This window comes from Platalea leucorodia, assembly GCF_965183815.1.
Source record: "Platalea leucorodia genome assembly, chromosome: 8".
NCBI lineage: Eukaryota > Metazoa > Chordata > Aves > Pelecaniformes > Threskiornithidae > Platalea > Platalea leucorodia.
In genome coordinates, this window is record NC_138830.1 from 161370 (window position 1) to 431520 (window position 270151).

A 270151-nucleotide genomic window follows, 5' to 3' on the forward strand; every position below is an offset into this window, starting at 1 on the left:
AATATTTTAAAAGTGCTTGCATGATTTTGTTCTCAAATGCCTTGCTGAGTTTGGGTAGCTATGGCAAAATACAAAGCCTGTAACTGTAAGCAGAAGTTATAATTTGTCTTTTCAACTCAGGAGGCAAAAAGTCAACACAAGTGTGCTAGGCTCATAATCCGAGAAACATTGCTGATCTGGAAGCTGTAAAGTTTTAAATAGCTGTTGCTCAAAATAGAACCTCACAACCCATCACCTAAGCGATCTTACATGACTGATATGTGCAGACAGAATAGGTGGCAGCACCTCATTTCTCCTTAGCTGTTAGTAGTTCCTCACCAATTACCTCAACTGTACAAATATAATACAGCAGCATTGCTGTTGAAACCCAGATTTCTACGGGTACAACATTACACGACAAAGTCACATTACAACAGCATTCTCAAAGTAAACTGAATCTGGAGACATGAACTAAAGGAAGGAATTATACAAGTCTTTCCCAGTTCTGTCGTACCAGCTTCATTTTGGCTCCCTATGCTCAAACAAATAAAGTACTTCTGCTTTTGCAAGTTCTGATTCAATGAATATTTTCAGGTAGAAATAGACTCATATTAGTCAAAAGCAGAACTGCAAAGTAAATTGTCATAAGATAAAATTTTCAAATACCAAAGACTACCTGTGCACACTGCGCATCAGAGCATACTACAAATGAAAGGTTTCTTGCATAAAACTCTGAAAAGACCTAACTGTTCCTTTGAGCTCTTGGTGAGCAGACAGCCGTATCACAAATGTCATTTTCAGAACATCCACCAACCGCTGCTGGCGTTAACAGTCCATGAAAACAGAAATAGCTTTTGGAGCACAAGAATGACCCTTCTAGGTGAAACATGGAGCAAAAAGAAGCCTCAGCACGTCCCAAGGAAGGAATTGTCCAGACTTGCAAGAAAGCACAGCCATTTCTTGGCTACCTACTTTATCTCTCCCTTCAGTCCCTCCACCTCCCCATCACCTGGTTTGGAGGAAATAACCATCATTCATAATGAACATTTATTAAATTTTTATCCAAAAGCAAATGCAAGTGTAAACAAAAGCAATTGAAAATGCTCTGCTCATCCTCTTCATATTCTTAGGTCACAGATGCCAACGCCACAGTAAAGTTAGTGAAATTGTCATATGTAGCTTTCTAAAGCCAAAGAGACTTACTCGGAAACTTTAACCCAAGACGTCTGGGGATCACTATCTAAGTAGCAGACCTGGCACTTAAAACTTAAACTTCCCTCATTAGCAAACAATGTATTTGTTTTAATGTTTAGCAGTTCCATAGAAGCACTGATACATCACTAGAACTGTTTAGGAATGACTGGCAATCCAGACTTTTCTATGAAAGAAAAGTTTCCCCTCTCCTCTTAAACATGGATGTCAAAAGTACTAGCTGAACAGTAGCGTAGACACAACAAAAGCCTTTCCAGATTTGAAACTACTAACAGTAAATTTACCAATTAAGCTTTTCCAGAAAAATTCCAAACTGCGCAACAGAGCTGACAATTTAACAACGTTTAGAGGGCTGGAAACATCACAGATTTTACACGTATATCACAACACGCTAAAAGAAAGCCACTTAGCTTGTTTGTAAAGTAGGACTGTAAAAATGATCATTGCTGAGTTAGGAAAGAGAAGTTTTCGTTACCACTGGCCAAACTTTCTGCCTAAGCATACTGATTGGGTAGATGCTATCATTACACTTACATCAGCACCTTCCAAGGACTTTTTCAGCACAGCAACAACTTCATCCTGGAAGGCGACTTCATCCACGTTTTTGGGGCGACTAAATAAAAAGACATTAAATGCAATTTATTAGCTAACAAAGTTTCAGAAGAAAACTGAAATTGAGAAAAACAACATTTCCTTTTCTGATTACATCGGGTACCAGAGAATTACAGTGAATTTTGTAGTTGGGGTCAAAATCATAACATGAAATCTGTCTAATGCCTCTGGTCTGTATTACTGCAGTGATCTAACTTCTGAGGAAGCTGTTTGTCTATTTCTATTGTAAACACCAGCCTGAGCTGTTTTTAGAAGCAGAACTGTGTTGCAGACTGCAGTATTTCACCACTTCGTGAGCTCAGACACCAAGCAATTCGCGCACTTCTGCACCAAGCCCCCGCGATGAGACGGCACGGCCTGGCAGGGGCAGCGGAGGCGCTTTCTGCTCGGCCCCACCAGCGCGGGGCTCTCACGGCAGCTCACAGCGCTGGCTCCCCGCTCCAGCTGGAAAAGCCAACGCTGTGCTCCCAGGCGGAGGCACCGCAGCTGTAACCCCCTTTGCTGCGCCCCCGCTCCCTCTTCCACACACCCCCTCCAGAGCCGCCCCCCCCAGCCGCCGCCCCCCCGGCCAGCGCCCCCGCTGCCCAGCAGGGCCCTTACTATTTCTCCACCCAGGGGACGGGTTTCAGCCTCCTGCCCTCCCCGCTGCTCCCCGCTGCGCCGGCCGCGCCCCTCTCCTTGGCAGCGGGGGGCTTGGTGCTGATGGAAGACGGGCCTTTGAGGAAGGCCTGCATGGCTCCGGCCTCACCTCAGGGCCTGCCCGCCTCAGCGCGGCCGCCGGGCCGAACGCAGCACAGGCCCCGGCGCGGGCCCCGCCACCCCTTCCCGCCACCGGCCGGGGGCGGGGCCGCTTCCGCCCGCCGAGGGCCAACCACAGAGCTCGGCCCCGCCGCGGAGGCGGGCGCTGCCGTAGCGCCGCGCGGCCCAGCGCTGCGCATGCGCCGGTGCCTGAGCGCGGGGGGGCGGGGGCGTCGCCTCAGGGCGCCATGGCCGCGCCTCCCCTCAGCGCGGCGCCCCGCGGCGGCCGCTCCTCGCCGTCCCTCCCGAGCGCCCCTTCCCCCGCAAGCGGAAAAAAGAACCGCGCTGTGCGAAGGCAGCGGCGAAAGCAAGCGGCGGAGGGGCCTCTGCTGCCCGGAGTGAAACCCAGGCAGGCCGCAGTCTCCCCCGGCCCTGTCCTGCCCCAGCTGCCCCTGGCGGTGTGCGATCGTAAGGTCAGCACTGCTCAAAGGTGGAGACTCCCTTTTCACAAGGAGTCCCATGGTGAGGACAAGGGGTAACGGGTACAAGTTACTCCCAGGGAGATTCCGATGGGACACGAGAGGAAAATTTTTCACAATGAGAACAGTCAGTCATTGGAATGATCTCCCCAGGGAAGTGGTTGACTCTGCTACACTGAACACGCTTAGGACTCAGCTGGACAAGGTGCTGGGCCATCTCGTCTGTACTGGGCAAATTCTTGCCTAGAAAGGTTGGACCAGGTGATCCCTGAGGTCCCTTCCAACCTGGGATTCTGTGGTTCTGTGAAACCTCCGGCCCTTGCTGTCGCCCTGCGAGCAACAACCCCAGGTGCACAGGCGCGGGGGTTACCTGTGCAAAAGCTGCCAGTGAAGCGAAGGTGAATCTTTTTGGTTTTCCCATTATTTCTAATAATCTCCATTACAGCAAAGCCAGGAAGAAAATGAGGGGTGTGATTGATGTGACAGTTCCCTTTAAAGGACAAAAAAGCATCCTAGTAGATTTGGCAGTCGTGATGCATGCCCACATTTTCATGTGCCGGGTAGCTACACCTTATCCTCCCAGTTTTGTGGATAAAAAAATAAAGCAATTCTGCGGCCAGCAGTTGTATATGGTGTGGTTGCAGATGTTCAGCTCTGCTGGGCAGGCGGCACAGCCGGCCTGGGCAGCCCTGCTGGCGATCGCCCAGAACAGAACCTGTGCAAGGGAGCAGAGTGGGTTGGAAATGGTCTCTATGGCAACAGATGAACCGTCTTTGGAAAAGGAGATGCAGGGAAGAATTTAGGCTGAAAATACATCACTCTATCAGTGAGACAAGCCTGTAATCCTTGTCTGGGCAATTTTAAATAAGCTGTTTCCTCTCATCTGGCATTCTGCTATTGAAGCATGAAATCCTGATCGCAGCCTTAGCAGCAAAAAATGCCCACACATATAATTACTGAAGTTATCTTGTTCTAGATGAAAATGCAATGCTATTTTTTTTTCCCCACTGTGATTCTATTTGGTACTTCCAAGTCACGGTAACTTGGAAATGGTGAGGAAGCATAAGTGGCTAGAACTGATTAGCTTTCTTTCTGAAACTATATAAAGCCTTGTTGTATTTTTGAAGCTTCCTTCTATTTGGTGGTGCCTATTTGATCCACTCTCCTTAATGGGGCCACTTCAAATATACCTGGCATTTGAGCATTTTATCAGCTATGTATGAGCCTCAGGTTCAGTTCAGCAATGGAACTTCCTATCTGCTACATTGACTTAACTTCATAACACACCTTTTTCTTTTATTACCTTAATAAAAGTTAAAAATTCCAGAAAGTAATAATCAAACCCAAGCTCCTCTCTATTGCTCCCTGTTTTTCTCTCCTTTCCCCTCGGATATACAAGGACTGAAAATTATGCTTGCTCTATTCTGTTGAATTGCATTCACTCACCATCTTAAGGTCCAACAGATCAAACTCAGACAGTTATGATGGCCTCTCATTTGCGTGACCCCAGTGTTTTCCATGGCAAAGACTGTGTTTTTCACTAGCCTTATCAGTGCTCCTGAAATGTGGCCTGTAGAAACTGCTAGTCCAATGCATAAAAAGGCCAGTTTAGCTTTAAAATGCTAATCATTTGATGCATGCTGGATTTGTTCTTGTGTAAGACTATTTATATATTTTAATTCATAAAGCTGTACAACCCATGATGTGTTGGTATTTAAAAACCGTACTACCCAAGTGGCAGGTGCCTCATTACTGATGCTGACTGAAGGCAACCTTCTCCATTCTCATCGTGGCCAGGTCCTCCAGCCACACTTGAACCCTAGCATTTTCCAAGCACCTCAGGTCTAGTTTCACAACTGGTACAAGCAGATCCAACAGCTCAGTGAAATGATCCATTACACTGCACTACTGCTATAGCAAACAGAAGGTAGAGGTGGGAGCATGTGGTGGGATGGGTAGGGAGGTGAAGACTGCATCTTTTGGTGGCAGGGCAGTTTTTTGGCAGCTTGAGCTGATCTAAATGGGAAGCCTGGTCCCCTTCCTTCCCAGTCTTCTTATGCCAGCATTTGCAGGGTTCAAGAGCTCATCTGGCGGAAGACCAATGTGTCAGGGGTTGGGGACAGCAGCAGGGCAGAAGAATTGATTAGGGGGAGGACATCTGTGTTTATAAGTTACTCTGCCTTCTCATGGAGAGCTGCCCATGCATCCATCGGTCTAGACCTTCAGCCAGTTGGCATTAATGCTTCCTGGGAGATGAGCTTGGGTTTTTTTATGATGCTGAAAGTGGACAAGTGGCTTCCTTTAAATAAACTACATAGAGTTTAGGAAGTAAGCTGACCCTAAAAATTACAGGATCACTGTCCAACAGCTTTGTCCAAAATTCAGGCTTTGTTTTAAAAGAGGAAAGATGCTAGAAAGTGTTGAAAGAAATGAATGCAATAGGAGTAGGTATATATTGATTTTCTTAAAAGTTTAACAGCAAACATTAATCTAATAACTTTCAGCATTGGAAGACTTCTGTCAGAATTATGTCAGCAACACTGAGCAGACTGAAACTGGCTGTTTTCACTGTCCGAGCTGCATGAACAAGAGAAGATCCAAAGCAAGATGGCAAGAAAGTTGAAAGGTAAGCATTGGCTTTTTTTTATGAAGAGATAGTAACTAGAACAGCATTCGGCTCAGCTCAGGAAAGAGTGACTGAGGGATATGATCTCTGTACAGAAAGTTATGGCTAAGATGGATACTGCGAATAGGGAATTATTCATTCCTTCTTCAGATGCTGGAACCAGAGGCCTGAAATTGAACTATATCAGGCTTCAGATTTAAAACCAAAAGAGGTTGTGTTTTTTTTTTTTTTCACAGAATGCATATGTAAATTGCAAATCTTGTTGCTCTGAAACTTTATGCCATAAATAGATTCAAAACATAACAAGACAGATTCATGAAGAAATGGAGTATTAAATATGATCAGGCAAATGCAAACTTAAGCTCAGAAGATCCACGAACTACAGACCACTGCCATCTGAGAGAGGAGTACTGGAGAGGGACTCTCTCTTTCAGTGGCCTGTTTCATACACTCTTCCTAAGGGTATATTAATGGTCCTACCCACAGACGGGGTACTGCCCCCGTCTGTGTCAGGACAGCTGTTCCGGAGCACAGACAGTGAATGGTTGATGTAAAGGACGGTGACAAAAAGGTTTATGCTGGGGAAGAAAGAAAGGGAGAGGAGCAGAGAGCTTTGCTAAAACTAGTGTCTCCGGCAGCCTCTTTTCCTTCAGAATGGGTGTTACAAGCAGCTGTGCTCCTTTTCAAGTAAAGTAGCTGAAACAGCATCTGAGGCAAAGCAGGTCAGGCTTTGCAAAGCTTAGCCAAGAGGCTAAGTGTGAAGGCAGAGACTTAGGCATTGCTGGGGGAGTTGTGTGCAGGAGAAAAAGTGTGCGTGCACGTTTTGGCAGAGAAGCCCAGGTTTGTCACAGGAGCTGACTGAGAGGACAGTGGAAAGCCAAGAACAGCCAGAGAAGCACTAGCCCTGTGACCCTCTTAAAAGCTAAGCAAGCCCACTGTTGACTGAAGCGTTCCAAAAAGAACAAAAGTAAGAAAACTTGAAATATGGAGTGGTATTTTCCCTTACTACGTGATTGATGTTACAGAAAGGAAATAGCACTCTGTGTGCCTTCTTTGTAGGTATGCTTCAAAGAAGTATCTGACTCATTTACCAGTTTTCCTACTAATGGAAATGTACTGCAGATCTGAAGTACTGCCATAACCAGTCAGAAGTGGTGACAGTGTAATTACCTTTCCTGATTGTGCCAACAGTGTTCCAGTTCTTCCCAGCCAGTAACAGAGCCCCAGCCTTTGATATGGGGATCAGACAGTCTGTAGACAAAAGTTAAGGGAGGAAGAGGTATGATACCAAAGTAGCTTGTTTGCAAAAGAAGAAACTGGGAAAGGGATTCTAAACTTTTCTGTTTTTCCATCAGCCTGCCTTTTTTCTGATATGAAAGTGTCTTTAGATGCACTCTGTACACCAGATTGTGATCTTGTTCTGGAAGGAGATTTGCCTGAAAAACTAAGGGATGGGTGAGCCTATAAAGGTTATGTAGGACTGGGAAAATGGAGATAATCAATACAGTGGAGAAGATAGGCTAGTTTCATGGATGGATTGAACTTTGATCTTTAGCAGCCCTTCAATCTCAGTTGGCTGAATGGTTTTTAGTGACACAAGAAAGAGATATATAGCTACATAAGATGAAAAAGAAGGAAAGATTAGATTAATCTCTCTGTATTTTTTGCTGTGAGAGTTTCCCCTTCCAACTGGCCAGGCCATAGAATCTTGTAAACATTTTTTATTTGTGGTGTGCAATTTACTGTTTATTAAAATTGCTTACAATGCTTTGGCCTCAGCTATTTGATTCAGGATCTAATAAATGGCTGGTGATTTGTCAGGCTGTCGCTCTATGGAGAAATGAAATTCTTTTGCCTGTTGGCCATCATTTTAATAGTGGAATCGTGGTGTTCATACAGCCCCTGGCCCTGCTTTCTGGTGAGACCCTGGCTCATGCCTGAAACGTAAATCGTGATCCTCTGTACCTCTAACACATGTATACCAGCAAGGGCTTTTATCCTTCAGAGGGGAAGTCTGTATTTGTATCAGTGAAAGCGCTGGCTCAGTTTCACAAATATACGCAGCACTGGAAATTGTTGCCATCACAGTGATGGACTAAGTTGCTTCGGCGTCTTTGAGCCATTCCTCAAGTGACAGGCACAGGGCTTTCATTTCTCTCTGTCTCCAAGAGATCCCTATAGTCCAGGCTCCTGTTTCTCCCCATCTCAACTTGGGTCTTGAACTGTGGATCACCAGTGCTTTGCAGTATTTCTGACTTGGTCGAGTCCCTGTGGCTCTTCCATTTGGGAATTTGTAACAGCAATACACACTGTGAACAGCAGCCTTTTTTAATGCAGGCACCACTGAATCTTGGCAGTTTAGAGAAATCATCCTGTGACTGGTAAAACTAATGGAGTTTGCTATCCCATGGCTGCGTCCTGCGGCCTAAACCTTCTCACCAAAATGACCCCAGTTTCCCCCTTCTGTTCAACACATCGTAGGACAGCACCCTCAACTCCAGCTGAATCCTATGTAACCCACCCCACAATATAAGCTGGGCAGGGAGCAGCCACAAAATAATTATTCAGTCCCTACTGCATCCTTTCCCCTTTCAGGCTTTTTACACCTTGTTAATTTTCGGTGAACCTGTCAGAATTTCTGTCTCCTGCATTGGACTGCAATTGACCAACAGGTTCCAAAGTTATTGAAGGTATAGTGGAAAACTGGAAAGCAGACTAACATAGCAAGAACAAATAATAAGAGAAAAAGGATCTTAAAATAGCAAAGGTACATGTGTCTGCAGTTACTGATGCTGAATAACAATGCTGGTGTAGGAGCATATGGTCTTAAAATAACTGAGAATAAATTCAGCTAGAAATGAGACAAAGGCTCTTAGCTATCCTTGATGTTCTTGAGCAGCCTTGTTGTAGGAGTAGTGAGAGCAAACCATCTACACCACTTTTCAGTGGAGTTTAATTCATTTATGAATGGGATTATACAGTGTCTGCTTGCAGAAAAAAAGAAAAAAGAAAAAATCTGCTAAGTGTCTGGAAACACGATGACTTCTCTAGCCCCGTGTTCCTGCCTGCAATCTGTGACCCTCTGAGAGCAAAATAAAGCATCCCAGATCTTTCAGACCCCTCCAAAGATTATGCCTGGTTGAGGGAATCCTTTTAATGTTAGTCGAGGTCTTTACAGTTTGAACTTTACTGCCCAGATGGGCAGTAAAAAGAGGATCTCAGAAAAAAATGGCTTTTGCTTTAATCCCAAAATGCTGGCAGGTGGGTGGCTCTCAAGTCATCCTCCTCACTTGTTTTCAGGCAGACTTGCTGTTAAACTAACTCAATATACGTATGCAAGAAACCGCTCAGCACACTTGGTCAATCACCCAAAAATGAGGACAACAGCACAGAGACTCAGGCTGGCTTGTAGGTCAGCCACCTGATTATAGGATTTTCCCATCACAGAGGTAGATAAAACCTTTTGCAACACCAGGACTGACGCACTAATTGTGCTGTAAGATCCGATGAGCCCACAGGAGTATTTTACAGCTCCAGCTTTGTGTTGACATGATGTCATGTTCTTTGGCATGTCTGGAAAGGTGGACCCAAGCAAAATCCTATGGATGAGTAGGGAAATCTGGAATTAAAGCTGCATCCATTCTGTGGGAATAGAGTAGATCTTGCAGGCAGCTGCACCCTTCTCTATTTTATTTCTTAATTTTTAGACGTGTAATAAATTTTCCCTGTTTCCAGAAGTATCTTGCGTGGAGCTTCAGGTAGGCTTCAAAGGAGGAGGTGCAAAGAGGGAATGGAGACATACAAGTCTCTGGCATGCCCTGCCTTTTCTCGCTTTCTTGCCTGCCTCACTTTTCCTCTTCCCAGATCCCAGCGGGGGTCTGTAGCCAGGAGGGCTGATGAAGCTTTCCCATAGCTGAGCGGCCAGTTGCCCTGAGGCAGCCATGCATCCGTGCAAAGCTCAGCTGTGTCCCTGGCACGCAGGGCAGCTGCTCCCCACAGACCTGCTCTGGCCCACTGATGCCCAGCAGTGCCTGCCTGCCCACGGGCACAGCTGAGCCCTGTGGCCATGATCGCAGGTGAGACCTGCCTAGCACCCAGGACTAAATAATTCACCCTTCTTGTATGCATGCAGCTGGAGAGGGTCCTGCGGGCTCAGTCACACCAGGATCTCGGGGATCCTGCCCGTGCAGGAGGGCAACAAAGCCTCTGGCCACAACAGCCCTAAAAAGCCCGCTGACCCCCTCCCCCTCCATGTATGCGGCAGCCCCCTTTGTCAGGCAAGGGCTTTTAGAGGGGGTGGGAGGAGGGTCTCTGGGGACATTGTGGGGCTCCACCTGGGGACAGGCTGCAAGGCATCTGGGCCCCAGGGGCCAAGGGGGAGCACTGGAGGCTGCTGGCGCGTTGCTCTCGACTCCCAGGCACGCTGGTGAAGAGAGCCTCGCAGAGCAGCTGCTGCTGTTACAGCTCTCCTGCCAGCTCCACTCCTGCCGATGCCATTCCTACCTCCAGGATTTTTCCCTGACTCACAGCATCACCATCCAAAAGTCTCCCTGGAGGAAGGTATCTGCCTGCTGGTTTGTCTCTTTATCCTTTGCCTCATCCGCGGGAGAAAGGAGAGAAAAAGCCATAAGCAATCAACTCTCCTGCTGCTTTTTCCTTTTTTTATCTCCCCCCTCCTGCTCCCTTCCTGTTGTCAAGGGGGGTAAAATCTCCTTTTGGAAGGAGCTTTCCTAGGTCCGTGCACGGACAGCAGCAAATTGGAAGAGGTGAGCAGCCGGCAGAAGATGTGAGAGCTGGAAGGGCCGTGCCGTGGGAGTGGTCCTCGCTTTGTGTGCAAGCGAGGCAGTGAGTGTGCAGCCTCCCACTCTGGGTGCATCTTTTTTTGGATGCTGTGCAGTTCCCTGTGTGAAATGCTTTTTTGGTTAAAAGAAGAAGAGATGTCACATCAGGAGCTCACCCAGCGACTGACTACAGTTATCACCCATGTGGGTAAGACATCTTTATTTTTCTTCTCACTACATTTGTGTAGATTTGGGGGCACTATTCCCCCAGGAGGTGCTGATGCTCTGTACAGGCGGGAAGCCTTTGTGTGACAATATCACACCTGTGCGTGACATAGGAGCCATCAGCAGATTGCAAACCCATGGCTTTGGGCAATTAGACAGCCATTTATTGATGGTGTGGTTTGTTTTTCAAGCATGCAGTTCTCTGAAAAGCAGAAACAATAAGAGCAGAGAGTGTCCTAGCTGTGAACTGATCTGTGTAAAATACCCAAGCACAGTCCTTGCAGGGAGGTGGTAGAGAAAAGGGCATGGTGGAAGGATGCTAGAGCAACAGCAGTGCTCGTGTGCTTTGCATTTGCTTGTGATACCGGAATAGCAGCCCATTCTCAGAGAGTCTTTTTTGTTGCCATTGCTGTTTCAAGGGTTCTGGAAGGTGCTAGTATGGGATCCCAAAAGCTCTTCTCCATGTCAGGCTTGATTTTACTGTTTGCTGACCTTCAGATGCTAGTGAATACAGGTAAGGCCCTATACTATGCACTGCCATCCTTGTAAGTTGAAGCTGGCTACCCACTTGCTGGCACTGGTGACCAAACTACAAGGAACCAAATAACCTGAAACTAGCAAGACAGTACGAGATGCTGGTGATTAAAATATCAACTGAGAAAAGCTTTTGGGACCCTTTTTTGTTACATACAATTGAGTTAAAACAGATTGTGGCTGTGGTGCATCATGTAGAGAGAGTATTTTCAGTTGAATTGCATGGGAGCAAATTTTATAGCTGTCATTCTTTATAAAGGATTGTGTGTTGTGAATGCCAAAGATAATGTACAGGATCTTGAAATGCATTTGCCATTGACTTTGCTCAATCTGTATATGAAACAGTGTGACCAAAATGTGTTTTTTGGAGAATATACAATTAAGATTTTAGACCAAAATTCTTCTTGGGTTTGATATTAGCTGTAGCACCTGAACTAAGTTTAAGAAAGCAAATGCAATCAGTAGCTTGCCTAAAGAAATAGCACAAAAGCGGACTTAAACTGAATAAAATACTTAGGGCCAGGTCCCATCTCTCCAAGCTCTCCTCCAGGGTCACTCTTGGTGCCCCTGGTAGCCTCAGCAGGGGCTTGGTGTGGGAGAGAGGGTATAATTGCCAGGAGAGCGTGCAGCCTCTGCCTCTTTGACCCAGTGATGCCAACACGAGTTGCTGTGCAATTGTACAAATTCAGATTGACACAGTGTCACATGAATTCACATTTTTATTATGAGGATTTGGGATTCAATATGAGGCACATTTAATTTTTTTAGGAGGAGTATTTCAGTGGAGCCAAAGGGATTTGTGCATCTCCTGGTTTTCCTGTTAGACTCAATACAGGTCCCTTTCATCCATATGAGGACGCTCCTTGATGGCAGGAGGGATTTGTTAGAGGTAACATAGCATTATGTTAGCATTTAGCAATGTAGGAAATCATTCTGGACACTAGAAAGATGTTAATGAACCTTTCTACTCTTCCCTGACAAATGGCAAGGTTTCTGGGTCATGTGGCTGAGGCTAGAGGGTCTCGTGGGTTTCCTGGAGGTCAACCAGCAGGTCAGTCCTAGGGAGAGGAATGATGCTCACAGATCTTGGGTTTTTTCCATTTCACAATGAGGCAAGAGCCTAGTTCCTCAGCTTTCAACAGGGAAGGATAATCCCACCATTTTCCCAGCCATTCAAGACCTAGAAATCAGACCCTACTTGTGGAGTCTGCCTGCCTTTTTGTAGACAGTGCTCATTTTTTTATCAAATCATGTAACTAGAATAAACAGCTGTACAAAACCGGAAGCAAGTAATGTTAAAGAAATTGTTGTTGGTTGAAGGAAGAACATTTCTTCCAAACCCACTGATGATGCACCATGTTTATGAGTCACACCTTGTCCCATGAGTTGCCTTAGCTGAATCAGCAGTAGCTTATTGAAACAGTAATTCCTGGGCAGCTGCAGGGGTCTCTTGAAAGCTCAGTGGGAATCTTTGCAGCTCAAACAAGTGATAGGGCTCTCATCCTTAGCAAACTGAGGGGATCCCTTGCTGTGAACATACTTCATAGTGTTTACTGTTTTTACAGCATCTATCGCCCTCGTGTTACCTCTTGGACTGATGGCATTCAACCTGTCTACAATGTAGCCAACTCTTGGTTGGGAGCACAGCTCTCCGCTCACCCAGTAGCAGGAGGGAAGAAACTTATTCACGAAATTTGCAAAAAGCCAAACAAGAACTTTATGGGAGCATTAAAAAGAAAGACCTTTATATTTGCAATAAAACCTTTATGGGATCATTTTGGTCTGTGTGAAGTAGATGACACAGCAGTTTATTTTCAATGTGTCAATAGGAGTGTCACAAACATATTTAATTGCCTGGAGCTCAACTTATCTGTCCTGGGCAGAAGCTTTGATCCCTCATTAGCTGACTCATGTTGTGTTAGACTCTTGATGTGCTTGTAAAAAAAGCCTCTTATCCTGCTACAGACTTCATACATGTAGCTACCTGCTTCACCCAGGTTAAAACCAGAGCATTGAAGTTATCTACCTACTCCACAGCAGCTATTTTAACTTGGTACTTTTCTAGTGCCATGCACCCTGCCCTGTAGCACATCTTTACACAGCGTAGAACGACAGAGGACCAAATGAGACCTCTTAAATAGCCCTGTGCTCCCTCAGCCCCTCCGGGATTGTTCCTGATTGCCCTGGTGTGGGTGAGGTAATGGGGCCACCACAGGTGTCTAGGACAGGAGTAGTTTGTGAATGCTAGCAGGCTTTCTGCTTGCTATCCAAGATTTAGCACAAAATGTTATCCAATCTTGTCACCAAAGCTGCGTCAAGATTCTTTTTTTAATTTAACCTACTTTCATTAAACTTGATTGTTGGGAGGTGTGGGGAAACACTCATGTCTTTTGAAAAAAGCGTGTCCTTTGGGTAGGTGGGCAAGTGGCAGCTCTTCTGTGATGGGGAGGGAAGAAGCTTTGCTGGGTGACATGCCTGGCGCTGACAGCGGGATTGTTCGCATGTGGGAATGGTACGGCTCTTCCAGCTTGTGAAGCCCACCAGAATATGCTTTTGTGCACTCGCTACCCACCCACACTTGGCAGTTGGTTCCCAGAAGTCTGATGCCAGCTTTGCTATGTGTGGGCAATATGCTGGGCACAGTTACGCACACAAGCACCTCCACCCAGTGCTGCATTTTCTGCAGGTTTTTATTCTTAAAATGATTTTATAATAAGATGGAGTGCCAGAACTGATGTCAGCTGTCTCAAAAGGAAACAGCAGAGCTTGGCTCCTCTCTGTTACCAGTAAAGTATTCCACAGCACATTAGAGGCAGGATTTTCTTAGTGACTCCCCTTAACTTCCAATTAAGTTGTAACTGCTCCTCACATCTTCAAATGACAGCCGGGTCCAGATGAGCTGTCTGTCAGCGTCCATGGTAGGGGAGGCACTGATGTAAAGCTGCAGAAAGCAGTACATTGCACAAATGATATATACAAGAAAAAAAACATACCTTCATGTCAGCTTTCATCTGGTTTTACAGACTCTTATTTGCCCAGTCTCCCATTTTATGAATAGAAAAAAGAATTTAAGCAACTTGATGGAGATCAAAAGGAAAGTCAGTGGCAGAACTTGGTTTAGGATGGACATCTCAGGACTTATATGATCACTTAAAATTCCTGTCTGTTAACTATGGCGGGTCAATTCCTACCACTCTTGGCTTAACCACCAGCTCTGAGGAGCGGTGTAAAACATCGGTGTATGTGAAGAGAGGCTGTGCTACAATTTGGGGCAGGAAGCGAAGTCTGATAGTGCATCCACCTGACTGCGTGAGAGGAATTTGGGTCAGCAGAATGGAATAACCCGAGCTGGCACTTGTCCGACGCCAATGGCTTAGCATCACAAGTCACAGAATCTGTTTTATGCCGCAAAGCCACAAATAATCTAATGTGTCACAGCTGGATAGACGATTGCAATGTTTCTGATCTGGGTCTGTGTACAGCAAGGACACTCAAAAGAGGTTTTTTAAGAAATTCGCTTTCAAGGTACCATATCAAATAGGCCTTCTGCTAGTTATATGCAAAGGCTTAAATTAGGGCAATGGAAATTCACCTGCCTGCAACAGAAAATTCATCCCTTTGTTTTAGAGCATTCATGCATTTCAGGAACTCTTTTCGAACCACTGATTCTACAGCTCTGTCCTAATTTCAGTTTTCTGGTGAGCAGCTAGGGGCGACTGGTCTTTTCCACTGACACAGCACACCAGGTTTCCTTACCCAAAAGTAAGATACAAGCATGGGATATGCATCTATCGCTGAAACAGGACAATAGAAAACTGCAGAAATGTGTTTGCTAAATTTGCTTGGGATCTCATGCTAACGAAAAGTGGTAGTTTGGAGTTCCTTTCTCCATTAACCTACTTCTATTAAAAAATTTACCTTCTGTGATCATGTTATCTGCATCTTTCTCTCTGTACCCCAATAAAGCTTTTGGCCAATTTTTACCAAATTTGGTGAACTGACAAAGGTCAAAAAATATTAAGTTCATGCAAAATATGAAAATAGTGACTGAAGAGAAGAGAAAGATGCAATTAGTGAAGAAAAGGCTAATAAGCTTATTCTGTTAGACCTCAGAGAATCCACATGGGAAAGCGGAATGGGGGAAAGGAGCAGTAATAACAATTTATATTTTTTAGTTTTGGAGCTTAAACAAGCTACTTGTTTACATTTTTGTTCCTAGATTGTGGTTATTAATTTTACCCCATTCTATATGGCTTATTCTGTGCAGCTGTTTCACTGGGAGCTGTTTAATAATTTAAAAGTGTTTTGCTAATGCTGCAAAGTTTGTGCCTATAAAAAGTGGAAATCAAGCTTTCACAGAAATCCATGAAAAATGTGCAGATGTGTCTAGTGCACGCTCCAAAATGTAGAATATTACAAGTAGCACATCGTACTTGTTTGAAGCCCACATTCTAACCTGGTTTGTTGTGGCATGATCAGAAATAAAGACCATAAGAAATTGTTATGAGTTGGGGATCCAAAACATTAGTTTGTCTTTGTCTCAAGGCAAAATATTTATGTGATAGTTTGGCCTTGTGTTTAAGGAGACAGAGGTGACTAAAGAGCTTCCCAGAACCAGCAGAAACAGTAGCATGCACTAAGGCTGCTTCTGTTTCAGGAAAGAACAGCTCAGAGGTGTTTCTCTTCTACATTCCATCTTCTACTTTAGCTGAATACTTTTTCATATGGGATATGACTCTGACTCTGCCATCCTTAACAGAATTCAAGAGAAAGTTAGGAAAATCGTGCAATATCCAGGTGTGTTACCATTAATCATTTCTTTTACAGCAGCATGCAGTCAGCAGAGCAATGCAGTGCCCCACAGAACTGAAAGGCTGCTTACAGCCCTACCTATTTTCTCATTTGTTGATATACTCCCCAAAGCTGGCAGTTAAACCCTGAGCTATCATTCTCAAGCCACTAAGAGACCAAGACGTGGGGGAGAAAAGGGAATAGGAGTAGTTACCATCCACCATCTGCTTGCTGCAGGGTTTTCACACTTTCGACTTACGCATTTTGTGCTGGCAACTGTTGGAGACAGGGTACTGGGCTGGATGGCGCTGAGGTGCGATCCATTCTGTCAGTCTGCAGGCCAGGTCACTGTCTGTTTCGAAAGCCTCCAAATTGCTGCTGTTAAATCCAATGCTAGAGCAGTCTCCCTCTGCCCTTTATTTCCAGCCTACCTCAGTAGTGGCTTGTAGGTGTTTTTTTCTTGGAGTGAATGCATGGAGGAGTGTTTGACACACAAGTAAATCATTAAAGGAAAGTCAGGTGGCAGGCTCCCAGTTTTGCTGTTAGTACTGGTGGTGCCCATGGTCCCTTCCACAGCTGTGCATGCTGGGCACCGGGTCCCGTGCATCCTTAGGAAGCTTTGCTGGGCTCTGTAGTCTGTCTGTTGGTGCCTGGAAAGTAGTTGGGACTCAGACAAATTATTCTAAGCAGCATATTTCAGTTGCAAGCAAGTCTATGTGTCTGCTGCTGGAGGCAGCTCTTCTCATGGCTTTCCTGAACCCACCTCTGTCTCAGAACTGTATTTCAGACAGTTTTAATACAGCAGAAAGGAGGAACTACCAATTTGCAGAGCAGGCATTTGCAAACAGTATGTGGTGGTTTTCTCGGGGGGGGGGGGGGGGGGGTTGGGGGGGGGGCAGGGAGGGAGGTTGGTTATTAAATAATAATTAAAAAAAAAAAAGAAGAATTAGATAGTTTAGACCACAAGCAGGAGGAAAATGACTTCTTGCAGCATCATTCAATGAGCTAGTCAGACTGTGGCAATTCCCCCTCTCCTCTTCAACACTCCAGAGCAAGCCCAGGGCTACCTGGAAGGAGGCGGCAGGAGGGACTCTCCAGGGGAAAGCAAGCGTAGGAGTTTTCCTCCTGTGGGAGGTCTCTGGGTCAGGCACAATGAAAGCTGCTGGTGCTGACAGAAGTCATCGCTTGCTAGCAGGGCAGGCAGTTGCAACCATTCTGCACTGCTAGGTCCCAAGATTAAAAAGCAAATAGGGCCAAAAGGAGGTAGAGAGGAGCCCCTGTCTGTTCCCGTCTCTGTGGCAGAGGGAAGCTCAGATGGCCTCAGTGGAAATTAAACTGAGCTGACATCTATCACAATTCCTGGCAGCTTGTTAAATACAATGGCCTTTTTCCACCTCTTGCCTCATCTTTTATTTAATTCCTTTTCTCGCCTTCCATATGGTGCCTGAATCCAAGAGATCCTCTGAGAGGACATCTCCCTAGGGGAAAGAGGTTCAGCACTTGGGAAGGTACTTGCAGCACCAGACCATCTCAGTGAGTAGAGAATAAGCTAAGCAGTTTCATTGCTGTTACTCCTTTCTCCCTTCTTCTGCACCATGTTTGAGGCCTCTATTAGTCCCTGAAGAATGACTCAGCATTCAATCTAGGATGAATCTTTCTGGATGAGACTTGGATGACTCCTAAAATAATTTTGACAGCATGCTGTCTGGTACCTGATACTAGCCCCTTTTGTGTATTTTCTCCTGTTTTTCAGTGCTGGGCTTGTGTTCAAGTGTTTGGGAGAAGATAAACCGCAAATGCTTTGTGTTAATGCTGATGTGTTGTAGCCCACTGACTGAGCCCCTTGTACCTCACTTTAGAGTTCAGCGCAATAACATCTGTATTTCCCCAGGTGGTCAGCGACTGGGAGAAATCTGAGTTCTCTACAAAGCTGCCTGCTCCTGTTTGCATAAGAAAATGCTGGAGAATGATGTGAAAGGGATAACATGGCACATGGTGCGTTATTAGTCAGTCAGCTTCGGTGACTCACACTAACCAGTGCAGCAGACATGGCCAGAATTGAAACTGAGGAATGAGGGAGACAGGGTGAAGAAACAGCCAACTCTTACATGCATAGATGGAAAAACATCACTTGTAAATACCTTAAGTGATCTGTAAATCATGGCACGGAGGGAGGTACTGCTCTGAGAGCAGAAACGCTGTAAAGAAAAGCTTGTGAGCTTAGTGGAAGAAAGGACAGCAGGCTCCACTTTGGCATAGGGACAGATGTGTAGGGGACAATCAGGTTGAGATCACGGTATCTTCAAGCTCCACTGTCATATAAGCACAACATAGATAACATCTGTGAGTCCAAAGACATAACTGCCTCTGAGGAACGACTGAGCTGGAAGAGCGCCGTGTCCAGCATGTGAGCTCAGACTGGTCTAAGTTTGAAGCAACAACATTTACTTAAGGGTGAAATACATTACATTTGTACCCACCTACTTCTTGTCATTTGCAGTGCAGCATTACAGAAGGCTGATGCCTTTTCAGCAGAGGCCTGCAAGTAATTCAGCATTAATGAATAGTCCTTTCTCCTGTTTTCTATTAAAATATTATTTGCTGTGTAGTAGGGAATGAAGCACTGAACTGAGACAGACAATCCCCAGCTGCAGTGAACCCTAGGATTTCGTTTACAAAGCTGCTGTGTTCTGTCTCCATCTTTTCCAGCCATTGGAGGGACCTGACAGTACAGAACCATATCCCAGACAATATGGCCAAAGGAAAGACAGGCTACCAGAAGCAAAAATCCATGCTGTCATGAAATGGTTGTCTATTTTGTTTACCAGAACAACACGCACACAATAGCTCAAAAACAGTTTTGCACCTGCTGTGCACTGTATTTGGAGTGTTCTTGAAAATTCATTGTTCCGATATCACTGCTGTCATGAAATTTGAGTCCTGAGTCCTTTAGGCAGTCAAGAGCTAAACAAGCACAGCCAAAGCACCGATTCGCCATGCCTTCATAGAGATGCACTGCCACTCATTTCAGTATCATTACCCTGCCTGCCTCAAAGATTGATCGCACCCATGGTTTGGCTCCGGTATAAGGTATTACCATCTAGTGCCCTCCTGATTTGAGCACACAGGGGCTTGTTTGGCACCTCAAGGCTGCCAGCCCAGCCCTCCCTCGCATTGGCAGAGCTTCCCTGATTCCAGAGCTACACAAATTTAACAGAGATGGAGTTCTCCAAGGACTCCATTGCAGTAAGTGCAGGACTATTACAGTGAATGCAAAGCTGACTCTCTGGAAGCTTAAACAGAGATACAAAGATCCTTTTTGGGATGTTAGTCCAGCTTTTGATTTTAAAAGTCACTGATTCCTGACCTGGATTACTCAAGCATGGGAGTAAAGGTTAAATTGCTGCAGAAGCCAAAATCCTTTGAAACATTGCAAAGAGGTGATGGGAAGTGATCTCTCATCAATATTACAGCAAAGCGGCTCTGATCCAGAAAGGTGCAAAGAGCTCCTTATTTCTCTGTGAATAAATGGGAAACTGCTGGCACTCGGCACTCGGCAGGACCAGATATTTTTGTCTGAGGGTACTCAGCTGTAGCTGACCCAGCTGTAGCCCCTGCTGCAAGCAGGTTGAAGAGGCAGCGCAGTGCAGGCACTGCCTTGGGAGCGGAGACTTATGACCTGCTGTCAGAATTGCCCTGAGTTCATCTGGGGATCTTGGGTCAGCTCCTGTAAAAGCTCGAGGAAAGCCAAGCTGAGAGGATCGTGCGTCAGATGCCCCACATCCCTGAGTGCAGGCTGTAATCGCTGTGCTTTCGGTTACCTCCATCTGTGTCTCAAAGATCTTGGATGAAAACCAGCAGCTCTTATCCTGAGACTGTTCATGCAGCCACCTGTATCACCTAATATGTGAGCACCCCAATGGTACTACAGCAGGGCTGTCATAGTATCAATCCATATATTAACACCGTATGTTACAGTCCCTGTATTAGCACCGTATGTTACAGACTTCGCATGAGAAAGGCTGGATCTGCCACTTGCGCAGTGCAGGCTGTTGCCTAGGGCAACGAGATATGAGGGGCTGCAAACCATTTAGCTATTGCTTTCTCTGCATGACTGTGAGCTGTGTGATTTCCAGTTTCCCTTGGGCAATGAGTTCTCTACAGCTGGCCCTGGATACAAGAGCAGTTATCTGCAGTTCCAAGACATAAATACAAGCCAAACAATGCTAATGTACAGCATTTTGGTCTGCCTGGCAACAGCTGCTGACAGGATCTGACTCTTCTCGTTCAATACATACCTTGAGGTCCAGAGATTTTATAGGAGTTACTCCCAGTTTACACTGGAGAACCACTTCAGGATACCTGGAAAGGTGAAGAAAATCTAAAACCAGAGATGGTATCTTTCAGTATTTCAGGAGAGTGGTTGTTGCCTTTAAATTCCAAGGCCTTTAAAGTGGCATCCATATTTTAATTATACATACGTAGAGGATTAGCCCACAGTTACTGGCGTCTCCAATATTATGATTGCAGTATCTATGGTTTAGTTAGGGCTTTCTGAGGATGTGCAAGTGCTGACGGACAGGTACTGGGGGAAAGAACTACAGCAAACACATGCAGCTCTAGTAACTGATAAATGGAAATGAGATCATTTAGCAAACACATGCAGCTCTAGTAAGTGATAACTAGAAATGAGATCATTTGGATGTGTGAAGTTTGGATATGTTGTCTGTGGATTGTTTGCGTTACAACCGTAACACTTCAAATGCATTCTTTCTGGTATGGAGTTCATATTCTAACAGAGTTGCTGTGGCTAGAATTACTGTCAGGAGAGCTTGCCTTCTGTTATCAATCAGTAATCCTTTGCCTAACAGAGGATGACTATAAATATTTCCCCCTTCTGAGTCTGAAGTTCACTGTTAACCATTACACTTTGGTTCAGAGGTCTCTGAAGCCAAGGCTTAATTTCTGAAGTGATCAATATTGGTGTTTGCAGCATAAAAGCCAGAGCTGATGACATACATAGGAGCCATACTATTGATCTTGCAATATTCAGAGGAAAGGTTATTTCAAACAGAAACAGCTATGGCCTTAGTATAACCCTGAGCTGTAATCAGGTGCGTAACTGATCAGAAAGCTCCCAGCAATTACATACCAGTGGTTGGTGCAGGGAGGTTGCTGGGATAATCTGGTTAACCCAGTTTGTGAAAACAAAATTAGTAATTTTTTAAGAGAGAGACTCAAAGCTACTCTCACCATTTCATCTGTCTCAGATATTTGCACTGTTATCAATGCCTAGTATCTTTTCCCCTTCCACATTGTGGAAGCCAGGAGAGGCTTCACGGCAGACTTTGAAGTCACAGTTCAGTTTGAGGTAAAGTTTTTTGTAGCTCATTAAAATCCTCCTTTCTGGTTTTGTTTTCAGCTAGGGGAGAATGCAGTTTCAGCAACGTGCAATTGTCATTTTGGGTCATGTTGAATTACACTCTGGCTATACAGCAGAACTTTGTGCATGGTTGTATCTTGAACGGGAAAAGAAAGCTAGCAGCCAAATGCACTGTGAGGAGCAGTATTGCTTGAACAGAAGCAGAGAGGAGTTTGTCAGTGATATTCTGTGCCCGTTCTACCCCGGCATCTGCAATAGCAGCTCTGTACAGGCCACACTCTGCCTGTCCCACTCTTCCGTCAGAGCTGGGGTGCCACCACCATGCGAGGTTCCCCCAGTCCAGCCACGGGAAGGCGGCAAGAGGGAACGCAAGCAGTCATCCCCTGCGTCCTCCTCTGTCCGGCAGGATTCCGGAGCAGGGCTGCTGCCCGGGGAGCAGGAGTCTGCGGGGCTCAGGAAGGCGGCTGTGCTGGAGCAGCCTTGTCCACCCCGGGGGAGAGGGCACGGCAGTGCCATGTTGCACTACGGTTGCTACTGTCAAAGTCCCTCAAGGATAGGGTCAAACCATTTCATCTTACTTTCTCAGATCAGCTGAAAGGTACAGTGTTACTGAGTTGGGCAGAGGACCCTCACTCCCTCGAGCCCCTTCTTTAAGAGATTTTACGGCACTGCCAGGTTTGGTACTCAGGAGCTGCTTTCTGTTGATACAAAGCCCCGTCCAGCGAGATTCATAGAATGCTTTGGATGGAAGGGACCTTTAAAGCCCATCTAGTCCAACCCCCCTGCAATGGGAAGGGACATCTTCCACTCGATCAGGCTGCTCAGAGCCCCGTCCAGCCTGGCCTTGAACGTTTCCAAGGATGGGGCATCTACCGTCATTCAGATGGTCCCATCGCTGCCTCTTGTGCTGAGGAGCCACTAGAGGGCACAGGAGGGCGTAACCATTTCTCTGCACAAGCCCTAGAGCAGCAGGGCCACTCCCTGTTCATGCTACAAAAGCATCAAAGTGCAAAGTACTCGGACAGCACGAATTCAGAGAAAGGCGTGGTCTCCAGAGATAAATAGCCTGCGGGATGGGTGCTGAATCTTTGAAAATTTGGGTACACGACTTCTCTATTTAAGCTTTTCATCCAAACTAGGATATGCTATAGAAGGACATCACTTGACTACATGTGTGTAATTCTTGATCTCTCTAGGAACCATAGTCTAAGTTTTACATAAAAGCCATTTTCCTATTTGGGAGCACATCACTTCCTTTTAATCTCTAGAAAAGATAAGAAAGGGACTAATCTTACGGCAGCTTCTCTTTCAGCAAATGTGAGAATCTGTTGTGATTTTGGTAACTTAATTGAACATTACAAGAGTTATTAAAAGTCTTAAACATCTGCCAGGAAATACAAAGACTAGCAATATACCTTACAGGAAAATAAGGCAGGCATTAATACGATCATCATCACCTCCCAGAGAGCAGTCCCCCAATACCTGAGCAGAGATGGCGACAGATTCAAGTGACATACCAGGGCTAAGTTAATCTAGCAAGTCTAAACTGCAGGTCAAGAGCAGCAGAGAAAGCAGCTGAAAACAGCATTATCCACAGCATAAGGGAAAGAGGGACTGGGAGCCCTCTTAACGGAGCAGCAGGAGCACTGGGTGCAGGGTGTGTTGGTGGGGGCCTCAGGTAAGAACGCTCTGGCAGTTAAGGCTGATTAGTGCGCTCAGCACCCTGACTACACGCTGCTGCCAAATGCAAAGTATCTTCTCAGTACAGCCCACGTGCTCTAAAATACATGCCATGTCCAGTACCAGTGCTGATATTTGGGATCAGTCACTGAGCCTCATTTTAAAGCTCTTTGTTAGTGTTTTGGTTTTATTTCAACCAATTAGTTCATTCTGAGCAGTTTCAGTTCAGCAGCCTTCACTATCAGACCTGCTGCCTCTGAAAGTGTATTTACTAGTAATTAGCCTGGCACAAAAAACAACTGCAGAACGTTAATGAGCAAGGTGCTATTTTAAAATACAGTGTTGAAAAGATGGGGATACCTACAAATGGTATGAAATAAAGTTGAGAAACATTCTGTGTGCCATGTTCAAGGCTGCAGCCAAGAAAGAGACATTTCTGGGTATGTCCCCATTTATCATCCAGCTTTACTGCAGTAATTGCAATTGATCTTAGACCTTGGGATTCAGTTCCCAGCTGAAGACTTTTTTCCTTATGCTTCATTATTTGTATTGAGATTTTAAAGTTCATTGGTGGGTTCTTATAATGCTTCTGATACAATTAAATATATTGCTTTATTTTTTGTACAGTTGATTGCTATTCTTGAAGCAAGTATATTTAAAACAAGGGACAGAGAGGAAAATACTGTGTAGAATTATGTGAATTTATGCTACAAAGGAGCAGCAAAGAAAGAGTTAAAGAGGGGGTGAAACTATTATTTCCCCACCTGAAAGCAGGTAGCAATTAGGAGCAGGTGTTATCACTAATAGTGGCCTGGAAAATGGCTACAGGGCCTGTTTCAAAGGAGCTGTGAAAGAGATACTAGCTGGAAGAAATGAAGCAAGAAGGTAGCTTGCTAGGCGGAGAAGCAAATACAGAAGAGAGGCTGGAAGGCTGCATGGTGCATGGGAGGTGAGGCTGGAAAGCTGCAGGGGTGACCCAGAGGCTGTGTGGGAGGCTGATCTGAGGACTGAAGCTTGTATGCTGCATGGAGACCTAAAGAGCGTGTGCTGTGTGGGAAGCCGCAAGGGCGTATGGGAGGACTGAAGGCTGTTCGGAAGCTGGAAGGAGGAGTAGGTTGCTTGAAGGCTACATGGAAGACCTGGGGGCCAGGTGGGTGGCTGGAAATTCATGTGTTGCATGGACAGGCCAGGAGCCTGATCTGAGTCTGATGTTATCAGCTCACGTGGCTCAGAGACTTGAGAAAGAAAGAAGTGTAATTACTTGTAAGAGATCCCATGGATATTGCAGAGCCCAGGGACGCAAGCCACAATTATGGTTTATTTACCAGCACATTAAAAAATTAGATTCTCTTTCTGTCAGGGTGACTGTAGATAGTAATTTTGTCGAGTCAGTTGTTAACCTAGAGCTCTTGGAGCCTTCAGGGCTACAGGAGGTGGAAGAAAAAGTAGAGACTGTGTTTCAGATGCTATAGCATCTTAAGAGGAAGCAGCATTTGAAAAGGAAGAGAAGAGGCTGTTTACTCTGAATATGTTCTCCTGGGTGCTACAGCTGGCTTTTGGTGCTGTCTAGAAGCACTGGCTAGGTGAGCAGGGTGGTGCTTGAAGTCTGCCTATGGTGCTGCTCTCTGCTGGGATGTGGGGTCAGATGGCAGAAACGGCCCCACGGTCGGAGAGATCCCTGCCAACTGTCTGCACTGTTGCAGCAGCAGATGCACTGGGAGCTGGAATCCCTCTTAAATCAATGCAAACTCCAGCAGATGTGTCACCTACTCAAATCTACTTCTTTTAGTGGTGCATATGTACTGATAACGCATGGTTCAACCTTCTTTGCTGCCCATATGCAGCATGCCTCTGCCAGTATGTTTGGAGCCATGCTTTAAGTATAGCTGCCTGAAAAGGGTGCTCTGCTACTGACGCAATGCTGGCAGATATTTCTAGTTTGCAGGTCCAGGAGAGATCAGTGCTGATCTACATCAGCATTGCTATAGATCTGTGAAACAAGGACTGGACACCTCTGACTCCAGGTGGTACCAATGCAAGTATGGGTCTTTGGTACCTCAGAGAATCAGAAGTCTAGTGCAGGCAGACCTGTATTTGGGAGCAATTAGGAGGATGGCATGCCACTTGATCCATATGCCCCTGTCTGCTTTGAGGTCATGTCAATGGTCTCATATGTTAAGTCTGACATGGTTTCATTCTTGACAACAGAATAGTCGTAATTGTGAACCTACTGCTTTCAGCTGCTTTCGAACTATTTTGCTGCTGCTTCTTTAATCAGAACATCTTTTGCATTTAAAGATTCCCCTCAGTATAAACCAATTTGAGGGGCTCTCAAGCCAGTGGGACATGTATTGATATCTGCTTTTAGCACATTCGCCCTGAAATTTTGGCTTTTGTGGGGCAAAACTTTAGGTGAAATTATTCTTGCTCCACACCGCCCCCACCAGCCTTCTTCAAATGGTTCTTGGGTGCATATTCAAATAAAACAAACAAAAATATCCTTAAACTGTATCTTTTTATTGGCAATTAAATGGGAAATTGTCCGTTTCATGGGAGTAACAATCTCTCTGTGGTGCCAAAGTGCTCAGCTGAGAGTCACTGGAGAATTACAAAGCATTACTTAATGCTATATTCCATGAAGTGGACTTACGCCTATTGGAACGAAGGTCCATAAACAGATGTGGGACTTAGATACATTTTATTGAGTTAATCTGTGCTGGTCAGCAGAAAGCAGTTGCAGTGGGGTTTCCTGGCAGACTAAAGAGCAATTTCTTATCTCATCAGAGCACTACACCACTCGGCTTTAGCCAACTGAAGTCCACAGCGTTGCTGAAGTCAGAGCGCTGTCCTTATTTTATGTTGGCTGAAGCTCTAGCCTTGTGCATACGGTGTTTAGCACATCCCGACATATGAATGCCGCATGTCCCGGCAGCGGGACACTTGAGTTGACGGGGAAGGTCTTTGTGCATTAGTGTAATGTTGCAGAGAAACCCTTGTGCTGCCTCTTGTAGGACGAGTTATCTCGGATGCAGCCCTGTACTGTTTCTGCACCTGAAGCTGACTTACAGGCATCTTTTTTTCCTGTGTGGACCTACTTGCCCGTTAGTATATATGGTCCCTGGATAATTTTAGGCTTGCTACAAAAGGAAATGAGGCTTTTATGTTCGTGCTTTGTCTGTCTATCCCAGCTGGCCCTTTTCCATGTAATTTTAGCAGCTCTTGCCTGGTTTTGACAAAGTATTGCAACTTTCGGTTTCCTGTAAATCTTGTGAAAATAGGTTGTGAGAGAGCTGATCATTAATTTACCTACTACTAGACATTACAGAATCAAGACAGAGTAGGGTGATGAAAACCAGTAATTGTGCTGGTGGAGGAGGAGTAGAGAAGAGGGCTGGGAGCGTGCTTGTGTGTGGTGAGGCAATGTCTTGGCCTTGCTCTGCTCTGGTGCTTGATGCAGTGCTCTGGGTGGGGAGAGGTAAACGATGGGGGAGGACCCAGGGGATGTGCTAGCTGAGGGAGCCCAATCAGTCAACGCCTTGGTGTTCAGAAAAGTCTAGATGGGAGCTCCTTTTTCCTTGTGGGCTGCTCAGAGTAACTGAGTGAACCTCAGTGCACAGACATGCCAACAGGAAAAAAAACAATAGTCCCTAAAGCCCAATATCCCACCCTACGTAGTAACTGATGTTGAGTGTTTGAGAGATGGCAATAAAACATTGGAAGTGCCTTTACTGTACTTTGTAATGTGAGAAGCTGTTTCTTCCCGTTCAGCTAACATTTGGCGTGTGTCCAAAAGCCCTGAGTATCAACAGCCCTTGTGATTCTTAAAGATCCTATTTTTATCCCTGTGTATTTCTGGTTCTCCTTTATCTGTTTTAAGTTATGAATTGCAACAACAACAAAAAAAAAAACGCTGCTTCCATCCAGGAATGTGCACAGCTGCTCCTCGGGGAAAGAAGCTGTCCTGGTGGTTTTGGCTGTGTGGATCCAGCAGCTGACCTGCACTGCCAGTGCTCCGGTGGGGGGTGGCAGGGAGAGAAAGAGGGCCAGTGCAGTGCTCTGGATGCGAGCGAGAATCAGGGTTACCGTCACGCTGGAGGTGACGCAGTGTGTCAGTGGCCGAGTACAGGGAGGAGAAAAACGTGTTCTCTTCTTAATGTCCAGAGACTTTCTTCTCAGTGCCTGCTGTATGGGTGATCAGGTGATCATGGTGTTTAGGAGTGTGGGAGAACAGTGGCCTGACATGCCCAGTTTATGGATCACAACCTTCTGTGGGTTACCCAGTATCTCTCTCATCTGTTCCTTTATATTTACTTGTCTTTCGTTTTATTCCTGACTCTTTAAGCCAAGAGCTATGGTTTTGGTATGTGTTGCACAGAACGGCTCTTAGCCTTGCTTGGGTCCTTCGGCATTTTTGTGGTCAAGACTGGAATAACTTTGCATCCAAGCCTAAGCCCTAGATCTAGCTGCCCCATGCCCCTGTGCCGGTTACAGATCGGTGACTTCAGGAATCTGTTTGTTGATCTTGCTAAGCAGATGCCTAGCAGGACAGAAATGCCTTCTGTTCTTCCTGATGTGCACTTAGCTGCAAAGGTCAAGAGAGCTAGATAAAATACACCCTGCAGGTGCAGCAGCAAGTCCTGCCCACTGCTTGGCCTATGAAGATGCCACTCATCTCCTGATCTCCTGGGCAGCTTCTCTAATCCAGCAGTGATGGCACTGGCTTTTTTTTTTTTTTTTTTAATAATGATGGTAATGGTCCTTGATTAGCCCTGGATGTCTATACAGCTTTGAGATGGCAACAAAAGTTCTTTGGCTAGGTTGTCTTCTGATCTTCGCTATACTCACTCCTGCTTTTGGCAGCTCGCATGGGAGTAAACGTGCACCAAGAGTGGCAGAATTCTTGTTTCCCACTGCTGAAGGTGACCAAAAATGTTTTGCTCATCAGTTAGGAAATCACTTTAAGCAGATCAGTGTAATGAGATTTTGAAGCCATATGGCACTGGAATTAGTGCCTTCTAGTGCAGTAACTGCATGCTGTAATTGCAACAGTGCTGTATGCTAAAAGTAATGTCAAGAGCAGAGATTTTTTTTTTTTTTTTCCTCTGCTCATTCCTTCAACTCCTTGGGGCTTAAAACAATGCCTGGGATGTAGCCCTTTATTAAAAAAGGAGGGGGAGGGAATCCTGGTCTGCTTTATATTAGTTGGAAGAAAATAAATGGAAGTTAATAGAAAAGACCAATTTCAGTTTCCTAGCTGAACAGTGGAATGGATGTTACCTGTAACAGCGCTAAGTACGCTCTGAAAATAAACCTTCACATCAAGCTGCTGAAATGCCTTGTGGCTTATCAGAGTCATGATCTGGATGGTGGGGAAGGCAGAAAGAAGGTCACAGAGGTATTTGCAAAAGGAATGGTGTGTTTCAGCATAGCTATGAAAGAACGGTTCCAACTTCAGATAAAACATTCACATAAAATATAGGAAAATGTGAAGCTGGGGTTTCAGGAATGAAATATGGCTTTTTTTTTTCCTTAGCTTCTATGTATGTCAGTCTTATAGCAGCATTGGATTTACATTACTTATTTCTCAGCCTTGTAGAATACTATACATAGGTGAGGGGAGCTGCTGGTCTTCGTGAATAAATATCTCTTGCTGATCTCGCTGTTGGTTTTTTTTAAATCATTGGTGGATAGCAGGGGCAATTTTTGAGTCTCATCTACTAAACTTTCTTGATGGTTCTTGCAAGGCTCTGTTGGAAAAGCGATGTCTGTTCCCCTCAATTGTTTTAATGACTGTGTGGGGTAAGTTGCAAACGGGGAGTGTTTTACAGTATTTTCTAGCTGCCTCGTTTACACCTGCAGCAGAAGCAGACTTCTCTCCCTCCTTCCTCTGGCACATAAATGCTGTTCCCAAACTCAGTTCTGGACTCTTCACAAGAAGTTACATCTGTTGTGCCCAGCATCATTGAGATTCAGTGTGTTTATTTCATGCTTAACAGTGATACCAACCATTGGAGCACTGCTTTTTGGGACAGAAGCATATTATTTCATGAGAAGAGCTGTGGGGCTTGAACTGATTTAACTGAGTTGGCTTTAAATTTGTGGCAATCCTCTGGCCATACAGTAATGACAGCAAGCACCTTCCAGCAAGCTCCAATTCCAAGGTGAACGGATATTTCTAATGGAACTAGGAACTAGTGCAGTTCCTCAGGCTGTTTTGGTTAATGGCATCTGAGGATATCTGAGTGTGGTTTTGTTTGTTTTTTTTTTTTTCATTTCTGATGACACTTTTTTACATTTATTTACTTGCTTATTCATTGACAGACCAACCAAGATGATGTTGCTAGGCAATGCTGGCAATTCATGAGCAGAAAATATGTGCTTCTTTAGCTTTTCCAAACATTTTGCTATGGTTGTCTGGAGCAGCAGTAAAGTAATTCCCTTCCGTTCTGTGTTATCTATGGAGAAGATGCAAGGAAGCATGCTTGCCATTTTCTGTACCCGCTCCCTCCACTGTACTCTTCTGCATGCAGAGAACAGTAACTTGCTTTCGGTCAGACTGATGCCTTTTAGCTAATGGAGGAAAATCCACGCTGAGTGCATGTTTGGTAACACGTTGCATAAAAGCGATCCTGCAGGCCAGCCCTTGCAGCAGCTCCTGTGCAGATACATCCAGTGCAGTACAGAAGAGGTAATTTGTGTGGCAGGAAACGGGGCAGGTCTCGTAGTGCTCCCCTGTCAGAGGCTTCCGATACCTGTCAGGAGAAGCTAGCCCAGCTGCTTGTGAAGTGTGAATGAAATGAAACGTACAGGAGAATAAACAGATCCCTCTGTCCACCCATCCTAGTCCTTGCAGCACAGCACTCAGTCCCTGAGGTAAACCTTATGTGCCCTGTTGTATGTGTAGCAGCTACAGTCAGCTTATTTTTTTTGTCTGGAGCTCGGTGATGGCAGTGGTACACCAAGGCATCAGAGATGTGTATTTAGCATTGTCATGGATCAGTGTTTCCTAGGGAAAGACTGAGACTTAAATGATTTTAGATAGTTTTCCTGGTGTGTGCTGTGGCTACCTGTGCTTCAGAAGCTCACGCCTAGGGCAGATTTCTTCTTGCATCCCGCTTCCAGCATCAAGTCTCCCCCTTGGAACAGAGTGTCTGACAGATCCTCCAGTTGCTAAGCCACGTGGATACCAGTGGGAACAGCGTATGCAAGGGAGGATGGCAGACAGAAGCGTACTGTCCCAAATGCTGGATTCTCCCCCATTGTATATCTATATATGTGCAAGGTTGAAGTGCAGTTATTCTGTGTATGTCAGACATACACATGACCATATCGTCAGAAAAGCTTATTTTCCAAGGCACATCGTGTTTGCCTGTGTATGGAAGGACACATTGAGGACCCTGTGATGAAAGAAAAGAAGATGGAAGAAGGACTTTAAGATGAAACTGCTGGGTTATGTTTCTAGTTTTCTTATCTCGTGATGACAGTTTTCTACAAATTAATGCTGCCTTCTGTCCCACTGCTCTCCCTATCTGCAAAATATTGCAGTCCCCTGGGGATTTGTCTCTGGAAGCTCTAATAAATATTTTACAAATGCTAATGAATCAGGTCACCCAATGGCTCAGTACGTCCTTGTCCTCACTTTGCAGGCAGGGTTTTGGCAAAGGCAAAGAGCAGGAGGGTGACCAGCTTCATGCCATGCAGCAGATTTGGGGGCAAAGGGAGCACAAATCTTTTATGAGTGGAGATCTCCTTTATAGCTTCCTTTCATCAAAAGGAGAGGTCCTGAGACTCACTACTTCCCAGGTCCGGTAGCTGTTTTACTGCATGGTCAGTTTGCCTGTGCTGGGTTAGGGAGCTGAAGCAGCTCACTGCATAGCTGGGGAGCAGTGGAGCTGGCGGGGGAGAAGCTGTGGAAGTTTGTGGAATGGGGAGGAAATAGGGCTCAGTTGACTTCGGTATGCTTCAGCTTACGGGCGTTCATGCCTGTCTATCTAGTTATTCACCATTTTAGTAATAGCATCATGTCAAGCTTTTTTCTCCTGGGCATCTTTGTCCCCTCTAGTTCATTCTCTGATTTGTGTTAATTAGGCTTCTCCTTTCCCACTGCATGTTTAGGGATCAGCTGTGAGCTGAGAGGGCCATGAGCTGAACAGCACTGGATGCAGCTGTGTAAAGTGCAACAGGTGGTAGTGCTTGAGGCAGAGGAAGGTGAAGACTCTTCTGGCCGATGGATAAGGTCCTTGCAGGAAGCTTGTTCTGTGCTCAGGCCCCTGCAGTTGAGCTCTGGGTTGCAGCTCAGCCCTGATTCATTAGGTTCTCATTGTATTCTTTGCACTGTCACCAGTGCTGGCCTTGTGCCTGTTCATGCATCTCCCGTGCAGTCCCTTCCGACCCCAGGGAAGGCTCCTTTTTATTTCCCTGCATCAGGATTGAATGCTCTCTGCAGTCAGCTCCCCACTCCCCAAGTACTAGTTTCTTCACAAGGCTCTCTGATCAGTGGTTTGTATTACAGTAATTGTTAAAAGGGAAAAAAGTCAACTTAAATATCCAGCACCTTCAAAGAGAGATTTCTAAATGTGTGTTTCAGAGGTCTCATTTTGGTGTCAGACTGATGGATCCAACTTCTTTTTTAAAAAAATTTGGGCTGGGGGTTGCACAGCTAGCAGAGCATGTCTGCCAGCAGTATTTCCCTTTTGTCCTCCATTTGCTACTCTGTTCATTTAGATTATCAGATCTTATGAGCAGGGACCGTGCGCAGCAGCAGAGGGCTTTTCTGTACAGTTGCAGTCTCCCAGTATCAGCGCCAGACATATGAGTAATTGGTTGAGCAGCTCTGCAGAGCAGTCTCCTTGCACTGTCCAAGCTGAAATGCAGAATTAAAAAAAAAATCTGTTCTTGGGGATGAAGAATCATAAAACCATAAGCCCGAAAGGGACCAAAAATCATGAAGAAAAACCTTTTCTCAAAGAAAAATTCTTTGTGAACATATCTGGCATCCTCTTTAAGAGATGTTCTGTGATCTTGCACCGTGCTTCTGGGATCTTCTCTCTTCGTTGTGGCTTATAAGATAGCTTTAAATTAATGATAAGGAAGCTATTCAGGGCATGGGCTGTGCTGAGGTTCACAGCTTTCATTCTGAATGAGAGAATAAAGTAAATTGATATTGAAAGCAAGGAGGGAGAAACAAACACAGTCAGTAAGCCTATAAAAGTCTTAGCCAATTGCAATGGCGAGCATCCTGCTGGTGAGGGTGACCTTGAATGAACTAAGTGGGATAAAGTCATCAGCCTGGACTGACGGCTGAAGAATCAGGCTGGATTCCAGCAAACTGAGAGAGCAGATTCCTGACAAGAGTCTTCTGAGCTGTGGCAATGGCTTCTCGGTGTCGGAAATGTGGACAACAGGTGCCCAGGAATCCACCTTTCACTGCTGTCCGGATAACAGAAGGAGAAATGAAATCTTATCATGATTTTATAGGAGGATGCGTTAGACTGGAGCGCATGGCGAAGAAAGGTATGTGCAGCATCTTTAAAAGAAAAAACATCTTCTCTTAATGGTAGCTGCATTGCATTTCTAGGAGACTTGCAAAAAGAGATTATTGTTCTAATGCTTTCTCTGAGGATTCAGTGGTAAATAAAGACAACCGGCTGGATTTGGATAGTAACTCAGGTATGAGTGCATCATTTGACTTGGCTGTATATTTCTGGGATATTTGCAGTGATTTTTACCTAGAGGATGTTAAAATGAATGCTAGACCCATTCTGAATAAATGTTTATTTCATTCGGGTGTTAGACACTGGGGTTTCTGTATGTGTCTGGAGCAAGTATTTGCTGCACAAGTAAAATACCTTTTTGAAATGAATGTAAGGAGATGGGGCAGTGGGTATCATGACCCAGCTGACCCTGTCGCCCTGTGCTCCTAAATTACTGTGTAGAAGGTCAGTATCTTTCTCACTGTAAAGATTCTGGTTTTACTGTACTCAAGCAGAAACTTGGACTATAGAGCTTTTGTGCTCTGTGTGAGTCAGCCTGGCTGCAGGGCAGCGTTCCCCTCTGAGTGGGTCGCTAGCATAAGATGCTGGTGTCACGGCAAGTCGTGCTAATTGCATGTTAACTCTGAAGTGGAGTGATGGTCGTTGAAATCTAGGCTATTGATTGTTTAGTCATATATCAAGACTGCTGAATCATAGAACGCTTTTTCTCTGTGTGTCGATTGAGAGAGAGATTAACCAAGGATCCCTTTGGTGCCATTTGCTCTGTCAACTTGAATAGATACTTAGCAAACCTCAAATCCAGAAATTTATAACATGTTCACTAGTACGTGACAAAAAGATCCCCAAAAGTGTGCAGTATGATTGTACTTTAAAGTTTAATTGTTTATTATGATTTAATTAGCTTTTCAGCAAAGAGAGTTGCATTCAGTCTGGTAAATCGAGAATATTCTGCAGAAAAAGAGGTGGACCAGAAGCAGGTCATCTGCTGGCAGCTACTGCTTACACATTGGGGTTTACAGATGCTTTCTTTAATAGGGCTGTAATGCACAATGCCAGGGTTTGAAAACTGCAAAGCCAGTCCATTGTACCGCTGCTTCTGTTGGCCATCTATGCACGCCGATCTCTGGGCTCAGTGCCTACCTATGCGTTGCTGTATTTGGCTGACCTTTCGGTGACACTGATGTTTCCAGTTGCACTCTTTGTAATGAGGCATTCCGAGTTCAGCGTAGCATGGCAGAAATGTCTGGTATCTGAGTAAAAGACAGAACAGAATTGATTAAAGTTCCGTCCCAAACCCTTGATCGGGTGCTTCCAGGTTGCTTACGGCTCTGGGGGCCCGCGGGCCCGCTGGAGACAGAGCTCAGGCATCTGCTGTGCTTTTTCTTCCTGTAGGTAGAGAGGGGAGGACACTGGTAAGAGCTTTGCCATGGTTACTGTTCCCAGGGAAACACCTTCCCTGCCTCTCACGTTGAGAGATGACCTGGCATAGTATTATGGGCAGAAATCCCTTGGAAAATCATTTTCTGCTAGAGAACAGATAGTGTGTCAAATAATCTGAGCCTATTGCCATTTTGTGAGGCAGAAGCATCTTTGCTGCGTTTGTTTTAAATTAAACCAAAGAGGCCACAGGAGGGGCAGAATTTGGGTTATTGCTAGGGACGGGGTGCCTTCAGGCGCGTGCCTTAGAGCTGCGCGAGCTGTGAGGATACACCAGTGCTGAGTCTGCACGCGGCGACCGTGTTAAAGGGGGCTAAGGAGCTGGTAAGGTGGCACAGCAATCCATACCATCACCGCTGCCTGGGTTCTCTTCTCCTGCTCTGAACTGACTGATCCTGTGCTCATCTCTTGTCTTGTCTTGGCCTTAGTTTTCTCACCTGTAAAGTAGAAGCAGTGGGAGTTACCTGCCTCCATGGTGCATGCTGATGATGTAGCTATGACTGTCTTGTGAAGATGAGACCAGTTTCCCTTTGCAGTAGGTGCTGCATAAATACAAGGGAAGGAAGATGATCTGCCCCAGAGGACTTGGGCTCTGCCTGCCCTGTCTTGCTAGTCCTTGGCTACTAGCAAAGACTTGTTGACAAAATCTAGGGGTGGATGTGTGCCACCTTCTCAGGCTGGCTCTGTCTGAACATAGTGGCAATGCAGGATCATGGATCTCTGTGGCATGTGCTTCCTCGGTACTTTAGGCACTCCAAGGTACGGAGCATTTTTCACATACAGACCACATCTGTCGAGCCCTGTGAATATTCTGTGGCAATTTTCTCTCTTGTACTAAATATTGTAACTAGAAGAGATGGAAGGCATGCAGGTAACTAGCTACAGCAGAAGTAGAGGCCATGTGGTTGCAGTCAGGCCTGCAACGGCCTGCAGGTAACCTACCTTTGATCAGCAGTACCGCACAGCAAGCGGCGCTGTGCCAAGCTGATCCAGTTCCTGGATCGTGCAGATTCAAGGCTTCCTTTGAATCAATGTGATTTGTTTTGATGAGTGGTTAAAAGTGTGGTTGTAGTCTCCTGTTCATGTAGAGAGATGAAAATAGTGAATGCTTACCAGAAGAAAGTGCTGCTGTGAGGGGGCAGTTGAAGGGCAGTTTCCCTATGGCCATGCGATGGCTGCTCAGAGCTCCACAGCCCTGGCTCCCTGCAGCAGGCAGAGGAAGGACCTTGCTGTATGAGCTGGGTGCTGAAGTCCTCTCTGGGGTCTGATGTACAAATGGTGTTATTTTGAGTACCAGTAGGTGACCTTGAGACTCTCTGGGAGTTGCAGCTCCAAGGTGCTGTAGCTGACAACCAAGAGGAAGGAGCCCCCAGAAAGCCAGGCGAGAAATGTGGCATGGACTCCGGTCCAGAGCTGACCCTCCTTGCAGCGCTCTCAGTTCCTCACAAAAGAGATACCGAAGCTGAAAGCAAAGCATAGCCTCTTGTCATGAAATACGTCATTCTTGGAGAGTGGCTCATGTGCCTTTTCAGCACCGACGTGACTATTCATGTCACGCAGCTGCTGGTTCGCATCTTCTATGCTTGAGGACACCTTCTGCCAAAATGGCTCCCTCTGTCCCCAGATGCTCTTAATTAGCCTGCCTTGTTGCAATGCTCGAGTCCTCCAGTGGGACCGCACAGCTGCTGGGGCTCAACATGGATGGGTGAGCATTGGCTGGTTAGACTGCTTCTGCATGCTGTGGAGCCTGAGGCTGCATGCAGATTCTATATTTTTAAGTGAATGAATGTGGAGTTTTTATCTGTGCTCAAGGCTGGCGGCTGTGTAAAACAGGGTGACGAATCTGCAGACACTAAGGAGTATGCAGTTCATTACTGAGGCTATTCAGGATTTTGCCGTTGCTGCAAAACCAGGCAAGATCCTCCTTGCCAGCAGGATGGGGACCTCTCTCTTGTGTTAACTCTGATTTTGTCCTCCTTTAGGACAGAGGGATGCCGCAGTTCTGTCTGTCCAGCGATCATGAGCACTTTTTCTCAGTCCTACTGCTGCGTCTCTCTTACCGCTGGAAATGAAAAGCAGTTCTTCAGATCTATCTGTTCAGGGAGGAAAAGGGACTGAAGTATTGGAAATGGCTTTAGAGCAGTTAAGGATTTAAAGATAGAAAATTACTTCTGTGGCGCTATGTCCAGAAGGAAATCCCATCTGAATGAGATCAGGCTGAAACTTCTTGGACTTTTTGGAGCTTCTCCACCTTCAGTAGTGAAATAAATGAGAAATGCTTTCCTTTCCCACATGGCTGACCTTTCTACTAAGGTGCTGGTTACTGGGGAAAGTGACTCTTTCATGTGAAGACTGAAATCTGCAGTGTAGGTGGAAGGTGTTTCTAAGCCCCTTGAGACTCAGTCACAGTGCCTCCTTGTGCGTGGCTCAGAATTTTCCTTGGTTTATTTGCATTCAGTATCTATTCTCCTCTTCAGTGTAAAACGCTACCTAGGGAACCTGGGATAAATTGTTTCAGCTGGCTCTCACTGCAAAGAAAATAGCTAAAATAAAATATTCTGCTTGCCACAGAGGTTTTTCTAAGAAAGGATCCTTATCTTAGATGCTTGTGTCTCTCTTCACCTGTTCCCATTGATGTGCAGCCTCCTCTGCTGCTATTGAACAACACTGAACCCTGTTTGCCTAATCAGAAAAGGCCAGAGAATGGTGATGAAAATAGGGAAGGCGTAGCTTGATTTCCATTTAAAAAGAGTTTTGAGAGATAAGTAGTACTGAGAAGATCAAGAGAACAAATTCTCAGAGGGCAAGTTATAGCAGAGGCCTTCTGGGTATTTATGTTTTTCTCTTCCTCCCACGATGCCACAACAAGAAACAACTCAGTGAAATGGAAAAGCATTAAACATGGATAGACAGATTGCTGTAATTGGTAATGTTTTGTTAACTTGTGGGACTTATTACCACAAGATAATAGCTCAGTTGCTTTTTTTTGTATTGCCTAAATTGTAGGGTAAACTGTCTGGGGAGAAGATTTCAGGGGAAAATGGTGCTGAATGTACTGGGAGGTTGGAGAGCATCTGTGCGGAGCTCTCACCCTGGTTATGCCCACGGAGCTTATTCTCCAATTTCAGCCAGTTCTGCTGCTTCAAGCCGTCCTTAAAGGCCTATTTCTGCTACTGTGTTATCTTGTGCATAAGTTCTGCTGCTGCTTTATTATCTGACCCTTGCTGTGGATTAGCCTCCCCAGCGAGGTTTCTAAGTCACGGACTCTCCTCCTTCACCACCTGGACGTTATCTAGTAGAATTACTGGTGCTCAGGCATAAAAGAATGATAAATAAAGCTTGGCTGTAGCAGCCCAGCTTCCTATATATGCATAGTCAAACTATGCCAGGTGTCTTGTTGCACAAATTTCTGATCCTATTAGTTCATTCCATTTCTCAAGGGCAAAAAAAAAAAAAATCCTCCAGGATTTTACAATAGCAAGAATTATTGACCAAACATTTATTTTTTCACCTTTTTCTAAGCCAGGATGTCTCAACAACTTTGTTCTGCACAGAGACAGCACTTCACTCATATTCGGAACCTGTTCCTGTGAGTCATTAAATTGGGGATTGCTGAGTTCAGCCTATTTGTCTAAACTCTTGAGTCACTGCTTTGATGCAGCGTGCTGTTGTGGGGGGCCTCTAAGGAGCAAGGGTCTGCATGGCTGAAGATCTGATTATGAAATTGGGATGCTGTTAATTAGTAAGGTCATCCTCTGCTAGCATTGGGAAGAGGTAAAGGAATGGGATGCTTTTCCATTTTCCCTTGACTTTACCACTAGACTAAAGAAGAAAGATCTGCCAGAGGAAGGATGAAATTGGGGGTAGTTATCAAATTTTTAAATCAAAATCGCAATAAGAATCAATGGGCTGGAAATTACAGTGAGAGCTTTGAAACACAAGCCCGTTTCTTTGTGTTAGGCCAGCTCCAGGGGAAGCAGTGGATTTGCAGTTGCCTGGAGTCTTTAACATAAGATTAAAGAGCTTTCTAAAATGCTGGTTTAATCCAATTTCTGTGAACTTCTTGTGTGTTCAACAAGTCAAACACAATGAACCTAATGGTCCCCCCTGGTCCTGCAGTGAAAGAATCTGGGAAGGTGATCTCTGAGTTAGAGGCACCTGGGTATGAGCCATTTCTTGTCATGCTTTTGGAGAGCCATACCCACAGGTGAACATGTGGGGTCAGATGCTTGGGTGGTGCAAGTTATTTCAGTGAAATGGGGGTGTATTTTAGCAACTTAGGATTAGGTCCTTGAATTTTTTTTTTAAAGTAAACTTTGATATGTATTGCAGATACTTACCAGTAACAAAAACTGAAACATCAGTATTACTCTGTTCCATATGGTGTATGCTGGTGGGAAAATACTTGGGTAGTAAAAAATATTATTCCACTGAGAGAGACACAACTAAGCCTTTTGAGCTTGGCAAAGACATTTTACAGATGCACGCTGAAATTACCTTTACTAATTATGCAAATGAAAAAATGTCTGACACTTGTAAATCGAGTTTATGAAACTGGAAGTGCTGTCTGATGAGCTTTCCTTTGAGCATGCAGTGGACTGAGAGGAATTTCTTGGTGCCCCTTCTATGGCGAGTTCATTCCTCGGCTCAGGAGTCAGCATAGGTTAGCCATTTACATTCATTTGCAGAGTAGCATTTAGTCTTCTGACTCCACAGCTGGATCTGATACTTGTGCAACATCTCTACGCACAGGGTTAAAATGACTTTTAGAGCGTAATCACCTGGCATGTTTATCAGCCGCTTATATGGATGGATGTGATGCTTGTCCATAAGGCTGTGGAGCTTCTCCCAGCTCTGCTCCTAGGCAGGAGGGGTCCCTGCAGGAAGGCTGGGAGGGCTGCCCCGGAGAGGATGGACCTTGGCTGGGGGCTCTGCTGCCTGCCGGGGGGCTCTGCTGCCTGCCGGGGGGCTCCCGCCGGCGGTGAGCGGGGCTCGGGGCGCAGCCGGGCTGTTGTCCCTTCACCGGCCGCAAGCAGAGCTGGAGCTGAATCTCCCACCCACATCCTCCGCTGCAGACAGCAAAGTGCGTCTGGCATGGGAGATGGATTTTGATTGTAAATTGGTTGCATGTGGACATTTTTATCAGTATAGGCAGCAGAGAGTAACATTACGCACGCACTACAGCTGGTAAATTCATTTGGTCAGCATGCAGTTTGGGAGAGGTTGGGGAAAGAGCGCAATGTAAAAACATGCTGTGCATCTTGCCGCGCTCCTAGTCTGCCTTTATCCACCTCGCGCCTGTCTGTAACACTGCGGGGTCTTGAGCGCTCACACGGATCTTGTACCTGGGACGGTGATGCTCTGCTTCGATTTGGCACTTATCTGTAGCTACATATAGAATCCTGTTAGTTTTCTCATGCTATACTATAAACGTTGTGATAGTTTGTGTTGGTTGGCTGATGGGGGAAGGATGGAAACACTGCAGGTGTTATCCTTAAGGCAGATTCACTCCAGTAGCCTGTCTGTACAGACAACTTTGATCTGCTCATTTTACAAGTGGGCAAAACTGAGGTTGGCTGGTGACCTGGATTCCTCTCCCTGTGCCTCAGTTTCCCTATCTGTAAAATGAATGACACTTGTCTCTCTTTAGCCTGACTGATGGCAGGACACGTAGAAGAAATAAGATGTTGCTACTGCATCGTGCATCCTAGGCAACAGCTGCTGTGCTGTGCCCCAGGTAAAGAGTGACTTTTGCCTAAAGTTACTGAGCTGCTGAGGTTTGTGGTAGGAAAGGGACAATTTTATCAATAAAGCTAATGCTAAAGTCAGACCCGGTATTGCTTCAGACGCTATAGATGCCATGTTAGCATTGTCACACCAGTGTGAAAGCACGTGTGTACTTGCTTCATCCGCCCCGTGAACTTGTGTCTGGAAGAATTTGTTGCACTAGATATGTAGAACTGATTATACCCTGTCCAAGAGCTGGTGCCATGTTTCCAACAAAATTCCTAGGTCTGGCGCAGTCTTCTCCTTTGTCTTTAAATGACAGTACTGCGCTTTGGTGTGCGCCTGTGCCCTCGGGACAGTACTCCGAGGCAGCTATTCACAGCAGTGGTTTCCCTTGGCCCTGAATACTCTACTATTTAAAGTTATTTTAACGAGAGCCCTTTCCACGCCTTAGTCTGAGCAAGTGAATCTGTTTTGTCCCTTGTCGGGATGTACCTTTATTTGCGCTAAGCTGTGAAAGCCTCCGAAGCTCTAAGGCTGCCCGGAGAGAAGCAGCCAGCTGCACCCTGGGGAGGGTTAAAGCCTGGGCACGGCGCTGTCAGAGGTCTCCGCTGCGGTTTGCGCTGAAGCAGTTACTAAGCAATTTGTGCAGTCTCCTTCAGGATGAGCGTCAGCTCTTTGCTGCGCTGTTGGTTAGATCCCGGACCGCTTCCACGGAAGGCTGCCTCTCTCCATCCCTCCCCTCTGCCTCCTGTGGACTCAATCCCACAGCGGGACTGCAGAGAAGCCAGCCTGCGGCCCGAGGGAGGGCACCCGCTGTGAGTGTGTGTGGGTCCGAAGGGGAGGCATCGCTCTTTGCACTGTGTTTCTGTCGCTTTTTCTAACGGGCACCTGAACCGAGATGCTGGTGACAGCTTGGAGAAGGCTGCTGGCGGGGTGGCTGGGTCTCCTGGGGCAGAGAAGCTGGCTGTGAGCAGTATTTGTCCTGTTACTGAGATCCGTATTCAGAGTGCTGCTGGCAGCAGTGGTGCTGGCTGTGGCTCACTGTTTGTCTCCAATGGCAGTAACCAGGGAAATATTTTTGAGCTAACTGGCCTCTGTTCAGGAGTGAGCAAGAAAACTGTCCTTCAGCTCCTGAGCCGAGTGGTCCCCCAAAAATTACGTGAATAAGCTCTGAAATTATTTCGCTGGATGCAATAGTTCAGAGCAGAGCCAGTGGCTGGAATTTTTCTAAGATACTGTTTCAGCAGTGAAACCGTCTGCTGGCAAGCCCTGGGGAGGAAGGAATGAAGTCTGCGTATCTCTTGATTAGCTTAGTGTCATTCATTGTAGTGAATGTATTTTAGCTTTGCAGTTTGCCACATGAGGTTTTTATTATTCGTGATGGATTTTAACATGACAGTGTGGAAATGTGAAACCTTCTTTTGTTGTGTAATGTTCTCTGAGCAGGAATTTGTGTTCTAGCAATCCAGCATTGTTGTGAAGCATGGATTTTGGGAACAAGATGAATTAACTTTTCTCTGGCAAAAATTAGAAACCATGAAGAAGTGTTTACTACTGAGGGACTAGATAAGGGGCTGTGCCGTGCTGCTGTAAATCTGGATTAATTTCTTGAAGCTGTTGCTGAGATTAGACCTTGGCCTTTAATGCCTTTTATTAGGGAAGTTTCTGTTTTGGGGAGAGCAGGATATAACGTGCCCCCTATAATATCTCAGCATGTGTTCTATGAAATCAAGCAATATCTGTCTCAAAAAAAAAAAAAATTTTGCTGAGCAAATGATGTGGAATGGTGTGTTTCTTTAGCTCTTTGCTGGTTATGGATAGTTCATATTGTATAGTGAGGATTTGTTAATCATTACTGTATCTCTTATGATTTTACAGAAATATTAAACAAGTGTCTTCATAACAGGATGGGATATGAAGTCACCTAAACCCGAGCAGTGAGAGTATATGCTTTAAGAATTTTATATTAGTTTGTATAATTTAGCTTTTATTGGGAATAATTAATCAAAGATTCTTAGATGTGTGCATAAACGTATGGTGCATTGTGACACTAGTTCTAAAAATCCTTGAAGTATGACTATAGATATCTATTTGTACACACCAATTAATTTTTGTAGAATGTACCAACAGTGAATCAAAATACTGGCTTATTTTCACTTTCTTTCCACTTTACTTATGTAGGAGAAAGATTCTGATTTTTTTTTTTTGATTCACCAAGCAATTTTAAGACCTTTTCTTTAAAGACAAACAAAAACATCCCAGCCAAACAAGAACATCAGAAGGCTGTTTTTCAAGAAGTGGTTAAAAGGAAAAAGTGGCAAAATCTGTTTCTTTGCCCAAGGAGGTCTATACCAAAATCTTTTGAAGTTGGCTTAGAAAGCTGAAATAAACTCTCGAGGGTGCGTGTTAGCAGTGGCAGCACCGCATATAATAGTAGCAGGGCCCCATCCTGCCTGCGTTGGTAACAGCCTGCTCGCCAGTTTGACACAGAAATGAGTAATTGCTTTTTAAACTATAGATAGGGCTAATTGAGAACTGTCAGCTTCACTACTTCCGAGTTTTGGGGTTCCCTGGGCTCAGATTTTCATTCTGTATCTGAACTTCCTGGCTGTTCTCTACTATTTTAGATTAATAAATATCTAAATGTTTAACAAAAGAGGACTCCAAGCATATGTACATTTCCTCTGGTTGCAGTGCAGCTGCACATGGACTTAACTTTGCCTTATGCACGTGCCTGAGGGGTCTGCTGGATTAGCAACCACCTAAAAGTCTGGATCAAAAGCCTGGAGGAGGTTCAGGTTTGGCTCCAAAATAACTGTGGTTCACTTGCATTTCCAATGTAAAGAAGGAGCATGCTGGACACTTTGTGACTTGGAAGTCAGTGCAAGCCAGTCCTTGAAAAGTCCTTGCAGTTTGCTAATGGCTGGTGTGATCTTGAGGGTAAGCTAGAAATTTCCCTGTTACGTAGTGGCAATGGTGACCTGCAAATAACTGGGAATTCTAATTCTCCCAGGGCCCCTGCCTCCCTGATGCCTGCCTGCCTGTAGTACTTACCTTCTTACTTGGACAGCTTTCAAATGTCTCCTTTAGAGGTTGCCACTAATGTCTGCTTTAAGCCCCTCTTGAATCTTTCTTTCAGTAAAATTCAAGCACAGGTGTGTGTTAATGGGTTTGCATCTTTAGGGTGGTAAGATTTTCCAGTTACTGCAGCGGCCCAACATACCTACTCAAGAAACTGGAAGTGAGAGGATTTCCAGTTGGGAGGACATGATTTCAGTTCTTTGATATAAACAGCTCTTCTTTCACCTCCTTCCAAGTCAGCCACAGTAGACTCCTAATGTGTGCTATGCCTGCCTGTAAAAACAACTTGTTTAACTAAGGCTGTAACCACTCCTGGAGCATGGGAAAACACAACCACTGAACAGGTCTTTTCAATTTGTGACCTCTCCACTCGTGTAATTTTATGTTAACAGTGAACATCAAATTTAGTCAACGAGATGAACTGAAAAATGCAGTGATCCAAAGTAATTTGAGCAATCTTTGTTGAAAGACTTCAAATCAGAAGAAATGTTTAATGTGCCTGCAGAGCAAAGCTCAGGTAAAGCTGTACGTCCTTCATTAGGCTGTGCAGAATGCTTTGGAAATACTGATTGCAACTTAGCATAACGAAAGGAGAAAACTTCAGAGCAGATCTACTGTGCAATAGAAGATCACATCAGGCACTGGTTCAGCTTCTGCCCAGGTAGACACTGAGGGTCACAGGTTTTTGAGGCCTTCAGAGAAAGGTGTGCATTGCTAACCTTTCCCTCTTTGATGGACATTGTTCAGGAAGGCTTGCGAGGCAATTCTATCCACACCATGGCCTAAATCTGTCCCCTTCTCAAGGGATCAGAGCATTTCAGCAGTGCCTCATTCAAGACAGTTGGAGTCTTGCTCCTGACCTTGCTTGTCCAGATTTCTGCTACATTAGTGTACACAAAGTTGGGTTTGCTGTTACAGTTTAAAAAAACAAACAAACAAAGCACCACTTTAAGGGATACCTCCAAACATGAACCAGAGTTACTTAAATATTTTAGAACAATCTTCTGTCTTTGGAAGGTAGCTAGAAAACTTTGGTATGAAACTTGGTTTTAATGAGGATAGAAATTGCATTTTAAAAACCCACACTTTGTCAGTTTTACAGTTGTGCTTGGTTAGCAAATGATCTGAGAGAAAAGATGGCACCAGTCACCTACCTGTGCTGCATTTTGGCTTTTGCTCTAAGCTGATCTAAGTGTGATTCTGTGCTGGAAAAGGTAGTCCTGGCCTTGCTGTTTCCCACCTCACGCCTTATTAGCACTTGTACCCTTCCAGCTCCTTTGCAGAGAAATAACCTAGATAAGAAGCAACCCACTAAGGAAAAGATTCCTTCACTTTATTTACAATAACTTTTTTCCTGGCTTAGTGTACTGGGTTTGCGTAGCAAGGCTTTGGTAGCAGGGGAGCTACAGGGCCAAGGCCGAGCCCATCAGCGATGGTGGTAGCGCCTCTGGGAGAACAGATTTAAGAAGGTGTGGGGGAAACCAACTGCACCCGGAGAGAGGAGTGAGGATAGGTGAGAGGAGCAGCCCTGCAGACACCGAGGTGGGTGCAGGAGGGGAGGAGGTGCTCCAGGCACCGGAGCAGAGATTCCTCTGCAGCCCCTGGGGAAGCCCATGGTGAGGCAGGCTGTGCCCCGCAGCCCGTGGAGGTCCACGGTGGAGCAGAGACCCACCCGCAGCCCGTGGAGGTCCACGGTGGAGCAGAGACCCACCCGCAGCCCGTGGAGGTCCACGGTGGAGCAGAGACCCACCCGCAGCCCGTGGAGGTCCACGGTGGAGCAGAGACCCACCCGCAGCCCGTGGAGGTCCACGGTGGAGCAGAGACCCACCCGCAGCCCGTGGAGGTCCACGGTGGAGCAGAGACCCACCCGCAGCCCGTGGAGGTCCACGGTGGAGCAGAGACCCACCCGCAGCCCGTGGAGGTCCACGGTGGAGCAGAGACCCACCCGCAGCCCGTGGAGGTCCACGGTGGAGCAGAGACCCACCCGCAGCCCGTGGAGGTCCACGGTGGAGCAGAGACCCACCCGCAGCCCGTGGAGGACCCCAGGCCGGAGCAGGGGCAGAGTGTGAGGAGCCCTCCTCCCCTGGGGAGGAAGGAGCGGCAGAGACAGCGTGGGACGAACCGACCCCAGCCCCCGTTCCCCGTCCCCCTGTGCCACCGGGGGGAGGAGGTGGAGAAATGGGGAGTGAAGTTGAGCCCGGGAAGAAGGGAGGGGAGGGGGAAGGTGTCTGAAGATTTGGGGTTTGTTTTCTCATTACCTTCCTCTGGTTTGATCGGTAATCAATGCAGCTGATGTCCCCCAGTCGGGTCTGTCTGGCCCATGATGGCAGCTGGTCTCTCCCTGCCCCTGTCTGGACCCGGGAGCCGCTGGTTCCATTTTCCCTCCCTGCCCGGGTGAGGGGGGCAGTGACAGCGGCTCTGGTGGCACCGGCCCCCAGCCAGGGTCAGCCACCACACTTAGTTTTCAGTTGACTCAATGTGGATTAACAAAAAAAAAGGTGGTGGGAATGTGCAGAAGTATAAGAGAAAGGATGGGATTTCCTTTCTGCTTATAGCTAGATTTTTAGTTCCACTTTAAAGCAAACAATCTGTAGCACAGCCAGCTTGTATCATCACTGATCTTGCTGTTTCTCTGTCTGGGCTGAAAGAATAAACAAACCTTTTCAAAAAGTACACAAAAGGGCACAAATGGTGGGAAAGAGAAATAGAATTAAAAAAGAGAAACCCAAACCAACAGCTTCTTTCTCTGATGTAATAACTTTGAAGTTCTTTTTGGCCTTTAGGAGGGGAAATGTTTTGCCTAAGGGTTTGCATTGGGAATTCTGGTGGGACAGAATGTTTTCAACTCCTTTAGCCTGCTTAAACCTTATCAGTGAAGACGTGCAAATTTGTCTCCTTCATGTATTTAATTTGTGACATCTAACTTAGCTCTGCTAGACTCTTAGCTAACTGTTGTTGTTCACGGCAAGCAGACGCAGGACTTGGGAGAACATTTGAACTGTAGCTACTTTACAGCTTTCGAACTCTGGATTTGTGTGTTGCCTTTTGGTACTTCTCAAGAAGAACAACACCTAACATTAGGTGTCTTTTCGTGCTCTTAAAATGAAATCTCTGGCCTTGTGCTTAACCCTATCTGACTCTTTTTCATCACATCAGCAGTCTGATTTTTCCCCAAATCCACAATTTTGGTTTGAATGCTGTGAGGGTCATTTTTGACTGAGGTTGTGCAGAGTAGAAGTAGGCCGATGTAGTCTACGACTTTAGCAAAGGTTTTCTTTCACTCCGGGCTGTCTTCCTTCCTTGTGAATTACATATTAGGCTGTCATTAAGAAGAGATGAACCTTGCTCTGGAAATTTGTAACCCATTATTCCAAGATTAGTGACTTCAGATGAGGGACAGAAGCAACCCCCTCCTCCAGTCAACAGAAGGCCCGGCAGTTGTAGCGTTCAGTCACCGAAAAACAAAGAAACCCCAGTGTCCTGTTGCGGCCGGTTGCCTTTGGGTGTCTTTGATGGAGCAACAGGCGCTGCTGTGTCAGTCTGCTCGGCGCAGTCCAGTCTTTCACTCCAGCAGGTCATCTTTCCAACGCAGTTGGAAACCATTAGTTGCCCTTAGCATAAACAAGTTTCTCTCTGCTCAGAGAAGATGATATTCATTGTTGGTTTTAATCAGCTGCTGTTGGCGTAGCTCTGAAGGCGGCAGTCTGCGTGGGCTGTGCTCCAGCCCTGCTGCAGGAATACATACAGCTGTGGTGAGAAATGAAACGGGCAAGTGTGTGTGTGTGGGGGGGGAAGCCCAAGCATGTTTCATTTTTGAGTGAGGAATTATGAAGCGTAACTGAATGGCTTTCCCCTTAAAGATTAGATAGCGCAGTTGCAGCTAGCCTCCCTAGAGATGTGGGGAGGAGGAGAAGCTGTGTCAGACAGATGGCTGTAGTAATTGCTTTTCTTTTCCTCCCCCTTGGTAGAAAACCTCGGGAAGCAAAACTGTAAGGCCTAATTCTTCTGCAGTGAAACTGGTCTCTGCTAGGAATTGAATTTATAGCAGTTTAAGAGGAGAACCAAGAGCAGATGAACTGACTTGTTTCATTTTTTTTTTCCTCTAGTATTGCATCCTTATTTACATCTTAATTGTCCTGGCAAATTCAATTAGCTCAAATAATGCAGAACTGCATGGTATGTGTAAAAAAACAAACAAAAAACAAACAAACAAAAAAAAACCAAAAACAAACAAACAAAAACAAACAAACAAAACAACCAAAAAACCAAAAACCAACCAACCAAAAAACCCCACCAAAGAAAACCCAGCCACTTTGGTGACCCATGTAGGGGATCAGCATTATTTCACATAATACTGTTTGATCAATTAACCTTTTTCCTTTTTTTAAATTTGAGAAGCTATGTGTAACTGCCTTTTCAATTAAAAAGAAATTAAGACCAAAAGAATAATCACACAGAAGCTAGGAAATGCCTGAGTCAAGGTTGCCAAGATAACCATGTTCCAGCCACTTGGCTGGTGTATGTTTTGATAGGATCTTTAGTTGATGGCTCTACAGACTTTCTATCAGAGGGCAGGACTGCTCTGAAGTGACCAGGGGTTGTCCAATCTCTTCTGCAGATACTAGCAAGGTGCAATGAAGCAAGGCAGTTGTTGTCAAGCTCCTGGGGCTTGTTAGCTTCCTAAAACCTTCCCATTGACTTTTGGGTCCCCGTGTAGTGAATTAAAACATGCCTATCATCAGTAAGTTTTTCTGAAGTAGTCTATGAACCTGCAGCTGTTAGCTCAACGTCGGCTCGTGTCAGCCTGAAGCCGGGTTTTCTCAGCGGTGGTGTCTGCCCCACAGGAACACGGTACGCGGCGTCTGCCCACGAGGCCGAGCACCACCTCCTGCAGGCTCCTGGCTTGCAGCGCCCAGGCCAAGGCTACAGAGCCTCCTGGGATAAAGTTAGTGGAAGGCATCAATGGGTTAATGCTGACTAATGCGAGGCAAAAATGTCATGGCTTTAAAACAAACCCAGACCTGTGTCTTTGTTTGCTTTTAAGAATTTTTTCAGGCTTTTTTAGTCAAAGATTAAACACTTCCTTCAGCAGCCCCAGGTAATGTTTCCAAGGACTGGGACTTCTATTGCAAGCTCTGTGCTGTGATGGTGTTATGAATTCATCAATATTGGAGAGCAACTACCTTTAAGCACTGTCCTAGAGAAAAATGCAAGAGGGCAAATGTGACCTTATGTGCTGTTGGCTACGGCTACTGACATTTTGTAGCCACGTGATCCGATTTGCCATTTGGGCTCATGAGGCACCTTCCCTTGTTTCCTCTGATTTTCTCAGTCTCCTGCTAGTTTCTTCAACTACAGTTTCTTTTCCCGGCGTGTCAGTGTGTGAGCTATACTGACTGACTTGAATGTGTGATTCCTAGTCACCAAGCGTATTTTATACCACCTTTCTCATCATGTGGACGTCTCCTGCTGAGTGTGGGTTTTACAGCAAGTCCCACGTGGCTCGTCTTGCCCAGGCAGGGGATTTGATGAGAGCTAACTGGCACTCTGCAGTTCTTTTTTCTGTTATTTCATCTTACCCTTACACCACAAGATTCTTTTGGTAGAAAAAGGACATTTAGAAACCAGAAACCTCATATTTTTAGAGCAAGCTAATAAAGCAGCTGTATGAAGGGGGGAGGAAATTTCTGTTTTGCTCAAGACTGGTTGATATTAATGATGCCTTCATATTGGCAACCATCAAAAGCAAACTAGTGTACTGGCAGGTTTGTTACCCTGGAGGGAGGAGCAAGCCTCTGAGAGGCTAGAGGTGGTGGCACGTTTTCTAGAGCATTTTTCCCTTTCTGTCGAGCCTCCTTGTGTTTGTCTCATCCATTGTAGAAACCTTTGCTCCATTTTTGCAACTGTTTGATGTAAGCTTGGTCCTGGTCACCCAGACCTGAGTGCGCCAGTCTACCTGTGGGACTGCACAGTTGTCACAATATCTTTGCAGCTTCTGGATGCTGAAATCAGCTGTATTTTCTTCAATGGATGCTCCAATGTTTCTCGGTTCTGAAAGTCCAAGCTCTGTTTTAATTATTATTTTGATTTTTTTTTTTTTCCCCCACTTCTGGGGTGGCAGTTTTCTTGCTTTTTTTTGATTCATCTATAATCCCCTCTAAACACCCATTTTTCTCTCTTCTGCCTCCACCTTGCTGCCAACCCGTGGTTTGAAAAGGGCATATCTATTACTATTCTGGTGATTCAGAAGCACTTCAAGTAGACTGTCTGAAGGATGCTAGAATCTTTGAGCAACACTCTGGGGACACTTGTCAGTACCTGTTGAGAATTGTATTCATAGATTACAGGACTTTTTTTTTTTTTTTTTTTTTTTTGCTGGTCCCTTGGGTGCAGTATTTATCTGACTCTAAATAGGGCTATGAACATGCTGTTCTTACGCAGCTAGCAGAGAAATCAGGCTTATGGTGTTCTCTGCTTTCTAATAACCTTGTATATTCAAAATGATTTTGTTTTGCCTTTCCTTTTGACTCTACAGTTTCCCCCACAGATCCCATTCTGGACATGCAGGGGGGAAGCTGCAGAGTAAAAAAGGAAAAACGTAGCAGGTTACCGTTATTGTTTGCTTTGGGAACGTCGATCTGCCTCTTTCGGTTCCCTCAGAACCTGGAGCGCCACGTGGCTGTTGGCTGGGATCTCTGTGCTGCCGCCAAACAGATAATGAATCGGCATAAAACTCTCTCTGGCTGGGCTGGGGAGGAGGTAAACGCGGCACCTTGGGGTGGCAGCTATAAACTGCTTCGTGGGTCCTCTGACCTGCCCGCTTTGCCTGTGGCAGATGCGCAAGGCAGGTGACGCTGTGCCAGTTCACGTCCTTCCTGTGCACAAAGATGTTGTCAGAAGGGGATAGAACGGAATCTGGGAATCCTGATGTCTAAGTAGTAAGGACTTATGGATGTTTGATACAGAGACAAGAAAAAGCTGTGGGAGAAGAATTGCTCTGTACAATTGTACAGAATTGCTCTGTACAACTACCTGAAAGGAGGCTGTAGCAAGGTGGGGGTCGGTCTCTTCTCCCCAGTAACAAGCGATGGGATGAGAGGGAACGGCCTCAAGCTGTGCCAGGGCAGGTTTGGGTTGGATATTAGGAAAAACTTCTTCACTGAGGGGGTGGTCAAGCATTGGAACAGGCTGCCCAGAGAAGGGGTTGAGTCTCCATCCCTGGAGGTATTTAAAAGACAGGTAGACGTGGTGCTGGAGGACATGGTATAGTGGTGGACTTGGCAGTGATAGGTTAACGGTTGGACTCGATGATCTTAAGGGTCTTTTTCCAACCTTAACGATTCTATGATTCTAAGGGGTGAGATTAATGCTGCAGCATGGTACTCGGCTGCCTTCAATAACGTTGGCTAGGGTCAGTAGTATTCCCGCGGGGAGATCGGGAGGCTGTTCAGTCCTTCAGTGACCGTGTGCTGCATCGAAAGCAAAGCCCACAAATAGGATTGCTAGTTATATTTGTAAAGGCATAGAATGGAAATTGGTTCTGTGTCCCTAGCTGTTCAGTGGGCTTTCCTTTGAGACACTGAACATCACTTGCTGAATATGATGTACTGAGTTTAGCTTTACTATTCATGTCAATGGATTCCCACAGACCGTGACACTGAGTTATCTCAGCTCTAGCATGGCTACAGACGGAGAGACTCAAACAATGTTACTGTTTTAGCCTTTCTGTTGCTCTGTCTAGAAATTTGCAGGCTTTTGTCCTACTTTAAAATCAGTTGCAAGTGAGCGCCCTGCTGATGAAAAGGTCCTAATGGCTGTTCCCGTCCTGGAGAAGGACTCTCTTTCAGCACCTGCAGAACAAATACAGCATAGAGAAGAGCATACGCTTCTTGAGTGGAAGAGACCAGCCCTGTTCTGGCTTTGTGCAGTCTTTGGTCCCTTTGGTCTGTTTGCTATAGAAGTCTTGTGAAATCTAGTCATGAGGGTCATGTTGAGAGGAAGGACATGAGTCTGTTTTCCCCAAGCAGATTTCAGAACGACGTCAGCGGTACGCGGGCAGATCATCCACCAGCGGCACCCTGTGTCGCACGGGGCACTTCTACAGGTAGATGTGTGTTGCTTTCAGCAGTTCTGCCGTAGCAGCGGAGGCTGGAGGGAAGAGCATGTGGTCCAGACAACCCCTGCGCTGCGGCTGCTGAGCAGCAGGGTAATGCATCAGGGCACAAGGTTAAGTTGCCCTGATGTCAAGGCAGAGATGAGGTAGATCCCACTCTTGATTCCTGCTCTGTGAAGTCTGGAGACAAAAGCAAACACTGAGCTGGTGTCAGAGTGTATTTGCACCTGGCGGAATGACCAGGATCCCTTATCTTACAAGCTGTGCCAATCAGCCAAGAGCAACAGGGCTTTGTAAGGTTTCTTGCCATCCCAAGCAAAGGCAAATTCTCTTGGTTTGGACAGGGTCATCTCTGGAGGTTAAGTCATGGGTCCGTGTGTAAGATGCTGTTGCGAAGCTGTGTTGGCATGTAGTTTTCATTGTTGCAGTTCTGGTGCATTGGGGTGGGGAGAGGATGTGGTGGTTTTCCTACGAAGGCTGTGTCTACCTTCTGATGTGTTGTGATCTCCCCTGCATGTTCAGATTTTGACTGAGAGAATGAGCCACAGATCTAAGTTGTCCCACTATGCTTTTTGAAACAAACTGTTCTCTTCCCTACCTGCAGCCCCCACCAGTTCAGGAGATCTTGAGTCTCACCATTCTCTTATATCTATGTGCTGTACCTGGCACAGACTCAGATCTTGGACAACTCTTGGGCTCTGCTCAGGTGATGAGAAAGGTAGCATAAAACACATTTGGTGACTAGGAATCACACATTCAAATCAGTGAGCATAGCTCACACACTGACACACAGGGCTCTTGGGCTATAACTGTGTGGCTCAGTGCTCTGCAAACACTGGGCTTGGTGATCTCTGCTCAGAGTGAAAATAAACTAGTCTGCGTCAAAAGCTAAGCCTTAGCTCTGCTCGCTCTCTGCAACAGTGTAAATACATGACCATAGCAGTAGACTGAAATGACAGTAAGTTCTGTGAACATGACTGAAACCAAGCTCTCTTTAGCTGTGGTTTGTTAGTCTGCTCTTTGCCACCTGCAATGTCAGGAATCGGAGAAGCTGATAGTGGGCCGCACAAGCACAATGGGAATGAGGGTACCACATAAAAAACGTCAGGCATTCTAGTTTGACTTTTCCCCTTTTTCGTTCAAAGGGAGGATCTGCAGCGTCAGCCCCCCTGAGATGTTCTTTCAATTGCTTGGAATTATTGCCTTGTCTTTGTGCATCAGCCAAAATCTGTGCAACTTCTTCCCATATTGTGTGTCACTGTCTGTTTAGGAGAGGGCAGTGACACAAACACTCTGGTTCATTTTGTCTCAAGGCATTGGTGAAGTGTTTGAAAATGAACAGAAAAGTTTCCAAGTGACATTGGGTCATTTAAAACCCCAAATCCCTAGTTCTGGAAAGGATCAGAGCAAATGGCTGACAAGAAGACAGAGATGGTATTTTGGGCAGCAGACTAGGATGCAGGAGAAAGAAGCTAGTTTCTACCCTCTCTGACCTCCCTCTGTTTCTGGACAGTTTGTTTAAAGCCAGCTGCACCAAAGTATTTCAGTGCCTGCATTGTATTGACATCAGTGAAGATCTTGGTGCTTAAATAGGGCAGCTACCTGCCTGTAGTCTGCTCCATGGTCTGTCTGCACCCCGCGTCCTTCCCTCCGCTCTTGTCTGGGCAGTTGGAGGTAAGCCGTACAAAGCCAGGACTGGTGGCTGTTCTGTAGCGGTGCAGTGGCTAAAGGCCTAATTCCAGTAGGTGCTATTGTAACATAAACCTCGATCCCGCCAGTTGAGCTGGCAGGTATTCCCCAGTAAATGTTGCTGGTCTAGACTGGGGTGAAGAGTGGAGAGAACGATTGGGTGCACCTGTAACAGAAAGAATCATAGCTCAATGTGAGACTACAGTTGCTGGTCACTCAATAGATCACACACAAAAATTGTGGTGGTTTTTCCCCAGCTGCTTGCCAAGTTATTTTTTTAACTTTTCAGTGTTTACTTCAAAAGAACAGGCTTTGTTTTCATGAGAAGAAAGCTTCACAGCCCCTTATTTCCTCCTTTTACTATGTGTTTGCTTGTAGCGGAAAAAGCATCAGCAAAGGAAACAGTGCTGAATTAGCTGGTTACACACAATCCTCAAGCAGAGACCAGGGAGTTCAGGGTGGAACATGGCACTCTATCTGAAATAGAAGTTACTGTTTCAAAGACTGATAAGGCTGCTTTATGTGGGAGGCCAAATGCAGTGGCTTAATATGGAACATGAAGTAGTAAGGAGCAGGCTGTCGGCTTGAGCAAACCTGTAACACGCTCTGGCAAACCTACTGGAGCTGGCTTATGAAAAGCTCTCTCTGAAATCACAAGGCAATAAATAAAGTAAGTAGGCTGAAGATGAGACTCTGTAAGTATCATAAACTTCTCCGTGATAGCCGTATAACAGCTGAACCAATAGTCAAGCCAGGCTCTTTTCCTTTGGGTGTCATCTTTGTTTTGCTGGGTTCTTAAAGGATGGAAAAATTGTCATTAAGGTTTTATTAACTCACTGAAGATTTCTGTTTTTACTTGCACAGATGAAATCATGCAGCAGGAGATACGGCCGCTGGTTGCAGTGGATATAATAGAGCAGCTTCACAGGCAATTTGCCATCTTGTCAGGTAAGAAGTTCCTGGTAATCACACTCCGGGATTCTGCTGGAAATGTATTGGAATCTGTCATGCTAACTGTCACCTTTCAGCTCTGTACAGCAGTTGCAATAGTATTTTTATATTGCTAATGAAAAGTGCTGTTACAATCAGACATTCACAGTGTATGGAACTGATAAATGCCAACTTGCTGTGCTTGTTTTTCTTAAGGGAAGTTAATTTTCAGTGCTCTCCACAGTGGGGTGGGGGGCGGGAGGCACAGATTTAGAGGGTAAGAAATGAAACAAATCTTTCTGTACATATCTTTGCACAAATGTTCAAGCGCCTTGTTTGTGGGAAAAGATTTTGGTCTATCAGGGAGCTATTCATGACCTTCCCCCTCTTCCTCATTTGCCTTTGTTTTAGAAGTGATTCATTTCTAAAGTGTAAGGTTCTAATCTTTTAAAGATTTTATTATTACATATGTCTTTGTTTGCCTGAAGTTTGCAGTCACACAAAGTGACACAGTTCCTGCCCCGAATAAATAGCTGATATTGAAATATTTGCCAAATTATTTAATACGCTTATTTCCAATGCTGTAGAAGAGAAATCCTTATCTGGGTCCTAAAATGGCCTCTGCTGTTGACTGCATGGCCTCTGGCAACTCCTTTTGTCTCTGTTTCCACCTGTTCTGCAAATAAGGGAATGAAGAATTTACTTTTCTTCTTCCATATAGACACAGAGTGAATTATGAACTTGCAGAAAATACAGAGACGGTCATAAGGTACTCTGGGACAGCCTGTCCCTCTCTGCTTGGTGGAGAGGAACACTGCGTACACAGTGCAGAGAGTACAGAGACCCAGCTGTGCAGACTATCAACTCAGCAGGCCCAATCCTTGCTGCATCTTCACATTTTGAAGTACACTCCAAGCTGCCAAATGAAATCCAAATCTTAAGTTACTCAGAATTCTTTATGGGGCTCTGAGTATTAAAACTTAATTTTGGAGGTTTCTAGGTAGCATCTTGTGGCAGTTTCATAAACTCAATAACTAACTGTGTTGCATTCGGCAGAGGGTATTGCCTGAGCAGAGGTGGAGCCAGCTGCCTTCTCGTCTGCAGTAAAGCATCTCAGGGTCACATCTTCCTAGAATTCCTGATAAACACAAACCTCCATGCAGAACAGTGTCAGCAACTGTATAAAATTGCTCAAACCTTCTGCATCCCACTGCTGTGCTGGGTGCAGGGTAACTAGGAAATGCTAGCGTAGCATCTGTCCTAAGACAATTTTTGTGGGGTAATGTTGCAGTATTCTCCCTTGGCTGTCCAGGCATTCGCCTGCATACCACGTGCTTGCTATAGCTCTGCCATGCCAAACTGGAGAGGATAGGGAGTAACTTGGTGTTATTAAGTGCTCCACACCTGACTGCCAGAGATGTCAATGCACAGATGCCACAATAAGGTCTCAGAAGCATTAGGTGCTCAGGGAAAGCTGGGCACTCTTTTCCCTTAAGGTGGTAGCTGCTTAACAGAAAAAATAATGACTGATGGGTGGGAGTTGATAGTCTCTTAATCTGGGGGCTGTTGTCAAGTTTGAAACCAATCCTCACTTAAAAAACTCCTTCAGGAATGCTACTCAGATCCCTTTTATTAGAATATTTTAAAGTCAGCTTAGCACTAAATACAAGGAAGGGAATGGGGAATGGAATCACTGTTCAACTCCTTCTGTGTCTTGATGTTAACTACAGTCAGATCACAACTGGGATGCTTGTCTGCCGTTTGTAAGCAAGAAAACACTCACCAGTTGGTCTCTCTAGAATGCTCTGCTTGCTTTTTCCCCTCACCAGGCATGCAGAGCTGCTAAAACCAATATTGTTTTCAAGGCCTTCGATTTAACTGATACACGAATGCCTGAAAACACTCATATCAGTGTAAAGAACATCATGCATGTTGAGAATTCGGTGCCTCATATGCAATGCCTATCCAGTAAAATGTGGAGGACTGCTTTTCTTAAACCCCATTGCCTTGCAACATTTGAGACCATTAATAAAAGCTATATATGGCATGTAATGAGCAACTTGTAGAAAGTGGTTTACGAAACAGGAAGAAAAACCTGTTTCCAGTTCCAGCTAGAACATTAAACATGGCCCAGAAATGTCACGGGTAAATATAAAAAAGCATTTTCATGTTCCTTTATGGACTCATCATTTCAGCAGTGCCTGTATTCTCACCTGCTATTTTAGCAAATTCAGCTCTTCATATTTGATCTAATTCTTTTATTCTTGGAAGCGATGAAAAAAGGTTTAAGTAGTCTTATTTAAACATCAAGGTACTTAAAGACTTTGGAAATAACTCTTCATAGAAGACAGGGCTGAGGGGCTTGCTTGTTTGGAATCGGCAAATAACTGGTTCATCAACATACAAGTACTAACAACAAATGCCAAAAGTGAGTGAAAAGGTGTCTTTCATGCCCCCATCTACAAAAATAACAAATCCCATTTGAAGAATTTTCAGGCTTGTCTAAAATCTCCTCGGTACAGTCCAGAAATAATATCCTAATAAGAAACAGGGCAGTATAGTTCATAGTTTCTAAGTTGATTTCAGTCTGAAGTTTACAGCTAAATTTGGAAACCTGGGTGCCTCCACTCCGAAATCCCCATGGCAGCCTGTGAAGATGATCATGAACATAAAATCATCTACTCAGAGATCCCTTTAGCCCAATATCTTATTCTGTTGGTGACCAGTGGTGGGTCATAAGTAAAACATAACAACAGGAATCTTCCTTACTGTCCCTTTATTGCCTCCTGCAAACTGAGGTTTAGGTACAAGCCAGAAATGACTGTACTTTTCAAAAATGCATTTCTCTAAATAAGTGTAACTTTCTTTTTCCTCGAGCAAAAGATTGGCTTTTTCGTCCAATGAAAACAGATCTGGGCACTCTCCTGCCTCATTTCCCTTTATTAAAATGATTCACACATAAATGACTTCATTTGATTTTGATATCCCCCTCCCCCCCCCCCCCCCCCGATGGCTCTGCAGCTTTTCTTTAAAGCATGCTGCTTTTCATTAGGCTCAAGCAACCACAAATATTTTGGTGCTTCGGTGCTTGCCTACATGGAGACTGAAAATCTCCTGATACTTAGCCCATCTCCTGGTTTTCCCTGCTGATAGATTGCAGCTCAGTAGCCACTGTCTGAAAAACCCCCCTCTGCTCTTTGGCCCCATCACCGTGGGCAGTAAAAGACACTCCCAATGTACTTGAGGAGTGTTTTGGGCATACAATATATTTTTCTGAACAACTTCATAAAAATAGTATAGGCTGATTTATACCAGTTGGGGTTCTTTCTTTCAGTCTGTAGGCTGCTGCCTCTGGAGGGCAGCTAGCCACCTCCTCCATGCACGCACGTGCAGAGCTCCGAGGATGTTAGCAGTGGGTATGGTTTGTGCTACTCCATGGCCTCCAGCTTTGTTGGGCTCTCCTGTTCAGTCCTGTGAACCCCTAATCCATTTGTCCAGTGATAATGAAAGTAACTGGTTGACTGTTGCAGAGTTTGTTCTAAATTAATATTTATTTGGTTAATACCAGCTTGTTATTAACAGCTGGCAGCTGAGGCAGATGTAGTGAAACAATAATATTCCCTTGCAGTAAAGCAGAAAAGAAAGAGTAGAGCGATTGAAGTCAAAGGCTCTTTGTTTTCTCTGGACATGACTCATTAGAAACACTTTCCTCTACTATTGCTGTGTACAAACCTCTTGGAGGATCTGATGGTCTTGCAGTCTCCAAGCAGATGGCAGGAATGATGTAACAGGCCTAATGAGCGTGGTGTTTGATTGTGTCAGGGTCTAGTTATAAGGAACGTATTAGATACCAACAGCCTCCTGTTTGTCCTGGCTGTCTAGCTGCCAGACTAACCAAAGACTCTACTGTCCATGCCAAGAACAGGGAAACTCTCCGAAGCCTTCCCTGGTCTGCTGTGGTCATGGAAAAGGCTGCAGTGTAATGTGACAATGTCCTTAATCACGTAGTTCTCCTTTGGTCATCCCTTTTTCCATGCACTGACCTAGCCCTGCTTAGCTTGCGAGATCTGATGGGAGTATTGGTTCTTGTGGTTAAATTCTAGTTTTGAAACCACTACTGCCTCTTTCCTTTCCCTGAAAACTGAACTTCCAATTATGGGACTACAACTGTGACAACACAGGAATGCACAGCTAAGTGTGTGTGTTTCCTGTAGCTGTTAAGGGAACTAGATCACAAAGTTGGGTAGTACTGAAAACCTGGCTATTCTAACACACACCAGTTTTTACTGAAGAATGGAGAATCACTGGTAAAATACTGTTCCTGTCCTGCTGACAGACTAGTAACCCGCTGTACCAATTTGCTCTTGGAACTACTACTACCCCCTCCCTTTTTATCTGCAGCTTCACAACCTGTTCTTATCTGTAATTACTCTGTCAAAGAGCCAAATCTGCCATTTGCAGCACTAATGTATCCTGTTACTAAATCACAAATTTATTAGACAAGCTGTCATGGAGTGTATTAGCAGAGATTCATTTTCTTTGTGTTCTGCTCTTGTTAAGTCAATGGACTTCAGTGGATGGGAGTCTACATCTGAAGATGGTAACTGACTCCAAAGGCAGTTGATTTCATTTCCAAAGCCTGGAGGGTATTTGGCCATCTGCTTCCTGTTTAAACTCAGCCTTTTGGAAAACCTGCCCTGACCTTGCCAAAAGGACAGTTTGGAGCTTGTGTAAAAATCTAGACCCAGGAAGCATGATTTAACTTTAATGAGAAATTCAGCATTCACAACCCTTAATCAACATGGAAAACCAAAACAACAGAGCATGGAAAAAGCAAAACCTGAGCAAGGCAGTGAAACTTCAGCCAAGATATCACTGAACTCTTCAGCTGTCTGACCCAGGAGAGGAATTGTACCCAGGCCTGCTATGACTAAGGGAGCTCTCTGCATGTTGGCAGACCCAAGCAGTTAGCCTGCATGTGTCAGCAAAATTCGAAAGAAAACTTTCCAGTGCTAGCTGATGAGTTGGTGTCTGTGGCAGGCTGGGGAGGTGCGTACTGTAAACTTGCAGACAAACTTGTGGAACTTCTGCCCATAGACTGTTTGTTGCCTTTTCCCGCCCCCCCCCCCGTCCCCCCTCCCCCGGGGATTCAGCGTATTTGGCAAGCTCTAGTTAGATGTTACTGTATGAATCCTGCTGGTGGTGTTACAAGAAGAGCTGCTGGCTGTGGAATAGGACTTTAGTGTAGCCCCTGATTGTCTAAACCATGGATATTTTTGGTCCCTGGACAGGAGGCAGCAGGTGGGCTAGAACTGGGGAGTAGGAGATTTCCTAGTATCCCCATCGTGTCCGGGAACTTGGCCTGCAGTTGTGATTGCGTGCTGCTTTTACATCAGTCATACCAACATGCAGCTTGAGCTGTGAGAGCTCTCAGAATTCAGCAGTCACACCTCATTTGTCAATCACACCCTTTACACTGCAAAGCAAAATTAAATTTTCTCTGCTGCCATATCCAGTTCTCCCCCATGCGTATTCCTCCCCCAAATACTTCAGCTGTTTTGTTTCTATAGCTTAATTCTGGCCCCATCTTCACTGTAACAGGTAGCCAGGCTGCACTGGCAGCTGGAAAGTCTGTCTAATAGGAGCAACCATGAATGCTGCTTTGTGTCCTGGGACTTGGGGAATGGGCAGACATAAGAGTGAGCGATGGTCCCATTCCCATGCCTTGTACTGCCCTGATGCAGCTTGTGCGCTGTCTCACCTACTTTTCTTTCCCTTCCACATTCACTCGGTACTTCTGTCCTGTCACCCAGGTTCTTCCTGTCCCTTTGTCCTCAGGCTACAAGAGAAGAGGAAAAGATGAGCACGAAGCTGGGGTGGAAAATAAGGCTAGTGGCTGGGAAGAGGAGGAAAGGGATGCTGTCATCATTCTGAGTGGCAAACCAGGCAGAAGGTCAAGCTGACTGTCATCTTTTCCTCTTAAGTCTTGCCTTTTTCCAGGCAGTCCAGCCTTCTGCTCCTCCAGCTCCTGATGTCTGCCTCGTTTGTGCTCCAAGTTGTTGAGTTTGACGCACCTCTGTGTGTGACCCTGAATGCATGGGAAATGATTTAACTGCTTGCTGATAATTTACCTCTGATGGTGCATCAAGATCATTAATCAGAACGCCCTTCCCCAGGCAGCGGTGGGTCCCTACCTTTCACACAGTGAGCTTGGGTTGGATGCGCGGCAGGTTGCTGTCTGCAGGGGCAGAGAGCAGAAAGGAGATGGACCCCTTGAAGGAAACTGATGGAGCTGAATCAGGGTGGGAGGATGTGTTGTGTTTGTGGGTGCTATCTGGGAGGGGAGCTCAGGGCTGCATCAGGAGATGGTAGACAAAATCTGGATGTGTTTCCTCTGCAGGCAGAACTCTGGGGCTTGCTGTGACAGAGCAGGCTGGGGTCTGACTGAGGAGCAGTGACCCATGGCAGACTGCCAGTGGGATGGCCTGGCTGCCCTAAGGCAGGGTCAGGAGTGAGCCTCATGTTAGTTCAGCCAGAGGGATAGCCCTGAGCCTCCCCTCCTGCCACCTCTTGTGGCTGCTGCTTGCGACGGCTGCTGCCACCAGCTGCTCTTTCCCTGGCCTGGCACCAGCGTTTGGAGCTGCTGGGTGTCGGAGGTGGCTGGGTTGCTTGAAGAGTGCTGCAGACTGGCATCTAATGGCGCCTGGGGAAGCTGCAAGTCAGCGAGGCAGAGGCCTGTGCACTGCATGAAGACAGCTGCCAGGCATGGCCATGCTCCTGATAGCTATTTTTCAGTGTATCTTTGTTTCTCCTGACTGCACTAAACTCAAGTTGTTGCTTGCTTCTCCCATGGGGCTGTTGAGCTCAGCTCGTGCCTCACGTTGCTCTGGCTTTTCGTCAAGCTCCTTTGCTCCTGGCAGTCCTTGGGCCTCCTTATCTTGCTGCACAGACTCCGCTGAACGGAGCAGATGTGCTGCGGGTAGCTGTGCTGTAACCCTCTCAGCTTGTGCTGTGCTCGTGGTGCTCACTCTGTTCAGCAGTTCTCTCCTGTCTCCTTCCTGCCCTCACTTTCTACTTAAAGTGTCTTTCTTTATTTTTTTTTTTTTTTTTTCTTCTCCTGAGGACTATTTTCTTTTGGTCTTCCGTGGAGCTGCTGGAGCTAGTTCTGTCCCTGTCTGCCTTACTTATGATGGATTGTAAAATTTTCTGTTCAGCAATTAGACTCTTTTCACAAGTGATGCCCAGGAGCGTGGGGGTTATGTGCAGTCCCAGCAAGTGCAAGGGTCATATACAGAGAGAGTCCTTGGGGCCAAATTCCATGCATTTAGTCCTTATGGCTGTGGAACTGACTGAAGTCTGTCCCTGTTGGTTTTTGGTTTGTGCTCTCTACCTTTCCAAGACATTGAGGAGCCGGTTAAAGTGTTTCAAGGACCAGAAGAAATCTGGTGGCAACTCCCTAGAAAGCAAGGTTGATGGCCCAGAAAAAAAGGGCTGCGGCTTGTCAATTCACATTCTGCAGAAATTTGCATACTGCAGCAAATCTTGGTTTAGCGTCAGGAAAAAAAATGGCATTAACATGTAGAGGTATGGAACTGCTCTCTCATCCAGAGGAGAGAGTTTGCAGACACCCTTGGTATATAAGGAGCTTCCCTTATATCCCTTAACATCCACTCTTGCTACCTTGCTAGATATGTGGATAAATGGGTATGGATCGTTTTCCCTTGTAACTCAACTACTGCTCGAGGTTCAGATATGGGCAGAAACAACCCATTCCGAACATATTTGTGTTATTGCTTCTCACCCAACACTTCAGACACTCCTGCTCTCTCCTTGTCATAGTACTTAACAATTTCTGATCACAGAACTCCCTCAGACTTCACCCTAATTTCATGGTATGGCAGGAACGGAGGATTGCCTTGTGTGTTTCCCTGTCTGAAACACAGCTGTGTTCAGTAACCTCCTGAGCGTCCCGCCGCTTTGGTTGCAGCGGGAAGTGCTGCCTGCGCCTTGGAGGATGAGACAGGGCCCAGGAGCTGTTAAGGCTGCGTGGCCTCGTCAGAGGCAAGGGGCTCCTGGCTCTCAGTTGAACGCTCAGTCTGAGGCTGCTCCTAAGTGTCCTTACAGATCTGTTGCCAGTGGTGAAGGGAAGAAGTCAGCGTTCAGTCTGCGTACATTCATTCCGTGGCTGGCTTTTTATGGGAGAAGATCCTGTGACAAAAATACACACCCACATACATACAGTGCATCATCAGCCTGCCTCATCTAGCTTGGGGAAAAGGGGCCAGAGGAAGAAGAGCACGTGTATGAATGTGGATGCAAGAGGAAGAGAAGATAAAAGGGACACAAAGAGACCCTGGTCAGCAGGAGCATTACAAGTGCCACGTGAAACTTGTAGTTTAAACAAATCTTGAGTATAAGTGCAGGTAAACTATCAGGTGTTGAAGGAGGGGATCCAGGGAAATCTTTATCTTATCCTCCAGGGGCAAATATTGCTGCTTTAAACCAAAATATTCCAGGTTACTACATCTCCCCCGTTTAGAGTATCTTCACATATCGAAATACGTGAATGGGAAAGCGCGGTGCCTGGAAGCACGTGAATGCACAAGATACCATCTATGAAATACCTTGGCACGCACTGAACGCCGCAAGGAGAGAGCGAGCAGACAAGCTTCCCGCTTCCCTCTCCTGGCCGTTGCTGTTTGTGTCCAGGAGATGTCACCAAGCGCCTGTAACAAGCCACCCTGACCGGGGCCCTGCGGCTGGAGCTCCTGGTCTCCAGAGCGCAGTGAGCAGCCAGGGGAAAGTCTGAGCAAACTGGCATGACAGCGTATTCTGTGGCACTGCTGACTGCAGAGAGCTAGCTAGCGTGCCCCGAGATCGAGCTGCCGTGCATCAGCGTGTGCCCTTATCCCAAGGCCGATGCGGAGGTCAATGTGTAGGCCGTGGCTCTGCGCAGAATTTGAAATGGAATTCAGTGCAGTGTGAATGATAGTATTCCTTCTTTGCGTTTTGGCTGAATGCTTTTTGAATCTCTGTAGGCCTGTTTTCCCCCTAGCAGGGTGAGTTTAGTGGATGATCTAACACCACTGAGTCATTTTCAGAAATAATTAAAGCAGTATTCCACCTTCAGAATGAAAAATAGGGGCTAAAGGTAGTGTCCTGACAAAGCCACCACATCACCAGGTGTCAAGAAGGAAGAGGGTAGTGTGGTGGCTGACCCTGGCTGGGGGCCGGTGCCACCAGAGCCGCTGTCACTGCCCCCCTCACCCGGGCAGGGAGAGAAAATGGAACCAGCGGCTCCCGGGTCCAGACAGGGGCAGGGAGAGACCAGCTGCCATCATGGGCCAGACAGACCCGACTGGGGGACATCAGCTGCATTGATTACCGATCAAACCAGAGGAAGGTAATGAGAAAACAAACCCCAAATCTTCAAACACCTTCCCCCTCCCCTCCCTTCTTCCCGGGCTCAACTTCACTCCCCATTTCTCCACCTCCTCCCCCCGGTGGCACAGGGGGACGGGGAACGGGGGCTGGGGTCAGTTCGTCCCACTCTGTCTCTTGTCACTTAATCAGAATTATGCAGAAGGTTCATGAAAAAAACTGAGAATAAACAACAAAGGCTAGAATCTCAGCTGGAGTAAACTGAGGTAATGAAAGTATAGTGAATTATAACATCAAATGGGAAGCTGATCGCATGTGTACTGGATCTGGGTGCTTTTCAATGAGGGATATGCCAGTGTTTCCCATTTGAGTACCAACCAGTCTGTCCAAACGCATAAAATCACGACCTAATCTTTACAACCTCTCTTTTGCAGGAGGAAGAGGGAAGGATGGGGCACCCATTATAACCTTTCCCGAATTTGCAGGATTCAGTGACATACCTGATGAAGATTTTCTGAACGTGGTCACATATCTAACTAGCATTCCCAGGTGAGGCTAAGCACAACTGTCTGTTGACTTCCTAGAGAGCTTTGCTTCCTCAGTGGCTCACTGCTTTCAGTGCCGCTGCCAGGATGTACCAGTGGCTCTGCATCCGTCCAGTCCGTATGAAAGGTTCCCATGTCCAGGAGGTCCTAGGAACCACTTACATCATTTGCATGGGAAAGAAACCTTCACAGAGGACAGGTTTTCTGTTCAGGGCTTGAACTGGGTGGGAGGGGGTGTAGATCTGAAGAACAGCAGTAAAGATAGCAGACCAAAAGGGAGCTAAGAAGAGCTGCTTGTGAAACCTCTCAGGGGCGCTGACTGTAAGAAGGGAAGGGTTGCATCTGGAAGGAGCCAAACTTATATAGGTCCTGTTACTGCTTATTCTCTGAGTGCATCTTTCTGTGCAGGCTTTCTCTTTTCTGAAAAAGCAAGCTAGGTGCCCTGTTGACAGGATTCTGGCAAATACTGTGTGGTTTCTGATGCTTCGTTTATTGTGAGATTGCTCCACAGCTAGGGTGTTTTCCTTGCTGTTTGCCTGCGGCTGTGCAAGGATGGTGAAACAAACTCACTTCTGCTGCTCTGAGGAAATGCACTAAGGCATGGCTGCTGAATTACTTTTTGTTTATCCAAAAAAAGAGCTTAATATTTTTTCAGTCCTCTGATCCTGTCTCTGGACCATGGCTGTTTGTGCTAGTTAGAAGCAGAGCAGGGATTTATTATTTCCTGTGGTCTTGTGCATAAAGGTGCTTAGAGGATGATGAGGGGAAAACGTGCCTCCTTCAAGTTTGAGTAAGAAGTTTTCCAACTCCACCTACATGTATTCCCCATACTGCGTTGCCAAAGCAAGCTGAGGGAAACCACACACTGTGAACTTAACAGCTTCATTGTTTCACTCTGCTCTGTAGGGCTTTTGTTCTGCCAGGAGAAACTCTTATGCATTTCTTCACCAGCTTCAGGACTGGGAGGATGACCAGCTTCAGGGTTAATAAAACAGCAATAGTAGCTGAGAAAAACACAAAACTAGTTTTCCAGTTCTTTGTACGTGGTATACTGGTGGGTGATTCCCAGTAAAACTGTCACATGTTGGGGAACTAGCACGTTACATTGTCAACACGATAGACAGAAACGCTGTATGCTTCTTCAGCCTGTGTGAAAGCCAAAAGTACAGATGGGTTCAAAAGAAATTAGCCAGACTTGTGAAGGATAGCTCCATCAATGGCAGCTGAATACAATGGCTCAGATCCAAACTCTGGCTGAAGAAATCTGTATGTTCCTTAATGCTCGGACTTGGGAGAACGTACAACAGAAAGATTGTCCTTCTCACTTTCCTTCTGCTTTTGCCTCAGTATCCACTACCTACCAACACTGGAGACAGGGTATTGGGCTAGAGGGACCTTTGCTTTGATTCAATTTATCAGTTTTGTATTTTCTCTTCCCCTGAGGAATCCCAGAGCAATGTGCAAAGAATGATGAATTAAGTTTCACAACTTTGTAAGTCAGGAGAGCTGCAATATTCCTATTTTACACATGATGAGATATGTGTAAGTAATATCTTACACTACAGACAGGCTCACCAGAACTTTTGTTGAGTAAGTGACTATTCAGTTTGATTTATATGACCTTTTCAAGGTCAGTGACAGGCTGGGGTTTGAACCTACGTTTTCTACATATCAGCACATTGGTTTGACTCTTAGGTTCAATCATAGATCACACTGTAGGGATGTGAGTTTTCCAGGGAGTTTGCTAGTCTTTGTTGCAGTGCTTTTAGAAAGATTGACCGCATTTCTTGAGTCACTATTTGAAACCTGCCACCCTTTATCTAGATGGCGAGGGACAAATGTATTAATTTAGAAGAGGAAGAACCTAAGCAGCAAGCTTTGGTTGTGTGATTTATGACATAATTATACAAAGTACAATCTTGATGTGGCATAAGTAGTGGACCTGTTTGGGTGCAGCACAGCTTTGATCTGCAGTTGGCTGGTCCGTACACAGAGAGTGTCTCTGTCATACATCTCAGCAAGCAGTAAAGGGACGGCATTTGTTACTTTGATCAGCACTACTGTACTGCATACTACTGTGTGTATTACGACAGCATTCCTGTACATGTTATTTCACTGCTAGTACTTCACCTTTTACATTAATTCTCAAGGAAGATCTGCAGGTATCAAACAAAGTGAGTAAGAGAAGAGAATAGTCTCTAACTCTTGTGGAGTTACAAAGTGTATGGCCATGAATCAGGTAAGATGAAGTATAGTTTGAAAAGCAGTTCACCCTGTTTATCATAGAAAATACTTCCTTATTCATAGCTCAGTGAACTGGAGAAATCAGCATCATTTCTCAGGCAAATGTAGAGAGAATATCTGTCTTTTGTACTGTTTGTTTCTGCGTATCCTGTAGAAAAAGGTTCATGCTAGTTGTGGAGGTAAGATCTATGATTGCAGATGACATCATTCAGTGAGTTAGAAACTTTCTAAGTCCCTCTGGAATGATTGATACTCTGTGCCCACATGACAGAACATTGGAAAGATAGAGATAGACAGCAAATGTTGTTATTCAGATGCACAGGCATGCATTTGTCTTTGACGTTGCTGAGCAAATTTGCTTTACCAGCTGTGGCATACCACAGTATTTTGGGGTGGGCTGTAAGTAAACCTTGCACTTCTGGGCTTTAAAACATGAACTACTCTCCAGGATGAAAGATCAGCCCAGTGAGACTTTTGTAATCTGATTAATTTTCCCTCTGGTTCAACACCTGCTCACAAGAGTGCTTCACCAAAGGGGTCTACACACATACACATCCACAAATGTTGAGCAACATTGCGTATGCACATGCATACCTCTATGCATACACACTTACAATAGGGCTAGAAAGCCCTTTTTTTCTTGCTTTATTGCGTGGCTGGAATTCCATTCTCTTCCAATTGACATGGATCAGCTACTTTGATAAACAAGTGCCCTTCTCTCCTTCCAAAAGAGGTCAGGAAATTTGACATCTCCTGGCCTCCTCAAATCAGTGTTCCAGGGCTAACCTGAATTCAGAGCTGAGGATGGAACAGCTCTGCTGACTGCACACGCTGCATTCAGGGAAAGGGAACCTCTCTGCCAGACATCCGTAGATCTAGGCAAACATGCCAGAATTTGATTTGGAGGTAAGCTTGATGTTTATCTGCTGTGCAGGATTGTCTTCAAATCCCTCTTCTCAGAGAACTGGAGAAACCCCAATGCATTTCCATATGACGGTAGGGATATTAGAGTACTGACGCTGAGAAAACATTGATAGAGTGTGTGTGTGTTTGTTTTTAAACAAAATCCCTTCCTCTGGATACACCCGGGAGTGGGGTTTCCCGGCTGTACATCCACTTGCACTGATGCTGCCATCTTGGCTAGGCTTCTTCCCACGGCTGTTTGCCTGCATGCATCCCTTAGTGCCAAATGACATTCAGACCTTGGTATGGCTTTTCCTTTTGGCTTGCTGACTGAAATAGGATCACTTGCTGACACACTCTCTCTGTTTCCCTGGCTAAATTTAGGTGTTAAATCAGCCCTATCTTGTCAAAAAAAAAAAAAAAAAAAAAAACAACCATACAAATGCCAGTCTCAGGGAAGCCCATTGATACCATCCTGAACATCAAGGTGAAAAGCAGGGAATAGCACTGCAGAAGGCTGAGGTCTAGCTTTGTGTCAGGGTTACAGGCCCATTTTTGGTTTTCTGTTGTCCAAAGGTACTTCTCTTGTCTAGACCTTTGCCCTGTTGCATCCATCAACCTGTAGCAGCCAAGATTTACAGAGGTGTCTCTCTGAATGGTGTCTTTGCTGCTTGCCTTTGCATAGTCTGCCAGAGTGATTCTGAGTGATGTCGATATTCTCCTGTATTTCCTTCTGTGCTCTGCTCAGCTGCTTTGCTTTTTAGCAGCATGTGATTTTCTCATCTTCTCTCCCCACTCTTTTCCTTCTTCTTCAGATCGTGTAATTTTTAAGTCTATTCTCTGGTTTTTTTTACCCATTTCATCTCAGACAAGGTAATAAGTTCAATGTTGTAAATGATATGTTCTGCAGTAGGTAACCGAATTGTTTGCTTAATGGCCTGATTCTCATTTTACCCTGACAAATCTCTCTCAAATTTCATGCCTTGGCTTGTTCTTCGTACTCTTTTGCCGCTAGGATTGTACCTGCCCTGTTTGTGTAATAAAGTGTTCTGGCTGTGCTGTCCCGCTCAGCCCCATGTGCCAGGCACAGCTGGTTGGCAGGTTTTGTCTTTGCCCGCCAGCTGCAGTTACTACACTCGGTCTTGGAGGGAGAGAGCTGCGAGTAGTGCCCCGCCATAGCTAGACTGCACACTCCGTGGTGTTTTGCTCTCCAAGTCATTATATGAGTATCTACTTAATCTTTCATTTCCTCAGTCTGTCTCTTTAACTGGCCTGCAACACTGTGATTTGCAGTGGCAATAAGCAATGTTCCTATTCCCATATGTTCACTATTCCCAGCTCCCCTCGCCCCCATGACAATTCTTGCCAAGCCTAATTTAATGAGAAAATTCCTTTGCTGCTTCTCTCTTGCGTTTTCTTGTCTCTATCTGTATTTCATAAGCTCTTGTTCCTGTTATCTATGAATTTAATTTTTCTTGTTGCATCTGATGCCTGGATGCTTTTGTGCTGTTACACATCCTCATGCAGAAGAACATCTGAAAAAACGAACTGCTTGATCATGGACACGTACTTGAAAAAACAGCAAAGGTCTCTTTTTAAGTGACTTCTGATCTACAGGTTTGAGAGACTTTTAAAAATGGGACTTAGTTAGTCTGAGGCACAGAGGCAGGTTTTACTTGGCACGAATACTTTTGTGTTTGTTTAAATCACAGTTGTACTTGTTGCTTTTGGCAGATGCTGTCTTGCCAGTTACTTTCATTGCAGTTTGCTGACCAAGGTGTGATTATAAGTGTCTGATTCTGAATTCTTTTAGGCCTCCAATCCTCCAGGTACACTCCTTTTAGAAAGCTTCTAGTCAGTCTTGCAAACCAGGCAGATGGGCAAAACAAGGCAATTTCTACGTGCAGTCAGCTTGTGTGAATATGGTGCTTATGGATATAGTTACTTGTGGTTTATCTACATCATAAACTTTTTGAAGAACAGATTTTTCTCATTTTTATTAATCTGATATTAGTTGAATGGTATATTTATTTAGACCAACATCAGCGTCGTGGTTTAACCCCAGCCAGCAACTAAGCCCCACTGAGCCGCTCGCTCACTCCCCTGCAGTGGGATGGGGGAGAGAATTGAAAGGGCAAAAGTGAGAAAACTCGTGGGTTGAGATAATGACGGTTTAATAGGTAAAGCAAAAGCTGCGCACGCAAGCAAAGCAAAGCAAGGAATTCATTCCCTCCTTCCCATCGGCAGGCAGGTGCTCAGCCATCCTCAGGAAAGCAGGGCTCCATCACATGTAATGGTTACTTGGGAAGACAAACACCATCGCGCCGAACATCCGCCCCTTCCTTCTTCTTCCCCCAGCTCTATACGCTGAGTATGGGAGCTGAAAAGTCCTTGAGTGGTGTAAGCACTACTCAGCAAGAATGAAAACATCGGTGTGTTATCAACATTATTCTCATACTAAATCCAAAACACAGCACTATGCCAGCTACTAAGAAGAAAATTAACTCTATCCCAGCTGAAACCAGGGCAATCAGCATTTTGTTAACTTCAGCTAACTCACCTACTTTGGTCATTTGGTTAAAAATCACTGGTTTCAATGGAACTGCATCAGATTTGAACCTCTGATTCTGTGCATCCAGTTATCGTCTGAGAGAGTTTCAGCAGCTACAAATTGGTTACGTGAGTCTGAGCTGAAAACATAATTAGATACTGATTACAATATATATTGTGTGTTTCTTTGGAGTAGAGGCCATATTTTGGTGATCCAATTGATTCAAATTCTGTCCTCTGAGATTCCCATCTCCCTGCTGCTTTAACATGGTTCTCAAAAATTAACATGGCTGTCAAAAATATATAAAGCATATTAGAGAGACAGCCTTTTCCAAGGTGTCCTGGTTTTGGCTGGGGTAGAGTTAATTTTCTTCCCAGCAGCTGGCACAGTGCTGTGTTTTGGGTTTAGGATGAGACTAATGTCGGTAACACCCTGATGTTTCAGTTGCTGCTCAGCAGTGCTTACACCAGTCAAGGGCTTTCCAGCTCCCCATGCCCTGCCCGGTGCACAAGGAGCTGGGAGGGGGCACAGCCGGGGGGGCTGACCCAGACCGGCGCAAGGGCTATTCCATACCCTGTGGCGTCGTGCCCAGTATAGGAACTGGGGGGAGCTGGCCGGGGGGCAGCAATCGCTGCTCAGGGATGGGCTGGGCATCGGTCGGCGGGTGGTGAGCAACTGCATTGTGCATCACTTTCTTTGTATATTATTATTGTATTATTATATTATTATTACTACTATTACTTCTATTCTGTTTCATTTTACTTCAATTATTAAACTGTTCTTTTCTCAACCCACGAGTTTTCTGACTTTCACCCTTCCGATTCTCTCCCCCATCCCACCGGGGTGGGGGGAGCGAGCGAGTGGCTGGGTGGTGCTTAGTTGCTGGCTGGGGTTAAACCACGACACAAGGTCCTTGAAACGTGTAACTGTTGTGTGGAGAATTGCATTGACTTAATTCCCCTTTCATATCTCACTATATTACTAATAACTTTGTTCTAAACAATAGACCAGTTTCAATAACACACTGTAAGCAACATGGGTGTTGAATTGTAACATTGTTCTCTTGGAATAATTAGTCACAACAAGCATTTTTTGTATTTGTTCTGGTTAACCAGCTATTTGGATCAAATCCTGTTCCCTGCAAGAGCAAAGAAACCTAAGTACATCTTGTTATTACTCATTTCTCTGGTCATTTGAGGAACCGCGAATGGAAGGGCCAACCTTCACCTGTACGGGGCCAGAGCATGCTTGAGTCTGTGCTTTAAGAAGAGGCCAGCGAGGCTGCTGGGATTGTTTTTAGGAGCACTGAATTGTGACAACTGTTAGTGCTATCAGTATCAAATGTTTGAAAACTTTGTTCTGGATTAGTCTGAACTGGTGGCTAGTATGTAGGAGAGTTTTCAAGTATTTGTTAATGAGTCTGATCCTGTCTTTAACAAGCCAGTTGTCTGTGGAGTGGATGGTCAGACAGCAGTCAGCGTTGACTGGATGGTCTCTTCTTCCCTAGGCCAGGGAACTGGGTGCAACCCCCATCCGTCTGGTCTTTAGAGTGTGTTTCTGTTTGACAGCTTCTCAATGGCTTTTTTGCCTTTTGGGGTGACGGTTGTATTAACTGGAGGATTGGGGGCTTGTAGTTTCCAGGTTCACCGGCAGTAAATGGAGTAACTGGGGCTGTTGGTGGAAGAGGGCTTGGCAGAGCACTGTGCCCAGGGCGGATGCGGCTCTGACGCCGAGGCGTGGGGGTTCGCACCACCCTGGCCTTTTGCCTGCGGTGAGATGCTGTGCCGGGGGTATTAAATGGGAACAGAGAAGCAAAAAACCACCCTTCCTCTCCTTTCCCTTGTGACTCCTGAGTGCATTTGCACCCTACAATTTCTAGCAGTTGTTTTCTTTCTGTAGTGACCTAAATGTTTCTTGGCAAATTACTAAACAAAAAAGAACTTTTGGACATGTATCACACAAGCAAAGGAGGAAAATGACACATGGCTTTGTGCTCGTTCTGATTTCCCAAACTATCGGCAAGTTTACCCCAGACTTCTCTGTTTGAGACGTAACCAGAGCTCCTGGCACCTCACCTATAATGCAGTAGCATCAGTTCTCAAGGTAGAGAGGAAAAGCCTGACCTCATCCTATGTGTCTCTGTTAGGCAAGACAGGCACCCTGTCCACAGAGGTTCTACCTGCTGGTCTGGAGGCTGAGGCTGATTTGCCCAGGCCTTTCATGCCTGCCAGGCTTCCAAAGCAGTTTTTGGTCCCTATCAGCAGAAGCAGTTTGATAAAACCAGTGCAGATTTCTGGGTAGGTTAGGAAGCTCCCAGGCTGGGACTTTTCTGTCTGGTTTCTCACACCTTTTCTGTAACAGTCTGCAACACACCCAATTTCTGTGTTGCCTTCCTCTGAACCTTTTTTCCCCTAACATCTAGAGCAAACACATAGGTACCACACTGGGCATTGTTTTCCTTGAAACACTTGTTGGGCTGTTGAAGGAAATGCATGTATTTGTATATATGTGCAAAGGAGAAACTGGCAAATTATCTTCCCTGTGCTTGAGAGGCACTGCTGCAAGCACGTTTTCTGTCCTCTGCATAAAGAGCTGCATGTTGCACTACTTAAGAGGAAAGATCGTCTACTATCATTGAATTTTGTAGTTCTCAGAGGAATACCGTAAAAAATATTGAAGTGGGAAGTTCAGCGAGTTTTCCTAGTACCAGCGTGAACTATTAGGAACGCTTGCGTGGCGCCCCAGATTTGCACAACGCTTTGGCTTCCAGGTTGCTGTTCTTGATCCTGCAGAGCTGCAGCAGCGCAGACTTGGTATTGTTGGTGCCCTTCGGTGGATTATTGACATGAGTTTGCACAAAATGACCCGTGAAAGTGGTGTTCCTGGGATGCTTCTTGTGCGAGCAATGGAAACGGGATCAAGGAAATATTTTATACAATTTCTCTTGATCTTAATCTGTAATTAGATGTTTGATTGCAATATGTCCTTTGATTATGACAACATTTATACTCTTTCTGCCTGCCTCTGGTTTGTTCAGAGATGACTGAGCCATCCTGCTATAATGAAGCTTCTGGAGATTTTTCTCGGTGTGTTCTTACTAGCTTCCAAGGACTTCTGTCCAACCCTGAGCACTCTTGGAAGGGAGAGAGCAGAGCAGTCCCACTGGAGCCTTGCACATCAAAGCGGGATTTTTGAGAGAGAGAGGGAGGATGGGATATTTCTGAGATCTACATAGATGGGATGGAGCATCAAATCAGCGTCTCACAGATCCTCCTTGAAAAGAACTGAGACGGAACAGCTAGTTGTTCTAGCCAATATGTTAAAAGGATACTTTTGAATGACTTGCAACCCTGGAACCAGTTTATGGTTGGCAAGGTATAACTCTTCAATTCCTGCTTTGTCTACCAGAATTCCTGGGGCATTGTGTACACAGGCAAGGTGGTGACAGCAGGGAGATGCTGACTCTCTGGAGCTAAGTGCCCCTGGCAGATGTCAGCATACTTGGAGAATGAAGACTGAAGTGGGGTGTCTCATAGCTTGAATTATTTTGCAGGGAAAAAAAAGATCTGAGGTTTTTGCCTTCAATACAGCACAGTGTAATTCATGATCCTGAACTATTCATATCACCTAGCTTTGGCAGCAGAGTAGCATAGCGGCTGAGAGATTTAGCAGATAAAATATTCATGTTTTGTGTAAGCTGCTAGCCTTACGCTGGAAAGAGAAAATTTGGCGGCTTTTGTTTTCATGTGAATTTCTGCCAAATATTCATTCTTTCCACTGTACGTTGCATTTTCATAATGGGCTTAGAGGGTGATCTGACAGAGGCTGTGTTTTGCTGCAATACAGTTCCTTGGAACAGGAGTATCTCCATGTAACCCAGCATACTTATTTCATCTGTTTTGCAGTCTGGAGGCTGCCAGCATCGGATTCATCATCATTATAGACAGACGACGGGACAAATGGAGTGCAGTCAAGGCATCGCTGACACGGATAGCAGTAAGTGCTTGCTTTTGTTATTTATCTTCTAGAAATTAAAATTATCTGCTGAACCTTCAGCACAGGATACAGTCTTGTGTGCTCATTTTTAGCTCCCATTTTCTGGCTGTGGATGCAGATTCTCCCCTGCCCTGAAGCTCATGAGTGTTAAATAAGAGAGGGAGGAAGCTGCAGTAACAAATTACACAGCCTTGTTTACTGCTGAATTAGGATAAATTCCTTATTTGCTGGGTTGACTGCGATGTAAATTCTAGTAATTTGAAGTTGGTTCCTAGAACAGTGTAACGGAGGTACCCTTCTGTGCATTGAGGAGTGATGATGTGGCCTGCTTAGGAAAGAAACAGGTCCCAAGGGACTTGTGTTTGCATGGTAGTAAGTGATCTCTGTCAGAAACTCTTAACAGCTTATTATACCTCATTTGTAAGAGTCGGAGCTAAGCACTCATTTTCAGTGCTGATAGAAGTATCTGGTTTTATACATCTGTTACCAGGAACATATGCTATGTGAGGAGCAAGCACTTATACACAGAGGTGTAGGATGTAAGGATGACCAAGGTGACTTTTAAGTTCTTTCAAGGAATTCAGACGGAATTGCTTTTCATTCTCAGTTCTTTTTAGCTGCTCTCTTCTAGAAATTGTTCTTTTGTACTCTTGATGAGCTCAGAGGAGTGCGTGAGAGTTGTAGGCTGGGTGTTGCAGACAGGGCCATGTCTGATGAATGTGTTGAGTGCCTCTGTGTGGGGAAAAATATGTGAGATTAAAAAGACTGAAAACCCTTTCCAGAGTGAGAAGGTAGGTCAGCCTAGGGAATCCATCTGTGCCACCAGCTTTTTTCCCCAAGTCCAACGTGGGTAGCCAGTTTTTGTAGGTAGCCAGTTTTGCCCTCTAGTGGCTGCAGCCTAAAAAAATGGGAAAACCTATGGTGTGGTAGTGCAAAAGGGGCTTGGTGTGGTTCAGATCTGGGGGAAGAAGGCACTAATGCACAAACTTCAGAGCTCTGTGCTAAATCCATATCAGAAAGCAATGTATGGCTAGGCAGTAAAATCCATGGGCTGGTCTTTCTGTTGGCTTTGGAGATTGTGACAAAGGGCACGTGCTGAATGGGCCAGCTGATATTATTAGTAGCCGGACTGAGCAAGGTTCACTAAGTCCTACCTGCTTTGCTCCCTTTAGGAAACACTTGGCTGAAAATTCCCTTGGCCTTCCTGTAAGGCAGAGTTGTGCCTTCTAATAGTTCTATATTTCTTGCAGGGAGCATTTCCAGGAAACCTCCAGCTAGTGTTTGTCCTGCGACCCTCCCGCTTTATCCAAAGGACAATCGCTGACATTGGCATTAAACTCTATCGGGATGACTTTAAAATGAAGGTACCGGTAAGCATGCATTTTTTTTGTCCATGTGTTTTCTTTATCTCCATGTCTGCAGTTCTTAGGTGTCAGCAATTTCTCATAACCTAGTAATTCAGATTTGATTGCAAGTGGCAACTGGGGACTTTGATCTGGGTCTGTATGGTGTATACAATAGTAATGCCAAAGAGTTAATTACCAGTGGACGCTTCACAGTATTTAATGGACGTGTTCCCATGTGGAAGGTCACCGTAGCTATAAAATGTGACACGGTTTTTAAGTCTTAACTCAGTGGAGCTGTTGCCCTGATGTGGGCAGAGGTAGATCTTCTCACTCCAGTGACAAACATAATTATTTAGGACTACAGAGCAGTGAAAGGCTAGGGCTGGATTCTCCTGGGTTGTGTATTATCCATGGGACTGCTGACAGCCTGACAGTGCCCCTGTTAAGTGCTTGCATAGCACTGCCTATTCTTAATGCCTTTTATGATCCCCATGTCCTCAAGATTCAAAGTTTGTTTTTTACTTCTTTTTATATGCACTTGGCATATGCTGTGGCTTGATGAGAATGTGATTTGAAGCAGGTTATCAATCCTGAAGGAGTTTAAGTTTTAGATTATTCTATGAGGGCTCTTTTGGGAGTTGTTCCTAGCTGCATGTTTGCATGTGGTTTCAAAGTGTTTTGTAAATAAACTTGAATGATGACTATTAATGGTATTCTATCCTGGAACAGACTCAAACTGTGTTCCACAATGACTTTACTGGAGTGATTTCATATGATTGTTTTGGATTTTCCTTGTGGTTTTATATGGGTTTGCAAAAGACCTATGGCTCTCCTCCAATGAATTCTAGCTCTGTCGATACCTAATTTTGAAGTTCAGGTGTTTAAGACACTTTATGCTTCTGCTGAAGTAAGAGACAGCAGCCCATTTACTACAATGCATACAGAAAAGGAACCATGAATATTCATTTGATTATTGTGGATTAAATTGTAACCTTGACTGTAGTTTGGCAAGGGTGGTTTTTTGGTAATTAAAATGCAAAATTGATGTAAAAAATATATGTTTGATTACAAAACAAAATCTTTTAATTTTATTACACCTTGAAAAATGGATGTTCCTGTATTTAATAAGCCACAATCTGTTACCATAGCAACTGTTGTACCAGCAGCTGCAGCCCAGGAAGAGGCAACTTCATCAAGGACTAGCATTTTCTAGCAATTCAGCATCTTCTGTACTTTTAGCAATTTATTTGATGCCAGTGTTGCATTTCAAATCCAGCTGGAAACTATCAAAGTTGGAAGAGAGGTTAATTCTAGGCAGGGGTCAAGCACTGCATTAAGTATTAAATAGTAACTACCTTTCTTACAGGCAGGAAAATCAAGATGAGTTTAGTTTGGGGTCTTCTTGGACTTTCACATTTTGAGCCATCTTGGGCATGTCCACAGAGCTCTTAGAGAACAGTCTTACAAAAACTAAGAGCATGATATACTGGCTGCTAGGTCTGCCTGCCTCCTGCCCCGATGTCTGCAGACAGCCTGTCAGGTGTACGTATAGGCTGTCCACATATGCCTGATGCTATTGTAAGTTGCGTAGGGTTGTGCTAAAGGTGTCCTAAGTTCCTGGGGTCTGCCATGCTCTCTGGAGGTAGGACAGGTAGGTTACCGAGAGCAACACCTATTTGTCCCCGTTGAAAACAGCATCCTACATGCTAAGCGTGAGAACAGAGCTAGAGAGTTCTTGTCCCGTGGGAGATATCCTGACTCAAGGAATTAGGTATCAGTACATAGCTTTAATACCAATATCATCCTTTAAATTGTTTGCAGGTTGTTTGTTCATGTTGTGCGTTTGGCACTATGACAACATTAATGTCATAACTGGGCCATGGATGGGTTGCATTTCCTATCACAACTGTGAGTGAGTGAGGGCCAGGACCTAAGCATTCAAAAGGGGCTTCAGGAATATGGTGTGCGTTTGTTAAGGAAATGTTTGTTAAACATTTATCTGAGCTATCAGACTGCAAATATGTTCAGTAAAATAGATTTGCTGGGTTAAATCAACACTGGATTGAGTAGGAGCCAGAAGATCAAACAGGAGCAGGATATAGAGGCTGAAATAGTAAACCAGACACATTAAGGAAACGCAGGATTTATGTGACTTACTGTCGTGGTTTAACGCCAGCCAGCCACTAAGCCCCACACAGCCGCTGGCTCGCTCCACCCCCGGTGGGATGGGGGAGAGAATCGGAAAAGTGAGAAAACTCGTGGGTTGAGATAAAGACAATTTAATAGGTAAAGCAGAAGCCACGCATGCAAGCAAAGCAAAACAAGGAATTCATTCCCTCCTTCCCACCGGCAGGCAGGTGCTCAGCCATCCCCAGGAACGCAAGGCTCCATCACGCCTAACGGTGACTTGGGAAGACAAACGCCATCGCGCCGAACATCCCCCCCTTCCTTCTCCTTCTTCCCCCAGCTTTATATGCTGAGCATGACGCCATACGGTGTGGGATAGCCCTTTGGTCACTGGGGTCATCTGTCCCAGCCGTGTCCCCTCCCAAATTCCTGTGCCCCCCCAGCCTGCTCGCTGGTGGGGTGGGGTGAGAAGCAGAAAAGGCCTTGACTCTGTGTAAGCACTGCTGAGCAATAACTAAAATGTCCCGGTGTTATCAACACTGTTGTCAGCGCAAATCCGAAACATAGCCCCATATTAGGCACTATGAAGAAAATTAACTCTATCCCTGCCAAAACCAGCACACTTATTGACATACAAATGTGGCTAATAAAACCTCCTGAGGTAAATCTCTATTGGGATAGTTATTTGATTAAATATCATTATACAGGAGCAAGATACAGAAATATTGGAGATATACCAGGGTTCATCTGAGGTAAAATCTGGGAATTCAGAAGGAACACCCAGAGACTTACGTAAGGAACCTCCCGTCATGGGAAGGGAATTAAAGCGTCTTCATAGCATACACAAAAGGCTGAATATGTCCATAGCGGGCTCTTCTTTGACCTGTGTAGGCTGTGTCCTCTTTCAGATGGCCTAACCCACCATAAAGCAACCCCACTGCAGCTCTGTGTTCTGTGCTGACCTGCTTATGCAGGCCCTCCTCTTCTAAACTGCTACTCTCTTGTATTCTCCAGCTTACTGAATGTGGCTGTCTTCAGTCTGGCAAGAAGTACGGGAGATGCTAGTGCTGTCTAAGATCGGTTTCTTAGCTGGATGTTGGATTGCTCCTAGGCTTCTCCTGCAGAGATGCCTGCAGGGTGAAGACTCGTGCCCTGTTGGGTAGCACCATAGCTGGCAATATTAATAGATTTGCTTTGTGGCTTATGCTGAGTGTATCAGGTTAAAACAAACATCTTCCTAAAAAAAAGGTGTGTGACAGTGTTCCTCTGTAGTTTCAGTGAAGTTTGGAGTATCAAAAGATGTCCAACTTGTCAGCAACATCTCTGATGGGGAAGAGCTACAAAGCAGTTAAGGCTTACTTTCTCAAAGGTGACTTGCAATTCAGAAGTAGTGCATAGACTTCATGTTCCAGTCTGAGGCTACTCCAGGATGATCTAGTTTTTGAGTTTTCTGGCTTTGATCATAACAAAACAGCGTTTGGTAACACGTTCAGGGAATAGCTTTCCTTTTAGCTTTGGCTGAGGTACTCTGTGCTGTCTTTGTCTCAGTTTCTTCACCAACAAGGTCTCCTGGCCTCTGTGTTTAGAAGCAGGGTTCAAGGAGAAGATGAACTGCTGGAAGTGAAAAAGAATTGAGTCAGGGACTACTTGAGACTATTCAACCCACGCAGGTCCGTGGGGCCAGGTGCGTCTCCCACAGTATTGATGCATGTGCAAAATGAGTGCATCCTCAGCTTAGGAAGGAGCAAGATGATGTCAAATTATGGTTAGTTCAAGAATGGCCGTGTACATGTTGAGAAGGCAAAATCTAGTGGAAATAAACTGTGGCCATTGCATGAGCAAATACATAATGAGAACTTCCTGCCTAAGGTGGAACTGCGGTTTGGTCATATATGTTTAAGGCAAACCCAGATGCTAGGAACAATGACTGAAAGGGCTCGTTATTTCTCTCAGTCCATTGTGTTTGGATTCATTTCAGATCATCATGTTAAATTCTGTCTCTGACCTGCATGGCTATATTGACAAAAGTCAGCTGACCCGGGAGCTGGGAGGAACCCTGGAGTATGGCCACAGCCAGTGGATACATCACCGAACCGTGAGTGTTGGTGTTGTTCTTACGCATGTCTGCACCCAGAATTGCCCAGATGATGAATGTAGAGCAACCACTAATAGTAACTCTTCAGCTGCATTTCAGCCTACAGATTCTGCTAGGGCAAAAACGGGCAAAGCTGGGCCCTGAGCCAGGAAAATGAATTAATTTCTCGGAGACCGTATGCAATGTTTGCATCTGTCTTTGTGGGTCTACTTGCAAGACTGGTATGTTGAGCTCACATCTAAGTAGCCCCAATGTTTGCAGTGTTCTGAGCAGCCTTGGGTTCGAGTCTGTTGTTGCTGAGCTGCAGGTTAGGTCTAACAGTCGGAAAAAGAGCTTTTCTGAGGTAGCTTTGTTAAGTCAAATCACTTTTGTCACTTTCCTGCTATGATTTTCTGTGCCTTACTGTCCGTATGAAATTATTAGAATTATATTAAATTTGTTTGGAAAACTTTTGCTAAGCACAGAGACTTGAAAAAAACCGCACAGACATAACTTAGGTCTATGAAACAATTTATTGCTCATACACACAGGAGAGGGTGGGGGCAAGCACGCTACTAAGCGAAGCACTGATAAGCTCGTGGTGTGTGGTGCAGTCAGCCAAAGAATCTCTGCTGGATGAGGGGTTGTCATCAGGGAAGTTGGGCCTCCACGGCACCTTGAAACAGCCTGTCAGTCTTGCTGAGCTACTGTCTTCATCCCCTTTGCTGCTTCTCTTACTGTTCTCCTATGTTGTCCTGCCAGTGCTTTTTTTCTGAAACAGCTTTAAACTGTTGCTAAATGGTAGCGGTCCAGCAATCTCACTGCATTGTTCTTTGTTTCTGCTTTCTTATCTTGCATGGGTAGGAGCCTGTGAGCTTTCTTGCCCACAGAGTACATTTTTGGCTTTTAGTAAACGGCCTTTGGTTGTGGATGGCTCTATCTGTGTTGCAGTCAGAAGAGTGACGTTTCAGCCAACTTTAATCCACTAATTTCAGTGCTGAGAACAGGAGGCTACAGCTGCGAAGCACTAAGCCAGGCCGTATGTGGGCCTGTACTGCTGATGTTGAAAGCAGGTGTGATTTTATAGGAAAAAAAGGAAGAAGGCTATGAACCCTGCTAGCATTGCCTCATCTGGGGCATGTTTCAGATCACATATGTGGAATGTAATTTCCCTCTGCACCTTTTGAATGATGATCTACCTCCAGTTTGTTTTTCACTGAGCACACAGCATAATTTTAACTGTCATGGTTGCAAATGAGGAATTCCCATCATTGCTGGAGAAGGGAATGCAACTTGCAACAACTATGTAGTGTTTGACTAGGTGTAAGAGCATCCCTAGTGCTGTTGACTGACTCAAACCATTGGGTGTTTTAGATCAAAAAGTGCAAAGAATAAAGAGCTATACAGGACAATACATACCCTAAAGAAACTGGGGCATGATCATGAAAATCATCCCATGCAGTTACTTGCTACTAGATACAACGGTTTTAGTCACATCTCACAAGTCCTACTTGTAGGACCAATATATCCTACTCTGAAAAGGCAGCATTCTTTTTAAGCCTTCCTCAATTCCCCTTTCTTCAGTGAACCCACAGATTTCTGACAAGTTTTGTGTTGGTGCACCCAAGTGATAAAGAAACAGCAATGCTCCAATGAATTTATGCATTTTAACTGTATTTGCAGTAAGTTGTTCTTGTGTTTGTGTACTAATATGAACAGATGGGAGGGAGCGACTGGAATGCATCTAGTACAGATAGGCAGGATGGAGATGCACATTCTCAGAAGTCAGAGGCAAGACAGATTGTTGCTAAGTGAACAGTGGCTGTATAAATATAAATGTGAAAAATACGTTCAGAGTCTCGGCAACTTAAGTAAAGCCTCAATTAACGTTTTAAACACAGCAGACTTTCCCAGCAAGCACGGGCAGAGGATCTGAAGTTCCAGTCCTGGCTTTGAAGCTGATGTCCTCTGTGGTTTCATTATGTCTGCTAAGCTCTGGGAGTGTCCCAGCTGGTTCATGGAGATGATAATATTTGTAGGCCTGTGAAAAGATCATTTGTGACACAGGATTTAATTTGTAACTTTTAGCGTATCCACCCAAAAAAGGGCAACATGGCCAGCTTTACAGGCAGGTAATACTTGCAGCAGAGCGTGCCTGAAGGACTAAGCATTGTTAAAGGGCTAAGCGTAAATAACCAGTCTGTGACTTTATGCTCTTGCTTTTCCAGGCTATTGAAAACTTTGCAATGACAGTAAAAACAACAGCACAGATGCTGCAGACCTTTGGAACAGACCTAGCAGAGACTGAACTTCCCAACGATGTGCAGTGCACAGAGGAGCTCCTCTCTGCACACACTGACCACCATGGCAAGCTGAAGGTGAATGTTGTCTCATGACAGCTCCATCAGTGTAATATATGATTTTTGATTTAAAGTTTTCTGCCATCATTTGGGAGTCAATTGTCTGGAACCTACTGAAGAGGAGAGAAACCTGGGTTCAGGAGGTCGATTTGATTCAACTATGAAAAAAGACTTCTTACAGCTTCAGGAATGATAGAACAGGGGAATGTCACTTGTGTTGTATGAGAGGGTGTGATAATGCTCACATCTGGAATAGCATGGGCTCCTGATGAAGAGTTCATCAGAAAGGATGGACTCTCACTGGAGCAGATGTACAGAATATCTGTGAGGATAATCCAGGAATAGACAGAATGGTAGATGAGGAAAAGAAAACTAGATGATGACTGTCGTTTTATTTTTTAAAAAAATGTTGGGGCAAGTTTAGCTTTGCAGAGTAAGGCTCAGAAGAAAACATTACTGCTGTCAACAAACACCTTAGGTTAAACACAAAAGAAAAAATACTACTTAAGCTATATTAGCCCAAGAACAAATTTTATGCAAGAAGTGTGGAGTGATGTGGGGACTCCTCAGCTGACCCGTTAATGTTTGAGCCTCATTGTCCTTTTCATTGCTCATCTTTCATGCTGGGAAGACACCTTCTTCTGTGGATGACTCCTTGATAGCTGACGTAGTGTGGCTTGGCACGTCACAATGTTGTTTAAGGGAATTCCTTTAAGAAGTGCAATGTCTCAGCGCAGTCTCTCGGCTCACTGAACGATCTGTGGCACACATTCAATTTGTGGTAGAATAATTTATTCTGCAAGTTCCCTGGTCAGAAATGCAGTCTGCTCAGAAGTTATATGCTATTCCTTTTCTCAGAAATATGTCTAGTATTCAAAGTGAATAGATGTAGTCTCTGCATTTCTAGAAAGACATATCATCTTTGGTAAGCATTTATATTTTGTTCCAAGCATTCAATACCTGTGAAAGAATCCTCCTTTAGCATTATGATGTTGTCCATCTAAGAGATGTGAGCACTGTTAGAATAAGTACATACAATTTGTTTGGCTTGGTTTATTCCCTCAGGATGAGCTGAAACTAGCTGTGAAGCAGGGGGCCACCCTACTGACATGCATTAGGGAGCCAGTCACCCGAAGCGCCAACAGCAAACTCAGTCCAGATGAACTGGAAAATGTGGCAACAGTAGAAAGGTCAGTGAAAGTAGATTACTTTGTGCAAGTTGCTGATTTATTCCTAAGAAATGCAAGTGTAATTTAAATGATTTAAATATTCAGGTTGTAAATTCCCACGGGTTCAGCTCTTCAGGATATATTGGACAGGTAACTCAGAGAAGGGAATAGCTTTGAGGAAGTTACTTGATTAAACTGTCAAGGCAAGTTCACACAAGTCCTGAGTGTCTTGGTAATTTTTGGTTGGACCGCTGACTACCTGGCTGAAGATTTAATGTGGGACTTACTTTCCCCATAACATGTGCATCCTCCAAACTTTTATGCCTGGTCAGAAAGTGGCATCTGAATCCATGTGAGATGAGAGGGTATGTGCTTCTGCATGTCTGTGGAAACACTGAGGGAGGAACAGATGAAGATGATGCTCTGAAACATACCCCTTCACAGCTGCAGAGAGAGAGAGAGAAAAACTCCTGTTCCTTCCTACAGTGCTCGTTATTACCATACACCTTTTAGTCACCATGTAGAAGTTTCTGCTGTGCCATGTGAGGCAGTGGAAAGAGAAATGTCGTGCTAGTGTTTCAGCGTGTCTGCATTCACTGGGAACAAAGCTGCCAAAAGTAAAGCTGAGCTGTTATTTTTCACTGAATACTTTAAAAGCCTTTAAACAGTCATCCCAAAGGAATTTGCGAATTCATCTTGAAATCAACAACTAGCTTTGATTAAAAACACATTTTTCAGGGATAGATTGAAAACAGAACTTTGTTTTTGAGAGGAATAGGAGGGAGCTATTGGTGTTTGCCCTAATAACTTGATGATTCTAGCACTCGCTTGGATGTAGGAGATCAGGCCTGGTCCTCTGCCTGCCCAAGGAGTGCCCATCTATTGAAATATAGGATATTCAGAGAAGACTTTCTTTTATTTTTTTTCAGTTTAAACTGTTCTACTTTGTAATGTAATTAATAGATCATTGAGAGACTGTGACGATGACTCACTTGTCTGGTGTCAGACATTTTACTCAAGATGTATGACACCTTGGTACTAATTTCTTTGCGAATGAATGTTTCATCATTTGCACAAAATGAAACAATGTCCATGGGAGGCACTATGAGCTTCTAATCTATTGTTTTTAATGGACTGGGAAAAATTACTCAGTCCTTGCCCATTTCTGATGGGTGAAGAAAATGAACAAGTTGTAGAGTTTTGCTTTAAACATTTCTTAAATAATAATTGCATCATATTCAATCTGCATTAGCCTGGGGTGAATTATCTTTGAAGAATTGCGTGGAAGCTAGGGAGAGACAGCTGCCTTTGGCTGCCAGCGCGTGGAACAGCTCTGTGTTCCTGTGGCAGGGCAGGGGGCAGGACTGCAACTGCCACAGTGGATCCATGCAGTTGTCACTCATCATTCACACTCCTGCCTGTCCCACTGCAAATTTCATTCTCTGTTGCTTAAGGGAAGGTTGACACAGAGCCTTCTCATGTGGGTGTAGGCTCCCCACCATCTCCCTCCTCTGCTTTCTGCCATCAGTTGGTGTAACTTAAAAGAAATGAACTATAGGAAATAAGTAAGTTCTTTCCATTCTAATTTCTTAACAGGTTGTTGGCTCAGTTGGATGAAACAGAAAAGGCTTTTGATCAATTTTGGACCAAGCATCACCTAAAACTAGAACAATGCCTGCAGCTTCGACACTTTGAACATGATTTTAGAGAGGTATTTCCTTTGTTCATTCTGTCTAGCCTTCTCTGGTAAATAAGATCAAATTTTAACCGTGCTTAGAGTATACTGGCAATCCAAAAAGGAGGTTGGGAGAGAAGCCCTTCATTATAAAATAGGAAATGGATATTCAAAAATCAGATTCTTGACAGCTGTCAGATATCTTACAACATTTGAATAAGGCACAGTGAGGAAAGTGCCAGCCTGTTAGGCCAAAATGCAAAAGACCAACTTCTTGAGAAACCGTTTTGCATTTATGTGTGATGTTACCAAATACAATTTCTTCTGTGATGGTAAGTTGCCAATCCCACCAGAGTCAACGGAATACAGTTCAGAAAGCCCAGCCGTCAGCCCAGAGGCTGGAGTAACACAGACTCTGGAGTTACAGGTGTTCAAAAGTGTATGCGCCTAAATAAATAGTGAGAAGCAGGGCAAGTCTTTGAAGAATAGTTGATTGTTGCTTTATTCCTTGGCTTTTCCATTTTGGAACAAGCTGAAACACTAAACTTGAGATGCAGACTCTTCTAAAAGATGTAGGTGAATGTGTAGAAGCCATAAGTGTGTTTATAATTTTGAGTATCTTGTGATGGGGTTTTGGGTGGAGTTTTTTGTTGTTTTTTTTGTTTGTTTGTTTGTTTTATTTTATTTTGTTGTTTTTTTTAGGTAAAACTGGCATTGGATAATCTCATGGAAGCACAAGCAAGTTTTGCTGACGTTGGAGACAGTGTGACTCGAGTGGAGTACCTCCTAAGGGAACAGAAACAACTGGAAGAGAAAGGACAGGTTTGCACTCAATATAGTATTCTAGCTGCTGTAGACGTGATCTTCTAGACACTTCTCTGTCACTGTCCTTTACATCACGCTTACTGTCTTCTCGTGAGTCATTATTTTAAATTGCAAAACTCAGATCCTAATTTCCAGAAGCCAGGGTTGTTCAGACCCAGTAGTTCCAGTTTGTTACTTGGAAAGCTAGAATCCAGTTCAGAGATCGGTATGTCAAACCAGGAAAGGGTAGGTCCATCTTTGGAATCTGAAAAGCTCAGAATACTTTGCAGGTTACCTTGGCCAGATAACTTTTAAGACCATTCTATTCAGACTCATAGCAGTTTGAGGAACACCTGTGCCTTCCAATAAACACCTTTCTTTTCCAGACATTTGCACTTTGTAATTCCATCAGCTGGTCAGCTGTGATACACATCACATTTAGTATTATTAGAAAGCATTGAACAAATGAGTAAGTTTAATCAGAGGAGGATGCACACAAACAAATGGAAAGGCTGATTATCATCTTTTTTAAGAATAGGATTATGATTTAGAAATATTGTGATCTTTGCACAGCTCTTCTGCAGAAGCCTAAAGAAACAAAAGTTATAGCAACATGCATTTTCCTTCCATTGTCCACACCATATAACATATTGCTGTGTGCTCTGTTCCCGTTAGCCACCTCTAATTTCATCCTATTGTGAGTAAGCTTATGAATTGTACCCAGTCAGTAGGATCTGAAGAGTTTTCCAAAATATATCTTGGAATCGAAAATAAACTAAAGCATTATAAACCTGGCAATTAGTGAGTGGAAAAAAAAATGTAGGCTTTTTGATTATTGAGAACTTTGCAGGGAAAAGAACTTGTATAATGAATGTCCCCAGTAAGTGAGAAAGAGGAAGGCATACACTCACAGAATCACAGTTGTCACAGCATGATTAAGGATGGAAGGGACCTCTGGAGGTCATCTTGTTCAATGCCCCTGCTAAAGCAGGGCCACCTAGAGCAGGTTGCCCAGGAGGGCAGGTTGTCCAGACAGCTTTTTAATATCTTCAAGGATGGAGACTCAACAACCTCTCTGGGCAACCTCTTCCGGTGCTTGGTCACCCTCAGAGTAAAAAAGTGTTTCCTGATGTTCAGATGGAACTTGTGTTTCAGTATACTCACTGACAACGGAGTTGGTCTTCAATACAAAGTAAGACATATCAGCTAGATTAATATTCCAGACCTCCAGGCTTTACCTCCAGGCTACAGCAGGGATTACAGAGATGGATTGTCTTTATTATGCATGTCATTTTAAGATCTCACTTTGGAATTTTTCTCATTAATTTCACAGGAACCTTTGGAGAAGGCCCAGTCTCTAGCTCTCCATGGAGAACAGCTCATCCAAAACAACCATTATGCGGTTGACTCCATTAGACCAAAGTGTGTTGAACTCAGGCGTATTTGCGATGACTTTACCAACGAGACCAAGAAAAAGTATGATATTTTGGGAAAGTCTCTTGAGCTGCATAAGCAGTTAGATAAGGTGAGTGAACCTTCTCAGATAATAGCCCTGGTAAGGTTCTACTGAAAATGAATGTTTTTATAAGCTCAGGTAATTTGGATGAAGAGAAAAAGTATTTATTCCTTTTTTCTCCATTTCATTCAGAAACTGTTGCTATAAAAATTGGAGCAGCAGCTTCCTGTAATTATGGTCTTAAAATGATGAAAAGTAGGAAGTAAAACTAAAAAAATTGAGCTAGGCCTAAATTTGAAATGAAAACCAGATGTGTTCCAGTGCTTGAAAATGAGCAATTTACTGCCTGTTCAGTTGTTTTCACTTTCTCTGACCTAGCTAGAATAGCAAGCTAAACACTTTGAGAATGTCTGCATGCTATTCCAGCCTCATCTGAAACAGGAACTACCAAAATTTTATGGTAAAAACCTGCTTTGGAGTTTTTTTAACTGAGTTTATAGGCCTAAGAAGTTTTGGGGAGTTTTGATATGGTTCAAATTTTTATTTCAGTTTTTGGATAACTGGTGACTGAACAGTGAAATGTAGTACAGCTGGCAGATTCGATTTGCAGCAACCACAGTAACACTTCTCCTCTTTGCTCAGAATATTATTATTTTACATGTTACTGGGCCATCTAGCCCATGAGAACTGAACTGATCTTGCTGTTGTTCTACGTATCTGGGGGGGGGGCTTGTGGCCGGGAACTGTTGGGTGCCAGGAAGTAACATGCATTCCCTTTAGCGACATGTTAGGGCAAATCTGTATTTCATGGAGTAGAAGCAACACTTCACAACATGGGCTGTCAGTGATGATGGAGTCCTCCTTGCCCCATTTTTCTTTAAAGGCAAGCCAATGGTGTGAAGCTGGAATCTACCTCTTAGCTTCCCAAGCTGTGGACAAGTGCCAGTCACAAGAGGGAGCTGAAACTGCACTCGTTGAAATTGAGAAGTTCCTGGTAACAGCTAAGGAACACCAGCTCTCTAACCCGAAGGAGTTCTACAATCAGTTTGACATGATCCTCACCCCTGAAATAAAGGTAAAAATCCCTCAGATGTGCGTGCACTCACTTAGAATTTCAAAATTAGCAATTGCCTTGTACCTGAGAGTGTACTGGGCTATATATTTGAGTCGACTCAAATATGCCTCTTTCCCTACACCAAAAGGGCGCAGAGGTGAGCACTTGGGGCAGTAAGTTTTACTCAGATGAGTAGTCTTGGAAGACATATATGATTTTCTTCAGAGTAGTGCTAGAAAGACTGCATGAGTCAGCATGTCCTGCTCGGTGAAACCAAGACCTGTGCAGAATGCATCGGCTGGGTTGCATTAAACTGCGGCACAGTATGATCTTCAGCTCTAGTCTGACTCTGGGTAACAGAAGTCTTTTCTTAACTTGCTCAGTCCAGCACTGACAACCCTCTGTTGTTTACCTTTTCTTTGCCTAGGCCAATGCCCAAAGAATTCTACAAAAACTAGAAGATGTACAAGAAATGTTTGACAAGAGGCAAGTAAGTCTGAAGAAGCTGGCAGCCAAACAGACCCGGCCAGTACAACCTGTTGCCCCACATCCTGAATCTTCCCCAAAGCGAGCATCACCAAAGATTACCAGGCCAGCAGGAGTAGGTAGGCCATGAACAGCTGCTTTCAGATACACACCAATGTTTTGTCCACACGGTCATGTTTAATTGTTGTTATCAGAATGAAAACTTGCATTCGATGTTCAGTGTCAGCCTTGTAGGCCCAGCTGTTAAAAATGAATATGAAATATCTATTGCTGCAAACATACAAACAAGGGTGATTCAAAAAAAGTTCAGGCTTCTCTTCCTAGCTCTAATCTACAGAGTACATTTCTATACTCTTTCTTTCTTATATTGCTAATTCTTGAAAACCCAAACCAGGCTAGTCACTGCAAGTATGCAAAGTAAGCATGAGAATCTCTTACACTGCATATACTGTAGTGTGAATATTTGGCTTTAAAGGATCACAGTCCTGCAAGTTTCAATCAGATACTTGCAAAGGTTAAGGGTTCATTAGTGACACTGGCTCATTTGTGCAATTTTTCCTTTTTCCCTCTACATAACTGTTTATTCCCTTTCTAGTGTTGTCTGCTGCTAACTAGAAAAGTTGAACATTGCTTCTGTTTGGAATTTGCTGAAAGTTCCTGATTTGAGGTTAGAACGTGCCTTTAACCAAGACAGCTATTTTCTGCAAAAAAGAACATAGGTGGAGCTAATGTGAAACAGTGCACCTTGGAGACCAGCTGCCCTGTACTTGGTGGCAGGAAGGGGTTGTCCCTTTTGAGCAGAGATGGTTAGAAGAAATTAAAAAATGGAACCTTAGGGCTTTTTAAAAGAGAGACCTCTGACCTCTCAGTAGGTCAGAGCTAGTTAGTCCTTGTTAGTGGTAGTACAGTTTTAGAATGGCTTTCACCTATTGTGAAACTGCACCTTCAGGCTCAAAGCGAGTCTTGCATTTCTGTTTATGCATGCTGTCCCTCTGTGTTTCTTGAACTTCTTTCTTGTCATTTTAGAGCACTTGCAGATTTTTTAAATTAAACTTTTGGTATGGGCAGAACCTTAAAAAATAGTCATTAGTATCTAAATGACAGTGCTTTGATTCTTGTTCATACAGCCAATCCAATACTATCAGCTCTTTCACAGAAGATCATGAGATGCTCCCTCGCTCTGGCCCTTGCATTGCAGTGCAGTGTTATACAACACAATACAGGATAACTGTGTGACAAGGATTAGCTTCTGATGTCCTGTTGCAAATTAATAGGTAGAAGAAATCTATTTTAAAATGCTACTCCAGTTGTTCTCTGAGGAGATGCAAAGTGCAACCCAGTCCTGTTCAGACACTGATAAATAGACTATAGCATCTCATTCATAGTCTTTGTGCCTGAAGATGATTGACCTAGAGTACCTCTGTACAAAGAAACAGAAGTCCCTGACTATCTACAGCTTATCCTGGGGCTCAAAAACAGTTACTTTAGCTGCCGTGAACAGTACGTGCATATTTACATACACTGTGGAATGGCATCCTTTGGGTATTATCCAGTTGCCCACTACAAAGAGTTATACTTTGAATTTCCTGAGTGCCCTTTCCCTCAGAATGCTGACGCACTTGGCAAGTACTGGTAAGTATGTTAACCTCTTTTTTTTTTTTCAGAAAGAAAACTGAAGCACAGATAAACTGAGTGATTCACCAAGGGGTTTCACAGCCTGAGTCTGAAATGTGGCTGAGAATAGAAACAGGGACACTGAGTCCTATTCCAAGCCTTAAAAATGAGGCTGTGAAATTCTGTTCTTCTTGAAGCTACCCTCTTTTGGACCTTCCTCTGTGCCCTTTCTTCACATTCACAGGATCAATGCAGAATCAGCATTTATTTATGGGGAGATTTTATTGAGCACGATCTTGGAAAAATGAAGGAGGCTAAGAGCACCTTCTTGAAACAGATATTGTAACTCATTGTTAATTGTGACCCAGGACAAACCTGAATATTTCTAGAAGCTTGCAAAATAGAATATGGCAACAGGAAAATACCGTGTTCCCAGGCTGTGTAACTACAAAGGCAGGCAAAGGCAATAAAATGTGGTAAACAAATAGAAGACCAGAAAGAAAGGCTTTTGTCCCCAGGCAGCAGCTGTAACAATACCACGGCAGCATTGCAGTGGTTGTCTATGAAAGGAAAAAAAGTTACATTCGTTCCAGAATAGATTTTGTTTTGTTTTGTTTTTACTTGCTGACTCTCCATTTCCCTAACAAGGAACGGTAGGGAAAATTCAATCCAATTCAGCATGCTAATGGAAAAATCTTAACAGATGCGAAGGCTCAGGCATGAAATACTCCATTATTGTAACGGTGGGACTCTTCATTTTACATGGATATATACACAGGTGCATACAGGCAGAGCTGATACCATGTATGAGAGAAAGGGCAGATTTCTATTGGAGAAATGACTGTGACAGTTTTTTATGTCTGTGTCCTTATGGTCTCTGGTGACTCTTGGCAAAGTCTTAGCTTAGTGAAGATCCAGAAAGGCAGCTCAGAGCTGCCCTGTAAACTCTCCCTCACCCAATGCTTTTCTATGGGTCTGGAAATTCTGAAGCAAAATTTTAAATTCATCCCATTTTTGCTCGAAGCTCTTGGTTTCACAAATGAACTTGTAAATTTTGCAGGAACAGGTCTGTTCAACATTGAAAAAGTACTGGAATTATTATCACGATGCTCAAAAGTTTATGCCAGCTGGAATTGATGCACATTTTCGCTGTGAGAATCTGCTTAAATATTATTCACAGATCAACCCAGAAGGGCAGAAAACCCTCTGCTGACCCTTTTGTAATAAGTGCCTTGAAAATATTTAAGTATTATATATGACACCTTGTTTCAAGGAGAACTCTGTTGACTGCCAATGGAAGCTGCTTGAATACTGCTAATGGCTAAACTCGTCCCTGTATGTGTTGGGAGCAAAGAGGTGGCACCTGATGGGGAAATTCCTTTGCTCTAGTTCACTTCTGAGGGCATCATTTTTGATGATTTGACTACATGTTTGTGGACTGCGTTTCTGTACAGAACTCCTTAGCTGGAGTGAATTGGGACAGGTCCACAAAGTTAAACCATGCAGGCTAGCATTGCCCATAGGCTGTCAGGCACAGTGGGATAAGCCACAGAGCTGTAAAGGATAATATAAGCTATCAGGGATGACCGTAGCTAGCATTTCTCTATTTTCACTTGCTTGTAATTCTCCCAAACTCTGACTCTTTGAAATAAAACTTTCCCAAAGGCTATCTTCTTCAGCCTTGACACTTTCTTGGAAAACTTTGGTTTGGCCATGTCTGCGAACAAGGCTAGGAAAATTGTCTTGTTTTAGTTACCTTTGTGGCAAGAGCTGGAACATGGCAGTACAAAATAGTTTTGTCCCTTCCTAAAGTGTCCAGATTTGGCAGAATTATAAGCACTTGGGGAAAAAAAAAATCTCAGCTCATACACGTTCATTATGTATGAACTTGCTACAGTTTGGCTCCTATAGTCTCATTTCCTTTGTCATCAGCAAAAATCTTGGGATCCCAGAGACAAAATACGTTTCTTATCCCCTGCACTGCCTGTTTCCTTACAGTGCGATCTTGCAGGGGCTTAAGCTGTTCTTAATGCAGGCTGGCACAGCCTCCCTTCTTCCTCTCCCCTTTGCCCAGCACAGCGGTGTGTTTGTCACCCTCCGCGCCTACGGTCGCATAACGAGTGGCAACAAAGGAGGGAACTGAAAACTGTCACTGGGGGGTGCGTGTGTGTTTTGCCTAGTTCAACTCCTCATCACCTGGATCCGTGAACAGCAGTGCTCACAAAAAAGGAGACAGAAGTGTGTGGCCAGAGGCTGGGAGGAAAGGCAGAACTATGTCAGACCCGGTTCAGATGGGTTTCAACTGCTCTGGAGTCAGCCCCGAAACGGCGGCTGACTTTACTGCTGATTTTGCTCCTGCTGACATGGGAGAGAGAAGCTGGTGCAGTAGGTGTAAAGGTTTCAGCCCCGTTGAAAACCCATGTGGGCGTTAATGTGATTCAACTTAGTGCAATTTTGGGGGGGTTTGTTTTTCATAACTTGTGCAACTGCATAAAGAAATCTATATTGAAAGAACAGTGAAAGACTGAAATCAGAATTGCTGGGCAGGGCATGTGCTCTTGAACACGTGAAGTGGCCTATAATACTCAGTAACCTGAAAATTCAGTTCTAACAATGTCAAGTTGGTCTCCCAAAGTAGTGTATTCTCTTTTGATCTTTATCTATGGAACTCGGAGATCTCAGTGTGGTTGATAACAGCCTATTACCTCTGAGAGGTGTTGTGAAAACAGCTCAGTCAATATTTATGAAGTACTTGAATTGTAAAAACGACTATTAGAAAAAAGACAATTATTTGCAGGGCAGGGATTGAAAGAGCATATGGATAGTAAGGCTCTGGGCCCCCACTGAGAAATACAGATAAATCAAAATAGTGAATAGCTGCTCATCAATTAAGTGTTTTTGACTCCATGCAGTGAATGAGGCAAGGATTCTTCGAGGGGGGTGGACCAAGATGCCTTAGCACCAAAGGGGCAAACTTAGGGTTGCACATGTAGCTTTGCTCCTGTCTTCTAAATGCTATAAAATATTCACCTAGAGATTTCTTTGTGTGCAACATGAATGTGAAATACAGGACCAGAGATGTTAAAATTTCGTGAGCTCATTAAGCAAATAACATGCTTAACAGCACATTGCACATACAAAATCCATGACTCACAAGCATCTTAGAAGGCCAGCTTGGAACATGAAATTCATATGGGGGAACACAGCTGGAGCCTTTTCAGTTCTTTAAATAATACAGTTTAAACTGGTTCCATCTCAGTTAAATGTGTACGCCTGCTCAGTGGATCCATTCCAGCGTTCCTCACAGTCAGTAATGCATAACACTCACTAACGAGTAACATCTGGATAGAGGATAAAAGAAGAATGTCTTGCAAGAGTCTGGGGATGTGTGCAGGAGAAGTGAGGCTGCAGAGAGATTAGCTGACTCAGAAAAGGTGGTGCATGTGATTTTCATTAATGCTTCTGGGAAACCACCAGTTTCTATAGTTCAAGATATTTCTATAAACGAAGTGGAGAAAAGGAAAAGCTGCTTTCAGTTTTGCGGCTGTAGGGCTGCTGTCGCACTTGGGCAAGTCTGAGGAAACCAAGTAGTGCGTCTCCTTGCAGAACAGTATTGCGCATACAGGGGCCTCGCTCTGTGCTGCTTATATGGGCAGATTTTCAGGGGTTTTGACAGCAATGTTGCTAGAGCAAAGAACTATAGATTATATTGCCTAAGAATGGAAAAGACTTTCTAGTCATTAAATGATAAACTTCAGATGCTCTGGCATTTCTTTAGCTGCCTAAGCATGCTGTTTTGTCATCACCAGCATTCAAAACCACTATTAAGTCATTAATTATCTTCAAAGTCCTGTTCCTGTGGGACAGCATGAGCTGCAAGCCCCGATAAACAGTTTAGCAGACCAGTTGTTTCCATGCCTGTTCTTGCCAAAGGACTTGGATTCTGCTGTAGGCCATCAGTGAGAATGCACAGGCTCTCCCACAGAGCAGCCGGGGAAGCGTGTGGTTGGGAAATTCACGCAAGATCCGAACGTAAAGCATGCTACTTATCTGAGGGGGGCTTTGAACGTCTTGCAAGTGCTGGTTGTGTGTCATAACCCTTGACTACAGAGTCCGTGCCTCTTCCTAGCTTACGAGTTACATTTACTGTAGCAGGAGCAAACTTGAGCCGGTTACCCAGATGGGCTGATCCAGCTGTCTCGGAGCACCTGGGAGCTGCACACAGTCCTGTCTGTGCCTCGCTGTGTGATGTGGTCCCGCTGTGAGAGAGGAACTCGTGGGAGATGGTGCCTGTACCCTGCCATGCAGGAGCAGGGGGGGGAAATGGGTGAAACCACAGCCTTTCCTCACAGGCAGCACAGCAAGTTGTCCTCACTGAATTTATTTCAGTCTGGAGTGGTGGAGAGACTGCAAAGCAACACTGAGCACATGAGTCTGTGCCCTTTCCTAGCAGCTTTCGGGACAGTACAGCCCACATGACCACTTGCTGTAGGCTAGGTAATAAAACAGTAATTCTACATTTATCATGCAACGCGTTCATAAAGAAACTAGTGAGCGGTGCTAAAGCCCCGTAGGAGCAGCACAGTGGTGCTCCAGCTGAAAGCAATGATAGACTTAAACCCTGCTTTACTCTAAGTATCCTTGCAATAAAAAGTTTACCTCTGCATACAATGCCCTTTAACAATATCTGCTTTAAAAGCAACATCAAGCAATTTAAAATATTAATGAGTTAAAAATGAAATCTTCATTACTCATTATCCAGGGGAGTACTGTGAAACAATAGGATGAAAACAACCTTTAAACCATGCAGACCTTCAATTGTTTATAGATCGTTATAGTTTTCCTTGTTCCTGTGCCTTTGTTCTTTCAGTAGGCAGCTGAACACCATAACTTTCAGCTTCCTCAGCAGTACAGTACAGTAATGACCTTGAAACAGCCAACTGTACTGAATTTTATAAGGGAGTTTACCTTACAAAATATTTCCAGTTCCACAGTAATTAGTGCAATAATAATTGGCAGGCATTTGGGCTGCTTCTTTCTAAATGACTCCAGAAACTACTTCAGTGTAGTGACATGCAGCATTCTCTGCATATGGGCCAGTCGATAACTCAAAAATACTGTGGAGCATAACCAAAACCAGATTGCTTCCTCTTTCCAATTCATTTCTGGGTCAGATTGGAAGGGGAAAGTTTGCTGCATCAGTCTGAATCAAGTTCATCCTTGAAATACAAGCAGTTGGGTTGGACTCTTTGCTTATCTTGTATCTGCCTCCTTCCTCCTGAAATGTCATACTGATGAAGCCAAGGCCAAGCTAGTGAACTGACCCGAGTAATTTGCTGGGCTTTCTGTGAATGTGTCGTCTTTCACTTAAACTGTCCAGTGCTCTCTTTCCTGGATCACCTGGAGCTGTAAGTTGTGATCCAGACATCAAAGTCGTAACTGATTTCCACATTTTCTGCTGACTGCTTTCAGCCAGGATTTTCATACCGGTATCGACCATCCCTTCAAGCTGGAAAGTTTTCTGATTAATGAATAGGTCAAACAACGTGGTATTGCTGACTATGCTGTTCTAAGCAAAAGTTCTCATGTTTCCTAAAGTTATTTCCTTTGTTTCCATTCCTTTTAATAACACATCCAGTATATGTAAAACTTGGGAATTAGCTTTGTAGAGCAATCCAATGGACCGGACTCGGGTTTAGATAGGGTAACTGGACATCAGCAGCATATCTAGGGTATTGAGGAGTGCCTGGTAAGTGTGTGGGGAAGGGTATGAAACAATGTCTTGGTTTTCTTTAATTGAATCAGGCTTTTTATGATCAAGTCTTGGATTTATTTTTTTTATGCTGACTTTTCAAGGTATAAATAGGATATAGTTGGGAGAAGCTCCACGAGAGAATATTGTTCAGTGCCATAGGTATGACCAAAGTCTGTGTCTTGTCAAGATCTCAGTAGATGAGAATTTAAGGCTAAATAGAATCTTGAGGATGCATTAGTATGGAAAAGAGTGAATTTGCTGATGCTTGTAACCACTTCACTCAGGGATTCATGGGGAAAAACATAAAAGGGCCTGTTTGAAAATTTATCAACTAGTTGATGAAGGTTGGTATTCTGGTTTTGCCAACGGTAGGAATCTTTGTAGATACATCAGAGAATAGAAACATCAGAGGTAGAAACATCAAAGGTATGAAGAACTTGGACAGTAAGGACAAATAGCTTATATTTGCTGCATCTTGCTTTTTATTTTTTCCCCTTGGTTTCAAAATGTCAGCATACCACTTTTTGGGTGAAATAACAATACCTTTGAGAGAACAATTACTACTTCATGGAAGGCTTTCTTTGGGACGGGAAAAGGCATCTGTTGAAAGTAGTGCTCAAAATCAAAACAAATCCCCTGCTGTATAGTCTGAAAGAGTGATGGAAGATCTAAACAGAGTCGGCATTTGCATTTCAGCTCAGTGCTGGGAACCGTAAGATTCTCCTTCCAGTCGATTCTAGCGGCTGGTGGCTGCCAGACTTTGCTGTTCCGTTGAAGAAACTTTCTAATACGGAGTCATTGTGAGGAGGTAATAGGCATGAAATGGAGGCTGCAAGTCCCCGTATCATTCAGCGTGGGATAAAACCAGCAAGACTTAGTAAAGAGTTGGAGAGAAGCTGCTTTAATTCATTCTCTTCCCAGCTGCATGAAAAGGCAGTTGAAAAGACACAGGGTAGAAGAAGTGGCAGCTTCTGTTATTATTGTCTATGAAACTGATACGTTGTCTTTTTAACTGCATACAATCTGGAGTGTTTCTGTGCTCCCCCCTTTTTTTTTTTTACTACATTAAAAGAAGAATTTAATGGCCAGTGCATTTGAAAATTTGTTCATGTGTTTCTTTTTTAAAAGTGTTCAGTCCTCTCCTACATGAACCTTTTGATACTATGTCCTCCCCATTCAAAGGTGTCTGCATCTTTTTTATTGCATCCCTCAGCTTCTTCCAGAGAAGAAGAAAAAGTTCTTAGTGACCACCAAGACTCAACGCCTCAAAACATTAAACTTGGCGAAACCATTTAAACAGAATGTTACCGGATGCATTGGAAAATACCAGCTTTTATTTTTGGAAAAGGTCTTGTTCAATTAGAAAGTTTTCCCAGAATAAAACTGAAAAGGACTTGATCTCAGAATTGCAACAATTTTGTTCTTTGTTGCCTGACCCAGATTCCTTCATCATTTCATCTGGTATTCATATTTGTTTTTACCATGACATGCATGGTTGCCTGTATCAATTCAGCAGCTAAGAAAAGGAGAGCACTGTTTGCCTTGTACTTACAAAACATGCACTGTGAGCTCGTTATCAATTTAAAGCAAAGATACAAACTGTAACAGAGAGGTTATTTTCTACTCAAGCCAAATGTACGATTCCCCTTCTCATAGTTCATTCTAAACCCTTCCTTGGGACAGGCGTCTCAGGACAAGCGGTTATGTTGTTCAGGATGATTTTCTAGTAGCATTGGACAACTCGCTGTCAGCTGTGGTTGACAGAGCCTGCAAGGCCCAGCAAACCCGACACGCAGAGCACGTTCTGAAGTCGTTTCCACGGATGCACTGTCCTTACACACATGGTCACAGTGACTTGCTGAGCACCTGTATGATTACTCTTTTGAGACTTCTTCATGTGAGGAAACCTTACAGGGAACAATCATTTACAATCTGACATTAGCTAACCATTACCAGAACCAAAATTTCCTTTCTTTGGGAACCCACACAAGTAACAACACCTGCGCTGAAAAACTATGCAAGTGAGAACGACCCGAGTGTTCATACAGCTGGCTAACATTTACCCGTGCTGCCCTAGAGATGGTGGCCAGGGAGGAAGCCAAAGCAGAGCAGTCATTACAGCGCGGAGCTGCGGGTGCCGATCTGAGACGCGAGGAGCGCGGAAGAGCGTAGCCCAGCCCTTGCGCCAGCTGGTCCTTCGCCCCTCCAGCCACAGTTCCGTTCTCTAGACCGGGTCTCAGTTACCACTGATGTGACAGGATCTTTGCTCATTGCTTTTACTAGGAAGTAGGATTTCAACTTTTAGCACACGTTTTCTAATGTTACCTTTTTTTTTTTGACTCCTTCAGCTACCAACAGGAGGTCCACAGAAATTTCTTGCGCTCCAAAGTCCATTTCTGAAGTAGAGTTATCAAAAAAGAAAAACATTAAGAAGACTAAAGGTGGAATTAAGGTAGGAGCATCTGTGTTTTGGAGACATCCCATATTGCGAGAGAACTCAAAACAATATAAGCATAGGTTTACATGTTTAGACTTGGAATCAAAAAATTGAACATTTACAAGTTAATTCTCTGGTAAGCATTTTGTTTACACTTTGCGTTGCAGTCTGAAAGTTACTCAGATGACAGTGTTAAAAAGATTTATGCTCATGTACATGGAAAACCAAGTTACACTAAAGAAGAAATCACTTTCAAAGTATGAAAGAGGAAACGTGGAGGGAATGTCCAGCATTAAAGTGCATCCAAAGTGTCCGTCCTTCCTTATAGCATATGAACTATTTTGTTTCTAAAACTGGAATCTCACTCCAGCTCCTCTGAAGTTAAGATGTGTTATGTTTGGGGTTTTACAAAGTTATATATTTTTCCTCATTTAAATGTTTCCTAAGGGTGGTTTCTACACAAAGGAGGAAAGACTAGACATTTAATACTTAAAAATAAACCAAGCAACCAACAAAGAAGAATTCCACTGTTACGTGTTGCTGCGTGGGCAAGTCAGGTTTAGGGAAATGTATTTTGCTTTTGTGTCCCTATGATGAGATTTGTTGCATTATTGTTTCTGCAGTTTAGGACTCTCTGTACATCCTTATCCTTTCCTCCCTGTTCCCAAGCCTTACAGCATTTAAGAGCCGTGCCCTTACAGCAGAGAGTCTTTTGTTTGAGCTGTAGAGACTGACTGGGGTAAGGAGCCATCAAGACAGCCGTTCGGCCCTCCTCGAGTAGTTTAAGACTGGAAACAGAAGGATCCAGAAACTTAATTCATCTGCAGTTCCTGTAGCTAAGATGAAGTGCAGCTGCATCCTGAAACTTTTCATTTGCCCAGGCTAGCTGAAATAACCACTTTCAGAGACCAGGCTTCTTTTTTTTTTTTTTCCCCCTGTCAAATTCAAGTAATGCCACATTTGTCTTATTTAAAATGTTTGGGCTTAGACTATGTAAATATCCCTGTGAAAGAGACAGGAGGAGCACCACTGAAGTTGTGTCCTGAATGGTCTGTGCACAAATGTTTTGTAACTTTGTCTAACAAAAATAAGACAAAAATCAAAACATACGCAGTGCCATTCACTCACAACCTTTTAAGTAATAACATCCCTTTGCCATAATTTTCTTGCATCTTCCCTGCATTAAGATTAATATTATTAGCTCTTCAGGGCAGTATACCATTAGAATGGTAAAAAAATGCAATTTAAGGTATGTTTTGAGAAATAAAAAAATAAAAGAGGGCCCCGACTGTATTGAGGGAAATAGTATAACTAATATTCAGAAAAGAATAGCAAAAGAAATTGGGTAGTGTGGGAGAGAGGTATGATCGTGGTTTGGCTGCCTCATGAAATTGTGATGAAAACAGCAAGTGGCCTATTTCACACTGTTCAGCAGTTTGGGGGCAGAAGAGGAGGAAAGGAATAAGCTGTGTCAGTGCATCTCCGGGGGGAAGAAGTACCCCAACCTAAAATAGGTTATATATCAGGGAAAGGAGATGACACACTAGCCCCTGCAGTTGCAGCTGTTAACTTTTTCATAGTTAACTAGTTATTTTAAAGGTGAGCTCTATATGAGAACATAGCCAATAACAGAGATCCCAGTACTCTGGGTGTTTGCCAGTTTAGTCCATTATTATTGAAGGTGTTCTTAAAAGCAGCATTTTGGACTTTCTGATTTTTAATGAGTAATTCACAGAACAAAACTCTTACATGAGCACTTCTTACACCAGTAGCAGGCACACATGGATGTGCTACTTTGGCCTAAATATCCAAAACCAGTTTAATCCTGTTAGTGCAGAAATTCCACACAGATCACAACTAGTTGCTTTGGGGCTTTGTTTGGTTGGGTTTTTTTGGCGGGGGGGGGATAGGAATATTTAGGGAGGAAGGGGAAGAATAGTGTTACTCTGAGGCACAAAAAGCTAAATATGTATGAAGTGTCTACCTGGCACAACTCTATTAGTTAATTTTCACTTTTCATAGAATCATAGAATTGTTAAGGTTGGAAAAGATGCAAGGTACTTCAACCCAACTCTTCTGCTATCCATACCCCTGACTTGCTCATACATTTGACCTTTATTTCCCTAAAGCTGAAAAGCAAAAATTAAATTCCATCCATTTTCTGATATGGCCAAAACCGCCTACCACTTCAGCAAGAAGCACAGAATAAAACCTAGTTATCAGCAGGTACAGCTGGTCTCGCCTTTGTCTAAGCTCACAGAAAGTGACTTTAGAGTCAGTTTTATTCTCATCAGTAATGCAGGTAATCAGCTGCATTCCTCCCACAGAGTTAGGTATATGCAACAACATGGTACAGGCTTTATAAAACCATCCCTTCATTCATTTTTAAATCTACTTTCCAAGACTACAGTGCAAATTATGTCCCCTCTCCTTCCCTCCTGTTGTTGCTATAAAATGTTTGTATTTTATTTGTTCTGATAATAGTTCAGGTGAGGGTAGTTCATTAATGGATTCCATCATCATCACCAACCAGTTACATAATTTAGCTATACAGAATATAAGACGGGCCACTGCTTTTTTCCCCAGAATCAGCCCTTAAAAATGAAAGTGCCCAGGCACTTAAAGGCTCTGCTGGAGTTTAGATACTGGCTTGGATTAACTGCAAACTCAGCAGCCGAGTTGTTTTACCGAGTTTGAAGGTTGCCTTTGAGTGAGCCCAAGTAGCGCTTGGTGCTTTTAGAGCTGCAGGCAGAGGGAGGAAAAGCCTGCTTAAAACTTGCCTGGAGCACACCCGAAATGATTGAACTCTGCAAGACTGGAGAAGGGAGTAGGTTAATGCTTATCAAAATACTATGCAAAAAGCGCCAGTCCATTTCAACCTGGGGACAGCCCTTGCAGATGCATACCGTGCTCAGCATGTGAGGGCACGCGCCGTCTCCCGTAATACCGCTGCCAGTACAGCGACGCTGCGCAGGGGCACAAGACGCGTTCCCTAGACTGCCCCACATGGCACTGCACAAAGAACTCTGAAAATGTGAACTCTAGGGGTTGGCTTCAGGCAGGAAACAAACAACAAACAAAAAGTATTTCAGAGTCTAAGACTGTTCTGCCTGTAATTATCCACATAAGGAGATAATTCACCTTCTGGGGTGGAAGAACATAAAGACTTTGCCTGGAGTCAAGAATGCCTCCCGCGCCAATAGCGAGCAAGGAAGTAGAAAAATAGAGGGAGGATGTATTCTTGATTTACAACCTGCACATCTAGAATTCAATTATTGTAACTCGTCCAGTGACTTACTAGACTAGGTCGGATGTAGTTTTTATTCTTTTAAAGAGTTAAAGTTCTCTAAATAAAAGCATCAGCAATTGGCTATTTTCACTTTTAATGTGTCCTTTTTACTCAGATTGAAGTGATGCACGAAGCTAGTCAAGGAGGATCTAGCAGAGTCCTGGTGATGAGTGAAAGCGATGAGAACTTGTCAACAAGGAGGAGGTAAGGCTGCACACGTGAGCCAGTATCGTTTTTTTGTTCTTAGAATGCAAATAACTGCATTTATAGTACCTTCTCTACAACTTCTTTGAAGTTCACCAAGACTAATAAATAACTAGATGTAATCAAGTTACTGAAATGCTTATAGCCATGCGTTTACACACAGTCTATCGGCTGGAAAAGCAAGCAAGATTTATCATTTCGGTTGGGGACTTGGGGTTTGTTGGGTTTTTTTGCAATTTTTTTCTCTTAGAAGCATGAACATGACATGAGAAACGAAGTCATTAGAATAAGCCTTGCGTGTATGTACAAAAAAGCAGTATCAAAGATCATCTCGTGTTCAGGATATTCATATTTGACTATATGCCTCTGAGAAGCTTCTGTTTTTTTTAAATGCAAGCATTAATCTTTTCTCCTTTTCTGCAAAGCCTTGAAAGAGAGATTATTTATGATGTATTCTAAAACACCCAATACTTAAGTAATTTAGTTTAACAAAAAGTACCGAGCAAACCCAGTTTTTTTAGTTGAACTGCACTGTTTCTAGGCCAAAGGGAGCAATTAAAGAAGAAAAAAACCCGCAAACAAAACCCACACAAACACAACACACTACACAACAAAGCCCACCCTGCAACAAGCCAAACCCCACAATCCTCGCTGACTTCATTCCGTTGTTCTCTTCTTCAGTATGATTTAGGAAATTTATCCTTACATTATGCCTCTCTCTCACACAAGTATACGCTGAAGTTACTTGATGAAAACGACTACTATTTCTAAAAACACTAGCGTGATACGTTGTGCTAGACAAAACTGGAGAGACATACAAAAATGCAACTTATTACTATCTGAATTTAACTATACCCTATGAAAATACTATGACTGGTCCCCAAACCATCAGCTAGTTTTCAAAAGGTGCAAAGTACGATCTGAAATAGAACTTATTTAGATAGATACATATCCTTGGGGAATGATTGCCTAAAGAGAACATACACATTTGGAGTCAATATTAATAACAGGTTAAGCTGCTAATATCTGGCAGTTTTACACCACTTTAGACCTAGAAGCTTGGTAAACAAATGTTTGAGGTGTCTCCTTTCTTGGGGACACCAATTTTTCCTTTTGTTCCACTAAAGGTTTGGTTCAAGGTAGAATGGAATGGAAACAGGGGAAGGGGAGGAAGCAGTTTGAAGTCCTCTCATAAGAGGGAACTCAGAATAGCATTTCAAAGCTGAGCCTGTCAGTTACAAAGAAAGCAACAAGATATTTACCTTTGTTGTGTTGTTTTTTTTTTTTTTTTAAAGAAATAAGTCTGTTTATTCAAAAGAAATTTTACAAAACAATTGTCTTTTCATGGTACAGAGGAAAGTTTAAGAATAAATATTGAATACTTTGTATAAAAATTAGTAATATCAAAGGGAAACTGATGCAACCCAAACAAACAGGTAAAAACAATTTTGGCATTAAATATGAAGTGCAACAATGTAAAAACCTTAATGAGGAGTGACCATTGAGGCTGACACAGTTTTATTTGCAGAAGTAAAACCTGACAGCCCTGCATTGGAGCACCAAGACTATTGTTAAAAAATGTTCCAGATAAAGGTGTACAAATCTTAAGTCAGTGTTTACAACCAGAAAATAAGAAGCTTTCTAGCTTCTCCATTTTTTGAAAGGAGTGCCTTCATGCTTTCCTCTTTATTCAATAAGCAACTTCTTTTCACTGCAGCACAAGAAAATGCATACTACAACCATCAAGGCCCTTTTAAGATTAAGACACAATCCAAACAAAACTCAAACCAGCTGTAAAACAAAGTATTTCAATGGTCAAAAGTGACTTTCAGATAATGGCAAACTGCATTTAAGCAGTGTTTTAGATGTTAGCTAGGTCATACCTTATAGAAGCTTAAGCTACTTAAAACTTACTTTACCTTTGCTTGTATGAGTGAAAACAATAAATCCCAACACATAGTTATGCTGGAAGAAACTGTAGTCTTAATAGTACGTTTTGGTTGCGTGCTGCGTATGAGGACCATCTCTCCCTACAGTGAACAGGGTGGCTTTTTCTAGTAGTGCAGTTTTGCTGTGCAGCTTGTTGATAGAAATGGCTCACAACAGGTCAGAGATCTGATGAAGCACCTTCCCTTCAGTAAGGAACGCTACTTTCTCTGTATGTGTATTTATTTCTCCGTAAGCCAACAGGTTTTCTAGGGTTGTCTGGTGTTTTGGTTTTTTTCTTTTAAAAAACCACACGTCCTGAGTACTGTAATCAATCTGTTTAGGCAAGAACAGGAACTGGATTTGTTGTTTCTAAAGTATAGCTGTTACATTCTTTAGTCATTCTGACACTGATAAACGATTTATTAGTGGGCTCTTCATATACCCAACATTTGGGTCCAGTTAGGATTCTTATTCTTTTCCTTCTGGAAAACCAGTTGCAGAAAGGTACATATTTCACCTAATTCCAGTAGCTACCTACCATCCATCTGAAAGGGCAGCTTAGAGAACAGTCAGCAAGCTCACTCCTGGGTTCCGTCTATGCTAAGATACATACCGTTAGCCACTCAAACCATTAAAATCTGCAGCACAGCTCCAGGAACAGTAGCAATTATTTAAACAAAAGTTTACTACTTGTAGCTTAAAACTGCCAAGTCCTGTATAGCTGTTCTGCAGTAACGTCAGAAGACACAGATCAAGTACCTCGCTGCTCCACACAGCCAGAAACTTCAGGCAGAAGAAAAAGGCTAGTCTTAGACAGAAAGCAAGTAGTATTGCTCCTGTAATTAGCACATTTCCAACAGATGCTTGATAATTTGTGAGCTTTTGCATTGTTATTGCTCTGCTGATAAACTTGACTCATTCAAGCTTTCAGAAGTAGTCTTCTGACACTATCCACACTAGAACCTGTTCCAGCATCAAATCCGTTCGCAAGCAATATCTGACTGTACCTTGCGTGGGCCGTGTGTCCGCTGCAGGAAGAGCTACCACAGGTTTGGCAATTAGCAACTAAAACATCTGTCCTGAGAGTCTGTGAAAGCACCATTAGTGAGCTATACAAGAAAAGACCGCAGACATCCCAGAACTTTGGTTCTCTGCAATATTTGCGTGGCACCACAGTACAACTCACAATGGCTGAAGTTTGAGTGTCGCCGAGTTTGATCATCTGTCCTGATTTACAACGCACAGGTGTTTCGTTCCTCCTGCAGGTAATATTAACACTGAAATATATTCAAGATACAGAGTTTTGTGGACACAAACTACCCTGAAATTTTCAGGACAATCTTGTGCTTAAGACTTCAGGAGAAATATTTTAGTGATTTTGATTTGTGTACTGAGTTTCTGTGGATCACCATCTCCCTACCCCTTTACTGTGAAGTCAAACTTTGTGCAGAAAATACCCTCCCTCCTTGTTAGTGCAAGCATGAAATTTTGCTTTTTAAAGTCTTTAGCAGCTTCAAATTAGCTGTAAGTAACATTCTTTGGGACTTTTGCTTGCTTTTCACCTTCAGAACCATGAATACTGGAAAGCAGAAGCATTGTTAAAACTCATTTAGCTTATTTGCTTATTAAAGATTGGCCTGTTTAAATATACTGCTTCAGTTTTCAGAAGGCAGAGAAAGATTAGCAAAACCAGTTACATGAGTAATATTTGATTTTTATCCTTTCAAGTTCAGTCCTGATCTAACGGGAGCTCCTTTGTTACTTAAAACAACCAAGTCAGAGGGCACTCAAACACTGTTTCCCCCATTTCAAAGCTTCAGGGAGCTTTGAGAAAAAGATTGTAGCAGGTCTTCACTTCTAGCGCTTGCTGTTTGTTTGTCAATTGTGCAGGTCCAGACTTACTTTCTATGAAGCATTGAGAAATGGTGAATATTTGTAACCAGTTTACATTGCCTTAAACTACTGCAATAGTCTTATTCATCAAGTCAGAAGTTCTATTTTCCTTGTGTTTTGAAAGGTCTACTCCATTTTGATATAGCAGATTTTCTTTTTTTTTTATCATCATGTGCCTTAGTTCACATAGCTTTTTTTAAAAAACTTAAGACTTACTGACAAGTTCAAAGTAACAGACGTTTTCATCAAGCATTTCAAAGTCTAGAAGTCAAGTCCATTATATAGTTCATTTAATCCAGACTTGCATCCCTTGAAGAGTGTAAAAAAAACCAGGCTACAATGTAAAAAGTTGCAGTACAATAGGAGAGCTATTCCAATAAGAGTTTCTGAACAGCATTTGGGACCATCTTTCCCCCCTACCCCCAACTATTCACATTTAAAATTTTACCTCTTTCCATGTTTACATGTATTTTGAATAAACAGCTAAAAAGTTGTTGCTCTGTTTTGGCTCAGTGGATCTTCAATGCAGATATTCAAGTATTAAGAAAATGCAGCTGAACAAGGATACGTGTCCTCATAGTATAGTTTACAGAGAAGCACAATATTGACTAGTCTGCAGTATATTCTACCCCAAATCCCTGAAGAAAACTTTTTAACTTTGGGATCTGTAGCCTGCTTCCAGAGCTGGTGAAGATCATCTACGTGTCCATGAGATGTCATCATCTTGTTATAAATGCAGGGATGATATGGAGCCTTTCCTTCCCCAGAAAAAAATACATGATATTGTGGTACAATTCCCATTTTATTGGCACAGAGACCCATGAAAACATCATCTATATAAAGACTTGTATTGAGAGTCAATGAAGCCTCATATACTTTAGCTGCTACGTCATTTGATATTACATATGCAGCTCCTGCTGTGTAGTCAGGATAAGAGGGCCACTGGTACATTTCATATGGAACATAGTATTTGCTACTCTTGTCTCTTACGGGAGGGGATCCGCGATGGACACGACCGATCCAGAGATCTTGAACACCCACTTGTGCTAGACTTTGGAGATAAGCAACAAGATTTGGCATATGGATAAATATATCATCATCTGCAGACATAATGAACCTGGCATGAGGACAGTAGGCATTCACCCAGCTAAACTGCAAAAGCAATTTAAGAGTAAGATTGTGAAAAGTATCCAAGAAGTCCTGCTGAATCAAATCACTGTATTTCTGGTCTTCCAGCTGAAGTTCTCTTTGCAGCTGTGTTTGCTGCAGATGATCTGTTGGTCGTCCTAAAGCAAAAAGAGTTTTAATATTTGCATTAAGTTGAGAACGAACATACTTCTCATTACCCCAAGTCTGTCTAATTGCATCCCTCCGATGACGGTTTTCGGGAGAAGTCTTCACAAACAACAGGAGAAGGACATCCTGCTGCTGACATTTCTCTCTGTGGTTGATCAAGTACTGGTAGGCTGATACTCTGTCCAAGTTAGCCCTGTTGATGGACAGGCTGTCGTTCACAAAATGGTAGCTATTTATGAGGTATCTGTATGAATAGGACTTCATATGGCTCACAATGTGATTATCAAATGGTCCCCAAAAAATCATGAGACACAGTATGAAGCACGTGGCAAATACCTGCAAAAAATGGCATTTTCTGACTCTTCTGGGACTAACAAACATTCTGATGCAGTTTCTATAATGCTTATTCTTGTTCAGGATCAGTGTTTTTACAGTACGTGTGTTTTAGTTTATGAGCACAGTGTCACTCCTTCAAGATAAGTGTCCATTGTAAGGCATGTTGTCTTTCATTCAGTATCCTTGCAAAGCCAGTATTGTTCACAGATTTCACAAGTCATCTTTCTCAAAAACCATTTTTCTTTGATTGAAAGAATGCAGACCGTTTTGAAAGATGAGCCTTGCTGATGAGTATTTTCCCTTTGGAGCATCTTGAAGTGCACACTACAGCTCTAAATCGGATCTTCTCACGTCTTTCCTTCCTTCATGAAGATGAATACCTACCGATTGTAAGGGGGGAGAGAGAGGAGAAAAGTTTTAATGAGGTGTTATTAACACATCTGGTTTTAGGTTTGGTCATGGAAATGAGTTGACTACTCAGACACTCCCCATCACCACCCACCCACACCCTCCCCCAAAATGGGCAAGTTAGAGGTTGTCGGTGGCCCAGAGCAAGCTTGTGGGAGGCTAGTGAAGGAGAAGGGGAACCTGACACAGAGGCTTCAGTTCTGACACAAGAAACTCTTTCTTAGAAAAACCCACTGACGTTAGCCAACAGATGACAACATTTTGCGCAAATTCTTTCAAGCCAGGAGGGAAGCCACACCCTACAAGTGCCCGAGTTTACAAGTTGTCTTTGGGCGGCCATTACAGGGCCAGGCCCACGCAGAGACCTGCGACCGCTCCGGGACGGGGGAGCGCGGGGCCGCCACCGCTGCCCCGCAGGCCTCGCCCCCCTCAGCCACCGCGGCTCCCCCGCGCCGCCGGCCTCCCCTCGCCACCGCCGCCTCCACCAGGCTCTCTGCGGGAAGGGCCCGGAGCCGACTGGAAGGGAGGCGGGCGAGGCGGCCCCCGCTCCCGCCTGGCTGAAGGCCCTGCGGCCGCCTCGGCGCGGCCTCCCGCCCCGCTCCTCCCGGGGCCGCCGCCTCCCCCCTGAGGGAAGGCGCCACCTCCGCGCCGTCCCCTTGCCCGCGTCGGCCCTTCCTGCCCCGGCCCTGGCAGCGCCGCAACGGCCTCATCCGGCACCGGGCCGGAGCCCCGGGGCCGCACCGCTCTCGACCCCGCGGGCAGGCTCCTTGAAGGGGAGCAGCCGTTTGACGTCCCCAGCCAGCCTGAGGTGGGCTGAAAAGTGCCGCTAGCACAACCGTGCTCCAGTGGCGCCCGTCACCAAACGCCCCGTGTGTGAGCTTAGGACCTCTGCCCTTCAGCCGACGGTGCCGATATAGTTTGTGTTGCAGTCTCCAAGGCTGAGGCAGGTTATGCCGCAAGCTACACCCGACGGCCACAGACAGACCCTTCAGCCCGGCACCCCTCTCTCACCGCTGCACAAGACCGGACGGCTAATGCTGCGGGCCTACCGTCTCTGCTGCCCGCGAGGGATTTAGTGAAGAAAAGAATCCAAAGCACAAAAAGCCACCCAAGTCCAGCCTTTGTGCCCTGCAGTTTGTAAAGTTCACTTCTTGTAGCCGGAGCTCGCTCTCCTGTCTACTAAACAAGAACTGCCCGAAGGATCATTGTGTAAAAACCCAAGAAGCGTGAGCTCTCCGTCATGCCAGAAATGTAGGACTAGTACCATAGGGAATGGCACCCCACTAGCTAAGCACTTCTTGCACGGAAACACAACCCCTGAAGCAAGAGGACACAAGCTATCACTATTACATTAAAAGTTACACGCAACACAAATGTTGTGAGAGATTGTTTTACCCATTTGAGGTCTTGCAACTAGATAGCATAATGAGAACACAACAGACTATGCAAGAGATAAGAAAACCTGGAGCAATTTTGCGGTGTAGTTATCTACTGCAGTAAGAGGACTGGCTGCTCAAAATGGAACCGTGCGTTGGTGCAGTTGAGGCTTGCAGATTTTAGTGCATAACAGAAAAGCTGCATGGGCAGTTTGGTGAATAGAAGTCAGTCAGCGCTTTTTACAGCATCAGTTTAAACCCTTTTAATTTTGGAAACATGAAGTTAAAACAGGGCACCTCAGAGTTACAAACTCAGCAACTTTACAACACAACGCTATTGCAAAGCTTACTCTTGTTTCAGATGAAGCGCAGAGATGCAGACAAGCTGGAGTGTTACAGAAACCCAGACATTTGATAGCTCCTTCTGGAGGAGTGGGTCTGCAGATACCCACTACTTCCTCACAGTAAGGATAAGTTCTGGTTTTCTCCTCTGACCTAGATAGTTACTTGTGCTCTTTTCCAAAAATCTGTACTTTACATGAAGTTGGCCAGTTAGCACAAATGCTGCAGCATCATCTCCCCCAACTAAATTTACAGTCTAAAAAAAGGCTCAGCAGCCTAGGTGGTCAGGTTGCCCACTGCCATCAGGATAGCTTAAAAGCAGCACGAGGCAACCTATTTAACCACTTGTACCAGTTTACCTTGGTAAGAACAAGAATCCTAGTCACCAAATACAACTTTTTTAGATTACGCTTGGATAACATGTTTTGCTAACAGTCTGCAATTGCCCATGTCCTCTGGTAAGAGGAGACAACAGTCAACACCACAAATACAAAGCGATAGAGGTCACTGAAGACTAGCGGTGAAACTAACCTACATGACAGTTATTGCCACTAGGGAAGAATAAAAGCCCCCAGAAAAAAGAAAAGGAAAGGGAAAAAAAAAAACCACAACCACAAAAAAAACCCCAAAACACAGACATCACCATGGAAACAGCTTTAATTACGGAGCAGATAGCAGGCGACAAGAGATGTGCATAGACTAAATTTTCTGCTCGCTAGCACCCCCCTCCTGGAAGTCAAGAGATGCTGGAATGAAAACTTAAAATTTTTTCTTGAAGAAAAAACAAGCCATAAGATCAACAGACTGAAGGATGGAACGGTCTAGTCTGTCATTTCCTTGATCTAGTTCAGGGGAATTAGATCAGCCTTTAGTAGACAGAAGCTGCTCAGAATCCTCCTCAGAAACATACCCCTCAGGTGAAACTTTAAAATGCAATTACGCATGAGCACTACTGATGAAATTCAAGGAGGCCTATACCAGCTCCCCCGTCTCTCCCCAAAAAAGCCCGGAGATTTGCATTGAAGGTGCCAGTGCACAAGTGGAGTCTCTTTCATTGTCAGAATTGTTTATAGCCCATTTGCAACACCCATCCTTTGGGCTTAGTCATGCTCTCCTTCCCTTAACAAGAGAACAGGTAGAGTCACCACAGGAGCTATTTACTGCCAACTGATTCTCATAATTCTGAGAAAAGGAAAATAAAAAAAAAAACCACCAACACGCCAATGTGTTCTCCCTAGCAAGAGAAACATTGTGGAACAGAGATAAAACCACGTTAGACAGTCATTTTTCTGACCATAATTAAGGTGCTTTGCCTCTTGGCGTGCATTTTCTTACTTGTGGCTTGCAAGCTCTTAGACCCACTCTGAGACTGGAGGGAGACTGGGAGAACCAAGCACCCATTCACAGCTCCTGTAGCTGCCTTCCTTTCCAGTAGAGTTAAGATTCACAACTACATGTGGTCTTCCCCCAGTTGCAAGTACTGCAAGGTTTTTTCATTCTGCAGCAATCCTACCTTTCCTAAAGGGGTTTGTCATTTAACCTTGCAGTATTACCACAAGGATGACTATCCCTTTGAATGTAGCAACTGTTTACAATTCTGTATTTTGCATTCAGTGTCTATTCTGGGATGAAAGTGGAGCTAGCATAGTTTGTTCCGCAAACTCGATAGTTTGTAGAATGACCACTGTGGAAAAGCAGATCCTTAGGGAGCTACTTTAAATGTCCACAGGAGTCAATATTTGAAAAAAGTCAGTATGAAGTTAATTTCAGGATATAAGTAGAACAGTTTTGGAAAGCCCACTGAGGAGGGACAGACAAGAGAAACCCTGAAGAAACATGTAGACACCTCAAACATGAAACACCAGAGACGGGAAGAGCCATGAAGAGACAACGTTCACACAAAAGACACTCCAACATGGAGATTTTTCCCAAACTACCACCACCCTGATAAAAACCTAAACCCAAGAAAGACCAACCAATATTGCCCAGAGAGAACACCCCACAACTCCCAGCTACAAATTTTGTCATGTGGTACAATACACATGCTGGGCTTCAATTGCTCTGTAATAGATTTGATATGCCACATCCCTCCATAACATGTATTTTAGGACAAAGATCATAATGTATAGGTATTTTTCGCTCGTTTAGATCACAAGTAGCTTTCCCAGGCAATACAGGATATTCCAGGAAACACTGTTTTAAATAGACCCATTTTTTACTATCAGCTTGTAGCAACTGTCCCTTTCACGTCAACAATTCGTGGATACAGAAAGTTCAGAAGATCTACAAGAAGGAACACCTCAAACATTACCTAGTTTCAAACAGAAGTCATCTGAAGAGCTGCTGATCTCTATGTCCATGTCTTGTCCTCGGCTGTGCCGAAGAGCCGCTTAGTGTAAGGGTGCAGTTCCACGGGATGGTTGAGCCCAATCAAAAGCTTATTGCTGCCAGTTGGGGACAGCCTTGCACTCACTCTTCCCCTGACCCTGCCCTCTCATCCTCGCCACACAGACCTTCCACAGCTTGCAACAGCTCTGGAGCTTATATAGTTGCTCAACAAGCCAAATTCAGCTCCTCCCAACCTTTTCCCCTTAAAAACAACCTGCTGAAACCCTGAAGTGTCAGAAAGCGGTTAATTCAGGTCAAGCTGTATCTACAGCCTAACCTAAGTTCACAGCAAGACTCAAGGGTTGCTTTTGTAGAACCAGATGTAACACACATTGTTTCTAAAGCTTTCAGTCTTTTCAATTCTAAGGCTATGACCAGGCTCTGTGTTACTACAGAAAACTTGAAGCCCTAGGACAGGCTTTGGTTGAAAGTCAGGCTGGTCCTGTCACATGAGCTACTCCAGATCAACCTGTTTGACGGTGGAGTGGGATGTCCAGGTTAGAAGGCGGCGCACTGCAGAGATGCTCCATCCTGCTGAAAGACTTCAGATGTCACACGGACCTAAGCTGCAACACCACTTCTCCAGCACTAAAGGAATGTGCCCAGCCACAGAGGTGACAGAAGCAGACACGCTGCAGTTAAAGCTGCAGGGACTAAGATTAGCACTGCCTGGATTTAAATTCAGACAGATTTGTCAAGCCTAGTGTAAGAATAAGACAGTCCTGAGAAGAGTGGGTTGGATTTTCTTGAAGCTTTCAAGATCTGTTTAGAAAGGAGTTACGGGGTTCAAAGAACACGTTTTGGCACATTTGAGAGTTTTGTTTAAGTAGAATTTAAAACTTTTTTGCAACGTTTGGTTTCTGAGCAATTTAAAGTTACAACTCCTATGAAACTGAACTCCTCCATCTCCAGCAGTACTGATTTGTGTACCACTTACACCAAAAGACCAAAGGAAATCTAGTCAAGTTAGCACATCAAATTAGCCATCAAAACACAAAATGACACGTTTATCAAGATTTTCTCTTCCAACTGACTAATTAAAGGGTAAGACAGTATGTGCTTAAGTTAATGGGAGCAAAGCCTGAACGGATACTGCTGCCTACAGCTTTAGCTCCGAGATTATGCAACCCAGGTTCCTCTTACCATTTCTCCGTTGCTGACATGTCTTCACAAGTCATGCTATCTGTCATCTCTACCCTGGCCTATCTCCTCCTTCTTCACTTCCCAATATTTGAAGAACTACTTATACATTAAGAAATCTAATCTTCAAGTTCCTGTTATTTATGAGCTGTATCACAAAAGAAAACTGAACAGAAACACTGAGCAAGTTATACCCCCGACACTTCTAGGTTTTCCTGATGTAGTGACAGAAGGTCATTTTCAGGAAAAAAGATGCAGTATTTAGCTAAGCCTTCCTACATAGTTTGCAAGCACCAAGATAGAAAGAAAGCACAAGCACACAGCCTGCAAAGAAAATAATTTCAAGTAATATCAAAACTTCCGCTGTTACACCTTGTTCTGTACAAAACTGGTGGGAAGTGGAAGTGAATTCAGACAGGTATCCTGTAGGAAAATACGGTCACAATGACGATGGGTTAACAAAAAGAAACAGCCTAGTGCTATAAAGATCTATGAGAAGTTGAGAGTCAGGTCATGGATGTTGCATCAATAAGGAATATTAATGCAGGGATGACTGACAGTGGCTGTGAAAATTTTGTTTCAAGACCATTTAACCCATCTTCTGCAATCTCATATGCAGGCTTTGCCTGCAAGTTCTTTAGCTGGCCTGCAACCTGCCGTCAGGGTACAGTTTCCTGGGGTGGCAGACTCAGCATTCTCAGATGCTTTTTGTACATGCGTACAGCTTGAACAGACACCTGATTTTCAGAAGGTAAACATCCAACACCTTCCAAAAGATGAACTCCTTAAATGATTCTGAAGTTGCTCAGTCAAGAGCAATCCCCTTATTAAAAAAAAAAGGGGGGGGGGGGCACTGAAGTGCAGCACTTCTTTCAGGGGAGCTTTGCATCAGAAGTAACTGCAGCAGCATGTAGAAAAATGAGACATTGACTCACTTGCTGTGACCACTTGCTGCTCCTCATTGATGTGTAACACTTAGCAGTGCTGGGGCAGTCTCTGAAGTGTTTGTTGGCACAGAAATTCGAAGGATGGCAAAGCATTAGATGGCAATTGAGAAAAGCATTTCAACTCCTTCAGGGCTGGAAGCAGAAACAGGTTTTAAAGGCTTAACACTGCCAGGAAACAGGTAACTGCCAGTAGAGATTTAGATTCTACAGAGGTTTTGTGATTGCTGTAACTATTGGGTGGAAAGGCAGAGACTGATTTCTTCAGTTTCCCCGAAAATGGAACAGCAAGCTTCCCAGCTGCTACAAGCACATCTAAATGGAGACATCTGCCAAATGGACAGACTTGCCTTCTTAAGTTGCTTTCATCAGGATCAGTTCCCTGAAACAGCTACTGTGCAGCTAGCAGGTGAGGAGCAGGACCACATCTTTCAAGCACCGGTCTACATTTAAACTGCAATTTTCAGTTGCTTTAACCTGCTATATCTACTGGAGACTCTTCCCCGTACAAGCTAGAAGGGAGGACTGCATTTTCCAGAATGAAAGCCTCCAAGATACGCGTCATTTAGTTCAAGGGATTTTGCACAAAATGCACAGGCACCAACGTGAAGTTCTTTGCTTTGTGTGCAGCAAATTGGGTGAAAAGAGCCAGTTCTTTGTACTAACAGTAAGGATAATATTCTGGAGTTTCCAAGTCTGGCAGTGACATGAGTGAGGCTGCATGCCCTCATTTTCTGAGGAGTGACTAAGTTAGGTACTTAACTTCCACGCAGGCAAGTCAGACCTCTAAGACACAGCTACACAGGCCGTAATGGTACCTACTGTACAACCCATCGCATCTGTCTCGGCAGATGCCAGCGATGAGCTCTAACGCTATACCGAACATCAGTCCGCATTTATGCAAGTTCACTTTTACAGTGCCAGTGTTTTAAGACGTGCCAGATTGGTACACGTTCCTTTGAACTCCCATGTACTAAGGCAAAAATACGCAGCAAAGGGGCAGAGCACATTAACTGCAGCTGTTAATGTTACCCCCTCGGGTGTAGATGGCAGGGCTTAAGCATCAAAACCATTCGCACAGCACTGGTCTTTCTGCTTCAGAGCGAGACTTCAGTCAGGTCTTTTTAGAGCCTTTAGAAAGTCCCCCTGCCCCCCAATCATTCTGTCCATATTTGGAATCTTATCTGGAAGCTTCTGTACAAGTGGTGTAAATAATTTTCTAGTGACTACATATCACTTAATCTCAGAATATTATAAATACATCTTGCCTGCAGAAGTGGGGGAGGCCCACAAAAGGCGTTACAAAAAGGGCTAGCTTGCCTCTGCTTTCTGTCCCACGTTAGCATATTCACCTCTCTACAAAAGTGTATTTCAGACAACCTTGCAAGAAGGACATCCCATTACACGTGGCAATCTTTGAGCTGAAGGCTGGCAGAAACTGAAGGCTGAAGATTCCCCATACTAGAGAAAGCAATTGTGAAATGTCAGTCCATTAAGGATCCAGTCCACAGCTCAACGCTGAAGACAAGAAAAGACAAATTCTCTAGCTACACATTAATGCTGAATCCCTGTTTACAGCATGTTAAAGTTGAAGAGCTACAACATCACAGCCCCACCTAATCACTAATTCTTTCTGCTGCCTGTTTTCAGTAAGCCCATTCAAATATGTATTTCCAGCTAGATCTAGAGATCTTACTTCCTGCCTGTTTTCCCCACAGACCTAAGGTGATTTCTCTTCCAGTCTACAGGCCATGCCTGAAGATCAAGCTGAACAGCCCTCTGAAGCAGACTCTTTCCATGCTAGCTGCCAAACTAGGAGGAAGTCAAATTTAAGAATGACACAACCAATTGCAAGAAGACTAGTTTAAGCTGCCTTTCTATGGGGCCTCACTTTGAAACTTTTTTTTTTGCCTAGTAAGAATACTTTAAAAGAAAAATACAGTGCGTTAGAAAGTGTATGAAGGACTTATTTAAACAGAAAGCTAACACTGTTGTACCATGGCCATTTCTAAACCATGCTAGACATTACTATTCTAGTTCCATGTTTTAAGTTTTTCATTCCAGATTAAATATTCTCTCATCTGCTCTCCAGTCCATCCCTCTTCCTCAGGCAATAGTCTAGCCTATGATCCCACTTCAGCATCAAACTCCAGATGGATCTCCCATATTGCAGCAAGAGTTTACCGTCAAAATTTGGATGTTACATGTGTCACTAACATGGGGGCACTAAGGCAGGACGACAGACAAACGAGAAGCTCAATTAGTAGATTAGAATGCGGGGGCTTTTTGTGCCAGACACAGCATTGGTTTTTCTTTGTTTTTTTTTTTTTTTTGGTTTGTTTGTTTTTGTTTGTTTGTTTTTCTTCTTAGACCAATGATGATAAAACATGTTGGAATTTAAAAAGTCAAGTCAAATACTGGTTAACTTCCAGGGTACAGGAGCTGGTGGGGTTTTTTAGTGTTCTATTAGACTAGTTCTCTCCTTTCCAGATTTAAGTTAGCACAGATCAGAGATATGTGAAGTCATGAGCCCACATAGCAGAGTACCATCCCATCTAGACTTTCCAAATCAGCTCAGCTGCATAAACTTGCCTCTCTCCTAAGCATAGCGCATTAACTTGAGCCAAGTATGATGCTGACTTACCATCCCGACACCACTTACACTCTATACACAATGGAGCACGACAGCAGCCCTGGATCACCCCTTCATCAAATCTTTTCCTCCAGTGGTTGTGTTCCCAAACCTACACGGAGAGCCCTGGGAGACAAGTCTGCAGGTTTGCTTGTCCACCCGCAAACCACATAGACAAGAGTTCAAGGAGGCTGGGCTGCAGAACACTAGCGCTGGTTCCCATCCTGATGGTACCTGGCCAGTAAGGACCAACATCACTCTTGTTAAAAACTCTTCCAGTTAGATGACCCAAGCCATGCAGTCAGGAACTCACCCTGTTTTTCAGTTCTTCGTACATGTTATAGAAATCAAGGAGCAAGTTGGGTCCCAATCCTATGCACAGGGATACTAGACAGTACAAACTAATTTTCTCCGTTGCCAGGGGAAGTACCCAGGTCTTCAGTTTCAAGGCCACGCTTTGCCCGCGACACAGCCAGCAAGCACAAGGTCTAATGCTAGACTGAATCCACCGTGCACAGAGATGTACCTCAAGCAAAGCACACACCTATACACAAAGGCCTCCTAGTAATTTAAGATAGTCCTATTAAAGCAACTGTAGGATCAGCCTAGAAAAGCAGCAGCTCTATGGAGAAAAACAATACTTCTATCATCTCTAAGAAAGTATCTGCGTATATAATTAAATTTAAAAGATGAGCTTTCTGCTGAGTGAAAAACTATAAGGAAGAGGACCTCTTTAAGATGACCCCCAGTGGTTTATCACCCTCACAAATGTAGCGGAGCTGCCATTGCCACAACACTTCAAAGCCCTCCTCTTGAGATCACCAAGAGCAAATATTGCTTAAGCCACTTCAGCTTTCCTTACGCCCACAGATCGACAAGCACGTAGGAACAGATAGTCGCTGCACACACTGTTCCCCAGGCCCTTACCAGCACCATGCCTTACTCGTTCTCACCCCCTCCTGTTCAGTACCGTACACAGCTGCCAGCGACTCTTAAGCTGAAAGAGAGAAATGTTGTCATCTACTAGAGGCTGAGGGAAGAGGAGGAGAGTTATTAATGAGCCTGTCTGCTCCTTGGATAGTCTCATCTAGTGGGTTGTCGTCTTTTATTAATAGGAAATTAATCTATTTGAATCAAGCAAGCGGTCCCTCTGACCCCATAGTCTCTTCTTGTTTACCATTTGTACTTCAGTTGTCTTCTTAAGAGATTAATACCCATTTGGGGTAGTTCTGCACTAATTTGCTAAAACTGTTTCAACACATGCAAATGCAGTGTAAAAGTGAGGTCTATACATATACACTATATATACACACACACATTTTCTATAGACGCATGAAGTACTAGTCATTCAAGACATACCAACAAAAGTTAAGAACTTACTTACATCTTTAATGAATTTAAAACTAAAGTTACATAAAGAGCACCTTGAATTCAATTAGAGTCACCCTAACTTTAGGCAAACCATTATCTAGAAATAGCGCGCGCCCCAGACCGTCCATGTCTCCTAAGTCCTAACTTCCAGACTGCAATGCTGAAAGCATTCACAGTCTTCACTGGCATGAGAAAGCCCCAAATAGTTTTAACGTTGAAACTGAATAAACATGCTAGAAGCATTATCTTAAGAGGTACGTGCAGTGTGAGGAAAGCCAAACTCCCATCAAACAAACAGGTACCATCCAAACCTGTCAGGTTCATGCCCTCCAGTCAAGAGCTAGCAATCTATATCAAAAGTTACCCACTTCTTGGGGAGTGATTGTCAGCGTGGGGAGAAGGTTAAAGAAAACAGGGAAGAAAGTTTTGTTAAAGCTAAGTGTACTGGAAGAGCTGGCCACCAAAAAGGAGTAAAGAGGAGAATGTTTTCTGCATTTGCAACAACAGCTGCTGACAGAAGTCACCACTGTTTTGATACTTCCGTGAGATCTGGATTCATATGGCTAGCTAACCTTTTCCTTTACTTCAGCACTGAAATGTTAAGCTAAGGTCTATTCAATTATTTCATATGACTATGTAAGTTTCAAGGCTTTAATGCAGTTTTCACATCTGAAACAGCTCTCAAGACAGTCAAATATTTCACATCAAAACCTGTTGATTCTTTGTAAATTTAAAGATACATGTAGGGGGTCTCCACGGTTGTTTCAAGCAAGCCAGAAAGGCACAAACATCTTGGATTTTATGATAAAGTGGATCGAGAACCACCTCAGCATATACAAAAGAGCTGCAGATTGGCTGGAGTAATAGCAGCTCAAGGCTTTGTTTAAGCCTGCCTCCAAACTGGGTGGGACAATTTCCATTAATCCTCTCCTACTTCTGTGGGAACCAAGAAGAATTTTTGCCTTTTATACAGCCTTTTCTGCAATGCAACACGGCCAGGGAATGAACAGGAGACACTCATCTGCTTTTTGTTGTTATGAAATATGGGGAGCAGGAACAGCACAGGCTCACGGCAGAAAAGCAAAAATAGCCAATGCTCCCCACGTGCACTTATGAGAAACGTGACAAGGCTGTAAGCTGTAGCAGCGTCAGAGCAGCATCCTGCAGTTTCCCGCTTACCAGGGTGGAAGTGCCCTCACTGACCGCTGCTAACAAGTCACTGGCTACCACAAGCCACAGAACAGAGGACTAAACAAAGAATTCATCAGGCCTGGCTTCAAGTTTCAAATCAGATACGAAAAGTCAAACAAAGGAGCTGCAAGACACTCCCAACATGTTTAATAAGCAGTGAGATTTCCCTAAGACTACACTCTTTGTAAATTAAATGGAGGAACTTGTGCATTTGCATTTAACCAGAAGTACTTGTCTCTGCTTAGGAGAAATGGATAGTAGGTAACATTATTTAATAACATCAAGAGCCAGTAAAAATAATATTTTGAGAGATAGATATATATATACAAACACGTGTCTGTTGTATATATGTGTGTATACACACACACTTCTGTGCGAGACTAATGTAAGGCCAAGAAGGTAACTGAACGACATACAGCACTAGCGTACACACAGCACCAGGTTAAGAACTACTGCAAGGACAGTTTAGTGAAACAGAGTGAAGGAGACACTACAAATGGGATTCACTGGGAGACAGACTACAAAACACCAGTCTGTGGACTCAAAAGGAAGCTGCAGAGATGGGAGAAGAAGCTTACACGACAGGGATGACTTAAGGCAGAAGAAAAAACAAAGACAGACATCCATTAAAGAAGCCTGATCATTCTAGAAAGTTGAGCTTTGAGAACAACGCAATAGAAAGTCAGTACTTGTAATTACCACAGGACTTTACTCAGGTCTCGTGGACAAAGCAGCCAGAACCTCAGGAAAGAATTAGTCATAAGTATTGTACCTTTGCCACCCCTACTACCCACTGTAAGGGTTTCCTACTGAAAACGTAGTCAATAAATATTTCATTGGAAAGGCAGGAGAGTTACAAGGAAGAGCTGCAAAAGCACTTTGTCTAGTCTGAACAATAAGACACATGGATTACACACCCCAGTATACAGTGCGAAGTGAAAGACTATTCTTCCTTTAGTTAACCAAGTCAAGTAGAAGAAAATCCATCCGTCCTCAGTCTGTTTCATACTCCATGGAGAAACACAACTAGTCGAGGACTGGGGGGGCTGCAGTGGTGTATGGTGAGTAGCAGTTTAAAGAACAGGAGAAGCTTTACCTTTCCTGCCCCAAGACAAAAAACCAGTTTAAGTCAGTTGGCACAAGCTTCTTCAGGTCTTAGCAGCAGCGAAACCAGAAGCAGCAAAAGTTGCAGGATGTGGCAGAAGTGTGAACAGAAAGTGGCTTACTGGGCCAACAGTAAGTTCAGTTTGAAGCAACTTTCCTCAGCTCTAAATGCAGAGGACTAGCTGAAATCCCTTCCTTTCCCGAGGTGTCCCAATGCACCTCCAACAACATTATCTGTGTTGACAAAAGGAGTTCTTTGTTTCAAAGTTGCTGCACCTGAGTTGGTGATGCTGACTTGCTGCACCTGAAAGGTGACAGTGTACCTTCAGAGCATGGCAGCATTCCTGGGAGTTTTGAGTGACCAAATACTTTTTATTCAAGTTTAAGACTACATCCAGCAATCTGGAGGTGGTACCAGACAGTCAAGCTTGACCTCATGACACTGGCTTGCAGCAAGCAAACTTGCTCTGTGCTACAAGGCAGGAACTCCTGCAGTCTGTGGTCTTAGCAATACGGAGATGTCCGTCCCTCTTCAACAGTGCTTCAAACCAAGCTGCTCTCATTTACAACGACATTTCCTTCTTTCGACCTCATCTGTCCACAGGTTGTTTAAAGCAGTCTTGGGATCTGTCAGATTTTCTGAGTTATTTGGGCACGTAGCAGCAGCATCTCCGAGCCACAAGTTCCATCTAAGTTGAAGATCAGACTATGCAGCCACCCAAGGAACAGGTGAACTTCAGGACTGGTACCAGTTCATTCTAAAAAGCTGCGATTCCAAAGCGAAGGTGTTGTTTCATCATCCTATTTCCATACGTTGTGGTGGTTTCCTCATGGACTATAGAATTTAAGTCATCATCTTTCCAAGATCCTTCCATAGTATTCCCCCCCGCCTTGCTGCCAAGGGCAAACGCCCTATTCGCAAAACTTACGGAAGAAGGGAAACCTCGCAAGTGTCCATGACTATTATTTCAGTCTTTGAAGACCCGGGAATGCACAGACCTCAGTGCAGGATCTGGACCACAATTCCCCAAACGTTGCCAAGATTCCAAACGCGCAATGTCTCCTCTATCAGTGGAAAATCCTGCTGTCACTTCCAGCCATCCTGACAGAGGTGGACCGTGCTGCTTTCCACTGGAATTTGAAGATTAGTTATTACTAAGGTCTGCTGAATAATCGGATAGCCTCGCTCGAGATGTGCGTATCCTAGGCAGCCGAGGAGGGTACTTTACTAAACTCTGCCAGCACCATATGGAAGGAAGAGCCCGTAGCGCAATGCTAATCCATCACTTCTGCTTCCCTCTGCCGCGTCCTCCCGGTTCCACGGCCCAGCAGAGCTGCTGCAGCAACAGCAAAACCACAGCAAGTGCTCCCAGCAACCAAACCCCTCGGTGCTCCTCTGCTTTTAGCAAGCGACATCGTCAAGTTAAAGGATTGCCTAGACAATTCTTCAGGCATAGACTGATCACCAGGGGAGATGAGGCAATGACTGATCACCACGGCAGATGAGGCAACGCTTAGTACATCCTAGATGCCGTAACACTGTAGGTGCAGAGCAACAGCGAACACGTAAGCCACTGGCATTTCAAATGACAGGCGGTGGCTTGCAGGGTTTTCCACACGCTTCTCCCTAACCTGTAGGTGAGTTGCCATTCCTAGCTTCGGCACTCACTCCTCCTTTGGGAGGTGCCAGAGGGACTGTGAGCAACCGGTTTGCTTCTCAGTAATTTGGGATCTTGGAGGAAGCAGGAAGTAACACAGTTTTGATTCACTGAGTGGAAGAGAGCTCGTAAGCAGATACTGTTCTTACATTTCTAAGCAGGAAAACAAAATAAAACAAAACCTTACCAGTGAAAAAGCCCGCATTTTCACCGAGATACTACTTTTCTGTATATCAGATGGTGGGCTTCTGTGAAACTAGTTCTGGGCAGAACAACCAGTAACTCCCGTAATACCAGAGCAACACCCAGCTAGGTGACAGTCCAGCCTTCTGGAATACTGCTAGAATATTCCACGGCAGTTGTTATCAACAGTGATTTCATGTCTCCTGCCCTGCTCAACAAGGGAAAAAAAAAAAAAGCTGGCATGTAACCTCTCTCAGAATGCAACCATTTCCCCTTCTTTAAAAATAATCTATCCCTTTGCTAACCCCATCCTCTTCCCTTCCCAGCTGCCAGGAGAAGTGCAAGAACTGGGCAGGAGACGCCAGAAGTAGGCAGCATCATACAAAGGGGTTTCAACAGTTGCACTAGTAGTTTCAACGCTACTGCTAGGAGACCCCGGGCGTGAGCCCTGGCGGTCGCTAGGCGAGGATGCTGCCGCGCAAGAAGCAGCAGGCACCGCGCCGGGCACTGCTCTGCGCGGCCGCAGCAGAACTGCGGGCCGCCTCCACCGTTGCCTCGCACTTGGTTCCGTGGCTCCCGCCGCAGCACGGCCAGCCTCCCACCGCCGCAGCGGCCGCGGCTCGCTCGGAGGCAGCTAACGAAGGTGCTGCTGCAGCAGCTGGGGCGCTGCCCGCCCCGGGGCGCCTCGCCCGCTTCTCGCCGCCCCCGCCCCGCCCGGGGCCGGGCCCCGCCGCCGCCCCCGCCCCGAGGCCGCGGCGCCCCGGCGGCAGCCTGCGGGGCCGGGCCGGGGCCGGGGCCGGCTTTCGGCCATGCGGGGCCCGCGGCCCTTCGCGGGAACAAAGGCGGGCGCCGGCCCGGCCCCCGCAGCCCCCCGGCCGCCTCCGGCCTCCGCCGTTTGACAACCGCAGCCCGGCCCGGAGCAGACGCACCAAAAAAAGGGGAAAAAAAAAAAAAAAAAGGCTTTTTTCAGCTTTGCTTGGCGCAAACGCGCTTTCTGAAAGGGTTCCGCACCCCCTTTCGCCGACCGCGTTTACTGCGCCGCTCCCCTCCGGAGTCCCGCCGGCAGCGGTGCTGCGCCGCGCCCCGGGCAGCGCCGGGGCCCCGGGCCGAGGGCAGGAACTCCCGGCGGATCTGCGAGCTTCTTGGGTGGGAGCGGTTGCGGGGGGGAAGGAAAAAAACCAAACCAGAACACAAACCACTTTTGCTGTAGCAAAAAAAAAAAAAAAAAAAAAAAATCTGGAGAAAGGAAGCCGGGAGGGGCTGCCGGAACAAGGGGCAGGAGGAACCACTGCTTTGAATGGGCTGTTTCACCGCAGCGCTCGAGTGGCTGCGGGCTTTCCCTCCAGGGCTCAGGGGATGGGACAGACCCTGAAAGGGCCACAAAGGACTGCTGAGGCTTTTCTGCCTTTTTTTTTTTTTTTAGAATGTAATCGACTGCCAGATAACGATCAGAGATTTGGGGGGATCTGCTAGAAGGCTGCACAAAACAGACATTAAAACTGCACTGAGGGTTGGGTCTCGTTTATCGCAGAAATTTGAAATCCCAAACTCCGACAAAACCCTTCTCTAAGGCCCGAGCGAGGCGGTGGCGCACGGAGTTAGTGGATGCGGTCTGTAGCAGAACCCTTTTGAACAAAGCAGTTGGAAAACTTGTTTGGCTGCAGGAAGGAGCCGCAATTCCAGAAACGCGGAGGAGCGAGCCGCCCTCCCCCCTGAACGGGCCGGCTCTCGCCGTCCCCGGAGCCCGACAGAGAAGAGAAAAAAGCATTTAGGAAAACAGCCTATTTGGGCTAATTTTCATTTCCCAGCTACTCGCTTTACGCACAGGCGAGGCACAACCGACCCGGCCGCTCCTCGCCACCGAACAAACTTGGCGATGGGGCCGGGGCGCGCAGGGCGCTCGGCACGGACTCACGCACCTCTCCGGCGGGCTGGGCGGCCGGCTGCTCCGCTCCGCTCCCTCCGTCCGTCCGTCCGTCCGTCCTGGGGCCGGGGATCGCCCTCCCGGCCGGGGCCGCCGCCCCCGCTGCAGCGCCCGGGATCCCGCGGCGCGGAGCCGAGCGGCTGCGGCTCCGCCCCCGCCGCGCCCGGCCCCGGCCCCGGCCCCGGCCCCGGCCCCCGCTCCGCTCCGGTGTCCCGGGCTGGGAGCGCTCCCCTGCTCCCGCCTTCTGCCCCTCTCCCAGGGAGGCGGTGGGGCTGCGGCGTGGGGAAGCGGCGTCTTGCGAGGACGCTCAACGTGCTGACAGTAACGTCTCTTAGAAGTGCGGAGTTTCCTCTCTCTTAAAAGTGTCGTAGGGGACAGGATAAAAAGTTCAGCTCCTTGCTGCTCTGAGTCTCCGAGGTGCTAAATAGCATCTTACTGTTGGTAGGTAGTTTGTAGGTCACAGTGAAACTCGTTCCCTGCACGTTCTCGCTGGAAATCTTCAGGGGAGGAAGAGTGCGGTTTGGGTTTTCTTTTCTACCTTCCCCACGAACCTTGGTGAGTTATTTGCATCACCTTGAGGGGAATGCCCGATTCACTGAAGTGCATCAAGACTAAGTCGGTCTCTGTGGTCAGTAGACTGAGACAAGTACTTAAAAAACAAAGCAAGGCAAGCGCTATGAACGTGCCCTCTTTCTTTAAATACACTTCTGCAATACTTTGTCAAGAGGAAAACTAGGTTAAAAACAAAGCTCGTTCAAATTAAGTTGAAAAGCCACTGTAATGCTGTGCCTTGTATGGTTTATTGGAAATCTGAGATTTCTCACTGAATATAAATATCAAACACAAGCCCATTGTGTATCTTCCGTTCTTTCACATGACTGTGATTGTTCTGAATCATTCCTGACCTCATCATTGACTTCATAGAAATTTAACTATTGCGTATTGTGACAATTAGTGCCTGTTTGTCACTTTACAGCCATAAACCTGACAACATCTCTGTGAGGTGAGGAACTGTTTTCCTTTTACACAAAAGAGAGAAAACCAGAGATAGGAATACTGTCGTCAAGGGCACCCGGCAAAAGTAGAGCAAGGATAAAACCTGAGCAGGTAACAAGCCCAGGGGAGGATGCGCTGCGGCGCGATAGCGGTGTGCTCTGGGCCCACTTCGGGGGCTACCGAGTTTTTCACTTGATCTCTCCTTTCTCCTGTTGCATGTCTTAATATGACTGAACTTCATAGCAGCCTTCCCAGATTTCTCTTCGTCTGTTTGATTCTGCGGTAAGACAAAACAGAATTCTTTACAATTGGCAGTTCACCCTGGCAGGAAAAGTTTGTAGATCATTGTGTAAATTTGGCATGTTATCTAAGCAGTGTTTAAATAACAGTCGAAATAACCTTATAAACAAAGCAGCATTCATTTTTCTTACCAAAACAATAATTGCTGATTCCTTCCCTAGTTCGCAATTTTTTTTTTTTTCATAAGTTTATTCTTCATTCTTACTTTTAGGTCTTATCCCATTCGGGCATTTTATCAGTGATAAAACAGTCCCTTTCAGAATGAGAAGTTCTCATGATAGATATTTACAAACCTCAGGAGCACCTATTTCTTGGCCAGTGATGCCAGTTTTTCCTGTTTTCAGTTTCAGTTGAAATTGGTGAACCAGAGAGAAAAAAAAAAATAGCAGCTGGATTCTTCTTTCCACAACTAACTGTAAAAAAAAAAAAATGCAAACCATGATTCACTTATGCTTCAACCAAATATGACTATAAGCGTGCAATTTTAACTTAATCTTTTTAATGTGTAGGAGGCTGGCTTGCCAAACACAGGGATGAAAAAGTCTCAACTCAGAGCCTTCCAAAGCCAAATGTTCCAAAGACATTTAAAAATGAAAACCAAAATATTTCTGTGTTATCTGTGTCTTGATAACGCAGTTTCCAGAAAATACAGCTTGAAGGAGTCACATTTTCAACATCAGGAGCTACCTCGAAGGATTCAAGAGAACAGGGAGAAATACCTGGGTGTTACAACACTGCAGAGTGAATCCCAGTTCCTGCAGATTGGTGCCAGGCTGTTCTGCCGTTACTGTTTCCTGCTCTTGGCACGAGCAGCGTCCTTTTAGCTGTTCTTGCCCAGTGGGAGAGGAAGGTAGGAAGGAATTTCCCTAAAGCCGTACGTTTCTGGAAAAGAAAAAGTAACACAGAAGCCTGCTTATATAAAGAGGATTTTTAAATGCAGAAGCGCCGTTCTGTTTGATAAGCCAAACCAGCACCCTCCATTCAAAAATCGTAATTCTGGACTCTCGTTGCCTTTACTATCAGGTGGCCTTTGTAACTCTCTTGTTATATCATATTCTAACTGAAGAGCCTTTTGGTTTACATTTTCAAATCTTCCTGCGTATCCATGAGATGCTTCTTGTACGAGAAATCTGATGGTCTTTCGTAATCACTAGACTGTAAGTATGAATCGGTGGGCATTTTTGATAAAATCACAAGGAGGGCAACCCTTTCAAGGTCATTTGCACAAGTGGCTGTAGGCAGCCCGTAGAGATGTTTTTGTAGCAAGCTCACCAAAGTTCATGGCATCCTAACGACCGCCCTCCTTAGTATCTCATAGGCATTAACTACATTACTGTGATATTTTGCAATTTATGTTCAAACGTTATTATGGGGGGCTGATTCGGTCAGATGTTCTGTGGTATCATTTTATGAAAGGAAATCTGATTCATAGGTCTGTTCTGATGACGGTTTCACAATCGGTCTAAGCTCATTTAGGGCTGCTGCCGCTGTCCTTTCTTCCTCTTTCCCTCCCCACACCCGCCCCACGTCGTCCATTTGTATCCCTCGTACAGCTGCAACTGTGCAGCTAGGATGACTGTTTTTCTTTTTGTGAGGTTAATTTTGAGTTGGGTCAACTCATCTTGCGCACCAGTTTATCTGAGTGTCCACGCTGGTGTACAATCACTGCCAAATGCAAGGGAGGGCAGAGAATGGAGGTGACTGGGAGCATGCAAAGGTGCAGAGTTATTCCTTCCTAGTTACGGAGTGGATAAACTGATCAAGAAACTGCATCCAAACAGTTGATATTGACCCCCATCAGATATGAAACTGAATTTCCTGTAAATTTGGAATATTTTCTGGTTGCTTGGCTTTGGATCCGATTCACCCATCATTTTTCTAGTCCACCTTGCAACAAGGGCTGGGAGACCTTGTTAGGCAATGTTAGTGCTCCTCTTTGAAAACAGAAAAGTAAAGTATGACATCTGTTCCTGGACTTGCCGACCACAGCTTAACTCTTGTCGTGAGATGACCCCCCCAGATCTTGGACACGGTGTTGGTGTTGTCAACGGGTCATCAATGTGGCCTTGACAGCGATCACTTACAAGCACAGCAACATGGATATTGAAGGGATAGGTGCGCAGTGGCAGGAGTTACAGTAGCGTTACTTGCGTCTAATTTTCATTCATGTCTTTTACTACTGAATAATAAGCTGGAAAATTGCAAGGCATTGGTAGTTTTGTACTCAGATGGGGCATGACATGTAAGCAGCATAATCCCTGCTTTCTGAACTAAATTCTCCTGAGACTGTAAGCTCTTCTAGAGCTTATATTCAGACAGAATTAACTTCATGAATGATCAGCTCTAGGGTTTGGAGTCTGAGGTATCATTTTGGGGACTTAAATGAAAGAGAGTCAAGTTTAAGAATGTGGGATGGCCCTAGCTATCACATATGCACGGAGCACTTCTGCATACAGGCAAAATAGTCTCCAAGCATGTACACAGTCCAAGCTCACTGCTTATCCTCTGAACACGCACATGAAGTTTGCTTTACGTGCTGAGGAAAGCTGTGGAGCATCTGGCATCACTTCTGCGCACCAGCAGCCGGCTGTCCCTTTCCAACCTCACATCCTGCAGTGCGCAGCCTGCGGGTCTATGCCTGAAGGTGTTTGTACCCTTGACAGGTTCCAACTGCAGATTTGCATATGATTTACATTTAAGAGTCCTTTAAATTCAGTGTATCTCAATATCTGGGTCAGGCCTACCCTCAGCATTACTGGTCTAACAAGGACTGGGGAGCTTCATAAATCAGTCTGTGCATCATTCTGAACGTGAGAATAACCAAGCATATCACCGAATCGTCAGGTTGTGTGGGCAGAGCAGGATAGCACTTCTGCCCTGGGTAAAGAACTAGAAGCTATTTACAGAATGAGAATATGGTGCCAGAGCCCTATTCTAAATCAGCAATAGCAAAGTTGCACTGACATTAGGTCTGGGAATTGCTAAATTTAGGTGCAGACTGGTGTCAAAAATACTAGTAGCTCAGGGAGTGCTGCTAAAAGCTTTGGTGTCCAAGTGCTTGTTGTAATCATCAGAGCTGCATATGGCAGGAGAGAGGAACTGAGACCCCCGATTTTATTAGCTGTTGGCCAAACGTGCAGAGCTTCTACAGGAGGCAGAGATAAATCGTAGAATCATGGAATGGTTTGGGCTGGAACGGACCCAAAGATCACCTAGTCCACCCCCCCGCCGTGGGCAGGGACATCTTTCTCTAGAGCAGGTTGCTCGAAGTGTCCAACCTGACTTTGACCGCTTCCAATAACGGGGCATCCACAACTTCTCTGGGCAACCTGTTCCAGTGTCTCACCACCCTCATCATAAAACATTTCTCCCATATGTCCAATCTAAATCTACCCTCTTTCAGTTTAAAACTGTTGCCCCTTGTCCTGTCACTACAGGCCTTGCTAAATGTCTCTTTCTTATAAGCCCCCTTTACATTTTGAAAGGCTGTAATAGGGTCTCTTTTCCAGACTGAACAACCCCAAAGGGGGGAAGGAGTTTACCCTTTTATATGGCATAAGTCAGATCCATTGCAAATGTTTCCCTACAGTGCATAAATGCGAGATGTAACAAACGTCACGCTATAATGCAGTATCATATAGACTTCTGTTACAATTGAGATAAAGTGATTTTGGTGAGTGGTTGAGACAGAAGTGTTACAGTAGAACCCCAACAGCGTGTCTTTCCAGTCTGACCTCCAGACTCAGGAACACTGTCAGCTGGGAGAGGGGAAGAACTTGGAGCCTAAATTTTAAAAGAGAAACTGTGTTCTTGACGTTATTGTTAGGCACAGAGAACTGTTTTCTTTCACCAGACTTAATGAAAGAGCAGTCAGCAGGAGAAATTTCAAGAAGCCACTAGCCACTTCTTGTTTGCCATCATCTCTTTCAACCTTTACAAAATCTTTGTTTTCAGAGAAGTTTCCCTGTTGGGCAGATTGGCTCCAGCACTTGCAAGTCTAATTACAGCCTAAGGGGCTGGGAGGATCTTTGAAGTGAAGAGTAGGCTGCCATGTAGGGAGATCTTGCTGCTGATAGAAATGTGTGTAGAATAGCAAGAGGAGACGTATTCCTACTATAGATCCAAATAATTCTGGGAACTGGGGAAATTATTATGAACAGGAGAAAAAAAAATCTTATTGTTACAATACAGTGGTTTACGGAGTGCTCTGGAGGCTTCCTGAAGTCCTCGTGTCCTTGCTTCCAAAGAATCCCGGAGGCAGAGAGAAGCTGAAATAAACGCTCTTGACATTCACATGCCTTCTTACAAAATTTGCACTTCATCAAGTATCAAAGAGGGGTAAGCGGCCACTTCTGCTATTATCTCTCATACCTGCTTCCTATTGGATACTAAGGTTATTTTAATACTCTTCAGAAATTCCAGGAATTCCTCGACTTGTTTTCTGTGCAGTTGTTCTGCTGCCTGCTGGCTCTGGGCAGGCTCCTGGAATGCAGCTGGCCACATGCACATACTGGATGGCTGGTTTGTTTTGGGCACATGGGGAGATTAGGATCACAGGTATCTTCTGTCTTGCCTTGTGTTACAGGAATGTGTGCGCTCCACTTGAAAAGCGTTGGGAACTTCAGCAAGCACATGGTCAGTGGGGAGCAGTCTGCTCCATCTGTCGGATGGCCGCTTGCTGTACCTGCCCAGGACTTCAGAAGTTCTGCTCTCTCCCACCCCGCAGCCCGTCCCAGGGCGTACAGAGCATGTGCAAAGAAAGGCTGCTTTGGGTTGGCCTGGGACTGGATGCGCCTTGTCAGAAGGAGCACATGTGGGCCTGAAGGCTTCTGTGTTTGTCTCTCCCCTACCGGTAGCTATGTCACCTCCCCATAAAAACCCGGCTTTGCTCTGACACAGAGGGTTGAGAGTCTTTGGCCTTTCTGTGTTTGTGTGAAGGACACCGAGAAATCCCAGGCAGCACAGGCACAAGCCAAGGAGCAGGGGCTGTTGGTCAGCCCTGTTACCGCTGCCTGGCTGATGGATGGGGAAGGGGAAGGAGGGGCACTGGTATGATTTTATACTACCTCAGTTAAGATGGTGCCGCTTTCTCCTTAAAGGGCGGGACAGTGAGAGTCTCCAGGCCAAGAAACCACTGAAACAAACTAGGAGCCATCGGGCCTCTCAGGGTGTAAAATTCTCCAGACAGAGCTGCCAAAGCATACCTGTCTTCCCCATACACGTTCACACCAGCTCCAATGAAATCTGTTTTTAGACCGCTCTGAAGTTACCAGCAGGCAGCTCCTGCATGTCAGTTAGCTCATGAGGGAGGTCTGAGCACTTCGCATGGTCCTTTACAGCAGCACAAAGAGCATGGCATGTTGCCTAATCAGGATGTCAGCGACTTGCGCCCACACTAAATCTAAATAATTGCACGGTTTGCAGGATAGTAGCAGACAGGGCGTAGCAGGCGGGAGGCCGCTCGGTCCTGTGCAGCTGGTGATGCAACGGAGCAGTGCTTTGTCGATGGCACCCATCAGTAAATCACTGCTGACTCGGCTTCCTGCAGGTAACAAGCTGCTTGTTAGCTGGGAATATAATAACCGGGTTTGGAAGATTTGTGCCATATTCATGTTTAGAATGCTATGTTTACTTCTGAAAATCCACTTACATTTTTTCATCCAGCAGTAACCTTCTTTCCTCGTATGGGCCTAAACAGGAATTCTGTTCTATGCAGTATCACTTGTCTGTCAAACAGATCCTCTGCAGACTCTGCAAAGGTCCCGTGCATATCCAGATTATTCAATGTACCGTTGCTGATCTTTCTCTGTAGCCTCTAGTTTGAAGGCACCGATGCTTTATTTGCATTTCTAGTTATTGTAAACCTGTCTTCAGATGCTGTGCCCTGGGTAGTAGCCACGTTGGACAAACTAGTATAGACAATCTTGCCTTTACGGCATCTGACCTGAATTAGAGCTAAATAAAGTGGCAGTGAGCATACTATTCTTGGTAAAAACGCATGGGTTCTGTTTGTCTGTGCTGGCTCCCGCACTAGTGCTCTCAGGCCAGACTTACCGTCTGGGTAGAGGACACCAAGAGCTCCAAGCTCTGTGATAGCTCTGCTGGCGTGACGTGCTCTTACCTCTTCCAGTCACCATTGCAATTGCACCCAGCCCCAATTCGAACCACAAACGCTGAAGTGGCAAACTAGACATTTCCCACGTAGGCAAGGCTTGTGTAAGACCTGTAGCAGCACTGAGATCGATAAACCAAGCTTCCTATTCTTCCAGGGAAAAACGCGGAGGAACGGCAGTCCTGGATGAGCCCAGAAATCTATCTGTCCCATTGTATTATCTTGGACATTGGCCATTAGCAGCTGCTTAGAGAAAAAAGCAAGACACAGGGGTAATACTGTTACCCAAATACTGGCTAATATCCTCCCAGTTTCTTGCAGTCTGCAATTGTGAGTTTTCTGTGGAGTGGCCCTTGGAACACATTCTCCAGCTGGAATCTGTCCTACGATCCTCTAAAGCTGCTTTCTAAGTTTGGAATACCTTCCAACAGACAGTGTCTCTCCCTCTTTTTCTATGTTTGTCATTAAATTCTGCAAGCTGCGCCCCAGAGGTGTGGTAGAGGGGGTTGTCCGCAGTATGGCTTAGTAAATGGCTGTGGATGTTGCCAAGAGCCGTGGCTCCCGGTCGCTGCTGGGCGGAGGGCGGTAACTGCGGAGGGCGCGATCCTGGCCCTCCCCTCCGCCCCGCGTTGCCGCTGCAGGGAAGGCATGACACACACAAAAAGGGACGTGTTTGCTCCCCAGCCGTGGCAGTTCACAATTTACTGATGTAAACGTGCCAAGAAGAGATTAACTAAAGCAGAATACATGTTCCAGCTGCTCCCATAAGCTCCATTTTATCTTGTCAGGATTTTCTTTCCCTGTTCCATTCCTACTGCCCTGTAACTAACACCTGGCTTATTTCCCCCAAGCCCCACAGAATACTGATTCTTGAAGACATTGAAAAGCAGGGTATATCGAAGAGATCTGCCAAAGCTCCGGCGGGAGGACCATAGATTTTAAGTCTGGCGCAAAGCTGTGTCCTATTGCAGGGAGAGGTGGATTTTGCAGGCTGGAGTTTCCTTGGGGTCACGACTCAGGCTGAAGTACAAACCCACACAGGAGCTAGGCATTTTCATCAAATCCGTCCCCTCCCTTCCAAGTGCAACATGTGCGTCTCTGGTCTGCCCTCTCCGACATAAACTCAGGGCTGTCTGTAAAATCAATTTTGAATTTCAATAATAAAACTAATTCCTCATTCTACCCAAATGGCCTTCCAAAGTCTCACAGAACAAAGCTGTCAAGAGCAGATCTGCTACGAGAATCAAAACCACTGGAGCTCTTCTCTTCCTCCAGCAGTGGGCCCTTCAGGACAGCGTTTGTCTTGCCATTCGCATGAAGTGAACGATGGCTTCGTGTTCAGCTTCTCTGTCCCAATCCAAAGCGGCTCTGCTCGCACAGAAGGTCCTTGCAGGGACCGGGTGAGGAGGAGTGAGCGCCACAGGCGTGAGCGCCGTTCGTCGCACCGCGGGGCGCGGGAGGTCGGGGGGTGTAGGAGCAGAGCCGCGTGGAGTCCTTCGCTGTCGCGCCGGCGCAGCCGGGATCCCCACCCGAGGTTACACAGGGTTTTGGAGGGAGGCTGTGGGCATGTTTCAGGTTTACTTAGAGCCTGAGCTCTAGTACTCAACATGAGTCCTCTGTATAAATAGTTCCCATTAAGCTTCCTTTAACCTACTTTTGGGTTTCATTTTTGGGGGCTTGTCTGTTTGAAAGTTTTAGGTTTTTACCACTGTAACTTTTTCTTTTATTAAAAAAGCCCATTTTCAAATATCATGCTTCACCACTCTGTGTGGGAAAATCCACAGCACTGTCAGCCTTTATCAGATTTTTTTACCTCAATGAGGTCAGCTGGTATTTGGATATCATTATATCGTGTCTACAAAGGAATGGAAACAATATACTGCATGTGAACTGAAAATAGGTTCTGTCTTAAAAGTCAGGTTGAGCATAGAAAAAAGCTGTTAAATGGTTTTTGCAAAAGGTGGAAACTATTACATATCTAGAGATCTTTAAGCTGCATTATTTCCAACTTTTAAGAAAAAAGCACCCAGGAAGGAAACGGCTTCCAGGACACAGGAACCCTGTGGGTTTCCCACAACGACAGGACATGCAAATCTAGAGCGCTTTACTTTAGAGGTCTTGTCTTTTGAATACGATCTGTGACTGTATGTTCTAGCCCTTACGAGCTAGAAACAAGTAAGAGGGTAAATCTCAACATGAGTATATTAATAACCTTTATTTAATTTTTGTACATATATGTATATATTTATAGAATCATAGAATCATTAAGGTTGGATACTTTTATACTTCAAAAAGCAGTGAGCTGCTTTTGTCGGCTGGTAAACTTGAGTGCCCATAATGACTTCAGTTTAGCAGATCCAGCTGTACTAGATCTGCCTGGCCCTAAGAAATCGGAAGGTTTGCTTTTGATTGGATAATATTTCTAAGGAAGAATACCAAAATTCGAGCCATTAAGTTGATTCTGTGGCCTATATGTAAATACTCACGATCTCAAGCAAGCAAACAATGCTAAGAAATTACCTGGAAGTCTCGGCGGTACGGGAGCAGCTGGTTAACCTGTCATGGCTCCGTTACATGCAGATATTTTACAAGCCTGTGTGTCAAGTAGCTTCTACAGATAACAATCTACTAGCGACCTCCTACCATCTACTAAAATATGACCTAATACTAATACCACTGAGCAGTTACATTAGTAGCAAATTTATTTATTCACCTGCTTTTGGCTAATTGATTACTCAATGCTGAGATATCACAGAGCTAAATACATCTTTATCACCAAATAGAAATGGTGCGGCTGCAAGGTTAGGAGACCAAAATCCCAAGGTGGGCCTGATGGGTAGCTGGCAAATATTTACCCAGCTACTTGGCATTTATTTATTTTGGCCTACAGTAAGGAGCAGCCTGCGCATCCACCTTGTCTGAAGCTAGCTCAGGTTTGTGTGCAGAGCTGCATCAGTTGGGTGTAGTGCGCAGCTGAGCTGAGGAACAACTCTTGCTTGACTTTTCGTCCTCTATTCATATTATTCCTCACTGTAGGTGATTTAATTAGTTTGCCTCTCCATTAACAACTATGTTCTGGTTCCTATAATGTAGGTCAACTAATTAAGATATATAAAAATATTTCCCCAAGGTAATTTGTTTTGGGAACAATGAATGTGGGACAATTCCTTATCTGTGAAGAGATCAGATCATTTCAGAAGCAGCAAAATACTATAAATGGTGACTTTGGCGGCAAAATACATTTCTAACAAAGATACAGTCTTTCTGCTCGGAAGAACTTCCATAATAACTTGAGCAAATCCAGTTGACATTGCAGCAGAATAGGATCACCTCGGCAGGCAATTACAATATCTTCACCAAGGGGCACTAATTTTCAGTTGAGGTGGAGCGTACTATCTAAATCCCTTATGCTTCTCAGAGTGAGTTAGCTGGGGTTCACCTGCAGCCATGAAATGCACTTTAAGAACAGTCGCTGTTCTTTCAAGGCATTGCCCTCTTTCATTTGGGGGAAAACCAAAAAGAATATGTGTCAGAGAAATCAGAAATGTTTTCTGCATCAACTAAGAAATATAAAGTTCCATTCGAACAAATGTTTTTACGTCCAGAATGATCTTTTATTCCACTTTAGGAGGTAAAGTACAGAAACTGACTCATTGCTTAAATTTCAGTTGAGCTGTTGCACAATCTTAGCGGACGATACCTTTCAACTGGGAAAGGCACTTTTAGCGCTGTGAGAAATGAAAGAAAATTCCTCTTAAAAGCAATTATGTAGGTGGAATGGAAGTTTCCTCTACGCAGCAGCTGACATGCTGTCATTTCTGTTGACTCCGTAGCACAGAGATCATTTTGAGATTTTGAGATTAGATCAGTCTTAGAATTCTTTGTAGCAATTTCTAGTTCAAAACTGCATGTGCTATTTATTGCTGATTCTATTTCCACGGGGACAGTGAGATTTTCACCATTTACTACCTACAGAGGAGATACCTTTGCAAAAAATAGAATTTTGTTATATTTTATTTACATTCAGAAATAGAAATCTGACAGCTCTTAAGACTAGCCAGAGTGCTGGGCCAAGGCGGTCTTTACCACTGTGCTCATTTTTGCAAGGCAGTAAATTTTTCACCCCCACTTCCCTTATGTGTATCTCCAACTCTATCCAATGTTGATGTTTATTCCAAGTATATGTAACCGTTGCACTGCGCTGTTCAGGCCTTTCTTTTGTTTTTGAAGCCTCAGGTATTTAAAAAGCCAGTATTTTCAGTTTAAGTAGATCTCTATCTAAATTAGATATATTTTTAAAGGTGATTTTTATTTAATTTTTATTAATTTAATAAATTCCATTGAGTATTTTGCTCTTGCACACTGGTATTCTGCTGTTGCAGCTGTTGCAAACTTTTCATCTCCCAGGCACCGTGTGTTTTTGCAAGACAGATATGGAGCACCCGTGCACGAGTGCCACTTTTGCTGGCTCCACATCAGTCATGCAGACAGGTTTTCTGCAGCATAATATTTTGGAGTTATGATTTATGGTTGGGGTTTTTTTGTTTGTTTTTGGGTTTTTTTTTGTTTTTGTTTTGTTTTGTTTTTGTTTTTTGTTTTTTGTGGTTTTTTTTTTTTGGAAGAGCTCACTGGTTTAATTCTATTTGATGGCTTGGCTTCCTCTTCTGGGAAAAGACTCCTTATCAGGACAGGCACCTGTGATAGCAAACCCTGGCACAGAAACAAGACCTGTGAATGGAAGTGAGCCAATGAGTTTGTTAGAAAAGAAGCACAGTTATGGAAACAAAAATTCTGAATTAGTTTTATGTTGCCATCTGAGCAGGATGCACAAATAGTAACTGTATGAGCAAAAAGCCATTGAGGTTTAGCCAGAGGAGATATTAATAGGTTGTGGTAGTCTCTAGATATTATTTCTCCTTAGTGTTTCATTATATTTGGTAGGTTTTTTTAAGGTAGCACATATCACAGCAGAGAAACTATCTGGCACTGCTCCTACCAGAATTATGGTGATACAGAGCTGCACAACGACCTGACATACCTGGGGAGCTTGGCCAGCCATTCGATTATGTTCCCTATTTCTTCTGTTATTAAGGAAGAAGGAAGGAGGAAGAGTTATTATAAATATATAATGGGCTGGTACATGTCTTCTTTATTGTCATTGTGGTGAGGACCTTCCTAGTAGTGTGCTCTCAGTTACCAGAAGCAGCCAGTTTATATAAATACCTATTGACAAAGTTTTGTTGCAACAAGGCAACGCAGTGCAGGATTAGTTTATACTTGGTTAACAACATTGGTAGTTGCTATTTGCAGAGTCCAAAGCAATATAAATAGCCACATTTGGTCTAAATGTCAGCACAGGCAGTGACAGATGACAAATGCACCACTACAAGTGAAGGGGTGCTAATTAATGCCAGCTTTTACCTCAGTTTCAAGGCTTCACTTGTAGCCTTGGCTAAAAACAAGTCTCTTCCCAATGCTTTGCTGTCCTTTGCAGCTCCTACATTCTCGCCCCTGTTGGAGAGAATCCTTTATGCAATCATTTTTTTCTTCACTTCAGCATGGCACGACTGACTTGCCAGAGGTCAGAGAGAGCACTAATGACAAAGTAGAAGTAGTTTTCCTATTACTTTCTCCTTTCTTATCATCCTTATTGTGCTGGCACTGCGGTGCCTCTCAAAGCTGGGAGTCATTTCAGGTGGAAACTGGCTCAGTGTGTGAGATCTTGGTAGTGCTGCAGGGCCACAAGATGTCATGGTTGCCAAAGCAAGAATGACCTGCCCAAAGGAAACTGGTGGGAAGTCACACCTGTGGAAAATGTGGTTTTAGCGTAACCAAGGCCATGATGTTTCATTAGAGACCCACATCAATAATTCAAAGAAATGTGAGCTAGCACATGCGTTTTAACTGTTTCCCATAACAAGAAGTTTCCTTTGCTGGAGGAACATCTGACAACATCACATCAGCGGGCCTGTGTGTGATCTCTCCCTGCCACAGCCACACCCGAATTCTGCCAAGTTACGGTAGCAGCAAAGGCCCTGCCATACAGAGTGCTTTGCCAGGTTAGTGGTGGCTGAGCTGTCTCTCCTAGGACACGTAGTAAACTCCCTCCACAGAGGGAAAGCTGGCCTTGCTCTCCTGAGCAGCATTTTACATCACTGTTTCCACACCAGGAAAGCTAGTGGGTCAGGTATTATTGGGGCCAGAATATTCCACCTTTGCAACTCTTCTAATTTGGTGAGTCTCTTTGTTTCTTTGGGGAAGGAGCAAGTATAATCCAGTGGAATGCATGTTTACTGGCAACAAGGATGCCTACAGATAGGATCTTGGGGATTTCTCAGACTCCATGGAAACTTTAGACCTTCAGGGCAGATGCCTAATCCTTCACCATCCGTGCTGAGATGGCCTGCTTACTTGGGAATGATCGTGGCGAGGAACTATCCTTGTGAGAGCTGCCCATAAACTGCAGCCAAATCAGAGTTCTGTTGTCTTTGGAATGCTGCCACCCAAAGTTCATATTCTTGTAAAATGTCTCTGAAATGAAGGGACAATGGAGTGTGGAAGATCTCCCCCGCCCTTTACCTCACACATCCCAGTTGCCCCTGTTTTTCTCCACTTCCCAGTCACCAAGGGGACTGGTTGGGTCTTTCCTGTAATCACAACGCTGAGCCCAAAGTCGAGGCTGCAAACCGCTTCTATTCTGACATGACCTCCGAATCCTCTCGGACACAGCCAGCTGCAGCGAGCCTCGTTGTAGGATGCACGTTCTCATACTTACTAGCCAAACCATGACCAGTCCCTTAGCACCAAGGGCAAGGTTTCAGGTGGTCCCTCCTGGCTCCATCTCCTGTTTTCATGTTTCTCTGTGAAGGGGAAAGCTAATACAAAAGCAGGTGGGATGGCAGATATATCTGTGCTGCATCTGCTGCTCCCCCAAGGGAGCAGTCTGCTGACTGTCGGGGTTTAACCCCAGCCGGCAGCTGAGCCCACCCAGCCGCTCGCTCACCCCCCTCCCGGTGGGAAGGGGGAGAATCGGAAGGGTGGAAGTAGGAAAACTCATGCGTTGAGATAAGAACGGTTTCATGATTGAAATAAAATAAAAGAAAGTGAAATAAAATAAAATAATATAGTATAATGTAATATAATAATAAAAAATATTGTCATGAAAAGGAAAACAACAAAAACAGAGAGAGAAACAAAACCCAGGAAAAAACAAGTGATGCAACCGCTCACCACCCACCAAACACTACCCATCCTGTTCCTGAGCAGCAATTGCTGCCCCCCAGACACCTCCCCCCAGTTCCTATACTGGGCATGATGCCACAGGGTATGGAATAGCCCTTGGGCCAGTCTGGGACAGCCCCCCCGGCTGTGCCCCCTCCCAGCTCCTTGTGCACCGGGCAGGGCATGGGGAGCTGGAAAGCCCTTGACTGGTGTAAGCACTGCTGAGCAGCAACTGAAACATCAGGGGGTTAGCGACATCAGTCTCATCCTAAACCCAAAACACAGCACTGTGTCAGCTACTGGGAGGAAAATTAACTCTACCCCAGCCAAAACCAGGGCAGTGATTTAGGCTAGTGAGCGGTGTGTGTGGCAGCACTGGAGGCTGGAGAAAAGTCCTTGGAAGCTGGTAGAAATCTGCTTGAAACTTTGCTATATGTAGTTGGGACATGGGCACAGAAAAAAAGAGAGAGACTGAAAGAACCATGAGCTAAGTTTAAAACTCTAAATACAGTAAGGGCCCGTATTTCTGGTCTGCCATTGATTAGCTTATATTCTTCATTTTTCTGATATGCTTCTTCATTCCTTCACTGTTTCACCTTTTGTTTAATTTCTGATATTATTGACAGAAACATTAGGCTGAACGCTGGTGCCTGTACTTTCTTCTTAGCAGTTAGAAAGACAATGGATTAGCTGCATTTGTCTTAATTCTTATCTACAGGCCAATATCCTTTCTCTTTAGAAACAGTGAATGTTTGCATTTGCAACGTTAGCTTTGTTCAAATGTTGGACGATGTGAAGAGGACTTATGATGTAGCTGTTCGCCAGAAATGACTTCTAACCTCGTCGTGCTTGTTGAGACCAGACAAGGGAAAAAGGGAGCTGGAAGCACTGCCTGTGACAATAGTCCTGGCAATTGCTGCCTCGCATTCTCCTTAAACATGACAGGACGCTGAGTTACCCTCGCTGCCGCAGGACGTCCGGGAAGAGATAGTGAGCATTTCACATTTCGCCCCTCATGACTTGATATAAATCAGATTATGTCACTACCAGTTTTCTAGGCCGTTAGACTACCTCAAATGCCATTAAATCCCTTGTGCCATGTAGTGAGCTCTCTACTTCATCATTTACCAACCTAGCACGCTCACACAGTGAGCGTAAAAGTATCATCTCCTTTATACTCTCTCAACGCTTTCCCCTGCAGCAGCAAGACACATTTATGTAGCTCTTTGATTTACTGTTCTTACATTGCATCTTTGTGGGGGCAATTCTAAGGTCTGTGGAAGGCCCTTGACCAAGTGCACAGCTTTATATTGTTAATAGTTTGACAAGAGAGTGATTCATATGCAACAACCGGTAACGTTTGAGATTTGGCTGCTGTGGATATTATTTGGAGAGCAATTCAGGTAAGTTACTCTGGGAGCACTGGAGCTAGGGGAGGCTCTTTTCTGATGGGTTTGTGCTGAGCGTTCCTGGTGGCTGCTGCAGCACTGGCCCTGTTAGAGAAAGAAATACAGAATAACACTTCCAGACGAACAGTGTTGTAAACATGTAAAATAACAGCTGGAGACTGTGGGATGGGCACAGATAGATAGATGGACGGATGATATCATGCAGCCAGTGGCAGCCCTGGGGACAGAATTTGCACCCACCAGCTCGCTGCCGAAGCGTCAGAGGCATTCTGCTCTGGGGACGGCGGGAGCCTTCAGCGTGCAGCTCCTGTGTTCCAAGTAGGAAATCCCAGGGATGTGCTTGGCCATGGGTACTAAGAAGCAAGTGTAAAACCAGCTCTAAAGCATGTGTGCTGACTCTGACAGAATGCTGGATGCTTGGTCAAATTCCTCTTTTTTCATGTGGACACAATTTGTGGCTGGAAAAAGACTGCAGTTAAAACCAAAAGAAGAAGAACAACAAAGAACCCACCCAAAAAACTGTGCAGTGAAAGTTTTATTTAGGCAGCAAATCCTGCTGTCTCACTGTGGAGAAGTATTGGAAAATAACTACCCTTTATGTACAGACGCGGGGTTTAGAGATAGGAAGCTCCTGAACTCTAACCAGGAGCTGAAGGAATGCCATCATGGTTTTGTCTCTTTCGCCGTCATCGAAAGCGAGATGATAAAATGGCTAACACCGCCTTTGCAAGGAGTGAAAGGGTTAGCTAGACAAGTTTGTCATAACACTTAAAAAGCTAAAGCATTTACTCTTAGTATAAATCTACATATAGAATTAAGTTAAATAATAACATCAAATCTTCTTAAAGAATTGTGTTAGATTTTATGACACCCGCATAACTACGATGGCAGTACCTTAGCAGCCCCACAGAACTTCCTCTAATAAAACATTCCTCATATGTGATCGGGTTTTTTGATGCCCTGAGTGGGCAATGTTTCCAAACAAAATTAGGATTAGCAAATCAATTGAAAAAACAGATTTCTTACAATGGGGATTCCAGAGCTGGTACTCTATGTTAAACTAGGATGCAGGAAAGATTAAAAGAATTCATTTTTGCTTCATCTTTCATAGAAAGCTGGATAGTAAAATAACCTAAAGGCCTCTCTTCTACTTACTGGATTACTTTGAGTTGTGCTTTTGACAGGCACCACACTGTTGTTTGTTTATGACAGTTACTAGGAAACCTACGGACTAATAATTTGCTTTTCAGGTGTAATTGTCAGCTAAGTGTTGGGCTTGCTTCAGAGTCAGTCCTGACGTAATCTGTTAGGTAACAGACTAAATAACATCTGGAAGATCTATGTCTTGTTTGCAGGTAAACACGCAGTTAGATGAACTTAAAATTAATTGAAAACTTAAACACATTAAGTTTCTCTGATGACTTTGTCACACCTGCTCTGTTACGTTTCTTTAAACAATGCAGCAGCTCTTTGGAAATGTGAATTGTAAGCGTTAAATGAACCTCGTGAAGTTCCAATTGCTGCAACACGAAATTTTAGGTCTTCTGGATCTGGAGAACAGAAATAATAAACAGAATTTGAGGTTTCCTTAAAATAAATTGAGGTTAGAGCTGAAGTTAAAGATGCTATTTCAAAACTTATAACTGATGGAACAATTCATGAAATAAGTGTGGAGCAGTAGTTCTTAGGTCCACCGAGGGAACCAAGAACATAACCATCCTTTGGCTCTGAGGAGTGCTAAAAGTTAAAATGTTTCTGTGTATCATTGCAAAGGCCATGGCTGTGTGCACAGGTAGGATGTATGCGCGGTTTCTACGGCCACGCTGTCGTGCCAATGCAAATATCAAGTTTGCATAGGAAATTATACTTGCATATGTCTGTTTTATTGTATTGACTATTAGCTGCCTACCTGGGCAACTGAGTCTCCAGTTTTCTCTACTGAACCTGATGATAGCCAGAGTGACAAATGTAGTTTGCACTACTTGTCTGAAGTAGAGAGTGACCACCAAACATCTGTCTGATTCAACAAGTTTCTGCCACTAGAGTTTGCGTTGTAGCTTGGTAATCATTAGTGGCTTGAGCTCGGTGAGGTATGTTAGTTCACTCTGATAGCCAGCCTAAGTTTTTGACTCCAGAAACAAGTTGTGCCTTGTCCTCATGATTTCTTTTCGGCGCTGCAGGTGGTAGCGGTGCTAGAACAGTAGCAACCCGCTTGTCCTCCTTTGCGTCTGGTCTGCGCAGTAACTTCGGTAGCTGTGGAAAGGAAAGGCATATTTAACCGTAAAAGTTTCATTTGTTTCAGTCAGCTGTAAAAGCAAGTGCTAATGATTGTAAAATAATTTTTTTGGACGAATGGTCCCTTAGGCCCTTGACTGTGCAATTCTCATGAAGGTGCATTAAGGTGGCATATGTATCTGTCTCATGAGGAGAAATCCAGTACTCTGAGCATACCCCAAACATATTTTCCAGCTCAGAGGTGTGCAAGTTCAGGGAAAAATGGACAGAGCTCTTACATGGGTTAGAGTCCAACACGGCTTGGCTTGATGAGATCATGCATAGCAGTGCAGAATCCCTTTGCACCCATGTTTGTTCGATAGTATTGCTTAGGCATGAAGGGTGATACCATTTCCCCCTATTGCTAGATGCAGCTTTCCTGTGCATAAATAGCTCAATTTGAGATCAATGTGGAGGTTAACTAATAGGAACCGGCACTCCTGGAGTGTGCAGGGTACAGCCCTGACCCATTTCCCTACCTTGTGGTAGACACTGCAATTTTGTCTTTACTTAAGGCCTTAAGGCAAGATACCTATGAAATTCTAGTTATTTTATAACAAAATTTGAAACATTATGGGTCAGTTGAAGGTATTTACAGTTTTCTCAGTATTTACAATGTTTCTCAAGCAGTGGTCCATAAAGCAGTAATAGCCTATGAGACTAGAGTACGTGGTCCCCACCCAGCCTGCAAAACCATATTGCCTTGAAAACGACTGGGTAAATCTGAAGCAAATCAATGAATCTGTTTTCGTAACCTAGTAAGGTTTTAGTCAGTGCTTTTGCATTTCAAGCTGCCTGAAATGTGAGTATTTTACTTTCAAATGCCTGGCCAAACCATTTAAAGGAGGCTTTATCAGAAGTGGGATTGATTTATTAATCTCAAAAAGGCCATCCTAAAAAATGTGGAGAATGACAAAATCCCCTTACGGTGGATGCAACACTATAAATATGGTTCATGATATAAAGGGCTAATGTGGTCTGGCTGATTACATGACTGTTGTGTGATATATAAAAAACAGGTAACCAGAGACAGGCAGAGCAGACTTCCCAGCAGGAGCGATAGAAGTGACTTTCCAGTCTTTGTATTTTCCTCTGGAAAGCAGCCCTGAGATGCTTCAAGCTCCTGGCACTAGGCAGCAGAGGAGACGACTTCCATCTATCTATCTCCTCCAATCTCTTGGAGAGCTTTTTACCAAAATACCAGAAATCTGTATTTTTGCCAAAAAACATGGTTCCTGTAGCATTTACTGTGCAGGCTACCCTCCAGGCAGACCCTGGTGTCTGGCTGGTCGGTAGCATGCTAGGCGAGTACATTTCCAGGGGAAAACCTGGGATTAACGGTACCGGTTGTATGTGTAAAGTGGCAGGTAGTTCCTGAGGTAGAGGCGTCTCCAAGCATACGATATTTTTCTTCCTTCTAGCCGTCACTGATTTCATCCTTACCCTAGCGTATGCGCAGGGAGATATTGGACAAACGCACGTGCTGGTATGGATGCCAATAGCTGCCTGCGCTTTACCAGCCTCAGGCTGCGTGCTGCTTGCGGCTGGCCGTACTCCAGTTCCTCTGGACGTCGCTCCCGAGTGTCCTGGTGCTGCGGGTTTGCTTGCTGTAGCCGCGTGGTTACAGACGCTCGCGAAGCGCGGCCCAGGAAGGGAATACTGGGCGTGAGTCCTCTTCTACTTGGAGAAACTGCTCAAACCTCTGGAAGAGCTACCCGGGAAACTTTGTTTGTAAGAGTACGAAAGAGAACATTTTCTTGAGAATATGGGACAACTGATGCATAAAAAAAGTTGAGGGATTTAATGCGATTTTATTTTAAAATCTAATCAGTTATTTGTCCAAAAGTGAATTGGTTACACTCGTGTTTCTGTGAAATAAATCAGGTGTCTTCAAGATATATGTCTCCAAGTTACCTAGGAGCATTGAACTAATATTAGAAATGAAACATCCAAAATATAGTATAAATATTTTACTCTAATTTACTTTCATGTTTTCAGACTTCTGACATCATCCTGTTGCCTGGTTTTGCAATGTATTAAAGAAAGGAAGCCTAATCACCAATTTTGTTTATTTTATAAAAGAAAGCAAAACGGAAATGTAACATAGCCTTGGGAAATATAATCCCCTTTTATTGAGTATTGTTAGTTATTATTAGAAGAAGAAACCTTTTTTGTTTGCCTTCTGGGGCATTTTTAATCTTTTAATTCAGATTTGTAAGTATAAAAATTACAGAAGCAAACAAGATGAAGTTTAAAATGAGCTGAAAAAATAATAGTCCAAGGGATATTTAGGACTTTTAAGCTTATCAGCAAGGCACAATATTGAAGTATGGAGAAATGGCCTCTGGAGGTTTTTTTTTTTTGCGTAGTCAGAGGCATAAACAGGAATATGCAAAGAATACCGTTTCTTCTTTCATGTGTGCTTTGTCGAACTGTTGGTGAACACTATAACTCTCCACCTTTCTTGTCTTTTAGCCACATAATCAATGAACTGATAGAAACAGAACGGGTTTATGTAGAAGAACTTCAAAGTATAATAGAGGTAAGAAACTCCTCCGAAATGACTTCTGGTGCTTCACCTCTCAGTCACCACTGCGGGTGCACGTCTGCTGTGGGCTGAGCGCTCTCACCTCCCACCTCCTGTTTAGAGCACACCGGCTCTGTTAGCAAGCTAGCGCAGCCTCGCAGGCAGAAAACGAGAGGGGAGTTTTGAACATCTTTCCTCAGGGCTTAAAGGAAGAGGCATCTTTTCTGACCCCAGCCCACAGAATGATAAAAGTTGCATGGTTCTCAAAGTTACGGACAGAGGAATAGTTAATAATGTGCCTTTTCAAAATACCCTCAATAAGCCTCAGAAACAGTGCCCTTGATTTCCATGGGGCCAGACACTAAATTTCTGAGAGTGTAGGTTTGGAAAATGATTGAGAAAAAGGAAGGCCCTCTTCCCTCCCTTGTTCATTGTCCCATGCAGTGTCTGAACACAGAAAAGAGCAGCTCGCACTGCAAATATAACTCTTGAGCTTTGGAAACTCGTAGGTTACCAGCATACGCTGTGTGTGTGGAGCCTGAGGTCCCTAGTCTGTGGGAGGACGGAGGCTGAGTAGCGCTCAACCATGCTTGCGTTTGGGTGAGACTTGAAGGACTGAGTAGTTTCTTTTTACAGCCGTGTGGTTGCTTCTTTCTCTGATTTGACCTGTGGGAGCTGACAGCTCTGATAATTGATATATTACTCTGGAGTTTCAAATCTGCACTCAGAATGTTCTCTCAAAGTTTTTATTGAAGATACACAGTCCAGTTTCTACAAGAAACAACCAAATAATCAATCCAAATACCACAGCTCAACAAATAAATCCAAACTAACACTTTTGCAATGAAGCAGTGTAGCAGAGAGATATGTGTCTATTAAACTTAGCAGTTTCCATCCCTACATGACGAAAATGGCTTTTGAATCCTAGGGACAGCATTTCATCTTTTTTGTTAATCCAGTAATCTGTCCATTTGTGCTTAAAAATGTGTTTGCACAGCTATCAATCAGGGGTAAAAGCTCTGGGGAAAAATAGAAGCATCAGAAATAGAAGCAAAGAAGCTGGCACAGGGGGAGCCTTTGTATGCTCTGCTGAGAACAAAAAGCACATAGGCTTTGGGGCTTTTCAGTGTCTCGGACACGGTACTTCTTCCCTGGTAAAAACAACCCGGTTTTATTTTCCACTCTTTGCAGGGGTATGCCTCAGAAATGGACAATCCCAGTTTAGTACATCTGATTCCATCTGCACTCCAGAACAAGAAGGAAATTCTGTTTGGGAACCTCCCAGAGATCTACGAATTCCACAACAGGCACGTGGGAGCTGCGTCCTCGGGGGCTACGGGCATTTCTGCTCCCTTCGCGTGGGGTGCTTTGGCATACTCACACATACACAAGCGGGAAAAGTCATCCTCACTTGGCCTCTGGGGGTGTCCTATAAAACCCATGTGTGGAGAACACCTCTGAGATCATCTATGTAATCTTTTTTGTGAAAGATTATACCCTTTTGTGCATTTACTAGTGATTTCCCCTGGCATTATCCATTTTGAATGTCCCTTGTGGCGAGTATTTTACCACCTCCCTTGGTACACTGGGAGATGTCACAGGACTAAATCCTGATGTTCCTTCTCTGGTAAAACTCCTCCGTGAGGAAGTTTTCTTAGTGTTCAGCTTATTTGTCCTATATTTCTGTTATCACATCAGAAGACATGATATAGTTGATAGCACTTAAGGAATTTTATCCTTCACATGATCATAAACCTTTCCAGAAGCCTCGTCCACAGTGTGGACAAGGTGATCTAGTGCCCATAACTACACAATACCAATTATGAAGGAGATTAACCTCTTTTCGATCCTCTTTCAAAGCACAAAGCTTAGGGCTACTTCTGTAAAATTCCTGCTTTTCCTAGCCTTGATTAAGTAAAACTGGCTGTAGCCAAAGTGAGAATTTAGGAATTCTTTTGGATAATAATTGCCTGTAAGATGTAACAAACAGTTGAACAAAATAAATTTAAAAATCCCTCTTTTGCAAGTTTAAAAATTATGCCAGAGTAGTTGATACATAGTAGAAAAGTTCTTTTCCAGTTTACGTATTATTTTGAAAGAATGTGTCTTCCATTTGGAGCATGACGTTCCCCTCCCTTTGCAGGCCTGGTCTGTCTTTCCCTAAAGGCTTAGTGCATTGACTGCCACTGCAGAAGCCCTTGGACTACATCCCATATTTTCACTGCTTGCTGATTAAGCAACTGCATCTGACAGAGCTTTTCTGTCTTTTCTAGCTGCTCTGAAAAATCCTTATAACCAAGTGGGAAGCAGGTGTTTGGGCTACATATTGGAAACAAATCTCAACAGCCAGAGGAACCAGATGTATCAGATGCTTGTGAGCAGATGAAAACATGATAATATTGGTGACTCAGGCAATCAGCTGTGAACCACATCCCATTTTTCTAAAATATATATATAATATATTTCTTTGTGTGTCAGAATTGTTACCTTCCCCAGTGAATCCTCTTACTACAAAAACGTAGGCTTTAAGCTGCATTTACACAGAAGCTAGCACACAGTGCGAGTGCGATGTTACGTTACTGTTTGCTTTCCTTTCTCCCTCTCAGGATTTTCCTTAAGGAGATAGAAAATTGTATTGAAAACCCCGAGCTTCTTGCCCGATGCTTTTTGAAAAGAGTAAGTAAATCCTTTTGCAGGTTTGTATGAATATCTATGGTCTTATCCTATAGTACTTAGAGATTTACTCCTATCATTTCACTCTGATTGCTTTTGTGAAGGAGGGAAACTCACAGAAGCAGATATTCCCAAATTAAGCCACAGTTAACAAGTGTGTATTCTGAAATCTGAACCTTTACCTGGTTGACTGACAGGAAGAGATCTGTTACCAGTGTTTTACCAACGTATTTTAATCCCTTGTTAAAAAAAAAAAAAAAATCAGTGATCCAAATGTTTGACGTGCTTTTCATATCGGACAAATCTATACCAGCAGTCTGATGTATCCCAGACACCACCCTACTGTGAGTAAGCAGAGAACAGTATCGCAGCAGATTGCTCTGAGTGCAGGCAGTACATCCCGTTCCTGCCTTAGCTCATCTCTCTTTTCCCTGCCCCATTCAGGAGACTTACTCCTCTGGAACTGGTCCAGCAGAGTCTCCCACCTTCCTTGCGTGGGGAAGCCCCACCAGCTCCATAAGACTCTGTGAGGTCGATTCCTTTACTTCTTCACATAATTCAACAACCACGTGGGATTCTCCCCACTTACATGAAGTGGTGAGGGTTAGCTGTTTGTTTGAAAGTAGAGCGAGCTCAGTTTGTGAGAAAGCCCAAAGCCAACAGGCTGTGGTGGCTTTGGTCAAGGCATGTGTCTTTGCTTCCTGTGGCTTTCAGTGCCTGAGTTCTGCAACTCTCTCCTCCGAGAGCTCCCAGGCATGTGTGTGTGTGTCTCCCCAATGAGCATGAACTAGTTCTGTTTCCTGTAACAGGACAAAAGGTGCTTGTTTATATAGCACTCATTCAGAGGCCCTACTAATAAGAAAAAACCTGTTTTGGTGGGTTGCTACCATTTTCGTAGTCTGACAAAACTGCTTGAATAAGATCCTGTGTTTTGCACGGGAAATGAAGAGGCATGAGAAACGGGAAAATCTGTCCTCTCCTCTGTAGTCAGAGGTACCTCCTGCTTCCACTGTATGCTACATCTAGCGTTTGCTGCTTTTCCAGAGCACGTGTTGAATCTTCTTTTTTTAACAAGGTGCTGTATGAAACACAGACAGATTTGGATGAAACACACATACCCCAGTTGTCAGAGGTGTTGAGCACTGCCACATCTCTAAGATTTCAGTGGGTATTATGAACTTGTGATACTTCCAAAGGGTAGGCCCCCAATTTACAAACAGGTCAGGCTGAAGAGCATTCTATGAGTATAAATGTAATGATGAGTCTGCTGTATTATTTTCTGTTTAACAGCAAAGCATTTAGAGCTTGAGTAAATTACACTACTAAGGAATATGTTGTTATCCTAAGATTCAGACGCTGAGCAGGAAAATATTGTGGTGAAATCATTATGCAAAATAGGATAAACGGTCTTCGAAGAATGCAAACCTTTGAAATCCAAGAAGCATAAAATAATCTCTGTGTTGCAAATATCCCTGGATTTGGAGCTAAAGAGAAATTCTTGATACAGAATTAATCCTGTAATTCTGCAGAAAGTTCAAATTCCATGTTTAAATATTGTAGCTTATGTCTCTCTCTGTAAAAACCGCTGTTGAGCCCAGTTCTCCTCAGTACTCTACCAATATGAAATCAGCAGCACTAAAGCTGTAGTTCAGGAGTGAAGTGAACGAAAATTGGTCCCTCCATCACCTTTGCTTATCAGTTTCTATGGCCTAGTCAAACAACAGTAAATCTATTGAATGAGGTTAAATCATGCATTTGCTTTCTCCCTATTTCAAATTTCGCGCTAAGAAAGCAAAAGCCTCTCTCCTGAGATGTCTCTGCTCGCACAGTAGCACCTTTGATTTGAGAACTTGCCCTTATGTTCTGTCTTTAGAAGCCACATAAAGTCCAGAAATTTGTTGTTTCTGTTGGACTGCCTTTAGGAAGCACAAACAAAAGTCTGGTTGTGTGTTTGTTTTCCCCATGATCTGGCAGCTTTTTATGCCTTCCTGCTGAGCAGAGGCTTCTGGCTTGCCCCGTGAGTTATGACCGTGCTTGCTTTGGCATGGGGGAAACTGAAACGGCTGCTGTTCAAGGTGATGCCGAGTTCTGGGAGGAACCTCGCATAGTTGCAGATTCACTTCTCCATTTCTCCTTCTTTTTATGTGTGTAACCGTCTTGCCACAACATCGTGGTGGGCCTGTGATTGGAAACAGACGGATTTTTAGATTCATACTTGAAGAATATTACCCTGTCTGATCACACTGGGACTTTTCAGCCCCAGTTCCAGAGCTGCTTGAAAGCGTCCCGAGAGCTGCAGCGGGACACCCTGGTGCCTGAGTCCCTCCCTCCCCTGCCAGCCATTCCTCTGCCATGTCCCCACGGGCTCTCCCACCTCCACCAGTGCCACCTGGTCAGCTGTCGCCAGGGATGTGAACCCTGCTTCTCAGGTGAGGGCAGAAGCAGTCTGTGGAGTCCCAGCCTATTTCTCCTCCCTGGCTTCTCTCCTGGAACATGGTAGCGGAATCAGGCGAAAGATGAGCCAGAAATGCCCCTCTTGTCCTCCCTCCCACTTGGCCTGATCTTGTTAGGGCATGATCTCCATAGGGACTGAATTACAAGGAAGCCAGCTCAGCTTTGCCCACATGGCAGCTATTATACCATCACCAAGATGCTTGACCTTCCTTGAAGCTTTGTGTGGCAAGGACTGCAGAGATGCTCAGAGGGGCGGGATGTGTACTGAACGCCTTGCAGGGTGGGTCTTCGCGTGCTCTATCAGCAACAAGAGGGACGCTCTGGGCTGACCTGCTCAACATGGGGCTGGGAAGAAGGAAAGCTTACCAAACCGAGGCGAGAATGCCCAGGGAGAAACAAAAGGTGCGTCAGACCGCTTACCAACGTGTGCCAGGTGAGGCGCCTGGCAGGAGTGACTCACTGCGGATTACCGCTGTTTACTTATTCATATTGCTAGCCTTGGAAAAAGAGAAGAATTTAACAGGAGCCAGCAGCTGGGGCATTTGGTCATTCAGGGAGAAAGAAGCATTTAGAAAAGGAAGCTATCTGTGAAAGGACTGTAGCAGCTGACCAGAAACCTGCGAGTTGGATAAAATAACTAAATTCTAATGCGAGTTGGATAAAAGGGCTAAATTCTAATCTGAAGCAAAATTTATTCATAAATTAGCCGTCAAAAAGATAATTGGAACTGTGCATATATGCCATGTGCATGAAAGCGTGCAAAGATCTCAGGATGCAAATCACTGTGGAAAGGAAAAGCATTACAGGAGAGATGGGCATGGTGTAAAAGTACCAGCGAGAGGTCAGAACCTCTGGATATGAAAATAGAGATGTGTGGAACATTTAAAACTGGGATTTGAGTACTTAGGCAAGTAATTATTTCTTAGCATTTTAGAGCTTGATCCTAGTAATTTCATCAGGAATTTCCTATTCCTTACAGTATTACAAAACTTAAAGCTGTATTTAAAGAGGTACGTTTCTGCCTGAGCAGGTGTCACTGATTTAGGCAGGAGTAGATTGCATTGGCAGAGGGTAGTTCCACAATGACAAAGTACTGGTAAATTGTTGATATTGTACCTTTTCTTTAATTTAAATTTATTGGTACTTTTCTCTTACTCCTAACAGTGCTCTCGACTGTTACTGTCTCTGTTCTTCTTGCCCAGTCCAATCAGGTTTCTGTGGGCCAGGAACAAATTGTAATGCTTGATCACGCTTTGTTATTACTTCTAGTTTTGTGGGTTTTACCCCCTGCTAACTTCCCTCCAAGGCAACATGTGCAAACAATTCCATTTGTGTGAAGAAAACTCTGTGCTTATTTTGAAACAGCACCATTAATACTCCACTGAGTTGCAACGGAGCTTTTTGTATTGCATAATCCTTCCCACAGCAAGGTGTTGCATGGCATTGCACTGCTTTCACATCTGATTCATCGGGGTGATGCCAGTATAGGTCTATACAGGAAGACAGCAGCAATACTGGTTTATTCTAGTAACTCTATACAAAAGAAAATGCTTTCCCTGAACCAAGAGTGTATAGGCACTGCCTAGTGGGCTGAAAGCACAGAGGCAAGAGCCGGGAATTCCTGAGATTTATTTCTGGCGCTGTCTTGGATTCACTGAGGTGACGTCCACCAGGATAGGTGCAGACCAAGACGGGAGGCTCCCAGCTGGCCAGGCACAGCCAGCCCTGCTCAGGAACCCGCGTGGCACCGCTCCGCGGCCGCGTGGCTGCAGGGCTCCTGTGCCAACCTGGTGCACAGTTAGCGAGCCGAGAACCTGGCAGAGGAACGCCTGTCTGGCTGCATCCCCCCATGTAGTCTTAAAACACACCTCTCTGGGCTGGGCTTTTATAGAGATTGCCTTTGTTTTCACTGAAGTCAGTGAGATTTTTTGCCATGGACTTCAGTGAGATCACCTGGAGTGTAGTCAAAGGTAAACAGAGGTCAAGTGAATCCACCCACTTCTAATTTGGATAGGACAGAGTTTAAGCACTTTCCCCTGCCTGGCCTAGGACATCAACAAGACAAACTTGCTACTTTTTAATTCATCCTTGTACTATTGAGAGCTAACACTATCTTCCAAGTGTTTTGAACATGTAAACCTTGGCTAAGTGGTGAGTATTTTTAGCAATTACCAGTCTGTGCCAGTATTGTTAACAAGATTTACATTTCTAATGTTTTTTTTGTTTGTTTGGTTGGTTGGTTTTTTTGTTGTTGTTGTTTGTTTTCAAACCATCTATTCCCCTCTCTGGAAGATAACAGTTTTGCAATTAGATTATATGTCTTCCAGTCTGCAGTCTCCTTGCTTTGTGCAAAAACTGAGAGAAAAAAAATCTCACTTTCAGGTGTATTTAACTTTACAGGAATAAAAAGCAAGTTTGGGAGCTTCAGTATATTTTTTACCTACAGAGTTATCACCATGAATTAATTACTTCATGGGTTAGGATGGAAGGTAAGAAAAAGTGTGACCCAAGGCAGATGTGCTGTTCTTTTTTCTTACATTACTTAAACTCTCCTTTTCTTGCAGAAAGAAGACCTCCAAATATATGAAAAATACTGTCAGAACAAGCCAAGGTCTGAAGCTCTCTGGAGACAGTGTGGAGACAGCATCTTTTTTCAGGTGGAGTTTCATTGCAGACTAGCAGCACAAGACCATCAAAGCTTGTTTTCCTTCTGCATCTCTTCTTTCTTTAGAAACCTTAGAGAAATACCCAGGCTTTTCTGCACGCTGCTTATACTGACGGCAGGTGCTGGCTGTGGGTCAGGGTGCTCTCTCCAGGAGGCTGGGTGGGGAGAGTAGCCAGCAGATTTCCTGGGCAGGAGCCTGGCTCCTCAGGCTATAGCCAAACCAAAGAAGCGCTGCCTTCCTTGCAAACCCGAGATGATCGCAATCTCATGAGCAGGGCATGCCAGATTTCGACATCAAATTGAGGGTAAACATTAGCTCCTGTTTAGATATATTTTCACTGTGGCATGAGTAACCTGGAAACTCCTATGCAGATGGAACAAATTTCTCTCTCAATTAATTCACAGACATATAACCTTCAGATGGCCAAATGATAATGATCTTTGTGTCTTGCCTGTGCTTCAAGAAGCAATTGTATTTTTCTTCCCTGTTGTCTCTTACAGGAATGCCAGCGTAAATTGGATCATAAGCTCTCGCTGGATGCTTATCTCTTAAAGCCAGTCCAGAGAATCACCAAGTACCAGTTGCTGTTAAAGGTAAGTTATCCAAGATGGTGCAAAGAATTCCAATGCATAGCTTGTTTTACTTACAGAATTGCATATCAGCATTGTTTTCTGAAGGACTACCTGGAAAGAAATCCTCTCTCACCTCTTCAGCGAATACTTTGTAATGCTAAGCTGTAAAATGGTAACAAACAGTCAAAGAAAGAACTTCTATTTCAGAATAAGTACTGCTATTACTTAGCAGTACTTATATACTTCTATACTGAGCAGCAGGAGTATGTTGTTATTATATATATCCTGCTATAGATACATAAAGTAAGATATTTTATATAGTAAGTATTTTACTGTCTTATTTATTGTTTTATTTATCTTTAAACAGAAATTGAATTTGGCTTTATTGGATCTGTATATGGTCTTACAGTTTGAAAACAGGAACATTGATGCTTTAAATCCTATCTCTGACATCTGTCCCTGTTTAACAAAACTCCTTCAGCTCTCTGAACCTGGTATTTTCCCATGGTTGTGACTCAAACCTTTCAGAAGGAGCCACTCCCTTTTGGTGCTTCTATTTTAAAGACCCAGATGGGAACAAATTGTCTGTAACTTTTCCATGGGATGAATATGTGAACTTCCCTCTCGATTTGGTTGGAACTGTGAGTGGTCTATCCTTGAAATTCTGGTCTGAACTGGGCAACAGGAAATACATGCTCTCAAACCAATGACATTTTGTGAAGATGGTGGCTCAAATTTCTGTCTTCATCTCAGTTCTTAAAAAGAATATTTACTGACCTTCCTTATGGGAAGGTCATGAAGGTGAATTGCATGCTGTTCTCAAGCCTCTGGACTTAATGTAGTGTTGTGTACTGTCATGAAATTTAGTGTGACGTTTGCAATGAAGATTTTAGGCTGCAATTTTATTTGCTAATAGCTACCATGGCACTGGTCAAATGGTGCCAGTTTAAGCCATGTGAGGATCTGGCTGACCATTCGCTTGTGCAGTATTTCTGTGACCTGTTTATTGTTTGCACAAAGCTGTAGAATCCAAATATTGACGGGGGATATTAACAAGGATGCAACTCCACTGATGTAGATTTACATCAACATAACCCAGAAGTAAATTTGGCTCTAGTTCTTGAAACTGTTCTGTGACAAGGGAGGAAATGTCAAGGTCTTCAGAAGAGCAAGAGTAAACCAGATTCTACATTTAATTTGAAATACGACTGTAAATAAAACCAAGATTAGATCAAGGAGTAAAATTCTCAGGCAAAACAGGTTGCAGCCATTGGGGCTGAAGCTGGTCAGACCAGTTTTGTACTCAGCAACAACACATTGGCATGCACATTTACTTTGTCAGGGATTATGAGATCTGTGAAGATGGTGCACTCTTCCCCTGGCAGCAGGAGCATTTAAAAGTGTAGGAGAATGGGGGTCAGTGAAAAACTGGTAAGAAACAAGTGCCTGAGAAGCTGCGTGCCTTGAGTGATCGGCAGACTAGTTTTAAATTCTGGGTCACAATTATTGCAACCCTCTGGTTTCAATCAGTTTAGCTAATATGGAAAAGCAGCATGTTCACTATACAGAGAGCAGGGATCCATCCTCATCCTAGAAATTGTGCAACAGGTACTATAGGGATGCATCCTGCTTTTACCTTCTAAGCCCTGGTCACACAAGCACTTGAGGAGAGACTGCTGCTGTTTGGGATTTGCAAGAACTACCTTTTCGCAGCCCTGCTTTGCAGGAACATAAGTGCCTCAGCTTTTGGATTAAATGATTTCCAAACTCAAAATGTGCCTGAAAATGATATACCTGAGTGAAAACCATGTCGGTGGCCACCCCTGCTGAAGGGATCTGGTTTGTACTATAATGAAGATTTCTAAAGTTAGTAGAGTCTTGATTCATTCCTAGGTGTATTTCTGGAGCACAGTTTCTGCTGACATTGTAGTCAGCATAAGGAAACAAAACTAAACTCGCTTACTGTAAAGTTCTTAGTGAGATACTATTATTACAAGAATTTATTTCTTAGTTTCTTCACAGCTTGCATTTCTGAAGTGAAAATTGCATCCAGCCAAACACTTCTTTCATTTCACTGGTAGATATATAGGGCAGGGACCGGTCAATAATGATGAATAAAATGGTTATTTGGTTCTGAATTCTGTCACTGGAACTATTGTCTCATTAACAACCAATAAACTTACTCTTTCAGCTGATTAATGGATGCAGATTCCAAGCATCAAAATCACAGGTCACTATATGTGACAGTAATCAGTTATCTTACTACTTTTGGTTACAGTCATCTTACTTTTTCTGTTTAATAGTAGGAATCCTGATTGGCTTTGGTTTCAAATTCTGTGGTGTAGTATTGGGATCTTCCAGCTGCTTTGAGATTCATGTCTTCTCAAGACTGTACCAACCATATGTGGGTCTGTATCTGTTAACCTTTTCTTTCCTAGATGCTTTTAGCAAAGATGTAGAGTCTGATTCTGATCTCGGGTGGATACTCATTAGCAGTAACTGCTTTCTGCACAATACAGTGGGGAAAAAACAATCTGTGCATCTGAATCAGGTTCAGGGCTCTTCTGTAGGCAGAGGAGCAAGAGGCAAGGCAGTTAATTTCATTTAAAATGAAGACTTTAGTGTCTTTCAGGATTTGCATAGGTTATAACCGTTGTTTACAAGAAGAGAATTAAGTCCTGAGCTATGACTAGAACTTTTCAAGCAAAATATACATATAGAAACAAGAAAAGTCATCCTTGTAAGGAACTGTACTGGGCTATGTAAGTAGTTGGTCCTAAATATTTGGAACTCTAAATAGGATCTCTGTATGTGAAGTGATTACAGAAATGGAGCCCTCAAAAGGTTTTATTTGTTTCTTTGCTTTGGGCACATTCTGCTTAACTTGTCCAGAACTTTGTCTCTTGTTCCTTGTGCAAGGGTTGGAGGATGGAATAACTTCCCTTATTTCAAGCAGAATATAATTGATGAATCTTTGCTAGAGGTCAGCATTGTTCTTCAAAACTACTGTCTCTCAAAAAAGGTTTTCAAATTTGCAAATGTAGATCTGTAGATTGTAGTGCAGAGGTAGAGAATATGAGGTGGGGAAGATTACTATTAATCATCTGGCCTATTTCCCCCCTCAAAAAAAGTAACAGCTGAAAAACCTGTCTTATAGATTAAAGAAGTCTCATTTAATTTAAGGAAGAGGGATTTGTGAGGTGATTTGACCATAAGTCTACAAGCATCTACACAGGCAGTGACTTCTTCCCATGCAGAATTTCTTTACCTGACAAGAGCTTACTAAGACCTGATGAGTAGAACATCAAACCTGCCAATTCAGACTAGAAATTAATTTGTATTTTTAACAGTGGTAGTAAGTACCTTGTGGAAAAAATTGCGAAGGGAAATGGTGAATTCTCTAACACCTGAAATCATTATATTAAGATTGAGTTTCTCTTCTAGCAGATGTGAGGTAAAAAAAACCTGGATGTAGTTCTGCGACATGCAAAAAGTTCATTGTAAGTATGTCAGAATGGTCCTGTCTCACCTTAAATGAACCCACAAAACTTGAAAATGTCCAAAAGGTCAAAATGTACATCCTCAGTGACAATCCTGGTGAATGTCCTGTTTGTTTGTTTTCCTTATAGTTCTGCTACTTTGTCTATGCAGCACAAATTTCAGGGAGGATTGTCTTATGGTGGCTTCTGGTATAAGAAGTTTTCAAGTAGTTTTCATATTTTTTTTTAATCAGGAAATGCTGAAGTGCAGCAAGAATTCAGAGGGTACTGCTGAATTGGAAGAGGCCCTGGCCACAATGCTTGATATCATCAAATCAGTAAATGACTCCATGCACCAGATAGCAATCACAGGATATGAGGTATTATTTGCTCTTGCTCTTACTCTGGTCTTGACTCATCCGATGTTCCTCTCATCACTGATCGTGCTGTGTCCATGGCTGGTACACCTTGCAGGAGCCTCTGCCGCGTTCTCGAATGATGCCAGTCAGTGGCATGTTGTTGACACGTAGTTTTGGTCACCACGTACTTGTCATGTGGAGGTGGGGGTGTGAATGTGGGGAGGAAGTGGGACAAATGCAGTCCTTCTGAGTAATCACACCCCAAACCCATTTGTAGGTGAGAGGTAGTGTGCCAGACGTAACTTAAGAAATATGCTGAAACTTTGTGACTGCTATGCAACTCAAATGTTTCCAAATCTTTTGGCTTCCATTTAAAGTGGGTAATAGAATCCATCCCAGTGACTGGCAAACTCATTATCTGAAATGTGAAATAACAGCGACAATACAAATCGAAGGCCACAAATGTATATATCTCTCTGCTGAAGCTCCACTGAAGCCATGTGACTTTGAAGAACTAGTGTTGCCTGCATGAAATGAGCCCTTAAATGAGAAGTGGAAGTGATTGACACATAAAGGAGAAACAAGCCTGGCGAAATGAGGCCTGAGAGTGATGTGGTTGCTCATTTTGAAATAGCCACAGGGTGCAAATGTCAAGGAAAAAAATGTCCTGAGAAGCTGGGCTCAAAGAATTGTGAGATCGGAGTAACAGCGTTTAGTCTGGACACCAGAAAACCAGTGTTTTGTGCAGAATGGGACTTCCTGAGAAAGTGCTGGGGTCTATGCTGGCTGTGTCTGGGTGGGAACGGTTATTCTGTGTTTTGCAGGATGGAGTGGCTTCAGGAGTTTTAATTTCTATAGTTCTCTCTTTTGTGCAAGTGCTGCATCTGGTAGCAGAGGAAACCATGCCCTCTGTCAGCATTATTTATTATTTTATAAATTAATTTAACTGCTTGCTCGGCTGTATGCCCACTGCTTTACACAGTTGGAGATGCTCCTGTGGATTGTGCGTTACGTTTGAAATGAGAACATGAGTTCTTACCCTGCAGTAGCTGTACTGGGTTGAATGCGAAGCAGTGGCCACCTTGTTGATATTAGTAAACACATAGACTGTGGATCGGAGAAATACCACAGGTCCTAAGCATAACTTAGGTCTGCCAAACCTGACAGACTTAAGTAAAGCATACACTTTACCCCAGCCTTCTGCACAGCTATGAGCTACAGCCATTATGAATTGATCAGTGGGGACTTGCACTCTATGTCTTTGCACCAAGAGCTGGGTTCAGATTAAGAATATAGCATGAAGTTTTCATGCTTAGTTTAGATTAGCAGTATCTTTTTGATATGATTTCCATCTAGTTTTCAGTTTTTCCAAGTTTTCTCACGGTAGGAGAAGCCTACTATATTCAGATTTGTTGGCTGAACAGGAATAGTTCATTAGCTTTTTAATTTCTCCAACATACAAAGCCAATCCAGCATCTGACTGTTTCTGCCATTGAAAGCTCTTAAAGAATTCCCTACTAATATCTCTTCTGATGGAGCAGAAATGCTATATATTTTTGAATCTTCACTGAAAAAAATCTTAATTTCAGTAACACAAAAGAAAACACTGGTTTTAAAATGAAATATTTTATACTGATGTAATTGGGTGTCAAAAAGCATTGTCAGCTAGACATTTTATTTAAATGTACAGAGACAAGCCAACAGTTTAAAGTGACTTACTACAGATGAGAATTTGTCCAAATATGTTTAAACTGCTACTGATAAAACTCTTGGGACCTCTAAAGCTGAATGGTAAAATAATTTTAATTCTGCATGTTTTATTCCTATTTGTATCTCCTGAAAATGAAAACAAACCTGATTGACTTTAGTAATCAGTTTTCCTTTTAATTTTCCTACTCTTGGGAAGCTGTTTTGTTTTATTTAAAGCCAGTGGCAAAGCTTGTGTTCAGAGATTCATTTTTAGAAATTAGAAAGTCTCTTTAAAGCCTGGATATTATTATTGCAGACTTGGACCACTCAACACGGGCATGGGAAGCTCATGGGTACAGTGCGTCTTTTACTTCCCCAGTTTCCCCTGGTTCTGATTCATCCCCAAAGAGAAAGGCAGCTTTCCTCCTGTGTTTCCCAGTTTAAACGTATGTAGTTACAGAAGCTTTACAAAAATTTGTTTTTAAACAGTTCCGCAAGGGACGGGCAGAAGAGCTGCTCCAAGAAAGGTAACATATTATCCTGAGCAGAGGGCATCTATCCAGATTCCTATCCATATAAATGTTGAGGTCATCCTTTTGCCTATTCCTCACTTTCAAATCTCAGTAGTTTTGTACTCAGGAATTCAACGTAGCATTCCTGTTCCTTTTCACCTTCTACTTTTGAATTTCCCAGCCTTCCATGAAATGCCAGGTAGTAGCTCCAAGGACTAGAGTTTTGCCTCTGCTTTGTTAGCTGAACCGAAAGGCAGGACAAAGTGGAACATGGCTGCTGTGTAGCCTGATGCTGACAGCATTCCTGAGATGGTTTGTTACGTGATTATTAAATGGGGTGAAAGTGTGAAAGAGGATGAACCCAATAATTTCTCCTCCCTGTTCCACCTGTCCCAGGTGCTCAGCTGTGATGCCAAATAAACACCTCCCACAGCTCATGAAACTGCACCAGGCATGATAGAAATACTTGCCTAGTACACCTTTCAGAGGAGGACATTGTGCAAGCAGAAAAGCCGGTTTTGTGGCAGCTGATGCACGCTCCTAATTGCATAGGATATTCTGCTTCTTGGACCCGTGCATATGCAGACTTGAGGAGCTGAACTCTTGTGTAAGAAATTGCTAACATGTTAGTTTGGGGTTGGTTTTGTTTTTTTTTTATTTTTAGGCAAAGCCACAAAAAAAGTAGAGTAAAGCTTGGAGAACAGTTTTAGAGATGCTTCCTATTATCATCCTAACATTTATATACAATCTGGCCTGGGTAGTTTGTCCATGAGTTACGCAGCACTTAAGCCATTCATATGCATCTCTTGTCTTCCATAAACATGAGACACAGTGTATTGTTCTAACAGGGAATAATGATATTTGAGATAGTGATCAAATCCTCCATTTTAAATAAACTTCCTTTAGGACAAAATATTGCTGTCCACTGGCACAAGTTACCAGAAACAGTGTCCTCCTCTCTTTTTGCTGCCCACACTGAAGAGAGAGTCCGGGGCTTGTGGGCTAATATTCAAAGTCTTGTGGGACTGCTGCAGACTGCCATCCCTGTCCGTCCTCTTTCTCTCAGCGGTGGTAGCCTCCCATTTCACTTGCTATAATCCCAGTCCTAGCTCCAAGATTGAAGAGACGGACCTATCACAAGAGTTGAACTGAGCTTCTGGATCTCAGTGCCGTATCGAACGGTGCCTGGAGTGACAGGAGCCTCTCACCATTGTCAGAACTATGTAGAAAATATGTTTGTTTGGGTTTTTTATGTAGCTTTACATCTCATCAATATGCTTTTCACAGGCTCGCAGCTTACACCCGAATGCACATGTAAGTACAAACGCACACAGTCCTGTATGCACAAATAAAAAATCCAACTCTATATATTAGAGATGAGAGACTATTATAGAAATTACTGAGGTTTTTTGAATGCTTTGGAGAGTCTAATAATACCCTGATATGGAGTGGGAAAGTACCTAATCAAACCCTGGTTTTGCAGCTGGATCTAGGGTAGAGGACGGGGAGTGAGAGGGAGAACAAGTTGCAATCTGTAGTTTAAGAAATCAGACATCCCCACTTGGAGCCAACATCTTCACCTTATAATCAACTGAACATACAAATATTGAAAATAAGTACTTTAATAATGCACTGAGCTTATTCCCTCAACTTATACAAAGCATTCTTAGAAAAACTTGCTGCTAGGATAATTATGTTTATCATTATTTACTGAAGCCCATTGCCATATAGATGTTGCCATGTCCTCTACCCTCACATTGCTACACTCTTTAGTACTGAACTGTGCTATGTTTGTGCTGGTGGCATCTGAGCCAAATATTTATATCAGTTGAAGTATTTACCCATCAGGGGTCCTCAGGCAAGGGCTTTAACTCAAAAAGGTCTGGTTCCTGCTTAGTTTCACTCTCCCTCAGGTGCTTTTATGGCTCCTTGATGCATTTACTCCCTCTTTGCCCACGGCTGTGCAGCATTGTATAGTTTGCAGATGGTGAGCGAGAAACTTTTGACAAAGCTTTTAAAGGTTATTTTGCAGTGGAAGGGAATTACACACCTATATACCTCTAGGCACCAATCTGTGTCTTCAGACATCTGAGTGTCTTTCAAGGTTTTGCCCAGGGATAGAAGAAGCTCGTAGCAGAGCAGAAACTGAACCTAGAGCTTTCAGAGCCAAGGCCTTTGCTTGGATATCTGGACTGCACTGGGCCTTGAAACTGCCTTGGAGTTAGGAGTCTTGAAACCCAGTTCTTGTCAGAAGATGCTTCCTTGGGGGTCATCAGAGGGGACAGCCTGTGTGTCAGATCCAAAGAGGTCCTGAGACAGACCTTAGAGACTAACTATGAATGGGGAGACAAACTGGGAATTATGGACATGGAAAACAATGGGTTAATGGTTATATGAAGAAACCACACAAGTTTAGCAAGGAGACGTGCAGATGGGGTTCCAGCTGTAACATGTCCACTCTCCAACACAAGGGATGCCTGGGCACATGCCTCTGCCTGGAAGCTTAAACACCGCTAGGGGAAAGGAACTGTGCCTGTGATTATCCTAGTTTGGATGTGATGTGGGCTCTCTCTTTTCCTTGCTTGCTAGGGGGATGTCAGTGAGCTCGGCAAGCTGTTGATGCAAGGTTCCTTCAATGTGTGGACTGACCACAAGAAGGGGCACAACAAGGTGAAGGACTTGGCTAGATTCAAACCGATGCAGAGACACCTCTTCCTCTATACAAAGATGCTACTTTTCTGCAAGAAAAGGGAGGAGAACACAGATGGCCATGAGAAGACGGCTTCATACAGCTTTAAAAATTCGTTAAAGGTAATAAATGTGGTAATGGTGGGGGAGAGAAATAAATCTGGTGGTCTTACAACACGGGGGTATTTCCCTGTGGAGACTTGAAGAAGGTACACATCTCTGGAGCTATCTTGCAACCCTGAGTAAATGAAAGCTCCCATTTAGTTCTGATCTGGAGACAGACGGAGCCGTATGTCCTGCAACTCCAGATATGAACCTTGGTTTTGCAACTTGATACAAATGGGCATCTTGTGTGCTCTTGCCCAGCATCCCATAAAGAGAAGAAAGACTGAATGGACGTGCATCTCTCATTGTTCTGCCTATAAGCATCCTCCAAGTTCAGTTCTGTTGCGAGTTTTACTGTTGACATCAGTTGAGCAGGTATATTCTGTGACAATAACAGCTACAGATGAATCACAGTGCAGTAGAAGTGTGCGTTTATTGACAAGAGTGACATTTACAGATATGAGTCAGAACATTTTCTGTTAAGATGAGATTCACAAGCAGGCCAAATTTTCCCTTTAAGCACATTGCTGTGACACTTGTGATGTCAGACAACTAACATGCGTCATCAAGTGTAATGCTGCAAACTTATTACAGGGTAACCAGACAGGAATTGTAATAGAACCTGGTTCAAGGAGTGAACCAATTCATATAAACATTTCATATACTCACATATGTAATTCATGTAAAGTTTCTTTCTGTGGAGATAGCAGGAATGATGACATAATCAAAGCTGTTTAAATCTTCAAATCTAATGCTGAGGCAAATCAGAACAAGGGGGATAAGCAAATACAGGAAGAAGATGGGAAGCTGGTATGTATAGTAGCAGCTGGACTTCAAAATTGTGGTTAAGAATCTGTCATTTAAGAAATCTAGAATTATTTTCTTCCGTTCCTTGTTCATCTTGCCTTGTTAGGCACCTAGCTCCTTGCTCACCTCTTTTTTTAATTTTCCTGAAACTATATCGAATATTTTGTGTTGTCTGGATTTGCAGATGAGTCATTAAATCTCACAAAGCCCTGTTCCATCCCTCTTCCTCTCCCACCCCAACAGGTCAGTGATGGCAAGCTGAAAATACCATCTGCCTCAAGCTGAAAATTTGTATAGGTGGACAAGAGCCAGGATAGGGTTGAAAACTGGCCCACAGTTCAAGCAAAAAAGTAAAAGAGGATAAACTCATGATCAGACATTAGCTTGTGTTACTTTTGAGCACTAAATTTTTTTTTAATTTTTCCTATAACAATCAAAAAGATGAATGATAAATTAGATGTTGAGAAATAACATGTTCTGAATTTTACTTTTAATGACTCCCTAAGGTGCAGAAATGAATGCAGCCTTTTAAAAATGCTTCTCAGAGGATAAAGAGTCTAATGACTATTGACATTTTCCAGATTTCAGCTTCTTCTTTTCTATTTTGAAACAGATGAGCACTGTGGGCATTACAGAAAATGTAAAAGGGGATAACAAGAAGTTTGAGATCTGGTATAATGGCAGAGAAGAGGTCTATATCATTCAGGTAACAACAATCCTTTTTTTCCCCAAGGACTATACTGCCTTTCAATTGAATTGTTTTTAAGAAAGTTTTCAGTTTCATGACTTTCAACTGTCCTGTACACTCAAGAAACAATAGCCATTGGAAGCTCCATTGTTGTGTTGGCACTGAAATCACCAATTTATCATTGTGAAAACGGTCATGATTTTGGGTAAAAGAGGAAACAAAGTAGTGGAAAATTGCTTGGAAGGCTGGACAGAAAAGCAGGGACAGGACCTTAGATTCATGGTAACTTTTCCATCTTGAAGAGCGTCCTCTGCTTTGCTCAAAGATGGCCACAGTATTTCATTCCTTGGGAAAATCAAGAGCAAATGTAGGTCAGGGCAGCCAAGTGATTGGCAGCATGCTTCAACTAGATCTGCTTTGCCTTTTCCTCTCGTGTTCTCAGGCATCTTCTGTTGAGCTGAAAAACACCTGGATTTCAGAGATTCGCAAAGTGCTGACAGGACAACTGGAAGCGTGCCGAGGTAGGACACACAGTGCGAGATCTGGTAATGTTGCCTTCCTTCTGTAGCTGCCTGTGACAACATGGAACTGGGGTGGGTACAGTGCCGTTTAGTACCGCCACTGAAATCAGCAAGAACAGGTCTTCTATGCGAGGATCGGTTGAGTGGTTGCAGCATTGCTGGGATTTAAACCCTTGTCCTGATCAAAGATAATTTCTTAGAACTTTAGAAATGGCACGAACAATTATTCCATTCACGGTCTGAGTAACGTGATTTTCCTCTGTTCTCCCTCTCAAGACACAACCCTAGAAGCATCCATTTACATCAGCATGTGAGGAGATGGGGTCCCAGTCTTCACTCTGTGCCTTCTCACAAGGCCTGACACAAAAGACCTCCTTCCACATACATGACTGGACACAGCAACTCTTCCTCTCCATCCTATTGTTTGGTTTGCTTTGTGTGGTTTTGGAGGGTTTTTATTTTAAATCTAGTTGCCCGCTTTATGTTTTAAATGTCAGTCAGTTTTCCCATCTTTTTATCTTAGCGACCTCCCTGTAAAACACGATTAATGACATTTCCCTCTCTCACAGAGTTGTCACCATGAAGGTGATTTGTGACGTGCTCAACACATGAATGACTGAAGCCTCATAAGTACCTAAAATAATGACACCCTTTTTAATGTAAGATATTGAACCCAAGACAGACAAAATTCAGTGAGGTTATTCGAGATAGCTTTCATCCCTATGTACTCTTACTATCTGAGATACTATTATATTTATGAACAAGAATGTACAGAGTCCCAAAAGCCATTTTCCAGGCTCTCTTAGGACAAAAAAACATGGCTGTGTCCAACACAGACTTTTCCTGGGCCCTGGAATTGCTTCTCACCTTGACCTGTCATTTTCTGCTTCTCTCATACACACACCTCTCTTTAAGCAATGCAAGCAAAGCCTCTCCACCCACGTCCTTCAGATTCCTAAGCAGACTTTGTCCTAGGTGGAAACCTGTGCCTGTGCTTTAACTTTAGAGGTCACCCATTTTAAGTGTCTGTTTCACAAAGCCAATGAGTTCTCACAGCCTCCTTAAGTGGAGGGAAACAACTAGGTACATCAGCCTCAGCAATTTAATCCAACCCATAACAATATACTTATTTACAATGCTTACTACTCAGGTCTTTTGTTACTATTCTTGTCCTCATCCTCTCTTGTTTTTATTCTGAATTTCACTGTGGTCAGTTCAGCAGGAACTGCTAAGAAAATAACTCAAGATTCTTATCAGTGCAGTTTCAGGACTTGATCTAGGGACTCTCTGATATGGTTTGCAATATTTACTTCTGAAGTATAAAAGCTGGCTTTACTTAGGCTACCACAGAAGAGAAGAGTAGCTTATGGAGAAAATGTATGTGTTTAATAGGATAGAGTGCTAATCCTCCATGCGTGTTTCTAGGCAAAGAAAATGAAGCTTGTATGTCACCCAGATGAGCATTTGTGAAATCTTTGTAGCATACAAGACCTGTATGCTAGAGTTACTATGCATTTTCCAGAAAAAACTATGCAGGAATCAAGACGTAAAGTTTTTGAAAACATTTATATTTTTATATTCTTTATTGTTTTGCCTTAAGATCATAGGATCCCAGAATGTTTCGGGTTTCAAGGGACCTCAGGACATCATAGTCCAACGTCCTGCTCAAAGCAGAGTCAGTTATTGGTCAGACCAGGTTACTCAAGACTTTATCCAGTCTGGTCTTGAGAACATCCAAGGATGACATTCATCCTACTCTAGGAGCAAAGTCAAGCTTTCCTTCATTGTGAATCCAGCAGAACAGCAGCCAGAGGGCAGAAATTGTATCTTATATGCTATTGCAACTCTTCCCATTGCCTTTTACCAACTGGCTGCAGGAATCAAAGCCCTTATTACAATACTGACGGCAGGAAGCAAATGCTTTGTCCTGTGGTTTTAAACAGTTGTTTCTATTTCCAATGACTCATGAAAGAAGAGGCCTTAATTCAAGCTTAATTCAAGACTGGGTATTTCTCCAACTGTGTGTTGTAATGAGAGAAGGGAGACATTTGTTTGCCTGGGCTGTTTTTAATGACTGCTGTTAGGAGTTGCACAGGGGGTTGGAATGTTGGAAGGAACCAGCTGAGGTGAATGAGTGAGTAAAGGGCAAAGAAGGTGGCCAAAGGTATGTGATAAATACATTTAACATATGGGTCATTAGTGTCCAAACACTTAGTGTATATACAGCCCCTGTGTGTACTGCAGTGAGCATGGAATGCTAACAAGGCTTTGGGCAACACCTTGATCTGTTGATACCAAAGACCATAATTGTCTCTTGCCGGAAAAGGAATTATGGATGCAGCTTAAGAGATTTGTGCAAGGCTGTGAATCAGTTGCCAAAACCAGGAATGGAGCTACTTCCAACTCCCCACCCAGAGTGCTCCTTTCTCCCAGCATTCCCACCCACAAACGACTTTGTTAAGTTTAATCTTCCAGTGCTGCCTTTGTCCCTTTGTCTGTTCTCCTTTCATTGACTGGAGCTTCCTCTTCTTCCAGAGTGAAATAGCCCCAGGATCTCAGCAATCTGAGAGTCTGAAAGCAGTTCCTTCCATTGCCTCCTCACTTCTCAGTGTCTGACGCTCCTGGCCCTGAAAACCAGATTGTCAGCATCTTTCTCATCATCTTTCTCCACTCAGCAGTTACTGGACATAGGCACAAATGAGTCTGCTGCTACCTTGCAGCTATGCAAAAAGAGTGAACAAATGGCATCTGAATAACATTCCATTACTGCTGTTTGACCAGGATGCTGAGCAAGAGCATTCTTCAGAGGGATGGGGATATTTTCTGCTACATGGCTGTGTGTACAAAAGGACTGATGTGCATGTGTTGCTAAATCCAGAAAAAAGCTGTGAGCCACAAAACTTGTATTCTGGGAAAAATGCCAATATGTCCATTCCCTAGATCAAAGTTGTGCAGCGAGCTAGGAAGAGGTACAGAGGAAAGAGAAGGTGGTAGGGGAAGAAATTTCTTCTGCACTGAAAAAATATAGGTAGAAGAGCTGTTTGGGTGAGCTAAGTTTTTGGCCTTTAAGATCACCGTAAGCCTTTCTCTTCAAGTATGAGTATTCCATTTTGATTGCAGCAGCAGTCAAAATGTCTCCTTTCCTATTTCTCTCTCTCTCTCACCTTCTAGGCAAACAAGGAAGCAACTTAAACAATATGGAGCAATTTCTTTTTACTTTTTCTTTAACAGAAGCAAGTCAACTGCACCAAAGAATCACCGAGAGTGTATACCATGCACCAATGGATTCCTCCAATGCAAGCAGGTAACCACAGCTATCATGGCATATCAGGGCCATGTTTTGTCTTGCCTTTGTGCTTTTGCAGTACATGAATTCTTGGTTTTCTGTGTTTAGCTTCCTGAGTATGAACTTATTTGATTGTCTTCAAATTCTTTAAAGACATGTAAATGCAGTTAAGGGTTTTGCTCATGGAGAAACTAAAAATCACAATGCAGAATTCATTTCAAAGATGATAATTTCGTTTTGCAAAAGAACGATATGCTCTGGATTAAGTCAAGTTTAGACAAAATGTATTGGAACATTTCCAGGATGTTAGATTGAGCTGTCAGCAAATTTTTGTAATGACCCAATTGCTGGGGAAGTTTAATGCGAGTTGGCATGGGATACCATTTTAAAATTTTAGCAGGATCAATGAAACCAAGAGATCCTAGGTAACACAGCCAGCCTTTGAGAGTTGTACAACTCGATGCAAGAAATTTTAAACAGATGCAGTGCCGTTAATCCTGCATCATGTTTTCTCTAGGCTTCGTTACATTTGCTTTGTTTAAGGTTTAAGCTGAAAAGGTTTAAGGGTGAAAATCTTTCAGCAAAACCACCTTGGGGATAGGAGAAAATTATTCCAGTGAAACATGAAATGCAATCACAAAAATGTTTCAAATCAATCCAGATGTATGTCCCTCTTATAAGGCTCTTAAAGTGAGAATTTTCAGAGCAGAAATTATAGACAGAGTATGTCAACAGAAACTTAATTAACTCCAGGAAGAAAGGCCATGTGATTAGCTATTTGTCCTAGAGTGGATTAAACCAAAGGAAAAATGAAGTGCTTGTTGTCCTCACTCTGCCAACTATGCCAGAGAAGAGGAGAGGTCAGATGCTTCTGCTCCAAATGCTGGGTTATTATAAGGTCGGGAAGACTACGGTAAGGCTTTATGAAAGAACAAAGCCCTGGGCTTTCATGAATGGAACAAAGTAGAGAGTGTCCTGTTGGCTATTATAAACTGAGGCCACCTCGATTGCCTGTAATGTGTGTCTCGGAGAGAAGCACAGACAGGGGAATTGCAGCACGAGGTGGCTTTGCACTGGCTGATGTGAAGTAGTGGATCCAGAATTCTCAGCCTGTGGAGCCTCTTCTGCAGCCTGTTTTGGGATGCTGGGTGGAGGCCAGGAGAAGAAGGAAGAAGCTAGACTTTGTGATAGCCACCCACATGGGCGCAGTCCGTATTTATGACTGACATGAGTGAGCAGCCCCAGTTGTGAAAGGTGCTAGAAGTAAGCCAGCGATAGATAGTATTAGCTAAAGAGCAAGCAGTATCATCAGTGCTCTGCCAGTGGTCGGAGGCTAATTAATTACTGAGGTTTTATCTAACCAATAGGCACCCTCTCCTGGGTTGCCCATGCGTAACAGTGACTCTGGTGTTTATTGGGAATTGTCAAACCTGTACTGTGACCTTGGGGAAATCTGTTTGCAGGACACTCTCCCGTCCGCGAGCCATATCCGTTCAATGACAAAGGCTATCTCCTTCACTTGTTTATATGCCATCACAGCGCTTGGGGCTGCAGTTCCATGAGACAGGGCAGGGCTGGGCTGACTCAGGACTGGAGCTGAGGTGTCTCCAAAAGAGACACTTAGAGCCGGTGCCCTTAATGCAGGCAGCGACTGAATGTCCCTAAGTCCTGTTCAATCTATTTAAATTCTCTCTCTGTAAAGTATTCCCCAAAGTTTCAGTGTTTAATCCTAAAATGAGATGCCCTGTGGTATCTATTGCTGCTGTATCTCTCTCAAGGGATGGCTGCTGCATTTCAGTGATAATGAAATGATCCCTTTGTATTGTTTTCTAATCTGTTTAAACATATGAAACTTAAATAGACTATTGTTCGAACTGCTTAACTATCTGCTGTCTTGGAAATGACCGATTCAGTCATACAGCCATGCAAAAATATCCTGTGCACATAGATGCTGCGTGTTTTATAGTTATCTCAGCCTACCTGGGAAGGAACAGAGGAAAAAGAATAAGGAAATGTGACTGTGCTTTGGATTTGTTCCCATATTTATTTCGATCCCCATTTTGTACCTGACATGAGGCTGCAAAATGACATTTTGATTTAGTACAGGAGGTAACAGAGACCTCTGTTGAGGTTCCATCAGAAACAGGTCAGAGGTTCAAATACAAAACAATGAGTCCCAGGCTGCCTTGTAGTTATAAAAGGTATTCACAGATCTCCAGTATTCCAAATGTTTTTAAGTTTTTAATGATACCTTGGACCTTGCCTTACAGCAAGACAAACCCTATGACTGTTAGGTGTAACAGTTCATACGTTAATTGTAAACAGCGATGTAATTGCTGATACATGTTAATAACGAGCATTTTGGGAAAGAGTATTTCAGGTGTGTAGATGTAATGAAATGTGTGGAACATTCAGTCTGCCAAGGATAACAGTCCAACACTCACACCACCAGACGTCTGCAAAACCATGAGGATAAGAACCCTGAGAGGATCTTGCAGCTCGGATGTCCTACAGACCTGGGGCAGGGGGTCATTCCCATTACAGGCGGCAAGGCCGGTACCTGTGCAGACCTGGCGAGATGGATCCCCTCCTCTGTGGTTCAGCTGTAGATAGGGAAATCCCCTTGGATTCATGTTTTCAAAGAGCAAAAGAAACAGAAGTTGGGAGATCCTGGAGCCAGTGGAATCCATATGTTCCTCTCCGCATGGTATGACCTCTACGTGACCACCCAGTACCCCTTTCTCTCCTGGAGTCAAATAGACCTATGCTGCAAAGGATGGAAAACTGGGGTCCTCTTTTCTAATCTGGTTTCCTACCCCTTCCTTCCAGATCTGTTGGACTTGCAAAAGGAGCTTGTGCAGACTTAACCAGTTTGTTCCTCCATTTTTCCCTGCTCAGCTCTCACTAAGGACATCCCCTACTGTGTGGTGTGGAAAGGAGGCGGGGGCTAGAATGGCTTTTTCCACCGTACCTGCCTAGACAGATGCAGAATTTGTAGTGCACACAATTTTAAAACTTGCCTTTTATTCCTTAGGCTTCCATATCTGAGGGTGAGAAAGAATGCTTAGTGCTCAGTTAGGTATTAAGCAGGAATGTAACTATTTTTGTATTTTTTTTGTCCAAAGGTATAGCAGGAAGTCATCAAGTATATATGAAAACAAATCTGAGACATCAAATGTGGAAGCATCTAACAACAAAAACAGGAATTCCAGTCCCAGCTCCAGACAAAAGAGAGGTAGGAGTTCTGACACAGAGCTTTTTGCTTCCCAAGGGTAATATTTTTATTTTTGCACACTCATTTCTAGAGTTTGATAGGATACTTTAAATGTATGTTGTTTAAACCCCACATAAAAAAAAATGCTACAAAGCTGAGTGACTGTACCATGAAACTTCTTGAACACCAAAAAGTGTTACCAGTTTAGGATTTTTTAAGTCTGAGTTTTGATGCATTACAGCACTCTTTATACAACTTTTTTTTTTAACCAGAATTTGGGGGGGATAGTATGTGTATTTTAACTTTCTATATACTAGCTAAGTTGGTTTCTAGCCATATTTAATTTTAAGATTGTCAATGGACTTTGCTAACAAATTTCCTTGCTTTATGTCAAAGAGATTTTTTGCCTCCTCTGTGTATAGGTTCCCCTCTAGTGTATAGTAAATAAATGCACGTGATCACTGAAAGTCCCTCCGTTATTTGAGGCCATAAATACAATAGATGTATTCTGTACAATGTAGGTTAAAATGAACACGAAAATGAAACTGGATGTCATGTGGCAGTAGCAGGAATAGAAAATCTTTCAACATCAGTTTCTCTTTTAGGTAGTATTGTGAAATGTTAAAGCAATGACCTTTCTAAAAATATAAAAAAGAAAATTGTGATGACTTAAAAGAAGAGAGGAATGTTCAAATCAGGCTTAAAGTAACAGCAGGCCCCTTTATAAACAGAGATGGTAAAAAAATGTTGAATATTTTTTTCTTTGAAAAATAGGCTATTCACCAGAAGATTTTTCATTGCAATAAGTTTTCATTCTGGGGAGAAAGTTATGGATTCTTCCTTAAAAAATCCAACTTTATTAATTAAAAACCTGTTTCAGTAAAAATTTGTTTTTTAAAAATATGATTTTTTTAAAATAAAAAAAAAGTTGAAAAGCATTTAAAATTCATAAACCCTATTTTAAAAAAAATTTTCCAGGAAAATTATTGGTGGTTTCTAACTGGTCCAACTTACACGAGAGTGTGGGAACGGGGATCACCGTATATGCTGGTTTTCATTCTTCTGCCTTCTGCTTTCCCATGACGAGCTCCTCAGGGCTCTCGCCGTAATTCCTGCTCGCTCAGCCGAGAGCCCCCTCGTCCTCTGGTATGCGGCTGCTCTGCAGAGCCGAGCAGTGAGTCACTTCTCTTGTGGGATTCAGGGCGTGCGTGTGCACCCTGGCCTGCCCAGCGCGCTGCGCGGAGAGCCAGCGGAAGAGCTAACTGGCTCTAGATGTCATAGATCATAGAAGCATTTCAGTTGGAAAAGCCCGTTAAGATCGAGTCCAACCGCTAACCCAGCACTGCCAAGGCCACCACTAAACCATGTCCCCAGGCACCACGTCTACCCAGCTTTTAAATCTCCCCAGGGATGGGGACTCAGCCCCTGCCCTGGGCAGCCTGGGCCAGGGCCTGACCGCTCTCCCCATGAAGAAATTTTTCCTAATACCCAACCCAACCCTGCCCTGGCGCAGCTTGAGGCCGTTCCCTCTCGTCCCATCGCTTGTTCCTGGGGAGCAGAGACCGACCCCCCCGGCTCCAGCCTCCTTTCAGGCCGTTGCAGAGAGCGATGAGGGCTCCCCTCAGCCTCCTCTTCTCCAGGCTGAGCCCCCCCAGCTCCCCCAGCCGCTCCTCCCCAGCCTTGTGCTCCAGCCCCTGCCCCAGCCTCGCTGCCCTGCTCTGGCCACGCTCCAGCCCCTCCATGGCCGCCTTGGGGTGCGGGGCCCAGCGCTGAGCACAGCATTCGAGGGGCGGCCTCACCAGTGCCCAGCGCAGGGGGACCATCCCTGCCCTGCTCCTGCTGGCCACACCGTTCCTGATACGAGCCAGGATGCCACTGGCCCTCTTGGCCACCTGGGCACACCGCTGGCTCATGTTCAGGGGCTGTCGACCAGCACCCCCAGGCCCTTTCCCGCCGGGCAGCTCCCAGCCACTCTTAGAATCACAGAATCGTTAAGGTTGGAGAAGACCCTTAAGATCATTGAGTCCAACCGTTAACCTAGCACTGCCAAGTCCACCATGTCCTCAAGCACCACGTCTACCCGTCTTTTAAATGCCTCCAGGAATACCTCTTGCCCACGCCTGCAGCGGTGCCTGGGGTTGTTGTGCCCCAAGTGCAGGACCTGGCACTCAGTCTTGTTGACCCTCACACAGTTGGCCTGGGCCCATCAATCCAGCCTGGCCAGGGCCCTCTGTAGAGCCCAAAACTTTAATTTGTGTCCCCGTGAGGCACCACAGCCTCTAGCTGGGACTCTGCAGGGACTGAACTCGTCTTAAAAATGTACAGTTAGGTCCTGCTTTCAAAGGTGCAGAGGAATCGTGCGGCAGCCCTCTGGGGAGGGCATGGCTGGGCTAGTCTGCAGTACGCAAGCAGCATGGAGTCTGGTTCTCTGCCAAAACTGTCTCTTTTGTGCCACCTACTGACGGTAATATTCCCAATATCTATGTAGTTCATCTGAACACAGATTATTTTAAAATATTGTTTTCTTTCTATAGTACAGAGGGGGAGGGCACTGTTGTCAAGCTATTTCAGTTTCATTATTCTTACGGCTAAGTGCCTGTGATTGAGTTATCTACATATAAACAGTATTTTGTGTGGACCCGATTGGTAGATTCACTGACTTGAAGCTATATGGGAGCCAAGTCCTGCAGGAACCTCTGGAGACCACCTAGTCTAACCACCCCGCTCAAAGCAGGGTCAGTGGAGTGAGTTTCTCAGGGCTGTGTCCAGTTGGGTTCTGAATATCTCCAAGGGTGGAGACTCCACAACCACCCTGGGGACGCTGTCCCAGTCTTTAACCACCTTCACAGCAAAATTTTAAATAGAATTTCCTGTATGTCAATTTGTGCCCATTGCCTCTCATCCTGTCACTGCGCTCCACTGACAAGCATCTGGCTCCATTTTCTTTACTTGCTCCCATCAGGAATTTATATATATTGATAAGATCCCCCTGAGCCTTTTCTTCTCCAAGCTGAACAATTCCACCTTTCTCCTCATGCCAGCTCCTGCAATCCCTTAATCACCTTCATGGCCTTTCGCTGGATTCACTCAAGTATGTCCGTGTCTCTCTCGTACTGGGGAGCCCAGGACAGGTCACAGCGCTCCAGGTTTGTCTCGCTTGTGCTGAGCAGAGGGGAAGCATCACCTCCCCAGACCTGCTGGCAAGGCTCTGCCTAATGCAGCCCAGGAGGCCGTTGGCTGCTTTTGCCACAAATATGCATTGCGGGCTCATGTGCAACCTGTCGCCCGTCAGGACCTAGTCCTTATTATGTTTAGAAATGGTTTGTAGGGTTATTTGGTATACCTGCAGAATGAAGGAAAAGGTTTGAAATAACTCAAATGGAGACAACGTGTCTTTAGAGACCAGTCTCTAATGATTGGCTGGTGCTGGGAAGCTGTGGGGACTTGTGAAATCCTACGGGGTCTGTCGGTGAAGCGGTATAATTGCATAGCTGAAGAACTAGCAGAGAAACCCTCCCCCTGTACACATGCACTGTTGTACTTGCTGCATGACTCTGTGATAATCAAATACTATGGATTTTTTTGCTCCATGCAGACAGAAAGTAAATATACCAGTTTCTGGATTCTTTATAAGCTACAGTATCTTTACAAAGGTTGCCTGGCAGTGGGAGCAGCCATGGCAGGGAATGGCTTTTAGGCCAAGACAGGCAGTCCGAAAGCTGCACACTTCCCAGTGCAGCTGCGGGCAGCCCCACAGCTGAAACCACTGCTTGGTCGCAGTTGCTCACCAGATGCACCCGCCTGGCCCAAAGCTGGCGTCAGGCCACTGGCTGGAAGGAGCTGGACCACACCGACATCATACTTCTGCGTAGTTAAAATCTGTTCAGGTCACACCCTCCTGCGCACGCAGGCACCTCGGATCCTGGCTGCAAATCAGGAAGTGATGGGATGCGCTTGCCTTTGGAAGCACAGCTTGTCTGTCTGTTGCTTGTCCATCGGTGTGGATTCACTGTCTCTTCATGTTCCCTTTGTACTTCTGGTCTTCCTTTATGCCTCTAATAATTTTCACTTGGCAGTGTATGAAATAAAGAGGAGGAGAAAGCTAGTGGTTAAATCCTAAGGCACAGAACCAGGCAGCCAACACGTGGCTTTTCTCCTGCTCCTTTGCTATAAACCTTCTGCGTGCTACCTGCCCACACAAAGAAAGGGGCAGATGCAGAATTTGGCAGGAATGCATGGATCCGGGGGTCTGATCTAGGTCCACCTCTTCCCTGCAATGCAAATAACTGAGTATCTTTCAAACCCAGAGTCTCGGGACCCAAATCCATCTGTTACTTATCTCTATAAAGGCCACTGTCAGGCGGCATGGCTGGCTTATTCACATGGGAGCCTGGCAAGTAAGCTTTCCTGGCATGGCACTCCTTATATCCCAGCGAATCGTGAGATCAAATGCATGACTATATGCCAGCTTCAGAGGCTGTTAGAAAGACTTCAGCCGGTAAGGCTGGGAGCGTATCAGCCACAGGGCCGATGACGGCGGACTCTTCAGTGCTAGTAGTGGTTAGCAGAAGTGGGAGTGCTCGCGTCACTTGCTGTCTGTATGTATCCTGCACTGCAGGGCTGCTTCTCTTATTTCACCCTACAACCTTGCCGTTCCAACCACAACGATGTGTTTGCATAGTAAAAGGCACTAGATCCTTTTTAATGAGCTTGCTGCTAAATTGTATTTTCCTTTGATGACAGCTACATCCCTTCACCTGTTTCTCTTTGGTTTTGTGTTGCTGTTCTCCATTAAAACGCCGTGAGCCAAACTCAGCCCAGGGGCTCTGTTTGGCTCAGCTGTTTTAATCACCCTGACCTCATGTCACCTTTCTAATTGATTAGCTCTTGCTCAGGCTTGAACTGAATCAAAATTTATTTATTTATTTTAAGTTGTCATCCAGTGCTAACCTTTCCTTTCCCATATGCTGAACAGCTGACCCTTCCTTCCTTATTTCTCTTCCCTTTCCCTCTCTCTCCTAGTTGATGCTTCCACCAGCCTTAACCTTGAGCGCACAGCGCTTGCTAGAAAGCGATTCACATTGCAAGGTCTTTCCAACCGCAGAGCTCCACCCAAAGGTAAAATCACCCCATGCAGCATTTGGTCTCTGGCCATCTGTCTCCTGCGCTCCCACAATGTTCTCTCCATCCCATAGTGCCATCCATCACTATTTCCTAAAGTGCTGCCGCTTCTCACCAAAATGCTCCTGTCTGATACACACGTATGGCGGCTCTTCTCAAAGATGCTGTTACCCCACGGCAGTGTTGGCAAGGCAACATTTGAGTTGACTGTCTGGATCTTTTACTGGTGCACAGTGCAAGTAATGTTTATTTCCAGTTTCTCTCAAGGGCCAAAGCGTGAACATGTTTTAAACCACCAGCCTAACTTCTTTCAGCAGTTTACTGGCTTGAAGGGAAGGGTATCGTTGTGTTGTGCTACATGAGGTTTTTGTGTGTTAAATTGTTCATTGGTTGGACCTCTTTGTTTTTTCAAATGTTGCTCAGCCATGGCCTAGTGTGACACTGAGGAAATGGAATTCAGAAGATCTGGGGTTTATTACCATTTCTACTTAATTATGTTATATGACACTGTAAAATGGTGTGTTCTGAGTCTTTGTGCATAAATGTTTAGAAGACACTTACTATCCATGAGTAGAGAGCATTGCATGTTCCTGTGATGGCTGTGCAAGGAAGAGACTTTAGAGGAAAGAAAGAAATGTGAATAGAAATGAAATTGAATGACTATTCGCAATTACTTTCTGAAAAGATAATGTAATTACTCTTTTTATTGTTATTATGAGACTTTTCTCCTGTTCTGACACATTGTATTTCTTCCGTGAGACAAAGGGTTAGTGTGCAGTGATGGAGATGGTCAGCATCAAAGGAGGAAGAAGGAAGATGAAGGAATAACGATTACAGTGTTATAAAGTAGATGAGAGTACACCAAGGGCCAGAGCAGCCATAAGATTCTGGCTGCGAGGTTAAAGCTGCACTTGGTAGCAAGATCCAAGATGGACAAACCAGTTCAATGTTCTGAGTACAAAAAAGGGAGTGTTTTTCGGATCCGGTGACTTGGGGGAATCAATTACAAAATACAGATTTCGGAAATGCAGTAATTCAGGTGATTTGGATCTGCAGTTTTGGTTTGGGACACTTTTGCTCTTTTATCTGAATTTTTCTTGTCCTGTGAAATGTCTTGCATTTTATTCAGTCATTCTGTGTTCCAGACAGCAAAGCACAGTTCAGAAGAGTTCATACCCCCTAAGCTGTAGGCACTCTCAGCTCAAAGACTTGCTGGGGCTGGTTACTTGAGATTCCCGTGAAGCACCTCCATTACGATGTCCCATTTCACTTTCTCGTGCTGTTCAGTCGCTAATCTGGTCCTGACCTGGAGGAAACCAGTTGGCAAATAGCCTAGATTATTTGCAGCGCGTGGTCATTTCTGTAGGCAGTGATGATGCAAAGCTATGTTAGCGCTATACGGACTGGCTGTTGAGGCAGATCGGAGGCTGTGAGAAGGTAACAGGGAAGCTACTGCAATAAGAGCTTGTCCTGCTCTTGACCCCTTTGTCTAAGGATTCGTTACTGGCTGTGGCAGGAGGTGGCATGCTGAGCCGAGCATCCTTTGGTTCAGACCCACTGTGTCTGTTCATGGCCAGAACACATAAAAGGGAAGGTTCAAACAATAAAATAACAAGACTAACTAGGGGGAAAAGAAGATTGTCTGATAGATGCCAACTGGCAGTGGAGCATGGGCGCTCAAAGCATTGCTGACCTGTCTGCCCGGGCTGGATATGATGGGGTAGAAAACGTGTATAAGCACCTTGGTGTTTTGGCCAGAGAAATGCTGACGTCTGGAAGCAAAACTTTACCATCCTGCACTCGGTCAGCACAGAGACCCCAGGGCAGCCACACAGAATGGACACCACAGGGCGTGGAAGTCCACGCTCGCGGCACTCTGCATCTCCCGGCCTTGGGCTGGCATTAGCTGTGCTGGTTTGCAGAGCCAAGCTCACATTCCTCGGAGTTGGCACGGGGTCTCCAAGAGCTGCACGATGTGTTGTAAATGTAGCCCAACACCGTAGTTATAGAGTGAAATTTTCTTTGTATTTTAATAAGGGCAGTTACAGCAGTCCAAACGTGGAGTCATTCCATTGTAATTATCACGGAGAGCAGAGTTTAACCTCTTGTTTTTCTTCAGCCTTTTAGGAGGTGTAACTAAGGATGTACTTGAACGTATGTGCTTTTATGAGTAAATTGATAAGGAGGTGCATTGGCAGATACAGAATTTACAGTCTTTTTACAGTAGCCAATCTACAGTTAAAATTGCACTGAGATTTTAAGGAGCAAATATGGTTTCGTGATGTTTTGGCATAATAAACCATTATAGCAATTGCAGTTCAACCAGTCACGCTAATTTCTGCTCCACTGGGAACATACAGTGAACATGACATTTACTAGGCAGAAATACGGAAAAAACAAACTGGAGAGAAATGTTGTGTAGCTGAACGTTAAAATAAGGAAACGTGAAGATGAGGAATGGGAAAGAGAATTTTAAGATCCCTGGCAAGGAAATCTTCACAGTAGTATAGTTCTGCACAGGATATTTAAACCTGAAATATAAAATCACCTGAAACTTATTTTACTTCAGTGCTGTATGCCAGTTAACCGTTTTTAAAAAATAAGAGAGAGAAGAGAAGGTAGACATGATAAGAGAAAGGAGGCAATTGGAATAGAAAAGTCCCTTTGAATCCCAGGCACCATCTGAGAACATCGGGCTAAGATTCAGCAAAGCATATAAGCATGTGCAACAAGGAGTTTTGTGTGAACTAACTCTTCAGCTACCCCAGGGAATTTTTCAGTGAAAAAGAAACAACTATTTAATTTTTACATAAATATTTCTTTGATGTTTTTAAAAATCAAAACACAAAAATCACAAAGAATTTTTGACAAATCTGAAAACCTTCAATAGAATAGTTGAAGCCATTTCTAATACTATTTTCAGCAGAGGTTGTGTCCTGGTAAAGTGTTCAAGTATCTTACTGAAACTGAGACATGAAGTGTATGAACAGCTTTACTCATGTCTCAATGGAAATGCTCACTTGGGTAATGCAGCACATGTGCTTAGAGTGTTTTCAGCAGAAGAGACTGAAAAACTAATCCGGAAATATTTGTACGCAAGCAACATTTTCTCCCAAGTGGTGCTGCTGTAGTTGGTAGGTGCAAGAAGTGTATTGATGTGCTTGTAGATGTGTGGATACAACCTCTTAAGAGCTGCGTAATGACCTCGACGTGTTTTGAAACGTCGTGTGCTCTCTGAAGCTAGCAGACAGTTAGTCCATTTATACCTCTGATCTGTTTGTGAAATATTTTGAGTCAAAAATGCTACTCACATCTCACGGTGAAATCTGGGGAAGTTGTGTCTTCGTTCCTGGGCAGACTTTGAGAAAAGGCAGGATCCTAATTGGAGTAAACAAAAACAGCTCTGTTGTCTTCCCTTTCTCCACGCTGTTTTGCACGAGTAAGGATGGAGGCTCAGAGAACGTTTTCAGGCATCCACACAGTTAGGAATGACAAATGTGAACTCCAAACCATTCATGTTTGATTTTCAGTATATTTCAGGTCAGTCACCACAGAACAAGCAGTTCAGTGTCTAAAATAATCCAAACCTCATCTGTAGACACACACACACACCATCCTAACCATCATGCTCATCTCTCTGTGTTTTGTAGCTGTACTTAGACTAGTTGGTTGCTGAAATATTAAATGGCATACATCTCCCTTCTGAAGTATTAAAATTGGTGCGATTGGAATTGCTTTGAAAAAATATGTTCATATAAACTCTTTTCTGTGCTCTTCACTTCGTTGGGGGTGTTTTTCCTGGCTGTTTTAGTGGAGCAACCTACCTTTTATTTACCCTTTTCCAGCTGCTGCTTTGCTTTGGACATCTTTTACCCTCAGTGCTTATTAACCTCTAATCCTGCCATGCATTGCATCTGTCTGTTCTCCCAGATCCAGAATCTAAGGAAAGAGAAGTTACCCGTCGCTTTTCCCTAGCCTCCTCCATCAGCACCACAGTTAATGCTTCCGCTGTGACCAAAGGTACCGTCGTGCTGCTTGCTTAGCTGCCCTTCTCCCTTCCTGCTGACTGATAGCCTTACTGCCAAATGCTGTTCACGGAGTGAGTACACCAGGCTCAGTTTTTATAAATGCAGGAGGTTCCGGTAGAAGAAGAGTCAGGACCAGTATAACACCTGCAGGGAGGCAGGCCAAGACAATTTGAATGTCTATCAAGGTGTGCTGCCAGCATACATAACGACTCTTCTCAATTTCTCCGTAATAGGCTTCAAAGAGTGGTGCTCATTTCCATGGAAACTGGATTAATTTTTGGCTGATGTGGGGTTAGGTTTCCAATTTCTCCCTGGTTTGGATTAACTGAAATTCGGTAGAAATTATTTCTCCGTTTCCTTGAAGTTGTTTAGGATTTTTGCTTTCAAGGAGGAGAGAATCTCTGCATTGTGCAGCAGACATCAGATGGTAAGAAAGTCTGAAATCAAGCTAAAAATGGAGTAGCAATAGATGCCAGTTTTGAGAATATTTAGCATAATCACTGTTCTGATTAGAAATTATGATTGCAAGGAAATTTGCAGGCACATGTAAGGGAGCTAGGTGCCCAGAATGCACTGAACTCTACGCAGTTCGTGCGGAAACTTAAGAAAGTTTTATTTTTTAGCTGTAATTATTTTGAGAAAAGGCACTTTTACAAAATTTTCTTTAAGTTATTGCACTAGCGCCTACATTTAAACTCAAAAGCAGCCCATGCATTTGGGCAAGCTGGTTGTCTTGAAAATCAGTAGGATTGTAGGCACCTATGCCTACATGTCAGAGTTACTTTTGAAAACAGAACATATGGTCTTACATTGAATTCTGAATATATTGTCTTTTGGCAGTTCCTGGAATGAAGGAGAGGAACTAATGTGCAAGTTTAAGATTTGCGGGGCAATTCACAAACCAAAATAGAAGGAAAAATGGCTGAATTCATTTGTATAAAAATCTTGGCTATGTATTTGTCAGGAAGAAGGCTGCACAGTACGTGAGGTAGTGCATTCTGAATAGTTGTGACGGATACGAACTGCATCTTTGACTGTGCAATGAAGGAAGAGGTATCTGAAACGACCTAATTCCAGGGTGTCATGAAATGATAGCGCGGTGGGGTTTATTGGCAGAGGAAGGTTGTGAAATTACCGCTACCTACAATGTTTCTTTGCCAGCCTTTTTAGACCATAACACTACAACATCAGTACATGGAAATGAAGGGCATAGCACAGGAGAAGAGGTTCTTACAGCTTTCTGTCCTTGGCAACAGCTTCAGAAATACATGACCGGTTCTTAGCCTATGGGAAGATTGAATTATTTCCTAATATTGATTTCCTAAACTCGGGAAGAGAGAGAAGCCCTTATGTAGAAAGAGAATGGGCAACCAAGGGTTGTTCTTTAGTGTGGTTTACCAAAGAGAGCATGTGTGAATTACAATGAAATTCAGACTTTGTTACAGTTTCATATAAAAAAATCCTGTCCTAGGATCCTGTCCACCACGAGAGCTTGGGCAATTTTTTTGAATGCTGGGAAAACTACTTTTGTAATGATTTTAAAAGCCAGAAAACAAAATCAGTGCTTTTCAATTAAGTGTTTTATTTACAGCATCTGCTTTAAGAAAATGTTTCAGATGACAAAAGGACTGAAGCCTGAGTCTTGTCTCAGCATTAGCCAAATGCAGGTCTAGCCAGGGTGTTTGGATCACCTTGTTCAGGGCTACTGCATACTGCTGTGTACTGATCCTCACTGCTAACGGTTCAAGTTCAGCTCCGTCACATCACCAGTCCTGAGTCAGGACACAGGAGAAGCACTGTAGGTGGACCTGTGACGGACGCCCTCCACTTCTGTGCGGCAGAAGTATTGGCTTTTGCGGGCTCTTCCCTGCCAGCCTTATGGGTAGAAAGCTGAGACTGTGAGCCTGCCTGCGTTAGTGCCGTCTCCGGGACAAGCACGAGAGAAAATGTCTGTGAAACCTGATTGGAAGCAGATACATTTACTGTCTTAAGGGCTTTTGGAAAGAGGGGCCTCTTTCCTACCCACACCACAGACGTGTTTATCTTCACCACTTAAAATTTAGGGGTTGGTCATTTTTCTGGGTGAAATGGGAAGTATTAGGCAGGTAGTGTTTCTAGGTAATGGGAAAGCAAGTTTAACAATATTTACAGCCTTGTGACTCTGCAAACTTCACACAGGTCCCCTTGTTCCTGCAGTTAAAGTCAAGAGACATGAAATAAAGAGTGACCCAACTCCCCTGGGGTTTGAAGGTATGAGTATTTCCATCCTGCATGAAAACCTGTTTGGCAATATTTTTATATTATTCACTGAATTCACATCTCATCACTGCTGGCAAACGACACTGGAGTCCCTTAGGGATTTGGTGTCAGTTTATCTGTTTAACTGTGATAAACACAGCTTGTTATCCCCTTGCCTGTCCCCTGCACTCGTGTTATATTTACCAACTTTCACCTAGGGATGGGCCTAAATTAAAACCCCAATTCTCAGCCTGTTTTGGGAAGTAATGCTCTAGACTGTGATCTGGACCTGGATTTTCTGCCTGGCTTCTACCTCACTGCGTAGAGGGCAGCAGCAGGGAGCCAAGGGGCTACTTTTCACCTGCAGTCTGGCTGCTTGCATCCCTCTTCCCTTGTTGCTGCCTATACTTAAGAGGAGCAGGAGCCATGTGCATGAGGACTACCGAAGAGGCTAGGCTGTGCATTAATATCCATTTAAGGTGCAGTGTTTCATTTCAGCCAAGCAGAATTTCCACCGATTTGTTGCAGCAGATTCATCAATTACTGTTTAATAAACAATACCAAAGAGTGAAACCGGGAAGTTATTCCCCAGCCGCTGGAAGACCACCAGCTTCCATTGTCAGCTTTTCCCTCTACAAGAGGATCTGCCAGAGCATGTTGCCTTGTGGGGCACAAGCAGTTGGGTACCCTTCTTGCAGGACAGGGAGGAGAGAGATGTAAGCTGAGGAATCCTTTCTTAGGATTGTGTTGCTCTGTACAAAACCGTGGTAGAAAGGGCAGATGGCCAGGTCAGTGGTGGAATTGGTGACATATCGGAGCTATCTCCTATCTCACTCCCAGTAGAAGAGGACGCTGGAACAGAGAGGCTGGAAGAAACAGTTCAGAGGCAGCAGAGGAAACAGCGGTTTTGCTGTTTGCAGAATATTTCCTCTTGCCAGTGACCCCGGCACTAAGTTTGGAATCATCCTGGCACCCAGCACCAGAGTTTCCCAAACTGTGGTGTTTATACCTGACTTTCCTCAATGAGAGATACTTCTGATCTCAGCGTACCATGTGGCTGCAGAGGCAGCGGGTATTTCCAGGTGCAAGTACTATCCGTAGCGTAGAGCTGAGTTGATCCTCACTGGCTAAAAACATGGTCCTACTGCACAACATTCCTTACCAGACTGAGTTTCTTCAGGTAGGAGGCAAGGAGCATCATCATCCCTTTACCAGAAGATATTGCTGCAATTGCCAGAGCTCTGACAGAGTTAGCGCAAAGGGTTTGATTTACCTAGATAAAATCTTCCCCCACAAAATTGTGTTGCATTCATCAAGAATGAGATCGTTCATTTCTGGCTGGGAAGAAGTCCCTCCCTGGTCCCCCTTCGTTGCTGCATGGATGGGCACCAAAATCATATACCATCACCTACAGAATGATTTGAAATGCTGCAAGGAAAATATGTTAAAAATGTGTAAGGAAGCTGTAGTGAAATAGAACACTGCACTGTTCACCCAGCCATCGTTTTCCTTAATTAACATCACCATTTGGCTGTTCTCCGTCCTTCTCAGACTTACAGTTTTTCTGTGGAATGCTGCTGTCTTTTCACTCGTTTGTGCTGGTCATGTGTCTCCTCTTTTGTAACTGTTGGACCCCCGTCCGCCTGTTTGTTAAAGAGACTACCAGTTGCAGAGCTGATGCGGGAATTCACTTTGTACTGGTGGTCTGGTCACTGTTTCACCTTGAAGACACAAAATTGTGCTTCCTGTCACAGATGCTTTTGAGAACACCATATTGGCCCAGACTAAATGTAACACCGGTTCCACCACGAGACCCGTACCTAGATCTGCTTCACAGACAGGTAAACAAAATGAAAACATTTATCATCTCAATTTGAGACTGTAATATAAATTTAAGATAATATTTTCTCTCTTTAACTTAGAGATTTTTTCTCTTTTAATGAACATTATTTCCCATGAAAGCAATGAAAGAACAAGCTTAGCTCACAAGCAGGTATAGAAACAGTGTCCCAGATTCTGGTTTTCTGTAGGTCAGGCACAGCTGAAAACAATTCTTTTAACTGATGTCAGAGAGCTCAGAGTTTGATCTGTGTTATTTTATAGCTTGAATTGAGTATACATAAAACTTAGGCTATTTCTTAGTCTCTGAAGTTAGAATAGCAATTTGTATGGAAGAAGGCGGCTGATGCATGTATTTGTAAAGAATCCTTGCTGTTCAGGTTTCTGCCTTGGATGCTTTCTACAAATGACAGTGGCAAAAGACGACTGAAGCTTTGTCTAAGTGGGAAGGGGGATATCTTTTTCTTTTGGTGTTGGTAGCCCAACCTGTGAATTTGAACTAAAATTGCTGTAGCAGTTTGAAGCTAATATTAGCATCAATGTATTTGTGTACATTTAGACAGTTGCTAGTATTTTGCTGGTGTGATTCAACGGATACAGAATATGGGGTCCAGTTCTATATGCTGCATGGTCTGTCACTGAAATTGTCTCTTCGGTCTCAAAACTCCGTTGGTACAGACCTCGGCAGGGACACTCGCAGCCCAGCACGTGAATGCCACGTCAGAGGCTAGTTCACACCTTGAAAAGTACGGATGACCCAGCCATCCCTGCAGGGTTGTACCGGGGGTGCCGCTCCGTGGAGGGCGGCCGCTGTCTCCCTTGTAGCTGAACTGCAGCGGTCGGGGCGGTCACGGCCCCCAGGTAACAGGCGGGAGGAGAAGGGGCTGCAGAGCTGCGTGACCCGCTGTTGCACCAACCAGTGCCCGTAGCAGGGAGGTTGTGCGTGGGGAGGGATTAAATAAATCGATTAATAAACCTCTTTCTCCTAGATCAGATCACTTTTCTGTTTACTGCCTGAACTGCCTGCCTTGGCTTTTGTATTGTCTCAGGCCAGGTTTTGCTGTGGGTTGTGAGTGCTGGGTTATGCATAGTCCCGCTGCACGAGCATCTGTCTCCGTGCCTCGTTGTCAGAGCACTGCTTTGCCTTGCCGACAGCGATGGCCCACAGGCTATAAAGAACTCGATTCAGCATCTGCTCAGCCCAAGTCCCTGTGAATCCGCTAATGATGTCCCGCAGGTGCATTAAGCAGGAAGGCACGTGGTGATTTGACGGACTCCGTTCAGCCTGTGTCTGTCAGGGCTGCAGAGTCCCCTGGCAGGTCTGTTTCCTCCCAGCTGGACGGTGGTCATCCCTGGCAGAAATGGGACAGGCATCAAGTGTGACGGAAAGTGTAGATCATGATTGCCAGCTGTACAGAAGAGGCTGTGTTACTCTTCCATCACGGGAGCCTCAGGCAGGCAGGTCTTCCAAGGCTCAGCCCAAATTTCCCTCGGGACACATCCTCTGGGCATGCCTTTGTAGGTAAAAAGACTGACTGTTATGCTTGGGCTGGAAATGGCTCAAGTCCCTTCCACTGGGCTGGGGTGGTTTTGGGTGCAAATCATGCAATAGGACTGCTAACAGCAGAAATATTAATGGGATCTTCTCTACGCACCACCAAGGTCTGGTTGTCTTTGTGCCATGGACTTTACTGTCCCTTCCCTGCACTTCCAGCCTGCTCCAGAGTATAGTCTTGTAAGTTCCTCACGTGGTAATATCACCTTGGTGTCAACCAAAATTCAATGGCTTTGGACTTCAATTTATAGATAAACATGCGGAGGTAAGCTGGAAACTGAATGAGCATGGCTTTCTGAAAATCATGTCAGCAGAAGTTATCATTGGCTACAGCGCTCGCTCCGCAGAAATGCTCCTGGTCCTTGCTTTTTGTACCTCTGGAACTGAAGAGCTTTAGCAATGCTAAACATTCAAGGTATGGATGGGCGCGCACACTGTGGCCACACAATCTGCCCTCCCACAAATGACAGCAAGTGGTCCAGGTTTTTAGGGACAGCATAATGGCCGCAACGTAATTTTTATGGCAAAATCAGGGAACAAGCTGTAAAACAGATGCAAGCAATTCAGTAAGTGGAATAGTGGGACGTGAACCTGCGACATTTATTTTTAAAAGACTGAGTCTGAAAGAGGCTCATGACTGATAGCTAACTCTTTTTGTTTTATCTCCTTTGAAAAGGTTGGCCCAGCAGGCAAATTCCATCTCTGGACACATTTGAAGATTTCGAAGCCATCCCCTCCAGCACAGATGAACTCTCCAACTCTTCTGACTTGGAGGAAGAGACCAACCCTAACAATGTAATTCCTTTTTCAAATTACGCTGCCCTTTCCCTGTGCAACCTCCTCTTCTCTAAAGATTGTGATTTAACCTGCAAAGTTTGGGTTCACACCAGCCTTAAATTCAGGGGTGTGTGGGAATACAGAAGATGGGAATTTGATCTGGGGTGTTGGGAGATTATTCCAAGACTATTTTGTTGATCAGGATCAGGACCATAAAAAGTCACCCTTACTTGTAAGCTGTAGCTTTACCTGTTACAAAAGTGAGGGAAAACTCTGAGCCTTTAAAAAAGTAATTTCAGACTTTTCGAGATAACTTAACCTGGTGTCACAAACGCAATTTCTGTATCAGAATAATGGCTGGCCGGTTAATTCTAAAGCCTGAATGCACAGCACAGTTCTGTCCTAAGTTTGAATAATATTTAACCTGGGCATGATAAAAGGAATAAAAAGTGACACAATTCCCTACAGAAGAAATCTTTGCTAGCTTGAAATGCCTAATTCAGTATTTAACTGAACTCGCTCTCTCTTGCACAGTGTTCTTTCATCCATAGTGACTGTATTTCTGGTGCATTGTTTCATTCATTTTAGGGGACCAATCTTTTTCGGGTAGAAGGCAGTTTTGACAGCTGTTTCCCAGATTCTCTTACTCTCGAGGATGGAGACTTAGTTCAGTTTGTGCAGGAAGGAGAGAACGGTCAATGGTAAGTACAGCAGAGAGACCGAATTTGACAGGTAGAACAGCCATACCCTCCTGGAAAAGATGGACAATATTCAGAAGAATGTCAAAGCCTCTTCAAAATCAATCCAAATCCACTCGCCCCACTGACCACAATGTGCAAGAGGCAGTGGGAGGCACGAACATACGAGCAGCTTTGGTTAATGCCACCTGGTTGGCTTTCATCCCAAATGCTTGTGACATGAGGCTTAAGAGGACAGAAGTTTGCATAAAGGAGACGGAGGAGAATATTTGGGCTTTTGACACCTTCTAGCCAGAAGGACAACTCTCAAAGGCAGCATCCTCCCACAGGCTACATCAGTAAAATCCCCATGCCTTCCACCGAGCTGCAGCAGTGAACCAGAGAGCATTTTTAGCCCCAAAGGCTTAGATATAAGATGTGGCTGACACAGTGGAATGAATCTGGCCCCCCGAGCTCACAGACGTTTTGGTGTGTTTATTCTCTCTTGCCGACAAGTGAGTGTTAGGAACAGACCTGGCTGGGCATCTGAATGCTCTTTCCATGGGTAATTTGGAGGAAGAAGATCTGACCTCCTTGAAGCACCCATGCGGTCAGACCTTCCCTCAGAACCAACGTGCAACTGAGATGGAAGCAAGTCCCATGGGGTGAAGTAGGTGGGAAGTGAACTAAAACCACCCACCCGGGGTGATATTTACAGCAAGGGGGATGGACAACATGAAAGATTCAGTTTCTTCAGCTCTGAATTTGGCCCAGGGTCTCAAACACAGGCCAAAGCCACTGCTTCCTTGTCACACAGTCTGTTTGCAAGTGAGCTTGTGCTGGGATACTGGGTCCCCATCTGACACTGCTGCAATGTAGTTGCCAGCTACCTGCAGGGCTTCCCTGCGTCCTCTGCCTACTTCCTTAGCTTAGGAAATAGCTGCCCAACACACACCTCTACGAAACACAACCCAGGGAAAGGCAATGTAGGGAAATTCACTGACTGTTCTCTGAATTCCAGGTTAGTGAAGAAACTGGTCTCTGAGAAAAGCGACTGGGTTCCTTCCAGTATATTGCAGCCAGCAGAGGGGGACAGTAACAACATAATTAAGAACAGCAATGCAGGTAATAGAGGAAATGTGTTACTGGCATTTTTTTTCATACTAAAAAAGGATGTGACAAAAAAAGGATGTGATCAAAAAAAAGTGCACTTTCTATATTAAAGTACTCGGCCTGAGTGCACGTCTGTGCTGCAGTCTCTGGTGATGCAGCTCAGCTAGCCTGAAATTTGGTGCCTTGGGTGTCGAAGCTACTTCGGCACAGCAGCTTACTTTGGCATGGTTTAACTGTTTTCCCCTGCCCAGGCAGAATCTGAATCTCCCACCAAACTCCTGTGGCTACCAGTACCCAGGCTGACTACTTTACAGCTAGCCCAGGTGTGTCATGTGGCAAGGTGTGTTGTAACTGCAGGATAGCTTTCCTCCGGACACAGCTGTGGATTTAGATCAGCATCAGGGCTGTGGTTCTGGTCTAGGTTTGAAAACATTAAAATCTCATGAACCATTACTGCTTTCATCGTATTTCACTGCTGGCTCCAAAGGCTGGCGGAAGGGCTGCTTGGCCAGATTTCAGCCAACTCAGCACTAAAAGTCATCCTTTCTTCAGCTTTCGTTCTGACCTAACACCCAAACAGGTTGCACTGGAAAAGCTGAATCTCAGCAACTCTGCAGATCAAAGGTTTACAATTTTAGATTGATTTTTGCCCATCCTCAAATAGAATTTACCAAAATGTGTCCTGCTTTTCTTCTGGTAACAGAAGCAAGCAAAACCTGGCACAGCCAGTCCCTGGAGACCTGCGACAGAGAGCTGCCAGCATTCTATTCTGAGTTACTGGTTTCTTTCAATTTTTTTTTTTTTTTTGTCAGTTTGTTATAGTGAAAAAAGAGAAAACCCTTTTTTGAAAGCTAGCCAGGATTCTCTGCTGTGGTTTAAAGGGAGTTTGGTACTTGCTGCTCCTTCGCCTCCACAGCAGGTCAGTTCTGCCTTCACCCTCAGTGTCTAACTATGGTTCCCATTTCTTTGGCATGTCTAATGCTTCAAAAGAAAAATAAAGCCACACAGACATTACAGTTAGTTACATACCAAAAGAGCCTCCCTTGCCTTTACTGAAGGAATTAGGAGAGCAGTAGAATTGTGATTATTTATTTTTTATTTTATTTCAGGCTTTTAACAATGAACCTCAAGGCTGTAGATGGGAAATCCTTTAGACGTGTTGTAGTGACAATGCCCATGTCCTCCTTTTCAGACATGTACAACGATTCCTGCAGCACGGCCTCGGTAGAGTCAGACACCAAGGAGAGCGAGGTGGCCAAAAGCTTCCCAGCAGAACAGAGGGCTGGCAGCTGAACAAGCAGAACCAGCCTTCCTCAGGACCCCATCCATCGCTCTGTTTATTTTGGGTGGACGCTGGATCAAAGTTGCCTTTCTCACAAGCTCTGAGGTTCATAATTCACTAAAACTTTATCAGCACGAACAGATGAGAACTGTGGTGTCCCCCTGTCAAGCTGGGAAAAACAAACTTGAAAGGAGCATTAAACATCCAGAAAGCATCACAACCCACCTTCAGTATTAGAGGAGAAAAATGCTTCTCGCATTGATTACCAAACTGTTTCAGAAGACGTGGCCTAAATTAGGTCGACAGCAGAGCTGAGGAGTTACTATGCACGCACCTTTTGGCAACTTTGCTTGAACACCGAGTTACTGCAGAGGGACACGTGCCCAGTTACGAGTTCTTGCTCTGCCATGGGGTCGCCTGGAGGTTTTTCCATTTGCTTGCCCCTGGCTGTGCCTTCCCCGTCCTCCTGAATTCCAGCTGATACATCACAAACGTGCCCTTTTTGCTGATGGTCAACACCAAAAACATCCCCTTTCAGGGTGGCTGTGAAAAGGAAGCTTCTGACTTGGACCATCAGAGAGGCCTCGCACAGCAATGCCGCGACTCCTTTTGCAACGGCACAGTGAACAACCTGCTGCGTATCGCCTGCGTTGGGGTGATGCGGTGGCAACTCCTGGCAGCGAGGTGGAGGTGCAGGGCTTAGCAGGGAAGCAAAGACGCGACAGCTACTGTGACAAGAACATTTTGAACTCTTTTTACAAAATAAGTCATTCCTCTGCCCCCTCTGCAGTCTGTGGTTGCTGAATCACAATCCTTTGCATTTGGTGCCGAGAATTCAATTGAATGCCATTTAATGTCCTATGTTTGAGTAGACTGCATGCTTTCTTTGTGTGCTGGGCTATGGAGTAGATACATTTCATCCCATTTGGAATATACTTAAGCATTGCAAATAGGCAGCGAGCATTAGATGCTCCAATGAGTGGATAAAGTGTTGTTGTTAAATACTTCTTTCCAGGACATTTGATTAAAGGACTGTACCAAATCTCTGCCACATAAGGATATAATGTATAATATAATGGGATTACAGACGTTATTATTCCTATACAAGCCATTAGCTCATTCAGAGCAGCTGTTAAGGCACGAAGGCATTTTGATGGTAATTGGGTCTTAGGTCCCACAAAAGCTGCTAGTACTTTAATACAGATAAGCATTGACTAAGAGTTGCAAACAGGCAACGATCGGCCTGGTAAAAATGACCCTAGAAGCTCAAGAGTGAGTGATTGGCTTTCACTATTAGGGATTTTTTGTTTAACCCTGAGACTAGTGGTGCTCTGTGTAAATAACAAAGGGGCCAAGAGCACTAAAAATGGAGATGAAGCAAAAGCAAAACCAAAACTTTAGTAACTGAGCCTCGGAGCAAAATAGTAGGAGTCTGTATCATTTCTGTTCTCGTCTTTGCAGGGACCCAAATATTTTAAAGTGTGTCTCAGTGGAGGCTGGCATTGCAAATAGCTTAGTGTGTGAGGCAGCACAGCTGTGAAGCGGGTAGATAGTCCCATGGAAGAAAACCCCTTGGAGCAGGTAAAGGCTTATTCAGATGTTGTTTGCCTGTGACGGCTTATTGGTTAATTATGAGTTGCACTCTGGTGGTTAATTCCCATGGTTCTTCTAACTCTCAGTATCTAAACTCTGTGATTTCTGGCATTTTCCGTTCGTGACTACAGGACCTGAGAGTTCTGTACCTTTTTGGAAGCTAATTTTGTCCTACAGAGATAAGAGTTTGTCTGTTTTGTGCTCGTCATTTACCTTAAAAATGACACGTAGGCTCTCAGGAACATGGAGCCCGTTAGTGGACTGTAGCGATGAGCCTCTCGAGGGAAGAGTTGATTCCTTTCAGTCCCCCAAGGAAATACACAGTGATGTTTTCTTGTAGTGCAATTCTTTTATCCTCTCCCTAAAATGAGTTCATTGTGGTTTCTGTATTACTGTCAGAAATTGTTGCACGGCCTGATAACAGTGCTTCTGTCTACCCCTGCCCTAAGCCTAGGAGAGGGGAGGGGTAGGGGGCTTTGATTGCACATTAATAAATATAGTAGGTTTGTTTGTGTGTGTGTGTGTGTGAGAGATGGGCAGGGTTCCCCTGGGTACATGAGACTGCCAGAACTAGGATTTGTGACGTTGCTGACAGATGGAAAGATGCAAAGCTGCACTTTGGAGTTTCCCTGGAGGAGTCTCGTTCTAACGGTGCAATGGCAGTGGGAAGTCTCTGTTTGAACTGAAGGTGGAAAATCAGGTATTGTCAGTCCATCTCCTCCCTCTGCCGTTTGCAGGGTGACAGCGTGCTAGCCCTATATCCCTGGCGCCTCAGTATCTTCCTGTAAAATGGGAGCTATTGGATTTCCCACGTGTCCAGTTCTGATGCTAACTTTTAGCAGGGACCCCCCAGGGGAGAGCAAAGCATTCAGCCCCACATGTCCCGCTGTGCCCCCCGTGAGCATCAGTGGTGGCATCCTCTGGGGCGGTCTAGGGCTGGAGCAGGGAAGAGGATTGCTGCAAGAAGCGTCTCCTCTCTCCCAGCTCACCATCTCATCCTGACAACTGCAAACGTATGGGCTGAATTATAACAATTCTCCTCCCTACTTTGCTTTTCTAAACAGATTTTTTTTTTTTTTTCCTAAATCTCATGTTTTATCCTGTTGGACCAAAGTTTGAGTCACTCCTGCACCATGTCCTGAGGACGGCAACTCACTGCCCCGTGGCTGTGTGCAGCAGGGGCACAGCACCCCGCTCTCAGTCTTTGGGAGCTGGCTGTATCTCAGCTATCCTCAGACACTGCTGAACCTGGGCAGGGACCCCACAGTCACTAGTTGTGTCCTTAACCTTCCTGCAGTGCCGGCGAGCCAAAGGCAGCTGCCTGCTTCTGTCGCCAGGTTCCGGACTCAGACCGTACTGCAAGCGCCGCAGCTGGCGCGGGGCAGTAACCGGGGCCTTGGCCTGGCCGCTGCCTGCAATGCCAATGGAGGGAGACAGTGCCACGCCGCTGCGTTTGCTTTGTTAAAGAATGAAGTTCACTGACACGTCTGAAAGCAGCCAACAAGAAGTAACCTTCTGGCTTTGCTGACGAGACAAAATGGGGTTTGATGACTTTTCAATTTTTTTTTTTTTAATAGGACACAGGATAGACTTTTAATTAGTGTATTTCTGTCAAGCTAGGTGATAAACAAGGGAATGACTCTCCATGTACTGTCTAGAATATGATTTGGTAATGTCCAGCAAGACTAATGTGAACATTAAGGTATACTTATTCTGTATGTAGGTCTTTGACACCATCATTTTCAGGTAGATGGACCTAAAAATCATAGTTTTCAAATACAGACTTTGTTTCAGTGTTGTTTGGAGATGACATACTGACCAGAAAGTCATTTGAAAGTAATGGTTGCCGCCGAGTTTCAGTTGTAGAAGAGACACGGTCCAAGGTAAAGGTGTGCTGCAGCAGCACCCATGGTTGAGCACGGGGCCCCTGCTGCTTGGCCAGCGAGGCCGGGCCAGCCGCCCGGCTGTTCCCCCCGCTCTGGGCTAGCGAGACCTGCCTCCAGCCCCCGGCGGCGGCTGGGCTCTCCTCCCTCTGCTCTGCTGCCAGCTTCTGCGGCGCCTGTAGAAGCTTTACATCCGCGAAACTCTGCCCTCTGCGCAGTCGGGTGCAGTTGGCCAACAGGCTCCTTCCTCGCTGGCGGTAATGACAGACAGACAGACAGGCAGTTGCCACAATATGTAAGTCTTGCTTTTCTAGTAAACCAGGCCAAAATGTAATCAGGCCTGATCCTCTCCTCCTCCCCACCCCACTGGGTGGAGAATCAGACCAATGGTCCTTGTCTGGATCATAAACGGCTGCGGCCAAACCGCGTCTGAACGCTGGCTTTTCCTGCCAGTGACGACCGAGCTGTGTGTGTGTCTCATATTCTGGTTGTGTATGTGATGAAAAGCCATTTTATTATCCGTAAGTTTCTTAGACTCGGAGATTTCAAACAGGATTGGGTATGAGAAAGGCCATGCGCTTCCTTTCCAAAAATACTCAAAGCCTGACTTCAAATATATATATGATTAGAAATATATAAGAATAATAAGAAAAAAGAGCCAAATTGTGTATTTCTTCTTGCAGCTGGAGCTGAAATAGCTGCTAAGATTTCCTCTCCCCAGCTGAGAATTGGTACAGTTTGTTTTCCTGACATATTTTCCATGGTGTTGATAATGATGTATTTGTATATTGTGACTGATAAGAGATAATCAGACCGGGAAAGAGCACAGAATTACCTGTCCTTTTTTTCCGGTCAAGACAGAATGTATGAATTTATTACAAGGAAAAAGTGTGCAAATGAACTTTCTGCAATTACGCCATTCTGACCTGTGTAGAACCACACTTTGTTTGAAATTTATAAAAACTATAACTAGTACAAAACATTGTGGCTGATGTCTCTATATGAAGTAACAAGTCAAATGAGCTTTCTTTTTATTAAAAATAAATGAGTATCAGTAAAGGTGCATCAGCACAGCTGAAAAAAATCCACACATCTGTCCAATATAACTTTATTTGTCCAACACACGTGTCACGAAAGGCACGAAGTGGGCTTTTTCCTTTACCCATCTCCCTTCGTCCCGTTCCTGAATCCCTGGGACTCGCAGGAGCGCGCGAAGGTTCACGCAGGCGGTTCAGAGCTGCGTATGCTAACGCTGCAGCCGTGAGGCAAGGATACCTTCATTACAGCTACCCACGAGATATCTGCACACCTTTGGCTGCCAGTGGTTTATCAGGGAGCGCTAATTGACCCAAGTGCACGCTGTGGGTCTTGTAGAAGGGCAAGGAGGTAAAAATGAGAATGTAGAAATGCAATGCAAATATAGAGAGCAAAATAAATTGGAACTAATTTCAGCTGGCATCCAGATTTCAGGGGGCAAACTTCACGTCACTTGGGTTTTCAAGTCATTGGCCTTATCATGGCACTGCCCTTCCATGTCGGTATGAGAAAAAGAAGGAGGAGGAGCACACCAGACCCCAGGCGCGGGCTTGCTTTGTTCCCCCGCCCCAAGCAGGCCCCGTGGCAAAGGCCCGGGGTGGAAACGCAGGCACGCGGGGAGCAGGCCTCACGCGCTCCTGTTGCAGACCGCTGGCGCGCAGCCACGCGCGTCGGGACCCGCCGGCGCAGCTCCTGTCCCAGCCTGGCGTGGTTCGCAGCAGGCACTTCACGGGACACAGGTGGGTCACTGCCGTTTGCCCAGGAGTGTGTTTGGACGCAGCACTGACGGCGAGCCAGCCCGGCGGATCCGCCTTGGGCAAGCGCAGTCCTTGGAGCAGGACTGAACCAGCCAGCAAAGGTGCCGCCAGTCCCCAACTGGGACCAGAGCCCAGCTGGGGCTTTGCTCAGCCCCGTCTCGCTTGTAGCAGCTGCTCTGCAGAGGTGGCTCAAGATCGCGCCTCTCTCTCCTGTGCCTTACCATAAAAGAAAGAGTTTGGCCCTAAAGCAAGCACCTTTTTAAAGAACACATGGGAAAGTACAGATTTACAGACCTTAACCCTCCACTGGGGTACAGCTGCAGTCTGCACCGAGTTACCAAATCTGGAGAGGAGCAGAAGCTTTACGTGGGCTTGCAGAGCCCCAGGTCTCGGCTGCGGAGTGAGAGCCTGTCCTTCCCCCAGTTAGCCCCGCAGCCCTTTCTGTTTTCACTTTCTTTCCTAACCATCACTTGTTTCCTTCTGTGGTAGTTTACAGGCGAGAAGCATCGGGCTCCCCCCCCTCCACCTCCTTCCCGTGCATGTGACTGAGCGCTGCCTGCATCGAGTGGAACTCTCCGGTCCCCAGGAAACCCTGATTTCCCTCCCACCCGCTCCAGGGCGAGCAGCAGCACCTCTCAAACCTGCCGCTGTCCTGGCCATGGGGGGGGGCGCGCGGCAGCTCGTCTTGCTAACCTTCGCCTGCGGTGAGTAACGTCCTCCATCGTTTCTATCAGAAAAATGAGATATAGACTATGCTGGTTTTGTCTCCTTGCAGCCAGGACGGCACCTAACAGACGGAAAACTTGAAATAGCTTTGTTGCTAGCACTAAGGGTGCTTTTAATAAAGTCCCGCTGCTAAGAAATAATTACAACCGCATTTAATTGCAGCTGGTATAGACTTAGTCTGATGTTTTCCTGTGTATTTTCCCTTGCACTCTGTGGTGACATAAACTCTGACTGTGTGATGGAGTCAGCTCAAAATAGTATTAGAAGCAGGCTTTTCTGGCCTTGCTTTTCTCAATTAAAAATAATTCCCAGACCAGCAGAACCAACTGAGGTCTTGAGTGAGACAAGCAGAAGAAAAACTACAGAAGCGTTGCTGGGGTCACTCATTTGTCTGTATTGCGAGACGCAGAGCACGACCGGGAGAGCAAGAGCGAGGCAGGGAGCCTGGGGAAGGTGGAGGCAGGCTGGGCTTAGCTCAGCGACGAACCAGGTCAGAGCCGCCGTTCAGTCCTTAATGCCGCTCTGTGAAAACCTGGGGAGCTAGCCTGGCCAAGGACGTGTCCCAGCGTGTTAAGTCATCCCTCAACACCCGCAGCACTACAAAATCTGCCAGGTGAAGAGGGACAGAGCGTGATTTTACCTGTGCAATGGCTAAATGTTTGAGCTCGCTGGGGGGGCGCTGGATTTCTGTGGTGTGTTTTGCCATCGGCACACAGGGATCGCACAGGCATCAACCCCCGTCCCCCTCCCAGCTCTGCCGCGGCAGCGCCGCAGGCAGGGAAGCAGCCAGGGGCTCGGCCGCGGGCAGCTCCTGCCGCATCTGCTCGGCCTTCCCACGCCCGCTCCACAGCCGGGGCCTGCGGAAGTAGCCCCAAAACGGGTACGCGAAAGGAGAGCAAGATCAGACTGAGAGGAATAACACCAATAGCTCCGTGGTCAGCGAGTATCTTTTTGACCAGGAAGACCTTGTTTCCTCAGCTCCTTATCCATTTTTAATCGTTCCTTTAGTAATTTGCTGTGATGTTTTATTAACGTCACAAAGTCAAGTCTTTCTGTGCAGACAGGGAATTAAACATAATTAAAGTTTAAGGGATAAAGTCTGATGGGTTAGAGGTTCAAGAAACTGCTCCTGGGTTGGAGGGAAACTATGACAGTACCGAAACCTCTCAGAAAATCTTGGTGCTTTTCCAGTTCCTCAAGGACTCAAACCAAAGCAGCCGGAGCTGGCCAGAGTGTTTTCAGTGACTGTAGGAGCTTGGTCAGGTTTTTGTGTCCACACAAAATCAGTCAGCTAAAGACGAGCTTTTCTTCTGGGCAGCATAAAGCGGAACAAAGCTGCTGGGCTGCCGAGCAGCATGAGTGTGTGGTTAGACGAGAAGGCGAAAGTCCCCAGCAAGAATTTTTTCACCCACCCCGTTACAGGGCGACCGGCTGAGAAACGTCACAGCCAGATGCTGGCACTGAGCGCCTCGCTTCCCACCGTAATGCCTGGGGGCAGAGCCGCGCCGTTCCTTGGCTGGCATTGACCGACCCTCCCCAGCCACCAAAGCATGGAAACGGAGTCTCCAGGCCCGGACTGGGGACTGCGAATTTCTGAGAGCTGCCCTGATCCTTTTCCCAGAGTTTTGGTCTGAAGTGTGGCATGCGTGGAGGCTTGCTGGGCAGAACCGCAGCCCTTGGCACTTGTAACGCACAGCTTTGCAGCCAAGGTGAGGCGAGGGGACTCCAGCCGCTTGCTCCAGGAAGATAGACCGCAGGGAGCGTGCGTCCCCTGAGCAAAATGTTGGTCGTATGAAGTTTTGAGATGGCCTCATAGAGAAGAGAAACAGAGACTGACAGGGGGATGCAGAGCTGCAATGCGTTGCTCCGTGGCCCCTTCTGCCGGCCGAGCCGCGGTGGGGGAGCCGTGCAAGCGGCTCCTTTGCCAGGTTGTGCCAGGCCGGAGCTGGAGGGTAGGTCAGGCATCCCTGAACGTTTCTCTAGTGAAAAATAGTTAGGTTGAAATGACCTTTTGGGGAAAATTAAGTTTCATTTAAAAGCTATGGGTGGCATCCAAATGTTAGTGAAATAATGTTTCTCTCCGTGACTGTAAGGTAAGTGTTATCTGGTCAGTAATCGAAACCAATCTGTTAACTAAAAGCTAAGAAGTACCGACTATTTAAGACTTGTGTAAACATAATATGGGTTGTTTTGCAATCCTATAGGGGCAAAAAAGAGTGAAAATTACAACTTCTTTTTTGTTTTTATTGTGCCGACACACTTGGATGCAACTCCCTATAGCTGGCCCGGGCAACTGCTCCGATTTTCCACGGACAGACAGAGAAGGAGATAAGTTACCCGCTGTTCAGCTCTGCCAGCAGCTCTGGTAAAGCCTAGGGGAAAGTGAGAAAATGAACTGAAGTATCATATTAATTATGGCATTTTTAGGTTCCTTCTGATAAAATTCACAATCAGAGGGATCTGTCCTGTCATTTTCGTGGCTTTTCAACTGTATCAAGTTGCACTTCTTTGATGATAACAGCTACACTGGCAGTCAACAAAGGTGAAACCCAGGCAATTTTAGGAATATGGAGCATACATCTACACTTCTGCTCTTCTCTACCACAGCCATTTTAAGGGAAAATTGAAGTGTGGGTTCAGGTCTATACATCTGTTCTCATTTCTTTCGTTTTGATCTGGAATTTGATTCAAAACCCAGTAGATTTTATTATTCTGATGTAGTCTATATGTCTCCTAAAATGGTGAGACTTTGTGAATTCAGCTGTTGTTGCAGATCTCTGTTCATGCTGAGTGAAAATAAATAAATGAAAGGAAGATGAGCTTGTGAGATTTCAGCCATTCCCACTCTGAATGTGCCTCTGGCCTTAATCGATCCTAAAATCCAAATCTCAGCAACCTGCCTGCCACAAACCTTTGCTACCGATTCATGAGAAATTTCTTTGAAAAAAACAGCATACAATAAACTTCTCAGACAACGTGTTGTGGCGTCCTCTGTGGAGCTGTACCGCCAGGAATGTGAGCTGTCTTGGACTTCTGGGTCCCTTCTGTTTCCAAACTGGAGAATTCATCTCTGTCCTCCAGCCGATTTAGGCAATAAAGCATTTAACTACACCTGAAGCTTCATGCCCATCAAGGAATTCATATATGTCAGTGATTTATCATTTCTTTTAGCTTGACCTTGTCTTTACACAGTCTTGTTGCATACTCGCAAGCAAAGACTCATGCAGAAGAGGTGTAACCATCTATTCTACAGTGTACTTTTCCCACTTTTTCTTCACTTTGTTATTTACATTTAGGAGCTAGATATTTTCCTTTCAGTTCTGCAAGGGACATGCTTCTGTAAATGTTATAAGATGGAAGTGTAATTTTGGTGCTGTGGCTATTTTTAGGTGTGGTCCAAAAAGCCCCTGGATGCTGTACCCAGAAATTTGTTTCTCAGTGCTGAAAGCCCATCGCTAAGAGGGCTGGCCCTTCCTTGTTTGGAGCAGCCCCTTGGGTACCCCCCAGGAGGAAGAACTTCAGGGTTCAAGCTCGCATGGCTGCAACAAAACCAGAAATAAATATCTGGAATTTCCCTGCCTCCCAGACCGGTTTCCCAGACTATTGTGAACCACTCTAAGACCATCATGCTGCCTCACTTCCTTCACACACGCCAAATGTTCCCTCTCCCCATGCTTTGTTGGTACGTAACCAACCATCCCGTTGCCTGTTACTCCCACTTCATCTTCCTTAGACCTTGACAATTTGCTTCTAGAGAATCTTGCCGTGTTACTGCCTGCAAGGGAACTCTTGTGCTGCCTGGGGCTTGTGCAAGGTCTGCTCACGCCTCCGGCATCCTCCGGCTTCTTCCGCATAAGAGCAGCATGCGGGGAGCTGGGAGCCAACGTGCTTCCACCGCAACGGGTATATTCAGAGGTGTGGAGATTGGGGGAGCAGTGAAAAATTATGGATACTCCTACAGCATGTCTGCTTTCACCCTCCTATCGTGACTGGAGCCAAATGAAGAATAAGACCATATCACCCATTTGATAACACAATCGGTGCAGTTATGTCGTGGGTATCAACAGAAATGTTAAAGGTAAAGGTTTCTAGACTACTGACTCATTTGTTTCTTTGCAGCATTTTCCTCCTGCTTTGCTGAAGTGGCCCCGGGGGCTGAACTGTCTCCAGAAACCACATCCTTCCACCGTACGGCTACTTCTGGTCAGCCACCTTCCCTTTATCATTCTTCACCCCAGCAAGGCACCACAGTTCATTTTAACAGCACTGGCTCTCTTAGAACAACACCCATAAGCCACAGAACAACTCTGCAGACAACAGCCCAGCATCAGGTAACAGCAGCACCAGGCCATCACACAACAGCCCAGGCAGGAGCAACCACCACACAAGTGACCACCCAGAAATCTCCCACGCTGCTGTCAACATCAGCAGACAACACAACTGCAGCTGGCCCGGCCACGACCCAGGCGATGGGAACAGTTACACCCGCAGCGGAGAACACAACTGTACGCCCTGTGTCCTCAACCAAGCAAGCCCCAACACATGCGAGCACAGAAATGACAGTGGCAGCCACAAACGCAACCATAAAGCATTCAACGCCAAGTACGCAAATGACAGCTGCTGCCGTAGCTACTACAGCCACCACCATGCAAACTGTAAAGCCCAGCACAGGGTCAGGAAACCAAACAACAGCGCCTAAAAGTCCAACAGCCACAGCCATGACCAAGACAACAGCCATTCGTCCAGGGACTCAAACAGCCACCCCATCTACTGCGCTGACAGTGAGACCCACTCTTGCGCCGCAGCCCTCTCCCATCCCCACCGGCACATACACCGTTTCCAGCGGGAACAGGACCTGCATCAAAGCCGTCATGGGTTTGCAACTGATGGCTCAAAATACACAGACGGTGAGGTGGAAGCACTACAAGGCCGAGCTTTGCAATGACTGTTTCTTCATTAGCTGGAATTTATTCTTCTTCTTTCAAAGCACTTCTCAGAAGTTAGCTTGTGTGGTAAAAACAAGTGGTTTGCTTACTTTATACCAGGCCTTTTCTGTGCCACAGCATCTCAGCTGCTGTCCTTTGCCTTGTATGCTGATGTCGGTGGGACGTACGGGCGCTTTATTTCAGCGATCTATCCGTGGCAGCAATACTTTGGAGGGCAGGTCAGGCTTCAGTGTCATTTGTTTCCCAGAATGGGAGACTAGTTAACATCTGAATTGACTTCAGTGAAGGGCTTGACATTGCGAGTTGCAATGAAAGCAAGAGATTGTCAGCTCTCAGGCTTGGACTCAGAGGTGGGTTGTCCTGATGCCGACACCTGGAGCTTTTAGGGTCATAGGAACTGCCAGGCTGGATCAGAGCAGGGGACCTCCTCTCCTAGCAGTGATCCGCTCTGAATGATTCCCCTGCAATGTCTCTTCTCTCCACAGAAGCGGATGGAGTACATGGCTGTCAACCCCAATGCGACGGAGACATCTGGCAGCTGTGGGACCGTGCAGTCCGAGCTGAACATAACTTTCAGTGGAGGGTTTATAAACTTCACCTTTGTAAAGGTAATCGTTGCATTGAGAGGGAAGGAGCGTGTGGGACCGGGGAGCTGGAACTCAGGCTGCCTTTGACCCAGCTTGTGCCATGGGAAAAGGCATTTCATCCATCTCTATGCTAGTTTTCCACCTGTATATAACACGTTATCACTCCTGTCCTTCCCAAGAGGCTAGAATCACAGAACCATGGATTAATTCAGGTTGCAAAAGACCTTTGGAGGCCACCTGGTCCAACCCCCTGCTCAGAGCAGGGCTAACGTCAATGTCAAATCAGGTCTTGTCTGTTTGACCTTTGAATTTGGAAACGTTCGTATGAGCAATGAAGGGTAAGCACAGTGCCTTGCCACCCTTTGATACAGAGCGCTAGGGAACAGTGATAAAGCTACCAGTCTAGCAACACAAAGCCTAGAAATAGCCCCAAACAAAATCTGCGTCTCATTTCTACATAGGTAAAAATCTAGAGGGAGGGAAGGCCGGGTCTGCTGTTTGCATTGGAGAGGGCAGAGGGAACGGGCTTGGGCGCGGAGTCCCTGCGCAGGAACAAGGCGTGTGTGCCGGCAGCTCTGACTCACGCTGCCAAGCTGCTCTTACGAAATGGTGTCTCAGGGACCCCTGAATGCAGGGGAGGGCAGGCAATTGCTTCCCATAAATGCCAAGTATCACAACTGCCCAGCCAAAAGCCAGCTGTAGTTGTTAAATCTAAAAGGCAGCCTATGCAGTTTTAAGTGCCCAGTGGCCACGTCCCATCTTCAGCTGAAGGGGCCTAATTTCACCTAATTTCTGAGTGGAAAATTCCAAACAAGTGAACTACAACAGCAAAATTATAGATAAGTGCCTTTAAAATGCACCACACCAGGGAGACTTGTAAGTACACACAGAAGCTTGGTCAGGAGAGAGGGCTGGCTTACACTGGGAAAATGGGCTTTCTTTTTGACATTGTGTCTGTTGATACCATGTTCCCCGCTGGGACCGCATCGTGTGTGGATGAGGCTTTAACATAAGCTGCCAAGAGTGCCGCTGCTATTATAACCCCAGGAGAAAAATGCTGAGTGCAGCCATCCTCTTGCTGCCTCAGACATTGGCACGGTTTACACACTTTGGGAGGCAGCACGCAGTACTATTTATCTGAAAGCTAATAAGGGCCGGGTGGTGATGCCAGCAGGGCTAAAGACAGAAGGTAATGCTGTGTATAAAGTCATTAATGGGCAGGGAGGAATACGGCAAGGGTTGGATCCCGTCAAACTCTGATGGAGTGTAACATGCATTAAGGCCATGTCCTGGAGCTCCATAGCAGTTCAGAGCTGCATCTGGCCTTCACTGCTGATCTGTGTCCTTCAATTAATCAAGCCAAAATGTCAATTTTACAGCCTGGTTCCAAGCTCAAACTAGTGACAATTAAGAAAAGTACAAATGGCTAACCAGTCACTTCCATAGAAAGTACAAGAGGCAACAGCAAACTATACCACATCTGAGTCATTAATGCTTGAGCAGAGAAAAGATTTCAATTAATAATCATCTTGATTTTAGTCTATGGCAGAAAGTTTTCTAAAAGCTACAGAGGAAAAGCGAGGTAAAAAATCAAGGACTGTTTTGAAACAAAGGATCAGTTCAGACCTCAGTGTTTGCTTTAGATGTGTGCTTCCTGCAACAAGGGGAGCATTTTCTGCGTTGAAAGGATCCTTAGAAAAAGTCTGGTGATTCAAGTACCCATGAAAGCCCCAGCTCGCAGCAGTGCTAAGGAGAGTGATGTGAACCTTTAGGAGGTACTTGACCTGTCTTGCCCTGAAAAAGGTGGTTATTGGCACAGCATTAGACAATCTGCCCTTCACTTAAAGATAAGCCTCAAGAGCACCGCAGGGCTCGGCTTAGCCTTCTTTGAAATTCAAGTTAATAAGAAATCATTTTGCTGCTGTTTTTCATCTGTTTGGTCCCCACAGCCTCTCTAACCGCTTTGAACCAGGAGTGGTCCAGCGATGGCACTTCTGACGTTCACTGCTGAAAGCGGAGCTGATCGGGCGCCGGGGCTGCGGTGCTGGGGCAGGGCAGCGGGGGGTGAGCGGCGGGCTCAGTGCTCACCACTGCCAGCCGCTTTTTGCAAAGAACTTGAAAAAAGGAAGTTTTGTAACCAACCCACAAGGCGTGAAGTAGGAGCAGGTGTTTTCCCCAAGCAAAGTTATTCACTGTGGCCAAACAGAACATAGCGCTGCTGCAAAAAAAATGGTAATATTTGACCTATTTATGTCTTTAAATAGGAATAATGCTGAGAACCTCTTCTCTCGTGTGTTTCTTTCTTAAACCTTCCCAATCCATCCTACTAGCTCTTAAACTGCATAATGTTAAAACTCGGTGCACAGGAGACATTCATGTCTGCTGCCATTTACCCACGAGCTGCACCCCCCAGTCCCTGTGCGCTCACAGCTGGAATGAAAATGAATAGTAGGGCTGCTACATAGAGGCTCACGTTATACTCCAACACTGCTACCAGCCAAAAGCTCCTAGGGCTGGCTCTTGCTTTGTGACAGTCCTGGGGAGAACAGCGTTCAGGTTGCACCAGGGTTTTAGGGCCCATGCAGGCAGGAGCGTCAGCTGGAAACTTTGCTGTGTGCTGTTGTAGCGGGGCGTTCCACGTGAGCCGTCTGTAGGCATAGGAAGCAAAGCCAGCCAGCACCGACGGTGTCCGCAGGGTGGAAAGAACAGTTATTTCTCCCCTACACAGACACGTCCAGGTTGCTGTTTCCTCATTTGCAGTGACTGCTGCTGGCAGACAAAATAGGAAATGAGTGGTACCAGCATGAGACGAGCTCCTGGCTCTCAGCTTGTTGCTGACCTCTCCCAGTTCAAAACAACGACGAGCCCAGAAGCACGGCTGCTTTCTGCAGTTCGCTCACGCGAAGGGCATCGATGCACGAAGTGCACTGCGGTGCCAGGAGTCCCGAGTGCTTCTAAAGGTGTCGGCTTAGGTCCCGCAAGCAGTCAGACTGCAGGTCAGCGTGGATTAATTCAGGGCAGGATCACTCACGAGGGCACTGTAGGGACGCTCAATGAAAGCAGAACAGGTGAATAAAAATAAATTGGCCTTATCACATGCCTGTTAATTTGTCCAATGTATAATATTTGCTTAACTCCCTCCTACTTTCGGTTACCACAAGTATCACACGCGTGTCTAGTTTGAGCAGCGTGTGCAAAATCACACCTGCGTGGTCCAGTTTCACGGAGCTGAGCCGAACCGGTGATGCAGCTGAGATTGCTGCATTACACCAGCTTGTTACCTATGAGATGGAGTGATTTGGAAATGAAAAAGCAATACATCCAAGCAAGTTGGTTCTTGGGTCTTGAAGGTGATGCTATAAAATGTGTTTCTTAGGGAAATTCTTTGTGACCATTTTGCTGTGGTGAACTGTATTTTTTTCACAAATATGAGGATGTATTATGAATAAAGATATATCTTCTTTTGCAGCAAGCTCCAATGTACTATGTCAGTAAAATTGAGACCACATTACAGTTATCTTCTGAAGGTCAGTGATTTTACATTGTCTCAATTTCATATCAAACTGTTCTGGGTGTGGGATAGGCTTTCATATCTTTAAAACACTGAATTTTGCCAATTATGTCTTTTATCAGCCTTTCAACATGTCATTCACCTAAACCTTATAGCATGAAAATGGAAGAGAAGGGCCTGGGCTGCAGTTTCATCAGAACGGTTCAGTTTTTCTTTTGTCCTCAAAAACTTTCCCTGCTTTTCATTACTCTCAGAATAGAGATCGCTTCAAACTTAAATTTAAGATACAAAACAGTCCTCAAAGTTTTTACCTGCAAGCATACAAAAATGCTGTGACTCCAGTTCAGTTGCACGCGTCTTTCCAATCTAATATGCAAACTAAACGAATACAGTCTCTGGATCACAGAAATGCAGAGCTGGATCCGTATCTCAAATACACCGATATGGAAAGGAGGCATGTCTGACATTTTGGCTTGGCAAAAATAAGAACTGGACCCAGGCTGAGGTTCTTAAAACTGTCCTGAAATCCTAGACCTTGTCTGTGCTCTTCTCCGATGACCGGATTTTCTTTTTCTTATGTAGCCCTGCTTCTCACCATTTGAACAGTCAGGAGCTGCCCCAGATGCTACCTCCCAAGAAATGCTAAGAGATCACTTAGGTCAGAGAGAAAAATTCTGAGCCATCACTTCAGATTTCCTCTGACATTAATTTTGCACAAATTCTTCCTAATATATCAAATCTGTGACAGGTTAACGACTATATTATGTCACTTCTCTGCTTGTTACTCCTAAGTATTTGGATTGACTTTTGTCCCTGAAAGAAGAAAAAGAAATCAGGAGCTTGATGAGGTGTGTCCTCAATTTTCTTCTCACTGATGAGCACTTTCATTAACTCAAGTGGAGCCTACTCTGATCTACAGCAATTAAAGTAAAAGAAAAGCTGATCCAGAGGACACGCCTGCTAGGGATGTGCTCAGTCTAAATGATCAGAGTTTTCCTGTGCATTGCTAAGTGCAAACTGCAGCAAATACAAACTAATTGGCTTAATCATAAGTTTTAAAATCCTCAAATATACTTTGAGTCCTCCACAGCGGTGCTGGCAAGAGACCTCGTGCTTCCTGGCTGTGTGGTGCGGCCTCTCTGCCAGATGCTGGCATGTCACAGTCCACCAGCGGTATTTTTGCAGTGAGCACGCCTCTATCTGTTTCTAAGATAAAAAACTATCGAATGAGCTGTAGCAGTACACACTGGTGTGCTGATTCTGACTGAAGAGGACCAGGGGTATGCTGGCAGATGTGGCTGAGATACAGCGATGCAGAGTTGGTGATGTGAATGATTTTGTCTTAAATGGGTATATCGGCTTTCGAAGGAGGATATGCATCCAGCATATGCCCAGGTTACAAGACCTTTTCATGCTTTGAACTTGAGCCATATTTTCTGTAAAGTACTGTGACACTGAAATATGTTTAAAACCATATTTAATACATAAAGCCATACAGACTAGATATGTCAAATTTCCATGCTAGAGATGGTATCTCTGTTTTGTCTGGAAATAGCTGTGCTGGAGACCTAAGATAGTTGTCTGCTCCTGCAAGAATCCTAACCCCCTCTTGCAGACTCAGATTGTTAAAGTATGACTTGAAGAAGCATCTGAAATTTTAGCCACTTTTTCAGACCGAAGCTCAGCTGAGTTGCCTATTGATAATTAAAGCACTCATTTAAACATGGAAGAAATGTAACTGATACATTATGGGGAAAATGTCCATGCTTTAGTCACCTCTGTGACTGCTGCTCTGCCAAGGCACCGGGGATCCTCCGTTTTATCTCAGAAAGATGTTGGTTCCAACGGAGTTAGTGTGGATTCTCATTTGGCGCTCTCTTTATGGCCTCCAGGTATGCTTTACTATGCAGGCATACATGAGAAGCTGTTTACAACAAAGCTGGGGAATTCCTTTAAGTGTGCCAGCAAGCAAACCTTCCGCTTGGAGAAGAACTTCCAGCTACTCTTTGTTAATATGCAGCTGCAGGCATTTGATATTGTCGGTAACCAGTTTGGACAAGGTAAGTAGAAAGGATACCTTTTCCACCCTTCCGAGATCTACATGTCAGCATTCTGGTAGCCTGAGGTACCTCCTGCTGCTCCATTATAACCATACAGATGTGGTGATCCTATTACACCTGTAGCACAATCACAGCTTTGTAACAGCTCCCAAATACTGTAACCTGTCCGCTGCTGTACTCTCACCCTTTTCTGAGACATTTTCAACACGGTACTATCACCTATGGAAGATGGAGAAGCATCTTTCCCTCCTACATTCAATAGCTTCTCTTTCACCTTCTCATTAAAAATGTTCAACTCTACAGCCACCATTTTATTCTTCACCCGTTTTCTCCCAGAGCAAGGGGAGGTGTGTTCGCCACCATTGCATTGCCCAAACCCCTAATACGTACAGTTCTGTTCAAGGTCACTGTTCTCGATATAGTCAGATTTTAGCTATTTTGAAAGGCTCTTGACACTCATGATGTCCCACAGCTGCAGCAGCAAACCTGCCGACTAATAAGGGATATTTGTGAATGCAGGATGATACTTTCAGAGCAGCTGTGTCTAGACGTGATGAAACGCGCTCCTGAGGAGCAGCACAGTTGGCATGCTCCCTAGTTTCAGAATTAAATGTGATGCTCAGCTCTGCGATTTGTCTTTTCTTGAGTACAGCCACAAAGAGGCAACCGTGTAGCTTAGTAAAAGACAGAGGCAGACCAGTATCGACTCCCCTGGTCCCCGGATTGCCCACACTGGGAGAACGTATTGAGACTCATCACAACTTCTTCCCTACGCCCACAGCTGGGGTTCCTTCCACAGGGAAATGAGATGTTGTCATCCTTGTTTCTTGTCCAGCGATGCAGCCAGGACCTGGCCAGGGTGTGGGGTCCAGGACTGCTGGGTGCACCAGCAAACGCCCGTGTCCCCCAGCATGGACATTCTCACGGCCTACTGCCTGACTTCTTATGAGATGCAGGAAAGATCCTACGGAAAGCAGAGAGGCGGGCTAGATGGATGGTACCCTGTGGTCTCCTTCAGATTGTACATCTTCACATTTCTGTGCCTTCCTCTCAGGCTGTTTCCATACAAGAACTCAGGTGGACGGACAGGCTTATCAGCTATCCAGCCCTTCACATGCACTAATAAAGCACTCCCTTCTTCTGACATTTGACTTTCAGCATGCTTACAAAATATTTTCCCTGCATTCTTCTTTTTACTTTAGATGTCTTTTGACTCGGTTTGGCTCTGTTTGACTGATTCTTCTTTTGTTAGCTCAGCATTTTGGCTGCCTTTCTTATTCTAAAAGGAATACAATGGAAACAACGTATGGGGCTTTTTTAAGATATGGACTTTTTTTTTCTTACAAGCTGGAACAACTCATAGGGTCCCATCTGGTCCCCAAATTCCCATTTGAATTTGTACAATGAATGAGTTCAGATATGGCTTTTGGTATGGCCTCACCTCTAGCAGAGGCAGACCTTAGAAAGACTCTCTCTCTCACCCCAAGGTCAGCCTAATCTCTGCTAATCAATACCATATACAAAATTAATTTATTAGTTTTGCTTTTAATCACAGGGCTGAGAAAGCAGCTACCACCGCTGAAATAATTCCCCAGTGGCCATGAAATAGTTATGAAACTGTTAGGTACCTCTGCTGTGTATGCAGATTTTGAAAGACAAAATCCCCAGTGAAGGAATGAATCTATACACATCACCAGCCTCCTCCCCTCAGGTTTCTTGAGACTGGTAGTTTCACTTCTGTTGCTCCTGATTTGCTTATCTTTAAAAGGGGAAGAAAACACTAGCGATCATTGGTTTCAAGTTCCTTACAATTTCGTACAGACTGCAGCAGCATTACATCAATAGCTTGGCCTGTTTGAGTCTGGATAGCTGTAAAAGTGTCTTTTGAACTGCACCAGTATATCAGAAGCAATTCCTAGAGTTCATAGCCCAAGATTTTGTCAAAGCAAAATGGCCAATTCAAATATCTCTGGCTTCTGCAATACTCAAATGCAAGTATTTTTCAGCTCGCTTCCTTAGCAGCAGGTTACATTAACCAGACAAAGCTTTTAAAAGGCAGCACCTAGCAGATTGCCGATGCCTTTGGCTTTGCGGCATTGCATCACATGAGGTCACCATCTGGATCAGAGGAGAAGAGGATCAGATGTTGGGGAGAGCTGCGTGGAGGCTCTGGAGCTGTGACACGATGTCACACACGCCACACGCTCCCGGGCTAACTGCCCACCGTTGGCGTAAGCCTCCCGCTGGGGAAAGGCCTGAGCTCAGCTGCAGTCTGTGCCAGCGTAGTCATCAGAATTAGGCAATAACAGCAGAGGCCTTTGTCTCAGAGCACTGTCGAAATCTGCCTTGGAATAGTCACAGGGAATGAAAGAGGTGGGGGCTGTTGGATCTCTCTGAAACCTTGGGTATAAACTGGATTCACTGCTGAGCTGTGATATACTTTGGCGTTTAGCTGATCAAGCTACCCTACTTAGAGGACAGTTTGCTACTCAGGTGCTACTCAGAGCATCATGCTAGAGGTCTTTCTTTCCCTGGAGCCCAAGGAAAGACCATTCCTATAGATCAGATGGAAGGCATAGGTCTGATCCAGTTCTGGGATAACACATTAGTGATCATTCCCAGACCTTCCCTTCACTCCCAGGGCTACACTTGTTGTATGGTGACTTTGAGACTGATCCTGCCATTGTTACTTGGGTAAATATTCCATTTATGTCAGTGACCCAGATGGTGCAGTCTCTCCATAGGAAAGCTGCCAATTTACTCCAGTCTGGAAGTTCAGTTTTAAGCAGTGAGTTTTCACTTAATGAGAAGATGACTTGAATATTCATTTGGGTAGGGACTGGCTAAGGAAGTCAGGATTTGCCCTCTCCGTAGCTAAGAGGTATGTTTGGAGCGAATATATCTTTGGCTGGTTCTTAAAAGATATTATTTGTGTCAAAACCTTTTCTGATATCACCATGTGTACAGTAAAATTACAATGGTACTGCTAAAGCAACCCCCTGGACTAAGTCCAAGGCTTCTGCCTTCCTAATCTCTTGGTGTTCCGAGTTAGCCACAATTATCCAGAAATATTCTGAATTAAACACAGAGAACAATTACAATTTGATTTTTCTTAGGAGACACTGACTCTGCTAGGATCCTTGCTGCGCTAATGATGTGCTGGACTATGGGCTCCCTTCTCTGGCCTGACACTTTTTACCGGGCAGAAGCAATTAGATGCCACATAGCAGCAGGTTTTGTCTATGCCAGATGTGTCTTGCTCTTTATTTTCAGACTTGCACTTTGTAGTGTGATGCTCCACGTCAGCAAGAAAGCCCTCTGCTGTGCATGTACTGATCTTGATGGTAAAACAATTACCGTGGACATGAAAGAGCAGAGTCGTTCCCCAGTGAAGCATGTAGCTATTTCGAAAGGAGCAAGTACTGTTTTCTTGAGATAAGATTCACCACAGATAAAAATGTATTAAGTATAGCTCAGGAAAAAGAAAGAAAGAAAAAAAGGAAACAAGGTTTTGAGAACTTCTGGCTTGTATTTGCTAACTTTTCTGGAATATGGATGTATAGTCTGGGAGTACGGTGTTCTGCTGTAACACGTGTTCTGATCTTTTACTTTCAGAAGAAGAATGTTCTCCTGATAAAAACAGCAAAGCAGCTCCCATCGTGGTGGGCCTGACAATCCTGGGATTGTTTGTCATTGTGTTTGCCACGTTCCTGATTTCCAGAAGAAAGCCACATAGAGGATACGAACGTATCTGAGGTGCCCGTGTATCTCCAAATGTGTGCAGCAAGTAGAGAAGTCACAGGAGTTTTAGCTTCTGCCTGGCAATCTGATTGCCCTGAAGCCATATTTGTAAGTAGGTTGACACCATGTGTTTAAAGCTACTGAATATTTCTGGAAGCGATTTCTTTAAGGTGGAAAGGAGAGAACTCGCACCATCTACTTTAGGCTATTCTTAGCATCTAATTTAGATGTAGTCCAGAAGACCAAAGTGAGGAGCCTAAATTCTTCATATTATCAACAAAGGAGGCAATTCAGACCACCTAAGTCAGATGCCTAAAAATAGCTTAAAACGGGCTGTATCACTATCCCCCAGAAAATCCATCAGGTTTCTTAAAGATGCCATTTAGATTTATTAAAAAAGATGAGTACAGTGATGCGACCTTCAAGTGAATAAACCAGAGGCCCACAGCCGCAGCCAACCCTGTTAAATCAGAGCTCAGTGAAAGCCTTGTGGGAACATCGTGTACGCTGAAGTCTCAGGGCGAGTGCCAGTGTGACTTGAAGGTAGTAACTGCTTTTGAGATTAAGTCCAGCTAATGTTCTTCGTTGTAACAAGGAAAATCTCCTTGTCACAAAAGATTTACAAAGCTAAACACACGCACAGCTGTGCACATACGCGCACACACACCACATACAAACCTGTTCACTGCAGCAAATGACATCAGAATGATAAGAAATTATATGTAAAAGGATTTACAAAAGAGAAAATAATATTAAATAAGAGCACGCTTCTCCCTTAGGAGTTAGGGTAATGACTTAAATTCTACCAATAGAAGTTTTGCCTGGAAAAGGACTGTGGAATGGCACCCATTAAACAAAAGAAAGATGGAAGTCACCTGCAAAAATTCCTTGTTAGTTTAATCTGTATCTAAACAAAATAGAAATGCTGGGAGATAATTTAATTTCCTTTAATTATGGCCCAAATCCTGAGCAATGGAACCTCACTGGATCTTCACTGGGTAAAACTGATGACAGTATCTTGTGAGTTTAATTTCCCTTAAGTATTTTTGAAATAGTTTTGATATTTCACTAGTATTTAAGCATTGAAAGTTTACTTATTTAAATCAAGAAAGAAAAGAAATCCTTCCATTCCATGAATTCCTAGAAGATGCCGGTCTGTGTCAAGCAGAAACACGGTCATACTGTTCCATAATCGACATAATACGTAGCTGTGGAAGTAATTAATTCTCCGGAAATGTTCCCTTTGAGTCTGAATGAACCAATGAACAAGAAAGACACAGGCAATTTTGAAGCACTTTTGTGCTTGGAGAAGCATAAGACAGAAGTCAGAACCAGCTGCGAGCAAGGGAGGCAGTTGAATAAGGTTATAAGGTAAAGTAGCACTAGAAACAGGGTACCAAACGTTCAAACCTTTAATACAGACAGAGTGATTCGAACTGTTTTCAGTTGAATACTCAAACTGACATCTGAGTGTTGCGATTATTATTTTGTAAAAGGCTCCAGCACTGTTCATATTGCTTAGTGAACTTTAGCTTATTTTCACCCTTCCTCCTTCCCTCGGGTTAGTGGACAAGTCCCCACTGAACTCGGTGGCATTGTTCGGGCCCCTGGAGTAGTAAGATCCCTCTGGTTCTCAGGGTTAGTTAATACTATTAATCTATGCTTTAGAAAGCAGATTTTTGTACCTGATTAAAGCAATCGCATTTTTTTAAAACAAGAGAATTGATGAGGTGTCTAGCCGGAAAGGTAAATATATGGAAGCGCTTCCATTCGAAAATGAGCCTAAGTATGCGATAGTGATGTTACTGTCCCAAACTGTTACATGTGGACATTTTAACAAAAAACGCTGCCTAAAAAGCTCAGCCCTGCACAGGATCTGACCCTAGCCGTTCTGACTAGTGATCAATAGACATCTTTCCCGTTCAAAACTCCGTCCTGTTTCACCTGTTCTTTGGATTGTCGGGTTGCGTGATCTGTGCGGTTTGTTACTTCTGTTGATACGGATATAGCATTTTCTGTTTATGTTCTGTACTGAAAAATCTCTTTATGTTAATATTCAGTCTTTTAACATTTGATATCAACAGGAGGAGAGAAAACAGCTCCTAGTGACTGATAATTCTGTGTTTAATCTTGTGACACCCTCTAGCATTTTTACCGATGATGCAAAGTTAATGTTTTTTCCCCTCACTTTTTTCTTTCTACAGTGAATCAAACTGTTGGTATGGAACAATGTTTCGATTCAGGTTTACCCGATTTGTTCGTATGCTTTTTACTGCTATTATTTGTTTGCTGTTCTTATGAAGCTGTGTACCACTCTTTGTACATGAATGCCGCCCTGGGCTTGCTCTGCACAGCACGGGTGAAGGGCACGTGGTACAAACTGGAAACAACTGGGGGCTCCCATGACATGCTGCCAACACGCAGCAAACCGAATCCAATGGCGTTAGTACTGTACAGTGGTAGAGAATCCACTGGAGAATTCCTCACTGCATCCAGTGGATTCTGGATTCCAACCCAGTGGATTCCTTACTGCATCGGGCGATCCCAGCCCCTAGTGCGCACCTTCCTCCCACCCGCGGCCCAGCCTGCATGCCATCACCTCCCTCCGCGACCACAAAAGACACCAACAGCCTGCAGCAGGGATGCGTGCTAGCACGCCGGCACAGCAGGGAGGGTGGCCTCTCCGACTTTTAATGTTGACTTGGAATTAGACAGCCCAGCTGCTCCCCGAGTTGCCATGTGCAGCTTTTAAAGCTGATGCCTGTATTTATCTTCTGCCAGGATTCAGGTAGATATTTGGCTGGCACGTTTTTATCTAACGGAGTTGCTTTGAGGTCCTCCTCCCAGTGGGAAGACTCTATAGGTGTAATTGGTCTTGGCTGCCAGACTTTCTCTTTTAAACATCTTGTCTGAGGAAACATTTTGAGCAGAAAGTCCCTGAAGGAGCACCACACAAAGAAGAGCCTCTTATGATAAACTAGTTGTATGCCAGGTGGGCCATAATGATTGTACCACGGGCGGCAGTGCAGTTTCTGTGTTTCCCGTCAGTACGGATGTAAATGAAAACGGTATTTTCTAAGCCTGGCGGATTGCTTCCCTTCCAGGGCTGCTCTTTGCCATATGCAGACTCCTGTTCAGCAACCCTCTCACTGCTTGGGACAGGGGTTTACCAGCCAACCTGCCCTAAAAATCTGCGTGCCGAAGCCCTTCCTAGAGGCAGCATGAGCCCGCGTACCCAGAGAGCTCAAAGAGCGCAGCCTGCTGCGGGAGGGGGCAAGGTTGCCGCTGGCTCTCAGGGTGACCAGCAGTGTTGGTCTCAGCAGCCCCAGCTCGCTTTTCCCCCCATTGCGGATCAACCCATCCCTGAACCAGAAGATGATGATCATGATGACATGAGACATCGCACCAGGGCAGCCATGCTTAACTTGCTTGCAAGCATGTGCTGGTCAGGTTACAGTGGGGCCACGTGTAGGAACGAGGAGGCGAGCACAACCCTGGAGCGCTCTGATGCTCGGCTGCAGCTCTCGCCCCAGGCCATTCTGGTCTCTCGCACACCCCAGGTAGACACAAGGGCATCCCGTGAGTATCATGATGTCATACTTGGCCACATCGCCAAGGAGTTCAGAAAGGAAGATTTCATTTCTTTCAGTCCTTTTTGCTCTCTGATGGACAAAGTCCAAATTAAAAAACAGCTGTTAATTCTGGCTGAAAGAGGAAGGGAGATGTAGATTAGCTTCTTGAGTGTACGAATATGGTGTGGTTGATCACTTCTAGCTTGCTATAATTTATGGTTGCTAAAAATTACTTTGCTATGAGAAGTAAGATATGCTCTTTATTTTTCTGTTATTGGCGTTTCTACAATAAAGGTTGTATTTAGTCAGTAAAATGTGCACTGCTGTGCAATTATTTTACCTCTTGAGTGCTGTTTCACCTAAACTGTTTAAAATACAAGTACAATCTAACAAACAGGCAGGGCCGCAGGGGCTCTGGACACAAGCCGCAGACAGAGATATGCTTATATCCTAACCATAAGTTTGATGATTATTTCTTCCATGCCTTGGGCAGCTCATCTGACATGTCTATCTTTGTTTAATCAGCATTATTAAAAAAAAGGGGGGTTTGAAAACATCATGCAATTTTCTGTTAATCTCCCCACAACTTCCAGAGTATGTGAATTCACTATGTTTCTTTATATGACTAGCTCTGGTTTTGTTTCCTATTGGTCCGATAAACGCAGACCGTAAGTCACAGCGGGTGGGATGGATGCTTGTTACTTCATGTTTAAACTGCTTTCACAGATAATAATCTTAGGAATTACGATAAGAGTCTTTTGAGGAGAATGCATCCTTTCAGTGTGCAGTTATGGAAACTAGAGGAAATAAAGAGCTTGGAAAATACCACACACACAAACCTGAGAATTCAACAGCTTCCGTGTTGGTCAAAGGGATTTCCCAAAGGATGGGGGCTGGACTAGATGATCTGTAAAGGTCCTTTCCAACCCAAACCAGTCTGTGATTCTGTGTGACTTTGCTGTGATTTTGCTGTTTGTCACATCAACAGCCAGCTTAAAATATCACGGCTGTGGGACGGCTGCATGAGGTAAACTTCTCAAGAAAAGGGGACACTCAAAAATTCTTCAGCTTCATCTTTAAAGGTTTTTCAGAGAAACTTGAAACCAAATCTGTCTAGATCGACGTTTGGCTACTAACTGCAGCCAGCCCCTGTTTGGGTGCAGGCTCCTGTAATGCCTCTAAGGCTGTTGCTGGGAGGTTGCGTGATAGAGCTGGGCTGGCTGGGAAAGAGAGGGGTGGGCGGACAGACGGGGGAACGGGGCACTCCCTTCTCTGCGGTGAGCAAGGTAAGGCTCTGAAACGGCTGAATGAGTCCAACAGGTCATGGTCTTCATGGCTAAAGAAGCAAAGGTTGTTAGGTGGACTGCAGGAAAGCAGAAGGCGTGGTAAAGATGGGTGAGAAAAACCTACCTCTGCGCTGCCGACTCAGGAACTTATCTGTTAGAGACGGGCCAGTGAGGGCAGCAGAAAGAAAGTAACCTCTCTCGCGATAAAGTACCAGAATTATGCTTCAGTAGCTATTACCGTTTCTAGTGTCAGTGCACACCCCTACATGACGGAGAATTCAATGGCTACAGGTCACAAGGCGAAAACTTCGCAAGGCCCTTGGTTTGTCCTTCAGTAGAAAAGCAGGGCTGCCAGCAGAGCAAGGTCAGTTTGCTTGGCTCTTTTGCACTTGCTTGGCCTGGTACAATATTAAATTTGGTGCCAGGTTTGCTGAAGTGCTGCACCTATTTAGCGGACAAGTTCCTGGCTTGTTCATGTTGTTTGAGAAGCTGGTCTGTTAAATACACACCAGATTTAGAGGGGGCCTTCTGCATGTTCCCTGCCTGAGGGGGTGGGTGGTGGGTCTGAAGTGGAGCGGGGAAGGCTGCTGCATGTCTCACACTCTCTCTTTCCTGACAAGGTTTAATGGCAGATGGAGGATTAGTCAATCATTTTCCCTTTTAAGGCAAAAACCCCTCCATCTCTAAGTCACGCCATGGGCTGTCCCAGAAGCACAAAGGTTTCCAATCCACTGGAGAAACGTTTTTGCATCAGAGTGTCTAGAAGAAAAAAGCATTTTTTTAAAGCATCAATTTGAGGAAAATAACAAGGGTGAGAGGAGAAAGATTTCTGTGAAGTTAACCCTCACTAGTAAGGTGACGAGACACTTGGAGACTACACTTTCTTCCTCACATCCATGGCTGTGGCCACTGCATGCCAGTAATGCAGGGGTACGCGTGTCTGAAGTTTATCAGCCACAGCAACACCCACACTCCTGGGCCTTCATCCGCATCTGGGCTTTCCCAGCTTGCCACAAAATGTCACAAAACCCGCACTTCCCTGTTTCTGCAAGTCCTATTGCCTATGAAGTTGGTAGATCCCAAGTATTTGATTAAATTCTAATTTAATTGGCTCAGTTTCTTACTTAACTCTGTCTTAAAAATTTTAAAAAGGAGGAGGTTGCATTTCCCACACGCAGAAACAGAATAAATGGCTGTTGGGAAAAAGGAAAGTGTTCAATCTGAGTCAGAAAATCTGTGCAGATCAGAGGCACAGATCTTGGTTTTGAACCTCAGCTTTGCTGAGGCTTTCCTATACCCCAGAAATTTCTGAAGAATATGAGTCATGAGTCCAGCCAATGTTTAACCTCATTCATTTTGCCATGGAATGACATTTTTTTCATCTCCTCAAGGAAAATGAATTCATATTTCAAACAAATTATGATGTTCACAACCTGCTCATGGAAAAATATATATAATATTATATATAATATTATATAATATATAATAATAAAATAATAATATATAATATATAATATATAATATATAATATGTAATATATAATATATAATAAAAATAATAAAATGTATGATAATATAATATATAATAATATATAATAATACAATATATAGTAATATATAATATATAATATATAATACATAATATATAAAATATAATATATATAATAATGAGAAAAGCACTCAAATTATTAATCTAAAGCAGCTTTCAAAATATGCCAAGCTTCCACAATAAAATTTAAAGTGTTGCCAGTCCAACCTATCCAGTACATCACTAGGTTCATCACAGTGCCTCTATCTGTGTACGTGCACATTAAGCATATTACCGGTGTCACTGAGAAAATTACTATTTTCTGCATTTCAATTTTATTGCATTGCACTTTCAAACATCTGCGTATACAATCTGGTGATCCCGCTTGACTTTGCAAGCCCTAAAAGCCATGCTTGCAGGTGCCCTCACCAAGAGCCGATTGGCAATATAAATGAGTTTGCAACTGCCGTTCAAAGCACAAGCTCCTCCACCACCTCTACGTGTTGTAAAATAGCTCTAGCTCTTCCCACTGTTCAACGTTAAACTACATAAAATGCTGCCATCTTGTGTTCAGAGACAAATTAAACGCGCCGAAATTTTTAAAAAATCTGGATTTCAAAAGACAAAGCAGGTTCTACGCCGCCAGCGTGTCGTGTTGAAGAACGGAGGGAATGAACCGGGGAAGGCCGCAGCTCCGCCTGCGGAGGCAGCTCCCGAACCCGGCCGCCAGCGCGGCCGCGGCGGGAAGGCTGAGGGGAGCGCGCGTGCAGCGCGCGGGGGCCGCGCGCCCGGGGCGCTCGTTACGTGAGGCGGCGCCTCAGCGCCGCGGCGCGTTCAATAGTGCCGCTATTCCAACGGGCGGGCGGAGCCTGCCTGGCGTGAAAGCGCGTGGTCGCTTTGCGGTTTGCAAACAGCAGCTAGAAATACGTATTTTCACTAAGTGCTACTATTTTGATTTTTTTTTTAAATTTCTCTATATAATTAATATCAAAATCATGGCCCTGCTGTAGAATTTAGTCACGGTCACGTGAAGTACTACGTTGGACATGCTTTCTTGCAGCCTACCAGTACGACAGTTCGCCTGACCACCGCCGTTGGCCTCGGTTCAGTAACGGGCGTGGCGGGGGCGGGCGAGGTGAGGGCGGGGACGCTCCCGCCGCTTCTCTCCCGGTGGCGGGGGCGGCCGGCGGGGCCCGCACGGAGCCGCCGGCCCCTCGGCAGCCGCCGCTTTCCGCCGGCGGGGGCCGGGCTGCGCGGGCCCCGCGCGCCCTCGGCCTCCCCCGTGTGCGCGAGGCGGCGCCGCGCGGGCCGGGGCGCGGCGCGGGGCACCCCCCTGCCCCTCCCGCGCACCCTCCCGCTTCACGGCGCGGCTCCCGGGCAGCCCCGGCGTCATTCCGCAGGGAGCACGGCGGGTCGCAGCCCGTGCTTCCACAGAGGCACCCGCTCCTTCTGCGGCGGGCACCGCTTGGCATTGATACGCGTTTTATTTGATCTGACGTTTTATTGCCCGGCTTCTCAGCGCCATCCGACCCTGCCGCCGCCTCCCGGCTTCCCCCCCCGAGCCATCCCCCCCGCCCGGGAGCGCGCACGCCACCCCCTTCCCCTGCCCTCGCCCCGAGCGCGGCTCCCCCGCTCCGCGCCCGGCGGCTCCGCCCCGCCGCGGCCCGGCGCCCGCGGCAGCCACTGGCGGCCGGGCTGGCGCGCACACCCCCGTCCCGCCGGCCCCCGCGCTCCCAACATGGCGCTGGTGCTGGCGGCCGAGCGGGGCCGCTGCTGCCTCTGGGCGCTGCGGCGTCAGTGAGTGCGGGGCGGGGCGGGCGGTGCGGGGCGCCCCGGGCCCCGCGGCCCCTCGCTTCGCTCCCTCGCTTCCCCCGGGGGCGGCCGCCGCGCTCCCCGCTCCCCCCCGCTCCCCGCTGGGGCGGCGCGCTCCGCGGCGGCCGGTGGCCGGGGCTGACGGGCGGCGGGGACCGCGCCCGGGAGGGAGCCGGCGGCGGCTGTCGGGCCTGGCGCGGGGGGAGGCTTCCCCGGGCCGCGCCGGGAGCCGGGGCTGCCCGAGGGAGGAGGGGACGGGGCTCTGCGCCTCGGGAGGAGCGAGGCAGCTGGGCCGCCGCTCGGCCCCGCCGCTCGGTCCGGGGGTGGCCCGCGTGTGGGGGGGATACCGGTACCCCGGGCTCCTCTGTGGGAAGAAAGAGCAAAAATCCCCGCCTGGCGCTGCCGGCGCGGCTTCAGCAGTTGGTACCGGTTCGATGCAGCCGTCCCGGTGCGCGGGGTTCGGTAGCCACGGCTGCCCGGCGGCTGTAGCCCCCCCTCGGCTGCCGGTGGCCCCCTGCAGACGGAGCTGCCGGTGGTGGCAGCTGTTCGTGCGGGGTTTGGGAAATGCACCCATTTCCCCGCTTGTTACTGAAACCGAGCCTTAGGGCGTGCGGTGCCAAGGACGTCTCCTCTCGTTGTGCCTGGTATTGTTTCAGAATTGCTGGACTCGATCCAAGATTCCGAAGTTGATTTATCCGTTAATTAAAACAGTTCCGAGAGTTTACTTTTACAGTTTCTTCCAGCCGCTTGGCCTTTGCCATCTGATTTCTTTCGTGTTAGTCATTCGAGGTTTAACTTTTAATTTCTGAAATTCTTCATAGCTCTTCTTTCTTGCTGTCTTTCACATTCTTTTCTCTTGCACCTTTTCTCTATATAAACAGCTCCTATTTCCTTTTTAAGGTTTTTGTTTTGTGGTGGTTTATGTCTTCTTTCCCGAATACTTCGAGTTGCCTTCTCTGTAATAAATGCCAGATGTTGGCAGTTCTGTCCACTAAAAGAGTTTTTTTTTTTTTTTTTTTAATGCTGACTATTTCAATTCGAATGCTGCTAAAAAAGCAAGGGGATAATTTCTGTTGTGTCTAAATGAAAACGCTTACGGAGCGATCTGGTGAAGTTTGTACAACCTTCCGTGTTGTACTTGAACATGTTCTGTGTAAATAGTTGTATCAAAAGCTTCGGAGCTGTTTTAGTGCTGTCCTCCTCTCACCTGAAAATAGAAGTAGCTCAGTTGCCACTTCTTCGTGCACTTTTGTAACGCTTCTGTGTGTTTGTAATTGTACAGGCAATGGCTCCAAGTACAAAGATTTGTGAAATGGGCCTCAACGATAGGTATGAAATTTTACTTCTTTAGCTACTAGGTTTAATTGCTTCTGTAATGTGAATCGTTTTACAATTTGTTTTAAGCCATTAGTTGCTGAAGAACTGTAGGTTTTTAAAATAAATATGCAATATTTGTATAGTTTTTGAAAACAGTAGTCTGTAGCTGACCTAACAGAAATAATCTTTCATGTATAAACAACGTTTTGAATAACTTTATCTGTCATATTTAAGTATACTCAACTTAATGAAAGCTCTTTGGTTTTGTGATGTTTTCCTCTGAGTCCTTTTCTGATACAAACGCTGCAAAGGCTGTGAGAGTTGTTTTTTAGGCATAACGGTATTTAAGCAATTTATGAAGGAAAGTTAAAAATATTTAGCAAGATGATTTAAACTGACTTTGTTGTCATGTTGTTTAAAAAGATAGATTTTAGAATTCAGAGGTATATTTTCGTTTTATTAGTTAATTTTAAGCTATTTAGTTCTGCCTGTGAGATCTCTGGCTGTGCTGGCCTTATATTTCTATTATGTTTTAACTGCTGTCATGAGACTTAATAGAAGCTTGTAAGTCACTGTTTAAAAAACAAACAAACAAAAAAAACAAACAAAAAACTTCATACCTTGTTATTTCTTTGTGACTGTGTATCAGCGGGGAATAGTGCTCTTCAAAGAAATGTGGATCACTTCTGTTGGGGGCGGGGGCAGGTGTTAATTGTTTCCTAGTTGGTCCAGAAAGTACACAGTGAAAATATAAGCATCAACTTTTGTGTTTACGTGTTTAAGTGTTGTTTTAGGCCTAGAATATATTTCTTGAATTCTAAAAAGAAACAAAGACTTAAACATACTTCTGCATGAGGGCTCTAAGAAAAAAAATTCCAAGGCTAGCATGGAAATGCTTTTCGGTGAAGCACATATTTTTTCATTATCAGAAGAAATGCGTAAACACTATAAATGATGAAAAAGAAATCTGAATTTTAAAATTGCTTTATTTCCAGGCATGTTTTTAAGGATATATTTCTTTTAAAAATTGCTTACTGTGCTTCATCCTTTTAAACAGGAGGTCACAACATAGAGAAGATTCTTATCGCAAACCGAGGAGAAATTGCGTGCAGAGTGATGCGAACAGCAAAGAAAATGGGTGTGAAGTCTGTAGCAGTTTATAGTGAAGCAGACAGGAATTCCATGCATGTAGCAATGGTGAAGTATATTCCTTAAGTTTGTGATTAACGTTCATTCACAACAGTAGTTCTCATTAATAAGTTCAACGTGAAAGTAGATGTGTGTGCTAATGCAGTTGATTTTCACCTCTGTAGAGTTACTTCCAAGTTTCCCTTGAATCGATGAGAAGTTTGCCTAGTCTCTGTCTCAGCACCCGACAGCTTCACAGGAGTTGTATTGAAGTTTGGTGCTCTAGCTCTAGAGTAGCCACTGGGGGTTAGAGAATGCACTCTGATTTTGGGAAGAAAGTCAGAATTTGTTTCACCTCGTTGAGCCTCTCCATGAAGAGAGGCAGTGATTTAAAATGTTGCATGCTAGCAGTCTGATAAACAGTGTAATTAGCTCAGAAATTCCGTTCAATTTCCTTTTTATTAGCTAAGAAACAGTCTGTGTTATATGTGTTTTTTCGGTAACAGGCAGATGAAGCATATTGCATTGGTCCGGCACCCTCACAGCAGAGTTACTTGGCCATGGAGAAAATAATGCAGGTGGCCAAGGTCTCAGCAGCACAGGTAAGTAGATCATGACCTTAAATCTTCTGTTACTTCCATGCTCTTTAGTTCTTTATTTTTACCCATGGTGTTTCCATCATGTGTTTCCTTGGCACTCTACTGAAGTGTCAGGGTTTTCTAAGCTAAACGGGTACCAAAATAGCCTGGTAATATTATTCTGTTTTAGGCTATTCATCCAGGTTATGGTTTCCTCTCAGAAAACACAGAGTTTGCAGAGCTGTGCAAGCAAGAGGGAATCATCTTCATAGGTCCGCCTTCATCTGCTATCAGAGATATGGGTATTAAGAGGTATCTGTTTCTGATTTGTTACTTGGTTATGTGATTTACAGTTTGGCAAAGCTAATTTTGTTAACAAATGACCAGTTGCTCCATAATTGTTTTATTCTGTCAGTTTTCATTGTCTTTTATTTTTATGGCTTTCTTCAAAGGAATAAGCTCCAGGTTTATAGATGTGAGATTCACGTAGAAGCAATCAAGGTTGTTCAGTTATTAGAATTTTGATAATTAAATACCTAACTGATTCTAGTTTTCCAGAACTGGGGCATTGCAGTGTTATATAGGTAAGGGTTCAGCAGTCAGATTGGATGTCTTGTGTATCAGTCAAAAGAAACACCATATCATCAGGGGTTATGGTGGCTCATGTAAATTGGGGTGATAAGTTTTGTTCATCACAGAGGATCTTATTCTTAGTTACTTAGATCAAAGAAATGTTTCCAGGGTATGAAGTACAAATCGAGAATATGGAAATAAGGTTATTACCAGCACATGAACAGTGTAATACTAATTTCAGAGAATTAAGTTTTTATCACTTCATAATGTGAAAGTAAATTACCTCTGTAATTTAACTAGTTTTGCATGCATATGTGAAGTTGCATGCATATATATACAGGTTTGGAGCTTAAAGTAAGAAAAAAAAAATACTATTATCGTTCTAAACATAAAACTGTTCTGTCAAAGCACTTCCAAAGCTATAATGTCTGCTGCTGGCGTTCCTGTTGTTGAAGGTTATCATGGAGAAGATCAATCAGATGAGTGTCTAAAGGAACATGCCAAGAGAATAGGATATCCAGTAATGATTAAAGCTGTTCGCGGAGGTGGAGGAAAGGTAAAGGAACTAACTTGTTTATCACATGGTGTAAAGTTGTCATGTCTTGGTGTCTGTAAAAGAAATCTTTGAAAACAAAGAAACTGGAAAACTACTTTTGGTTAAAATTTATTATTAATGTCTAATCTGGCACTATGAAATCTCATTTCCATTAGATGACTTTAAATTGTTACTTTGTGATAGCTTCTGTCACTTTTTTTTTTTTCCAAACAGTTCTAAATATTGCATAAGAGGTGATTAGAAATACCATTTAAGTATTTGGTGTCTGGATGGTTTTTAATGTATGGTGAATTGCCTGTCTAAATCTGATTTTACTTTGAAAGAAATTTCTATAAAAATGGCATGATAGAGAATTCTAGCCATTTCCAAAATGGCTATATTTCTTTTTTAATGAAATCAGTTTTTCTCTGCCAATCATGTAAAATTTCCATGATATTTAAGAATAAAATTGAATTTTATACTCATCCATATCAATGGATTGGTAATATCTGTTTTTTACGTTTCTAATGGCACTTTCAGTGGGACTTAGTAGGCTTATCTTACTGGAAGTTGATACACAATTTTGCTAAAGTTTAAGAAAGAAGGGAGAAGTGTTATTGTTAAGCTCATGTCTTGCTGGTTTAGTTATGTACCTGTTTGTGTGCAACAAGGATTTTTATTGTGTACCGTAGTTTTAGACGTTTAGATATGCTTTTTTTTTGGTATTTTAGGGCATGAGAATTGCTCATTCAGAAAAGGAGTTTCTGGACCAACTAGAATCAGCTAGGAGAGAAGCAAAGAAGTCTTTCAATGATGATGCAATGCTGATTGAGAAATTTGTAGTTAATCCAAGGTGAGAAACAGATGTTTTAATATGAACACTAATGTTTATTCTACTGTTAAATAAACATAACTGTTTTAGTAGTAGGATGAAAATGGGTCTTGTATGTTTTATTTGCACTATGGCAGGTGTTAATTTAGTCAAAATTGTTCATAGTGTATTGAATTTCTTGTGGTGACTTTGTTTTGAATGATAAGGATTAAAATCCCGCTGTTTGGGAGACATGGCAGTGACATTTAATGACATTGATATTCCTCCTTGAGTGAGCTTTCTCAACTCAATTTACATCTAGAAAAAAAAAATCACTTTATAATACTTGAACTACAGACCTGAGTCAATCTGTCGTGGAGTGTCTGCTGCCCTCAGGTGTCCTAAACTAGTTATTTAATCTTTCTCTATTTTGATATTTAAAACAGAAGTGATAGTCTTTAGCTCATGCCTGACCTGTGAAACTGAGCTAATTTATTTTTTACAAAGAACTTTTCACAGAGGTCTGTTTGATACTCTTGTACTTAACATCTGTTTTTCTTGAAGCATCACAATAAAGGAAGCATTTATTCTAAAGAGACTGAGGGCCTGCTTATGCTGTCAGATGGGCATGAGAAAAATCTCATTAAATTCCTGGGGAATTGCTTTTGCCAGCACCAGAGGATTATCAGAATGGTGACAGGTTTTTCTTAGTTTTATACATTGAATGAAGTCCTGCCAGCTAATAGTTGTCCTCTGAAATGGCATGTTGAAATAAGCAATGTTATTCCTGAACCAGGGCTGCTGCCTCTTGTGAATTGCTACACAGTAAATTATGAGGGAAACGATCATTATCAAACAATAGTGAAGTGGTTTTACTTTTATTATAATACCTAATAAAGAGGTAGCAGCCTTTAGATATGTATCTTGTTTATCCTATGGCCTATGAGGTTTCACTGCAGTAGCTGGCATTTAGAATCCTATTTAATTTAGGAGATTGAGGAAGTCTTCAGCAATTGAAATCCTGCATAATAGCAGTCTCATTTCTACATTTTTGGCTATTTGAGGGCAGAGAATTGAACCTAGAAGTTTAAAATAAGAAGTCCTACTGAAGTGTACAGTTGTACTGTCTACAAGTTCAAAGTCTGTTTGGGTGAGGTCAGTCACAGAATGGGGGCTTTATTGAAATATGTTGAAACATTTATTATTATGAAACAGGCATGTTGAAGTCCAAGTATTTGGTGACCAGCATGGCAATGCAGTCTATTTGTTTGAAAGAGACTGCAGCGTGCAAAGACGACATCAGAAGATCATTGAAGAGGCACCAGGGGTGAGCAGAAAGTTCTTACAATATTTTTCTATGAACTGACATATTTCTAAAGTAATTGCTGACTCCCATCGAATGTATTTAGTGGGTAGTAATTTATTTGTAATTCTCAGTACCTGTTTTAATTTTGCTGCAGAAAATGCTCTAATTGAAAAAATGACTTGCTTTAGAAAATGATTCTCAGGGAAAAATTATGTAGATTTCAATATAACATTGGTAAGGATTTCATTACAGTTGCTAAATACCACAAAATATTCATGCATAGTAGGTTTAATATCGCCAAAATTCACAATAATTTATACTCTTTCGTATTACTATTTACAGCCAGGAATTAATCCTGAAGTTCGAAAGCGACTTGGAGAAGCTGCTGTCAAAGCAGCTAAAGCAGTGAATTATGTGGGAGCAGGTAAGTCTGGAGGTACGGCTGCTCCAGAGGTATACTTTTAACTTAATAAGACTTTAAGCCTCAAGGCAAATGGCATCTGGTTGTTTTAGAGTATGACACGCATCCCCTAATTTTTTTCAGGTTTAAGCAAGTAATCACATAGTTAATTCTGATGTAATTACAAATTTAAACTAGCATACCTGGTCTGAGCTCAAGACCAGTGGCAGCTGAAGAATAGAAAGAAAAAATTTCAGGGCAGATAATTCAATCAGCTGGATTGTTGTTGGAAAGTGAGCATTATGAATGTTAGTCAGTTTGAACAGAGCAAGGGAAAAATAATTTCTCTTTCAGCCTACAAAGAATAGTACTTTATATTCAAACAGTAAAGCCTTTAAAAAACCCCCACAACTCACTGTCTGTAAAGTCCATGCTATTTCCCAGATGAAAAATAACCTGCTAAAATTATTTGTGACTTTTGTTTTCTCACTGCTTTCTTTGGATACTTACTTTTAAAAAATAATTACACGCTCTATACATATACACAATACTTGGTACACTTTTTACAGCTCTAACAAAATGCAGCTCTTACTGTAGAGGAGAATGTCTACTAAACAGTGCTGGATATGTAAATGTGCCAGAAGACCACCCTTCTGTTTTCAGATATCAGTTGTATGACCCTTTAAGATAATTTGTATAGAATTTAATGAAATTCAGAGTATCTGGTTTAGAAATAATAGTCTTGTCCTGGCATAAATCAATTAAGTGTCTCAGGTGTCCATTCTGAAAAAGTCTTGTTTTGGTGAAATGCCCTTTTATTAAATACTTCAGGAACAGTGGAATTTATTATGGACTCCCAACATAATTTTTACTTCATGGAGATGAATACCAGACTGCAAGTAGAGCACCCAGTTACAGAGATGATCACTGGAACAGACTTGGTGGAATGGCAGCTTAGGGTAAGTGTTAATTGATTTTACAAGTAGAGTTCCTCTTGTCTGGTGAGCATCTTTGATATTGCCTATGAGAGACCAGAGTTGTTTTCAGATCGTCATCTCCTCTTCAGCTAATTGGGTAGAGTTTCCTTTGCTCCAAAGGAACACCTTGTATTACTCTATTTGGTTGTAGAGCATTGTGTAGATGCTCTGAAGTCCGACAATTGCAACTTCTTCCAGTTGTGTAGAGAAAAAAACATTTTATAAAGTATATTTAGAGAGGTTATAGAGAATGTGGAAAGTGGGAGGATGTCGTGGTTTAACCCCAGCCAGCAACTAAGCACCACGCAGCCGCTCGCTCACTCCCTCCCAGTGGGATGGGGGAGAGAATCAGAAGGGTAAAAGGGAGGAAACTCGTGGGTTGAGATAAGAACAGTTTAATAATTGAAGCAAAATAAATTAGAACAGTTAAATAGGCAAAACAAAAACCGTGCACGCAAACAAAACAAGGAATTCATTCACTACTTCCCACCGGCAGGCAGGTGTTCAGCCATCCCCAGGAAAGCAGGGCTCCATCACGCGTAACGGTTACTTGGGAAGACAAACGCCATCATGCCCAATGTCCCCCCTTCCTTCTTCTTCCCCCAGCTTATATATACTGAGCATGACGTCATATGGTATGGAATAGCGCTTGGGCCAGTCTGGGCCAGCACTCCCCCCGGCTGTGCCCCCTCCCAGCTTCTTGTGCACCCGGCAGAGCATGGGCAGTTGAAAAGTCCTTTACCACTGTGAGCGCCACTTAGCAACTACTTAGCAAGAACAAAACGTCAGCGTATCCTCGACATTGTTCTCATCCTAAACCCAAAACACAGCCCCATACCGGCTACCAAGACGAAAATTAACTATCCCAGCTGAAACCAGGACAGAGGATAAGGTCCTGATCTCCCCCTTGCCATGCTGAAAATATTTTTAAACTCTATTCAAATGTATTTCTGGCCCAAAAATCATGCTTGGATCAGGCCGTAGGAGGAAAGCTCTTCACAAAAACATGTGCCTGGTGTTATACCAGTATAGTCACATTCTAAAATAAATGTATACTTGTGTGGACTAGAAGCAGGCTATTTCCTCACACACCCAATTTGCAGAGAGATTACTCACACGTGCGAATGATAACAGGAAGTTTTGGACCGTAGGGAACTGGAAATGAAAAACAATTCTGGTTAGATAAATCCAAAAGTGAGGACAGCAGCACGCATTGAGCTTAAGTAGATAGGGTGCAGGAGTGTTTAGTGTACCCAGAAGAAAACTAAAATGGCAAATGCTGATGCAAAAAGGAGGAACTGATCTTCCTGATCTGGGTTGAGCATTGAGTGCTGAGTTGGAGCAGGGATCGAACAATACTGGAAGAAAGAGAGAAGGTGGAAGGGTTCAGTGGTCTTGGCGTGTGGCTTAATGAGTCAATAGACAGAATATGTCTGTCGGTTCTTGGAGAGATTGTTTTTGTGAATCCGTATAGTACTGTTTCTTTGAAGACTAAGTTATATTCTGCTGTCTCTGCTGAAATCCATAGTTTGGTGGTAGAAGGCAGAGTATGGAAAACCCCAGACACTTCAAAAGAAGATGAAATGTTGCTACAAATTTTTTTAATAGGAACTTGTATTTTCCCGTTGTCGTGGTTTAACTCCAGCCAGCAACTAAGCCCCAAACAGCTGCTTGCTCACTCCCCCCACCCCAGTGGGATGGGGGAGAGAACTGGAAGAGTAAAATTGAGAAAACTTGTGGGTTAAGATAAGAACAGTTTGATAATTGAAATAAAATAATGTGAAACAGTAGTAGTAGTAGTAGTAATAATAATAATAATAATAATAATATACAAAGCAAGTGATGCACAATGCAATCGCTCACCACTTGCTGACTGATGCCCAGCCCATCTCTGAGCAGCGGTCCCCACCTCCCGGCCAGCTCCCCCCAGTTCCTATACTGGGCACGACACCATAGGGTATGGAGTAGCCCTTGGGCCAGTCTGGGACAGCCCCCCCGGCTGTGCCCCCTCCCAGCTCCTTGTGCACCGGGCAGGGCATGGGGAGCTGGAAAGCCCTTGACTGGTGTAAGCACTGCTGAGCAGCAACTGAAACATCAGGGGGTTATCGACATCAGTCTCATCCTAAACCCAAAACACAGCACTGTGCCAGCTACTGGGAAGAACATTAACTCTACCCCAGCCAAAACCAGGACACCCGTGTAGATGGAAATTGTGTAGCTTCTTGGTAAAGGGTCTCCACTGTGTTTAACTGCAGCAGGCTTCTTGTTTTTATTTTGTCCCTAAAAGCCCTGTTTTTTCAGTCTGACTAGTGTGTTGTTGGTGTTTGTTGATATTCCTGTATTTGTAATGTGAATTCCTTTGAGTAATAAAACTATGTTTCCTTCCCCATTAAGGGTTCTTAAAAATTCTCTTAAATGTACAGGTCCCACAGCATACGGAGGAATCAACAGCATATGCCATTAGTGCTGGCTGCCAGTAATCCATTTTATCATCTGCTTTGGGAACAATTTTTCTCTAATAAAATCTTGTCTTAGTTGACCAGGCTTTAACTTAAACATTTAATTATTTTTTGACATAACCAATAGAAAAAAAAAAATTCCATTATGCTTTAGCTGTGTGAAATATTAGGAGGTCAATTTACACAATAATAATTCAGAATCCTTTCACTGATGACCCCCAGAGAAAAGGGAGTAATGACTTCCGAATTAGCCTTTTATGACCTACCACTTTTTTCTCCTTGTGCTTTTTTTAATGTGCTTTCTAGTTGTTCATGTTTAGAAGAAAGATATTTAATATTTCATACATTGGCACTCCAGAATATTGATCACGCATTAAAGAAAAAAAACTATTGTTTTCAGGTTGCAGCAGGAGAGAAGATTCCTCTAATGCAGGAAGAGATTCTGCTCCGGGGCCATGCATTTGAAGCTAGAATATATGCTGAAGACCCTAATAATAACTTTATGCCAGGCGCTGGGCCGTTGTTGCACTTATCCACCCCAGCACCTGATAGTTTCACCAGGATAGAAACTGGAGTCAGACAAGGTAAAACTGAAGGCTGTGGTGTAATTGAAAATATTTCACATCAAAAGCTTTTCTTTGTATGCATTTGCCTCTTTGGCCTAAATAAGTCTGTCTGACAGGGCGTTGTTACAAAGACAAATCTCTACAGAATTATTCTTCCTTGTGATTGTCCATGTACTTTTAGTCAATCACTGAGTATTTCACTTACCTCTTTATTTACCTCTATCCAACTTATTGTCCATTGGATCATGCTGATTATATTCTCATGACAATTTATCAATCCAGCATTCTGATTGCAACAAAGAAAACTGAATTTGAGTAATGTTACCTCTACGAAAGTCTGTACTGAAGTTGTCCTTGAAATTGAAATGCCAAGTCACATCATTAAAGATTAATGTTCTTTAAGGACATAGCGAAATGTGGCCATCAGTTGTGTCAGAGTTTAATGCCATATGGTGTGTGGTACTATGCATTACCAACTTTCAGAAATACTTGGTTTAGTGTCACAGCATTTTTCTTTTATATATTTTAGGTGATGAGGTTTCTGTTCACTACGATCCAATGATTGCAAAGCTAGTTGTTTGGGCTGAGGATCGTCAAGCAGCGCTGAGAAAGTTGCGATACAGTTTGCACCAATATAATGTAAGTAGAAGGAGCCCAGTATGATTTCAGATCTTGAGCTAACTTTGTGAACATCTTGAGCTAAGAAAACATGGACAAAATACTGCAGTAAAACAACAGTGGTTTCTGAGAGGGAGCCTACATTGCCACTGCCATTTCAGATGTCTTATTTGTTTGCAGAGGCTGTATTTTTTCCTAATTTGCAAACTGTTTTCATTGGTGGAGTGAGTAGAGGTAAGTGTGAAGTCCAGTTTTACACATAGATTTTTCTTAAGTTTGCAATATCTTCAGTTGGATGATGCAGCTGGGACTTTGTAGAAGAGTAATGCTAAACAACAACATTTTCAATTGTGGTGTGAGCTTTCTCAAGGTTAAAGGAATTTACAGGTGGAATTTGTGTCAGATGATGTTTGCTTGTAATTTCTAATTTATAAAAACAATTACATTCTTAGAGTATACATGTGGTAAAGAAATAATGGAGCATTTTTAATGCTGCCAGTTCTCTTTAAGAAGTGGTCCCTTTTTCCCCTATAAAAACTACAGGTATTATATCTATTTCCAAAAGCGGAATTCAGAAGGTTTGACTTGAGGTGAGACTGAATATTATTTGTGCAGAATTAACTTACGGTTTTAAATCAACAACGTAAACATGATTGAGGTACTGAAAATGTTTGGCCCGCTATTGTTTTAGCTAAAAATGAAGATTACTGCAAGTGAAAGAGATAAAAGAATTCCCTTGTTTTTTTCCCAGAATTTTCTTAGTAGTTCTGTCAATAAAAGTTGACAGCACAATATGGAATCAGAGAATCGTTTAGGTTGGAAAAGACCTTTAAGATCATGAAGTTCAACCGTTAACCCAGCACTGCCAAGTCCACCACTAAACCATGTCCCTAAGTACCACGTCTTTTAATTACCTCCAGGGATGGGGACTCAACCACTGCCCTGGGTAGTTACCAGTTTCACTGATTTCTCTAAAATAATTGGTTCTGTTTTCCTGTTGTTTGCTTAGATATTTTGCACAGCAGGAATTGGATAGTATCTAGTAAATTCATAAAAGTCACTGTTCCCATTTTTTACTATTAAAAGATCAAATATGGAATAGCTGAAAGTATTATAACTCATTTTTAATAAGAGGCACTTTTAATATTAGGAATGTTCTTTTGAATACTTAGAGCATGATTTGCGGAAACAGTAGGGTTTTTTTTCCTAAATTACCTCCCATTACTATTGCTGGGAAACTTTCTTTGACTTCACAGTGGACAAAGGTAGTGTTTTGAAAACAGAGTGCTTTCTCAAAGCTACTCTTGTGGGTTTTTTTTTTCTTTTTAAAAGAAATGGTTTCATTGGTGGAAAAAAAACAGACCAGTTGAATTAATTACATTTTATTGATAAACTTTGTGTTTTGATGGTGCTCTTTGAAGACAGATGCATCTATCATCTGTGCATAAGTTGAGCAGAAAGCTGTACATTCATTCATAACTTCATTTCAGTTTGGCAATATGCTTCTTTTTCTTTACAGATTGTAGGATTAAGCACCAATATTGATTTCTTACTGAGCCTGTCAGGACACCCACAGTTTGAGGCTGGAAATGTGCACACTAATTTCATTCCTCAGCACCATGATGAACTGTTTCCAACCAAAAAGGCAACCCCACATGCAGTTTTGTGTCAGGCAGCTCTAGGACTCATACTGAAAGAGAAAATGCTAACAGATGCTTTTAGAGATCAGTCAGATGGTAAGGATCATTCTTTTGTTTTGTTTTGTTTTACTTGTGACTGGATGAGACGGTGCTGTGAGCTCATGTGCAATTATTTAATTTGCGTGCTCCCTTTTTGCCTTACTTTGTGCCTGCTCAGGGTTCTGCATTCTGGCGTCTGTCAGATATTTACACACAGCGCAGACTAACTTTTGTTAAGGGGCAGGTATTGAATATATCACCGCTGTAATGTACAGACTGCTTCCCACAGCACTTCAGATAGGCACTAACTGAAAGACCTTGGGATTCATAATCGGTGTCAGTGTGTACTCTTTGTTCTTTACAAGCATAAACAGTGAGTATCTGTCACTGTTATTCCTACGGTTGGCCCAAGGTCTTCAGAAGTAAAATTGACTTGGCTAGGAGTGGGAGAAGCTGTAAGGTTTAATGGAATGAACAGGCCTTCAGGAGCTGAACATTGTTGAGTTCTGACACTGATAATGGCTGTACCAGTGGGGCATGTGATTACTGTTAACAAAAACTTCATATAAATCTAATGTATGCTGCCAACAGCCTCGTTAATTGTCTTTCCTCCTCCGCTTTAACTATCCTGGAAACGTGGGAGAGTGGGATTGGAAAGATTCCCATACACTGTTCCCTTGCTTCAAGAGGCAATGAACTAATCAGGCAATATCTGATAGCTGCATATCTGATCCATTCTCGGTAACGCCAAGAGAAAACCCCTCAATCTTCCCGGACAATTTGCTGCCTTGTTTGACTGCTCTTACAGTTGAGACTTTCACCTAAAGGTTAATCTGAATCTGCTGTGTTGCTGTCGAATTCCCATGCTTTCTTGTCCTGTTCAAGGATGTGTTTGTGGAGAACAGTCAATATCCTCCTCCTTAGTAAGTGCTGTTGTTAGTGACATGTTTTCTGTAGGTTACACGGCCTCAGCTTACTCAGTGTTGAAGCTTGAGTGAAGGATTGTCACTATCTATTACAGTGGTTCCCCAATCTTTCGTGGGCAATATAAATATATAAGTATGATGGTAGTAATCGTAGGGTAGTGATTTTATGGTGTAAGTCTGAAGTATTGTGTTTTGCCGAAGTAGAATGAAAGTAATTTGTCTGTATATTTTGTGTTTTAGATAAATTCTCGCCATTTGCGTCCAGCACTGGTAGAAGAATAAATATATGTTATACTAGAAAACTGTCTCTGCTGGATGGGGAAAACAGTAAGTTACTAAAAAAGTGTGTGGAGGGAGAGGAGATACTTGATGGGTAAAGTTATGTCAACTGGTGCTTGAAAATTCAGGTTTAGAAGTAGCAAATAGAAGCAGTATGAGTTTTATGCAATTTAAGCAGGGAATTCACAGAATTGCATGATTAATCCACACTGTTAGATCTTGAGGAGATATAAACCAATTTCAAATGACACTACTAATGTTCATCATTTAAATGAATAAGGTTGAGATTTTTAGAAGAGCTGAGTGCCATTGACTTTTTTTTCTTTCACTTTGGTGTGAAAGTATTCAGCACTTTTTCCCATCAGAAATCTGTTCTCTGTCCAGGTAACTTAGTATGGATTTCAGAGCATAACTTCAGGTGTTCATCTTTGAAAAACAAATTGTCTAGAATTCAGTATGAAATCTGCGGTATGTACTAAGCTAATCCGAAAATACTTGTTCTTAGTATTGGTAGGTCTCTTTTTTTTTTTGAAGTCAAAGAAGACTAGATATTGTTTATATGTCATTATTCTCTAGATCTTATAATTAAATCTACTCACATATACATATTTTGTTTTATTGAACAGTTGTGGATGTAGCTGTAAGTTACAATCAAGAAGGGTCATACAACATGCAGGTACAAGTCCAATTTTTTCAGATGTTTCATTAGATAAAAGGAGAATCAGTTTCCTGTAGACTTCTCTTGGTAGTAACTGTTATTAAAGTTGCTTGATAATTACCAATACAGGATTCCATTTTTGGTTTGCTTGCAGCCATTGTTGTAGACTATTATTTTGGCCTGAAATTATCTCTGCTAGATGCTGGATTGGCATGGAAGAGCTACTAAAATGCTTCTAAAAATAAGGCTAAGAAAAGCATTTGTTTTTCCAGTATTTAAAGATCTTACTCTTTATTTTTCCCTTCCTTAAATTTGTCTTTCTAAAACATTGGAAGTTGGATTTAAATCTGCATTTAAAAAGACACTTTTTCCAGAGGACTCCTGCTTTATTTTGTGCATGAGATGGATCTCCTGTGGGATAAATAGAAGCTTTTTAGAGCACTATCTGTAAGATAACACTTCTTTTTTTTTTTTTTTTTTTTTTTTTGAAGATGGAAATTGGAAAGTGATTACCAAATGAGATGAGGAATGATGAGAGTAGTAAATCTTCTGGTTAAATAATTGAATGATGCCCCATAGAATTGGATTCTTTCTCTGTCTACACTATAGAGATCCTACAGGAATCAACTCAAGATGCTTTAAACATAGATTTTTGTGTGTGTGTGTGATAGTCTCTTAATTGTGTGGCTTATGGGGGTTGTGTTTTGCTGAGTGTTGAATATCCTTCTTGCATCGCCTGGAGTCAAATGGGTTTTATCTCAAATTTGGCACCCAAAATGATTGCGTGCTCAGGAATGCAGTCTCTCTGTAGTTCAGTGTCTTGCTTCCAATATTCAGAAAAGGAGGATTATGAGAATAAGTCAGTATTTATGAACTGCTTAGTCTGTATAGAGATGAGCGTACTAGAAAAATAGTGAGAAAATTATTGTGCTTTCATGTGTATAACCACATGTTGGGTAACTCAAACTCTTATGCCCTTATTTCTACTGATAGGAATACTGAGATAATCGACATCCCTCAAGTAAAACCCAGGTTATTCTGGGTGTATTGATGACATACGTAATGCAGGAGAGCTTTTACGCTTCAGACTTACCTCATATAACTAATGTCAGCAAAAAAGGAAAAGGGGCTGGAAGGAAGGTAGAGTGGGGCCTTTTGGGGAGGGGAAGTGCAACTGGGAGAACGTAGACTCCCAGGGAAGAAGGAAGAATGGGGGTTGAGATGGAAATGGAGAGAAGCTGGAGATAAGGGATGGAGAAACAGGATCGGGAGCTGGTCACGAGGAGGACAGTGCCTCTGGAGTGCTACAGAGCCTGTCCTGAGGCCAAGCAACTAGAGCAGGTTGCTGGGCCATGGAACTGGCAGGCGCTCACAGTGCTGCCCAGGGTTGTTCCCCTAATTTGCAACCCTGCTGAGAATACTGATCAAGCAAAGGATTTTTTTCTCAGGGATCAGTATCAGATCAGCAGTATGCTTTCAATGCATGTTGTAAGGTCTTCATTCAGTGGAAAAATAGTATGTGACTGTATAAATGAAGACTGAATTTTATCTCTACTCCTACCATCCTGAAAGACTAGCAAGTCTCTGATTCTTTGCTCACTGATGTTAGACTTAAAACTAAAAAGATCAGTTAAATGTATTGCACTTATGTTCATATTCTTACTGTCTTTATATCCTGAAGTTGTGACAAGAGGTGTAATTTCCATTGCTGTAGATGAAAGGGTTATCTACAAATCAATGACCTTTACATTTGGTCTTTCTTTTGCAGTTTTGGTGTCTAACTGACACTGTCTCCATTACTGCTCTCCTCTGCTCCTTTGTAGGTTTACTTGAATGTATTGTAGCTTTCGTATTACAAGCTTCCAAGACTGAGGAGGTTACTTGTCTTTTGGAAAGCTTTGTGGAAACTTGTGGTGTGAGCTGAATAGTATGGATTTTTCAGTTTGAAGAAAGTCAAGATGCTAGGACAAATTAAAAATATTGGATTCTAGTAGCATCGCTAAACAGAATATTCTGGTTTTTTGTTTTTCCTGAGAAATAGTATACCTTTGTATTTTGCTGAGTGCCATTGCATAGTTTGTGATAAAAATTGTCCTCGGAAAGCATATTAGCTAATCTTCTGAGCTCATTGCATTGGATACAGAATACATTCTGTTAATTGAAAAATAAATGATACATAAGATTTTAAAAGATTTTTTTTTTTTTTTAATTCCACAATTATCTATGAAGAATCACACGTTATGAGTGTATACTACAAATACTAACTTCTGGTTTGTCGTATTAGAGTTCATGAAGGGTTAGGCTTTGTCCTTATAAAAGCATTTCACTTTCAGATTCAAGATAAAACATTCCTGATTTCTGGAGAGATCTTCAGTGAAGGTGATTCAGTTTACTTGAAGTCTTCAGTAAATGGAAAAGTGTGTACGTCCAAATTGGTCATTTTGGACAACACCATTTATCTCTTTTTTCCGGTAAAGTTTCTTTCTTTATTATCACAAGTATAAAATTTCAGAGTTTTATCCATGTAAATGAACAATATAAATTACAAAAGAAAGTGAAAGAGAGTCATAATTTCAAGTTCTTAGGTTGTTCATACAATGTTTTGATACTTGTTGGATTTATAGCTATAATTAGAAGTTAGTTGCTTATGGTCAGTGAGTGAGAAAATAATTACTTTTAGAAAGAGAAAATACAATTAGGTGAACCAGTTGCAGGTGATGGTTTAGGGAGGGGAACACAAAATATTAAAATGGTCAAGTATCTAAGTTTATCATAGAACGGTAGCAATTATTTCGAACTGATTATTTCAAAGTACTTGTAACTGGTATTTTTATTTCCGTGTATTTAATTTTTAATATTAAATGATAAGAAAGAAATTGATGTTGGTCTGAGGAAGGGTAACTTCAGCTAATATTAAAAAATGGGAATTATGAGTTACTATGGCGTTATCTGCATTGCATGAATAATGGCATTTGAAAGAAAAGGGACCCTAATTTGCATGATTAGGCTGGTAATTTTTTATTTGCAGTTAAAAAGATTACAGGGCATTAAAGTAACTCAATAAAAATGCAATCTAAATAAATAAATTATTATGTATTCATTTCAATAATTAACCGCTAGCTCTGAGCCCCTTAAGACTTTCAGCAGAATGCAGTGAAAACTTTGCTGCTCCAGCGATGAGGACAATAAAACTCACGCTGGAATGGCAAAGCTCAGTCTTCCTGGGGTATCAAAGTGGAGTCTGAGGTGGGGGATCTAGAAGAAATCACAGGAGTTTTAGGATGTGGGGGGGAACCAGTCTTTGGGAAACTCTGGGTAGCAGGTCTGAGAGGGATCGGGGCATTTTGAATGACGGTGAGAATTTTTTGCTAAGCTTAGCACTGAATCCATTTTGTTGTAGATTGTGAAACGCTCATGTCGGCAATGCTGGCAATGAAGATGCCAATGCCTGCCTTCCTTGTTGCAGCAACCTGCCTACCCCTTGTGCAAACAGCCTTTACTCATTTTCTAAAGCCTTCTGCGCCGTTGCTGCGTGAATAGGGAAGGTGTGGGTTTGGGACAAAGTTCCACATGGAGCCTCTTTTTCACGGGGGTAGTTCCTTCCTTGCTGATCCTTAGGAGCAGCAGGCGTGGCTTTTAAGGACTTAGACATGGGCACAGTAATAGCATGCCCACAGGCGTTGTGCTGCCCTGGCCCCAGGAGTCTGCCACCCTAAAGAGCTGACTGATTTGGCTAAAGCTGGATCTGTTCTTTCCCTGTATGTCAGCATGTCTACTAGTGGTATTATTTTATGTTGTTAACTCATATGCCATTGATTTTATTTCTCTAGGAAGGTAGTGCTCAGATTGGCCTTCCCGTACCCAAGTACTTATCTGCAGTAAGTTCAGTGGGAACGCAAAGTGGTGCTGTAGCGCCCATGACGGGCACGGTTGAAAAGGTAATTATAGTAATATGGGTAGGAAATGAATTCTCCAATACATATCCAAGTTCACGCTTCCAGAAATGGTGCTTGCTTCTGTACTGCCAGGAAAGAATGAGAGCCAGAAATGGCAGTGCTGTGTGGCTTCTCCCAATTGGAAAAAGCCCTGTTTACTCTGATTTCAGCAGCCACCCAGGAGTTTTTCAGGCTTCTGGTCATCTTTTTCTGGAGCTCTGGAAGGTCTGAACATTTAACTAAGCCTACTACTTAAATAATTTTTTCTTCATCTTAATTACTTTCTAAGTCAAAGTTTCATGAAGTGTTAAAAGCTGTTTGATTGATTTCATCTAACCAAAAGAATGAGATGCTAGATGCACTTGCAAAAAAAGAAATATTCAGAAATGCCTTTTCTGTTAAGATGTGTGTTTCGCTGCTTCTGTTTCTGGTTTTGTTTCTTTTTCTTTAGCTCAGCAAGTCTTGTATATTTTTCTGTACAGTGGAAAAGTTTCAACAGAAAAGGGATGTCCAAGAGAGTTCAGTAGTTAAAGGGTTCTGCTAGCAATGAAAAAGCATGAACCCTTTCACAGGGTGGAGTACATTGAATATGGATTGCTTACATACTGAGTAAACACTCTAAATTAAAGGTATTGCAGAAAAACTAGGTGGCTCCTGCAATCTTCTTTCTGGATTTTGTTTTAAACATGACTTTAGTGACTGGCTCCAGGAAGAGGTGGTTCTCAAAATAGAAGCTCTTAAGCACAGAAAGCGTAGAATATTACATTGTCTCTTCTAGTGTTTCTTCTTTGATAAATAAATGGCTTCCTGGTCATCCTGTTACGGAACCTCTTTCTATGGCCTCCGACTCCCCTTGAGTATTATCTAGAGAACTCAGATACCCAGTTCAACAATAATAAAGATATTATGAGGCTGTTTTGCAAAACCACAATCACTCAGTGGACTGTGCTAGCCAAGATCCAGCTGATGATTTTTAATGATACAGACATCATGATTTTTTCCCCAATTCTCTCTTGAATTGTAGGTGTTTGTGAAAGCAGGGGATAAGGTTCAGATTGGAGACCCTCTGATGGTTATGATAGCTATGAAAATGGAGGTGAGTGACATATAAAAGGTTTTAATTACTGAGAAAATAAAAATCTGGTCATAATTTAATTATTTGTGGTTGCATTATTGAAGTATGGTGCAGATTGTAGCTTGCAGATGTCAGTATCACTTTATATGCTATAAAACAAGTGTTGTCTGACTAGATTTGAGAGGATTATATTTGCTGTTACTTTATTAACAAATGAAGATGATATAATCCATGCTATTCTGCAGATGTTTTGACATTCATTTGGTTAGCTTTGTCAGTCCTTCTCTCCCCTCCCGAGAAATCAATAATCCTTTCATTTTTCTAGCGGAAAGCTGTCTAGGTATCTCTCTTGCTCACTGTCTGCGATACAAGCATATGTAATGTCTGCAGTTACTTCATGCAGAAATTTAGCTAATGATGACTTTGTAAATATGCCCAGGATTTTTTTGCTTATAATCTTTTTATTATTATTTACATAAAGTTTTACCAGGAGCACACTGAAGACTTTGTAATTGTCCACATGGCATTCAGTGGACTAGTATTTTGGCCATTATATCTTGTCACATTGCTTGACCATGGCTCAAATTGCTTGAATTACAGTTTCTGTAGCCTGAACTGGTTTGGTTTGCCTATTAGCTTATTTTAAAATTCAGTTTGTAGTAGCAGAATTAACACTGTTGAGAAAATTCGCTTTTCCCTTATCATGTCCTTTTGTAAATTACACTAAAATTACATGAAATACATCATCTGTGCACTAAAAAAAATTACACCCAAAATTATTTGCGATTGGATGTTGAATGTTTGTGCCTCTCTAGCTGATATCTCAGACTGACGTTATCCGAGTTGTTCTCTTTTTTTCAGTTATGAAATATAAAATGTAAAATTTAAAAAGCAAATTATTATTTAAACGAATCCTTGGTTAGATGTGAGGATTCAATATCTAATATTAAATGTTTTTATATTAGACTAACCCTATTTAGAGAATTACCAAGAAACAAAACTTCAATGGAAAACTAACCTGATACAATGCAAGTAGACCAATTTGGGGGTTGGTATGTAAACATGCTGTTCCTTTACCGTCACTAGTAGCTGTATTTGTATTTCATCTGGATTTTGCCAAATATCTGTTCAATAAAGACCCCTCCTGGCCAGCAAACAAAAATATCTTTAGTAAATCTGCAGATTCCTCTTAAGGGAACAAAATTGCTATATGATTAACGTTTTGGAGTAAAACTGTATTATTTTTGTCTGGTATTTATTATAATAACAAAAAGTATTAGTCAAGTAAAATAACATTCAGCTGTTCATACTTCAAAATACAACATTATATAGCATTTTTGTCCCTGGTATATTCTTATCAAAAGAAATACTGATGAGAAAATGAAACTTGAAAAAGGTCTAGGATAACATTTTAAAAGAAGGTTTAAAATAAATATACATGTCAGAGGAAGTAATTGTGTTCTGTTCTAATTGCACCAAAGAGTAATATTAGCATTTGCTGAAGGGGGTGGGGTGGGGAGAAAAAAAAGTACCCTGCTGGTTCACTCTTGATCTGTTTCTGTGCAGCATACCATCAGGGCTCCAAAGGCAGGAGTGATAAAAAAGGTTAATTTCCAAGAAGGCGCCCAGGCCAATAGACACGCTCCACTAGTGGAATTCGTGGATGAAGAGGCCGAGTCAAAATAAAATTAAAGGAAGGTGCATTTTATTTTTTCTACTTTGCTGATTTTCTCTCAAGAGAAGACTTCTTCATATTTCAGCAAACTGTTTTGTATAATAGATTGAGGAATTGGTTTCCTCTGCACTTCCTGCATAGTTTGACTGTAAATTATGCTGACTTTACTGAAATTTGGATATCACTATACTGTAATTCTGTATAGAACTCGTGGACCTCTGTGATTGTTGTTCAGTGGTTATGTTTGCCTGTGAAAAAGGCATTAGACTGGAAAAAGATGTGGAACTCTTAAAGGATGGGAGAGGTTAGTAAGGACTGTAAGTTACAGACAGCTAGGGTTCTTCTGCCTACTTTTTCATTCACAGCTGCCTTTTTTCCCTGAGATGTGAGAGCATTGACCTGAAGGAAATCTGAAAGGTGACAGTTGTTTTATGAATTTATTTCTCTGGCACTGTTTGTGGCTTACGCTTTTGCCTGAATAAGGGAATTCAGGATTGTTCCTTAACCCAAGATCCCTCTCAGTCATTTTTGGTGCATCTTTTTTCCCCGTTTACCTCAATGAGTAGTGAAAATTTGCATTTCAAAAATTATTTTAATATACTTTGAAATAGCTGCTACAAAGCATTTTAAAAATACATATTAGCATTTGCTACACTAATCGAAGCTGGAACGTCACTGCTTTCCAAAAATATCATTTGATCTTTAAACATGAAGTAGTAGCACAGAAAGATAGGCTTATTTAATACTTAGAAAGTGTGCCAAAATAAAATAGCGACTTCAAAATCCTCATTACTTTTCCCATATTGTTCACTTTCTAATATATTACTTATTGGCTGGAATGAAGTATACCAAAGTCTTTGTAACAACATGAAATATGACTCAGAATAATAGTCAGATTTTTTTATCTCTGCAGTGTTGCAGAAGGGAAAATTGGTAGGTTTTTTTGATATGCGAAGAAAATACTTCTCCAGATGTAGCATACCGATCATTTGCTGTAAATTTAATTTAACTTGTTTAAAAAGCACCTCAGAAACAGGAAAACGGAAAGAAAAAAAAATATTTTGATTGTTGCAAACTTGCAAACTCTTTTCACCTTTTAGTTAAGGTGAGGTCTTGCTTGTCATATGAACTTTTGATATACTAATTTAAGACGATAACATGGTTTACACTGCAGAAAGAAGCAAACACAGATGCTGCAGTGATCTCAACCTTGTAGTTACATCTGTGCCAATGGGTCCTTGTACTTACCTGAAATCTCCTCTGCGAATCACTATACAATGTCACGGGGAATTCTCCGATCTGATTCTGTAACTGTGCAGCTTTGCCTGCAATGCAGACAAAAATTATAAAAACGTAATGGCTCTGGATGGTCTGTATATTAAAAATATACAGTAATACTTTTCAATTTTCCTTGTAATCCAATGGCCACCTAACAAAAAATTACACTCCAGTGAGAGTGTAGAACATTGCCACAGTGAGTTTTATTTACTGCCAAATAAAAATTAAGCTTAACTTTGAATGTTTGTTTCCATTTTTCTCCATTTTGTTCTTTCCTTGGTTGCTTATGTTTATGCATTAGAGGGTTTTAAGCAGCTGTTTATGTATCATCATCGGATATCTGACAGACCACAATCTGCAGATCACATTTAGGAAGTAATAATCCAGACAGTCACAATGGGTTTCACAGCAGGTAAGTTTAATGACTTGTTTTATATAAAAATTGAATCTCTGTGTAGAAATGGGAACTCAGTCCTGAAGAGACACTGCGGCTTGGTATATATTTTTTTCTTTCTATGTGACATTGCTGTGTTTCTAGACCTACTTTGCTACACTGAATCTGTAGCAAAACAGTAAAACTCACAGCATGAAGTTCTCCGTCCACTAAATCTGCACTGCTTGCTTCAGCCAGCCAGTGAAACAAGAGCATGTTCCTTGGAAGCCGACAAAATGTCTCCCTTAGGAATGAAGGGAGACAAATAATTTTACCAGTTTTAATTTTGCCTCACTTCTGAAAATTAGCTGTTAGGTTTCTTCTCTGTAGGTTTCCACTGAGATCAATTTTTCAAATAGCGATGGTTTTGTTTATTTCGGAATAAAATCTCTTGCAGAAGTCACTGTCAGAATTTGCACACTTGAAATGTTTTGCTGCAATGTGATTTAATTGAACTTGGAGATGCGCAAAGAATTATTAAAGGTAGGTTTTCCTGTAACCCAGAATTCTAATTTAGAAAATATTCAGAATTTTTCTCTTTATTACAAATAAATTCTTGTGTTATAACTGTGAGTTGATAAGAGCCATATGATAGTAACACAGCTGTAACTAAACTGTTGTCTGTAGAACACTTAGTGGTAGAGTAAGAAAGAAAAAAAAAATCGGTAATCGTTTAAAATGCAGTATTTTCGTATTCGAGCTAAAAGGATAATCTCTGCCAGTTATTCGGTATCAATATACCTTTTCCAATAGTGCTGTAGTTCTGATACAAGAGTCATAGATATTATGGAAGCAGGGAATCTGAACTGATTCTAATTGTAATGATTTACTCCTGCTGCCAGAGGAGAGGGGACCAGGTCGCAGGATACGCAGTTCAGCCACAGTGGCTAGTCTACAGGAGAGAGAGGGCATTAGCGTTCCAGACTGTGGCTTCTGGGAGACAGGATCAGAGAGCAGCACTCGGGGAGCTTACTGGTCAGCTTGTTACACCAGGTATGTGACATCCTGCTTGGGAGCGTGAATGTTACCCTACCAAAATGACAGCCCTTCGTAAACTCTAGTTACCCACCTCTGGGGATCTCCGTCTCTCTTGCACTCCTCAGCTGCTGTACATCACTATAGCTTATACCCGGGGAAGATCTGTGGCGTGGAGCCCACATTCTGGCTGAATCAGTGATGAGGACACAGGGAGTGGAAAGCAGGAGAGCAGGACTGTGTCCTCCTTTCAGCCACTGACTCACCGTGACTTCAGGCAAGTCACTTAGTAGATATTTGCCTGTGTTTCCTCCTATTTAATGAGGTTGATGGTAATCAAAACACTGCAAAATCTGTGGACATGGTGATTTATAAACAATTGTTTTCCATGCTTGCTGGTAAAAGTGTAATTTCAGACGTAGACTTTTATTTTTTACATGTAAGGTTATTTTTTTTTTTTACCCTTTATACAGTAAATATCTATAACAGCGAATTGTAAAAATAAAGTTTCCAATATGTATTGAATCCTTTGTTGCAATAGTTGTAACTGCCTAGTTAGCAGAAAATCCTAGCTTCTGTCTTCATGATGATTAAAAAAAGAATACTCAAGTGTTTTGGCAGGACCATCAGAACTTAAGTCAATGGTAGGGGAAAAAAATGAAGTTGAGCACACTTTAGCTTTAATCTGTTTTCCATATAAACACTTCTGGTGCCAAAAAGTTGCTCTTGAAATGATAATTGGTCTCTGTGAATGGCAGCCAATCTACTCGCTTAAAAAGTAGAGAAAACAGGAGACGTTAACGTCCCAGAGCCAGCAAAGCTCCAAGGAGGGTCTGGTGAAAAAGCCTGCTGCTGTGAGCTCCATCCCTCTTTTGCCTCTCTGAAAAGGAAAGAGACATCTTATTCTAGGCTCTGCTGTTTTGCTCGCTCATCAGTGTGCACTGGCACACACTGAACAGTCATAAATACTGGTATGATAACTGCAGCCAAAGACCCCGTGCATTTTCAGTGTGCTAAACGTTCCAGAAACATAAGGCATAGCTCTTGCTCTATAGACTTTTAAAATGAGATAAAATATGAACTAGAATAAACCAATTTAAAACCAGAGCTGTTATGTACAGGTGTGGTTAATGCATGTTTTCCTTGAGGTTTGCCCCACTGTATTGACGTTGATAGCTGGTCACGGGCATGGAGGTTAAAATTTGCTGCTTAGATATCAGAAAATTAGCATTGGCTGGGTTGTGTAGACGTGTTCCCAAACACCGTTATGACAGCGTGAGGAGTGGAAAAGGCTAAATCTGCGTGACATGTATGGCAGGAGGCAAGAGTCATCTTATTACCCTTGCTTTGTACGTCTACATTACTCTTGCAGACTGCTTCCGTCAAGGCAAAAGGCTCTGCCTTCTATACATACAACTTAAACTACTGTTTCATATATTAGTAGCAAAACGTGTGCTCAGAATTCAGATGGCTTATTAAGTTGAACAATTAAAGATGGCACATAGAGAAAACCCCTGTGATAGGGAAGTAATTGTATCAGTATCCTAGATTCTTGAAATCACCCATAATTCTTTGTAGTGAGAACGGAAAGCTGTTTACAGTTCTGAGGTGTAGGTTTTAGTCATGAAATCATAGCTGTGATGGCACTGTCTGGTTTGTAGCTTGAGAAGTTTCAAATCATTCTGTTTACAAAGATCATACGTTGTTTACAGTTCTGAACTGAAATGTCCCTATCTCATCAAAATCAACTAGCTTTCTCAATTCATATTGCCCGCTCATTTCTTAATTCATGTTATTTAAAATGCCTTGATTTTAGTCTATGTATCTCGGTACTTCTGAGGAGTTCCAAGAAAATACAGAAGTCTTGCAGTCTGTTGCCTGTTAGGTGTCTTGGAAAGTCTCAGTTTATTCAGGCCTGCCAGGGTATAGTTAGGTACACGAGAAGTCTTCAGACTTCCTTAGGCTAACTGACCTGACTTCTCTTCCTTTGTCACATAAAGCTGTCCTGCTCCCTCCCAGACAGAGATACTGTCACGTGGAACCCAGCTCCTAACAGCGCCTTCGACTGGGCGTAGTAACTTGTATCTCATGTCATGGAGGGAGGGTGAAAAAGTTAATGGAAGGTGAACACCCTTCCCTGCAACCTATTAACAACCATCTTCAGATACTGGTGATGTGCCAGTTTGCAGGTTAAATTGCGTAGACACCTGCAGGAGTACTCGGACTGTTCATTTCCTCTCTGCTGCTTTCAATACAGAAGAAATTATATAGGCCGATGTGGAGGTTCCAACCGTATCAGCTGAAGAGCGGACAGGAGCAGACCGTGGGGTCTGTACCTGCGGACGCTAAGCACTTCATGCCTTTAGAGTGGCATTAAATCTCCCTGTGCAGGGTAGTTCATGGGACTTTGTTCTCTTAGTTGAACATGTGGCCAGTGTTTGCAGGCAAAGGGCCATTAGTCATAACCACTTTATGGCTATTCCATCAGCGTAAGATAAATTGGTGGTTTCACTTTCTAGAGCATAAAGTAGCTGACAAAAAGATGCGGGGGTTAGAAAGACACTTCTAGGCCAGGCTGTTGCAGGTTATTGTTATCCTCCGTGGAGCTTTGGGCCTCTTCCTCAGAAAGTGCTCTAAGTGGAAGTTCCCAGCAAGGGGATGACACTAAATGGAGTCTGCATTGGCTTAACGTGCGACTTGCTTCTCTGTCTGCTGGAGAGCTCGAGTCAGTGTAAAACAGATCAAGGTTCTATTCAGAACTAGGCACTTGACACACCTGGATTTAAAAAAATCCCTGACTGGTTCTCCTGGGGTTCAGGTGAGGTGATAAAGCATCACTGGATCACACAACAAAACAAGGCAAGTGTGTCAGCCTTACCATAAATTAAGCAAGTCGTCATGTTACTGTGGTCACAGTGATTATGCTGCATGCAGATTGCCCAATGAATAATATTTCCTTCTAGTCTGTATCACCGAATGTGTGCGTCATGTTTACAAACACCAGAGCTGTTTAGCACTGGTCTGACGTCTGTGCCGTCCTGGATGGAGTCGTACAAAAGCTGACATGTAACGAGCCCCATTTAGACAACTTACTCTGAATATGTACAAATATGCTTTTTGGCAGCTTCATGGTGCCCCTTGCTTTACAAAGCATCTGTTTTTCTCAAAAATGCTAAGGGTGAGATTCAGACAGCAGACACGTCGCTAAAGCTCAGATCTGCATCTGCGATGTACAGCCAGCCCGTAAGCACATGGACCCGAGTGGAACTGGGGCCATCTGACCGCGTCCTGAAGCGTGTGCTTGCGGGATATGCCTACTGCAGCGGGCCGGGCACGGAGAAGATAACTCGGACAGTCTAATCAAACTGCCTCAGGCTGAGGCACCAGACAGCCTGGCCGTGGTAGCCAGGAGCTCTGGTAGGCTAACTAACCTTGGCCTCTGCGATTCAGACGTACCTGCGGAAGCACCCTGGAAGTCAGGACCGAAGAGCATACTGTAGCTTCCACTAGCATGAGTAACACTAGACTTCCAACCTAAACGGCAGCAGGAAGCCACTCTTATTCTTTTCTCTGTACAGTTTCACCTTATAACTGAGCTGAAATGGAAAAAAAACCAACCACAGTTGCAAAACAGTGGCATGCACACTGGGAATAGCATTAATTTGCATTTCACATTTTTTTATATTTTGCTTGCATTTCACTGAATCATCCATTTTTGCCTGCCCTAACAAGCCCCTGCGAAGCAGTTAAGTATGATTTTCCATACTTTATAAGATGGGAGTTCATAAAGTAGAGGAATTTAGTAAGTTAGAGAGATTAAATCACAAGTCAGTCAAAGCTGGAAGCAGAGTCCAAATGTCCCAGGAAAAAAAAGAGCAGGAACAATTTCTGAACGTTAAAGTAGGGAGAACAACTGCCACCAGACCTGCAACTGATTTAAAAACTGCTAATTTGTAACCCAGGCAGATGAAAATAATGGATTGAACTAAAAGTTGTAGCAATGGTGATTTTTTTCAAGGAATGTTTTTAAAGTAAACATGACTTGAATGCGTAAAATCAGGTCTTGTAGATAATACTTGTGAGTCTGCTGATGTAAGTAGCACCTTATTAAAGCTTATGAGCACTCCTGCATGTGAAGTTCCTTGTGCTCTGGAATATTTGTAACACTGGGCCTTAATTTATTAGGAGTTTAATCTAAAACTCATTGAAAACAAAGCTAAGGACAATGCTGTCCCTTTTTAATTAGGGACAATGCAGTCCCTTTTTAATTAGGACCTAAACAAGAAAAGGTTATAACTCATTTATGTTTAGTACTTTATTCAGTGAACAAAAGCAGCAACATAGAAAAGAAAAATACTTCTTCAACATTCTTTTAAGTTAAAAGAACCTTACGTACAACTTGTTAAAAGAATAGGTAAAACTACGCACAAAGGCAGCGTGCCCCCAAGCACACGCTCACGCCCCCCCGACCCTGCAGTGTAGCAAAGAGCAGGTCACGGACACCGGGAACAAGCAGCCGCTCACAAATCCCAGCTCTGTCCTGAGGAGTCTGCTGCACTCACAGTTCACCTCTCGGGTTGTTCTTACCTGTCGCAGTAACTCTCAAGAGGTCTAATTGGTGTCTTCGGCTTGCAGGGGGGCTGTCACAGCACGTTACAGCGACGGCAGCGAGCTAACCCCGTGAAACGGGCTTTCAGGTTTGGCTTTGTCCTTGCTGCCGTGGTTCAGAGGGACGGGGCTGGTGCGCAGTGCTGATGGCTGTTTACACTGGCCGCTTTGCAGCCATCCTTGATTTCAAAACCACCCTTTTCAGAAGGATTCCTGGTACCCAGGCAGCTGGTGTCTCTCAGGACAGCTGAATTCACACGTATTTCTATATACTTACTATCAAGACAACCCTTAATTTTATTGTTTCAGAACACCAACACAATGGGACACTCCACAGGACAGGCCCGATTCTCCTCCCCAAATACTACTTTAACTCCTCATGCTCCATCTAAGCTCAGCTCTGACTTTCAGTGAAATAAGTGAGAAGCAATTTGTACCCTTTTCCGTAAAAACATACCTGTAACCCCTGTACGCCCCTCATGAAGAATGGCTTTAGGAAGTCGTAATTTCTTTGTGGTGCGTGCGGTCATACCGGTCACGTCACGTAAAGACAGAAGCTTACTTTAATAGCTCCCAGCTCAGCAGGAGATGAGAGAACAAGCATCAGATCTCAAACCTTTGTCCTTCCCGACAAGCAGTTTGCCACCACTGTGAGTTTTATCAGCAAATACTCTGCTTCCCCAAACCTCCTCGCTGCCAAAAGTCTGCAGCAGATAAGAGTAAGCTTTCCTGGGAAAACACAACTGTCTGGGATACTGGTACAAACTGTGATTTAACCCTCGCGGCCTCTTTTCCTAGGACATCTGTGCTTCCGCAAGAAGGCTTCCTCTGTCGACAGCCCCTTGGAAGCAGCAGCTCCCCGGCGGGGAAGGCAGCCCGGCGCCGCGGCGGCCCCGCAACAACTCGCCTGCGGGGCCGCTGCCCCCGGGCCGCGCCTTCGTGGCCGCACAGCGGCCGCCTCCCGCCTCCGCGGCGAGCCCGCCCGCCGCCCCGCCGCCCCTGCCCGGCCCCGCTCCCGCGTGGGGCCGCCGCCGCCCCGCCAGGCCCCGCCGGGCGCCCCGCAACGTTCCCATGTCGGGTCCTTGCGGGAACAACGTAAGGAGCCGTCCCGGCAGGAGAGCGGACGCGGGGTGACGGCGGGTGCCGGGGTGAGGAGCCGGCGGGGCTCCGGGCGGCCCTGAGGCGGCGGGGCCCCACCGCGCCTGGCCGCCCCGCAGCCGCCCCCTCCCGCCCCAGCCCCGCTCCCGACGCCGCAACAGCACCGGGCATAGCGGGGAGCGGGCTTCCCCCCCTTCCCCTCCTCGGGCCGAGCCGCCCCGGTGCGGCGCCCCCCACCTCAGCTGCCTGCGACGGCCAACCGCCACAGGCGCCGCAGCCCCAACCGCCGCGCCGCGGGCGCCGGCCGCTCCCCGCCGCTCCCGCAGAAACCCGGCCGGGGCCGGGGCCGGGGCCGGGGCCGCCCCCCGCGGGCAGGGGAGGCCGCCGGGCCGCTCCCCGGCGGAGGCTCCCGCCCGCCGCGCCGCGGCCGCGCAGCGCCGGCTCCCTGCGCGGGGGATGCGCCGCACTGCGCATGAGCGGGAGGCGGCGGAAGGGCCCGTGAGGAGCCGGGAGCCGCCGCCGCCGCCGGAGGAAGCCGTTGCCGCCGCTGCCGCCCTCAGTCTCCGCCTGAGCCGGGAGGGAAGAGGCCCGCAGAGCCCTCAACATGGTGAGCGTCCTCCCGGGTCGCCTCTCGGCCCGGCCCGGCGCCCCGGGGGCGGCCAGCCGCGGCGGCGCCGCAGGGGCAGCCGGGGCCTAGTCGTGGCGGGCCGGGAGCGGCTCGACGGGAGCGGCGAAGGGGCCGGTCCCGGGGGCCCCGCAGCCGGGCCATGGTGTCCGGGGGCCGTGGGCTCACCGGCCCTCCCACCGGGCAGGGCGGGGAGGGCGTGCGGGGCCCGGGGAGGGCGGCGCGGTGGGCCGGGGCCGGCGGGCGGGAGGGAGGCTGCTGCTGGACGGGGGCGAGCGCCGGGGCCTAGGTGGGGGGCGCCGGGATCTCGCGGAGGCCTCGGCGGCGGGGCTCTGTCAGGCCGCCCGCGGCGAGGGGCTGCGGGCTCGCCCGTTGTGTGCGGGACGGGGGCCGCAGCGGGGCTTTGTGGGCAGCTTGGCCTGCGCCCTGTGCGCGGCGGCGAGCAGCGGTGACCGGGGAGGGTGCGGGGGCTGCCAGACCCCAGGGGCTGCTCGGGGCGTGCCGCAGGGTGCCGGGCGGCTCGGGGCCCGGTCGGTGCTGTCAGTGTACTGGGAAACTTGGATATGTTGATCTTCCTTCAGCTGGGGTTATGTTGGGGAATTTCTGGGTAGTTGTTTTGAGGCTTTGGTAAGGCTCCTGTTGATATGAGTGTTGTACAGGAAAACCTATCTATCTTGCATTTTCTCCATAATATTTTTCCGTATAGCTGAGGATTTGCTGTGGGCTCTCAAATCAACTGCCTTTGTCCCTTCCCTCTTCTAGAGGGAAACCGCAGTGGTTGGAACAAAATTTGCTATTTTTGGTCACCTGAACAAAAGAAAAAGACATTCCTTAGCTTTAAATAAGGAAGGTCCTTATTGTCTCTTGCACAGTGTCTTATGCACCCGGGGGCACATGCTTATAGTCGTACTTCTAGGCCTCCTCTGTATACAAAAGTTGTACAGCTTTCGCTATACCTGTACAATTCAAAATAGTACTTTTCTATAGCAGCCATATTGTCCTAGGAAGGGTGTAGGAGGGAGTCTAAGATCCACTGGTGTATGCTTACTGGTGTATAAAGATATCTTATACCTGCAGTTAATACTATTCTGGCGAGGGGTGTTAAAAGCATATTGAAAAAATAAAAATGTCACCTTTAACATCAGGAGTTATGTTGGCAGAAAAATTTGGTTAGCCGGGATTAAAGTAGCGATGCAGCACGTAGACCTCTAATAAACTTGTCACTATGTTACTAGTATAATTTTTAATTGAATAGTTTGATGTAGATCTTTACTTGAGTTTTTTATGGGAGCTTAAAACTAAAGTCTGGGTAAAGTTCAGACTGTAGAGGTGTCTTATAGTAATTCTGCAGTTCTGGGACTGCCTCAAATAGCACTTACGCAGTAGTGTCACACAACTTTTTATGAAGACTTTTTCCCATAAAAATCACCTGGAGCTGTCTCACAGTATATCCAGTGTAGGTATGCAAAATACGCAGTTGATGTCTTGTACGTACATATGTTACTGGCTGGCTATGTGGTTAGAAATTTAAATTGAATAATACTGTAGTAAGTCACAATATAACAGAAATAGTGAGGCACGTTATTCTGAGAATAGCTTTTTGTAAGAAACAGCAGAATCCTATCTGCTTAATCTTCTTGGAAATAGTTAACTGAAGAACTAGCAGATCTATTCTGTGGAACAATACTATACTGATAGATTGGTATTTATCAGATTGGAGGGAGTATCTGAATACTGTAGTCATGGCCCCAAGCATAGTTGTTAGGCACTATGCAAACAACTGTTTTCCAGGTTGTGCTTGTTGACTCCAGCACCCCGGTGAAAGGATGACATAGACACTGAAGTGGGGCTAAATGACAGGCTGCAGCTTTTATAAGTAGTAAATACAGGTATGAATTGTTCCTAGTGCCCAGGTGTAGGATTCTGTACCTATACTTGCGGTATGTCAAAATCCTCTATTTAGTTAGGGGGAAGAGTAGGGAGACTTCTTCACAGAGATCTGAAGATGTCCATCCGGAAACATGAGATTCAACGCCGCATTTTTCTGCCCGTGTGCACTACTGCTCTGGCTAGTCCTTCCAGTGGCTGTGGCAGGTTTTCCTGGGGCTGGGTTGCTTGTCCAGCACAGCAAATGCTGCGGCAGAGGCTCCTGCAGCTGGGGCCTGGCTCCTACGCGCCCATGCAGCACCGCCCGTCAGAGCGCTTCTGGCTCTGACTTAGTCTCCCCGGTGTGCGTGTGGCCAGTGCTTTCTGGATAAAGGTTTCCTGGCTTCGAGCTGGCTTTGTCCAATATCTGGAAGGGAGACCATTACAGCAGCCTGTTCGGCTCGCTCTGGCCATTTAGGTAACTTGGCAAGTGTTTTCTGTCCAGTGCTCAGGTACACCGTCCTGGCAGTGTTCCTTGGGTTGCTGATAGCAATCTGCCTCTCTCACCCACATTTTCATTTGATCTGAGCAGCATCTGTAGAAGTGGTCTCCTTCACCTTATTTGTTGGTATGCGACTGCTTCATCTCGTCCTGAGGACCAGTAATGTGCCTGTGAATCAAGACCGAGCAGCAAGCTGGTCCATTATACTCTACGCCATCTTCTCTGAGGAGAAGAGCTACTACCTGTGCTGTTCTGAGTGGTTTACTGAATTTAGGACTATGCATGGTAATCAAGGCAAGTGTGTGAGTAGCCATGTCTTTATCCAGAGCCAAATGCTAACCTTATCTCTATTTACATGATCTATTGTATTATCCAGTTTGTGTTCTCTGAAGAATATTTCTATGCTGATAAATACATAATTTCTTACTGCAAACCTCAGGTGACAGGAAGTTGTAAAGATTTAGTATTACAAGAATTTCACGTCTGACGCTGTCTCCTGTAATGTTACTGTACTTCATGACATTGTTATGTAGTGTTTAACTCCACAAGCTGTTCTGCAAGGCTGGTTTGTATGGTGCGTATTCATGTCTGTAGTAGTTTGTTGATATTAAATGGTTTTGGTTTTGCTTCTCCTGTAGAAAAACTTGTAGATTCTTGGCATTACGCTTAGGATGGAGTAGTATGAGTGCTAGACAAGATGGTGCATGATCTTGTTTCCTCTCCCAGCTTACCAGAGAACCCTTTGAACTTATACTGTAAAATCACTTTTATCTAGAGCCATGAAAAAATTATGCAGGACTATGAACTACTCTGAAAACAAGGTGTGAAATTTATTATGTAGCTCTTGATATTTCACTCATGTTTTATGGTGCCAATGCAAATATAAGGTATGAATGTAGCTTCTAATGGCTGGATAGAGCTTCTGCCCTGGACCAGAGTTAAGAACGCTAAACGACTGACAGCTTTATTTTGTCCTTTTTTAATTGAAAAAGCCTGATTTTTGGTGTTTCCTTCACCTCTCAGGTTAACATGAATTACGTTAAAACCCTATTAAAACTACTGCATTCTTCTGGGTAGCTGTATATTGATCTTCTACGGAAGACTTTCTGCCCATATGCAAGTACTAAAATAATTTTATGCACTAAAAGAACATTAGAGGGTGTAAAAAGCAACTTTTATGTTGCTTGTGATTTTTTCCCTTGGATTTTATATCTCAACAGACTTTGTAAATTTTTAAGTTCTGTTCTGTTCCACTGCAGACAAATGGATTTCACATCGGTTTGAAACAGCAGCTTAAGAATGTCCTGACGATCTTACTTTGTGTGCCCTCTTTTCGAGAAACTGCTGTAGAAAATAAAGTGTAGTTGAAGGGCATGTTTGTTTACATTACACAGAAACAACGGCTACTTACTTTAATTGCTTTTGTCTTTAACTTGGATTTTATGGGTTTTTTGGTAGTATACATGTATGCCATGACAGTTGGTGGATTAAAATGTAATTCAGCGTATTTATAGACTTCTGTTGTTGTGATTAACTTTTGTTTTCTTGTCAAACAAAGAGAAATACTCATGATTTTGCCTTTTAAGCTTTAGCCATGTGTTTGTTGAATACAAGCAGTAAACCAGGTTATTTGCAGGTGTCTTGTACATTCCTGTAATGGATACAGCCCAACGTGGAATGATTCAGACGCTGTAAGGGAGCAATATTCTCTTGACCATTAGTGTCGCATAAAGAGGCGAGAAAGCCGGCGGTCGTGATCCGTAAGGTTATTACAGGCACGAGCCGGTTCTTCTGTGCGTGGGCTGAAGTTACTCTGACATCACTGGGGTCCTTGGAGAGTGCAAGGATGCCTCCCGCAGCCAGATCTCTTGCTGGGGTTTAAATGCAGTTAGTATAAAAGCCTAGACTTTGTGGAGGTTGATACTATTTTAGAAAAGGCTTTTTACCTGTCACATGCATGAGAACTTAACAGGCTTTTCTTTGAGTCCTGACTGAAACAAAAGCACAGATGTCACATCGTTCAAATTCCTTTAGTTAGCAGTGAAACTAGCAGGAATCAGAGCATCTGTAAGCTGGGAAGGGAAAGGTGAGCAGCAGTTACTCGTTAAGGAGTAACCATGCGAATGCCTTCTTTGGGGGCCATAAGGAATTTTGGGCAGGGATGCTTCAAACTGAGCGTGCACTGCTTGTCTAGCTGGCAGCTGCGTATAACCTTTGAGCGAAGTTCAAGAACAGGGTTTTGGTAGGAATCCTCAGCTCTCTAGTCCGGGGAGTGTGGGACGAAGGCTGTTACTGTTTCGCGTGGACATTACCCAGGAGAGCGGAGCCCTCATACGGATATTAGCTGTCCAGAAAACGTTGATGACTAGTCTGCAGAGCTGATCTTTGAGGTGACTAAAAACTGAGTGTAGAAGGTAAGGAAAAACAACTGTATAGTCAGAGGTGGCAGGTCAGTTCTAGCGTTCTTTTTTTGTCCCTGGACTGGGAAAGCTTACTCCCCTAGGCGGGGGAGTGTCAGTCTGAGGCCAGAAAAAAAAATACTTGGGGAAAAAAAGCCCAAGTATTTTTTTAATTTTTATTTTTCATCTTTCACTGAAGTATCTGATACCAGTCACTGTCAAGGATGGGTTATCGAATTAGAATTATCAAATTTAGTACTTGATGGGGAGAGGAAAATTTTTCTTGTTAAAATTAATATTATATCGTCAGACGTTCATGGGAAAGATTTAATTATTCTAGTTTTAAGAATCTACACAATGTAGCTTTTCACTTAGAGAAGTTATTCTGTGTTTTAAAAGTAAGTTCACCTCCTGTCTCTTATGATATCCTCATTATAAAAGGTAGCTTGAATACCACACAGAATTGATTGAAGGCTTGCAGATTTGAATTGTTCCTTTTCCCCTTACCCCAAGGGGTAAGACTTACTAGAAAATTTGTTGCACTTGTTTTCCGTTGGTTTTCACTTGTATATTTTAGCAAGAAAGATAAATAAAATTCATCTTCCCTTTTAACTAGTGCTGAAGTTGGGATATTTCAAATGGATTGCATTGCATTACAGCACGTACAGTTGCAGTGCAAGGCATGTGTTGCCTGATGACTACGGGATTAAAGGTTATACGGTGCTCTGGCTTCTGTATTGCACACTTAAAACAATAATAGACTGTTAGAGCTCGGCTTCTAGAAATAGCCCGTAAAAGTGCAGAAGGCTTGGAACCTGTTCCTGCTTGAAGTGTGGGTTTTTAATGTGATGAAAGAAGAGCTATAATAGGATAATAAAAACTCAGCAGTATTTTCATCTCTTGCTGTCCTGTAGTAGGCCTTCAAAGAGTTGTCCAGTCACTTAGGATGTGGAGTGTCTTGTCCATGTTGGCAAGCTTCTGCGGAAGCATTCGTCAAATGTAAAGAAAGGGCTTTGCACTCCTTCGCTAAAAATAAACTTGTATTTGACCAGTAAAAATATAGTTATTCCAGAAAAAGATTATGGCTGAACAGTGTGATTTATTGCATCTTAATACATTACTGAATGCTATACCGATTAGTGTCATTAGCTGCTTGACTCTTGGCAAATTCCATGTTCTTTTTAAAAAGGTTTTATATTGTTACTATCACTTAGGGAGCCCCAAGCGCAGGAGGATCTCATGTGCATATATAGGATTTAAATTGTTATCATAATAGTGATTTAAGCTGCAATCTTTTGATCTAATTTGCATTCTCCTTTCATGTGACAACACACAAAACCCACTACCTTTTGTGGTCTTGGGCATCCACGGTGAAGCCCTTGTACACTTGTTCCTTGACTTTTTGTTGTATGTCATTGCTTTTAGAGCTTACCCTTGCAAGAGTAGGGCAGAACAAAGCCTCTTGAGGTTTTACAGAATACTCACTATTTAGTAGGGCTATGCATACTTATGTGTACATGTTAAAAAACAAACAAACAAACAAAACCCTGGTGACTAAAGGCACCCGCTTTGTCAAGAGAAGCAAAGCAAAGCTCAGGTCACAAGTGTGACTGCTGTGCAGTGCAGCTGAGCCTGTGGTGCTGCAGCAGTCTGGCTGTGTGGAACTGATTGGAGGGGGCTGGTAACTGATGCAGAAGATTAGCTTTGGGATTGTCTCATCTTCATTTGGGATTTCATTCAATGGTTTGTTTTAATATATCTGACTTTACAATATATTTTTAAAAACTGGAACTAAAAATGCATTAGTCATTTCCAGAAGTCATTCCACGTGGCTTTGTCAGAGTCAGTAATTTTTGGGAAAGATTAAGCTCAGTATCGTAAGGTGCCGAATGTCTGCCGTGAAACTCAAAACGTGCACAAGTTGTCAGCAGTGGGCCTTTGCAGGAGCTGCTCTGGTGGCTTGACCTTTACCTGGAACCACTTCTGAAAACCTGAGTTTCAGAAACATGTTTGTAGTAAAAGGTCCAATGTGAGAAATTTATTCAAGAGGCTGAAATAAAGCAGCAACATATTATAACTTTAAAAGTAGTATAACCTAACTAATATCGCTGCGTTTAAGTCTGCAGTGTGTGCTAAAATTTTGGCTTCTGCTAAGTGTTGTAGATATAGGGGGTTTTCGGTGGGGGGAGGGTTTGTTTTTTTTTTTTTTTTTTCTTTTTTAAAGGGATCTTAATTTAAGGGGTATTGGTCTGTTTAGTGTATTTTGTGGGTACCAGTCTAAGCCAAACGTGATGCTCTTGTAATTTTTTTTAAAAGGTGTAACTCTGAAGCTGGTATCTTAACTACTCTTACGAATAATAGTGTTCACATTCACTGTCATCAAGCAGCAAAAAACTGATTTTGACTTTTAGGGCAGATGAATTTGTGTTCTGAAGCATTAGTTCTTTTTTCTAATGATGATGTGATTGGACACTATTTATCCTTTGGAATGAAGCGCTTGAGCTTGTACTGCTCCTAAACCATTCCCCCTTTGGCTGAGGATAGTTTATCACGTCTAGAGATTTTTCTGGCCTTTTTTCCCCCATACTCCCTGAGAAGGAGCCACGCACTTGGAAATTACGATGATGAACAGAATATACAAGTTTTGGTTAGAATGCAAGGTAAACTACAAATGAAATATTTGTGCCGAGTAAGAGATGCAATCCTGACTTAAAAGGCAGAACTTTTATTCACCAAGTTTTAACGTTAGGAGTCTTTTTGCTTTGAACTTTAGAACTGAATTTGGATTTAGTGCAAGAGCTGTATGATCGTTTTCCACTGATCAGCAGTTAGTTTTGTGTAACTAACTGCCTTGAACCACTGAGTGTGCTTCTCCTCATCAGAAATATCCTTGGGAATCACTCTATGCTGATAAATTGCTGGCAGCAAGTTCTCCGTTCAGTTTTGCGCTCGAGCAGAGAGGGATGTCTCTTGGTCTGGGCAGGAGGCCTGAAATTCCAGAGCTCTCACCTTGGCTACTCGCTCCCCTGCCCGCCTCCGGCAAAATTACTTACCCCTTTTTTTTAGCTTCAGTTGCTGCACCTGTGAAATGGAGACAATGCCTCCTCACAGGAATGAATGTTTTGCAAATTATGTAGGTGGAGTTGAGCACCTTCAAAGTGAAAAATCTTTTTTTTTTTTTTTTTAAAAAAAAAAAAAAGTCTTTTAAGATATTTTGGTGTGTAGCTCCCTGAAACGGATGACCCAGCCTCGTTCCCTGCCGCCGTCAAGAGGTGCGTCCAGAGACCCCGGTGCTGGCCGCCTGGGCGCGCGCCCGGTCCTGCACTCGCTGGTGTTGCTGGTAGCTCGGCAGGCGGGACTGAATGAACGCCGGCCGCTCGTTCAGCGATGGTAAGCTGCTAAACGGCCTCTTCTGCCGCACCGCTGAGGCAGTTAATCCGTCAAATTTTTGATAGCCATGGGCTTCCTTTAGGCATCTCAATTGCCCTTTTTTGGTAGGTGTAGCGTTCTTGTATTAAGAGGAGAATGCTTTTTTTCTTTTTAAAAAACAAAAATTGGTTTAAATAGAAAGGTGTCCCATCTTACAGCTGTATATGAATTTGATATGCCCTTCAGCTCTCCCTCCAAATATGCAATAAGAATACCCATTTTTTTATTTCTGTGGTTGCTTTGCCAGCATGATTTTTGTGGTGATTTAACTCAGTTTTGTTACAATGTAAAGTACCTAGAATGAAGGTAAGTTTAAATTTAAACAAAGAAAGAAAGAAAATAAGTGTTGGTTTGAGTGTCTAACTGCTGCAGCAGTTAGAGAAAGTCTTCTAATTGCTTGGGAAAATTATAAAAGGTACTGATTTAAAAATATTGACAATACCGATGATTTTTTTCTTTTTTTTGTCCAGTAAAACATTTCTAGTTACAGTATTGTCTGTTTTTACTAGAACAAGTTGAAATCATCACAGAAGGATAAAGTGCGTCAGTTTATGGTCTTCACACAATCTAGTGAAAAGACAGCGGTGAGTTGTCTGTCTCAAAATGACTGGAAGTTAGATGTTGCAACAGACAACTTTTTCCAAAATCCTGAACTTTATATACGAGAGAGTGTTAAAGGATCATTGGACAGAAAGAAGTTAGAGCAACTATATAACAGATACAAAGGTGAGTACCCTGAGTTTCAGGCTTATTTCCTAGTTGTAGGTATGTATTCTTAATTACAGTGTATCATTGCGGCTGTGCTCTTGTGCTTGGAAATCTTAACCGTCTCTTTCGGCTGTGTTTTTCTATTACTAGTAATACAAGTTAAAAGGGGAACGTATGTAGGCTTCTGCTTCACACGGATTACATGCAGTTGCTTTACGTGCCCTAAATATGTGTACATTTATACAAGGTTAGGGTCTGGAGCTGGAATTGTGTGTACAGTGAGTAACTGTAATGATTAATGTGAATTTTAGGTGATTCTTCTGGGGAAAGCGTGTCACTCAGGACTTGCTCCTGACAAAGCGAAAGGTTGCATACCAAGGATGGATTCTACCTTAATTTTTATTCACCTTGTGCTTATTATCAGAGCGGAAAAGAAAACAAAGTCTCTCTATTTGTTATATAGCCAGTGTTCAACTGATGATATCCTACCACAAATAGTAAAGTGGATTCAGTACAGTAGAACAAATTCTGTGTTTTAGCACTTTAAAAAAACCTAAAAATGAGTGCTACATTTTCTGTCAGTTCTCATATGCACGCGTAATCCAAATACCATTTTCCTGAAGTCTTTGTTGGCTTGCATTAGTAGATCTTTGTTAGTGCACTTGAAATGTGAGCATCTCACTTCCAGACCAGATGTTGATTCCTTCGTGGAAAGAGGAGTGTGCCTGGCTGACTTGGAATCGGTAATGGGGCAGCATAACTTTCCTCTTGGAGGTTCCCATGTCCAATCCATGCCTGCTGGTGATGCCAGAAAATGCATAAAACTAATGTTGACTTAGTAGCGTATGGGCAGATTTGATAATCGTATCAGTACAGCTTGCAAATGGACACTGCGGGATTGTTGATAATGGTACGCAGATCGGCAGTCTTACCAAAGATGCCAATAATTAAGTCTGCTGGTGGGAAAGGACCATTGTTCTCTGTACGGAATGAGTCAGAATATCATGCATGTTATTAAGCAGAAAACAAATGTTTGTGTGGTGCTTTTGTCTCTCCCATAAAAATACCATAAGCTTCATTGTATGGGAGGCTTTATTGTAGTAACTTCTTCAATTGTTAAAGCTTAACCATTGAAAATACTAATTTAATTTTGTTTTTAAAATATCCACTTATAAGGGCTGATCCTAAAAATGGCTTCTTGAAAATGTTTGCTTATCTTATATACTCATGTTGAATAAATTAGCTTTTTCAAAAGATCTCTTTTTCTTGATACTTACTTTTATATCCCAAAGATCCTCAAGATGAAAATAAAATTGGTATAGATGGTATACAGCAGTTCTGTGATGATCTAGCTCTTGACCCAGCCAGCATTACTGTACTCATCATTGCATGGAAATTCCGAGCTGCCACACAGTGTGAATTTTCAAAGCTGGAATTCATGGATGGAATGACTGAGCTAGGGTAAGTGTGCAGTAAGTATTACACACTGACAGTGTAGTCCAGGGTCAGAAACTGGCATGTATGGTGAAGCAGCCCTGTTTTAGGGAAGTCACAATCACATTGTCCCTTCAGACTTCGGAGACTTTTCAAAGTCTAGCATCACTTGTCTGCCTCTGTAAAAATGCACCTGCTGTCTATGTGCTAGATGCTTAGTGACCAAAAAAAGGGAAGCAACTCTGAGCACTACTTGCTTTGGTTGTGTGAGTATTTCAGTTAGTTGCCATAGAGCTACTCAGGTAGGTGAAGCAAGGATGTTGGCCTGCAGTCTAGCATACCTGGGTTTTCTCTGCCCTATGAGAATGTAGTAGTCTTTATCACATTTTTCTAAAAATGTTGTGGATTATAGAATCTGATGCATCAGCTAGTATGTGCAAATGGCAATGTGAAGAAATACGACAATTTCATTTCTTTGTTTGACTAATTAAAGGCTTCCTGAGTTTTGTTTTGATAATCGTATTGTATTCCACAAAAATTTTATAAATTTTTGTTTAAGTTATAACTCGTATTTTATGGCAAAATGAATAATACACAAATAAACATGCTTTTTAAAATGCAGATGTGACAGCATAGAAAAACTGAAGGCCCAGATTCCTAAAATGGAACAAGAATTAAAAGAGCCAGGAAGATTTAAGGATTTCTATCAGTTTACTTTCAACTTCGCAAAGAATCCAGGACAGAAAGGTTTAGGTATGTATTCTTAATCATAAACATTTGTTCGTAAATATGGGAAATTACTGATTAGAGCAGTAAGTGAAAATATTATTGTGATCCAGTGAGTCTGAAAGAGCCATCCGTGGGATAAAATACAGCTCTCTGTTGTGAAAGATAGATGTCAATTTAAGGGGTTCAAATTGATAGAAATATCTGCATCATTAGTACAGACTACAAAATTTTATGAGAGAGGGTTTATTCTTTCACTAAGAGTGTGTGCAATTCTTAGCAAGCACAATGGATTATGGTCTTATTTTGAAGGCATAATTATACCACTTAGAATTTGCAGCACTGAACAGATTAATTGAATTTTCACTTTTAGGATAAATATAAGCTGTAAAACCGATTCCATGTAAGTACACTTGTCTAGTCTCTTGGAACACCAAAAATGCTTGCAGATTTCTTGGCAAAATAGAATAGGAATAGTACAAATCGATTTCTGTATCCTGGGCTTGATGCCTGTTGTTGTGCTGTTGGCAATAGGTGCCTACCTACAGCCCCCCCCCCCCCCCCCCCCCCATCTCACTGAATGTTGTTTTTTCATTATTTCGGAGCTCTTCTTCTGCTGATTGTGCTTTTGATTAGTATAACAGGTGGAATGGAGGAATCGCTTATTAAAAATAATTATTTTTTGGAAAACAAAAAACACCACCAAAAACGTGACAGAACAGCACAGTTCAGATGGAACTAAATGAAGAAACTGTAGATCTGTCTATTCAAAACAGCAAAGATGAGGGAACAAAAATTTCTTTCAAGCAGAATGCATATTCATTTATATACAGTGTAGCTGAGATATTAACCATAACTAGTATTTCATGACTCTGTAACTGTTAAGTTAACTGTCCTACTTTTGAGAAGAAATAAAATACTGAAAGGTTCTTCCTTGGCAGCTTGTGAATTTATTTTTCTCAGTAATGAAAATGCCTTAAACTGACTGCCACTGACCAGCTTTGCATTCGTGCGCTGTGGAAAGATGAGCATTCTGCTTTGGTTTTGTTGTCTTTTATATGCAGACCAACTTCTGGTTTAAAAAGGATATTGAAAAATAAGTAAATAAGCAAAAGCTCCGTGTCTTAGTTTCGACTCTGTGTCATTCTTTAACATCTTTCTGTATCCTATTTTTTGTTTTCACTTGGATTGTGAGTTTCATTGTCTTTGAAGAAGCTAAAAGAGCACTGCTAAACTCTGTAAAAATACTTGTGCACGCACGTAGTCAGATCTGAATCCTGCAAATCAATGAATGGGCCGATTCTTATTTCTTGTAGAAAGTCATATCAATTTTTTTAGGCTGCTACAACAAGGAAAATGTGGACAGTAATTGAATTGTGAGAGGACAGAAGTTAGGTTATGGAGAGTGTCAGTGTGGAATCAGTTCTGCAGTGTGAACAGTTGCAGGGTGCAGGGTGGTGGTTTTTTTTTTTGTTTTGTTTTGTTTGTTTTTGGTTTTTTTGTTTGTTTTTTTATGGTTACTGGTGTAACATTTGTATGTCGTTTTTAATCTTTAAACAGCTTCACACAACAAGGAGTATTTTGCAGAATCCCTGTAAGGTGGTAAAAGTGAAATGACAAATCACTATGATATCATAATTACCTGTTCATTTTTAATTATATTTTCTCAAAACTTAAGAATAACAGAACTGTTTGATGTAGTACTTGCCTCTTATTTTCTTCTCCATATTTCTAAGGTATAAGGAAGACTTGCATTCTTTTTCTCAATTTTTTTTTTTTCCCCCTAGTCCTTTATGGAAATGAGTCTTGAGTATCCCAGGTGGAACAGACTTCAGTAAAAATTATTTACCAGGAAAACCAAGTCCCTTGCTTTATTTCTCGTTCATCTTAAAGCTTCTTTATGCAGGTTAAGCGCTAGCAGTGACAAAGACACAAATAGTTTTCTCAGATTCATACAGCATATACATAGTGTAAGGGTGTTTGGTTTTTTTTTTTTTTTTCCTTCCCTCCAGTCTGGGTCTGGAAGTGATGTAGAACTAAGCTTAAAATATGGATGCTTACCAACCCTTTTGGTGCCAATAAATACACAGTTCTAGGCATGAATTTACGATAGGGCAGAATAATTCTGGAAACCCTGAAGCAAAAGAATACTGGGAGAAGTACAGTGCTGAAAAGCAAGTGCTCCTAGTGAGGCAATTAATTTTGGAGTGTCTAAATAACTGCTTGTGGGAACTTGCAAATTGATTTTAATGTATATTGGTCTCTAATCTTCCAAACGTTGTGCAGTAGTTCAGGCACAGTTCTGGAAAGGCATTTCCTCTGCGTAGTTCCTTACTACGGTGTAAGTACTGTGGATGTCTTAAAACTTCTTGTGATACCTGCGTATCATTTTGAGAATACCTGTTAGCTGATGTTCATCTCGAACATCATTGTTTTCTTTTCTTGCATCTCGCTGGATAAAACTCAAAATGGAGCTTATATTTTGAGACTTTAATATTTGATCCATGAGGACTTTCTTGAGCATTCTTTCACTTTCTTATGAAAACCTAAAATTATATCTTTACTCTCGAATTTTGTGATTTAATAAAATTTCTTTTACAACATACAGTTTGTCCGAAGGCTTTATGTCTTCGTGCTTTACATGTTTGGACTCACATAATGACTTTGAGGTTGCAGCATCCCGAGGTCTGTTTTGTAAAGGCCTTTGCTTACCCACAAGAATAATCTCAGAATTGTATAAGCATGTCGAAATGCACAGTTTGTTTATAAACCACTATAAATACGCAGCAATTTGATGACCTTGCATTTTTTACTATGCCTGCTGTTAATGCATCACAAATAAATAAAACTTGGTTTTCTCATCTGTTTCCTTGAGCACCTGATCAGCTTAATCTGAAGTTCGTATCTATTCATTTTTAGGAAGGCAGCAGTTTTAGTTGAAAGCTGAAGTGCCTATTTTTGCATCAGAACCTTCTGTTAAAGAGAGATACCTAGCCTTTGCACTCTTTAATAAGTTGTCATTTTCGTATATAGCTTATTTACTGAGGAGTAGTGACTTCGGTTTAATTAGTCCCTGCTTTTCAAAACTCAAACTTAACGCGTTTGAAATCACACCCCTTTGCAGCTGCTGGAAAATCCTCCACAAACTTTATTCTTTACTTTGGTCAGGAAGCATTATAATGTGAATGTGCTGTTCGAGGAGAACTTTTAATATCAAAGATACTAAACAATTCATAAACTCCCCCCATCACCATCTATTTTCCCTCCAGCAATGCCGAGTTCTTGCTTTGTTTTGTTTGCTGTTGGTTTCACCTCTAAGGTCCACCTCCCTGTTTTTTTAAATAGCCTGGGCATCTGGGGGAAGGGAGTGGTTTTCTTGTCCTGTCAGATTTTTTTCTCTTTCTTTTTTTCCCCGAGGTGCGGTTGATCATGTGCCTCTTCTCTGCTCTCACGAGAGGGTTGTTTATGGAAGGAGAGATTTGCTAGACTGCAAAATATATAGGCTTTTGTTAAAAAAGAGGTCACTTAACTAGGTGGCCTTTTGGGGTTACTGTGTGTACGTGGTGATGGGTACGGAATTCAGAAAGATCACAGTTGGTAGCATTTGTGATACAGTACAGAGGTCCTTGCAGGTCCTGGGAATGGGGATCACGCTAGGTAGAGATTTAGAGCTCAGATACATAAATTTCTTTTATCAGCTAACATGTTACTGTACGCCACTAATAAACAGTAAATGCGTGTCAGTTTAGCCTTCGGCAAATACCAGGGAGGTGAGGTTTTTTGGTTTTTTCCTTACGTGCCAGACTAACCAGCCTCTAAGTGCCGCGCTAACAGCACCCGCTGCCGACGGCAGCACGCTGGTGCCTGGCAAGCAGCGGGTTGTTCCTGAACTGGGTCGGTTCAGGTTTCTCAGTCATCCTGAGAGACAGAGTCAAAACAAGCAAGAACTTAGCAGGAGTCTTTGGGGAGGAAAAAAACCCAAGCCAACAAAAAAAAACCCAGCCCAACCAAAAAAAGACCACCAACAAACCAACCAACCATCAACCATCTGCTTGTACCGTACTTAAAGTTTTTTTCAAAAGGAAATCCGATTGCAGAAATGAATACTTGACAAAAGCCATGTTACAAAGCCAGCACCTGTAACAAGGTTGCTCTAAAAATGAAATCATAAAAAGCTAGTTTTATGTAAATTGTAGTTTATATATTAAAAAAAATTAAAGCAGATCTTGCTACAAAATACTACATGTTTTCTTTTCGAGTCAATAGCATTTCTAAGACAAAAATATTTCACCGAATCTTAATTAAATTATTGTTAGATAGCAAAAGGCATATGCGTGCTTTGGATATGCTAGGTATTAATATGGGCAATTTTCAGTTCTATATTCAAGTGATAGTGTCGAAATTTATCAAATATTTGTGTAACACTTTATTTATCGTTGCCTTTTTGTAAAGGATCCATGTGTATATTTGCGTTAGATTACTCTTTTCACCTTTATGAATATATGGTTCATCTTAGATACCTCTGGAGATGATATATTTGAAATGTATGTCTCTAAGAGTAATATATTTTAATATTACAGATTTAGAAATGGCCATTGCCTACTGGAATTTAGTACTTAATGGAAGATTTAAATTTCTAGACTTGTGGAACAAATTTTTGTTGGTAAGTTTAAATCTTTACCTAAACTGGACTGCAGTAATTTCAAAGCTTGGAAGATAAATAAGTTTCAATTACTGAGTAGATGAAATAATAGACTTTTTTGACCCAGATCCCCGGTACTGCACTTTGTAGTGTGTACAAGAGAAAGAAGTTTTGGGGAAATGGATGTGTCCAAGACAGTAAAAATGAATGTGTATAAAGGCTTTTAATTTATTTTTTTTTTTTAAAGTATACATTTTCCACCCCTCCAAACAGGAACATCATAAAAGATCAATTCCTAAGGATACCTGGAACCTTCTTCTAGACTTTAGTACAATGATAGCAGATGATATGTCTAACTATGATGAGGAAGGTAAACGTTTCCATTTTCTTTCGTTATCTTCTGACTGTGTTTTATGCTGCACGTACTACTGCATATCTGCTTTGGCACGGCTGTCTAATAACAGCATAATTGGAATATCACTGCTGAGCTAAAGTCCAGTTAGAGCTACTCCAGTGCATGTTGTTACCGTCTGCTTATCACTGCAGTTTAAAAAAGAAATGCTGAAACTTCCTTAAGTCCATTTGCTTTTTTACTTCTGTCTGAGCTCAGATACTAATTCCTTATTATTGAGACAAACCCTGGTATTTGTCCGTTTAAAAAACACATTCTCTGTCAGCGCGGTTTTTGGCATCTTCAACCCAGTAACTGATTCATGGCCTGTGCATTTCTTCCAAGGGTCCTCTGGTTATTGCATTTCTTAGCTGAGAATCGTTTTTTAAGTTTGGTTGCTTCAGTTTATGTGAAGACTGGACATGTAATAATATTAAAGTGAAGCTGGCAGCATACAGGGATTACTAAACCTAAGTTATTTCCTACCAAATGTGTTTCTTGTAAACTTGTGTATTGACCTTTCCTCTTCCAGTCCACCTGTAGCCAAGAACAGCTAATTACCTTCAGGCGTTGGTGGCAGATCAGTTCAGTGAGTGGAGGAAACTGTAAACTTCTGATGCTTCCAGAGAGAGGGGAGCAAACTTCTACAACTTATTAAATAAATTATGGACAGTTCTCATTCCCTTATCGCTGAGCAAAGGGGCTGCTGCCCACAATAAATCAGTGTAGTTTAGAAAGATTAAAGGCAGAAAGCATGTTTTAATGATTTGGAATAAAAATATTTTAAGGGGGGAAGAAAACCATCCCACAACTATTTTTAACCTTCACATGACCATCATGCACATGACTGGGGACCTCTTTGGGTACGGCTGCCCATAATATGTACAATATTGATACGCGTTTTAGCTGCCTCTTGATAAGGAATACAGAAGGGGATATATAGCGTAATACCAGCCTTCCAGGGCATGATACCGTGTTGCTGGCTATCGGAGTGCCTTTTGTTGTTTTGAGGTACGGCTAAGCGTGCCGATTGTAACGGATGAGCACTGCATTCGTGCAAAATCAAACTGTGAGCAGCAGATGCTGCAGTATGTTAAGATCCGCTGCTGTGTGCAGCACAGACTGCTTCATCCACTGTTCCACGTTTTTTAAGCGGCTATTGCCATCCTGGGGATCGAGTTCTGGTGCTGAAACCAGGACACTTTTAAGCTAGAATTTTTGTCAGCTTTTTTTTTAATTTTTTCCTTCTTTTTTTGGTCAGGAGGGTGAAGAAGCACAACCCTTGAAAGGGATATTTATTAACTGGGCTTAAAGGAAGTAGAAATCTTTAACCAGCTCTTAAATTTCAAGCAAGAAAATTGGATTACAATTTTTTGCTTGAAACTATGCCTAGTTACGACTGGAAAGTAAATCACTTGTTTAGATCTGAAGCTTTAAAAAGAATGCCTTGTTGAACCGAGTTCTTACGTTCTGGTCTTTTTTTCCTTTTAGGGGCATGGCCAGTTCTTATTGATGACTTTGTGGAATTTGCACGCCCTCAAATTGCTGGGACAAAAAGTACGACAGTGTAGCACTAAAGGACCCTTCTAGCGTGTACATAGTCTGTACAAATACCTGAAATGGAAAATTGCACAGTCAATTTCTGCTGGCTGGACTGAACTGAAGATCAATCCTCACAATATGGCTGGGGGTTGAGACAAACCTTTAAGGATACATCTTGGACCATATCATATTTCATTCTTCTACTGGTGGTTTGGGCTTTTCTTCTAGTCTGGACCACTCTTGCCCGTTAAAATTCCAACATTGTGGATTTCATCATGGATTTTTTTTTTTTTTTTTGGTGGACCACCCTAGTTTCATCTCCCATAAGTCCTAGAAGCTTTATGATTATTTTGAGGTTTCTGGTTTCACATAAAGCACAATGCTGGTCATCATCAGACAACTGTTGTATGGCATCCGAATTATACAGATCAACATCAAAACAGTTTTTAAAAGAATCCTTAAATATACACTTGGGGCTAGTTGCAAAGACTGTATTGATAGCACTTCCTGGAAGAGTGATATATTTAAGCGTACTGGGTCTGATATTTTTTTTTTCTTTTCTGGAAAAGTACAGGTATTGTCTAAGTGAGTTTGAGTATCTGGGAAAAACAATTACAGAAATAACCAAGAAAACCCAAGGTTGTTGCTACTGGGGTATCTAGGTGCCTATCTGAATGGTTTGATTGTACAGCGACTGACTGTGAGAACAGCCGAAGCACGACACAACTGCTGTGCGCTTAAAGCACCCGTGTTTAATGTTATGGTCAGCCTTCAGTGAGCGTCATTGAGATAAGCTGTGTGCATCATGAGAGAATCTAATATTCTCTAGGTTATATCCAAGAAATCAAATTTCATGACAGTTTTGACATGCTTCTCTGTCTGTCAAAGAAAGGTTTTTCATTTCTGTGGAAATCTAAAACTTGAATATACTGAATTTGTGTCTTAAATGTTTGCTACACAATCCAGTATTTTAAATTGAGACAGGGAATATTTATGGTTGAGGTATGATGAAACAAATGGCCCTGTTGTACAAGAAGCTGGTGAGTTTGATGTGACTCTGGGTTTTGAAACCATTATCCTGAGAAGGAAGTTAAATCGTTATAACATATAGGTACTGCCGTTATTAAGGATGACACCCATTTTTTTAAATTATTTTGTTGAGTTTTCCTTAAATTGACATATCACCGTGGTTGCCAAATACAGAGACTAAGAGTAAAGCTTTCCCAAACAAGCACAGATCAGATCTAAAATACTGCACTGGCTTTGTTTGCTTAAATTATTTGGTTGATCCATCACTACTACTTACTGTCTTTCTTACTGCATTTAACTAAAGCATTTGGGTTCTTCAGGTTTTATCAGGTGCAGTTCTTCTTTATTTTTAATATTACAGGAGCTCTTGAGCTGCTTCTGTGCTAAACAAACATGGTCTTTCACTTCTCACTTAGTTACCTGTGAAGAGACTTGATAAATACTACGCTGTTAAACAATCCGGAAAATACCAAGCTCCATAGAGTTACCAGTAAGGACAGAGGTTTAAGTAAGTCCGTGCTCTAAGTAGTCCCGTTGTAAGGCCAGAATTAATTATTGTTGACATGAGTAATTGGTACTTGCACTGAACAGCAGAACACGAAAAGTATTTTAGGAAAAAATTGACTCTTAAACTGCTAAAATTTTTTATTTGTATTCCCTGAAGGTGGCGTACGACTAGCGCCCTTTAGAGCAGCGCTCTTTTAGGAGAATCCAGTCGTGCGGTTATTTCAAGAACACCGCGCCCCAAAACCACGGCAGACTTTCTCCAGCGGCGGGGACCGGCCGTGCCCACGCCGGGGTGGTGCTGCTGTCAGTCTTTCCCTTCTGGGGGTCGTGTAAATATGAACGGGGACTTGACCTGAGGAGGGGGTGGCAGAAGGCGCCGCGGGGCTCCCGCTGGGGGCTGTCCCGTGCCCCGGGGCCCTTGGGGATGGCTCAGCCCAAGCCGGCCGAGCCTGCAGCGGGGGCGGGCTGGCTTTTTGCCCCAGCACAGCTTGCCCCTCACAGGGCGCCGGGGCGGGACGCCGCCGTGTTTGAACGCGTATTCCTTCTGAGGGCGAGAGCTTTTCAACAAAATAGTGTTGTCATCAGTTTGGTACTACACGCGTATAATTACTGTGTAATTATAAAGAAATACATAAAACTTTGACTAATTATGTTGCAGAAAAGGGTTATTTGTGCTATGATGGCATCTTAGAAGTTTTTCAAAATGAGCGACTGAAGTCGAAAGAAACATTGATTGAACAGGGTGTTGTTCTGGGGACAAAATGCCCGGTTACAGGGAATATTTTGTATTGAAACATGCTCAGATGTGGCCATGTGTTTTTTCCTTTATATATTTGTGTGGTTTTTCTTTTTTTTTAAGAATGCAGACAGTTGCTGACTTGGATTGCTTTAATTCGTAAGTGCTTATGTCCTCAATTTGATGATCTCCCCTAAATGGATCAGTTTAATTTTGCCAAATGTCAAGAAAAAAAGAAGGCGAACATCAAGTTTGTAACCTGTTTTTATACATTAAATATGTACAAAATTAGAAGTGCCCTGATATAAAACACTTAATCTCGAGATTATATTTAGTAAAAAATCCATCATTTACATATCTCTGTAAGTTGAAATGTAACTTCTTACAATCCCTCTCATGACCAACAGAGGCAATAAAGCTCCAGTGAAATCGCCACGACTACGTCTTCTCATGCATTGGGTCGGGGAATGCCGTGTCAGGCTGATGTCTGGAACGTGTTTTTAAGCAGGGGAAAAAAGCAAGCGTGGGCTCCTTGTCTTCGGCATCAACCACAGGCTGTCGGTAAGTCGGGGGGGAGCGGAGGACGGCTGCAGCCTCGGGCCTCCGAGTGCGCGCAAGCGGCAGCCGGAGCCCATCTTTCCCAGCCGCCCCGCGCGGCCGCTGCCCGGCCCGGGAGGAGGACGCCTCACACAGCGCGCGCGTTCTTTAAATGCGGTTGCAGGCTACGTACCTGGGTGACTCTGAGTGATCGGCCTGTTCATAAGTAACTTACAGCTTGCTTCAAGACTGTTTTACAATGAAATCCACACTGAGAAATACTTATTTAAGAAAAATATAATTTTTTAAGAATGCATTTAGTAAACTTCTGTCATTCACGCTTTATTTAAATGCTGCCAGAAGTCTCTGTAGCTTTCAGGTATGGAACGCTGACTACCTTCGGTTTTTAAAGGCGTGGTGCCATTCAGGCCTCTGAGCTCCCAGAGGGTGGCCCCCACTGTGAAATGCTTGCTCACACGCTATCCGCCTGTCGTCGTCTCGGTCAGAAACGGGGCGTTTTCTCCTGCCAGTTCGAAGAGCCGCCTGCACCCTGGGCATGGGAACGGCCCGGAGGTCGGCTGCCCGCTTCTGGAAGCCAAGGAACGCTGGTGTACGTAGCGTTGCAGCGGGTTCCCTTGCGCACTCACTCCTGCGTCTCTAGAGCACAAAACGTCACGCCGAGCTCCCGGGGCGGGAATGACGACCCTGCACCTCGGATCAGGAACAGGCGGCTGCCCGCTGACCGACGACGTTTGCTGGTGCAGAGACGGGGCCGAAGCCCGGGCGGGAATCGCAACGCGCGGCCCGTGGCAGCGCCCTGCCCCGCGGGAGCGGCCGGAGGCACCCCCGCCTTGCACACGTGTGAGTGTAAGAGTGCGTGTGAGAGTTTGTGAGTGCGAGTGAGAGTGTGAGTGCATGCGCGAGAATGAGTGCAGAGAGTGCGTGAGAGCGCGTGTGTGAATGTGTGTGTGAGAGCGTGTGCGTGAGTGCGTGAGTACATGAGACTGCGTGTGAGAATGGGTGCGTGTGAGTGCGTGTGAGCGTGTGTGAATGTGTAAGAGTGTGTGAGCGTTGTGGGAGAGAGTTCATGAGAGTGTGGGAGAGTGAGCCTGTGTGCGAGAGTGTGAGTGCGTGAGAGTGCGAGCGCCCACGGGAGCGCGCGTGAGGAGTGGGCGAATGAGTGTGTGGGCCGAGTGTGTGAGAGCGTGTGTGCGCGAGAGCGTGAGCGAGTGCGTGTGTGAGAGCATGTGAGAGTGAGTGTGAGTGCGTGCATGAGAGTGAGTGTGTGTAAGTGTGTGAGAGTTCGTGTGAGTGTGCACGAGAGTGTGCGCGGGTGCATGTGAGTGTGTGCGAGCGTGCGCGCGCGAGTGAGCGAGGCGGGGGCCGCTCTGCCTCGCCCTTGGCCCTCTCCAGCCCCGCGTGGTGCTGGGTGCGAGGAGCAGCGGCGCCGCTCTTCTCCAACCTTTACGTAACTGAAACAATGACTCAGCTGGAACTGAAAGTTTTATTTAATAAATATAATTTTCATAAACCATTTTTAAGACAACTGCTACTGCCCCAGCTGTACCAGAAGCAAGCACACCGACTCGCTGGCAGAGAATCAATAATAACACGCGGCAGCCACAGTGTCTGAGGTCCGGAATTCTCGGTGCTAATTATTGCTACGGTTTCCAGCTGTCAACGCCCCTTACTTGCCTGAAGTTAAGGATCGACATCTTTGAAAAGGTACTGCTTGCAGAGATGAGAGCATTCACGTATTTTTCTTCAGAAAAGCAGCAGAACTTGATCACACTTCAGTGAAAAAACAGGAGAGCAGATATTTGTTATTTTTGGATGCCTGGAACCTGAAATCTCTCACGGGACCGTAACTGGG

General features: G+C 43.9%; 6 protein-coding genes across 12 annotated transcripts in view; 4 read left to right on the forward strand and 2 right to left on the reverse strand.

Annotated features, from left to right (window-relative positions):
* Positions 1 to 2617, reverse strand: part of RFC4 (replication factor C subunit 4) — a 13624-nt gene extending 11007 nt beyond the window's left edge. For both annotated transcript variants that reach the window (XM_082319410.1, XM_082319411.1), the window contains exons 1-2: positions 2404 to 2617; positions 1726 to 1804 (exon numbers count right to left, since the gene is read on the reverse strand). In XM_082319410.1, the coding sequence (XP_082175536.1) occupies positions 1726 to 1804; positions 2404 to 2537 (213 nt within the window). In that variant the 5' untranslated portion in view covers positions 2538 to 2617. The remainder of the gene's footprint in view (positions 1 to 1725; positions 1805 to 2403) is intronic.
* A 29794-nt stretch (positions 2618 to 32411) lies between these two features.
* On the forward strand, positions 32412 to 188292 carry MCF2L2 (MCF.2 cell line derived transforming sequence-like 2; the record flags this gene model as incomplete). The annotated part of the gene is made up of 34 exons (XM_082319538.1): positions 32412 to 32553; positions 53449 to 53532; positions 63330 to 63444; positions 73044 to 73134; positions 74385 to 74504; positions 78586 to 78702; positions 80910 to 81059; positions 82107 to 82231; positions 83807 to 83921; positions 84588 to 84707; positions 86023 to 86214; positions 87029 to 87220; positions 87627 to 87804; positions 97403 to 97506; positions 100896 to 100984; positions 143887 to 143953; positions 145130 to 145245; positions 146545 to 146614; positions 151630 to 151722; positions 152232 to 152324; positions 156037 to 156162; positions 160932 to 161153; positions 162556 to 162648; positions 163073 to 163151; positions 166383 to 166455; positions 169563 to 169672; positions 174674 to 174769; positions 178703 to 178792; positions 180979 to 181050; positions 182793 to 182879; positions 185109 to 185227; positions 185798 to 185910; positions 186908 to 187011; positions 188192 to 188292. The coding sequence occupies 34 exons, from the start codon at positions 32412 to 32414 to the stop codon at positions 188290 to 188292; spliced, it is 3858 nt and encodes a 1285-aa protein (XP_082175664.1).
* B3GNT5 (UDP-GlcNAc:betaGal beta-1,3-N-acetylglucosaminyltransferase 5) lies at positions 105224 to 111005 on the reverse strand. The gene is made up of 2 exons (XM_082319539.1): positions 110876 to 111005; positions 105224 to 106818 (listed from the first exon to the last, which is right to left on the reverse strand). Exon 2 carries the CDS (start codon positions 106481 to 106483, stop codon positions 105347 to 105349), a length of 1137 nt encoding a protein of 378 aa, XP_082175665.1. The 5' UTR covers positions 106484 to 106818; positions 110876 to 111005; the 3' UTR covers positions 105224 to 105346.
* A 5848-nt stretch (positions 188293 to 194140) lies between the features above and the next one.
* Positions 194141 to 210609, forward strand: LAMP3 (lysosomal associated membrane protein 3). Its single transcript, XM_082319156.1, has 6 exons — positions 194141 to 194254; positions 198396 to 199183; positions 199708 to 199830; positions 203279 to 203336; positions 205213 to 205380; positions 208996 to 210609. The coding sequence occupies exons 1-6, from the start codon at positions 194209 to 194211 to the stop codon at positions 209133 to 209135; spliced, it is 1323 nt and encodes a 440-aa protein (XP_082175282.1). The 5' UTR covers positions 194141 to 194208; the 3' UTR covers positions 209136 to 210609.
* A 5930-nt stretch (positions 210610 to 216539) lies between these two features.
* Positions 216540 to 240332, forward strand: MCCC1 (methylcrotonyl-CoA carboxylase subunit 1). 3 transcript variants are annotated; one of them, XM_082319858.1, is made up of 19 exons: positions 216540 to 216609; positions 218601 to 218647; positions 219693 to 219832; positions 220270 to 220365; positions 220532 to 220653; positions 221323 to 221470; positions 222181 to 222302; positions 223476 to 223587; positions 223909 to 223990; positions 224798 to 224925; positions 227803 to 227986; positions 228498 to 228607; positions 230106 to 230322; positions 231432 to 231518; positions 232097 to 232146; positions 234462 to 234599; positions 235959 to 236066; positions 237088 to 237159; positions 238705 to 240332. In XM_082319858.1, exons 3-19 carry the CDS (start codon positions 219752 to 219754, stop codon positions 238822 to 238824), a joined length of 1977 nt encoding a protein of 658 aa, XP_082175984.1. In that variant the 5' UTR covers positions 216540 to 216609; positions 218601 to 218647; positions 219693 to 219751; the 3' UTR covers positions 238825 to 240332. The 3 variants fall into 3 exon arrangements, with proteins under 3 accessions (XP_082175984.1, XP_082175983.1, XP_082175985.1); XM_082319857.1 differs by lacking the exon at positions 216540 to 216609 and adding an exon at positions 217242 to 217303; XM_082319859.1 differs by lacking the exon at positions 216540 to 216609 and adding an exon at positions 217942 to 217962.
* A 7332-nt stretch (positions 240333 to 247664) lies between these two features.
* On the forward strand, positions 247665 to 268815 carry DCUN1D1 (defective in cullin neddylation 1 domain containing 1). Of its 4 annotated transcripts, XM_082319689.1 has the most exons (10): positions 247665 to 247812; positions 255798 to 255987; positions 256536 to 256752; positions 258027 to 258195; positions 258791 to 258921; positions 263475 to 263557; positions 263810 to 263906; positions 265419 to 267900; positions 268149 to 268302; positions 268651 to 268813. In XM_082319689.1, exons 2-8 carry the CDS (start codon positions 255985 to 255987, stop codon positions 265496 to 265498), a joined length of 780 nt encoding a protein of 259 aa, XP_082175815.1. In that variant the 5' UTR covers positions 247665 to 247812; positions 255798 to 255984; the 3' UTR covers positions 265499 to 267900; positions 268149 to 268302; positions 268651 to 268813. The 4 variants fall into 4 exon arrangements, with proteins under 4 accessions (XP_082175815.1, XP_082175814.1, XP_082175816.1 ...); XM_082319688.1 differs by having other exon boundaries at positions 265419 to 268302; XM_082319690.1 differs by having other exon boundaries at positions 255823 to 255987; positions 265419 to 268302.
* Positions 268816 to 270151: the final 1336 nt, after the last annotated feature.

Excerpts from the sequence above, each read along its gene's own strand:
- B3GNT5 (XM_082319539.1), bottom strand. The coding sequence starts at position 106,483 with ATGTTTGTTAGTCCCAGAAGAGTCAGAAAATGCCATTTTTTGCAGGTA.
- DCUN1D1 (XM_082319691.1), top strand. Across the intron at positions 258,196-258,790 it reads GATGGAATGACTGAGCTAGG|ATGTGACAGCATAGAAAAAC; the intron begins GTAAGTGTGCAG and ends TTTAAAATGCAG. Across the intron at positions 258,922-263,474 it reads TCCAGGACAGAAAGGTTTAG|ATTTAGAAATGGCCATTGCC; the intron begins GTATGTATTCTT and ends TTAATATTACAG.
- MCCC1 (XM_082319857.1), top strand. The coding sequence starts at position 217,245 with ATGGCGCTGGTGCTGGCGGCCGAGCGGGGCCGCTGCTGCCTCTGGGCG. Across the intron at positions 220,654-221,322 it reads AGAGATATGGGTATTAAGAG|CACTTCCAAAGCTATAATGT; the intron begins GTATCTGTTTCT and ends GTTCTGTCAAAG. Across the intron at positions 222,303-223,475 it reads AAATTTGTAGTTAATCCAAG|GCATGTTGAAGTCCAAGTAT; the intron begins GTGAGAAACAGA and ends ATTATGAAACAG.
- LAMP3 (XM_082319156.1), top strand. The coding sequence starts at position 194,209 with ATGGGGGGGGGCGCGCGGCAGCTCGTCTTGCTAACCTTCGCCTGCG. Across the intron at positions 199,831-203,278 it reads TAAACTTCACCTTTGTAAAG|CAAGCTCCAATGTACTATGT; the intron begins GTAATCGTTGCA and ends CTTCTTTTGCAG. Across the intron at positions 205,381-208,995 it reads CGGTAACCAGTTTGGACAAG|AAGAAGAATGTTCTCCTGAT; the intron begins GTAAGTAGAAAG and ends TTTTACTTTCAG.